The sequence below is a fragment of the Anser cygnoides genome, chromosome 8, assembly GCF_040182565.1.
Source record: "Anser cygnoides isolate HZ-2024a breed goose chromosome 8, Taihu_goose_T2T_genome, whole genome shotgun sequence".
Classification (NCBI taxonomy): Eukaryota; Metazoa; Chordata; class Aves; order Anseriformes; family Anatidae; genus Anser; species Anser cygnoides.
In genome coordinates this window covers 16250178-16538535 of record NC_089880.1, presented here as the reverse complement: position 1 = coordinate 16538535, position 288358 = coordinate 16250178, and the positions used below count along the sequence as shown (strand labels likewise).

At 40.5% G+C, this 288358-nt stretch overlaps 1 protein-coding gene and 2 long non-coding RNA genes across 3 annotated transcripts; 1 reads left to right on the top strand and 2 right to left on the bottom strand.

Annotated features, from left to right (window-relative positions):
- Positions 1 to 61363: 61363 nt before the first annotated feature.
- Positions 61364 to 66917, bottom strand: LOC106034079 (uncharacterized). The gene is made up of 3 exons (XR_007161450.2): positions 66788 to 66917; positions 65409 to 65526; positions 61364 to 64292 (listed from the first exon to the last, which is right to left on the bottom strand). It is a non-coding gene; the product is annotated as an uncharacterized lncRNA (long non-coding RNA).
- On the top strand, positions 66530 to 266011 carry HMCN1 (hemicentin 1). Its single transcript, XM_048058996.2, is given in 108 exon segments — positions 66530 to 66721; positions 66723 to 66927; positions 98300 to 98370; positions 102525 to 102683; positions 103245 to 103367; positions 115582 to 115753; positions 117495 to 117601; positions 121407 to 121527; positions 122116 to 122379; positions 122648 to 122792; positions 126759 to 126880; positions 132478 to 132753; positions 140367 to 140508; positions 141580 to 141707; positions 142400 to 142513; positions 143244 to 143402; positions 144106 to 144300; positions 145260 to 145358; positions 146871 to 146998; positions 149231 to 149375; positions 150889 to 151001; positions 152023 to 152182; positions 154128 to 154302; positions 156725 to 156852; positions 158661 to 158933; positions 160022 to 160117; positions 160531 to 160725; positions 161813 to 161943; positions 162626 to 162773; positions 163258 to 163384; positions 164279 to 164433; positions 166722 to 167000; positions 167619 to 167900; positions 168998 to 169106; positions 169727 to 169896; positions 170150 to 170304; positions 171613 to 171736; positions 173078 to 173179; positions 174566 to 174742; positions 177521 to 177672; positions 178421 to 178544; positions 182525 to 182700; positions 184285 to 184381; positions 186441 to 186563; positions 188358 to 188519; positions 189231 to 189512; positions 190972 to 191139; positions 194381 to 194494; positions 198031 to 198117; positions 198530 to 198721; positions 199446 to 199619; positions 200857 to 200970; positions 202321 to 202466; positions 204441 to 204591; positions 205340 to 205543; positions 208209 to 208322; positions 209135 to 209322; positions 210229 to 210325; positions 213306 to 213467; positions 214540 to 214653; positions 214780 to 214982; positions 215235 to 215316; positions 215447 to 215578; positions 215802 to 215951; positions 217374 to 217533; positions 218141 to 218265; positions 219802 to 219985; positions 220144 to 220241; positions 220664 to 220942; positions 221503 to 221693; positions 223299 to 223380; positions 224172 to 224308; positions 228559 to 228700; positions 229761 to 229905; positions 230839 to 230966; positions 231378 to 231534; positions 231707 to 231828; positions 232026 to 232190; positions 232424 to 232531; positions 232795 to 232932; positions 233075 to 233209; positions 233481 to 233750; positions 234096 to 234286; positions 234661 to 234874; positions 235413 to 235547; positions 235756 to 235946; positions 236671 to 236752; positions 237801 to 238070; positions 238569 to 238739; positions 238940 to 239110; positions 240224 to 240394; positions 241633 to 241803; positions 242478 to 242648; positions 245818 to 245988; positions 246418 to 246567; positions 246895 to 247032; positions 247343 to 247464; positions 248944 to 249181; positions 250987 to 251049; positions 252421 to 252540; positions 252760 to 252894; positions 253273 to 253386; positions 253716 to 253841; positions 254655 to 254783; positions 258834 to 259184; positions 262604 to 262723; positions 263339 to 263465; positions 264580 to 266011. Coding segments are annotated over 108 exon segments (16926 nt in total). The 5' UTR covers positions 66530 to 66652; the 3' UTR covers positions 264947 to 266011.
- Positions 266012 to 266979: 968 nt separating this feature from the next.
- Positions 266980 to 270113, bottom strand: LOC136791395 (uncharacterized). Its single transcript, XR_010833337.1, has 3 exons — positions 269989 to 270113; positions 268524 to 268586; positions 266980 to 267387 (listed from the first exon to the last, which is right to left on the bottom strand). It is a non-coding gene; the product is annotated as an uncharacterized lncRNA (long non-coding RNA).
- Positions 270114 to 288358: the final 18245 nt, after the last annotated feature.

Sequence of the window (288358 nt, the reverse complement as noted above, 5' to 3'; positions counted from 1 at the left end):
GGTGTTAAGGCTGGCCCAGTGCTGTGCAGCTCATGTACCTAGGACGTGATATTCTTGGCACCTCTGCTCCCTGTGAAATTTTGGAAAACAGACAAAGAAAAAATGCAGCTAGCACCTCACTGTGATGTTGCTACCTGGTCAGTTTAAGCAACATGGTCAATAAAAGCTAATTAAGATAGGCTTTTTGTTGCCCTGCTTTTCTTATTTTTTTCCATGTATCCCTTATCAGATGTAGGTCATGTTCATCTCTACTTGTCAATGCTGGTTTGCCACTGCTGTCTCTAAATCAATGAAAATGCACTGGTATTTTCTGTGTCTGTATCTCCTGGGGCATTGTTGGGCTTGGTGATACCATCATGTCAGTAATTGTACTGGGAGATGGTATGAAGAGTGTGGCATGTTCAGTGTATGAATATCATCCTGTGTTTCACAAAGTGCCTCACTGCATTCATAGAAAACCTGTTTGTACTATTAAAGTCCTGTTTGCCTGAAATGCTCCACGTCTGCCTTGTGTGCCATTACAGTTAAACATTAGTTACAATTAAACAGATGTTACACAGTGCTTTTTTTTTTTTAATCACATAGGTTAAAATTGGGTTGCATTTAATGACCTCACATTATTTTCTTTCTTTTTTTTTTTTTTTCCAAATTTTGCGTGCATTATTTCCTAGTGACAGGTTAATCAACTTTCCAGTCACCTTGGTTCACTGAGAGTCTCTGCTTAAATGTTCCTAAGGTATGACTGAAGAGCAAGAAGCAAACACAAATATCTACATCACTAACATTTCCCACTGAATTATCATTTGTTGCATTAGAAATGGTCAACACTGATAAACCTTTACTTGGAATAACATCTCTTACTGTTTTATGCTGAGCAGTTAAAAATAGGTGAGTGGCTTTGGACTTCTTGAGTGCTGCTCCTGTGCTTACAGCTGGCATTTTACAGGACTATAGAGATGGATTTGCAGTGGTGGCTCTATTTCTGTGTGCTCTGCTTCTCCTAGTGCTTCCAGGTGTCCCTTGTCAGATGTAAGGTACACACACTTGATGCAATACTCTCCCAGAATCAATAGCAAAGAGTCTGTATTTTGTTTCTGTGTTCCCCGTGCATACTGTGGTCCTATATAGCTGAATCTCAGTGATTCTCCTAGTGCCTTTTTTTTTTCCTTTTTAGTCCTTAGTTTTTAATATGGACATATAATACATGGAATTCTTGATTCATCATTGCAAGTCCTAATACTAGCCATGAAACTAAAGATGTCATCTTTGGGACAAATTCAGCTTCAGTGCAAATTTTTGGTTAACTCCGTCGACTTAAATGGCATTGGTCATTCTAGGGCTGGTGAGGTACAGGTTCTGATCTTGCTTGTACTGTTTTATGGAGACCTGATGCAGAGGCTCGTCTTACTCCTGTTTTATGTCTGTAACCTTCTACATTGAACAGACAACTTGCAAATCCATTTTAGGCAAATTGACAGAAGATAGACAGTAGAGATCATGGTTTCTGAAACAAAGCATTTTGGAATGAGTCTTAGGCTGTTCCTCAGTCATGCTTACTAAAAACAGAGAATATGCTCTTGTTTGGAACCACTTAAGAAACTAAAGATGTTGACATTTTTTCAGGGTTTTCGTTCTTTCTGCTCCAAGTAGAAATACAATCAGCATCATCCACAAATTGCTCTCATGTGCTGGGTCAGATTCAGCATTCCAATTCAGTCAAACCAGTGTGAAAATCTGTGAAGCTGCTGTACACCAAAATTAAAAGTGTGATTTTTCTGATTATCAATGTTCATAAGGTTATAAACAGGGAGGAAGGGACAGCACAAAAGGCAAGTAAAATATGAAACAGCAAAAAGCACTTGCTGGATCAAGCAGTTGAAAATTGCCAACTTTCTTCTTTCCCAAAACTGATCTCTGAAGATTTGGATGTGCATATTTGTCATATTTTCTGTGTTAGATTTCAAGCGTGGATGAAATATAGGAATGAAAGAATCGTATCAGTTGCACCTCCTGATACCAACAGTTCTGACAACAGGAAAGCAAGCTTGTGGTTTCATTGGAGCAAAACTCTTGCAGCTGTGCTTATAATATATTGTGAGTATATAAGGAAGAGGGAATCAATGGCCTGGTTAAGAAAATTAATCTTTGCCTGTGTTTCCAAGGCAACACAGACAGGGGAAGTGGTAGCTTCCATGCTTAGAAAGCAAGTTCATCATATTCAAGGGGAAATTTGCTCTAGCAAAATCAAGAGATACCTGTTGTCTTTTTTAAACCCTGGTGAAATTACCCATATAAAGAAAAGTAAACACAGTGAAACTCAACACTTACCCAAGTGGGAAAATTATTCTGGAGTTAAATTATTTACCATGGGGATACTCTTAATCACGTGTGAGTTAGTTTACTTTTAGTACAGAGGATAAATACGGTGTCTTGTATTTACCGTGGTCAAAGACTATGTCCTCATGGAAATTTAGGTGAATTCACCAGCATATAAGTTTTGTTGTTTGAGTATAATCTTAAAAATTAAAACATCTACAAAAATATTTGCTCATCTTTTTACAGGTTCACAGTATTTTAGGATCTAACTGAAATAGGCAATATCAAAAGGGAAGGGAAGATCTTTCTGTTGTAGCTCAATAATAAGGGTCAGTAATAAGGGTCCTTCCTGCTAAGATGATTTGTTTAGTGTACATAGATACTTACAAATCTTGGTCAGCAGGTTGGCTTTCATATGCAAAAGAGAGTATTTGGGAAAAGCTGCACTGTTGCTAACATCAGCACATCTGCTTGGTTAGTGGGAAATTAGTGGAAATACCACGAGCTAATATAGTAATTGTTACCACTGATGCAGTGCTGCTGCTAGCAGCAGTTCACCACTCAAAGTCCCACTGGTAAACTCTTGCTGATCTAGTTTTTAAGGTAAGCTCATTGTTTCATTCTGTTTTCATTGTGTTTTTGTTTGTTTGTTTGTTTTTAACCTTCCTGTGCTTATTTTATTTTTGTTGGTGTATATTTCTAGACCAGGATAAGCTTCTGATCTTAATTTTTTTTAAAAGGTCTGTTCCAAAGCAGTACCATAAAATCGGTGACAGCAGGATCCAATGCCTAAAGTTTTAAGTATGAGTGAAAGGTTTTAAGGGGAAACGAAGTTGTTATAAATTTAGTTGATTTGTGCTTATAGACTACTCACCTTGTTCTTCAGTAGTTTCTTCAACAGATACTATCTGAGCCAATGTCCCTTGCTTTTTCAGATTTTTTGAATTGAACCACTCTACTGTATCAATTTCTCTAGGTTATACTTTTGCATGGTTTCCTACAACAGAAAGATAAAGAAAGCTAATAGCGATTCTGCTTGTTACCTGTTGATTTAAGATTGTGCAATGGAACACTAGCAATAGCAGTGATGAGTGATTTTGAAGCTTAAAAATAAAAAATAAATGATTTTTTCTTGTGTCTGATGGAGTAAGTTGGGTGAATATAACAGGTTCTGTTATATGTACTCTTTTCTTGGGCATTGCAGTTTGTGGCTATTAGTCCCTGAAAATTTATTTTTCTTCTGCTGAGGTAAGAATGAAGGATTCTTGGTGGAAACTTCTACTCTCCCATGTGAATTTTTATGATAAAACAACGGTCTGAAAGTGAATCGGATGTGTTTATGTTTGTAAAATCAAATTATTATCTTTTTTATTAACAAGATGATATTTAGGACCCTTACATGTTTTCCTTTTGACATTATTACTTTTCCAGATTTCAAAAGGCAATTGGAAAAGTTTTTGGGAAAAGAGTGGTGGGTGAAGAAGTGAGGAACCGACACTTTCATTATACTTTAGGGCAAAAAAGATTTAAATGGAAATCTGAATATCTTTCAGGTTTTGCTTGATGCAAAGCTTAGTGTATTTTGAAATGTCTGGACGTGTTAGTATGATGATGTTAGTCCAGTGGAGGTCAACAGTGGATTCCTAGAAAGCTGTCATTCCAGCCTTCCATCTCCTGCACTATTAGCACTCCATTTTGTGCTCTCACTGACAAATTGTCAGCCTCCTGGAGCTGACAGCAGCTGAATTGCTCTTTTACCTGTAAAAGGCTGGACCATAACAACAGAGCGATGTGGAAATGCTTATGTTCGTATACAACACCCTTCTGTAGATAAATATAAGATCAGGGTCGTGTGTGGTCTCATTCTGAAAGCACCTTTAATAGCAAAAATCGATTTTAAGCAGGAAGGGTGAGAAATGAAAGCCTGACTTGGGATGTGGAGGTGTTGGGCTATTTTGCGTGCTTGTTTATTTTTAATTGAAATCCCATCTGTAATGGGATTATAGTATTTCCCAAGATTTCCTGTGGGCTTTTAAAACGTTGACTTTTTGACGTCACTGAAAATGGGATGCTAGCTTTCTGTGGTTTGTGGAACCTAAGGCTGAATAATTGAGTCTTTAATGAGGCTTATTATTATCTGTCGCTAGTAAGATACATGGTGGAGATGGAAGGGAGAAGGAAGAGACAGAGAAAGAGGAGGAGAGTGCAAGAGAGAAATAGAGAAAAGAAAGAATGAAAGTTAAGAAAGGAAGGAGGTGAGGGGAAAAAAAAAAAAAAAAGTAATTTTGTGCATTTTCTTGCATGTTTAAGACCAGGCAAGGGGAGGAAATCTCTTGGCCAATGCAGTTTAATGCCTTGTAAGGGACTCCAAACAATACTCTTTGAAACAACAGCAAGGTAATAGATCTAAAGATTCAGATTACCTTACTTGACCCGGATGACATAGCTGTTTTGCCAAGAGCTTAGGGATCAAAGGAGAAGCCAGCTGTACAAAGGTCTTCCTGAAAGACCGGAGGGGAGAGGTTGTTGGCTCCAGTGAGATGACACGTACTGATTGAATAAAGTTCCTTGGTAAGCAGGGTGTCACTTTGATTCAAAAAAGATCAGGATTAGTCAGGTTTATGCAGGTGCTTGAAGGAAATGTCACTCACACGGAAGATGCTGTGAGTATGCCTCTTGGTGTTGCATTAATCTTTCTGAGCACTATCTTCATTTTGGTAGGCTAACTCCGTGTTGCAATGATGAAACCCCTGGCTAAATCTGCAAACTCCTTCTGCCTACAACAGTATTTAAATTCCGGCAAACTGTCACAACTATACCACTGACTAAAGCTTATAACCACCTGTGTCATTTGGCCTTCCCCCGGAAAAGTGGAGGTGTGGGCTTCTGACTTCAGAGCCCTCAATGTCTAGTTTGATTTCAAGAGGTCATTTTGTGTGCATGGAGGAAGCTGTTGCACCGAGGAAGCTGCAGCAAAGAAATGGAGGCCAGCAGAAGGAATCACAGATCAAATGCTAAGCAGCAATGGTCTGCTGCTATGGAGAAGGTAATATTGTAACAGAGTGTGAAATGAGGAGCGTTATTTGAAGAAGAGTAGTAATGTGTCTACTCTGCTCAGCATTAGTAAGACCTTGACGGGAGAGCTGGGTCCGGCTTTGGATGCTGCTTTTCAGGAGAGGCATGGGCTGATCAGAGAGCATCAGGAGGAAAGCAGAGAGTGTGATCAAAGATCTAATATAATGTAAATATAATTTTTAGGGAAAAAGTAAAACAACCCCAGTTCTTCCAATTTAAAGACAGCCAAAGGAAGGACTGTGGGACATAAATCTGTAAACCCTTAAAAAAACCCTCAGATTGTAGTAAGGGAGATTTTGTTTATTTTTTTGGAAAGCTCTTCTAGCAGTAAGCGTAGTAAAGCCCTGGGGGAAAAATAAATACAGAATACATGGAAATTTGACCACTAGAGGATTTTAAGAATTAGTGTGACAGAAAAATTGAAGTAGTTGTGTTGGTAGAACCGATCCTGTGGGTCAGACAGGGTAGATAAGCTCTTTGGGGTCCTGTTTCTTTTCTTTTTGACCTCCTTTTCAATTTGTTGTGCCAACTTTCAGTTCTTATCCTGTCCTCCAAAGCATCTGCAATTGCGTCGCAAATTTTATAAGCACACTTCCTCTATTCTCACCCAAGTTATTGCATTAAGATATGAGTTCTAGACTCGCCCTAAACGTGATATGGTCCCACTTGCAATACCCTCCAGGTCTGATATTAATCTTTCATTGATGGCTGCATTTGGAGAGGAATTTGTTTCAGCGTGTTGCACATCCATGATTTGGTAGCTATACTCTGGTGGCAGTTCCTTGTGAGAATGTCCTGTGGCAATGTCCCTTTCTACCTCGAGGAAAGAAACCTTTAGCCACTAGAGCACTTGCCCCATCCAGGCAGGAAGGTATACTGCTTTGACAACTTGTTGCCTTATTTTAATTAGCCTGTATTCTTGGTTCACATTTGTTTAAGCATGACTTTTCAAAGGGTTAAAGGTTGGCTGGCTGACACACTACTCAGATTCTCTTTTCACCTTTAAGACAGTGGTATATTTGCTCAACATACTGCAGATCAAATCCTGTTTTAGCAAGCTTAGGTAAACAGCCCATACCTCTGCAAGGACACAGCACATATTGTGTTTTATTGGAGAGGTCCAATCTAGTGATCTGTGTAAAATAAGGGAACAGTTTAGCCCAGCTCTTTGTAGAAAGCACTGCATAAAGCAATTTCCTGGGTGGATGTGAGGCAAGTGTAAGACTGCACTAGTGTTGTAACTACACAGTAGTCATACATACTCCTGCGGCAAAGTGACCAAAACTTGTCCTGTTTTCTTTCTGCTGTAAATATTTAAAAGAGAATATGATTGTTTACAGGTTTGTGGAGTGGATCTGACGCTTTAGAGAGTGCAATCTTGATTCAAACTGAAAACAACATACGAGGAGGAAGGGCAGTTCTAGCTGTCCTCCCGACTGTGGGAAAAATAACCTTTCCAGATGACGGGTCTCTGCCTCCTTGCCCATTTCCCAGGCAGGTAGCCCACTTTGACAGCAGGCTTTCAAGTACTCCTGGCAGGAAGGGGTTGTCTGCTCGGCCTTGTGTAAACAAGATGCAACCATTGTTCCCTGGAAGCTGGCCAGCACGACCCTAAACCAGGCAAAACAGAAATGCCTGCCTTTGAACTTGTACCTTCTATTTCCCAGTACTTTTATGAACTTATTTTTGTGGCCAGGTTGACATCAGGATATGGGTCATTAAAACAAATATATTTCAGGTGGTTAAAAACATCAACACAATGTTAGCACAAGGAGTAGGTTAAGTGTGAACCTGAGGGAACACTCTGTGCAGCTTTGAGAAGGGAAACAGAAATAAACTATTCCCAGAGTAACTCCACAAAACTACTTGTACTATTTACCTATTGTATACAAAACAAGGGGTGGCAGGTAGCACAGTTCAATTAGTGCTAAAGTAAATCCAATTTTATTTAATACTACAGATTATTGCTGTGTTTGGGACACTTTGAAAGTAGCTAAAGTAAATTAAAGTAGCTGGCTAAAAACATGGAATTCAAGATTTCCATCCATCTTGCTGGTTAGCTGTATAAAGGCGCCTTGTATAAACTCCTAGAGAACAAAACAAACCTGCTAGTGGGTTTGAGAAATTTTTCCAATAGACAGGATAAAACATATTTCTGCTCAGTTTTCATTCGAGACAGAAATATTACAGCAGTGTCCAGGAATAGGATGATCTATGATAGCTGCACAAAGAGCAAACTTCTGATTTACTCTGAGGAGTCTGTGTTCATATTTTCCCTTGCCTGTTGTAGATCCTTTTATGCTTGTGTAACTCATTTTAATAACACTTCTTGCTGTAATATGTAGGTGTTTTGATGGTACGGTTTTGGTATGCCCAGATCCTTCTCCCTTTCTGCTCAGAGCTCAATCACGTAAGGACAAACCAGACAAGCTGTATCCCCACAAGGTGCATAGAGTGTCCTTAGGGCCACTCTGTTTTAGCTCCAAGGTTGCTGAAGGAAGCACACTGCAAGTGTTGTGGAAACTTCCTGATGCTCCTGGCCTGGGAGATGGTGCTGCGTATCCCTGCTGCCTGGCATACCCTCTGCCCTGCTTACCGTCCTCCAGTGCTGCACCCTCACTGCATTTCCTCAATGTTCCCTACATCTCAGGATGGTGGGGAGTGAGGATGACTCTCTGCTGAGAGTTTTACGTGTATTGGGTACATCAGTTGATTGCCTGCTTTGACGCTCACAGTAGTTCCCACTGGTATTGAGGATACCATCTGCTGCCAGATGCCTGAAGAGCTAAGCAGCATTTTGGGGGAGTGTGTGGAACTGTACAACTGGGTCCCTGTTTTTTGGAAAGTGAAACCAACTACAGATATGCATCTCTACAGAAAGCACTGGGACAAGAGGTGAGTGCAGGCATGCCTGAAAGACCTCTTAGGAGAAACAGGGACTGAATTCAGCCTGGATCCAGAGGAAATCATGCGAGACACAGCTAGATATACCTGCAACAGAGTGATGACTGTCTGGAGGGAGACTGGACCAGGCTCAGCTAGAAAAGGTAGTTACCATGCATGCCCAGGATGGCTTTCAGTACGGTCAGCTGTTGGCGGAGTATGCTGTTGGCTGAATTTCATATGAAATGCTTCCATGGATCACTGATCTTGTTCTGGAGTGACCTATCAATATGTAAACCAAACCTGGACTGTACTTTGAATGCTCCAGAGGAGGTCACTAAGACTGCAGTTGATTAAAAATTGACTTTTAGAAAACACATAATACGTTATAAGGCCATGTGTATTGGCCAGATAAGGCAGAAAACCAAAACACACGGGGCTTTCAGACTTAGGAAATATATCAATATTTGGGTTTGTTGTTGTTGCTGTTGATTTCATGAACTGAATTGTTGCAAAACATATGAATGTAATCAGGTATATATAGGTTTTTTTTTTTTTTTTACTACATCAGTACAAATCTAAAGCAAACTGAGGATTATAGAGCAAGCCTTAATTTGCAAATGGAACCTTTGGCATGCTGCTTCATTTAGATGTTATACAAATATATTGGTCAGTAGATGAATGTTAACACCACCTTTTGAATTTTTTTCTTCCCTGCTTGCCCTTCTTTGACAGAGTTTGATATAAGAGTTTGAAAACATGCCAGTAGGTACTTCCTGATAGACAGTGGCTTGACAAAAGAAAAAGCCTGGGTGTCAATTTCTTCCGTGTTTGTAAATCGGATGCCTTAAAAGGCTTGTGTCCTGTTGTCTAAATTCCAGTTCATCCTCTCCACCTGCTATTTCCTATTTGCTGGCTCTGAGCCTATTAGGTGCTGATAATGAACAGTAGATTGGTGACTGGAGTGGCAAGCAGGCACAGACAGCTCACAGCTTGATTTCTATCAAGTCACTGATAATCCCAAACTGGTTTCTCTGCAAACTGACTTCTCGGGGTGGAAGTGGCCCCACTGGAACTGTATTTTTTGTAAAAACAGGAGTGAAGTGTTATGGAGCTCACGCTGACTTGGATTCCTTGAGACTGAAAATCGCGCCTGAGGCTGGCAGTAGCTCCCGAAATGGTACTGCTTGGTGGTATTTGTGCATCTACTTTCTGCAGAGACAGATGATAATCTCATTAAAAACCCTGCATTTGCTGTGAAAGGGACAAAGAGATGTGGATGTAGATCTGAATTCAATATCAAAACTACCACTGACTTGAATCATGTTAGGAGCTTTACCTTAACTTCTTAAGATTTGTCTGTCACTAAAGAGCCTGATAATGGGAGGAAGGCCCATACCAAAAGCCCTGCACTGGGCACTCCTGATATTAGGGTCAGTTCAAATCTCACTCTTCAGTTGGTAACTCAGGCCCCTTTTCTGTTTACAGTGGGTAAATAGAAAGAGGTATGTGTGGCAGTTTTTGGTCTTAATGCATTAATGTCCTCAGAGGAAGAACAAATCATTAGAGTTCAGACAAATTAAATGTTTGTGGATTTATTTTAGTGGCCTAAATGAGGCTAGAATTCCAAAGGGCCAGTTTTAATTTATTATGTTCATAATACAGTGAAGGCTTTTTCTCACAGCAAATGCTTTCTTTGTTATATTGATATAAACGAGTGCATTGAAACCAGAAGGAAAATATCTTTGAAGTTTGATGCTTTCTTTTAGAATACTGCATTGAAATCTCTCATGGGATTACTCTGCTGATAAGCCATGCTGTGTTTGGGAAGGAATTATTAGTTCAGGTGAAGCACGAGTCCAGAAAGACAGTCTATGAACAGTTTCTTTGAACCAATTTTAGCTGAATTTAAATATTATTGACAGAGGAAGGGAAAGAACATGGTGGTCAGATTTCCACCAACTATTTTGAGCTGAAATGATACAGGCATCACAGATTTCGGGAGATCTGTTGTCTTGCTCTTGTCCCGCTTCCTACAGTGAAGATGTTTGCAATTTTCAGAGAAATTTAGGCTTGGAAAGATGATCTTTTTCAGGGAAACCTTTTCATTCTGGATCACATTTTCCTAACTGGAAATACAAACGACTTGATTTAGAAAGAATTTAATGTGCAAAGCTTGTGGTTTTTACAAAATGTTTGGTTTTTGTCCTGTTAAGATCTCTCTGTTTAGCTGTTGATGATTAATTTTATTATGGATGGATGACAGTGTTAATACGTTGCAAGATTACCTGATGACTGGAATAGATATTTCAGCTTAACATATTGAAAAGAAAACAACACAAATCAACATTAGAGACTTTGATATATAGGGTCATTGATTCATTTGTCAATAAACAAGTGACTCATGCAAAAATGCAATAGCTCGCTTCAAACATTTGGCCAGTTTGGCCAACTGCTCAAGCAGTGGTGGTCTGCATGCAAGTGTCCCTAGATGGATGGTGGACCTGCTGCGCTGCTTCTTGAGTCCCAAATACATCACCAAAGGTATTGTTTTAAGCCATGATCCTTCAAAAGAGGGTACTTTCCCATTTGTGCTATGAAATATTTTTCCACATTTACTTTGTTTTATTTTTTTCTCTCATTTACATGTAAAATATTGCCATTAGGGGCTGAGTTACAGCTTTTAAATCTTTAAAAAAATCACAAAAATAAAATCAAATGCTGAGTAGTTGAGAAAAGAAACTCCTGAGTACTTGTTCTTGACCCTTTTGCAGGCGCATTCTGTGGCACTGATCAGTTGCCTAAATGACTGTGTTCATTTAGGGGCTCACAGTGGTTTGTGCAAACATAAACCATGGCTTATCACTAAAATGGTCCTTGGAGAACACGGGAGAAATAGGAATTGTTCATTCTCCTACTTTCCCCCTTTAAGAAGCTGGACAATGAGCAAAATCCAAGAGCAAAGTGCATTTCCTAGCAAGGCTCAGCTGGGGTGATTTGTTAGAAGGCCTCCAGCTCTTACTATCAACCTGTTTCTGGAATGAAAAGCTTCAGGGGAAGATGATGGTGGTAGCGCTTTGAACTTCTCAGGAGAAGGGTGTTGTGAAGCACACCGTGAATCTGAGCCTCAGCACAGATGCTTATTTTGCAGGAGTCTGCATCTTCTGTCTGTCATCTGTCTTTGACGTGTCTCATGATACTGGATGATGCATTCTGTGAAAGATGAGACTTTTCCCCCTTCTAAACCCATTAAAAATCTTGGCATTTTTAGTTATGCTTTCATCATTCTCACACACGTATACCTTCATTTTAGCTTTAATACTGTGGCTCACTGTTCAACAGTCTTAAATAAGTAGGGTGTAAGTACATGCAACTTTGACCTAAAGTCTAATCTCAATTTAGCAATGACTTTTTAATGAAAATCAGGGCCTGAGCATGAGGACATCTAGCTTGCATCTAGCTTTGGATTCCAATTTCAGTCAGGTTCCGTTTGTGTTTTCTTGAGCTGTTAGAAAGTAAAACCCTTGTATCTGGTTAGGGTTAGCTCTAAGTAGCCCTGTTATCACATGAAATGTGTTAAGTATTATCTGGAACAGCAGACTGTGTGCTGAATGCTCCTTTCTGCACATGCACATTTTTAACAGAGAAGTCGATGTGTTTGGTTGCAGGTGCAAGGATGAAGCCTTGCTACATTTTACTCCCACCGAATTAGCCAACATTTACATTGTTTGCTATTATATACCAATGCTACACCAGAAGTCACTCCTCCTGCAGGTCAAAAAAATGGCCCTATGTACTTCTGGTTTAAGAACAACAAGTAAACCTGAAGCAGCACAGGGAACCCAGCTGATGTGGAAAAGGGCCCCTAAATGAGAATGGTTTTCCTCCTGCTTGTACTGAAACTAGGATCCAGTGTTGCAGTGGTGGAGACTTTTATAACAGAAGCTCATGTTAGGAGGGATAAGGATTTGTGCCAGCTGAGTTCCTTCTAGATAGGAACTGGGAAAAAAAAAAAAAGAAAGAAACAAACAAGATGCTAAATACCTTGTTGTTGCTCTTCTGTCTTGCTCTTAGCTTGGATTGTGTATGTCTCTTCACTTAGCAAAGGAGTTACCACATTTGACACAAAACTAAAAAGAATATTAACTCAAGCAGAAAACTTAAATTGTTGTGCGGTTCATTCTTTTTGTAAAAACAACATTGTGATTGAAGTTTCCTTTATATTTATTCCGGACTTGTAAATATGGAAGGGAATGCCAAGTTCCATGGGGCATTGCAGAGGGACAGGACCAAGGAAGGGTGAAGGGGATGGGAGAAGTACAGCACTGTGCTGCAGGCTGCTTCACTTCCAAGGGGTGGTTTGCTTTCAGCTCCATCCCCCATGAGCTGCCATCCTCAAATCTGTTTGCAATTCAGGTTCCAAAATCTTTGGTTATTGGAAGAAAAGGCTCTTTCACCTTCATTCTGCACCTCATTTCCCCATCTCTTCCCCAGGAGGAAGACAACCCAAACCCTAATAACGCAGAAGCAATGTAACTATAATCTCTGTAGTGTTGGTTTTTGATAATGCATGGTTTATTGATACACGTGAAAGATTGCCCTGCTGACAGTGCTTGGTGTGCTTGGTGCTCTGGCTACTGTGTTCACCTATTCTTGCAGGAAACTTTGGCAAATTAACATTGAAAAATGTCACAGCTAAATTCAAAGATCAAGTAAACTAGTAATAGTACAGCAGCTGTCTGGAGCAGGACCACAATCCTAGGAAAGTAACTGTTTTTCAGAAATAATGTTTCTCAGATGGTAGATATAATGTTTTTTGTTTGTTTTTTCTCTGTCTTGATACGAGGCAAAAATAAGTTTATTTTTTAAAAGTGTGGCGTTGGATTTCTTGATTTCACTTATAATGGGAGAACGAAAGAAGTTGTCTTTTTTTTTTTTTTTGTCTTGTTAGCTTCCTGTCTGGATATTTTTTCTCAGCATCATTTCCTTCCACCAAGTAAGATTGAAATAAAGGAAGGAGTGAGGAAAAGGATACTACTAGGAAGATGTTCAGGTAAACATCCACAGAAATTACTTCCGTGCACCACCAAGGAAAGATCTGATTTTTTTCAACAGACATCTTTGAAGTTTTCATATCCACTGAAAAAAGGAATTTTCACCAGAGAATTGTTCTGATGGACTGACACCCTGCCTTGGTGTTGTAAACCTTAGTATTGTTGTTTCTGTTTAGGTATAAAAGCTGTATTTGAAGCATCTACTGCCTTTTTTTTTTTTTGGTCATTGTGGAAATGGTTGATTACTTAAACCCACAGAACAAATTCTGTACCTTCAAAATAAAAAATCTGGAGTCTGAATCCTCTTCAGCTTAATACTTCCAAAACAGTAGAATTTTCCTGCAGCTCAGTGTCTGCTTATACGTTAGGTCTGGAAACAGCGTTAGGTATGGTATAACTGAGAGTATTTCTAACTGCAAGTCTGGGGTACAGATCTCTGTTTGTCACTTTGATCAGAGTTTCTCTGTTGTAGGCCTAAATTGTATCAATCCTGTAGTCAGTGCTAATCTGGAAAGCTGAGTTGTGTCTGTCTTGAACTTGATCAACAATTTTTTGTGTGTGGCCATGGGGAATAATGGAGTTCAGATGATGACCTAACTGGTAAGAGATGCTTTTATCTTTGTATGCTTTTTTCTTTGCATCTAGATTAAAACAAAACAGCCCTCAAGAGGCCATTTTCCCCTGCCCCATGTACAGCGTATTGTGGAAGATCCACCAGAGCAGATGTTTTCTTCTGCATGCTTTAAAATTGGCTCTGGCAACACTTCTTCTCTTTCTTACTAGTGTGAGGTCTGGGTTTCTCTCTAGTGTCTTAAACTTGGCAGTGGGAAATTAAGTGCTGGGATTACAGCAAGAGACAAAACAGTGAAACTAAAAACTGCCCCATTTCTGGGTAAACTGGTGCATTTGAGGGCACAGCACAGAGGCACATAAACTTGTGCATATCCTCATGTGCTTTTATTGCTTAAGATAAAGCAATAAAGGTTCAAGGTTTGAATAACCTTAAATAAGGTTTGAATAAGGTTCAAGGTGCCATAGTGTAAACACTTTAATATTGCTCACTCTGTTATAGTATTCTGGTAGATGAATAATTTAATACACTCAATTTTAAGGGCCAACACTATTTCAACAATTGTCCAAGAAGGTAGTTTCTAAATTAAAAACCCTACTTTCTCTTTTCCATTGTGCATAATGTGAATCATTTATACTTGAGCTGATACTGTGGTAATGATCTTCTAAATATACTGCTTTATAATTCATAATAAAATAGTGTAAGGTTGGACAAGGTTAAAAATTCAGTAGAAACAAGTGTTGATATGATACGTGACTTTATTATGATAATACATTACTGAAATATGTTAAATGCTGTTACAATACAGCCTCTTTGTACTATAGAGGCATAATATAATCGAAATTATATGGGAAAGGGAGACTTTCTTTTTTGTCATTTATATATTAAAAGCTTTAAAGCCTTCTGCAAGTTGGATTTCTCGATTTCTAATGTAATAATTTGACACAAATCTTGTATCAAATAATTCTAATGGAAATAGAGATACTGGCATTTTCTGAAATCAGTGAGTGGCAGTATATAAACTCTGATCCTAGGTAATGCTGAACTAAAGCCAGACTTGCATTGTTTTACTGTAAACTAATCTTGCAATGAGTTTACCTTTTGCTGCCAAATTAAACCTCAGGTTCAAATCATTATGTCTGCAAGAAAGTAACCAAAACCCAATAGAAAGGTAATAGGAAACACAGAGGATAAATTGAATTTATCAGAGGGAATTTCAGATGAATGACTGCTTTACAAAGGGTAAAATAATTAAAATAATCTTGAAGACATAATCTTTCTGAAAAAATGTTTGGATGTAATCCTGCAAGCCCTCAGTCACATAAGTAATCCTGCCTCACAGAAGGAGCACATCTTGATGTCAGTAAAACTGTTTACAGGGGAAAGGTTTACTCACATGACTAAGGGTTTATATGTTTGTACCGTAATTAGTCTCCCTCACTCCCTCTCTCTCTCTCTCTCTCTTTTTTTTTTTTTTAATGTCAGGAGTAACTTCCACAGTATTTATCTTCCCACACCCCTTTTCTTTGAAATAGCAGATGAGATATATACAGTCACAAACACAATTATAGTGCATTTTCATTCTGTGTAATTATAACAGCTATTAAAATTGTTTACACACAGTCACAGGGAAGACTATAAAAGGACCCAGGTGCTCTCAACATCCTGGATGTAGCCACACAGCTCTTCTGTTGAACAAGTTCATACTTCTCCCATAACAGATTGCAGTTCATACACTTAAAATCAAGAAAACTCAAGTATAACTCGGCAGCATAGATGAGCATGTTTTCATATTGATATCTAGCATCTTCCAATAGGGAAGAGAAAAATATAAATTGACCTGTCTTCATGGATCAAGCCTATTATGAATTTTAAATTGGGCAACAGAGAAAGACTTGATTAAGTGTCATTGAACTCTGTTGTCCTAGATTCTGACTTAGAAAGCAAGCCTACGTCATCTTGGGTCCATATCTAACTACTCAAATGTTTGCAGTATAGCTACTGAATGGACTTGTTTCCACCTCTTTCTTATCCGTGTGAGCATATGTCTAATTCTGTGCAACAGTCATGCAGATGAATACTTTCACCCAGCAACAGTAAGAGTTAACTTTGAATGTTCTTCCTGGATGATTACAGCAATCAGGGCTGGAACAAAGTGCAAAAGGAGAATTGGTGCTTTGTTATAACTTGTGGGGATCAGACTCCAATCAGAGTGAATTAAATATGAAATATATTGGTTAAGTGCGTGTAATTATCCTACACATAATGTGAAGGGGGGCAGCCACCACAGAGGAGAGGTATGCAAGAGCCGTGTGATCACAAGGACCTAGGGGCCTTACACCGAGTTAATCAGACTTCGGTTTCTCTGGAAGATCTTAGTCCTGAAATCAAATCTTTAGTGTCTCTCCAACCAATCATATTTATCTAAGTATTCACTAACTGTATCTTTTACAGCAGATGAAATTTGCCTAATTTAGATACCAGGTTTCCTGGTCTGTAGTTTTCCAGACTTCTCTTAATACTTGTATTAAAAGTTGGTTAAGTTACTTGCCACTTCCCAAACTTCCAGTTTCAAGACAGCCTTTCCATGGCGTAGGTAGTAACCCATCGGTCACGTCACTGAAGTCCTGCAGAATCCATCACCAGTCTTTTAGAAACTCTTGGATCTGATCCCAATGTTCACTTCTGCCTTTGCGCAGTAACCTTTCTACTGACAATTTAGTTGAAGCGGGTCCTCATAAGAGTTCCTCAAAAAGGAGGATCCCAGCACCAGAACCTCATCAATCTCTTTTGGAATGAATACATTAACATTTCAGTTGTTCTCCCATATAAATTTGATCTTAGAGAGTACGTTTTATAGACACTCATCTTAACAGACACCCTGTTCTTGATGTTTGCAAAAGTATTAGTATTATTCTTGTCTTTTATGGATTGCTCCTCAAAAATTTTGTTTTGGCCTGCCTTACTATTTTCTCTGCTTGTGTTTTTTTTTTTTTTTTTAATTACCTTTTTTTTAGGTTTAACCTGTTTTGCAGTCTTTCCTGTCTTCATTTGTACTTCAGCTTTTTGAAGGGTGTCTGCTTAATAACTTCTGTCATTCTGTTTGGCCATGCCTCTCTCTTTTTGCTTTTTCTCAAATCTTTTTGATGAACATTTGCTTTCTGCTTCCAGTGTGGGGCTCTTAAGAAGTCAGAAAACTTGCAAGGATTTCTCTTAGCTGCTGTCTCTTACTATTTTTACCAAGTTTACACATTTATGTAGCTTTCTTACTTCAAGTTGCAGTGATTACTTTGGCATTTGCTCCTGGCAGGATGCTGGCTGTGCGTATGCTGCTGCTGCAGAGCAGCTCTCAGGTGAAACACGCTTAATGGGGCTTACTCATTACAGGGGAAAAAAAATCCCAACACCTTCCCATGGGCCCCCTATGCTGCTGCTCCACAGATACGTTAATATTTGGCAGTGTCAGGTTGATCATTGGACTTGATGATCTTAAGGGTCTTCTCCAACATAAATGATTCTGTGATTCTGTGAGTCTATTGCTGAACTGGTAGTTTGAGGAGATTTGCAATGAGAGAAGATTTTCTCTAAAATCTAAGACTGAAATCAAAGACCTACTGCAGAACTGGAATAACAAAATTGCTTGGAGAACTGAATTGCTAGTTGGTCTGTTTCATTACACTGGTGCCTAAGCTTTGCGGGTAAGGCACAGATCTTTTGTTGAATGTCTTGTGTCATTCTGGAAATGGCAAATTAGCAAATGAACTGTTTAAAATGAATTTAAAAAAAAGGTTTCCCCAAAACCAGACAAATACAAATTTTTGTGTGTGGAGTCCCTGCTGTGAGCTTGTAAAGCTGTGGCCTCCTTAAAACAAACAAAAAAAAAAAAAGGGGAAAAAAAACAAAAGCAAAAAACAAAAACCACCCAAACCCTCTCCAGAAACAATAGCACATCTGATGTTTGTGATCTTTCCAAGCATGTGAGATGGGGATGTGCATCAACCAAACACCAGGAATTTCTGTTGATTTTCTTTCTTATCTTTTAATGGAATAACCTTTCTGTGTGCTGTTTATTTGGAGACTATGAAGGAAAAGGGACATTGAAGTCCGATAGTTATTTCTTCAAACATACACCTGGGACCTCAAATATGCTACGAATCTCTATAGAAGCATTACGTTTACTTGACAACTTCTTAAAAAGAAAGCTGAAATACAGACTGTCAGTGTTAGTATCTTCTTGGCTTTAAGTCAGGGGCCCAGGGCTTACGAACATTTCATTATCTTTGGCTACTTTGCTGGCATCATGAATTTCTATTTAAAAATAAAAATCCTACTATGACAGGAAATTAATTTTCTTATCAGACCAGACAGGTAAATAGATTGCCCTGCTTTTAATATGTGTATGCAAATCCCTGCAAAAACTTAAGGAATAAAGAAACTGAAGGAGGTCAAACTGAAAGGTATTCCAAAAAACTACTTTATGTGGAAGGCATTGCTGTAACCTACGAACCAAGATACCCTTTCTCAGTGGAAGGAGAGAGGTCTTTAAGATGTTTTGAGAAGCTCTGGAGACTGCAATGGTTATACAGAGACCTTCAGCTCCTAAGTTAATCTTAATGAATGCCTGGTTTGTGTAACAAGGAGATATTTATTCTGTAGCCTTTTGTTCTTTCTGTAATTTAGTCCAGAATTTTGGTCAGCAAGAAAGGACTTATTTTCTCCTCATGGGAAACTGCTATAGAAAAGCTTGCCCTGGATTCTACCACGGAGTAGATTTTATTTTATTTTTTTTTTCCCCAGCTGTACTCTAGCTCAACCATTAAGTAGAATAACAACTGGTTCTTTTTAGAAACAGATGCAGCTTCTAGCAGATTAGCAAACCACTCCTTGGGGCAGGTGGTAAAAGAAACAACATACCCTTGTCTTTTGATGAAATGAAAGTTAGGTGAGGGTAATTCGTTGCTCTACACCAGGCTCTCAGCTGTGTGCCACACAGTTCTAGTTCTGTCGTCATTTTCCACTTTCCATGACTGTTCTTATTGACACTAGTAATTCAACAGGTGTCGCCTACTGCCATTACCTTCTTTTGTTTGAATAAGGAATATGTATTAGCAAAGGAGGGGCTGTTTTGTTTTTTTTTTTAGCCTTTGTTAGCAGCAAGCCTTTGAAGTTCCATCCCATTCACAGCTACTGTAGCAGAGGGTTGATTCAGTTGACAAAACTGATAAGCTGAATGTAGGTAGGTAATTTTACTATAGGTTTGAATGCAGACTATTATGTGGTTTATTAGTCCTTAGGACGCCATTTAACAAAAGCTACTCTCTTTGCCAAGCATTGTGGTGTAAGTAGCCACGTGTGCCCAGTCCTTCTTGTGCTGGGGCTTCATGGAAACAGTTCAGAATGACTTTGTCTGCAAAGGAAAATGAAATCTGTTGCTTGCTGTCTCCTGAAAAGCTCTTTGGAAGATCTCTTCTTTCAATGCTAGTGCCTTAGTAGCATTAGGCAGTAGCTACTGCTTTAGGCCTATAAAAAGGGAAAATGCATAGATTGGGATTTATATGTACTCTCCAGATGTCCGTAGTTATTCTGCCAGTTCTTGCCTGGGACAGCAGCTGTTAAATCACTGTTGAATGATGCCTTTTCCCTTATTGCTTAGGGCTCACTCATGTCCTCGGCACCGGCATGCTCTGGATGTGATTATTGCCCTGAACAGCCTCTGGGAGTCGGAAGACCTTCAAGTTCCCAGTTGGCAGGCACGACCTTGCTGTCAGACACTCGGCCGGGAATTGCAACGCGGGCCAGTCTACATGCACAGCGAGAAAACTACCCACTGCACTGGGGGCAGGTGAAAGGAGAAGACATGGAGCCTCTTCTCTCAGTCTTCTAAGGAAGTAATTTGCTCAATGAGAGCAATTGTGAGGGATATCCCTACTTTGCAGCTGCCCTACAGATACACCTGTGCTGTCCTCAGGCTTCCACTGCTCTGCTGTGTAATCGCAGATCAGGTGAAACTGGTCAGGACCTGGGCCTTCAACTTTCAGGGCTTGATAACAGAGCTGAAACAATGCTCATATGTTGCAAGTTACTGCTGGTGACATCCTCAGTTTTTTAACTTGCTGAAGATAGCAGGAGTTGTTACCTGAACCTGCTATTTTGGTTTTTGCTTTTGTAGAAAAAGAGTGCCTGTTGAGCAAGATAAAGCAGTATATTATACTGATAACTTAAATTACAGTGCTGACTTTGTTTTTAACCCACTTAGATAGAATTGTTCAATTCCAGCACTGTCAGGAGCTCCGTTTCATTTTTTTTCCTCTTCAAAATTTGATTCACTGAACTACATAAGAAGTTACTTATTTTCAAAACCATAATAACAAAATATGTTGTAAAAGCTGCAATGACCTTGAAGTTCATTTTTTAACGAGTAACAAAAGTCAACAAAATACTAGCTCTTAATAATCTGAAGAAGTCATCAAAAAAAAAAGTGTATGGTAATGGAGGCACATAAAAATGGGTAATAATCACTTAAAGACTCCTGTTACTAATTATACTATTACTAGAAGCTAAACAAAATTAATGTAGCCATTCAGTCCTTTCAAAATGAAGGTATGCGTTCTTTTTTTGTTGTTGTTTTTTTTTCTTCTTAGCTACAGAGAAGGACAAAGATAAGCAAAATGAAGAAAGTCAAATCAAGGTCAGAGATTTAATCCAATATAAAGAGAACATCACTGCGCAGGATATTGAATAGCATGTGCTAAGAAGGGAGAGGATATGTGTCCATGTAGATATTAAGAAAAACATGAAAACGTAAGCAGAATTGTTTTCTTTATAAACTTGCTTTAATATGCATGCCCATTTCTTGCTTCCTTTTCATACTCTGGGTTTAACTGGTTAAGTACTGTACACGCTGGTTGCCTGTGGCTTTGCTCTTGTGGTCGACTGCATTTCTAATTGTCAAGGGCACCTACAACACTGTCCAGGTACAGTTTTGCTCTGGTTTTTGTTGTTGTTTTAAATAAATAACCTAAGTGGATGTTGTACTTGAGAAAACTGCTGTTTACAGAAAATGAATTTACAAACTTTATTCTTGAATAAGTCTGAGAAATTAAGTCTGAATTTGCATTCTGCAACATTTCTTGTGAATTACTTCTATCAGGAAACAAGAGTGATCGTAAAAGACTTGTAACCAAACTTACTTAAATTGTTGCTTGAGAATAGCTTGATTAGCAAGACATTATATAAGGCAAGCTTATCAGAAAGCAAAAAAATGATATATATATATATTTTAAAACGTCCAAGAAAATCTCCGACTGCAAGCACCCAGCAGAGAGGAGTGATGTTGTTGGATGAGCTGTGCAGTAGGTATTTTGCTGAGCTGTGTGTAGCGCTGGGCATGTGGCTGAGTCTGATATCAGGCTGGACGTTTGCTGAGCCCCCATGATCTGCACTGAGTTTGAGGACAGTGTAGCAACATACCGATTTACATGTACATATGCTATGCACTCCCTCTTCTGGATAATTTTGTAGTGGCTGTGCTGGTGGAATTTTCTCCCTACAGGGCTGAGCCTTAAAAACTAATCGGGGCTGAAATTACTGCTGCATGTGGGCTATTACTGCACTGTGCCTGTTCAAAATAGGTCTGGGATGTCTCACGACCAGCTCCCAGACATATGGGTTGTTACCCCTTGTTTGGAATGATTGAAGGCAATGGTGGCACAAAGGGGACCTCACTGCCTCTGGGCAGGCGCTGTCAGAGCCAGAGGTTCAGTACTGACCACTTCAAAAATTAAGAATTTATATTTGAGTGAGGTGGCCTCATCCTTTGTAATGAATCACACTGAAGGAATGGTTTGAATGCCTTAGATACCAGACATCCACAGCTTTGGTTACAATTTGGACACTGCAGCTCAGACTCATCAGTATGAAAATATGATTTTCATTTTTAGGAAAGGAACTGTGGTATTGCAGTTACAGCATCTAAAAGAGAGAGACGTCTGGCTCATTCCCACCTGCACCAGAGACATGCTGGCTGATCTGGGGCACATCATCCGGTCTCTCTCTTTTTTGCTGTTGTTTTTCCCAATAATTCCCTTTCTGTAAAACAAGGATTATATTTCTGCTTGTCTTGTGAAGAAAACAAGCCACGTTGAGGTGATTTGATCTATGACGTTACTGTGAGACATAAACACTCTTGAATAGACTAAATTAGGCAAAATTATTGCCTAATTAATTCCTTAGTGCTGGACAATATGCAAACCAGATTCTTCTGCATCCAGATGTTTTTTACTTCCTGTCTCAGCACCTTTAGCTTCTTCCACTCTGAGACCTCTGGAAAAGTTAGTCTTAACATTAATTACTTAATTAGTTAGTCTTAATATTAAGTTAATATTAGTCTTAATATTAGTTAGTTATACCTGAAAAAGAACAGAATTTGGTGGTCATCTGGTGTCTTATTTGGTGTCTTGCTTTCCGCACCCCTTACGTGATGTGGAGGTATTAAGGCTCTTGTATCTCATATACCTCTCCCCCCCAATAACAAAAATTATTAATAACAATCTATTTTTAAACTATGATTGAGGTCTCAAAATCCTGTTTGGGCCATGGAATTTCATTGCTAAGCAATGTGCTGCTGGCAGAAAAGAATGCATCAATTTGAAGCCAGTGAGATTTACAGGAATAAAGTAAAGCTTTGCTTTAGGTTTTCAAAAGCTCAAACTGTGCCTGTGCATCCATTATACATGACAGAATGATTATACTACAAAAAAAAAAAATACATATCCAATCTTTTGTATTTTGGCTGCAGGCAGTTCGGCTCTGTCTGGTTGAGTGCACATTGTGTGTTCTTCCTTTTGATGCACAAACATCTCTAGGTTAGCGACGAAAGGGGCAGGGGTCCGAAATCACATTAGATTGTTCTCTCATTGTATTTAGACCAAACAAGACCACGCACTGCATAAAGGGGAATCTCTGTGGATCACCAGTTCCTGTAGGCAAACTCAGCCTCCTATTGTTCTGATGCGAAATTAAAAATATTGGTCCATAATATGTTGGAAAGGTTCCATACATCCTGAAAAGAATGAGTGATACATCCGATATGCCTCGGTTAAAAGCGAATCCACATATATCCATCCCCTGCAGTTGTGTATCAGCCCCAGCTAAACCCATCCAATCTCCAGCATAAAGTGCTCATAGTTTGGTGAGGGTTATGCTGATGAAATCGAACTGTTATTACCTGCCTGCTGTGTGTTTTTACCTGGGACAAGTCTTTATATTTGAGTAAGTGAATTGCTCGATACTTTTAGCACAATGGGACTAGCAATTAAAACACAAGCCTTGGAAGAACCAGCCACCTCTTTCTATCCATTTCAATGGAGATGTTCTGGTGTTTGAAAAGTTATAGCTGGTACAGCTGAGGACGTATCCCAGACAGACACTCTGGGATCTTACAGGTCGGCAGATTTGAAAGAAGTTTGTGATCAAGTCAGTGACATCCTTGTGAAGTAGCAAGGTGGCACTCAGCTATGCAGGTCCATTTTCCAGAGTGCAGGAAGATCACTTCCTTTTTTATTCTTTCAGCTGGTCCTACTGATCCATAACACACTGCTGAGCCATTCCAAGGTCTTCCCAAAGTTCTTCTTCACTCTCAGCCCTCACACATACCAGCCTTGCACACAAATGTGCATAGGTGACGTGTTTATTTACTGTATCTTCTACCTGTGTCCCCAGCAATGCTGCTCATCTGCAAGATTTAAAGTCCCGAATGGGACATGTAGGGTTTTCTGCTATTTATTTCAACCAGCTGCTTCTGTAAAAGTATTTAATAGTGTCTTGCACCTATGGTAAATGAAGGGCAAGGGTAACACTTGGTAGCCTTGATAGGGCTTGAAATGTTTTACGAGGGAAAGCTGGTTTTATTCCACATTTACTGTTATCTCTTGCTTATGTTGTAGCACATCTTTAAAGTGTTTCAAAATACACTAACAAAAGTAAAGAAGAATAACTGCAGTTACTGTTAGTTGAATCACAGAATGTAGCATGTATGCTACAAATCACACCGCTGTAGTCGCAGCTGCACAGGTAATACAGTGAACTGCTTTCTCCTTGTCTACTTTGTTACCTGGAATACAATTTTTTCCCCTTCTTCCTTTTTCCACCCTTCCACACACCCCTGCCCCAAAGCATTTTGACTTACTTAGCTCTGCTCTGTCTCTGGGGGTCTACCCCATTTTCTGTTGAGGAACAGGATACCTTGGCTACAGGATACCAAACCATTCCTCACTCAAGGAAATGCTGGAAAACACAAAACCTTTCTGAATACGGTCTTTGCCCTCTGAAGTCAATTGGAGGTTAGCTACTGACACCCATAAGACCAAGTCTCGAACTCTTCAGGCCCTCAGCATCTTCTCAGGAGTTACTCCTTCAGCTGCTTGAGAGCTCAGGGCATGGATAGCTGCCTTTCTGACCTCCCAGAACATAACAGTGGTGGAGGGAAAAACAAAGCCCTGTGCTAAGGAAGGGGGAGGAAGTTCAGGCTGTTTATGTGTGGTTACGGTTTCCTTTGTTTTTTCCTATTTTGCATTAGTGTGATTTTTTTTTTTTTCAAGTTGCAGAAAGCAGACTTCACAGTGCTGGCAATAATATTCACCAAATATGCCAGGAAATATTTGTATCTTATTTTCTAGGGGTGCAGAACTGTACTCACCTGTTTTTGAAATCTGGGCTTCTCTAATATGTACTAAGGCCTATTATAGCATAGAAATAGAAGAGAAGAGAATTTTATACAATACAAAATATGTTTTGGTGGCTTAAGTGGCTAATTTCAGTGCTCAACAGGTAAAGACCCATTTCAAACTGAATTAGGTGTTCTCAAGCAGTGAATAAATCAACTGGTGGCTGTGTGGGAAGGGTGAGGTGCACCCTTACATGGACACTGCTTTTCTGTCCAGCTTGCTCTTTCTTTGCTGGGTCCAATTTCAGATGTTTTTCTCTCCTGGCACGCTCTCTTTATAGCTCTTTCATGCCTGTGGTCAAAGGCCTCTTCTCCCACTTTGCTGTCAAGTCCATGACGTGTTTAGTCTAATTTCCAGATACTTCCTGGATCTGCATCTCCAAAAGAGACGTACAATACTGCAAACAATATGCTGGTCTTCAGTAATGTCTTTTTTTTTTTTTTTTCTGGGTTCCTCTTTAGGGGAGGGAGACCAAGGGTTTCTTTTTGGACTCTTCAAGCAAAGCTCAAGCAAAGTAAGTCACTGTTATCTTCTGAGACACAATTAGGTACATTTTTATCATTGTCTTTAGATCTGGAATTTGCTTTCTCTAAAAATGCTAGTCATGCCTCTCCTTGTGTCAGCAGCAGTAATGATTATATGAGTTCATTGCCAGCCAGATGAGTGACTGGAAAGCAATTTATATACATTTTTTTCCTCTGTTAATTACCAGATGGATCTACTGACTTGCCCTACTCGGAGGGCAGGAATTGGGAAAAGTGGGTGCATGCGTTTTTGCAGCACAGAATTTGAATTGGCTTAAGCCATTTTTAAAAACTTACCTTTCTCATTCATAAATTTCCCCTTTTTAAAGAAAAGGATGGAAAATTGGTTGCAGGTGCAATCACAGTGCCTTACCCAGAAATCAGCTCATGTTTTTTCCCTTCATGGAGGAGAGGGATTTCTGCATTCCATTGCTGAAGGTTAAGAGGTTATGACTGTCAAGTCAACGATTAAGTGAGTCCTTTATCTTTTCATGTTCTCTTTTCAATCTCATATTTTTAGAAGTGAGGCTACAGTATACATTTTTCAATGTAAATGGAGATTCTGTGTTGTTCCAAAAGTTGGGAGCAGGTGAAAAGCAGGGTAGACTGCAGTAGCTAGAACATGTAGTAACACTGAGGTATTGTGATGCTATTTGTAGTCTATGAGGAGGATGGTGATGTGACACCCAAGCAGAAGAGACAGACTTGATTTGTCTGAAACCAAGAGAGATAGGCCAGGTAGATAGTATAGCCAGCACTTCTGAGCAGCCTTGTCAGGGTGGCACAAGGCTGCATCTTTCAATCTCTTGTAATTACACATGTGCATCATATTTTGCTGCAGCCTGGTTTTTAGAAGGAGGGTTAAAGAAGAGCTTGGCACCTATGTGAGCAAGCTGATCACTTTTAAAAAATAATATAATTTCAAAATTTGCCATATGTGTTAAATACATGAAACCTGGGGAGATACACTTGGGTCTTTTTGCCTCTCACAATACTTGTCTTGAGAAATTCACTCTGTTTTGCTACTGTTTTCTGATGTTTTGCACACCGAAAGCTGGGTAGAGATGGCTTAAGGCATGGCTTGGAGCCCTTGCACGCTGGCATGACATCAGTGGGGAGGAGTGTGGGACGCAGGTTTGCAAAGGTCTCAAAAGAGCTCTTGCTTCTTGCAATGCGTTTGGCTTTCTGATGACCTAAAGCCATTCTCCACCCATCTATGAAGTAATCTGTCTCTGAGTTATTTGCTTGGATGCCAGTTAAAGTCAGTAATACCCTGGTGGTCTAATTGTTTAGGAGATTTGTTGAGATAACTCAGAAAGATTTTATTAGCATGGTGCTCGTAATAAAGCATTTTAACAGAAGTGGAAGGAACTAAGTTAAGTCAGAGCTGTACCGGGATCACCTAACTCATTTTCTCTTGAGGTTACAATGTGCAGTGTGTGTTTTCTGCCTAAGGATATTAGACCCATTTTTCATGTTTTAGGGTATTGTTTTCTTAAGGTGAAATAGGGATGTGCCTGGATAAGTATTTCCAGTGGGTCTAGGCATCTTCTAGGCATCTGGGCATATTTAGAGCATCTTCTAATAATAATGCCTGTCCCTTTGGTTTGGGAGTGAGCTTAACACACACTTCATCCCTTTTGTCTGTATGTTTGCAGTGTCTTCCTAGGCAGTGCTGGTTAGATGTCTGCCACCAACTGTGCAATTAAAACATACTATGTGTTTGTATAAAAAGTCAATGACCTAGAGCATTACAGAGCATTATTGTGCTCTTTAAAATTAATCTGTATGCTCTGAAGACTACTTCTATAGCACAAATTGTTGTCCTTGTATTATCTGTGCATGCTCTGAAGCAGTGCCAGTCTTCAGTGTTGGAGCTACAAAGCAATCTCTCATTATTTTGAGGCGTTCTGTAATTGTACCGTTGTTAGTGTAAGTCATGAATGAAAATCCCAGCAAAAGTAAAGCTGTAACTCTTAAAATTGTGCAATGGCCAAACTGTTATTTTTCCCTGGGGATAATCTGAAAGAAAAGAAATGTTTATATTGGCTTTGAAATGTTTCAGTCTGGTCCCAAACCACTGACCTCCTAAAAACAAAATGGAAATATGCCAACACCACCTTGAAAAAAGGCCGTTCCCCAAGCATGTGCTATCACCAGCCAGTTTGCCTGAATATTCACAAATAATAAATAAAAAGAGCCACACGTCTAGCTGAACCAGAGAGCAATTAGGAACCTTGAATGAAAGTTTGCAGTTGCTGGCTTTGCATCTTACGGCTTGTACGTTCCTGTCCCAACATTTCTAAAATACTAAACAAGAGTGCTAGATCAATGAGGGCTGTCAGCATAACCTAGTTGTCCTAACATCCCTACTTTTAGCTGTTAATGTTATTCTCCATGAGTTTTATGTTAAGTATGTTTAAACACTGAAGAAGAAAAATTTCATGCCTTCTTGCTGAATCAGCAAACCTTGAAATCTGTTACTTCTCTTTCCCAGTTATTTGTGGGTAGAGTTGTCTCCTCCCCAACACTTCACTCATGGATCCTGTAAATCCAGCAAAGAATCATGCAAGACAAAATGAGTCTTGATTACTTACAAAAGTCCCTGATGGAGGCAGAAACTTCTGGTTTTAGACTTCTATTGTCTATATTACTTTGTTACCTTTTCCCTTTTCCTCTTGCTCCAGTTGCCTTAGTTCTCCTCTGCCTGACCTAACCTAATATCTTTCCTCTTTCCCTCTGTTCTGAAGGCTGCCAGACAGCAGATATGCTCTTGTATAGTAGAAGTGTCCCGCATTCAAGTGTTGCAGCCCATGGCTGCTTTTCCTGTAAGTTTACATGTTTTAAGTAACAATCAGCCATGAATCTTTGTTCTGCCCTAACAGACTGGGGTAAATAGTGGCCTAATAAAATGTTAATTGGAATAGTGACAGCTTATTGAACAGAGTTAAAATGCAAACGGAGGAGTGTTCTCTAAAATTTGCGTTCTCTTAGTATGTGTGTAAGGGATTTGAGGATGTCTGGTGTCTACAGCATGTAATGGTTACTGGTGTGTTGAGGAAGGCAGGGAGGACTTTGAATTGGGCTTTCAATTGGATGCCTTCCTTCTGTAGGCTGAAGGAGATGTCAAACCAAGGAGCAAGAAAAATAACACAATCCTGAGAAGTATGTGGCTTTTGTCCAGCCACAGAATTCTGTATCACTTCTATTGTATCAAAATGGCACAAAATAAAAATGCAAAGATGCAATACGTGTGAAAATGGACCCTGATGTTTAACAACTAAATAAATATCTGCATGTACAAAGTTATATTTTTCCCTCAGATATTAATAATAGAAATATTTTAATTCAGCTTAGTATCATGAGCCTCAGTAGCTTTACTGTGATAGAAAGAATTCCATCCAGGTTTCTTTCCACATGAAAACACAGGCAGCTTTAGGCATGGGCAAAGTATTTCAGCATTTAGGGCAGCAGCTAACTAAATAGCATGTTTGCTGTGCTCTTGCTTGTAACTTGCTTGTAACAGGATTGTTGCTGTGCTGCTAAGGGAGGGAGTGGAGTGGGTAGGGCAGGATCTGGCCGTCAGTGGGAATCAAACTGGCCCATGCAGGATGAGCAATATAAAAAGAATAAGCAAAAGGAAATAACTGTGAGTGTGAAGTAGAAAGCATTAGCACTGCCCAAGAAGCCCAATTTAATGCTACAGGAGAAAAATTTCCACCCTTAAAGAAATGTTCATTGTATTGCTTTAGCAGATCTCCTGCCTCCTGACACTGTAAGAATACATTGTGTTTTTATTTTTTAATATTGCACTGACCTGCACTAAATCATAAAACCTCTCTCTTTTTATTTTTATTTTTTTTTTATTTTTTATTTTTATTTTTTTTTTATTTTTATTTTTATTTTTATTTTTATTTTTATTTTTATTTTTATTTTTATTTTTATTTTTATTTTTATTTTTATTTTTATTTTTATTTTTATTTTTTTCTTACCCTGAGTAATTAAATCCCTGTCTATGATTTACACTTGATGAATGTGGGCAGGAGGTGGAAAGAAAGCTTCCAGCAAAGGCTGGGAAAAAGGGCCTCAAGCACAAGGAACTCCCAGCAGGAATGGAGGCAAATCTGCTAAGTGTGGCCCCAAGTCCTGGAGTGATCCAGCGTGTGTATTGCACAAGAGCCCTGCTGCTGGAAATTAAGTCAGCTCTTCAGCTGGTGTGGATTTGCATGTGTGAATTGTTCAGGTGTACTCTTCTTGCATACTCTCACAGGTGCTTCTAAAAGAAGAGAGAAAAGTTCACTTGTGGGTGTAGGAGTTTTCTTTAAGTCCCTGATCTTTTTCTACCTGCAAATCGAGGTATAGTTTCAGATTTTGTTTTCTTATCTACTCACAGGGTTGTTCCCTAACACAATGTTTAACATACTTTCAGGGTGATCCAGCAATACGCAAATATTTTACTTTAATCCACTAAACTACTAATTTAAAGGTAGAAAGGCACCAGCTTCTGGCGTTTTGTTGCTGCAATTTTCCACCTATTGTCAGCTGTAATTGCAAGCCACCTAGGATTTAGTTGGCAAGGGCAAGATATTGCTTGCACATTCTGTTTCTTATGTAACAGAAATTAGGTCAGCTTGCATTTGTGTATCAAATTTGTGATCACCCAACTATGGCGTAGTGTCAACCTCTTGAGCTTTCCTGGCTGGTGTAGAACACTTTTAAGAAGTGCTAGATAATGTGGTTGTCTCTGCACTACGTGAAATCAGGCTTCGCCTTGCAATAGTGCTGCATGTAACCTGTGGTGCCCACTAGCTATACAGGAGGCTACTAAGACACTCTAGTAGATCTGTCTTCTCTTGTCAGTGAGAGTGCATTTGTAACCATTCCTGTCAGTAATATGCTGCATACATATCCTGTTAAAAATATAATTTGAAACCAGGTAGGTGAATTGGGAAATGCTTACCAAATATGGGCAAGCTGTTTGGGTTTCAAAACTCATCTTCCATTGAAATTAAACTCATCTGCCATTGAAAATCCCTTCAAAACAGATGTCAGCACATAAAATTATTTTTGGATTTGTCTGGTGTATTTGCAATTGCAGCAAAATGAGATAAGATTTAATGAGTTGTTTTGAAATGGAAATACATTTATGTTTAAACAAAACAACCAAAATACTACTCTAGCAAAGTCTGAGTAGCCTCATTTACTCATTAAGAATACTTTGGTTCTAAGGATGAGATGACTTGTACCTGACTTTAAACATCTAAAACTTGTTTGCTTAAGGAAGGTAAGTACCTTTTCGAAGAGTATACCATAAACTTGCACAACATCATTCTGCTTGTTTGGAAGCAAGGTGGTTCTGTGCAGTAAGCTACATATATTTGTTACAGTGTTATATCACATGTATTTGAATAACTCCTGTTGTGTTCACCTAATCAAATGCATTAGGAAACAAGGGAGATGAGGTTTTCCCTTCCCACAGTGCATCACCAGTCTGCTACCTGACAGGGTGGGCCAAAGAATCTGGTTTTTCTAGTCTGATATTGTGATGAAAATAAACAGGCCTTGGGGTAAGTGACTGCTGAAACATTTTCTACCCTTTTTTTCACAACTCAGCAAATCTGAAAAAAGTTTATAAACCAGATTATGTGGGTATAGGCAGTCCTGACGCAGACTTTTCCTCAAACTTTTCCTTTAGTTAAAACCACCAATTGTGCAGGCAGTGATTACTCTATTAATGGCTGATGTTAAAATTAGTTGCGAGTTATTTTCTCAGGCAAATAATTTTTCATCATAATTTCTTGATCTCTTCTGTATCACTATAGTGATAAAATCAGCTGCGTACATTGTACTAAATATTCTCTAGAAACCAGTACTGAGATTTTTGACTTCACTGAATGTGCACGTTGAGGACATTTTCACATCTGAGTGATTCCAACATCCTTTGGCTGGCATCTTCCAGAACATATTGCAAAAGGAAATGAAAACCTTTTTTATGTTACATTGAAAAATAAATTGCTCATTGGAACACAGAATAGGAGTCACAGTCTATGCATCTGGCTGTCCATCCATTTAAAGAAACTAGTTAGATGGTCAGGCTCAGAGGAATTCTGTTAAGTGTTGGTTCTCTACCAGGGGGCTGATCAACGGTGGAGTACTGCAGGTGTCTGTAGCTGGACCTGTCCTGCTTAACAACTTTGTCAATGTCCTGCAGGAAGCTATGGAGAGCAGTCTCATCGAGTTTTCAGTGACATAAAACTGGCAGAAGCAGGTGACAGCCTGAGAGTGGAGCTGCTGCTCAGAGTGTCCTAGACAGGCTGGAGGGGTGGGCTGAGGTGAGTGAACCTTATGAAATTCAATTCAGTGCAAAGCCCTGCCCCTGGGAAGGCAGAGTCTCTGGCAGTGATCCAGCCTGGGTCTGCCTGGCTGGGGGGCAGCTCTACAGGAAAGTTCCTGGGGTCTGTTGGCAGCGAGTGGAGAGGAGCCCACAACGCCCTGGCAGCAGCAACCTGGGCAGCACAGACCGGGGAAGGGCCAGGAGATCAAAATGTGGATTATCCCCTTCTGCTCAGCACTTGTTAGGTCACATCCAGATACTGTATCCTGTTTTGGGGTCCCAGTACAGGAAAGATTGTAAACTGAGGTGAATTCAGTGGAGGACCACCAGGATGCTTGCTCCTGGAGCACTTGCCAAGGGAGAAGAAGCTGAGGAGTTGGAAGTTGTTCGGCCTTGAGAAGAGACAGCTTTGAGGGGATATCCCAGCAGCCTCACAGTACCTACAAGGAGATTATTGAGAAGATGGAGCTCTTCACTGTAGTGCAGGGTAGGAGGGATGTAAGTTTAAACATAAGTTCAACTGGATATGAGAAGTCATTTTTCCGCTGTGAGGACAATGAAACCTGGGAGACTGTGCAGTCTTCATCCTTTCATATCTTCAAGACCCTATGGGATGAAGCCCTGAGCAGTCTGGTCTGATCTCAGAGTAACCCAGCACAGAACAGAAGCTTGGAACCAGAGACATCCTGAAGTCCTTTCCAACCTGAATGGTCTTATGAAAATTAGATTGGAAGCAGTCTCTGGAGGTCATCTGGTCAAAGCAAGGCCAGCTTAGATAAAGCTCAGTCGAGTTCTGAATATCTCCATGCATGGAGACTCCAAAATCTTTTCAGGCAACTTGTGCCATTGTTTGATTACTCTCAAGCGTGACAAGACTGCAGGTAATTGGGATTTGACAAGTTTCATGTCTCTAAACAAAAGTTTTGGTAAAGTAGGTCAAGATGGAGTCAATTTAGATAGAGTAGGTAGAATCAGTATAGATGATGTGGCATGAAACTTCAAGGTACTCTTAAGAACTCAAATAAGATAAATTTGCATGTTGTTGATGTTATTGCTGACCTGACAAATTAAATTGTCTTTCTTTCATGTGTTTAGATGTATTATCATTGTACACTCATTTTGTTTTCTCTCTGTTTTCTACCATCTCCATGGTTATATAAAACTGTTGACACAATGGATTCATGGTAGATCTTCAGCTCAAGAGAGGCTGGAAGTGAGTAAAGTCTGTGCAAACGTTTTCCTCAAGCAGTGCCAATTAAGTGCCAGTAGTTGCACCTCATGTTAGAGTTGATTTATATTTATTGGGTATGGGGAAACACCAGGGGGGGGTTTAATACCTCAGTGTCCAGGACAGTAGGTCCAAGTGCCAGGGGTGTTGGACTGGCACTTCAAAAAAGTTTTCACAGTGGAAGCAGTATGTACATCTGGAAGATTGTATTGACTGAGCTGCATTGCACTAAAAATGTCTTTTCTGCAGTAAAACTAACACGTAGTTTAACAAGTCATTATGTGGTGTCTGGGAGAAAAACAGTGGAAATGCAGAGATTGAGAATCATTTCCATAATATTCATTAATCCTTTCCTTTGAAGTAAAAATATTCCAAATGGTAGTAAATGTCCTTAAATTGTTTTGGCACTAGCAGCCAGCCTGTGGTGTCTTGAAAGTCATTGCTGCATATGAATAGATATGAGCTGATAATTTAAAGCAGGGGTTTATAGCTCCATAGGGATAACAAATAAGAAAGCAAAACAATGGCTTTGCGTAAGAGCCTGTTAAAATCCTGTAAGAGTTTTTCTATAAATAGTGTGTTGTTTCTCTCAGTCATCTTTGAGGAAAATATTAAATCCAGAAGGGCTGGCATAAAAAATCCCGATTTATGAGAACTATATATAGGTTTTTTTTTTTTTTTTTTTTTCCCTAAAGTGATGCTGGGCATGATCAGCAATTAGGTTTGTTTAAGGGTGGTCATTGATCTGGGAGATAGGAAAGGTAATGCTTTGTGATGGATAATTTGCATATTTTGAGTGACCCTATGAGAGTCCAGCATGGGAGAGAAAGCACAGCAGAAGGAAAGGGAGTATCAGCCTTTTTGCAGCAGCTGGCTGTGTTCACGATTTAATGGTAATGCTGTCACGCCTGCAAGGGCAAGCAAGCAAGGTGCGAAGGTAGATTCAGTATCCCCTAGGAGACCAATTACTGTAACTGGGGAAAAATTGACAAAGGTTTGGTGAGATACGCTGTTCTTGAGGTTTTAATGAGGCAGAGCTGCTGATTGCTTTTAGCTCATTAAAAGGATTAGCTGGCAATAGGTGCTCCAGGGTTGAACTATTTTGTTTCAGGTTTGACAATCTGGGCTTCTACAAAGTATCTGGAAAGTGCCAAAGGCCTTATTTGAAGTACATGAAAAAAGTGGGAATAAATAGATATGTTGGTATATCTATGGTTTTGTGGGTAGAATGTGAGGTTTATGAGTGCTGGTAAGCTGGAAGAGACAAGAAGGTTCTTGGAGACAAGGTTGGGATCCCTTGCTAATAGAGTTAACCCAAGAAGACTTGAGTTTGTATGAGTACCTAGACGTCTGCCCTCTAAAGACAAAAAATAAAAATAATTACATAGATCAGTTGCTGAGACTGGAAATCAGTTTGTTTTGTTTTCTTTGTTTTTGTTTTTCAGTAAGAAGCTGTAGAAGGGGCAGAAGATATTAAATTTTCCTTCACTCTCTCATTACAGATCAGAATTGGTCCATTTGTATGTACCCTCAACTCTGCACAGATCCTTCAATGAGATGTGTGTACCAACAGCATCTGAAAATACTTTCTCTTTATATTGTTTTGAGCAACTTTACCAAAAACAACAACATTTTTTTTTGCCCATTGCAACCTAAAATCTTTCTTTGCTGCTTTAATGCACTAAGTTGAACAGACTCCAAGGTTAAGGTGTTATAAAAAAAATGGAGAAAGACAGCTGTAATGAAAGGACTCCCTTCCTTTGGCCAATTAACATTGCTGAGATTTAGGACTTGCCTTTGCAGGAACTCTCAAGCAATAATCTGAATTAACTAAAGATGTGAATTTAAAGTGGATTAGTCAAACTGCAGTAAGTCTTCGGATGGTTAGTCACAGTCAGAATTAAAGTGGCCTTAATTTGATATAGCTAGCTTCATTCCCAAAGTCAAATTAACATTACCTGACTTCTGAGTAGAGATTTTATTTACTCTGATTTAAAAGTTAGTTTCTTGAATGTCCTTGTTTACAGAAGCTCTTGATAAATACAGCAGCTTTAATAAGTTATTTCTGTCCTAAGCTGATTGAATCACCAGCAGTGGTTATTCCCAGCTTCTGAGGTGTGCTGCCTGGTTTTCAAGATGTACAGCCATCAACCATCTCCTTTGAGGGGGAAGGAGAGAGGATTTCCATAGGCAAATTTTCCCCATTTGCTAGAAATTTCTTTCACAGGCAGGTGCTCAAAGCATTTTCTTTCTTGTCATAGAGATCCTACATTTTCTGGGACTGCGAATAATTACTGGTATTTGTACTCTGAAGATATTTATAAACTCTGATTTATTTCTCCTGAGTCACTTGGCAATCTCTACAGCATCACTTGTTTCCTAACTTCCTACCAACATGATTTAGTTAATGCTTTTGTATTTGCCTTTGGAAAAGCGTAGCGTTATCGCTGCTCTCTTCAAGGTGCAGGCTGCTTCCAGGATGTATTCAAGGCAGTGTTAATGAGTGAACCTCAAAACTTGCAGATTGTCAAAGAATTTTGGATAATCATCAGAAAGTCTGGATGTTTATCTGAACCTTATTTAAACCATTCGAGCCTCTCGGGGCTGCAAATTTAGGTTAGAAACATTTTAAGTAAGGCTCCTGGTATTTCCTGTTTCTGACAAGGCCAGATATGCTCAAGTGTCTCTTTGAGGTGATATTTGTCTCCTGTTTTTACTACTGTTATGGGGTTATCAGGTCACCAGTTCTTGGATTCTGGTTCAGGAAAGGATTTAAACATGTTCTTGGTCTCAAGTATAAAGCAAAACAACAAAGACTAGAGAATGTGCTTTTAAGGAATGAGATAGACAATAGGAAAAAAAATTCAGAGACAGAAAAGTTATGACAGCTGGTGTTCATGTGACTGATCTGAGGCAGCAAACATCTGTAGATCATGAGCCCTTGATTAGTTTGTGGGGGAAGAGGAAAGTTGCTTATAAAAGACAAGTTAAATGAGAAGATAAATTAAGAGTGCAAATGAAAATGAGAAAGTGCCTTTATGTTCAACTAATGGTTTACATTAAGATTTACCAAGAAAGGGGGAATGCAAATGTTGTATACAAAAGTATGGAGACTGATTAAAAAAATGCGTTCACCCATGTCAAAGATCAGAATGTAGTAAATCTAACCTTAAAATACAAAAATGTGCAAACTATAAGGGCTACATATCACTTTTTTTTTTTTTTTTCTCTGAAATGAGTTTGTCTTCTTAATCAGGCCTCAGAATTCAGGACAAGTTATTCAGATTTTAGGAAGTGCCTTGAGCAAGGACACTGGTATCTCCTGAGCTCCTAATGCAACCATCCTGGCTGAGGCTTTGTGGAAGAAATATGCAGGTGTAGGGCAAGATATTCATCTCAGCCAAACAGAGAGCAAAACCTTTGGTAAAGAAAGAAGTTTTCTTTGTAAATCTAATCAAATCTGAAAAGCAAGTTAACCATTGAAGTATCTGAAAGTTGCCTTTGAACTAGAATAGCTTTCATGTAAACTCAACTTGTCTTCTATGTGATAAAGTAAATAACTTTTTACTGAATGCATATTATTTTAATCTTTGTCCTTGAAGTTAACAAATTAACTTTCTCTGTGATTTCCCCATTTGTGACAGCCTCTGGCTGTGTTTTTACTGTCGTAATAGCTTCTGGCAGACTGCGTGTCTCTCACATTCACTACAAAGTAAACAGGAATTCTTTCCAAGGGTAACTGGCCAGGCTCCAGTGGAAGAATGCAAGTTATTCATAAGTTCTGGTAGGCTCATTTCTGCTTAATATGGTCTGTTTTTATTGTGGATTTTATGAAGGAAAAAAAAAGTTGTGAAATTTTTTAAATCCCCATAGATTATTTTCTTCAAATGTGTGGGAAATTACACCCTCCCCAGCACATAGCTACATTGCCATTTGTCCTGCCTGTGTTAATCTTTTTTCCACCTTCAGTCACAAGAGGCTGAGCAGGCAGAAGGTTACGAAGATGTGGCTAAGACATGTCATACTATTTTGAGAACATAATTGATGTTGCAGACATGCACAGCAATCCATAGTGGTTCTGCTGAAGGTCTGCTGGAGTGTCAACGCCATTGTCTGCCCTGCAGATTCCCCTTCTCAAGCACAGGCAGCAGCAGTAGGAATTTCTTTATGCCTAGCATAACCCTGGTAGAAAGGGAAGAACAGTACTTCAGGGGTTCACGCAGATTCAATATTATCAAGACAGACCATGGTCAGGGGAATCATGCTCAGTGCCTGTGTCTCTCATGGCATGTGGCACCAACAGGCCTCGTGTACCCGTGCAGCAAATCTCGGTTATTGTGCTTTTCCTGCTTTTGTCTGTTTTGGTCTCTTGGGCTTCTGGGTTTACTTTGTGGTTCTTTCTGTTCAAATGAGCTGAGCAGCCCTTCAGTGTTTTCCCAGGGACTTGTGGGAGTATGTGGGATCATTCCTGTCTACAAATGGAGCTGGGGGGTATGTATCAGCAGGGGAAGAGCTGTAAAGCTGAAGGCAGATGTTGACATAAGAACAAAAGGATATGCGTTGTCCAAACATAAGCTGGAAATTGGATGGAGGCTTCTAAACAGAGTAATGAGGTTCTTAGAAGAATTAGGAGGAGAAGCAAGGTTTTTAAGAGGGACTGAATGCATTATGAAAGGGATTATATAATAATTATACAAAAAAACTGTTTGTGGCAAAAAGAGACTGGATTTGATGGCTCTGAAGCAATGAAATAACATTCAGAGCCTAATTTCCTCATCTTTCCTGGGTAAACAGGAACAACTATAGAACTAGGCTATAGCTGAGGACTATCAGCACTTCACTTTGCAGAATGAGTGGATTGTTAAGCCAAGTAAAAGTGTTTTCATGCCTGTAGCCAACATATGGGATAAATCAGCTGGTTGTAATTGGAAACAGTGCTACACTCAAGTCAATAGATTTGCGTGGGTATGGGTGTAGAATTTAGGACAACATTTCATCAAAACCATTAGTAATTTGTGTATTTTGTTTTAATATTGCTATTCTTAAATTCGCTATTGAATATTCATTTTTAAGTGCTCTTCACTTACAAGTGAACAATCCTGGCTGAAGTAAATAATGTTTTATAATAACTTTTAGTATGAAATTCTAAGCTTCTTTGCCATCAAAACTGACTTAAATATAGCAAAATTCATTATATAAGTTGTATCTTTCTGTTTTTCTGTATAGGCAATACAGAAAACGTGGATTTCTCCAAGGTCACACCAGCAGACCTATGTTAAGGTGAGCAAGCAGAACCCTTTTAACATTGGATTTTTAAGTGGAAGACACTCTGTAGCAATGAACGATGGGTATCAAAATTAGTGTGCTATTAGTCAGGACCTGTTGGTAAGCCTCATGGGATATTTTATGACTAACACGGATAGCAGCTGAGCAGATTTTTTTTTCCTTTTTTTTTTTTTTCCAGCTGCCCTTTGGTTAGGGTTGAATAGACAGGTTAACTCAGTTCAATTTGTTCCAATCACATCTTTTCCCATTTTCTGTTTTTCCTTTGACTGTTCAAGTGCCCATCTTTTGTTTCCACTAATGCTTGAAGAGGAGGTTTTAATTTCACATGAAAGAGCATATTGATGTGTGATGCCAGGGATTTACACCAGAATTGCTGGCATACTCAACTCTGTTTTGGCTGCCTGTATGTATTTGGAAATAAGGGTATTAAAAAGGAAGGGGAGGCTATTCATCCTAATGCTTAGCTTTATGTGGCTCTTTTAAAAGTTCAAAGCACTGTCCAGACATCATCTAAATAATCTCATGATCTTTTCAGGAATGTAAACAGAGTTTATCTCTGACACCGAAGCAAATTGCTCAAGGGCAGGAGTGGGAAGCTCCACTTCTCTTAGCGCTGCTTACTTTCTAAAGTTACTGGTAGAAATCCATCTCTTCAGCTATGATATGGACAGCAGAATGAATGAGGAAGGGATGCTAAGTGAGAAGGCAAGGTGAAAGCAACTCGGAGATTATTAGATAACAAAAGCATTCCCTGTGGGTAAACATTAATACATATAAAACACTGTTAATTCATGCTAAGCAAGCCTCCTTTTTGACACATTTGTTTATCAGGAGGTGAGTTTAAAGAAAACAGTGTAGACTGATATTTCCATTTCACTGAATGACAAGAGTGTAACCAAGTATGTAAAATGCTTATGATATACAGCTGGAGAAAAGAAGAGGTAGCCAAGAGACAGGAGGAGTACTCCTCCCGTTCTACTAAAGGAAGGGCAATATTTCATTGCTTTTCAAGGAGAAAACCAGAGAAGCCAATGTTGTGGCACCAATGCATTATTTTTAAATATCATTGCAAATGCAGTATCCCACAAAGCTGACAGGATTCATTATACCAGGACATTTTGAGAAGCCTGCATTATTTATTTATTTATTTTTAATTCAAGAACATATATGGAACTCAAAATGTATCAATAGTGTCCTCAGTCCACCCTGGAAGCAATTCTGCATCATTTCCGCTCCTAGAGCACTAACTCAGCAGTGCCTGTGCCAGAGAGCAGTGGAGATCATGTCTTTAGACATAAGATTTTTGTGTCAGAAAGTTTTATCCAAAAGTGGTCACAGGTCAAGCAATGTTTTTATTCTTCTCCCCCACCTCCCTCATTTTGCAAAGAACAGCAGATAGGGGTAACTTTATACATGGAGGATATTCTCTTTCTAAAGTTTTGGGAATCAAAAATATTTCTGAGTCATCAAGCTGCACCAAAGATGTGCTTAATTAAGGATTGGAACTAAACTTTTTTTGTTAAACTGAATGAAATACATTTCTAATAATTTCAGTAAAAAATGGAGGTAGCAGTGTGTACCATCTGACAAGACTCTGACTCAAAGGGGCTTGATGAGTAGAAATGTAATGCTTTTTCAACCTACACGTTTGAGACAGAATCAGTGGTTAAATTTTGAAGTTCAGTTTGGCTTAAATTTTCAGGTGAGTTTGGACTGAGAGTCTTGAAGCAGTTGGCTGGGAAAATTGTCAAGCCATCAAGATCGACTCTTCCATCAGTCTGTTTTTGACCTGTCTCACTTCTGCATGTCCCCAGACAGTACTGTTTGCTGATCCTGACGGATGTGTAAGCCCGAGGAGATGTTAGTGTCGATTCAGTGCTGCCACTACTCTGTGATGTTCTCTGAAGGGTTTTTTTTCCCCCTTTTCTCTTGACTTATTTATCTTTTCGTTCCACAGATCGTCACTCTTTTGCTCTCCTACTAGAGATGAACTAATAGTCAAATACGTGACAGGCCGTCCTGTTGCTTGGATAGGTCCTATCTCATTTTTCTTTAAAAAAAAATGAAAAAATTAATTTCCACAGAACTAACGCAAAAGGTCACTGGATTGCTCCTTTATAAGTGCTTTGCTCTCCCTCTCTCTGCTTCTGTTTCTCCCCCCATGACTTTCTTTTCAAAGGATAATCAATTCCTTTCCTTGTTCTGGGTGTTTTCATCCACTTATAAAATTGACTAATGAATCCTTTGTATAAGTATTAACCTGATCTTTCAAGCAATAAATGGGAATAGAAAAAGTGACAAAGCCTTAGTCCAGGTTCCTGTATTTCATACAAAACAGTTAATAGCATAATATTTAAAGCACGGGATTTTCCTGTCTCAGCTGTGTTGTTACTTTAGGTGTTGCCTATCAGCTCTTTGAAACCAGAGCTTTGAATTAAACTGTTGGCAGACATGGGTCTCCCTGGCAAGAGGTTCCGAAAGGAGGGAGGTGTAATCTAATAAATGTAATGGCTCATTTTTAACCATTTAACCATCTCAAAACCTTGGTGTTATTTTGATGGTCTGTCCAATTCTGTGAGAAAGGAGTCAGCTCTTCTGCTGTCTTGTGTTCTTCCATTCAAATCATGCAGCATAAACACATTTCCAACTTGCATGGATTTTTAAATGTAAGATTTGATGAAGTAATCCTTTTCTTACCGGATGGATACTGTAACAGGATCCTGTTATATAGATGGTAAAGTGTTGTCATAGTTACAAAATTTTCAGTCACAGCAGATTTAAAGAAAGATTTTTAAAAAGTGGCTTCTTCCAGATACCTTTAAAAGGTATCTGGAAGGTATCCCATTCTGCAAGTGGCCATTCTCTCAAAATCAGAACCTTGGAACTTAATCATTTTGATAAACACTTTAGAAATAAAACAAACAGAACAAAAAACATTTCCCCTTCAGGAAGCTTTTCTGATAAATGACTTTCAATCCCTAGAAAGCACATATTTTTCCTGTTTGAGGTATGGGAAATGAATTCCTTTCTAAATAATCTTTGTGTTTTCATACAGCTGTTGCCTTTGCAGCATAATATGTTTGAGAGAAGACCTAGTGCCCAAGACAGACCTGGACACCAAAGGCAAGTATATGTGCTCCTGTGTTTTCTTAGCTGTTAGTACCAGAGAGTGCCTAAGAACAGATCAGTTATGTTTATGCATGCAACAGTTGTACCACTGTTTCTAGGACAGATATAGGCTGAAGATAGGAAATGGGTGTAAATGATATACCAGCACAAAGTGGAGGAGTTTGGCACAGCTGTCATCAGAGTGGTAAAAATCCTGTCATTTTGGAGCTCCAAGAACTGTTTAAAACAAATTACAAATGATAATAAATAAAAATTAACGTAGTCTTAAAGTGGTATTTTGATCTGTCTTATTATACAGCAGAACAAATAGTTTTCCCCTGTAAATACTGTCTGTTGATATGTGTTGTTTCTCCTTAAGAAAGTCATTAGAAGACTAGGTTTCTTCTGCAGTACAAAAAGCTTATATGGTTGCTTTATATATTTCCCAAATACTTTCTAAAAAGCGTAAATTGTACTAGAGAATTTGCTCGGCATTGATACGCAATTTTCCTTTGTAAGTTTCTCAGTAAGAATAATTTTTGGACTGTTCCTGTTATTTAAATCAAATTAGTTTAAAACAAAACAAAAACAACAAGAAACCTCACTCGAGAGGAACATAAACATGCTTGTTTAGTTTCTCAGAGTTATTTTTATGCCGAAGGTAGCCACAATAGAAGATAGCGGTGTTTGTTTTTCGGCAGTTTTTGCACAGTTGCTGAACGTTTCATTCCCTGCTTCCCTGGGTATGCCACGAAGGAGCAGTTCCCAGAGAGAGTTCAGTTCCTGTTTGGCCTTTATTTCATTAATATTTATGTACACAAACATACTGACATGCCAAACAATGGATCTTCATACAGTGCACCAACACACACAGGCATACATGCTGCCAACATATTGTTTTCTTCGTGGCAGGAAACGATTTCTGAGCTTACTTTGCAGTTAGCTGGGAAGGAACGAAAAGCTGTATATTCTTCTGCTTCAAATCTCATTCCTAGGTGGAGTCAGGAAGATATTTCTAACTTGTTTAATTGGATAAGTTCATCACTGAATATGGGGATTGTAGGAGGAGTGGTAGGACTTGCCTGGTTTTAATATTGGCTCCTAAAAGAAACAGGTTTTCTAATAGGATTGAAGACAGACCTATTTCCCTGTTTTGACAGGAACGCTTCCTCCTGTTAAAACCTTCTCACTTGAGGAAGAAAGGGAGTGACAGCAGCCAGGTTTCCCTCTTGTTTCCTCCCAGTGGTGTAAGTGCAGCTTTTCATAAGCAAGTATTCTCATTTTTAATGCAAAAGTTAAATTCAGAGTTGTGATGACTAACTGTCATTTTGTCTTCGAGCTATTAAAGTTTGAAGTTTCTCAGATGAAACAGTGTGGCCAACTTCTGTTAGGACTGATGTGGTTGCCCTGCCTCTGCTTCCTGCACCTTTCCAAAAATGTTTATTCAGAAACTTTGTTCCAGGTGTCTTCCTGCAAGTGGAAAAGCTCTTGTAGCCCCACACCACATTGCTCTTCCTGAGCGCTGGGCCCTGGGTTCTGCTCAGTGTTGGTGTTACTTCCCAAAGAGCAAGAGAAAGGCTTTGTCTCTGTCCTTCATAGCAGATATGAGTTTAACCCTCAATTCCTTATATCTTGATTTGTTCATTGTTCAAGAAAATTTAAAAAGACCATAGAGTTTTTCTAGAAGTGTGATTAGGGGAGATGTGATTAGGGGAGGAAAGAAAGCAGTATGTTTGACTGCCAGGGTCTCTGCTAACATGACAGTGATCAGTTCAGCTTGCAAGCAAGCTGGTGCTTCGTGTACAGGAGCTTTAAACTGAGAGATGCAATAGAAAATGAAATTTTGAGGGCTTTGAAAGAACAACAAGGTTAGTTAAATCTGTGAGGGCAGTGAGAGGAGGCCCCGCTTGAGAGGTAGGTAGGAGGTTTTTAGAAAGAGACCTTCCATCATTGTTAGACTTGTTGAAGTCAGCAGTGCATAAGGATCGGCAAACTCTATGAAGATGTTTCTCGTGCTGAGAAACTCGCCCATCAGTTGACCAGTTTTTGGCACTCTTGTTAGTATTCATGGCACATTGTGTACGTGAGGCATCACAACACTAATCGTTCCACCTTGGTGAAAGGGGGAGTGTGGCTCTGGAGGTGGATACAGACCCACTCTAAATGGGGAGAGCTATGGGCTGTCTCATGTGATTGGAAGTTCACTCTGTGCTGTGGTGTGACTCAAGTTCTCTAGAAGGGTGGGTGCTTCCTGCATCCACTAGAGATACTCCATTTTCTCAAGACAAGTGCTGTGGGTGTGCACCATAACCATTCTTCTGGGACTTCTGGAAAAGATGGCCAGATAGAGAAAGATGGTTGAAAACTTAGTGCTGAGGCGGCCAGTTTTATTCGAAGACCCCTTTTTTTCTCTCCTCTCCCTCCATTCCTCATTCTGCTTCATTAAAGCCATGCCTGGTTCATTCATCTCAGGGCGGATGTACTGTAGCACCAGTGTGGAGAAAGTCTTTGTTTAAGCTTGCCCTGCTGCATCAATTGACAGCTTTATCATCTGGAGCCATCAAGCTAGTACCTTTTAAATGAAGCTCTGATGTAATTAAAAGCTAAAAAAAAAAAAAAGTAGTAAAACTGCGTCACCGTGTTGTGAGACCATCTTTCTATAAAACTAATTAAGTTATTCAAATATCCTCCAACCTCAGGCAAAGTAGCTCTAACTGCAGAATGAGCTTGCAAGGACAGAGAAGCACAGAAATCGAAGAGAGATCTCTCTATTAAGTCCCCCAGTCTTTGTCGTCAACGTTTTTTGTCTTGTTTCAGTGACCTGGCACAAATGGAAAGAAAAAAAATATAGTAGGCACGTTGATGATCATGGAAAGCAGAGCTGTGTCCTTTCTGTATACAGAGTTCATGATGGAGATATGCATGAGAAACGTATCTTGTTTTGGAATGAAAAGGATTTAGTGAACTGTTGGGAATAGTCCCAGTTCTATCTCTTCCCTGATACTCATAATGCTGCTGTGAATACAGAAGTGCAGATAATCTAACTGTCTTTACTAGCTGCTGGTGATGGGCTCTTTATTTTCACAGTCATTTGAATTTCACTGAGTTTCTCTTGTTTAAGCAAGAACTATCTACTACTTTACAATATTTCTCTCTATATAGTATTTTTCAGTGTACAGTACACTTTACTGTTGTAAAAGAGAAATTTTGACCTTAGCAGCTGGAGTGGCATAGGCAGGCTGTGAAAGGATGCCTGCCTGGGGACAGTTTGTGGAAATGTTCTACCTGCACACAAGAAGAGATGGCAAGAACACTTCTGGAGGAGCACGTGCAGGAGCAAAGTTGCTCTGCTGTTGGAATAATACTAACATTTTCTGAGATTGCAGTCTGGAAAGCTGCATGACGCCTTGCAAATTGAGCAAATTTGCTCATATTCCATTCCCCTTCCACATCTGGTTAACAACAGCCATCCAAAAGTTTTCCCTGACTGTTGAGGTGGGTACTTGTATAAGATGAGTGGGCTGAGTAGCAGGGAATTGGATGTATGAAGCTCTGTTTTAACAATGAACTGCAGATTGTGACTTTGGCAAGTTCTTTGACTGCTTTTTTGTTCAATATCTTCATGAATAAAATGTGCTTTGAGATCTCTAAATGAAGTAGGTTATGTAATAGATAAAACTTCTAGAAAGGGGGAGACAATAGAGGTTATTTTAATGTAAATGCCTCATTGGAAAGCAGTGAAACTGTTAGAAAATTAAATGAACAGTATGCTTTGATCCAAGCTAATGAACAAGTCTGTCTTCTCTTATGTTTAATGAACTGAGTCTTGATTATTTTTGTTGTTGTTTAACCAGGTTCAAAAGGTAATTAAAACATCTCTACTGGAAAATAACGCCCACAATGCATACAGTAATAGTGGGTGAGTTGGGACTTACCAGAAATTAGCATAAATCCAATGTAAGGACACAGAATAGCCCAGCTATGAAATATTTGTACTACATTTGGTTATCACCAGAGTATGAACACCTTTGAGCCTATGGTTTTCATTTGGGCTCATTGGGGAAAAAAAAAAAAAAAAAAGGTCTGGGTTTCCTCTAAACTTTATATTTGGAGTGCCACCTGATGAGATGAAATGGGAAAATAAAATTATGCTATTCCAAAGTTAAGAATTAATCACAGAGTAAAATAGTTGAAGTTACCTTGGGGGTGTTTCTGGAGAAGGTTAAGAGTTTGGAATTTGGCAAAAATACAGGAAAAAGGCTTGGGGAAAGGGGAGAGATTTTCTGTTGGCAGAAGATACCTTTTCCTTCTCTTTTGGTTCCTGGAATATTAGTCTAAGAATAAAGAAATAATTGTCATCACAGAATAATTGTATCACAGAACAGTTTAGACTGGAAGGGACCTCTGGAAGCCATCTAGATCCAACCTTCTGCTTGAAGCAGATCCAATTAGATCTGGGTCAAATTAGATCTGCTTACTTGAGGCCTCATCCAGCCCAGGTGTGATTGTCTCCAGTAAAGGGGCTTTCACACACTCTGGGCCTGTGCCATTTTGTGAAAAAGTGACTTCATTGTGAAAAAGATTTTGTTTGCATGTGACTGGGATTTCCCACATTCCAACTTGTGTCTGTTGCCTCTTGCAGTTTCACAGTGCACTTCCAAGGCTGGCTCTGTCTCCTCCACACTTTTTCGTAAGGTGGTTGTAGGCATCTGCCCTTAGACTTCTCCTCCTGGAGCTGAACAAACCCAGTAGTTTCGACCTCTCATATGCCATGGGTTCTGTTCAAGGGAATATGACAACTGGAAACTCATTGTTGAATTGCTTCATTGCCATTTACTCAGAGATGTAGACTTGGTTTTTGAGATACCTTGAAAATACTAATTAAAATTTTAAGTTTCTTTTGTTATCCTCAGCAAAGCAATAAAGAACCTGGGACATGAAGGGGCTAAATATCTTGCTCAAGGTCTGGGGCTGAGAACAGTATGCAGAAATCTGGAATTGCAGCCATTGTCCTGTAGCCTGTCCTGGGAACTGCTTTGCAAAATAAATTTTTATTTTAACAGAAAAGGCCACTTGTTTTTACAGCGCTGGATCAGTTTTTAGGCCTGTCCCCACCAAAAAAATGTCTATGTCGATTGAGAACGTTAACATTAAATCATATGCTTTGCTTTGCAGAGAAAGGCAAAGCAACCAAAATTACAGAAGTACATGATATGCAGAGGCTGACTACAGCGAAACATGCGAGTAGCAGCGGGGCTGGTGACCACGTACCTTGTTACCTTAAACACATCCTTTGGCTAGAGCAGTGTGGTGCTCCTGCTTTGACAGAGCAGCAGTGTATCCACTCTTAATCAGTGTGCACCATGAAAAGAACTGCTACGTTGTGTAATAAGCTTTTGTAACAAGATGAGCCCTGCAAAAATTCAGAAGCTTTATAGATTTAACAGCCTCTATGGGTATTAAAGTGGGTTGACTGACAAAGCAGAGGAACAAAAGGTAGCTCTGAATGGAATTATTAAAGTCTGAACAATGGGGTTACATACCATCAGGTTTAGTGCACAGTAGATGGGTATGAGTCACTGTTTTCAGATTTATTTAGATTTGTGTTGCATAAGGGAGATAAAGAGGAAAGTTGTATGGTTGCAATTATTCATACTTAATATCTAATCCCAGTGATGCTTAAGTCATATGGCAGGGCATTGCTCTTGCCAGGATATTTAATTTTTTCAGGTAATCCCTGGCATAATTTTTTTTTCTACTGAAATCTCTTGAGAATAAAAAGATATCCTTTCTTTCAAACCAGGGGATGCTGTTTTACTCTGTGCCCTTTGTGTTTAAGCTGATAAACTCATAGTGAGAAGAGTTCATGCTTCTTGCTTTAAAGTTGAAAATGCCTTAAATGTTGTAACTGGCAGAACCTAGCAAAGGAGAATGAAGGGGGAAAAATCAACTCTTTTTTTTTTTTTTTAATGTCACAGTGTCTATGCAAGGAAAGCTTTCTCATCTGAATGTGGTCTCCTAATACTGATTCTGAGTGAGTGGGAGGATTCCTCCTTCTGGTCTCTCAGGTACATTGGCATGCTATTTACAACTATGCTGTAAAAATTCTTCTTTTGCTGAAATGGTTGGAGTCTACAGTTTTCAGTTGTTTGCATGCCTTTCCTTCCAGTCCATGTTTCCATGATGTGAGACCTGACACATCTCTTGTTCAAGGTATATAGGTCCCTTTTGAAAGGAACTTCACAAGGGATGATTCTGAAGCATGGATATTTTGGTAGCCGTAACTGCTGATTCACAAAGAAATCAAATGTCCATTGCAGTTTTAGGCAGAAACATACCATGGCCTTGCCAAGACTCTGTTTAGATGGATCTTTTTTTAACACCCTTCAGTACCTGTTGGTACTCTTATTGTTCTGTATGCTAAAGAAATTTTTTTATCCTTCAGTCCAGTATTTCTGCATCTGGCAATATGCTAGAGCAAGCTGTGGACTTTTCAGATCAATTATGTCTTACAAGTTGGAACATAAGCTTTTAAAACATTATGCCACAGATTATCTGCAGAGCTAAGAAGTCCATTGAATGACCATCTTAGAGTCACGTTTAGTACCCCCTCATATTAAACTGGGACCAGCTGGTTGGCTCCCTACTAATTTTTCCAATGTAAATAAGCTGACTCCTTTTGTGATCTTTCTTGAAGTCGCCTTCTGCACTTGCTTTCATGTTTTGTGAGTTTAGATGATAAAATTATACACAAATGAAGTCTCACAGTGTCAGTACAACGGTACTAGTGCTTGCATGGTTTTAACGGGAAGCTTTTGATGTGCCAAAGGTTGGGTTTGCTTTTTTATTTGTTCATTGCATCACATTATCAGTTCATAGACATCTTGTTTCAGATTAATACATTCAATATCTTTATTGCTAACTGAGGCAAAATATTCATTTATGTTTGGGGGCTATATCTCTATAACATAACCTCAATTCCATTCTTGTTACACAGTAGAAAGAAACTCTCACAATTTTAAAATGAACTGCTTAGCCTTTTGGGGGAAACAGGCAACAAAAAACAAACATGAATGCAGTTCATGCAGGTTTTTTGCATTTACGGTCAGCTAACAATTAACATCAGTGGTTCCATTTGTTCCCCTCTTTACCTCCCTCTTACTTGTTTGTTTGCTTACAATGTAGGAATGTGCTTGATAGGTTGTTTTCCTGTGTAGTTGCTTTGAGACTAATTGCTGATATCCTGGGGATCACTGGACCACTGGTTAAGAAGCAGTGATAGAACAGGTTTGTATTTCCTCTAACAAATATTATAATGTGTTTATTTTTATGGATTTTTATTTTAAAACTTTTAACTTTCCATTTTTGTTTTATTTTGCAAGATCTAACTCAACCTCAGCTAAGCAACTTGTAGTTTACCATACATCTGGCCTGCAAGACATGTTTGTCATCCGTGTTCCTTCTCCTTTATGCTTCCATCTAGTATTAAGCAGTCTTTTGCTCCTTTGATTAAAAGAAACCCTAAGCTTTGTATGTACTAAAGCTCCTGGCTTTATCAGTTTCTGATTTCAATATGTGGAGTGTGTATGAAAGCAGAAATTGAGAAAGCTGTGTTTAGAACACAAGAGTATGTCATAGATAAAACTACTTGTAAAGAAAAGTGAATTAGATGTGTGGAAACACGTGCCTTGCTGCTGCTATATAGCAGGCTCTTGCACAGTAAGGTTTGCCTTTGGATTATTAAGTGTATACACTCAGCATTCAAGAAAATAATACTCTACCCAGTGCAGCAGACCACCAGCCTACTGGTACAAGCAGCTTTGTCTATGGCCATCCATCATTTCCTTATTAACAATTTCCCTGCTCTTTTTTTTAATAGTATTTATGTAAGAAAAGAAGACATTGTACATGGGAGCAGATGTACAAAACCCACAAGTGAGCTCATGAATCCAAAAACTATACAGCATCAACACATCTTATTTTGTAAAATGTCAAAAGGCAGCACTAGAAACTGAAGTCCTTTCTCAGCGGGGTATATTCAGCCTAGGCAACATGCATAAGCAGATTGCTCGTTGGCTTGCTCTGTTTCAGACAGCTTTAGTGTCTTTCAAGCTGTTTCTGTAGAGGCATCCACAAAACTGAGATATTCCAGATCAGCCAGTCATTGAGTACTTTATGAAGGCTATGCCTCAACTTTAGCCATATACAGTGTTTGGTTTTTGATGCAAAACATGTCCATCTGGAGCTAAGCTGAATTTATGCATTCCTTTTCTGCTTGCTAGGGAAACAGTCATGAGATAATCCCTGCTTTCTAGAGCAAGTAGCACAGGTAAGCCTTGTGCATTCATGAACATAGATCTAATGCAACCTCTGTTAAGAGTCTGATCCTTTGCAATTGTTACAATAATGCTGTAGTGAAGTAGAAAAGATAATTAGAGAAGTTAATGTAAAAAAAAAAAAGTTGGCAATGCCTTGCTTTTCCTATGGATATCTTGTTTTCAAGTCATTCTTAAAGTGAAAATACCATTTTCATATCCCTCTCAAGGTCTGCGGATGCACTTATTTGGAGGTCAGTGAAAGCTAAGCTGATTTATAAAAATGAATACTCTGTGCTGAAAAATATATAAGCTAAGTTAACACAAGACATAAATCCAAAATTGCTTCTGTAAGGAGCTGAGTAACTGTTTCTTGCAGTTATTTTTATCACAATACCCAGCATTATGGAAGTGTTTGTGTGTTTTAATAATACAAGAGATTTTCTGTCAATTAAGTGTGTATTATTATAGTTCTAGTGCAAGATTTTATATGTGAAACTTTAGAATCTTGTGACTACTGTTTATGAGCATGTTTGGCCTGATTTAAAAAAATAGAAATTTCAGCCTTTGATTCATCTGCTAGGGGAAAAAAAAAAAAAGAACAGAAATGAGCATACTCTCTGCTGCAGGTGATTTCGAGATGACTGGGAAGGACTGTGTCTCAGAGGGGGAGCAGTTGCATTTATGTCCATGATTTATCATTTTTAAGTATTCAAGAAACTCGTGAAAGATGCAAATGTTAAAATTGTTTTAAAAGTGATTAGCTGGGTTGGGGGGGATGCTTATGTAGACTGGCCTTTTTTGGAGCCACACGGATATTCTTGGGCTGGGTGGTCTTCACAATTTTGACTTTTTTATTTATGAAAGTTCTGACTCTTATACGATCAGCTAAATCTGGAATCTTGGACTGGTTATAAAATATAGTGAGATTTGGTAACTATGTGAGTGCTTGCTCAGCATGGCCAGGAATGTTAAATAGCACCAGGTCATGTGGGGTATACTCATGAAGAACAGTGGGTTGTTCTCGAAAGAATGGGTCATGGACAGGAGATTGCCTTTTTGGATAAGGTGACTGAAATGCCATGATGGCAATGAAGAATCCGCAGCATTTAGAGTTTATAGCATAATAATGCCTCCTGTGTTTTACACACAATGTATATTTCATAGATATTTACATTCAGCTTGTAGTAGTTGCATATTTTGAAAGCCTATTTGTAGACCACTGCATAGTAAACATTATTTTTACTAATTTCATGTATTTAATCAGACTGCCACAAAGATCTTCAGCCCTGTATTTTTTCAAAACTCTGGGAAAAAATATTAATTCCCACTGCATGAATATACTTAATACTAGAGCTTGCAGTTCAACCCATGGCCTGCTACTTCCTGTGTACAGATTATTTATAATCCCAGTTAGTGACATTACAGTTGCTTCACTGTCAAAGCAAAAAATTAAACACAATGTATCAAGTGCAATTTTTTGCATTTCATGTAGAGCTCTTTACTAATATCAAAATACAATGTAACTGGGAATATAGGCAAAAACACAGAGCAAATCCAAACAATTCAGAGTCTAGCTCTGCTGCTTTTAATTTCACCAACTGCCTTTTTAAAATTCTCAGAGCCATTGGTGTTAGTGTTTAACAAAACCCAAAGAAAATGGGAAGGTTATTAACGGTTTGGAGGTTTGCCAATATACTTTCAATATTTAAAAAGGGTAAAAAGGTGACCCAGAAAGTTACTGGACTGTTTGCTTGGTGTCAGTTCTGGTAAAAGTCATAGGACAGCTACTTAAGACTCTCTCAACAAAGAATTAGAGGCTAAAAATATATTCAGTGCCCATCAGTAGGTTTTCACGGAAGATAGGTTTTGTTGAACAAGCAATGCGTCTGTTTTTGGTTGAATGATGGAACTGGCAGAGGTAATGTCACGTGGCATTGTGATTGAGAAAACCTGCACTTGGTGGAATGAAGAGGTGGAATATTAGATGAACGAACAGGTCGGCTTACTGACAGCGTTTGATGATTGTTGAGGCAGTGACCAAGGCAGTTTCTGGTAGAGTTCCTTGGGGTCTCATTTCTTTCCTACGTTCTGCAATCGTGTGCAAACCTGGTCAAAATTCAAATGCATCTCTACAGCTTCTACCCCAAGCAAAGACTTGGGTAGAGTTTCCTCAGATTCTTTCTTGACCTGTGAGGATAACAACTCAGAACCCAAACACCAGGCATCTAGCTGCTTGCTTAGCCCTTCCACCCGTCCCAAGGAGTCAGAAATCACCAATATGAGCCGCTGGTGGGGCCTGGAGGGGCTGTGCTAATCTCTGCTGTCGGATCAAGAGGGGCATGCGTGCCAGTCTAGTGTCTTCCATAAGTGTTAAATTTATATTTTTCTATACAATGTTGCTAATATTGCTTCCATATTTTGTAATGCTGGTCTTCCTGTTAGGTTTCTGTAAACAGGCATGGTCAAATTCATAACTGTCTGGTAGTTATACTGAATATTTTTGCCAGTTTTTGATTACGAACAGTAAAATCATAATACCTTCCACAAAACTTGTTCCGCTCGTAGGCAGGTGATACTCCCTAGAGACTTCAAGGGGAGCAGAAGAAAGGAAGTTTGGACAGAGAGAGGGGACATCTTGCTGTATGTCCTATTGTTTCTATTTAAGAGTGGGCAAAGGAAATAGCAATATTAATAATTGTTAATCCGTGAAAGAGAAATTTAAACTCCTTCAAAATAATCTGTAAAGCAGCAAAGTAAAAGTGTCATCTCTGTTTTACTGCTGGAAAAACATATGTTTATACATATTTTTTTTCAAAGTCACAAGAAGTATCTGTTTTGGAAACAGGCGTTTCTGGCTAACAGTTCTGTTTCATGTTAATTTACACCCTTCCCTGTTCCTATTTTAATTAAGGGAAAAGAATAGGTATAAGAACCTACAAAATAGTATATAAATGCATATTTTCAAAAGCAAGTCTTTCAGCCCCAAGACACCAATCGTAGGTTAAGGAACTTTATCAAAAAGAATAAGTGGATTTCAGCTACACAGGTATGTTTCTGAACACAAAAGAAACGTTTCTCCTCCACGGTTATGATCACTCTTAGTAACAGTGGATGTCCTTTTTAATGTGACACTTGGCAGGAAAGTGCCGTTCTCGCATGCTTTGCGTACTGCAAGTGGTTCTTAAATGCAGAAAGCAGCGCCAGATGCAGCATTTCCCTATGCTAACCTCTGACGGCGGCGATGCAGCAGAAATAGCTTGCACATACAGGTGCTAACAACCCGACCTTGGATAAGCAGGTGTGCGTATTCCCAGCAGCCCTTACTTTTTGGGTTAATCTGTTGTAAAGGCCTCCACCTTGTGGCTAGCAGTGTAAAACGTGCAGCTTTCTCGAGTTACAAGCATCATCAATTTCCTGTAATTTCAGCACTTCAGAAGTCAAGCTGCACATTTTACGGTTGCCTCCTGACTTTGCTAGATAGCCTTTGTGAATCCTTAAAGACGTGCATACATGTGAAAGATGGTCGTCTGCCAGGCTCTTCTGAGACTCAGTCCCAGGATTCGTCTGAGTGACAAAAATGTGGTGTCCAGTGTAAGTGAGAAGAGATGTGCTAAAGCTCTACACCACTCTGTGCAGCAAAGCCAAATTTTCAGGCTATGCTGCAGTGCAGGGCCAATTAGTTTCACATCTGCTGATTACCCTAAAACAGCAGAGTGTAACTGAGATGCTGTGAGACTTGTGAGCCCTTATCTCTAGGATGACATGCACAAAGAAAAGATCCTGTGTTTAAGTTTGAGCTGGTAATTAGAAAAGCTGTTTGTAAGCATATTGGATCCAGTAAAAGACAATACACAAGCTGTTTATAAAGTATATCAATGAATTCACTTTTCACAGTGGGTCCTGAGTGAAAAACTTTGCACAAAATGAGAACTCATCTATACAGAAATTGTCACCAACATAGCTAACGCTGTTTCACATTAATTCTCTTAGGGTGTCTATGTGGCTGCAGCAGGTGGGCACAGATGCATGCATTCGCACTGAGAGGATGCTGAAGCAGAGGTTATTTCCAGGTTGGTGTGTGTGAAGCTGTGCGTAGAGAACTCTGTCTTCAAGGAACCTGGTGTTAGGGACAAAATCTGCCATCACGTGCCTGCTCTGCAGGGATCAGGATAGGAAAGAGTTCAGGTAGGGCAATACCACTTTGCTTAATGGCAAGCCATGTCACTGTACAAGAGTGTACAGAGTTGGCAGGTCATTCACCCTTGTAAGAAAATAAAAATACCCACCATATCACATGAAGCAACCTCCTTTTGACTTTCTGTTTGGTGGCACAGGTCACTTACAACTAGTAGGATTTAGAAGCCATTATTGTGACACTTGGATTTTTATTTTGTCACTCAATGCCCATGGAGGATGCCATAAAAGACAATATTTTCAGATAGACATAGGCTTTTATCTCTGTCTATGTCATATGGAATACCTTATTTGTGCTGATAGGCTTTTGTTCAAGATCGCCTTGTACTGATCTTTGCTAGTCTTTAAAGGGTGCCTTTTAGGGGCTAAGAAATCAGTGGCCGTAAGAGAGAGGCTCTGTCTTCAAAGGCAGAATATCATTTCACATCAGCCTTTGCTGTGGTCATTTCTACTGAGCACCAAAAGATGCACTGCAGTGTTGGTGCCTGTTGCACACCTGCGAACAGGAAGAAATTCTTGTGTTTAATGGACAAGGCAGTGCTGTTCATAAGCACTGGATTGCCATAGCACTCAGTGTGCAATGAAATGGCACTGCCTGGAAGCTCAGCTGAACTTTTTGCTGAAAAATGTCACTGATATTTCTAGAGCTTGACATTTGGAGTCTCCAGACACAATGTGCACATCTAGCAGGGATTCAGTTCTCTGTCTTGTTTCTAAATGAGACTAAAATGAATAGGAGGATGCTGTTTGCATTCCTGTGCATTGTTGTGTGAGCATTTCTTCTTCTTTGGCAGAACTTTCTCTCTGGGGCCAGCAACAGGACCCGAGGGAATGGCATGGAGCTGTGACGGGAGTGTCAGGCTGGGTGTTAGGGAAAGGTTCTGCACAGAGAGGTGGTCAGTCAATGGATTCAGAAAATCTCGTGATGGAAATTCAGTACATGGTTAGGAGACATGAAGAAGTTTAGCTGGCTACATCTAATCTGCCAGGTAGACTCATGCACTCCCTCACACTGAGTCGCAGCTTATTCTGATTATGATCACACTGGCTGTATAAAAGGCAACGGTCTGATCCGAAGATGGCTGAAAAGCAAATAGAAGAAGCCCATTCATCTCAGTGAGCATCAGTCCAGGCCAGTGATGAGCTACGATTTCTATTTAGCTGTGGGATTCAGGATTATTTCTGAACCCTTTCTGCATAGCAAACAATCTTTGGTTTTCAGATGCTTAGTCCTAGGAACTTGAAGCCAGTAGGTAAATCTTACCTGAGAGACACGTGGCAAGAAAGGAGCATTTAAATATGAATTTGTCTTTCTAAGTGTAGCCATGGTAATTTGCTTACAAGCACTCAGAAAAATTTCTTGGGTATAGGCCAGCAGCTGTCGTTGCAGGAACAATTAGTTCTCCAGCTCAGCCAATGTTAGTTATTCATGATGTAAACTTATAAAGATCTGCTGGGGTTCTTTAGAAAGGGCTTGTCATCAAGTTATACAAAATAAGGAGAAAACACAGCTAACTCTTTTGGACCAGAGACAAACCACAGGCAATGACCAAATGACTTGATGCTCTGCTGAGCTAGAGTAGAACGGGCTTGCTTCTCTCACATGCCGCTGTGTTTTGGCTTCAAACCAAATTTCTCTCTCACAAGTTAGTCTTCATAAGAGAAGTTGAGCCTGTGACATGGCACCTTCAAATCTTATCTTAAACCATGGTCTTGAAGCAGTGACAGCAACCACTGCCATGCTATGATAGCAGCTGAGGGATCCAGCAACTGTATTAAAAGTGTTGCTGCTGCTTTCTGTGCTGCTGTCTTGTGGTTTCATTTGCCATGCTGCTCCAGAGGCATCCCAGTACCCATGTAGGACCTCATTTTATGCCCGCTGTGGTTGCAGACAAGCCACTTGGCTGTGGTACACTTTTTGTAAGGTAAAGCCAAAGAGCCTGCAATGGCTGTGTAGAAGTCCAGCTGTGTTTGTGGGTATTTGTGCATACAATTAGATTTTATTGAGTCTCAGTATATGAGCCTGAAATCTTGCCATCAAAAATCAGTTTATAACTCCTCAGATAACTTCTGCTTTTAGTTAGCATGGAAGCGCTGTATGGACAGAGCTTTTTAGGGGCACCAGGTCGGAGTTCAGTCCTGTCAGACGCAGGAACTGGCAAAGCATGTGGAGAGTGGAAGAAATGGAGGGAAGAGCTGACCCATGACAGCTCTTGGCTGCTCTGAGAAATTTGGCTCCTCGCTCCCACACGTAGCATCCTTGCGAGTGGCTATGGCTGGAACCCAAAGGCAGGGTGTGGCAGCTAAGCAACCCTCATTCTGAGGGAGCTTTACGTGAGGCCCACTCTTTCAGTTCTTACCAAGGCAATACCACCTCCCCTCTCTCCAAATCCTTCCCATAGTCTCTCTGAAGGACTACCAGTCCCACAGTGGGACAGACTTTTGCGTCCTTATCTCTGGAGTGGCAAAAAGAGGAAAAACAAAACACCACCAGCAAAACGCTTTCTCATACTGACAGGTTTTATGGATTTACATAGAATCATAGAGTCATAGAATATCCCAAATTGGAAGGGACCCACAAGGATCATCAAGTCCAACTCCTGGCACCACACAGGTCTACCTAAAAGTTCAGACCTTCAGTTATGACTGAGAGCACAGTCCAAACTCTTCTTAAACTCCAACAGGCTTGGTGCCATGACTCTGTCCCTGGGGAGCCTGTTCCAGTGTACGACCACCCTCTTGGTGAAGAACCTTTTTCTGATATCCAGCCTGAACCCCCACCCCCCAGACCCCGCTGCAGCTTGACACAATTCCCTCGGGTCCTATCACTGGTCACTGAAAAGAAAAGATCGGCGCTTGCCCCTCCACTCCCCCTTGTGAGGAAGCTGTAGGCCACGATGAGGTCTCCCCTCAGCCTCCTCTTTTCCAGGCTGAACAGGCCTAGTGACCTCAGCCACTCCTCATACGTCTTCCCCCCTAGGCCCTTCACCATCTTTGTAGCCCTTCTCTGGACACTCTCCAGTAGTTTCACATCTTTTTTGTGCTGTGGTGCCCAGAACTGCACACAGTACTCGAGGTGAGGCCGCACCAGAGCAGACCAGGACAATCACTTCCCTCGACCGACTATTGATGCCGTGCTTGATTGCTTTTTACATGTTTAGTTACTAAACACAGTATGTGATACCCTGCTTTCTTTTCTGTCCTTGCTTGTTCAAAGAATTGTGTTGTGAAAAAACACTAGATTCTTCTACAGTTGCGTATAGGTGAAAACTATATTTTTAAATCAGAGTAGGAGACTGTTAAGTTGCTACTAAATAGTGTAGTCTGATCTTCAATATGTCATTGATTATTCATATTAAATTAGATGCCCAATTTTTTTTTGTTTGAATCTGTTGCCCATAATGAATACGTATTTCAACTAATTGAATCAGATTTGATAAACTAGCCAGGAGAAATAGGATGGTTTTTAGTTTAAGTGTAGTTAGTTCAACTTTTGCTGGGACACTTGTTTAAATGGCTCTTGAAAACTGAAATAGCATGGATCTAACAAGGACAGTTGTGTATATATGTTGTAGCACCCCAGTAAAGATATTGTACCTGTACTGTACTGTACCTGTAGTGCATGAACAATCAAGAACATGAAATGATACCTGAAAATATGTCAGAAAATGGGTTGTATATAGGGAAACCTGTGGCTTGTGGTCTCCAGCTTTTGTAGCTGGAGGGCTGTACATGGCTTTTTTGCTCAGCCAGACATTTCTCCTGCTTCTTGTAGTGCCTGAAGAAGTGAAACTCTGAGTGGTAGGACATATTTGTGGTTGGAGACACCAGAGTACCTGGCCAGTGGCATATACAGAGACTTGTAGGAAATATTAAAATTGAAGTTTTTTATCTGACAGTGGAAAATAAATAATAATCCTAATAACAGGGACCCAACTGCTCAGCTTGCTCAGTGGATTCAAGGAGGTGAGTTGAAGGGCTGTGTGCTCAGATGTCCCACCACGCTCTGGATGGTGCTGTCAGCGCTGGGCCAAGTGCCTCACTCCATGTTTACCTCAGCATCCCTGGGTGTGGGCCAGGCTCGTCTGGTGTCCGCTCCTCAGTGACCAAACAGCAGCTGCGAGCAGAGCGGAATCTGTCCCTGTGCTGGTGCGGGACGTTACGCTCTTCCCGCCTGGTGCCAGCAGCTCCTTGTGCTGTGGCTGCTACGTGGCCCACTGTGCCCTGCTCTGCCCGGGTCTGCTTCTTGAATCTCCTCAGGAAAGAATGGAGATGGTCTTTTCTAGAGCAGTGAGTGCTCTCGGAAATGCCCAAGCTGTTTTGGTTGAGCAGCGACAAAATTAAGCTCAAAGTGGACGTTTTATATGAAAAGTTTTGGACCAGGCCATTCGTTGAACAAAAATGTGGAGGCCCGGAAACAGGGTTGTAATGGGAACTGCCAAGTAACTTGATGATAAACGATGAATTATCTCTGCCACTTTTGTGTAACAACTCTATTTTATAAGGGGAAGCCTTTTTATCCCCTTTTCTATGAAAGGCTTTTTATTCTTATTGTGGATAAAATTCTTATATGTCATCTCCGAAATGATCTGCCTGACAGAAGTCTCCCATTTCTCAGTAGAAGGAGCACCAGACTATAAGGAGAGAAGTGCTGTGAAAAACACTCCAAATGTTAAGAATATCTCCGTTACGCCAATAAAGTGTGACTGTGGAGAACATAGTCCATCTTGGTAGTAAAACTAGCTCTCCGGCTATTTAGAGGTTTTGGAAAGTTATACTTGGTAACTATTGGTGAGGTGCTAACTTATAGTCTGGCAGGATTTTAAAGGGCACATTGGTCTTTATGGGCTTAAATGTAAAGACTGAAACTACAGACTAAAAAAAACACTAAAAAATGATGAACTTATAAACTGGGTGAACTTGGTTTCTTCAAATGCCAGGAAAACACACTTCACATGCCTGATGTTAGTTAGTGCTGTCTTGGTGGAGAAATTTAAAGCAGGATATTTAATAATGTGAGAAATACTTAAATCAGCCAAGTCTATACAAAAATAAAATAAATTGAGATCGGAACTGTGAGCTAATTCTTGTAACACTTTCATGGGGATGAGGATAGGTGGTGGGAGAAATGCCACACAGCTTTCATCATAGGCTTATCCTGCATAGACAGATGCAGGAAATTTGGACTTTTTTTCTAAGCAAAATACATTCTTTATAAGCTTAAGTGGAGCAAAGTATATACTTCGCAGTCAGGTAAAGTCCTTGGTGACTGGAAAAAAGGAAACATCACTTCCATTTTAAAAAATTGTAGAAAGGAAGACCTGGGGAGCTACAGACCAGCGAGCCTTAGCTCTGCGCCTGGAAAGATCATGGAACAGGTCCTCCTGGAAGCAGTGTCAAAGCTCATGCAGAATGAGGAGGTGATCTTAGATAGCCAGCATGGAGCAGCCCTCCTAGGAAGAAAGGCTGAGAGAGCTGGGGATGTTCACTCAGGAGAAGAGGAGGCTTTGTGGTGACCTAGTTGCAGCTTTTCAGTACTTAAAGGGGGCTTATAAAAAAGATGGAGAGCGACTTTCAGCTTGGGCGGATGATGATAGGACAAGGGGGATTGGCTTTAAACTAAAAGAAGTGAGATTTAAATTAGAGGTTAGGAGGAAATTCTTCACTGTAAGGGTGGTGAGGCGCTGGCACAGGCTGCCCAGAGAGGCTGTGGATGCCCCATCCCTGGAGGTGTTCAAGGTCACATTGGATGAGGCCTTGGGAAGCCTGATCCAGTGTGTGGCATCCCTGCCTATGGCAGAGGGATTGGAACAAGATTATCTTTAACGTCTCTTCCAACCCAAACTGTTCTGTGATATGATAATGATTCTATAAACTCTGGAGAACTAAACATTTATTTTCTTGTTGTCTTTGTTAAGCAAATGACATGAATTCCCAAACTCATTTTTTGATTAAGGGAGTAGTTTTATTTCATAATTTATGCTCGAGGAACACTGTCTCTCTTTCAGTACAGCTTTGTTAGAATACACCTACAGGGCAGCTCTGTGAACTGGGAGGTCTTTCTGCCAGCAAGTGTTAATATGACGCTGTATGCTAATTAGCTCCTCTGAGAAATTAAGAATAGAAGACCATTTAGAGGCATGAGGTGCAGTAATTAAGCTCGTGGGCTGCAAGACTGCAAACTGCATTCCATAGTATAGCTCCTGGTATGAGAGGAATGGGATGTTTTTTGATGTTATCCATTATTTAAGTATCTATCAGTGACTCCAAAATGAGCTTGAGTCCATAGACCAAAGTGGCCATGCAGCCGCCCTTTGTAACACGGGATGATGGTACCTGAAATAATTTCCTCTTCTTTCAGGAGCTTATTTTAGTTGTCAACCAGAACGTATCACTGCTTGTCTGACAGATAAGAGATTGCAAAGCTATATTGCCACATTGCATAAAGTATTAGAACTGCATAAAATACCTCATCTAAGATATTTTTCTTCAGTGTGTATGAATTGCTTGTAATATTAAGATAATCAAGAATAGTTCTTCATACTGATAGTTGCTGTTTGCACACTATAGACTATAGTGTAATGGAAGTTTTGTATTTGTTCAGAATTTCAAAAGTCCACTGTAATTAACCCAAAAGTATTAATAAGACAACATAAAACTACTCATAACTGCTAGGTTTGCTCTGGTCAAATTAATTAAATGTATCATTTCTGGTCCAGTTTTGAAAAAGTATGCTCTAAAAATTTTTTTTCTAAAATGTAAAAAGTACACATTTTGAATTCTCTTATCATTAGAATCAGTCTGTCCAACTAATTCTCCAGAAAACTCTTCCTGTGGAAGAGACCAGCGTAACTGCTATGTACAAAACATTTGTTCCTGTGTGTTTGTGGGAAATTCTGCTTATAATTTAAGGTTGATTTCAACCTTAACTATGAAAAAAATCATACATTATTCTCTATCTTTATTAAAAATAAGAATAAAAATGTATACTTTTCTGTAATCCAGGTTTGAAACATTTCATTCTGATTTACCAGTAGAGGGAGATGGTGTTCTTGAAGCTCAATCTAAACTTGCTACTGTTATTTTCATAATACAATGTGGTTGCCTAATTGTTTGTAAACTCTTTTGAAAATCCTGACTTGAAATTCTTGAGGATAAACTAACTTTCAATGATTTAAAAAAAGAAAACAAAACAAAAAAAAAACAACCTTTATAATAGTGCTGTAGGAGCTCTGTGAAAATTCCTGCATCTAGCAGGCAATTACTCGAGTGGTGAAAGCAGTCAAAGTGTTGTAACATGATCACCTCTAGCCGGTTCCATCGCGTCAGCTCTCTACGCATGTGAGCTAATGGAAGGTTTGTGAGTGTGATTTAATGTACACATGGGCATTTCCTGGGGGAATGAAATGAGTGACTTGGAAGGTGATTCTTCTCATTGACACAGGCATCTGTACAGAATTATATTGCATACCTCTCATGTGGTGGTCTCTGCTTTCTCTTACAGCTGCAGAGCAACAACCCCGTAGTTCTGTACAGAAACCTAGCGCCTATATTGCCGGAAAGGTTGTTTCAAATAGGACCTTCAGGCAGCAGTTTTGAAATCCTTTCTGAAATCCCAACTCGGAAGCTTAGAAGGGAAGAGATGCGCATATGAAGCAGTGGTCATGCACGCAGTTGCGCAGGACTCGCCGTACGGGCAGCAGTCACCAGGCTTAGTGCCAGTACTTGTTGTCTCTGAACCCGTCACCTCCAGCTCCTTTCCTTAGCAGTCAGCCGAGGCCCAGCCGCCACTCACGATACTGATCTGATCTCGAATATAGGTTAGAAGGAAGTATATTCCCTAGTAGCTCTTCAGATGCAGTGTATGTGACTCTATACCTGACAACATTTAGCCTGCAATTATAAAACAGAAGTGGTTGTGAGAATGGGTTCTTTTTAGTCAAGGGAATGCCAACAACATGTCTTGTAAATGACAAGAAAAAGTTTATTATTTGGTGGTAGAAACTAAGCTATAATACCTTTTAAAAGATACTAGCAAAACTGATGCAACTTTGCAATAGGAAAAAAATTACTGAAATACAGAGTATTTGCACTTTCAAGGCTCTCTCTACAGCAAATAATGTGTGTTTTGTATTTCCTGGCGTTTCCCTTCCTGCAAATATTCAGGAGAGAAAGAGATGCATAATCCTCTTTTAGTGCCAAGGAATCTTGAGGAACGGAGGAAGGAGAAAAATGCTCTTATGTGAAATTTAAAGCTCTTTGCTCACTATTTCTGCTACAGATCTCCTGCATGGCCTTCAGCAAGCCAATTAGTCCTTCTCTGCTTTCGCTCCTCATTTGTAAGATGGGGACTTAACAGTTCAAAGTTACAGATTTTATAAGGACATGTTGATTAGTTATGCATTTGTACTTTGTGCTCATAAGTGCTTAGGCTGTAGTGCAGGAAGTAAAGATCGATAAGTAGATCAAGACTGCCTTGCCCACTAGGTACAGGCCCCATATTTGATTAATCTGTTTCTCCATCCTTCATTTCATTTACTCTTTTTTTCTTTTCCAAGGAAGTAGCACAGCAGGTCCTAGCTTGGTCCTACTCTTGATACGTTTTCATATTAATAAAAGCAGCAAGCCAGAGACAAAACTTTTGGCCCCCTCACTTCTATGTCTTTATCACAGGATGACCTGTTTTATAGAACAAATGTTTTATAACCAAAAGGAAAGTGATTTCATCTTGCAGATGAGAGATAATTCAGTGCTCTAGAAGTGTGAAACGACCCTTTGGCTGAAGCACACGGTTTATTAAACAAACTACTCCGGTTGCTACAGCTACTTACTGCTTGTGTGTAGCTCTTTTTCACTACTATGTGATATTTTGAAATGTGTTGAGTTGTGAATCAAACTGACATTTGAGCAAACTTCTGTGGAGCAGAGAAAGGAGATTGAAAATGGCAAAAGATTATCTCTATGTAGCCTCTAGTTTCTTTACAATATAAAACAGCATCTTAAAAATCTGATTTTTGCTACTGTCTAGAAATGTTTGCAGAATGCATAGGATTGCTAGCATTCACCTGTCTGCTCTGATGTTGCTTAAAGTGTTAATTGTCCAAGCCATGAAAAATTCCAACGTTGCTGAATGCAGGTTCAGTTTTAAAAGGCAGCAGTAACCGTAAGATACCGAATGTAGCCAGATGTATGTGTGAACAGTTCAAAATACAGTTCTGGATCAAATTTCTCTTTTTCTGCTGATACCTGCAGGGTAGGAGTAGGGAATACAGCCTATAGCTTGATTTCACATTCAGACAAACCTTTTGGAAAAGTGGAGGTTAGAAACTTGCAGTTCTTCAAACTCTGGAATTATCTAATAGTCCATTCAAAGGCATCAATTCCTACAGACAGGTGATCCTTCGAGAATCCCAGGGTTTGTTTTCTTGACAAAAGCAGGTGGTTTCTAGTCACTTCTTTTTCTTTTCTTTTTTTTTTTTTTTTGAGAAAACCTACAATATATGATCCCTCTGAATATTCAGAAGCCAGAAGTCAAACAAAATTACACAAGTGCCATTTTTATATTGTGGCAGGCTTTGTATTGCTGGCGAATGTAACGCATCTTACAGGAAGATGTGAATCTACTGTGACTAAAACAATAAAGCATCATGGTTGTTGGGTATAAATGCTATCTTGTTCAGTCTGGAGAAGAGCCTTTAACTGTCGGACAAAATGCCTTGGTCACCCAGAGGAAAGAGAAGATGAGTGCTTAAAGTGTACTGTCTTCATATGAGGCCAGCCGTGTGGCTTACAAAATAGAAGTCACTAGCTGGAAGGGGTCAGTGTTTATTTAATCACTTCTGAGTTTGAACCTGATCCTGTAATGGCATTCACACAACAAAATCTCCCCCCAAAAGCAGTGCTAGGTTCTTTGTACGTAAATGTGAAGATGTCGCCACATATAACCACAGGTTCATCTGTCTGTCCTTCCTCTTTTCTGCTCCTTGTTTATCTTTTGTTGCAGAGCTGTTAGCAGCAGCCTTACCTGGTTTCAGGCTCCTTGGCATACCTGCTAACTCCTTTTCCTCTTCTAGGATAGCATCTTAACCTTGTCCCTCCCAAATGAAGCATAAGTTCTGCCTGCATGCTACTTCAAAGCTCAGAATTTGAGACCTAAAACATTGTTTTCAGTTTTGGAGTAGTGAATGTGTTTGACAAGTATGAAGTTACACTTCTCATGTGCATGACTGGAGCGTGAATATACATAAAATAGAAAGACAGGACTAAAGACTGGCTGAGAAAACACTGTCTATGAACTGGAGAGCTCTCGCTATACAATACGTATACTTCTCACAGAGATAGCCAAAGCGAGATATACCCAAAACAAACAGCAAAGATTCCCTCCTTTTCCACAACAATTAGTGAAGTCCAAACAAAGCAAAAATAAAATAAAAAACCGGGGTGGGGGAGGGGGACGACTTGAAGGAGGAGTGGGAGTAAAACTTTTTAATGTGCGTGGAGATGCAGAGGAACTTTTGTCAAATGTCTGTGACAAAACAGCTCAGAGTATCTGGTATACGTGCAGAGTCTGCTGACCAGCAAAGAGGTGTCGTGAGAAAGAGCTCCGTAGGCGCAGCCTGCTGAGAGTGGTCCATGGGATCCAAGGAGGAGAATCTGTTTTGGTATCAGCAGTTTGCTCTGTAATTAGAGAGTAGCACCAGCTTTAAAAACAATCATTCTGATATTCTCCTTCAGATGGAAACTTCAGTTTTTGCAGTGGACGGTTGTTTACTGTGGACTGGACTGAAACCAGCAACTCCGTCTTTGTTAGCAGCCGTTAGACAGTAACATATTTTAGCTGCATATTACAAAATGGGGCAGATTAAGACAAAGGCCCAAAGGGTGAAATGTACTTTATTTCCTTCCCAGTCTTCTGAACTAGTATATTTTCCCCACAGTGTACAAATTTTATACTTTTTATATTTGAGACAAGCTAGGAAGAAAGGAGTTAAATTGCTTAACTCTTTATTCCACTTCTCGTAACAATTTACAGCCATTCATGGCAATTATGTAGCCACCTATCAGTCCAGGTGGGTAACGCTTTGCTCACACTCAGAGTGATGTAAGTGCAGGGGGGAGGAACGGGGCAGTCATGCTCAGCAGAGCCAGGCTGCAGCAGGGTCTCGCTGCGCCAGGGGCACGGGCCTGGGCCCCGCTCAGCCGTGGCTCTGCCACACCGTCACAGCTTTACAGAGGAGCATGGAGATTTTTTTCAATAGATGATTCTTTGGCAAACTATGAAAATAATTTTGTTGGAGAAGGAAAAAAAAAATCATTTCTCTTGCTACAGGGCTTTCTTCCTGCAAATTTCAAAGGTCTTCTGTGAATAATAGTGTTAGAGCTTCCAAGCTACAAGAATATTTTATAGTGGAAAGTGTTAGGCAACCAAAATAAATATCAGTTCCCACTGTTACAAAGTAAGATTTATTATTCTTTATGTTGTACCTTAAAACCTGCATTAAATGACATTTTTTTGAGAAGCGGCACAATGTATCAAAGAGTTGCGTTTTTCATAGGGACGCTGCCTTGGTTTGTTCTAGCTTGTTTACATTTAAATGAGAAATAATTTAAGACAGAAAGAACATGAGAGCTTTCTTTGTCAGGAAAAATGTAACAGGAATTCATCTTCACAAAGGACTAAACAAAATCCTTAAATCCAAGTGCTTCCAGTCTCCAGGGTGTTCAAAATACATATTCCTACTTTATGGCTTGAATGTGTCTCTACTTACAAGATTTGTGAATATTTTGACAAACCTGGTCCGAGTTTTCTGGTAGGAAAGTTACAGATGAGGCAAGTTTTCCATGGTTTGGGGTTTTATGGCGAATGCGTTGCACGGCTCTGGTTATGTGCTTCCTTCTCATGACATCAGTGCTGAAGGGGAGAAAGAATGTAAACATCTGTTTTTTATAATTCAATTCCAGACTTATAACTTGATTAGGATAAGCAATGTTTCAACGTGATTAATTTTCCAGTCACAATATGATGGTTTGAGCGTGCAGTTTTAGCACCAATGTCAAGATGCGTAGAGGCAGATTCTGCTGCATCGCCCAACCTTCCCAGCCGCATCAAACGCAGCTGACAAGAACCCGCTTGCCTCATGCCACCAAAAACCAAGGATGCGATTTTCCTCCCTCTTGGCAACTACAACCAGGTGATGCCGCTCACCTGGGAGCGCGATGGCCTCCACCGCTGGGTGGTGAGGCCGGGACCCCAGCACTGAGCGGGGCTGTGGCCACCTTGCCCCAGCCCCGCTCCACTTTCAGGCGGCACTGGGTTGGATCAGATTTTCAAGAGGTATTCAAGGCACTTAGGATCAGATTTTCAATAGGTATTTATGTGTCTGCTGGGACGCAGCTAAATATCTCTCAAAAACCTGGCCTTAAATCGAGCGTGCTGCCTGTGGGCTGCAGAGCAGGCGGGAAGCACCGCGCCGCCCGTTTGCTTTCCCTTGCTGCCTGCTCTCCGGGCTGCAGGCAAACAGTGCCTGCAGCTTCTCCGTCCCCTTCAGCAGGGACCTCAGCACCGCTTCACAGGAGCAGGGGAAGATTCGGTCTGGGAGGGACCGGGGCTCCGGCCCGCACCTTTCAGGTAGCGCTTGTGGAGGCGAGAGGCGGCGGCGCAGGAGGAGCGGCCCCAGGTGCCCAGCGCCCCGGGGCTCCCCTCCCCTCCCCGGCAGGTGCCGGAGCGGCCCCGGCCCCTCAGCCTCTGCCGCCGGCGGTCGCCCCACGCGGGGGCCCTGGGCTGAGGGAGGCGGGGCCGGGCGGCGCCGCAGCCGGGGCTCCCTGCGGCGCGGCAGCTCCCGCAGCCCGCGGCATGGCCGGGGCTCTGCCTTCTCCCTCGGGGCGGCGCTGCCCCAGTCCCAGCCCCAGCCCCAGCCCCAGCCCCGGCCCCGGCCCTGCCCGATAAGAAAGGCGGAGCGGGGCCGCGGCGGCGCGCAGACAAAAGCCGCGGCGTTTCCTGCGCTCCGCGCTGAGGGGAGCCGGGCGGGCGGCGGAACATGGCTCTCGGCGGGGCGCGGGCGGCGGGGCCGGGCTCCCTCCTGCTGCTGCCGCTGCTGCTGCTCGCCCCTCTGCCCCCGCGCTAAGCCCGAGCCCGGCGCCGAGGCGGTTCCCGAGGGAGCCTCCACCCTGACCTTCGTGTTCGATGTCACCGGCTCCATGTACGACGACTTGGTGCAAGTCATCGAAGGGGCGTCGAAGATCCTGGAGACGTCGCTGAAGCGACCCAAGAGGCCGCTGTACAACTTCGCCCTGGTGCCCTTCCACGACCCAGGTGAGGGCTCGTCCCGGGCCCCGCTGAGGGAGGGACGCGGCGCCCCGGAGCGGGGAGCCGGGAGCGGGGCGGCCGCCGGGGGGCTCCTCTCGGCCGCCCCCGGGACGCGGCCGGGCGCCTCCTGCGGGCCCCCTGCCCCTCGTCCCTCGCACGGCGCCCGCGGGCCCACCTTTGTCTCCCCGCCGCAGCTGTTTCCCGTTGCTCTCCTTCTCCCCGGCCGGCTGCCTCCCTCCTTGTCACAGCCCTGGTGGCGACTGTAAGGGGAAACCAGAACGGGATGCCCCAGCCCGGTGATGCCTGCGCTACCCGGCGCCGCAAACGCCTGCTTTTTCTTACGAAAAGAGATCAGAGGAGGATGGGGGCGTAAAGGCCCCTGAAAGTAGCCTTTCTGGTGCTAGTTTCTATGGGATTCTGCAGGGTGTTCTCGAGGTCGGTGCTTAAGAGTTTGTTTTTTTGCAGGAATGTCATCGAACAAAACTAGGCACCCCTCCTGTTTCTCCCCAGCCATGGACACTTCTGCCCGCAAAGCATTTGCTTGCCATTGTTACCAATATCTTAATCGAATTGCTTGGAAAACTAGGGAAAAACTTTCCGTTTTTTCTGTTTTGTTATCCATAAGCTTGCATAGGTTCTCTCTCTTTTAATGAAGAGCCTGTCTTTGTTGTATCAGAAAAACATCCATTTACGTATCTTACTATGTTCGCCTTTGATATCACATCTTTTTCTTCTACTTCTGTGTTTTTGTTATGAGACAAACCTGTGTGGAACGTAAAGCATGCCATACCACAGATGCGAGCAAGAGGGGAGAGGATTTGCGGCAGTCGCACGCAGAACTCTTTTCTGCCCCGCTGGAAAGCCAAGCTAGCAGTTCTCTCTGGAGCTCTTTCTCCTTGGGATGGGGCAGAAGACCACCATGGTGGTTGGGGTGGTTTTGTTTTTTCTCTCCATGATTTTACATCTTTACATTTACATTTTATCACTTTACATTTACTCTTTACATCTTCCCTTTGTGCTCACTGAAGTGGTTCTTTATGAGGGTTGCCAACCCACTTTTTCAGAGGGCTTGGATATCTGCACCAACCCTGAGAGCCAGAAGATGGCCTTGTGTGATGTGATTTTAGTTTGTGAGCCTATTTGCGTGGTTCTTTCTTCTCAACTCTTGTGTGTTTGTGTAGAAAAAAACTTGCAGCCTTGGTGTCACTGATACTTCAGTACTTAGCTGTCATCACAGGTCAGCTTCAAATCCCTTGTTTCAGTCACTGCTTTTTTTTTTTTTCTTTTTTTTTTTTTTCTCCTCATCCCACACGTGTTTGTTTCCTCATTTGGTCCTCCCTTTGGCCGGTTTCTCCATTTTATTCCATTCTTCCCTGACCCCCTTGCTTCCACTGGCTCTCTGGGTCTTGGTGTCTGTTACAGCCAGAGCCCTGTAACCACGCTTTGCTGTGCCACCAAGACCTTGCTCCCTGCATCCCTTGCTGCCACTTCCTCTCCTTGCTTCACGTCTCTTCCCCTTGCAGGCTCCTTGTTCTCCTGCCCCGTTTGCTCTCTTTCCCCAGGAGATCCCTTTCCTTGGCAGATTGCATCCAGCAGAGTAGCTGAGACTTCGGTCCGCGGGGAGCTGAGTGAAGAGAAAGACCGTTCTTGTCAGCGATCTGCGTTGGTGTCTCCTGTTAGGGAAGTCCAGCTTCCTCACGCAGCTGGGCGGGCCATGCTTCTCACTGTCACGGGTGGCTTGTTAGGTCTTAATGTGGTTTGAGAGGTGCTTAAGTTTAAACATTACTTTGTCTTGACTTCTGAAAATTATTTCTGTGTGTCTTTCTTAGAGTTACTAGGACACAGCACAGGCTGGTGTCTTGAACTTTATGGACGTAGCTGCTGATAATCTGTTATCTTACATCTACTGATGACCAAATCTAGATTCTTCAAAAGAAAATGAAGGAAATAGTGTTGTGACCAGCTCCCTAACACCTTCTGTGAACCTAGAGGAAGTAAATTTTCAGAAAAATCTTTTTAAAAAATATAAAATAAAAATTTAAAACTGAAGTTGCTTGGCTTGCATTTCAGTATCCAATTCACTTACCTAGTGTGGTTCTGTCTGATGGCAGCTCAACTAAACTGATGAGCATGAGATTTCTTTTTTTTTTTCCTCCAAGTTTTCTGCTTATTTGCACAACTGGATGATTTCTTTTTGCTTCTTCAGAAAAAAGCTTTGTACACAGCTGTCCCGCAGACAAGCTTTGTTGATCTTTCTGTGAGGTAGCGTGGCCCAGAGGCGAATGGGACGCTAGGAGGAGCACAACATGCAGCCGAACCTCAGCTCCATGGAGCTTCTGGTTTGTACAAGGCTATCCTGATCCAGACACGCTGTTTGTTGATGGGTAATTACAAATGTAACTCCATTAGTCTCGTCATTGGTGTTGCACCCCGTGCCCTGTTCAGGGCCAGGGGCAGTAGCTCTGCAGCACTGCTTGGTTGCTGCTGGCTGGTGGCACAGCTCAAGTGCTTTCAGACCAGCCTCAGGACAGACAGATTTCTGGTGAAAAGAGAAGAGTATTCATCAAAACCTGCATTAATCTGTCCTGAAAGAGTATTTGACATTGCACAAGGTACATCCGGATTACAAATAATTTGAGTTATGCAGTAGGATATGGCAGGATTTTCAAATGTGTTTTTACTAAAATGCTGCGTATTGATGCTGCATAGTGATGTGCCAATGCACTGTGGTGGCCTTTGATGGTAAATTTAAATGTAGTGTCATGACCACTGCTGTGGTACTTTGCTAGCACTGTGGTGTTTTGGTAAAGCAGTAATAACTGACAAGTTTATTTTGTTGAACTGAACCTGAGGTTTTTGGCACAGTGCAGAATTACAGTCTACAGAAAAGACTTGTAATGGGTTTCACGTGCTGATGCCACTGAGCCATCTGGTGGTATGCTGAGATCTCCATTTTGGAAAAGCCTTTTGGTTTTGGTTTTGTCTTGAGTATGTCAGAGTGCACAATGCCAGCAGATCACAGGAATTCTTCTGTTGTGGTTTTTCAATGCCTAAACACTATCACAGAAGTTTTGTAGGTAGTGAAAATGGTTCTTGACAAAGAAATCTCTTGCCAGACTTGTATTCAATGGGAAAAAATGAAAAAATATCTCCCAAATCAAGGAGAGTTGGCAAAGGAAAATACTGTATTGGAGCTAAGGCTTAAGATCACTGAATGCTTTTGTAGTTGCGTGTTGTGGGTGCTGATCTCCTACTAACTAACTCCCATTGTATCCTGTGGAAACAGAACTGGGCTTGGAACATCTCTATTTAACATCTGTGGCCAGCTTTTCTGTTTTTTCTTTATGCCATTAAGGAATTTTGGAATGGAAAACAAGCCCAAGAGGACACATTCATCCCTAGCATTTTTCTGTAAAGCTAATGGAATTATCCCAGTAATAACTTTGACTCTGCATGATTCAATCAAGCATTCTTCTAGTGTGAATGACTATCTTAAAGACCAAACTCCAGCAGTTTGTTTTAATTACAAGTATAATGAAGAGAATAGGGTTGCTTTACACATTTTTTATGTATGTAACGTTATGTGATATCATTTAAGTTTTGAGGAAACCCACTCCTATAAATGTTGTTTTAATGGGTTAGCCAGAATTTAAATACCTTTTTTTTTTTTCCCGTGGAACAGAAATATACAGGAAAACTCTGACTCTTCACTTGTCCCCTTCATCTTGAAGAAAGGTCTTGTTTGAGTTGTTGTATTCTGAATATAAGGTTTTTGGAGACCTGGACTAAGCTGCCAGAGTTTGTTGTGCCACGCACACAGCAATATTTAATAGAATCACAGAACCATTAAGGTTGGAAAAGACCTTCAAGATCATCTGGTCTAACCATTACCCTACTACCAATGTCACCCGCTAAACCATGTCCCTAAGCACCACATCCAACCTTTCCTTGAACACCCCCAGGGACGGTGACTCCAACAGCTCCCTGGGCAACCCGTTCCAATGCCTGACTATTTTTTCTGAGAAGAAATTTCTCTTGATTTCCAACCTAAACCTCCCCTAGCACAACTTGAGGTCATTCCCTCTTGTTCTATAGCTATCTGTGAGAAGAGGCTGACCCCCAGCTCCCCACAACTCCCTTTCAGGGAATTTAACCGTTCTCGCAGTAGTGTAGCTATGTGGTTATGTAGGCTCTGGGCTTCTAAGTGCACAGGATGATGTTAATGCCATTTAATACTCTTAATGTCTATAGATGTCTGACAGGAGCATCTCTTAGCCCTTCTTACAAATCAGACAGGCAATGTATTGCCTATGTGGCAAGCAGGAAAACCTTCATGCTGCTTTGTTCAGATCAGAACAGAGTATTGAACTTAAGTTATCCGCTTAGGGCCACACAATAAATGTACAGGAGAGCTAGAAATAAAACTTTTTTTTTTTTCTCCTTGGTCTCACTTTGCTTTTCTGAGAGCAAAGCTCTGACTAAAATGGAGTAAGGGCTCATAATTGTGTTTAACTTCATAACCTGTAGTCTCCTTTATTTAGCAGACTTGCAGTGCCATAGCTGTAAAAAAGGTTAGGTTGCTGGACCATGTCCTAACTTGGGAGAAGTTCAGAAGACCATAGGAAGGTCCCGAGAGCTTTGGTTTTTGTACATTTGATGGTTTTTTAGAAGTTATGAAGAAGAAGAAATATATTTTTTTTCCCCCAGAGGAGAAAAAGAAGACATTAAAACCAGGCCATTAGAGGTATTAAGATATTCCATACTTTCTGATACAAAAAGTAAGGCTGTTAGATCAGATGGGCAACAGAGGGAGATGAGAGGCTGTGGTTGAAAACAGAGGAGGACAGGCTTTCCTTCACGGCTTCCCTTCTGCCCTGAGGAAGATGCATGTGAGTGATGGAGAGCAAATTACTCTGGCTGTAGCCTCTGCCCCTGCCCAGCTGGAGCTGCTCCTGTGCCTTCCCTGCGACCTGTCTGGCCTCAGCCAGCACGGCGCAGCTCCATGTCTTGGGGCGAGCAGCATCCTCCAGCCCCATGGGCCTCCTGCAGCAAGCTTCTGAGAGTCTCGCCAGCCGCCCAGCCCTCGCCCGTGGCTGCTCTCCTGCCCCTTGTGTCAGCCTTGGGGTTGATGGGTGGCCGTTAACATTTTCAAGCAAAGCCCGAATGTATAGAAATCCGTTGTAGAAAACCTCCTCCCGTTCAGGAAGAGTTGATTTGTCAATCTGGAACAGCCTGAAGAAGGAAGAGGTCATCTGTGGGGTTCCCTCTGTTTGTGGTGAGTGGAGTACCTGGCAAAACCCCGTAGGTTATATAGGACACGAAGACATTGCCTCAGCTGTGTTTGGTAAGAAGAAGGTCAGAGACAAAGAAGAGGATTCTTTCCACTCAGTTCCGGTCCTCTTTTTCTTTTGAGAGCTGGGTGGGTTTCATCGTGTTCCTGGAATCCCCGAAGTGGGCCAGTTGGCAGGTCTGGCCTCCCCCTTTGGGCAGGGCAGCTGTCGGCGCTTTGTAGTGCAGCAGGTTGGAGGTGCCAGACTGATCTTTCAGAGCAGTGCTCTTCACTCAAACTTCTGGAAATCCTACCTGAAAAAAATTCAAGGTTGTGTAAATTTTTTGGGAATTTGGTTTATTTTGGACCTGCTTAAATATATAATGACAGAAATAATGCTTGTGCTTCCAAGGTTTGAATATTTTCTCCTTCGTGTTTTAGGAGATGCAGTGTAAATGTCCAGCTGTTCTGGGCTGTCTTGGCATGTCCAAAAACGAACAACAACCAGAACAGGGCATAATAATTGTTAACCTGTCCTTCTGTGCTGGAACTGCTCTTACTATTGCCTCTCATTTCACCATTGGCAATTCCAGCAGGAAATACTCTGTTTCCTGAAGGCTCTAATGCTGTCTCTTTATTGTTGTTACCGCTCCTGAGTGTTTTGTTGTTGCTGTCATCCCAGGAATGACAGCGGCAGCGCCACGTGGCAGCGACCCCCTCCCAGCTGGGAGGGAAGAAGCCAGAGGCACCTCCTGATCGATATTTTTATCTGAGCCTTCTGTGGTAACCGTCCTGAGCATGTGTGAAATGGCTGTTTTGAAACCTGATTGTTGTCCTTGATGGAGTTGCTGTGGTATCTATAAAATCGTTTGTATGTAACTGTATGGATGTTTTCTTCATCTTCTGGAGGGACTTATCGGGGTCCCTCTAGAAGTAGCTAGTTATGTAGATTGCCAGTGCCAGAAGCTCCCGAATCTGAGACAGCTGAAATACGGTGCCATCATCCAAAGACTGATGAGAACATCACTTTAAATTCTGTTTTTCTACCACCTTAAGTCTGTGTATGCACTTCAGCAAGTTTTACCCTCAGTTCTTGAATCTTTTTTTTGAAGGGAAGGGATTTTTATCTCTATTTTTGCTGAAAGATATAAAGGATTTCATTCTCTTCTGCTTTGCATTATGAATTATTTTTCATGTTGCATCTGAAATTGTTGCATACTGAATTGCACGGAAGTTACTTGTTCTGTTTTGCTTTCCTATCCCCAGCTCCAAGTGGTGGCAATAAGTGAAAAGCTCTGTAGCTCATTAGTAACGCATCCCAGTGTTATTCTGTCCCAATAATTATGACTGATGTAGTTGTGCAAATGAGCCTTGCTGTTTAGTAGTGCGTGCCTGTTCTCTGTAGCTTCCTGAATTTATGTAGAGTATGACGCTTACTCCAGACAAATACCTCACATGTTCCTGTTTCTCACGCAGACATCACTGTAAGTGCCATTACAGCTCAACCATTCCGTGTGCAACCAGGTAATTGTGTGGGCTTTAAAATTCACTCCTGAATACCGTGATTTTTGTTGCGAAAGCTTTTTATTGTTTGTCTTAAAATCTTTACCCTCACTACTATCCCCGCATGCGCTTGAAGACTCATTCACTTCCAGCTCTAGTGGGCTTTTCTTTGTGTCACTTACAACTCTGACACTTGCCAAAGAGCAGCCAATGGCAAAAGAAAGGCTCTTTGCAGGGTCCTGCATGTTGGGCAGAGCAGGAGGGTGACGCGTGGCTGCCGACAAGAGTGTCTCGGTCACTCGCAGCAGGCAGAGCCTGTTCAGAAGCCACTTGTTGCTGTTCTCACTAACATCAATGTAGGCGTGTAGGCATGCATCGCAAAACACAAACATAGGGAGCAGCATGTGTCTGTTGAGTGACCCTGTGAAGCTGTGGTCAACGTTTAGGCTGCTGCTGTTTGCACAGAAAGTCTTACCCCTGCCTTCCTGCTTGAGGCGGCTGCCCTGTGATTCCTCACCCTTTCCTGGTTGATCTTGAGGTAGGCATTACGCAGTACTGACCCAGGCCAGAGGGCAGTTGAGATGGTGTGGGTAAAGAACAGCAAACCCTTGCCCCAGGTAACAAGTGGCTGGCACAGCATTTCACCTTGTCCTGAGCTGTAGCGATAGGACAAGGGGGAATGGCTTTAAACTAAAAGAGGGGAGATTTAGGTGAGATGTTAGGAGGACATTCTTCACTCAGCGCGGTGAGGCACTGTCACAGGCTGCCCACAGAGGCCCCATCCCTGGAGGTGTTTGAGGCCAGGCTGGATGGGGCCCTGGGCAGCCTGATGTAGTGGGCAGCCCCCATGGCGGGGGGTTGGAACCAGGTGATCCTTAAGGTCCCTTCCAACCCAAACTGTTTTGTGATTCTGTGAATGACCCAGGCAGCAACTATGGTACAATTCCTTTAAAAGGCAGGGTGGAAGGAGCGTCTGCTGAAGCAGTCTTCTCTGCCTGCCTGAGGCAGCTGAGGAAGGCACTTGTAAAACAGGGAACGACAGTCCCTGCTGTACAAGAGCTGATTTCATAGACGTCCAGCTTACCGGTCTGTTCTCCTGCTCCTTCTTCCTCCACTTTGACTTCAGTTCTCCAGAGTTGCAGCACTGTGTGTTTCCACGTGAAGTCTCACATGGAAGCCAAGCCAATCCTGTTCGTGGCAGTGGCTGTCTAGGAGGAGAACGAAGAAGAAAACACCTGAGAGGCCGCTCAGGCACTCCATGCTCTGTGTGCTTCTTTACCATCCAGCAATACAAACTGGATTTGGATCACGTCCCCGTGCCCCCCTGAATGCCCTGCCTGGTGACACAGAGCTGGGCTAGCTGCAGGAGGAGAAGCACGAGGTGATGGGGCTGGATCCAGCCGGCTGGGACAGGCTGTGCCTGAACGTCTCTGAACCAGCTGTGAGCAGAGCAAATTTTTGTTGGGTCGGAGCCGCGTGCTGTGGCTGTGGCTGTCTTTGTCCTGCCCTGCCCGCTCCTTAGCAGCCTCGGAGCTGCTTGTAGGGTGCTGTGTCGGCTTGAGGTGTGAGCTTCTGCAGTGTCCTGGCTCATGCTTGACGCTGTGTGCGTGTGTGTTGGAGGCTGCTTGGAATTCTTGCTAGAGTGGATTCAGCTTGGTCTGTGGGGATCTGGACAAGCTGGATTCCTGGAGAAGGAGCAGGTTCTTTATTTAGTTAATGGATTTTGAATGTGGCCTAAGGAATGCCAGGAGGAACCCTTCAGATGGTGAAAGCCCTCAGATGCCAGTTAGCGTATATTTTCTAATCAGTGCTTTGATTTCTGGCATATTCTGTGGGCTTTGGTTTCAAGGAGATGCATACTGTGGAGAAAAAATAGGGAACATATGTTTTTGAGTTTGCAAATGGCAAAACAATTTCTGTGTTGAAAGAGACTGATGGTGTTACTTGATTGCCTTGCCGTGCCTTGATAATCAACAGTTTTGTCAGAAGAAATAGGATGGCTTTAACAAAATGTGCTCTGGGCTGGCTGCTTCATACGCTTTCTTTACTACTGGCAGGGTGGATGGGTTTTACCCCTCAATTACATTGTAGAACATAATTCAGTTTGTGCAATACAACCAGTGGTTAGGTTTTCCTGTGTCAGGTGCGTTGCTTTTGAATCTGATTTGCGAGCTCCTTCAGCTCTGCCTACTGTGAATCCACGTTAGGCCGTTGCTGTGGGTCAGACTCGAGGCCCAAGGTTTGCGTGTTGTATAGGGTCAGTTTGCCTCGTTGTATTTTGAAGTGGGGTCAGAGGGGTTTAGATCACACGTATCCCCTTGTGGTCTATTTTTGAACTTCTCTTGTTGCCTCTCAAAGAACACGTGCAACCTGTTCTTTGGTGACTGCAGATTTGTGCCAAGCTTCTCCGTGTTTTTCCAAAGGAGAGGTGCAGTGACTCCATGCTCCTGAAGCACTCGAACGGGATCGCATTATGTCAGGGTGCAGGAAGCCACCCAGTGCACAGGTCTCATTTGCTTTCACTGACTGCAGAAAATTTGACTGTAGAGGATTTAAAGCCATTGTAGATGTAGATGTAGAGAATCTGACTGCAGAGGATTTAAAGCCATTCCTTTCACTGGTGCAAAAGTTAGTTCAGCTGAAGCCCTGAATTGAGGAGCAATGAAGTCAAGTGAGAGGCTTTCTGCTTGCTGCCTTCCTCCTGCTCTGGGGCTGCCTGTCCAGCTCATTGTCCTTTGGGCTTGTTCTGTCCTGGCATTGCCCTGCCATAGCATGTGGAATACCCAGGTGAGCCCAGCTCCCATGGGGAATGGGTTACACCCCTCTGTGCCGTCCTCCCTGGTGCTGCTCTGGGGCACCCTCGTGCCCCTCGGAGCGGGGTATGGCTGTGGGGAGGTGCTGAAGGACTGCCAGTATCTCAGTGACTATTAGTCATTTTTTAAATTATTTTTTTTGCTACTGATGGGGTGCTACCACCACCCCATCCCCGTGAAGATCCTCTTCTGGCTGGGCGTTTCGAGCTAAAGCCAAGTGACACTCAGCTCTGGTGAGGGGCCTCCAGCTCCTGCGAGTCTACTCTGCCAAGGGTGGTGGGGACGACTGTCGCCGGAGGATGTGGCTCATCAGTGCGCCTTGTTTGCCCTTCACACGGGTTGTCAGCACAGTCTGAACCCTGGGTGTTGACCAGAGCCCCTCTCTGTGCAAGCTGACGGGGTAACTGGCAGCTCTGAGACTGATGGGGATCGGCCACAGGTGGGGGCTACGATGCACTTTGGTAATGTGTATTACAAATGTCACCAGGCTGTGTGTGTGGTTCTGAGGAGATGTTAACTTATTGTTCTGTGTCCCATGTACTCTTCCATGTTGGTTTTCTTTGGCATCCTCAGCTCTCCTCTTTGCAGAGACATTGTGTGCAGTTTTCCAGCTCTATGTGAGTTGTAGCCATCTTCCTAAAATATACTGAACCGCAGAGTTCAGTCTGCAACACATTACTGGTAAAATATTTGCATATTTGAATATGACATGTTCCCAGACACCAAGCCAATAAGCTGCATACATCGCACACAATGAAAGAGAATTGAAAGTGCTGAAGTTACTGTCAGTAATGCATTCCCATTAAGCTCTCTTAGCAGCCTGCTGTGAAGTGGAGGCTTCTTGTGGCACCATATGCTCCAGTAGTACTGAAGTTCGTGCATGATACCAGGTATGATGGATCAAGCACAAATGTGTTCAGGGTGTGGGTGCAATACGGTGGGACTCCCAAAGTAATCATGGGTGTGCCAGCACTGTGCGGAGAGGATTTAAAGCCATTCCTTAGAGCGTGTGATGGCTCTTGGGGCAGACAGCTGCCCCCTTACAATGCCAGGCCTGCTGCAGGGTTGAAATGGAGAGGGACTGAGCTTTCACTCTGTACTTCTGCACTTCAGTGTTTTCACGGGAGCTGTAATGCTTCCTGTCTCTGCTCTTGCTCCAGCCACAGGAGTGCAAAGTACGAAGCCAGCTTTGAAAGACTTCATGCAGCCTGATGCACAGTGGAGCCAAATCCTCAGCATCAGCTTTATAATTAGAGGAGAAATTGCAGTCAGTAGAGCTCTCCCACAACCTCACTGGTATGCAATTAGGTGTAGCTGAGAGCAGAATGGGACCCCACGTTTTCAGCCTGGAAAATCCCTGCTGAAGTGCCGGGAGTGGGGGCGGGTTTGCGTAATTAAGTGAAAATGAAGGAATGTCTTGGGTAGCTGCAGTCTTAGCCAAATGCCTCCTGTGTTTGCTTGGGATAGCAGCTCTAATCTGCAACCACAGGTTACTGCTGGATTCCTGCCATCTTGTTTAAATTACGTTCATGGCCTAGGGGGGTATAAGCAGGAAGCCATTGTAATTTTCATGCTGTGGACACCAGTGTATTTTCATGAGCTGAAGTTAAGTGTCTCTAGGGATGCTGAATATCACTGAAACATTTCCTGAGTTCTCTTAAGCTGCACAATGGTATGTCCGAATCTGTTTTCCAAAGGACAGAGCCTTTTGTTTAGTTAGTGAGGTCTCGGTGTAGTTCACTGAACTAGTAAGCTTTTCCACTTATAATTTATTGAGGAACAGAAAAAGAGGAGAAAGTTGTGCAAGAAAAATAAGGAGCCTTAGAACAGCTTGGAATACTCTGAGTTCTCTCATGTCCCCATACTAACTTACATTGTAACTAAACCCTCAAGGAGGCTGTGACTTTTTAACTCGCGTCCCAGCTAGCTCTTTAGGCTGTAAGTAGGTGAGCGGGTTGGGTGTGCACGTGGCTTCAGGCAAGCATGCGAGGGCTGGTTGGGCAAATGGCTCTGCGTTTGGTTTCATTCTGTGTGTTACTTGGCCTGTATGGCACCAAGACAGTGGCAGCGTGGTTTACATCGGAGATCTCCAGCATCGCTGTGCTGACGCTTGCCGGAGTTGGAGCCCCAGGAGCGCTGCTCAGCCCCGGGAGGCAGCGGCAGAGGCCGAGGCAGGCGGCTGGGGGAGGTCGCATGGGGCGAGGTGCCGGCAGCGCTGCTGCGGGCTGCGAGAGCGCGGTGCTTGTGCGGGAGCGCTGCCTCCCGGCGTGCTGCCTGAGGGCCTGCATCGGGGTGTGGAAAGGGAAGGCGGCCTTGCTGCTGTAACACTTGAGTATTGTTCTGCTACCACAGCGTACGAAGGTGACAACAGCGCATGCTGACTGTTGCATTTTAAAGCACTAAGCAATTTTATCGTGGAAGGAGCGACTCCCTGGGAAGAGTGTGGTAGCTGCATGTGGAGTAAAGCAGCTGCAGGAAGCTGCATGTCCCAGGGAAGGGGGCCGGCAGTAGGGCTGCTCCTCTTTGGCCTCCAGCTCTGCCCTTGTCTTGCGGTGGCGCTTTGAAGTGGGTCGCTCCAGCCCCTTGGGCTTCAGCATAGCCACTGATGTGGGTGCGTGCGTGCCCCGGTTTTAACTGGGAGCACAGAAATTCTCGCAGGGTAGATGTGGGAAGGGCACGAGGGAGGCGTCTTAGGAGACCCTGTTGCACGCTTACTTTGTGGGGATGGGTCTTGTTTTGTGATGGGTATGATTTGAGATGAAACAAAATATGAAGCCCTAAGTAAGTGAAGTGCATTTTGAGTTAACTCTCTTATCTGTATAAAACTTGTTCAGAGATTGAAAGGTTTTATGCACTTGAAGTCTAACATCACAAATGTCCACAGCCAAAATTTGTGGTCTCTCAAGTGCATCTCACCTTTTGTGCTGTGGCTGCACAGCCTTAAAACAGGCCCTTAATTACTGGCAATGAAATGTCCCATTGTCTAGATATAAAAGCCAGTTTTTCCACTTTGATCCTCTGTCTCATTGAGCAGGTTTTGATCTCAGTTACCGTGGAGTAAATGCAGAGTAATTCCCTTACAGGAAATGATATTAGTCTGGATTTACACCAGTATAACTGAGGTCAGAGTCTGGCTTGGGTTGTCCACTTTCCTATCTTCCTAAATACTGCATATTTCCCAAATAGCCTTTCTAACCTCCTCTTCAGCCCTTGCGGTCTCCTCCTGCTTTCCCAAATTCCAAGAGTAACAATGTAGGTAAAATGTACTTGCTGAAAGATTATTTACCCAGGGTCTGCTTTTTATTAGCTCAGCTGTTTCTTATTTTTTCAGCCCTGTTTGAAGTTTCATTGTACTTGAGATAGGATCTGCATTCATCCTGCTTTTCCTACTTGATTCAATTTTGTCAATTAGAAGTGCGGTGTTTTAAATTATAGGCTGCCCTTCGATGTTATCATTGAGAAAGAACCGTATGCCTCAGTGACATTTCAAAGGCATCGTTAACTCTGAAGTTCCGCAAAAGGTTGTGCCTGAAGGCATTCCTCTTAATCAGCACCATAATGCCTCTGGAAGAGCTTAGCAAATGCTAGATGTGACTTTGGAGAACAGGATGAATTAAATTGTTCCTGTTTTTATTTCCTGACATTACATTAGCTCTGTACAAGTGTACTCTGAGCTCTGTGACAGAGTGTTTTAACTTGGGATGTGTGAGAGACATCTGAGCTTTATCAGGGTTGTTCTGTTGGTTAAGTTGGGTTTGCTATTAAGATTGGATGCTTGGGTGGTTTTTATCAGTGTGTATGTAGCTTGTCTGGTCCACTGGGGTCTTGGTCCATGTGATCATAGCACTGGTACGAATGGCTTTACAGTTGGGCTTCTACTGGAACTAAACTGCTCTACGTTTTAGATGTAGAGCTTAGTGGTATGGTTTAGTGGAGGACTTGTTTGTGTTAGGTCAGAGGTTGGACTAGGTGATCTTGGAGGTCTCTTCCAACCTAGATGATTCTGTGGTACTGTTGCAGTGTCTTGACCTTCATTTGATCATGTATAGTCCTGTCCAGAGTATCCTGCTCTTACTATGTTGGTAAAGCAAGGACAGGAGAAGAGCAGCACCCCTTCTTTCATGGCTTGGAGACTGTGGGCAGAAAGGAGCTAAGTCTGTGTCAAAACACATACAAATGGTTTTGGATGTATTCTGTTGATTTTAATGCACTTTTTTCATATGCTTAAGTGTTTTCCTGAATGGGGCCCTAAGGATTTGCCTCAGGATACAGAGAGAATCTTTGGCAGAGCTAGCGATTGAACTTGAATGGTGCGATCTTAATCGTTTGCATGGCATTTTACACTGCAAAAACCTGAACCTGAGCTTCATGCAAAGCCTGAATCAATATTCATGCCTGTACCTGAATCTCTCCTGCATTCCAGGTAGCTGCAGTCTGCGCCATCAGCATACAGGTGGGCAGTTCGTAGAAACAGACAGCTCCTCGATTCTGTACGTAGACAGTAACTTAAAGAGAGTTCGTCAGGCACTTTAGCCTGACTGTTAATGTGCGTGGGACCTCTGGGTTGCTTTGGGAGTGCCATTCATAGCTGTGTTTTTTTCTTGTGATTTTGAATTTTCACCTGATTTCAAACCTTCTTTTGGAGGCAAGAGATAAGGTGTAAGGGAGAAGCCCAGAGCAGCGGTAGCGCAGCCATCAGCTCGGATAGCTGTGCTTTCTCCCTAGAAAGGTCAGCGGTGTGGGCCAGATGTTGACTCCCATTTCTCAGGCCCTTGGTGGTGGAAGCCTCGTGGCTGGAATGAGAAAATTCCAGAGGGTGACAGAAATCTTAGGCTGCACTGAGAGCACTCTGCTACTTGCCAGTGGCACCGCCAGTCCTGGTACTTGGCAGCTGTGGTTTGGAAGCCAGCACCCGCCTTTCCCTTGGGCTGACTCGAGCATTGGAGTGGATTCTACTTAAAGTATCCCGGCCTGAATTGTCAGAGGGTATATTAGAGCACCCTCCCACTCACAGAGTGAGGCTTTCTCAGCGTTGTGTTGTGTCTGGAAGAGGATCAGCTTTTGTTGCCCTACGCAGGGTGCTTGATGGCATCCCCAAATCTAAATTCTCGCAAAGGAAGAACGCTTTGTGCTCTGTGTCATTTAAACAGTCCAAACAATTTATTGTAAACAATATAAGTGGTAAATGCTTCCAGTTTTAAAATTCAGTAACTCTCTAAGAGTAACTGTTACTTACTGGTGATTTATCATTTTGCTTCCACGCGCAAGTTCTGTGTTTCTCCAGCAGTGTGCTGAATACTTCCCGGTCTTGTTGGGCTGCGTCAGACAGGAGATGGAACTGGAAAATACCAGGATTGAGGCAATTGAGAAGTCTGAGCTGATTTCTGTGTTTTAGCTGATGCCAGCAGCCTGAGCATAAATAGTGGAATTATTTAGAACAAATTATAAAAGATGAGAAAACAGAAAACAATGTTTTTGCATGAAGTATTCCTGTTTAGCTCGTTGAAGTAATCCTTATGTGTAGTGGAAAAAGAGTATTTTGTTTGGGGTAAAAAAGTTAATGTTCCCATATCCTCCTCCTCCCTCCTTCACCACATCTGCTTTTTGAATTAGTTTGGAGTGCGCTTGCATTTTTAACGTGGTAAAACTCAGTGGAATTTTATAATCCACAGATAACATTTAATTGAATAAAAATGTTTCCCTCTCGTCCCCAGCTTCCTAAAAACTGATGAGCACTCAAACCTGCATTGAGAGCAAATGTATTCTCACTATCTTCCTCTTTCTTCTCCCAAAGCCGGGCAACAGCTCCCCTACAGGCATCAACCCCCTGCTCTGCTGGGGCATCCCACCCCTGGATGTGCCGCGTCCCGTTCTTGTGGTCAGGGCACTGAGCCACTGTGAAGGGGCGACAGAAATCTGTGCAGAACGCGAGTGGGATCCTGCCGGCGTGGTGAGCCGCGCTGCGTGGATAAGCATGGTAAATGTGGATGGATTCGTAGCCAACCAGTTAACTGCTCATGAATCTTTCTGTAATGAGCTGCCCAGAGTTACTGTGTGTGTAGGAGAGCCAGCAGAAAAGGAAGCGCGCTTGCGAGCGAGCCACCAGTGCGAATGAAACAAATGCTGCTTCGGGGACTCGTAGGTGGCACCTGGGTGGAACTGCTGGCCAGGTGGCAGTGCCAGGCCCCGCCATCTGGTTGGTATTTTTGTGACCTTAAAACAAGTTTCTTGTGAAACACTTGGGTGGCTTAGTTCTGAGTTAACGCTGAGCCAGGCCTGTGGGTTTGGCTGCCTTCTCGAGGTGGGAGCTGCACACAGGGAGCGAGGATGCTGCACTGTGGCACTGAGAGTACTTAGCAAGGGCTCTCGCTTTGCCTGCTGAGAAGTAACTAACTGGTAGTGCTGCGTGTTTGGCAGTGGAGTCCCAGACCTGATTCAGCTTTAACCCATACAACGTACAGAATCGTTGTGCTCGTGTCTTCTCCACGGAGATGCCAGTGGTGTCCTTTGGCTTCGTAGGGCAGCACCATCTGCTTCAAAAGCTGCTCAAGCCCGAAAGATTTTAGGTAGAGCCTGGAGGATGGAAAAGAAAGTGACAAATCAAGTTTTAGGACAGGGACTGCTGAGTGGGGCTTTCTCACCCTGAGGTGGCTTGCAAGTGCAGTTTGCACTGCACACATGCCCGAGCAGTTGGTGATGAAACTGCTGTGTTCCACAGCTGGCGAAGCAAGCTGAAACAGCTTTCTGACAAATGCACGAGACTCTTCCGGGTTTGGTTCTTTTCTAACCTTATTAGGTTTTTAAAATTATGTTGTTACACGATAGTGTTTTACTGTCTGAGGTCTCAATTCAATAGCCCAAACAACTGTCAGCAGAGAATTGGATTTGAAGTGGAAGACTGTTTACGTGCCATGGCACATACGTAAGGTCAGGGAATTTACAGGTTTTCTTTCCCAAATAATCAGTAAACATGAATGACCTGAAAGAGGACTGTAGGGATAGACCACTGAGAGGTGGTGGGGCACTGGGACAGGCTTCTCAGGGCAGTGGTCATGGCACCAAGCTGCTGGAGTTGAGGAGCATTTGGGCAGCGCATTCAGGCACAGGGTCTGGTTTTTGGGTGGTCCTTTGGGGACCCGTGAGTTGGACTTGACGATCCTTGTGGGTTTCTTCTAACTCAGACATTCTATGATTCTGTGGTCAGGATGAGAGACCTCTGCACAACAGGATATATTTAACAAATACTCTCAGACACTAATTGCATGACTACTCGGGGGACAAGCTCTGCTTTTTTGATTCCTCCCCCAGATTAAAAGGATTACGTAAATGCTCTTCCATGGAGGTGCCAGAAGTTTCACTACTTTCTGCGCAGCTGTGAAATGGCTCCCAGCAGCTAAAGCGAGGAGGATTGCGGGTGCCAGGATGTGGCTGGTCAGCCGCTCTGAGTGTGAGCGGTGGAAGGAAGCAGAAGCCGCACCACGAGGCACCTTTGGCAGTTTGTACCCAGAAAGGAAGGAGCTGCGTAAGGCTGTTGTCACCACCCAGCTGTTCTGGCAGCCCTGGAGGAACTCCACAGCCTGGCTGGGCAAATCCTTCCCTGGGTTTGTGGTGGCTGTTAAGGTTTCTCAGGCTTCCTTCTGTGTAATTCTGCAATAAGTTTATTCCTTCCTGAATGATTTCTGCTGCTTAAAATGGTTTTTGTTGGTGCTTTTTAGAAAGTTACACAACTGCAAATGATACGGGCAAAAGCGAAGGGATGAGAGAACTGCTTCCATCTGACTTGTCAGCTACCAAAATAAACAGTGCTCTAGTAAGGGTTTTGAGAGGTTTAGCTGGCCTTCAAAAACTCGCTATATCTTTCTTTTCAAATCACCACTTCAATCCAAACCTCATCTTTTCAAAAATAGAGCTAAAATGTTTCAGAACCCTTTTTTTGCACAGATTGGCTCTGTCAGATGAGCAATTTTGCAGGTGTTTTCTGCAGCTTTTTCCCGTCACTTTCTTGTGCAATAGAGCCTTGCCAGGGATAATGAGTGTCTGTAAAGTAGGAATAGAAATAAAATATCTACAACGTCCTCCATCTTAATAGTAGATTTTAAAAAGGACAAAAAAGTTGCTTTTAATGGGATACACCAGTTACTGGCCCTTATCAAACATCTTTAAATAGATGCTTTAACTTAAGCAAATTGTCGCTTCTTTGTTGCTTCTTTGTTCGCAGCTGTTTTTGAGGCAGAACTGAACCATCCTTAGAGCCCTGGGGTAACGCTAACAATTGGGTGTTGTCAGAGGGAACGAGCAGTGTATACAGACAACATTATTTGCCATAAAATTCCATGTTCTGCCAGCTGCAGCTGGATTAGTTTTGTGAAGAGGACATTTACTTAGAATGAGGTATGAGGATTTGAGTTTACAGTTATAATGGCTGAAAGGAAACAGTTTGGGTTTCTAATGGTTTTACGTTGGTAATCCTTTAGCAATTAATTATCTGGTGTAAGACTTATTGGGAGCTTGGGTCAGTTCTAACTGAAATCAAGAAAAACTTTGTCATTGACTTGAATACAGATGCTTTTTGATAGTATATTAAAAAAAAAAAAAAGAAGACTTTTGGTACAGAGTAAATCCATATGCAGAATACAAGGAGCCGTGTACTGAGTGTAGCAACTTTTTTCCTAGCAGCTGGTCTCAGAGTACTTTATTTTTGTTATGCTTGGAAATATCCATTCTCAAAAGATGGCAATTGGATACACCATAAAACATTTTATAGCACAGAAATGCACATATACGCATGTGCACGGCCTCACGGCATGGAACCTTGTTTTCATTCTCCTAGAATTTTCTGTCAGAAATCTTCCGTGTGTTCTTTTGAGAAACCGGTGGCTTGGTATGAAAACTGAGGAAAACTTATTTAGTTCTGTTTTAATTATGCAAGTATAATTAGGTCTGTGGTTATAGTCTCATTATCTTTTCTCTTTAGGGCTGATTGGCTAATTGTGTGGCTTGCTGATAATTGCCAAGAGTGCAAGAAAACAAAATTATTTAAATAACTTTTCAAGGACTGTGTCTGGCATCTGAATGTATTTTAGGTCAGTCGTATGCTGTTCTGCCTTGTCCCACATCACTTAACCTTCTGTGGGCAAAGAAACCCCAATGGAGCCATTTAAATATGGCACTGTGTTACATCTGTGGTATCTTTTTAATCTATAGTTTTTTAACCATATAGAATCATTAAGGTTGTTAGTTATCTCGTATCCTTCATGAAAGCCATGTGACTGCAGTTCCAGCGTGAGCCAGTTGTTTGGTTCTGGTTGTGTGTCTGATCAAAAAGCTGACCTGGCCTTGAGTAAGGTAGCGCTCTCCAAGGATCTTCCACGTCTCTTTGAGCAAACTAATTGGTGAATATAATACTTCAAGCAGCACAGGCTCTTAATTAAGACCTTGTAATTGAATTAATTGACTTGGAAAAATAAGCCATGGCTTTCTTTTTTGCCAGTCAGCCTACGGACTCCTACTGTCCTGGGATGTGTTCAGGAGATGTGGTGGGAAGCAGAGGTGAGTGCAGACAGAGCCATTGGGGAAGCCCACGGAGCCTGCCGGCCTGGAGCTCGGTGGGTCCCAGCCAGCAGCTGCGTGGGCAGCAGCTCGACACAGAGCTTTGTGGGATGCTGCAGCAAATAAGCGAGCCCCGTAACCTAGCGCCAAGTGTAAAATGAGATTTAAAAGTTGAGTTTTAAAGACCGTTTGATTTGACTTCAACACATTAAGATTGTTAATCACAAAATAGGACTGTAAAATTTGTAGTTACATTCATTCCTGCCTTATCCTTCAGTGTAAGCTCTTTATCCAGCACTGTTACAAGTGCTGAAGGAGTATTGCCAAAATACACAGACTCAGAGATGAGACAGAAATAGACCTGGACTGAACTGGAGTTCAGTCTGGAGAAAGAATTTAAAGAGCGTTATGAACTGAATTTTACTTGGTTCAGATTGTTGTTAACAAGGGGAAATAAACAAAAGCAGAAAGTAATCTGATGACCTTCTCAGATGTTCCCTGGGAGCTACAAGCGTGGGCCAGCTTCAGTAAATGCTTGCTGCTCCCCTGCCGCACAATAAGGAAGCGGCGGTTGCGGCTCTTATCAGCTGTTTATCCCTTACTGTAGGGCTGAAGGAAGCAAAGCAGCCGGGCAATGCTTGCGTGCTGTATAGAGTCAACAAATGCATTTTCTTCTTGTCTGCTGGCGATTTGTTATTAGACAAGAAAAGAAGCGTCACAAACTTGTGTACTCTTGGCAGCAGTAGGCTAAGAAGCCTCAAACCAAGACTTCCTGCACGGAGGAGATGCGTATGAGCACGGGCAGCAGTTGTGTACGGGCTTGGGTCCCTAGGGTGGCCACAGGCCTGCACGCGGAGGACCACCTGGCTAAGGCTCTGTAATCCCCGTGGCTCTTCCTGTCCCTCGGCTTCTCCTAGGGGCTGCCAGCTGGGTTGCCAGCTGTGGCTGTGTGTTCTGTAGCGTGGGCAATTGTCCACTGAGAGCTGGCTGGAGATGGCCAGAGTCGCTTCAGAAATGCTGGCTGACGGCCCTGGTGAGGAGGGACCTGGGGGGCCGTTGGAGCCGCCAGGGGATGGGGGAGGAAGGTGAGTCCCCTGCAGGTGCCAGCACTCAGAAGGGTCTGTTGTCCCCAGAATGAAAAAACTTGCCTTGTTTCAGTCTCCTCACGTTTGGGAGGGGTAACGGCCTCTGGCATTGCTTTGAATTTTAACCACACAGCGCCAAGGTTTCTGGTCTCCTCGCATGGTATTTGTGCGCCAGCAGTAGACAAAATCTTCTCCCCTAACAGTGGAACCAGAGGGGATGTTCAAGTGAATTATTTTCTCGGAACAAAAATCATCCTGGAGACCTACTTAATTCAGGCGTTCTTTTTCTTATTTCCAGCCTGAGGAAATAGGTCTTCTGTGGGTGGTTCCATAATGAGTGTGATGTGGTGCCACCCGTGCTAGGGGCTGGAGAAGCTGTAAGGCTGTTTTGTGCATCAGCCAATTAACAGGGAATTTGTAGCAAACATTTATTTTAACTGTCTCTGTAGACAATGAGGCTATTCTGCATATCCTATTTTATTACTGTAGTTCTTAGAGAAGTTAACAATGGGCTTGTTATTGTGCTAGGCAAACTAGCACCTAATTTTTATTATTGGTTATTGCATTTAGTAAATAACTTGTAGAAAATGACACTCAAGACCCGTAGGCTGAATTTAATGCTGGTTGTAGTAGATGAAAGATATTAGATTTTCTTCACTGGAAATCCCCAAGCTGGCTTTCCTTTTCCAAGAAATATAAGCGTGTATAGTGTCATTTTTTACCATTGTTATTTTTCTTTATCAAAGAAAAACCAACATAAGGCTCTTAGGTGTTATAAGAATGAGAAATAATAATAGATATATAGATAATAATAATAGATAATAATTAACTTGTTAAGGCAGATTTTTAGCAAAATCTCTCCTATATCTTTGCTCTCTAGGATTCATACATGCTTTGGCCACTTGCACCTGAGGTAGCTGCTGGAGAATTAGATGGATGAGGGTGGTGACTGTGTCCAGCAGTGAGCTGAGGATGGACCTTTGGCAATCCTTCATGCTAGGCTGCTTGGCAGTGATTCACTCTTTGCCTCGATGGTCTGCATGGGTTTTGTCTGGATGGCCAGCGACAGGAGGAAAGGCTGTATGTGCAGACTGACCCCTTCCAGTCTTCTGAAGTTGAAGTTGCATGTTAAAGTCAATAGTCATAAGTCATGAGGCTGAAAGCTATTAAAAAAAAAAAAAGTGTATTAAAGGAACATGAGGTTGCTGGGTTGGTTTGGCTTCTTTTCTCTTTGGTTAAGAATCTGGCAGAAGTTGCTCACTGCAGTTCTCGGTCTTTCTAAACATTAATATAATTATACCCAGGTTAGAGTCTGAAAGCTAAAAGCGACGGAGTCATGAGGGAATATTATTAGGAAGAAACTAAATAGCCAATAGCACATACTAGGGCTGAGCGTCTTGGCTGACTCCAGCACCTCTCAAGTTCCCTGGGAGGATGCTGCCAGTGGGGCTTGCTTTGGCCTGGGGGAGTGGGTGGTGGTGGTGGTGGAGGTGGGCAGCACCCCCGGAGTTGTTGCTTGTGCTGCAGTAAGGCTTCAGCAAGGTGTCCGTCTGCACAGCTCCCAGCTTTACTGTGAGTTGAGGGGTCCTTCACTACAGAGGATGAAGCACAGGGCTGTAAGGCTTTTGTTTTTTTATTATTTTTTCCTCTAGGTGGTAGTTAGCAATGCTTAGCCTAGCTTAGGTTTTCACTCAGATACTTGCATTGAGTGGTCTACTACGGAAATTTGGAATTGGTTAAAACTGGAGCAGTGTTTTAATTGCAGTAATGTTGAAAACAATAATTCATCTGGTTCTGTGTCATAACGCAGCTCTTTGAGAAATAAAAAGGTTCACTGTAATTTGAAAGATTGCAATGAGAAGTATTTTATCTGTAGTTGCAGCTGTGACATCTTGCTCCAGTGTTGGAAAAGAGAAGAAACTTGCTGTGAAAGATTTCTGAAGACATCTCACGAGTGGTCAGTAGCTGGGCGAAGCCCTGACACGTAGCACCCAACTTGCTGTTAGGAAATTAAGGGTTTCTGCTTGCGAGCCCCTAGGACAGGCAGCTGGCTGGAGGCTTGCTAAGAGTAACTCTACCATTACTATTCTTTTCTTAATCGCCTTTCGGAAGAATTGTAGGCAGAGCTTTAAATCCACTGGATACAGAAAAGTAAGCTTGAAGGAGAGAGTTATTTTCTTTCATCAAATAAAGCCTGATGTTCAGCACTGCTGGAGAACAGCTCTTAAGGAATAATTGCACACCAGTTTCTTCCAGCAACTGTCCTGACTTAGGCATCTTAGCTGTCCCAAATGGCTGTTCCCAGTCCTATGTCACCTCATCACTTGCGGTGGCACAAGTGCTTGAGGGTCTGTACAGGAAGACAAGACTGGGAGATGGAGCTGAGGCAACACTTGCACCCATTCCCCCCAAATATATATCTATACGGGTATGTGTTTGTATATATATGTATGTAGTTTGTATGTGTATATTTGAAACCTGTATTAGTCTTCTGATCTCAAAAACTGTCAACATTGCCATAACTGAGAAGCAGCGCTCAGATGGAAAGGCAGGATGGAAAGTGCTTAAATTGTCAATACCCATGAGATGGGTGTATGGTAACTGTGCCCCCGCATGATTTCCTCCCTCCCCTAATTTTTTCCCCTTTTCTGTTCATGGATACTCTGCATGCTTATTTGTGATCCAGCCTCACCCCAGAGCTTTTGAAGGAGAATTGGCAAGAATGAGCCAGAAGAATACATAGACCTGGCATGAATTCAGCAGTGCTGGGTGTCCGAGTGGTGTGACAGGTATCTTTCAGGAGCCCAGTACTTCAGACTCTCCTGCTTTTTTTTTTTTTTTTTTAATAGGATATTTAGGTGACAATCTGAAGATACTAATAACTCACTGGCATAGTTTGACCCTTAAGTTCTTACTCATACTATTTTGTTTGAATCGTCATACTTAATGTACAGTGAATGGTGAAACCAGTGGTTGCTTTGTGAATGCAACTTTCTGATGAAGATGCAGTGATTTTGTGTACAGCAGTTCTGAAAATATTTTTCATGGGGATATCAAAGTTTTTTAAATGCATACCTTAAGCAATGAAACTTATAACTTGAAAAAAATGTGTGTTTTATTGAGTACAGGTGTCTACTTTGCAGTTGCCTGGTGCTAAACTTGTCAGTTCACCGTATAAATACAAAAGAATGTGGGAGATAATTGCTGCTCATGTTATTTTTAAAGGACCATCTAATCTTCAGGTATTCTTTGTGCTCGAAGGTGGAGAAAGCTATATATTTCTTTAGCTACATAGTACATAATGAAGAAATAGACAAATGTACTTTGATCTGGCAGAATCACAGAATCATCTAGGTTGGAAGAGACCTCCAAGATCACCTAGTCCAACCTTTGACCTAACACTAACAAGTCCTCCACTAAACCATATCACTAAGTGCTATGTTTAAATGTCTTTTAAGACCTCCAGGGATGGTGACTCAACCGCCTCCCTGGGCAGCCCATTCCAATGCCTAACAACCCTTTTGGTAAAGAAGCTCTTCCTAATATCCAACCTAAACCTCCCCTGGTGCAACTTTAGCCCATTCCCCCTCGTCCTGTCACCAGGCACATAGGGGAGAACAGACCAACCCCCACCTCGCTACAGCCTCCTTTAAGGTACCTGTAGAGTGCGATAAGGTCGCCCCTGAGCCTCCTCTTCTCCAGACTGAACAATCCCAGCTCCCTCAGTTGCTCCTCGTAAGACTTGTTCTCCAGACCCCTCACCAGCACTTGCCCTTCTCTGGACTCTCTCGAGCACCTCGATGTACTGCTTGTAGCGAGGGGCCTAAAACTGAACACAGTACTTGAGGTGCGGCCTCACCAAAGCCCAGTACAAGGGGACAATCACTTCCCTAGCCCTGCTGGCCACACTGTTTCTTGTGCAAGCCAGGATGCTGTTGGCCTTCTTGGCCACCTGAGCACACTGCTGGCTCATATTCAGCCGACTATCAACCAATACTCCCAGGTCCTTCTCTGCCAGGCAGCTTTCCAACCACTCATCTCCCAGCCTGTAGCGCTGCTTTGGGGTTGTTGTGCCCCAGGTGCAGGACCCGGCACTTGGCCTTGTTGAACTTCATACAGTTGACCTCAGCCCATGGGTCCGGCCTATCCAGATCCTCCTGCAGAGCCTTCCTACCCTCGAGCAGATCGACACACGCACCTAACTTGGTGTCATCTGCAAACTTACTGAGGGTGCACTTGATTCCCTCATCCAGATCATTGATAAAGATATTGAAGAGAACTGGCCCTAGTACTGAGCACTGGGGGACTCCACTAGTGATCGGCCTCCAACTGGATTTCACTCCATTCACCACGACTCTTTGGGCCCGGCTACCCAGCCAGTCTCTAACCCAACAAGGCGTACACCAGTCCAAGCCATGAGCAGCCAGTTTCCTGAGGAGAATGCTGTGGGAAACGGTGTCAAAAGCCTTACTGAAGTCAAGGTAGACCACATCCACAGCCTTTCCCTCATCCACTAAACATGTCACTTTGTCATAGAAGGAGATCAGGTTTGTCAAGCAGGACCTGCCTTTCATAAACCCATGCTGACTGGACCTGATCACCTGGTTGCCCTGCAAGTGCCGTGTGATGACACTCAAGATAATCTGCTCCATGAGCTTCCCTGGCACTGAGGTCAAGCTAACAGGCCTATAGCTTCCCGGGTCTACCCTCCGACCCTTCTTGTAGATGGGCGTCACATTTGCTGGCCGCCAGTCGACTGGGACCTCCCCTGATAGCCAGGACTGTCGATAAATGATGGAAAGCGGCTCGGCCAGCTCCTCCGCCAGTTCTCTCAGTACCCTCGGGTGCATCCCATCCAGCCCCATCGACTTGCGTACATCCAAGTGCTGTAGCAGGTCGCCAGCCATTTCCTCGTGGATAGTGAGGGCCACATCCTGCTCCCCATCCCCTTCCACCAGCTCAGGGTACTGGGTATCCAGAGAACAACTCATCTTGCCGCTAAAGACTGAGGCAAAGAAGGCATTAAGCACCTCAGCCTTTTCCTCATCTCTCGTCACTAAGTTTCCCCCTGCATCCACTAAAGGATGGAGATTCTCCTTAGTCCTCCTTTTCGTGTTAATGTATTTATGAGAACTTTTTCTGTTGTCTTTAACAGCAGTAGCCAGATTGAGCTCCAGATGAGCTTTGGCCTTTCTAATTTTGTCCCTGCACATCCTTACAACATCCTTATAGTCCTCCTGAGCGGCCAGCCCTCTTTTCCAAAAATCATAAACCCTCTTTTTTTTTCCTAAGCTCTAGCCACAACTCTCTGTTCAGCCAGGCTGATCTTCTTCCGCGCCGGCTCGTCTTTGCGCACGTGGGGACAGATCGCTCCTGAGCCATTACGATTTCCTTCTTGAAGAGTGCCCAGCCTTCCTGTACAATTCTAGGCCATGGAGGGCTACTCTTTGACTCCATTGCAAAGATACAGCTAAACAGGAATGATGTAGCCAAACATGTAGTAAAAGGCTGTCTTAATTATATTGGTTGTTAAAAATATCAGGTTGTTGTTGCTTGTGTGTGTGCTTGGTCCTCCTCCATGGGGTACTAGTTCTGAAGTTTATTTCCTTTTTGGAAGGTATCCACAGGTTTGGGGTTGTGTTTGCTTGTTTTGGGTGCTTATTTACTTGTTTTTAACCCTGGATATATAAGAACAATGTCCTTGCTCTGAATTAGAAGAAGGAATTCTGTGGGTGAAGGAGCTCTGCAGGATTTGGCTTCTCTGCCAAAGTCCTTTTGGCTGCTAAGCACCAATTACAGGTGGTGGTTGTGTTTTTTTCCTTCTAGAACCAACAAATTCAGTATTCTGAATGGATTAGAGGTAGGCAAATGGCTCCAGTTTTTCTCTGCTAGATTCTAATACATCCAGCTCTCCAAAACAGCTATTTAGGGCAGATGTCTTGCATGGTCAGGATTAAGGGAGAGCCAAATTTGCAAACACCCTCAGCAATAATTATGAGCGACTGTGTGTCTGTGGGTAGTTTGTGGCTTTCCAAACATGCTTGCTGTTTGGCATGTATATAAACAAGCAGTCATTTGAGGTGTTGCAGAAAGTCATGGAAGAGCATCAGAGCCTTTCAGAATGGCCAGTTCCTTGGCGTTACTGGGGACCTCTCTGCTTATTTCTAAAGGAGAGGACTTTTATCAATTTTGGCACAAAAACCCAGCATTGAGATTTGTAATGTCTATCCAATGGACAGGTACTCAGTTTTACGCTGTTGTATTTTTTTGGTTGCTTAGGTACAAGCTCCAACACTGTATTGGTTGCGTAGAGTTTGGTGATGTTGATTTAAAGTCCAGTCTTTGTTTAATAACATGCAGCCGTTCCTTTAAAATGTTTTCTTTCCTACATTATCAGTTCTCTGTGCGATGTTAAGCCTCGGATCACCATGTCGATTTGAAAGAACTGTCATTTATGTTGTACTTTCAAGACAAGAGAACTTAGTTAATATCTAATGAAGGTAAGCTGTTTTGCTCTATCTGTATTGGGTTTTCACCTTTCCCATAATCACTGCTGAAAGACCAGGGAGAGCTTTGTGGTAATAAGCAGTGTCGAAAACCTCCGTAACAAACTAGTCCTAAATGTTCCAATGTCAGCACCTAAACATGGACTTGCATCGCAACACCGGTCTGTATGTATTATTCTGTTGGAGTATTTCAGGTATCAATCTAGTGAAGAACTAGTGAAGTAACTATAAATACATGTACGTGTGTGCGTGTTGTTTTTTCTTGGCGTGTTTGCAGGACCTAGTGTAAGTGTAAATGTTCTGTATTTAGAGTTTCATGTTTGTATGTATGCTTGATTTGAGGAATGCGTGACTTGTGTGCTTGATTTCTGCATGTAGCTGTTGAGACTTCAGGCAGTTTTGGATGTGGGTGAATGTGCAGTTAGATCTCTGAGTTGGCTAGATGTGTGCTATTACTGATGCGCAAAGGAACAGCATTGTGCTTTCGCTGCTGTTCTCAGGGCACTAAAAATTGTTCTGAATGCAGATATGTTCCTCTTTTTCTATAATATTGACTATTTTCTGTAACTCGACTATATGTTTTTTCATGTCTTATCTTAGTTTAATTCTACAAAGTGTTTCCATGTTGTTTGGGTGGAAGTCCTTATACAAGGTGAACCTGTACAGTGTGGGACGGTAGCTGCTAAACCCTCTAAATTCCTTCAGGAGCTCTGCCCGCCCACTCGTGCTTCACAGGCAGCATCTTTTGAAGTGCCAGGAACAATTCCCCACTGTGGCCTGTCATTCTTTTACATCACCGTACTTTAGCAGTAGTGTCTTGATTGCATTGCCTCTCTGACCTGCCCCTGCTCATTTGTTCCACGGAGCCATGTCCGGCCTGACAGCCGTAACTTGATTTGGACTTCAGGTTCCAGAGACCTTACTGTCTTGCTCCTTTGACAGTCTGTAAGAGTTTTATGGCACTATGTGAGAGGAGTTACCGTTCTTTCTTCAAGTCCTTTTTGGAAGTCGTTCCTCTTTGGAGTGTGTTGAAGGCCTATCTTCATCTGCACTGGGGAAACGGTCCTGTTGGGTTGCAGCTGGGGAGTAGCAGAACAAGGGTAAGGAAAGCTCGGTGGAGGCTGTTTCAGCCCTTAGGGCAGGCATGTCCCACACACTCGATGGAGGCATGGTAGTGTTTGGAAAACAGTTGGTGCTGTGTTTTTGGTACAGGTCAGTGGGCATTCAGGTGGTGAGAGCCAGTCACAGCACCTGTTATACCTAGAGCAGTGGTCCCGTAAGTTACATGTGAGCGGCACTGAATAACCTCCACGTAACTGTGCCATCAGATTGTGAGGACAGTGAGGTGACACCGGGCCGGAGATGAGTGGTGTTGCCTTTCCAAATGCCTTCTGGGCCTGTGACCGCTTGGTCTTGTATTGGCCTGTGGCTGCCTGCCTGCCTGGAGTACCTGCCTGCAGACGGAGGTATTGTGACGTCCCTCGTAATGGCTGGTGCTGGGAGGCTCGGTTGCTGTCTTGCTCTGGGGCTCTGTCACTTGTGTTGCTGCCGTTCCTCCCTCAGAGGAGCCCAGCATCTCTCCAGGCATGAAGGAGCCCATTCACTTGCTCCTGGGGTCTTGTCTGCCCCCGCTGCGGAGCTGCTCGGAGAGATCTGTGCTCTGTCCAGCTCTCAAGAGCGTCTTGGGTCTTTCCTGACAAAGCTCCCTGCTCGATGCTGCCTAGCCTGGGTTCCCTTCCTGACCTCCTATCCCGAGGTCCCGTTCTGAGCTCGGAGCTAGGTGCCATCCCAAAGATCTGCTCTTTGCTGAGAGCAGACCAGAGGGCAGCCAGCGCCTTGCCGTGATCCTGCGGCATGCTGACTAGGGCCCCGCTTGGCACCCGCACGCTGCTGGAGCGAGCCCTGGCTGCCTGCGGAGCAAGAGGCAATGTTCTCCTCCCATCTAAGCTGGATGGGCTGTTTTAACTTAGCTGAAATAACGTTACTTTTCAGATCTTTATTTTATAGGGAAAGAAAGCCTTTCCAAAGGATTTACTGCTCTAGAATTGAAAAATGTAATCCCTAGACTGCTGGGGCATAATGGAGCTTGTGGTTTTACTACATGTATAAAACCCACTCTACTCTGTGCTTTAGAACAATGGCTGGCAGGGGACAGATGCTAAGCAAAACACTTCGGAGATAGCTTTAGTACAGGCGTATGCCTATAATGCGGTACCAGGCTGAGCAGCAGAAGGACGAGGATGGCAGGAGGAGCTTGTCGTGTTAAGGGGTGTAGCTGTTATGGGTCCGGTCAAATTCGGGGTACTGAACTATCACAGTCATGGATTCACCAGCAATGTAGCACACCCTCACTCTAGTCGCGTTCAAGGAGAACTGTCATGGCTAGGAACAATGCAGTGAAGTGCACTTTATTACAGCTACAAGTACACAGGTTCTTTGGATTGCCAGCAATAAATCCACTGTCTGCAAAAGCAAGCTAGCATGCATGAAATACACAGGTACACAGCCTGGCTATTAACACGTTAAAAGGCACAAAGACTAGAAATTTCTAAGTTTCTGTGGAAACACCTGATATAACCAAGTGCTCAAACCTTACCCCATGGTGTCCCAATGTGGGGGAAGAGAGGCTCAGCCCATCGACTGATCCCAGAAGTCACGACGGTGTCTTCCCCAACATCCCCTCTCTCTTAAGCCCGCTTATATTGTTTTCTATCTTTTAGGTGGAGCTTGAGTGACTCTAGTCGCGCATATCTTGCTTATGATTGGTAAAAAGTTTTCTTGCTTTCATTTAAAGGTGCAGGCTCCGAGAAATTCAGAGCGCGTGCGCAATGAGGGGTGGTCACACCTTGGAGGCGGGTAGCTTTTGGGATGGAGGTGTGTTTTGGTATTGTAATGATATTATAATGAGCAAAGTTCACTAGAGCACAGCATTTTGTCAAAAACATGACAGGCCGTTGTCTCAGGGTAGCAAATGTGCAGCCTACCAATCCCAGTGAGCACAAGAAAAATTGATTCCCCCTCTTGTCACAGAGCCTAGCCATGGTGTCTCCACTCTGCTCTACACTCCATGCTGTTCCTTAGAGTCAGCACCCAGGTGCCCCCAGTTGCGGTAACATCTAAGGTTGGAGGCCTAGGGAACGCTTAAGTAGTGCAGCTACACTCCATCTTGTAAGCTTCTTCAGTGCTATACATTTTCTTTAATATGTGAATATTAGTTTAATTTTCCTAGTCACTTTAGGCAATTACTTCACAGAGCTCAGTGCATGAGTCCTTGGAACGGCTCTTCTGGTGGTAGCGTAGCATTTTGACTTGGGTAATAAGTAACACTCACAGAGAAATGGCTCAAATCAGAGCCATACAAGAAACCCTCAAGACACTTTAATATTCTAGGAGAGCTTTTCTGTGATCTCGTGAGTGACTTTTAACCAAATTAAAAGCCTGCACTCAGCTAAGGCATGCATAGATACAGCCCCTCAAGCAAACTCAAGTGTGATTGTAGTCGACTTTAGGGACGGCTGTTGTTGAAACTCCAGTGAAATAAAACTTTGGACTGTTCAAAAAAAGGCAAATGTCTCGATTACATGGATGATAAGTACATGTTAACGTTTATAGAGCTTGGAAAGCGCTGCATGGTCTGCTGAGGCAGCACTTCCATGCAAGCTGCAGCTGAATTAAATTGGCACCATGGCAGTCTCATGCTTTTCTTTCATCCTGACTGTGTAATCGTATCCCGCTTTGTGTGCTGGTACTCAGCTGATCTCTTTATGAGGTGGCTTGGGGCACTAAGCTAGTGGAAATCAATTTTTGTCTCTTGCCGATGTGCATACTTATTTGTGCTTGGCTCAGTGCCGTGAACCAGCTTGCCGAGCTAGATGAGTGCCCTGTCTCTGTGCTGGGAGCAGCAGGAATGCGGGCCTGGGGCAGGCAGCGCACGGAGCGCGGGGATGCCAAGTTAGATTGAGGTAAACTGTCCGGAAATAGCAGCCTCAGGAAAACAGCTGCCTAGAATCACATTTGATACCAATTAGGAAGGCAATTGTTGAGCAGCAGAGGGAGGCTCGTGGTGCAGCTAGTGTGCTCGTGGAGCTCTCGGACACATTATGTGCCGACACGGCTGGCTTCATTTGGATGGTGCCGTGCCATTGCTCAGCATACAATGACATGGCAAACACCATGGATAAAGCTGATGCTTCCACAGTTCTTTCTGGCAACTGCTGCTGGGTAGTTTTTTCAAGTAGCCTCTCCTTCGTGTTTTTCAGAAAGAGTTGTATAGGTAAAGTACACGATTTTCTGGTGCAGCCAATTTTGTTTTGTGGGGTTTTGTTCCCTTGTGTTTCCTGAGAGCAGTGAAATGATGGGTCAAAAATAAATGTATGTGAGAGAAACAACACAGTACATCTTATGTGCCTATAAATCCTTAAGACACTTACAAGTAGTAATGCTGGAATGATGGTAACATGACTAGGTTTGGATTTACAGATTGCAGCACGGGATATATCTTTCTAAAGTCCTCCTTTCTGCTGTTAAATACTCTTTCTTTTCTTATCAAATTTTATCAATTTGAAAAACCATTAACTCTTCAGCTGAAATTCTTTTGATAGCTTTCTGTCTTCTTCATATTATGTTTTCCTTTTTTTATTTTTTATATCCCAGAAATTGGTCCGGTGACGATAACCACAGATCCCAAGAAATTTCAGTTTGAACTCAGGGAGCTTTACGTTCAGGTGAGTAACGTGTTTGTTCTCTGTGTGGTTCTAGCACCAGGCCCAGTTCCCTCCCACTAATCCTTCCTCTCTTGTTAGTGTTCCTGCTGTAGTGCTTCATCTGGAGGTAGGCTGTCTATCTCGGTCATTTTACCTGCACAAGCTGTCATCTGCCTGTTCTCTGGTCATCTTAATTTATGATTACAATTTACTTTGTGATTACAATTCACTTTGTCTTAGTTTTCATCGTTATACAGAGACTTGGTTAATTGATCAGTAATACAAGAAAGACTAGTTACTTAATGCAGTATTTATTTTACATTTTATTAGTCCTGCCACTTGTTCACAGACACTTTTATGAACTGTTTTACTGTTTTCTGGAAGTTATTTCCTTAGTTCCAATTAGCGAACTAATTCATGTACAGGACTCTAAGACCCATCAAATGTGACATATGCACTTCCTCCGCTGCCCTGTGTTAACCAGCACCTCCTGATTCAAAAGCAACAGGTTTGTTTAGGTTCTCTGGTCTTATCCAAGCTCTGTGAATTGCTTCCCCAGCCATGCTTTGGAGATGAGCAGTTTTTTTTTTTGTTTGTTTTGTTTTTTTGAGCCAGTATACCAGTATGTTTCCCTTGGTAGAGTTTCTTTGATGTGAGAATGAACTGCAAGTAAGACCTGGATCAGGTGCTGGAAGGAAAGAGAGGTATGGGAGTGGAGTTACCTTTACTGAAAGATCCTACTGTCTTACCTTCTTCAATCAAGCAAAATGCATCTGTTTTGGGAAGAGCCTTGCCTGAGTCAGTAGTGCTGGACAGACTTCTGACTTAAAGAACCATGTTTTAGAAATGGGCATATGGTTTAATCCCTGTAATAAAAGATTGTTTGGAAGTTGATGGTGCTAGTTGGGGTAGAATGAGTAGATTAAAATTTGGCAGAAAGATTGAAATTCTGAGAAAACCGTAGTAAATTTATAAGGAGAGAGAAAATGCCAGTCATTGTTGTGCTTTTCCCTTTTGTAGGGAAATTAAAAATCCTTCTAGTGTTTATTTTTTGTTTTCATAATAGCTATTCTGGAAAATAACTGTAACTGTTTCGAAAAAGGGTATGGATCAGATGAAGCTTTTGGGAATTTAAGACTCTTAATTTGCTAGCAAGTTGTTTAAAAGTCACTGTCTAATGAATTTAAGATTTGTCTTTAATCCTGGTTGATTGCATATTTCATAATTACTTTGAAGATGTGCTCATTCCACTGAATTAAGACATTAACTGATTTACTATTATTCTTTATATTGATGAAGGACCAAAGTAAAAATTAAAAAAGTGTTTAGGTCAGGACTGATAGGATATCTTGCAGTAGTTCTCCCAGAAAATGTGAGCATTTCCATAAAGTCCATTATGGGTATTTTTCCTAGAGAGGTGGTGAAAAGATGCAAGAATGAACAACGTGCAGGAAGGGGAAATTCTGAGATAGATGCATTTTGAAAAAGATTGTAAAACAAATCTTAGTGAACAAGGCTAAAATTAAGGTGAAGTTAAATTATTTTAGTTGTATGTATATGTAAAACAAGCTAGTCTTCCTAGCACATTTCTATCTGTGAAACTTGCCCTCCCGAGATATCAGGACAAACCCAGCTCTTACTTTCCAACAAAATCCATCTGGGTGCAGAACAATTTGAGTGTTTGGATATGACTTTGGAAATAGGCTTGGAAATTGTGTTGGCACTTGACAACAGTAAAGATTAGTCTGTGTGCATCTCACTGAGGAAAGTACGTCCTGTTCTTTTTATGTTTAAATTGATGAAGAAAGTACCCCGTTGACACCGGGTAAGGTGTTAGTATTTTGCACGTTTTATCTGTAATTAACAGATGAACAGATGTGTGAATCATTCTTATGGGCAGCATGACAATAACTTGTACTTGCATTCTTAGTGTCACTTCTTTTTTAAGAGGGAACCAGATTTTTTTGTGTATCCTTATACTAAATGCAGTTTTTACAATGGTTTTTACAGTTTTTTACAGTTTTTATTGCTTATTTGCATAAGCAGTATAATGAAATCTTGTCTATATAAAGTCTTTTAAAGCATAGGGAGTGCTGCATGATCCCACGGTACAGATGCCTATAAAGTTGTATGAGTAGTTATGAAAAGGTCTTATTTGGGTGTTCCTGAAAATAAAAATGACAAATTACTTAGCAAAATCAGTCTTCTTTAAGAGTTTTTGATAACACCTTTCAAATTAGATACTAAAGTTATTTTTTTGTAAGTGGACACAATGCCATTTAAATAAATAGTTATATCAATATTAAATTCAGACCCAAGAAAGGGAATAACACAGTTGAGCTGAGCTAACAACCCAAATATCTGTGTGCATGTCCAAACTGAGAGGAAAATAAAACTTTCTGAGCTGTAGTTGTCACCCCTGTTCTTTTTCAGAAAACTTCACAAGGCAATTGTAATCATATTTAATTGGAATTTGGAAAGAAAGGCAGGAAATGTTGAAAGGAAAACTGTTGGTAATAAAGCTGATATATTTTTGTTTACTAGTTCTGCCTAGCTGCCTTTTGAGTAAACTTCTCTTCCACATTATAAAAATAACATGTTCATGCTTATTGTCAGAACAACCATTTAGCCTGATGGTGTTTCTCCTCTCAGCAGATGCTGCCGCATAAAACACTTAAAATATTATGTGAAACAGTAACCTAGCAGACCAAAAGTGGGATAGTTTACAGCCACCTTCTCAGTACCTGAGAAATTAGATATCTTGATTTTGCCTACAAATTCAAGCTTTACGTAGGAGAGTCTTTTGCTGAAGATGACATTTGCTTTGCAAGAGGAGGAAAAAAAATCATTTGGGTGTATTGCTTTGTCCCATAGGATTGTATAAGCATTGCCTAAATGAAGGTCTCCAAAAATGTTTTTAGCACATCGGAATTATCTCTTGACTTTCAGGCACTCTGGAGTTTGCCACTTGCTTCTCCCATTAAAGTAGGGCTACATTTAGAAAGGGCCGACATACAAAAAAGAAAAATGACCAAGTACCTATTCTTTAACATAAATGAGAGGTTTGGAGATATTTTTGTTTTTAAATTAGGTCAGAGACACTGACAGATTAAAAATTGTTACTGATGTGAACGTTGTTGGGGTCAGCTGAAAATCTTAAAGTCTGGGGGACTGTGGGAGGCAGATTTTTCTTTTTATCCCCCTCTCCCCCCCCATGTGAGTGTTTAATCTCAAAGCATAATTTCTGATTGCATCTGAAGAACTAAAAACTGATGCAACAATTGTGTTATCTTTTTTCTTCTTCCTTCCCAGCCTATGAAGTTTTGTGTGTAAAATGTATGAAGTCATGATGATTATAGAAACACAAGAAATGACTTCTGTATTTAATCTTGAAAGCGCAGAGATCTTTTGCTGTGTGCAGGGCTGGGTTTTATAGTTTGTGTTCAGCTGTTTGGAAAATTCTGTCTTCCATCAGTCAAGTTAACTTTTACGTAAGTGAAAGTGAACTTTTATTTAAACAGTATTTTTCTCTAACTCTTGATTTCTGAAAGGGTCAACTTCTCTTCCCATAAAGTTAAATACAGTCATACTTGGAAGCATTTTGTTTAAATCCATAGTCTGAAAAATCTCCAGCTGTGCAGCTGTCTACGCAGCAGTGCGGGTCACTGGGAACATCACCTGCTGAGCACTGGCACTGCCCGCCCCAGGGTGTCTAGGTCGAGTTCCTGCTGTCCTGGAATTGGAGTGTCCTCCCGGAGAGCAGCGCTGCTGGGCTGAGGTCACTTCCCATCTGCACCTCTGACTGTGACCTCCCGGGGCTGCTGCGCACTACTGGAGCCATTAACTTGCCAGTCAGTAAGGGAGCGTGTGAGTATAGGAAATGGAGCTGTCGCAGGAGCTGGATGCTCCCAGAAGAGATAAGAGACACCAGCCATTTTCAGTGCTAACCACAATTTCCTCCTTTGACTTTATTTTCCCTAAGGAATTATTGTAGTTGCTGCTTGTCTGTGAGTTTGTGACTGCACTTTGCAGAAACCGTACAGTGCTTTGGAAAAAAAAAAGTGAATAAATTATTAGAAGCTGAGAAAGTATCTGCCTTGAATGTTCAAAAAGAAGAATAATTTTGTTAGTATGTTCTTTTTCTTAGAATTTGTTTTTCTTCTAATTGTGAACAGGGTGGTGGAGACTGTCCAGAGATGAGCATTGGGGCAATTAAAATCGCTCTAGAAATTTCTCTTCCCGGTTCTTTCATCTATGTATTTACTGATGCACGATCCAAAGATTATAGACTTGCACATGAAGTACTTCAGCTCATTCAACAGAAACAATCACAGGTACAGAGGGGATTTACATTCTGAGCTGGTTTATGTCTTTAGTGCCCTGTTTTTGCCTTACTGAAGGGCAAAATTCCACTATGCGAGACTTAATGAGATCTCTGTTTATGGAAGGGATCATAATACTGCTGTTTTTTTTTTTTTTTTTTTTTTAAATAAAGAGATATCTGATCTGATTAATAAGAACTTAATTGACAACATTAAAAAGAAGAGTTCCTTTTATTAATTTAAATAGTGCAAGTGAAACTTCTGCCAGTATATGGTCAGCATTCCAGTTATGTGGATGTCCTTATATTCTGAAATGAGTGTTCTGTGAAGTCTGAGTGCTGATAGATGAGTGTGACTTATAAAGTTATTCTTGTTTGTTTCTTTCTGCATTGTTCTTTTCACCAGCAATGAATACAGTATGTCTGTCCTTGTATGTAAAGTAATATGAACCCTTGCTGACTGATACAGTTCTTTTCTTGTCAGGCCTACATACTAGCTGTAAAATGTTTTCCTACAAAAGCTTTCACCATGTACTATGTGACTTGGATTTGATTTCTTTATTTTTTAATACAGGTAGTATTTGTGCTAACTGGAGACTGTGATGACAGGGATCATATTGGTTACAAAGTGTACGAAGAAATTGCCTCGACGAGCTCTGGTCAAGTTTTTCACTTGGACAAAAAGCAAGTTAATGAGGTAAATTTGCCCAAATTCTGCTATATAGAACAAGGCAGGGGTTTATTCTCTAAATCTTTAAAGGACCTGATTGTGGGCTAGTGTGATTAAGGAGAAATTCTAAATGTTCTCGAATTCATATATGGACTTGTTCCATCTTTCCATCTACTATATCAGGATTCAATTCTATGAATTTTATTTATGTTAGGGAAGTCTGAACTGCCATATCTAACCAGAGCTTCTCCAAGTTCCCTCTGCCTGTGTTGGAAAGCTTCCAGGAGGAGAGCCTTTAATATAAGGGACAATTCTGTGCTGTGTGAGTGTCAAACCAGTGGCTTTACTCTTCTGAATGCAAGTGTAATATCAGCTTTAAATGAACACTTTGTTAGCAAGCAAAGGATGACTAATAAGCCAGGATATAAGGTTATGAACAGGTAAGCTAGCAGGCTTCCATTGTTCACAAAGCAACTGTGATACGTTTTAATTGAGGTTGTTTTTTCAACACTTTTGACACTTTTGCTGTCAAATGGTAATTTTGAGTCATGGTGAAATGCTTTGTTGTACTTGTTGACTCACAGCCTTGAATGAATATTTTCTTTGAAAATTCCAGTGATTCTTAGACAGAAATGAAATTTCAATAGTGCATGAGAAAATAATTTGGAGAGAGATGAAATCACACATTAGTTATTTGGGGAGCTGCAGTTGTTTATACATGTTGTAAATGTTTCCTTTTGACTTCTTGGTATAGGCCATAACTGGATGAGGTTTTTAAATAAAACTTTAGTTTCGGTTTGTTCCTTTTCTTTTTATTTCTAAAACTTTGACAGTGACAAACAATGGACATGTATTGCAGTTTTCTTCTGCTGTTGGTTAGTGAGATTGAAATTCTTACTGGGGATGTAATAAGGTACTGGCAATGATGTGAAAGTGATCAAAAGGAAGAATTTCCCTGAAGGGTTTATCCACCCAGAATTAGATAGGTTAAAAGTTAGAGGAAAAGAAATCGGCAGTTGGGACTGTGCAGTTTCTGATCTGCATTTTGCAATTTTTTGTTTAAGAAGGGTAAAACTTCTGTCTGTGAGACTCCATAAAATCCCTTTATACTGAAAGAGTCACGATACTGCCAATGGGAAATGCTCTTTGTCAGGTCTGCAGACTGAGGATAAAGTATTTTTTTTTGTTTTGCTTCTGGTTTTGGGAGGTAAGTGAGCAAAAGCGGCTTGTATGTAATAGGCAGTACAATATTGTTAAGAAGAGCTGACATGCACTGTACTGTTGGCTGTCTGCTTCTGCTTTTTGAACTTAGCACTTTCCCATTTCTAAGAATACCAGCTTCTGTTTGAACTGTTGGTCTGTCTGTGAATTTTGAGTAAGGTTTCAAGCGGGGAGTTTCAGTAGCCACTTCTACCTCTTTCCTGCTTCATCTCAGCATTTTCTTTGAAAAAAGAATGGGGCTTCTCATCTCTGGGGTAGACAACCCACAGCCTGTACAAGAGCCAGAGGGTGATACTGACAAGTGATGATATCATTAGGTGCTATTCTTGCAGGTTGTGGTTGTGTTTTTTTTTGGGTGGGAGTGTGGGGGTGGTGGTGGAAAAATGCATTGCATTATATAATTACACCTCCTTTCAGTGATCATAGGCTGCAAATGGTCCCCTTGGTAAAACTCTACAACACTTTTGGAAGTCCTACACCGTAACTGCTGAACAAATTGCATTTAAAAAGAAAATACAAACAAACAAACAAAAAAAAAAAACACAACACCTTAGTGAGCTTACATACAGCTACTTCTGGGATAGGGGACTGTGAAAATGAGCTTACCAAAAGTCTACAGTCTCAAATAAAACCTTTGCTGCAGATTTCGGTTCTGGATCAGAAATACTACTTTTCGAGGAACATATGCCCTACTGTGCAGATGCAAATGAACAGGAGTTGTAGTAGTAATCAGCATTAGCTGTTAATGGTATATATTTCAGATTCATCAGACACAGAACTCTCTCTTCTTTTTATCTGAATAGTCAATGATGTGTGAAGAATGAAGTTTATAAATGTTAAAGTACAGTCACTGTATCGGGCCTAGAGACGACTAATGCTGAATTGTAGATTAGGAAAGAACCAAGACTGCGAATACCCTGCCAAACCAATGTCTTGTTTTCTTCAACATTTTTGATTATTCTACCCCCCCCCACACACCCCCCCAAATAAACAAAGCTATTTTTAGTGCATAAAGTTTCAAACCATTGCTCTCATCCTTGCCCTTTGTGCTTTAAGTTCAGAATGAACAGAATTAAGCAATATTATAACTAGCTACAAGGAAACACAACAAAACAGTACTTGATACTTTTCCAATGCTTGTGTTGTCAAGAAGACTAAGAAAGCTTTTTGCCTTTTTTCCACCTCTGCAAAAAGATTTTTATGATAATACTACAGTTAAGTTGGTCACAATTATTGTCAATTGGCCAAGCTGTGTTGGCTTCAGGCCAGAAAAGTGTGAAATAAGAGAGCTAAGTGGAGCTACTCATGTATTTGCTGAATGAAGCTCTTCAAAACATGACCTTCTTCTCTTACTGTTAGAAGAAATTGGAAAAGTTTCTGTGCATGGATAAATAAGAATATTATCAATGTCCAAAATACAAGTTGTGGTTTTATTACCTAAACCTTCTTCTAGATTTCTTGTAGGTTTGGGTTATAATATCTACCATCATCTGCAGAGGTAACTCTGTCCAAGAAAGAAAACATTGCAGGTTTCAAATAGTATGAGTCCAAATAAGTTTTTATCATATTTGGTAAAATCTGATGGGTTATATGGTTCCAGGTCTGTCAGAGAGGAAAAGTATTTCATAATTCTTAAAAGCGAAAGATTTACTATTCAAATTTTGGTTTTGAAGCTCTACTTTTATTAATGATTTGTGAATGTGATTGTACTTACGTACAGATTCATTAAGTAGTCTTCAGTTTGAAGTTTTCCAGCTGGTCCCTAGTCTTCAGAGGTTTATCTCAGTGAGTCAGTTTGAAAGTGAAGTTTCTTCTAGATGAAAGAACAGTAGCTTTCTTGTTTTTGCCTCTGTCTTAGGAAGATGGTTATGCTTGTCGTATCAAAACATTGAAGTCCTGATCTTGAAAGGTGTTTCAGTAATCTGAGGTTTCCTTGGCTGCAGTAAAGTTCCATGGCTGCAAATTAAGGTCGGAGCCTACAAAATCAGTAATTGCTCCAAATTAAAATGCATTGAGTATCCTCATTAAACATGGGTTAGACTCTCCCTTGCTTAGAGTTAGACTCTCCTGCTTAAAAATATAGCTTTCCTAATGATTTTTAAAATAAGTAGAAGTGGATGTTTCATATACAGGCCTCAGAACATTGATGGGAGGAGAACTGAAAGTGACTGTGAAGGTGGCTGGAGACATTGTATTGACTTTGGTGTAAAAGAGGATGTTACTGAGTGACTGGAGAGGGAAATGGGACTAGATTTAAAAATCAAAATAAAAAGGTTGGAATTCGAGTGAGTGAATATAAGCGATGATGTGAGTGAGAGGAGGTAAGAAGGGAGCTGAGGACAGAGGTTGGACGAGCAGTAACAGAACATGTTAAAAGAAGTGGTACAAAAGGAGTCATGTTTGTGGGCAGGGCACAGAAGGCGAATGCCTGTAGGTTCACACGGATCTGGCATGGAGCCCAGCGTTCTTCACAGCGATGAATTCTTTGCTCTGAACAGAAGTCTCAAACCTGCTGGAAAGCATCCTACTTCTCTTGGCTGCTAGTCCTGACTGAGGACAGCTACTCTGAGTTACACCTACATGGCCCGGGTCGGCGTTAAAGGTCTGCAGTGGGGATGAACACCAGGTGTATGTTTAGATGTCGCTGCACGAGGAAATCATTTTAAGTTTTGTCTCACTTTGCTAAAAATGTAAAAGGCCCCTCCAGTGTTTTACAAGAATAACACAAAGGCAATGAAGTCAAAGCACAAAACTGCAGCATATCGTTAAGGTCGCTTGCTTAGCCCTGTTTCTTGTTGCCTTCGTGCTCCCTCCCTCCTTCCCTCCCTAGCAGTCAGCGTGCATTATCACAGAAAAAGTGAATGGTTTCATGGCTGAGGCAGCTGAATGCTGCCTGGGAGAGTATGCTTCTACCCTGGAGATACGGATTGTACAGTAAATGCCAAGCAAGAGAAGAAGTAGTTACAGCTGTTCTTTCTTTGGTTTATGTGGAACTTGGATTCTCTGGAAGAAATAGACTGTGATCATGTACAAAAAGGCTGTCACAAAGCAACTGCAAAGAGGATGTTTTAAGGATAGTTGAAAGCAGGCAGACTTAATTCCTGTGTTTCCTAATTTTGAAGTGCTCGAGGTTCAGTACTAATACATTTCTTTCAGTAATGTTTTTTGATCTATATAACATATAGTTTTATGTACAACCTAGGACATATTTTCATAGTATAATTTTCACATGCAGTGTCTTGGTCGTATTTTTCTACATCCATTACTAAAATATTTTCTCTTTGGATGGAAGTAAGAGCCTACATATAGTTAAGCAATGAAACAGTTAACTTCAAATCCTGTTGCTTTGACTGTTTGAGAAATATTCTTGAGACTAAGAATAAACAAATGGGAATAGAGACCATTCTCCGTATATTTTCCAGGTTTCAGTATGCATTCCAAGAAATGACCTGATAGCAGGGCAGGTTGCAAGAGCAAATTCTCTGGAGAAGTGTTATAAATTTCTGCATTTGCCCTTCCCCCCCTAATAATATTCATCGAGTCAGATTTTGGCAGAACAACAAAAGTTGCAGTTGTTTTGGGGGCTTTCTGTAAGCGTCCCAAAGGAAAAAAAGCTACTTCAAAACCAGTGTTACAGCAGTATTGCAAACCTTATTGGAATGACAGGGTTGGGAAATGCGTCTCCCAGAATTGCCTGTTGAACTTCAGGGGGAAAAAAGTTAACTTCACAAGCAAGTTATTGCCAGACTAACGACAGCTGGGTAATTCTCTTGGCTTCCATTTTCACTTTTGAACTTGAAAAATTCTCAGAAACATTTGCTTAAAAACTGAGATTAGGTTCTGCTCTGAATTTAAGCTACTCACAGTAGCTTCCAGTTCTGATGTATATTTGTGTTAAAAACAAAGGTGGTTTTGCTCTCTTTTTTTTCTGTAATGTCAGTTGCATAACACAAAATGCATCATCCCAGGGAAAAGTTACTTTAAGGGCAAATTCTGCTATAAGAGAATTGAAATAGGTTCATGGTCATCAGCCAGCCTGCATACAATTCATAAACTGGAATTTTAGCTAAGGTTTACTGTAGTATCAGAGTACTTCCTAAGCATTGCTCTATCTTTTCCCATAACAATTCTGAGAGATACAAAGGTATTGCTCTTCTTCTTCTGGTAAAAGAGTACCAAAGGGATTAAGGTGGTGTGGCTAATGTGATAGCTTGGCAGTTACACAAGGTGACTGCACAAACTAAAATTAAAGGAATGAAGACAGAACCCTTGTCAATTTAGTGAATATAAAATATAGAGAAGGAACTAGAGGGTCTAAAGATTATACTTTATATATATTTATATAAGGTAATACACTTCCATGTGCCTAACGTCAGACTACATTAGCATAATATGTGCTTGAGAGCCTATGCCTGATGTTTACTGTTTGTTGGATTTTCCTGAAACTCTCAAGCCAGCACTACTTTACTGTGTATTCACAATAGGTCAAAATAGGTCAAAGAATAATCCTCAGGGTATCTGGAAAACTCTTACATAGTGGAGGACGGTTTTCGTTTAAAACAGAAAGCAAATAGGTAAAGATTTACAGTTTGAGCTAAATCTCTGTTCTGGACTTGGACTGGACCTTGGTAAATGTTGAAGTATTTTTACCTCCTCAGAATTTATTTTTATGCCTGAAACTATCTAGTTATAGTAGAGACTCCAAAATTTAGTATGTACTCATCCATCCAGTTGAAGATTCCCTTAATTTTAACTCAGCTGGCTTAAATTGATCTAAAAATACAAGACTTTTTTTTCTTTTTTTTTTTTTCTCTCTGAAGCTGTCATTTTGAATCTTTCTGAAAGCAAAGAGATATTAAAAATGTATTTCTGGGGGCCTCTCAGTGTGTTTTACTGTTTTAAAAAAATAAGCTTAAGTGCTTTATGATCACGTTTATGTGCTAACTTAAACCTTGCAACGGATTAGTGGGCATGAATAGTTTTTGAATGAACATTCTTAATTGTAAAGTGAGAGTTGAAGAGGGGAGAAGGGTAGAGATGGAGAAAAAGTCACCTTCCATTCTCATGGAAAGAGAACATAACTAATTCTCTGTGTTGAGATTTCCTGCAGGATCTAGTCATATCAATTTTGGTCATCTGCTGTTAGATCAATGCTATTTTTATTGTGTGCTGGTGGCGGTATGTTCAAAATGTTCTGTGTCAGACATGTCATCTCTCTCTCACTTCGTTAGGTTAAGTTTATTACCAAACTTTTCCAGATGTACTGAGAAATGCCATAACCAATCACATTCAGCATACAACTTTGGAAATCAATCAAATCATTGTGATTTACAACTTCTGAAATGTGTTGTCTTGCAAATATGTATAAACTTATTTCTGTTTTTATGCAGACATCTGGGATCATATAGTAGTAGTTCAATCATATGAAATTTGACAAAGCAATGCAGAAACTAACCTGTGGACCTGTATTTTTGCATCACTAATAGACTCATAGATAATTATATGCCCTTCAGATTAGACTTCTGATCTAGTTTGATTATGTATTAATGAACTATTTACTGGATTTTATCAAGGATGCTCAGCTCCCATTTCTGGTAAGATGCGTCATTCCCTTTCCAAAATCAGCATGGCTTAATGCAGTGAGTACTATGCTGGATTGTCTTAACAGGAAAGCCAAAAGCTAAAGAGTTGGTTCCCTTCCACAGACAGAAATAGTTGATAGCTGGTCTTTGCAGAACATGCTCAAGAGGTGCTGTCTGACTGTTGTTTGAAGAAGGATGGCTCAGAAGAAGCTGAAACAGAACCATTTTAATGCTAGATATGTTTATTTTATCCAAAGACCAGCAGCTTTCCTTAGAATAACCAGAGTAGCATCACAGTTACAAGTATACTAGCTTTTTCAGCAATGGACATGCATTGAGCTGAGCTGATGGGTAGGTTCTTTTCTGTGTTGTTTGAATCGGTGTTGGTATTTTGTGGCAGAATGTTGTCTGAATTGACTTGATGGTTAACTGAAATTGCTTTTTTGTCAGATAGCAGGGGAGTAGAAGAGGATTGGATTCACTTAACTGCGTTTACTGAAAACACCTTTTCTAATTTAAGTGTTCTTTGTTCTTCTAATACTTTTATAGGCTACAAGGCCTCATATAATTTACCTTTGGAAAAAAAAGTGAGCTTTTGGAATGATTTCCATGGCTCAGCACTCCTCTCTGCCAAAAAGGATATCTGGGGCTCATAAAAGTATTTGTTTTGATTAGATTTTTGTTTTGAAATAAACGGTTGCATGCTGCTGATAAATTTCCCACTGGAGAGCCTTCCCACTTGCCCCCCATAATTTTACAAGCTGTAACATAGTACTGTAGTGGCTTGAAGCAAGCTGTGCTGTATAAAAGTGAGATCTTTTCTAAAGGGAATTAATATGATGTAGTAGTCTAAGAGAAATAATGGGAGGGGAAAAAACCCACAGGCTCTTTGTTTTAAATCTGGATGGATATGGCTTTCCTTAAACTCTTTTGTTGAAGCTATTTGCTATGGAGTTTTGGTGACTGCAGCTTAAGACGTCCCCCTCTTTGGGTTGTTTTAAATCCAGATCCTTCAACTATCTGTGTTGCAGCATGACCGCAGCAATAGCTAAGTCAAAGATCAGCAAAGTGCTTTGGGATCACTGGAATCATGTATGTTCTCCATTAGTAATTTTATCATTGTAATCCCAACAAACTTAAATCACTTATTCGGTGCAGAAGTGGTTTAGAGCAATCCTGGCCAGGTATCTTGTGTTGGTTTATAATGCAGAGATATGGTTTGTCAAGCTTTAGTAGTGTTTCCAGAATGATCTAGGTAGAATTGCGTTCTTTCCATTTGCTTTCTAATACAGGTGGCTATGTCTGTAAAAGGAAAAAAAAAAACACAGTTTCAATTAATACAACCAAAAATTAATTATGATTAATTAGTAATACAAAAAAGTTGGTTGTTTGTGTTTTTTGGGAGATGTGGGGTGTGGGGCAAGGGGAGGAAGGGAAGGGAGAATTGCTGACTGAAGGCAATTCAGGGTTCATCCCAGCAAGTAAAATTGTCACAAAGCAGCCTGTTGGGAAAGCCTGATAGTTATTGCTATGCTGCACTGGGGAGAAATCAAATTCTAGTTTATTTTTATTGTGAAATAATGATTTTATTAGAAAACTGAACAAGTTGCAGAGAATCATCTCTCACAAGGCTAGTGAATGGGAGTGAGCTAAGCTGCTGACGGCTTGGACCTTCTGATTCTTTACAAATGTGAGAACTAAGCGCAGGACCTGGTCCAGGAGCACTCAATGGGTGGGTTGCCATTTTGGCATTGTGGGTTGAGTTTTGAAAGAATTTTGTGTATAAATAACAGTGTGACTTACCTATTGGTAAAACTTCTACAAGGATGCAGAAGTTTACCTTGTGACCTGATTTATTTTGCTTAATATGAAACACATTTAAGCTAGACTTGAAAATTCCTTTCTTCTGAAAATTCATGTAGGATAATTAAATTTTACAATTTGTTTAAAAACTTTCCTGCAAAGGTAAGATCCTTGAATTAACTAGAAACCTTTCCATATACCTACCACAATTGAAATCACTTTGGGAAGCATTTTTGGAGCCAAACGTATAATTTTAAAAAGTAAAATGTAAAATTAGCTGGATCTTTTTGAAGCCTTGTTGTTTCTGTTTCAGCATTCAACAGCTCATCTAAAGTAAACAGTTGCTGAATAGCTGGTATCACTAGCTGTTACAGAAATGGTCTTTCTCTCTTGGGTACTATTACTTCAGAGGCCTTGAGTAGCATAGTTGATTTTACTCTGATTTTTGCATGTTCTTTTTAAAGTACACTTAAGTTCCTTGCTAACACAGACCCTTGTGTGGCGTATACACAGCGCTTTTGTTACATGGCCAATGCTGTTTTGCTTCACGTTGCACTGGGAGCATTCAGCATGTCTTAGGTGAGGCATCCCTGGTAGTACAGGGATAATAATTTATGAAAACACGCCTCCACCACTTCACATGTTTTTTGGATGATGACCTTTATTTAAAATTCTTTTACATATGTGCAAAGATGCAAAGGTTCCTGGGCATTTGTAGTATAAAATGTATGAGCAAATACACTGCTGAGAGCCCTCCATTGCTGGTAGATGACACATCCAGGTTAGCTTATTGTTCAGTTCAAAATCTTGTGCAGTCACCGTGGTGCTGCAGGGCTGCTTCTCACTTTCTTTTCCTCACCACCATGCAGCATTCTCCCTTCCAAAGCAGGCCTTCACAGAGGCGCCGCCGTCTTGGCTGGCGGGCCTGCTGTGGAACCAGCTTTCCTCACAGAGGGGTTAGGTGATGATGTACATCTGTTTTGAATTTTTATTTGATAATTGTTGATTAAAAACAGTACAGTTAAGGATTAAAATTCTGTAAAGCACAAATTCAATGTTAGTCACAGAACTTTATTTTCCACAGCATTGTTCTCCATTCTGTCCTGCATTCTGTGTCTAACAGTACTCTGTATTAGGTGCTTTAGATTTAAAAACAAACAAAAAACCAAAAAACAACAAAGTCCATAGTTGGCGATTAGTCAACACACCTGAATAAGGGAACTTTCATTCTTGCTTCAGGTATTTAGTAGTGTATGACCAGAAATACGCATGCATTTGTATTCCTAATTTCTATTTGAAAGTATAATGCTACAGTGTAAGTGTGGATGCTCTATAGAGATCTTCCTTTACTCCTTTCAACACCATGCTGATCTTGGCTGTAGTAATATCTTCTGTGAAGATTGTGTGGTATTTGGGGATTGAGTGCACCCTCAGTAAGTTTGCAGACGACACCAAGTTAGGTGCGTGTGTCGATCTGCTCGAGGGCAGGAAGGCTCTGCAGGAGGATCTGGATAGGCCGGACCCATGGGCTGAGGTCAACTGTATGAAGTCCAACAAGGCCAAGTGCCGGGTCCTGCACCTGGGGCACAACAACCCCAAGCAGCGCTACAGGCTGGGAGATGAGTGGTCGGAAAGCTGCCTGGCGGAGAAGGACCTGGGAGTATTGGTTGGTAGTCGGCTGAATATGAGCCAGCAGTGTGCTCAGGTGGCCAAGAAGGCCAACGGCATCCTGGCTTGCACAAGGAACAGTGTGGCCAGCAGGGCTAGGGAAGTGATTGTCCCCCTGTACTCAGCTCTGGTGAGGCCACACCTTGAGTACTGTGTTTGGTTTTGGGCCCCTCGCTACAAGCAGGACATCGAGGTGCTAGAGCAAGTCCAGAGAAGTGCAACGAAGCTGGTGAGGGGTCTGGAGAACAAGTCTTACAAGGAGCTGCTGAGGGAGCTGGGATTGTTCAGCCTGGAGAAGAGGAGGCTCAGGGGCGACCTTATCACTCTCTATAGGTACCTTAAAGGAGGCTGTAGCGAGGTGGGGGTTGGTCTGTTCTCCCACGTGCCTGGTGACAGGATGAGGGGGAATGGGCTAAAGTTGCGCCAGGGGAGGTTTAGGTTGGATATTAGGAAGAACTTCTTTACCAAAAGGGTTGTTAGGCATTGGAATGGGCTGCCCAGGGAAGCGGTTGAGTCACCATCCCTGGAGGTCTTTAAAAGACGTTTAGATGTAGAACTTAGTGATGTGGTTTAGTGGTTTAGTGGAGGACTTGTTCGTGTTAGGTCAGAGGTTGGACTAGGTGATCTTGGAGGTCTCTTCCAACCTAGATGATTCTGTGATTCTATTAATATTTTTGAAAATATATTTTCCTTAATGTGTCAAATAAGCCTGTTCACTTCAGAATGGATAATGCCACAGATAAGACAATATAGTTTTGGTCCTTGTTATTTTTCCAGGTGATCTGTTTTGTCATGTTGTGTGTGTGTATTCTTGATGTGAACAGTTGAAGTAGAAACAGAAGCGTGCCTTCACTTGGTGTTGGTGCTTTTTCCTATGTATTCGAAGTGCAGAGGTGATATAATGTCAGTTCTTTTTGTATTCCTGTGCTATAGCGTCCTGCTGATATGAGTGCAAATTCTGTTTACACTGTCTGTAGAATATCTTCATTGAAATTAATGTATTGTCACTGTATTAGGCAAGTCCTTTACCAGCCTGTTTGCTCAGTGTGATGTGGTAGCTGTGTGATGTATAATGATTTAAAAAACAAAACAACAAACAACCTAGGTGAAAGTTGGGGTCTTGTATTACAACAAATTAACATGGAATCTCTACAAGACAGTAGGAACAGTACTTCAACAGAAAACAATAACAAATATTATTGACAGTACAAATATTATTAATTATATTGACAAATTAATTGTTAATAATAATATTAACAAATATTATTGACAGTACTGGACGAGAAGCTAGACATGAGCCGGCAGTGCACTCTTGCAGCACGGAAGGCCAACTATGTCCTGGGCTGCATTAAAAAAGGGGTGGCCAGCAGGGAGAGGGAGGTGATTGTCCCCCCTACTCTGCTCTTGTGAGACCCCACCTGGAATACTGTGTGCAGGCCTGGGACCCCCAGCACAAGAAGGATGTGGAGCTCTTGGAACAGGTCCAGAGGAGGGCCACCAAGATGATCAAAGGCTGGAGCACCTCTCCTATGAAGAAAGGTTGAGGGAACTGGGCTTGTTTAGCTTGGAGAAGAGAAGGCTCTGGGGAGACCTAATTGCAGCCTTCCAGTACTTGAAGGGAGCGTATGAACAGGAGGGTGAATGCCTGTTTACATGTGTTGGTAGTGATAGGATAAGGGGGATTGGTTTTAAACTAAGACAAGGGAGATTTAGGTTAGATATTAGGAGAAAGTTTTTCACTCAGAGGGTGGTGAGGCACTAGAACAGGTTGCCCAGAGAGGTTGTGGATGCCCCATCCCTGGAAGCATTCAAGGCCAGGCTGGATGCAGCTCTGGGCAGCCTGCTCTATTGGTTGGCAACCCTGCCCAGAGCAGGGGGTTTGAAGCTAGATGATCTTTAAGGTCCTTTTCAACCCAGGCCATTCTATGATACTTCAACAGAATAATGACGGTTACTTTCTTTCGTAGGTGTTGAAATGGGTCGAAGAAGCGGTTCAAGCCTCCAAAGTGCATCTCTTGTCTACAGACCATTTGACCATGGCTGTAAATACTTGGCAGATCCCTTTTGATCCAAGTCTAAAAGAGGTTACTGTGTCCCTGAGTGGTCCTTCACCAGCAATTGAGATTCGTGATCCATTAGGTGAAGTAGTTTGTGATTTTTTTTATGATACCATTAAAGTGAATGAAAAAGACAAATAATCTCTACTGTCTTCAAACAGGGAAGACCATACTTATGTGATCCATGAATGTGTTTCCAATTTTGAAAAGCAGTACCAAGATTTCAGGATTTTTTTTATTTTTTATTTTTTGTTTCAAATACAGGATCTCTGGATATATGCACTTGGAACCTGGAAATCCTCCCTATTCTGACCAATTCTCACCTCCTTCTGCTTTCTTGGTATTTGTCCTTCCATTCCAAATTTCTGGATACTTTTCTTTTGCTTTTCATATCCTATATTTGTGTACTCATTGAACCATTGTTAATGGATTGCACATGATGGTTGTTTTTATGTGGTGAGTGCTAAACCAAGCTCCACATTCATTGAACTGAGAGAGCATTCAGAATCAAATCCTCTCTCATGCACCCATCTGTAGCTGAACAGTGTGTGGTGGGGAAGGAGAATCACATATTTGGATGCTAATTTGTAGTTGAAAGTATTTTCAACAAATCTACTGTTTATTGTTATTGTTTGTTTTTATGTTGATGCCTTAGGAACCTGGAGCCAGCCCTCCAGAAATAAATGCAAATCATACTTTGTATTCCTTGAATGATTTTTGGCTGAGGATATAGCATAAGTTATAGTATCTTGAAAATATTCTATGCACATGATTATTTCCCAGCAATACAATCTGGGTGTCCTCCACTGAGGCATTCTTCTTTCTTTACAGGAAAGAGATTTTCTCAGTGTCCCTTCAAACCACAATAACACACAATCCTGGGTGCAACTCTCAGGCTCAGCTGAAGCTTTGACCCCATCTGTCTGCTTTTCTTTCTTGTAGGTTAGCTCCATGCATCTAAATCTATGTAGTTTAACTGAAGTTAGTGGAGGCTTGTCTGGTAAGCTCTTAAAAATTGACACTGGAACATCCCATCTGTAACTTAAGCTTTCCATTCAGTGCTCTGAAACATCCAGACCTGTTTTGATTGATGATAGTACTCCTCAGTCAGCCTTGGGGGAGAAAAATTCCTCTACAGGGAACCTGTTCCTACATAGAACCATCCATATATTTGTATGGAAAGGTGTACACATGAAGTGTGGTATGGTCCGTTATGAAAACTTAACTTCTGTCAAGGTCTATGATGTCTAACAGGCTAAATCTTCTGTGAGGATCTTGTAAGCGTTCCTGCTGTTGTTAGTCACAGGCTAATTCTTGTCTGCCAAGAGAACCTTGCTTATCAATATTTTTACTTGTGGATTTTATCCATTGTGGGGTTTATCCAGCTTGGAACAGGTCTGCAGGATGGAACAGTGGGAGGGCTGGCAGCTGCCATGTGGGTTAGGCTAAGTGTCTTCTAGGATCCCCTTTGAGGGAGTTTGCTTCTGTGCTGCCTTCTTTCACTGAGAGCTGTGTATTGTCTGTGAAGAGAACTTGCTTTACTTACAGCTGTAAGGAAACCCAACAACTGTAATGCTGAAGGCTATATTAAAGCTCCCACATGAATGAAAAGAGTGAAAATTAAGGAGCATTTTTAGTGTTCTATTCCCTGCAAGAACTTACAGGGGATTTTGAGTGTTGCAAATGTCATTGACTCAACTGAGTAGTGAGTAAGTCAAATATCAACTGTACCTCAGACACGAAGAAAAATATTACATTTACTATTTTTTAGATAGTACTGTATTTACTCTCTGTTTGTTTCTTTTTGTTTGTTTGTTTTTTAGGTAAGCAGATCAGTAAAGGATCAGGACTGAATGAACTGCTAAATATCCACAACTCTGCAAAGGTAGTAAATGTCAAAGACCCAGAGCCTGGAACATGGACAATTAAGGTATAGTTATTGTAGAAATTGTGTATGAATTTCCCCAGAGTTTACAAGAGGGTTGTGTAATGATTTACTGTATTTTCTTATCATAGATACCCACAGATGAGTTTGTGTTATACTAAATGTCCTTTTTGAACTATATGTGATATATTTTGAAGGCAGTATCATAAAATTCTTAATGAGATGTTAACATATTAAAAGTTACTGGTTTAGGTCAAATTCTTTGGATGGACAAAAGATGAAGTGAACACTGAATTTTTTGATGTCTAGTGAGCAGAGACTGTAGAGATCAGGGGCATTGAGAGGCTTTGCTGTGCACAGAAAGTCTGGAGGGCTGGAAGGGGGAGATGATATGTACTTTGTAGGCCAAAGATTTTTGCTAGTGGGTTCAAAAAGTCAGCAAATCTACATTTAATTCAAACTCATTCTCAGTAAATTATTTGAGTCCTACATTATTGTAAATCAGTTTGTTCATGTGAGTGGTATCCTGGCACATTCAGTTACAGAATGAATCCAAAAAGATGTGGAAACATTAAGAAGGTAAGATCAACATGACTAGCAGTAATACTCAAATGTTGAGTTATATAGAGAACTCATTGAATGTTTGTATGCTGCCAGGACTGGAAATGCTGAAAAAAATGGTATGGAGACACCCTGGTGATCTGCAAAAAAAATGGTTTGGGTCCTGCTGGACTTTGTAACATCAGGCATACTGAGTACTGAGCAAACTTCAGCAGTCGGAGCCTTAGGTCTCACAGCTCAGCTCTATAGCTTGTTGTAGTCTTTTGGGAGAAACGTGCAATTTAATAAACATTCCATGCCCTGCAGAGAAGCAGAGTGCAGAGAGCTCTGTGGTCTCTCCCTGGCCGTGGCTGGCCATTGCGGCTCTGAGGCCTCTTTGGGAGCTGAGCCAAGTCACAGAATCACAGAATCATCTAGGTTGGAAGAGACCTCCAACTTGTGTGTGTCTGCACAGTGCTGCCCAAATTTCTGGGTTCTAGAAGCTGCTGAGAGAAGAGCATGCCACATTTAAAGGCTCACTGTGTAACATTGAGACAAGCTGGTCATACTGCTGAATTACCTACCATCAGATGGCCCTGAATAGAACAGTCTGACTCATTTAATACAAGAGGGAGCATCAGTTTATTTTTGCTAAATCCCTCCCACAAAGGCCTGTCTGCTGACTCAAAAGATTCTTTGAAGTAGGTTGGGAAGGTGTTTCCAGTTGAAAAGGCAAGGGGATGATGCAGGTGAGTCTGGGGAGGAGAGGCAGAAGTGAGAAGTCACCAGCTGCTGTTGGAGTCTGTTGTTAAGCAGTAGGACGCGACTCTTCCAGATGAGCCATGCCACAAAATCTTCCCTCCTGGTTATGGTTAAATGATCATCTGTGTGATTGAGAAAGGAAGAGAAAAAGCAATGAGAAATCAACAGAAAAAACTTGTGATCAAGTCAGCCTTGCAGCCAAATGCAACTGGTTCAAAGGAGTGTAATGACAAATGAGTCCAGAAAATTTCTGCTTAATGAGTGCATTCCTTAAAGCCTAATTCAGCTGCATATCTCCATCATTGTAAAGATAAATACATAAATATAACTATGCAATTAAAAATTATTTAGCCATTGTAGCTTGATTTTTTCAGTTGTGTGAAACAAATTGTATAAAAATTAGTACTTTTTTGTTAGTTTTTTTTTTTTTTTTTTTAACCAAAACCTCTGCACTTTTCAAACATGTTTATAGATGCATTTTGGGCAATTTTTATTTTCTGTTGTTTGCCAGACAAGAAAGCATTTTTTTCTGACTCATTTGACAAATATGTGTTTGCTTTTTGTATTGTGCTGGAACTGTTCTTATATCTGTTTATTCTTATTTCAGTCATCCAGACTGGGAGGAGAAACACTAATGTACAATTCCAGCGATCCTTGATAAACTACATATACTGAAAATAGAAAATTACTAATTGGAAAGCAGTCCTCTGGGATGAAGTTTATTCTTAGGTGTTTGCATAGCACTGCATAGCTTTTAGTTACGACTGTGCTAGATGCATTTATTGTTAATAAATGGTAATATTTTATAAGGTTATTGCCTTAAAACTTCACAAGTATCCAAAAGTCTGAATAATTCCTAAAGAGAAATAATTTCCCAATGGATTATTTTTCCTTGGGTTGTTTACATTGGCTTTTTTTCATTTGCCCTAAGATTTTAAGGGTGCAAGGAAAAGCCTTATGAAAAGTTTAATCGTACTGTAAACTCCTCATACAGATGCATAAGGCTATAAAAAAGAATTTTGTCACCATATCTAACAAAATTTTAACTGCTAATTAATGCTTGCTAACATGAGTTTGACACACTTCACTTAAATATTTCTTTGTATTGTTAACAGCTGGTTTGTATAGAAGAAGGCCTTAATGGTAGTTTTTTCTGAGGTGAAAGGCCGAGCAAATAGAAGCAAATAGGTTGTTTTAATCACATAGACAGCAATTTGTCATAGTGTCTGACAGTTAGTTATAAGAAACAACTGCTTAATTTAATAGTCACCTGTGGCTGTGTTGGAGATGCTTACTAACTGATGGAATTATGTATTTTTAGATTGGATCAGATAATGCTCTAGATAGATAAATCTAAATGGAAGGATGTCACTTCGATACTGATTTTCTTTACATTGTGTGTCGCACAGGTTGCATTGTCTCAGAAGAAAAAATCAGAGTAGGTTCTACTAAATTCGGATGAGATCTTGGCATCGTAGATATCACTCTTCACAGCCTTTCAAGTCTTTTATTTTTTCCTACTGTTCTGGTTGAAATTATCCATGGGTTTGTCAGTGTTAGGTGTCTGTAGAGTCTAACAGTGTGCTCAGTGCAGTACAGCGGTTTTTCCCTAACACCCAAATGACGTGGAAGTAGCGGAGGACAAATGCCCCCGGGCTTCTGGGCACTCTGGGCAGGCAGCAGGCAGCCTTTTCCTTCTCAGCATGCAGTGACAGAAGGTAGCTCAAAGAAGGCGAATCAAAAGAATTGCAGGATTGAGGACTTGCGTGGAAGTTGCTGTACCTCCAAACAACATCAAACAAAGGCTTTTCACAAAGTGGTCGGCACTGTGCAAGAGTGGCTGGCTGGGGCTGCTTTGCGCTCTGGGGTTTTGCTGATACGAGTGGAATGAGCTTAAGGCAGGGTGGGGACAAGCAGGATGAGGAGCATCCTTTGCTTTCCAATGGAGACCTTGACCAGGAAGGAGAAGAACTTTAATGTGCAGTATTGAATGAGGCTGGTCTGTACATGCAGCTTATCTCAGGATATGCAATGCCTGCAATGTTTGCATATGCCTCACAGATAAGATTGATTATGTGTATGTTTTTAAAAAAATGATCTTTTTATTAAATAGAAAAGGTGGTATAAATTATTGTAGCACTGGACATAAATTGTTATTTCTGTACATCAGCGAAAAATTTACACTGACTTTTCCTGTTGACTTCTGTTTCATTTCCTATTTTGTAATATACTTTTAAAGTAGCCAAAATGTTAACTTCCAGACATGTTCTCCAATTACCATCACTGACATGTTACAAGTAATTGTTGGACTTGTGTACCTCGGAGACAAATCAATTGGCTCTTTTTGCAGACACTACAGCTGTCGGGTGCAGTATCTAAAAGTAAAGCACTATTAAGGCCTTCTTATGTGTAACTTTTGATGTAGGCCTCCTTTCTGTCTTGTTTTTAATGAAAGCTGAATTCTGTCTACTGAACTTGGTGGATGGTTCAGAAACTTGGAAATCCTGAAATGCTCATGGTGCCCGTGATCTTCAACTTGCTTTTTCAGACATCGAGCAGTGGAAGGCACTCTGTTCGGATCACAGGTCTCAGCACTATTGATTTTCGAGCTGGGTTTTCTAAGAAGCCGACATTAGACTTTAAGAAAACATCCAGCAGGCCAGTGCAAGGTTTGTTTCCATTTTATTCCATGCTAAGCAGTAACCTCTTTTGAGAGTATGTTGGGGTCCCCAGGATCAAGTAGAACTCTAGGATGATCTCTGTGGCGAACTTTGTGATAACTTTGGGGCCACTGTCTTCTTGTTCTTAGGGCTTTGAATGTGTGACAGCAGCCAATGTTCTTCTCTCATCATATTGCCATGTATTTTTGTGTTAGCTCTGTGGCTTTTATTTTTAATGTCCCATAAATTCTGACATTTTTTGCTATGAAATGCCTCAAAATTGCAACTCTGTTTCTGTTACTTTTGGAGACTAAGAAAAAACTTTTCTCTTTGGGGCTTGGCGGGGAGTTAATAAAGCGGCTGCTATTTCAGAAACACCTGTTGGAAGTCAGTAATTTCAGCCCTAATCAGTGCTGTGTCTCCTGACAGCTAATATGCAGAGCACAATTTAGAACAGTTTAGTTTCCTAGTACTTGGTAAGTAAAGGTTGAAACTGAATGGTGCATTCATGGGATGGTGGGCCAAAGATATGGAATTTAATCTTTTTTTTTTTTTAAACAACACACACTTGAAATAGCATGTTTCTGTTTTTTCTAGGGATTCCTACCTTCGTGCTACTAAATACCACAGGGATCCTTCTTCCAGCTAGAGTAGATCGACTGGAACTTCTGAGTATTACAGGAGAACTTCTTAAGACCTTGCCTGTGAAATACTATCCTGACAGAAAGCCCTATGGATTATGGAATATTTCTGACTTTATTCCACCAGATGAAGCTTTTTTTGTTAAAATAATGGGCTATGACAAGGATGATTATCTTTTTCAGAGAGTTTCAAGCGTTTCATTTTCTAGTATTACTCCTGGTAAGAGATGTTAATTTCAATGTAATGTAAATTTGTCATATCTGATTTAGTTAAAATTGATATCTCTTCATTTTTTTCTGTTTTATACAAGTACTTTCTGTGTGTTCCATTTTCTTCCAAAGTTATTTTTCAGAGTTTTGAAGAACAAGTTAATTGTTATACTTAACAGATAATAAAAACAGAAATTGATTTTCCTTTTAATAAAAGGAAAAGACGAAGTATGTTAGTAGCTGTTAATAATCTGTTGGGAAATGTTTCCTTTCTTCAGATGCTCCAAAAGTTACAATGCCCAGTAAGACTCCAGGGTATTACTTACAGCCAGGATCTGTTCCTTGCCATGTAGAAAGTCTTATACCTTTCACTCAGCGTTTTACTAAAAATGGAGTAAAACTAGGAGAGGATCAGTTCTTCAAGTAAGTAGAGACTTTTTTTTTTTTTCCAATCCCATTTATATCCTATGATTTCTATTTACTGTTATACTTTATATCCTATTACTTATGTTCTTTTGTTTTTGGTGATAATTGTTAGGGAATCTATATTCTATGGAGAGATTTATAACAAATATGCATGTTTCACAAGGGAGCACACCATCTGTATAAATGGTGAGATCATATGGTTTTGGTCAAAAATCCCTTCAAATGTGTGCTCTTAAATTACCATAAGCTGTATTTAGAACTCTAGAAGGCAAATGCTTTTTAATTTATATATTTACAAGTTCTGTAAAATAGATCAGTAACTACCTTGCTCCCAATACACCTCTGCAATTATATATAGATGACTATGTAGCATAAAGGAATTTGCTTTTCATTTCAATTTGTCTTTCATGGATCCCTTAGACATGTGATCTATGACCTATCCTAGGAAATTATCCTCTTTAGAAAATCCCCCAAAAGAGGAAAACTTACACTGAATCTATCACAAATCTCTTCAGATTACTGTATGGAAAATGGACTACTCTTTCTCTGTAGAATGCAGTAGAAATAAAAAATAAATAAAATCAAGTGAATAGACTCAAAGTCTTCTTTATGATTCTGCTAGTTGAAAACAAAGGGAAATATATACTAGAAAAAAACATCAGCAGCCTACATTAGCCTCTTGTGAAGCCTGAAGCATTTCAGGAGAAAACTGAAGCTGAAGTTCTAACATTCAATAACAAGCACATGATGACTAAATAGATAAATTCTGAAACTTCCTTGTATACCGTTGGCAGTGTAAAATGCTGCAGCTCTCTGCTTTTGTTTTGTTTAATGATGTACCATTTACGTTTACTCAACTCTGGCACATACTTTGGTAGCTCTGTAAATTTTTCCATTCTTTAGTTATCAAACCACCCACATCTGCTCCCTGCTTTTCACATATCCAGCACCTTCATGATCAGGACTCATTTTTCTTTCTCTTATTACAGAACAGACGAATGAATAGATTACTTGAGTTAATTTAACAAAATATATCTCAAGCCAAATGTTATTGATTGCAGGCAAACAGGATATAATTTGAGTTGTCTTGTCTGCATTTTATTAGTAGTGAGGTTCTGTATGGGATTTGTCCAGTTTACTAGTTGGACTCAGAACTGAGTTGTATTATTGCTCTGCACTGGATGAATTTGAGTTTTCTGTTTTGGTGACAAGGTGTCATTTTTGCTCATTTTTTTTTCTACTTATTTCAAAAAGACAATTGTTTCTAAGTTGGATATTGTAGTTCTAGCATGACAGTTGTCCCTGTGAAAGTGCTGTTAGAATGAGTTTATGTTAAGGGTTTTTGAAACGAGCAGACTTTTTGCATTTTGATTCCAGACGTGCTGTCAACTCTCATTACAATTCCTAATTTTAAATGAGTAATAATATCTGTAGGAAAATAAATTTCCTTAAAATTGAAAAAGCTTTGTTTTCCTACATTTCCGCATCCTGTGGTGATCTGGTAAGGAAATTGGGATTTTGATTAATGTTCTTGTAGGCTTCTGACCAGTCTGATTTAGGAGACCAAAAACAATAATTGAGCACCTTATTCCAGTGGTAAATGAGCATTAATTTCTTAAAAACCCATCCTGTATTACAAATGGCAACACCAACCCTGCAAAGGACACAAACAGCAAAACTAGTATGTGTAACACTGACATGAAAGGCAACACATGTATTTTTAAAAAAGAAATAAAAATAACCCTGGTGGTATTTGTGGTTGTTAGTCAAGTTTGGTATTTGATTTGCTTAAGCCATGCAGAATATATTCTGCCTAGCTACGTGGTAAGTAGCACAGTATGAGCAGAGAAAGCTTGTTTGGTTTTGGTTCAGTCATGCAAGCCATAGCCTGCTGCTGACCACACTCTGAGTGAAAAAGGTGATACAGCGTGCGGAGGTTTGGGGTGACCAAGAGCTGAAGTTCTCAATATGATGTGAATTATCACTGTGCTCCCTGCCAATGGTTTTTACAGTAACCAAAAACCAGGATGTGATTTGGTCTTCAGACTCTGCAGCTTGGCTAGGTTGTGTTTTCTGAAAGATAAGCAGCTTGATCAGCTAATTGTATATACTGTGTATGTGGAGAAAATAAAACGGTTTGGGTATATAAATGACTTGATGCTGTGAAAGGTGCTGACTTATCGCCGTAAGACATACGGCAAGGAGTTGTGCATAGTATCCGCTGAACTGTGCAGCAGAAACGTTGAGGTGTACGTTACTCGTCGCTGCTGTTGTATTTCTGTATGTATTTATTAACAGACCCCCTGGCCTGTGTTCACCAAGCTTCTCCACTCTGGACTCCTTGTATGCTTCCATTCTCAGGGTTTCCATGTTCTACGTCTGGTATATAGCAAAAGTTGGGAATAAAGAAGGATAGGATCGCATAACTTCACTTTTAATATACTTTCCTTGAAGAAGTTTCTCACTTTTCACTTGGAAGAAATACTATTTTAATCCTTAGTGTTGGCAGTTGCTGCCATTTCCATTTGCCAGCATAGCACTGTTAAATGTCATAGATTTGACATATGATATATTAGGTTATCTAGAATCAATATAAAGGAAGTAGAATAACCAGGAAGCCATTTAAGGTCACCACTGTTTTCCTTAGGTTTTCCAAGTCGCTTTCTCTTTCTTTCTGTATCTACTAAGGGATGATAAATCACCATATTCTGACAAGCAAAATGGAGACCAAGGGGTCACTAATTTAGTGTTTTCCCATAACATGGAAATTACTTGCCAAGCCGTGGTGGATATATTTGTTTTCCTTGGTTTTGTTTGTAAACCATAGCAACTGGCCCCAGGGAGTGCTGGGGCACCACGCAAACCCCCGCTTTTCTCCGTTATGTCATTGTCCATGTGCTTGTTGCACCATTTCTTATAAAACAAAACAATGTGGTTTTCAATCTTAAGAATCTGTAAAAGTGTTTGCTTTTAAGCACGTGACCCTACCAGTCAATGCAGTCATGTTTTTATTTTCTTCTCCACTTTAACGTTACATGTGACAGATGCATGATATTATTACCTCTCAGCTTTACCTTGCACAACTTGTAGGAAAAAACTGCAGGTATTTCTCTGAATTCATGTTCTGTTATTTTGCTCATCTCTCTTCTGTATTTCACTCTCCGTTTTTAGTCCTGGATCTGTCAATTCAGTCTTTATAGTTGTTGCACTGTTTATTTTTGTGTGGGTAGGCAATCAATGTGCAGATTATTGAGTTAATGTAGTTAGTGCTTGTCATAACTTCTGCTCTCCTGGCTGTACCTCTGTTGTTGTCATCTTCATATGGATACTTCTTTGTTGGATTTTAAATATTTAGGGTGGAGGTAGTCCCTGCAGTTTGAAAAGCAGGAAGAGCTGCCTGGATGTAGTCCCCTTGAAACAGGTAGTAGGGTAGGTGCTACCCTCCCCACCCCATGAGCCTAAGAGTGGGTTTACAAATAGATTTGATGAGAAGCTCTTCACTGGGAAGATGAACCCTCATTAGCCTTTCTAGTAAGAGCCGTGGGTTCAGTACTGTGACTGGCGCTGTGTAGAAACTGGTGGGTGTTAAGGAGAGAGAAGAACTACTGCTTCTCGAGTAGTAAATGCAACAATGAGGTATGATCAGCTGAGTGAATGACTGCAAATGCTGTGGTGTTAGTTACTGTATGGCACATATTCACGTATTTTAGTCACCATTGTAGAAGTTTAACTGAAACATTCTGCAAAAGCTTGCATTTCTTAATACTTAGAAGAAGACCGACAATGTATTTATCTGTTCTTTAACTAAAGTTCATAGATAAATCCAGTTTGATTCAGCAGAGAATCTGTTTTTCCTCTAACCTAACCTATTGTGAAAATCTTTGCCTGCAGTCAGGAAACCAAGTCCTTTTACCTCTTTATTCCTTCAGAAATTTAGTGAAATCTGCCTTTTCCTTTCTTCAGAGAATCGTCTAGCATGAGCTGGGAAATAGACCAAGTCTCCTTGTCTGATGAAGGCTTCTATGAATGTATTGCAACTAGCAGTGCAGGGACTGGACGTGCGCAGACATTTCTGGATGTATCAGGTGGGTACTAATTCATCCTTCCATGCTGAAATATGGTAACATGTTGTACTGGGATGTTTAACAAAAAGAAATGACACTTGGTACCAATAAAAGGTATTTCCAGTTCTAAGTATATGTTTAATTAATATGTTTTTTCTTGCTGATGTACACAAATGTGTTGATGTATACTCAGGAAACCTGTTTTGAATATTAGCATGGGATTTGTTTTAGTTAGTTCCTGCAAGCAGTTGGACTTACAGAATAGATGTGGCCCACAGAAGCAGAAATTGAAATCTGAGATGTCAGTTGTTCTCATTTTTATTTCAAGCTGTAGAAATTATGTTTGCTTCCTTAATTGTAGGTATTATCCTGTAGAGGAGGAATTAGAAAAGTTGTGTTCAAAATTGTTCTGATTCAGTAAATTGTTGGAAGTCTTTTTTCTTATCTATTATTTTGAATTTTTAAAAATGTGAATAACTTGGATGAAGGAAGTGAAAATAAGTGAATAAATCAGGCTAATCACAAAGATACTTTTGAATAACTGTTATTAGTTGATTGCTGGCCCAAAAATGTGACTGTAGACAATTGACTTGTACAATGTTAAGGGCAATCAGTGTGTCTTGATGGGTGGATTAACTGGATTATCCAATTGATTATTCTAATTACTGTTTCTCTTCATTTTCTATTTAATTTAAAATGATCCTGACTTCACCAGGAAGATAAGGTGTAAACCTGGTCATTCTTTCAGTAATAGTTGGTGTGCCTATGTGTTAAAGCGGTTCCAAAGCATAAAGCACAGAGTGTCACACTTCCTGAGGGTGTTTTCCTCGTGTTAGTTTAGACTCAGTGCACTTAAATGATTATGCCCAAGAAACATTATTAGTATTATTAGTAAAAGTTAGTTGTGATGAGAGAGAATCCTTCCTGTGAAGTGAATACTGGCATCCTGGTCAAGTATAGGGTGTAGGCATCTGGGGTGGAAGAAGAGGAGAGAATAAAGTTGGTCTTCTGTGAAGGCAAATGTAAAGCTATACTGCTTGTGTCCCGTCAGGCTGGCATCTGGGATGTGTGGGTACTGGTTACTGCCTGCAGAATATGATTTTAAGAGTTTCAGCTTCATATCAGCTAGAAATGTTTCTCAAAGGAAAACAGCAGGCTTTACTTCCCTGAGAATCCTTTGCTGTATCTGAAAAATTCTGCTTCAGTTACTTTAAGCCTAGGGACACCCCAAGCACAGATGGAGAAGACATAAAACCAGGTGTGGTACTTCAGCAGACACTGAGAGGGCTTCTGGGCGAAGTCACTGAGTTCAGTAGGTGAAGAGAATGGACAGAACAACTCCAGTGATTGCACTGAATGATCATGTCCCTCCCTGACTATTTAGTTAGAGCAGAACTGTGTGTATTCAGTAATTACCTTCCAGTTAAACACTGATCTGCTAGTGTTCATGAGGTTCATGAAACCTTTGCAAAACATCTTATGTTGGAAAAATTAAAGAAGAAAAGCTTGCTTATATACATGGGTAGGTGAGTGAAAACCCTATCCATACTGTAGCAAACTTTGTCGCTTACTTTTCAAAACTGTGGTGCAGTCTGAAGGAAAGGAAAAATCATTTCTGTTTTGAAATAAAAATCTGTTGCAGATGTCTGATACACCCAAACAGAAGGCCAGATGGCATGTAGAAGTGTAAATCAGTGCCCTTGAATAAGGAAGACACTGGAGCTGAGTCAAAGTGGCAGTGATGATAGCAGAGCTTGGCACAGCAGTTTGAATTCAGCCTCAGGTTTTCATATAACTGCTTGAAATAAAGGTTGTCCTTTATCTCTCACATTAGCTAATTCAGAATGGTTAACCTGAATCATGATTTGCAGAATCACAAAACTGTTTGGGTTGGAGAGACCTCTGGAAGTTACCTAGTTCAGCTTTCAGCTCATAGCAGAGCTAACTTCCAAGCTCGATCACGTTTCCCAGGGACTTGTCCAATCAAACACTGAATGGCTCCAAGGACAGAGATTTCACAAGCTCCATGGGCAGCCTGTTCAGTGGTTAATTGCCCTCACTAGGAAAATATTTTGCGTAATGATCTAGTTGGAATTTCCCATGCTGGATATTACAACCACGGATTCTCATCCTTTGTGCTCAGAGATCGTATTCTCTAAAACGTCCCTCTCAGTAGTTGAAGACTGTGCCTATATACCCCTCCATCTTCTTTTTTACAGACGTGCACATTCCTCTCACTGCAGGATAAGCATGTTAAAAACAAACAAAAAAACCAACAGCCTGACATCACTGATTCTGTGCAAGGCAAAGTTTGCAGAGAAACAGCCTTCTTATAGTGAGTGGTAAATTTGAGATGAGGAACATCCTTTTAGTCACACAATGTACTCAAGTAACATCAATACTTATTCAAGTCCTAGCTGAGCACTGTTTCATATTTTATCTACCAAAATGCTTCTGGTGAATAAGATATCTCATTTGCTTCGTTCAGTCTGTGCTTTGGAGTACGAGTACCAGCAGCTGTTATATTCCACCCCCAGAAACTGTGTGCACAAGGATTCTTGGTTAGGATGTTGCAACCATCCTCTTCCTTACAGAGAGAACTGAAAGAGATTCCTAACCTTTTTCCTGTGATACTGGTGGTAGCACTTGAGAGTAAAGGGGGAGTGTGTGGGGGAAATTGCAGTATTGTCTCATTTACAAAGCGCTGTAAGATCCACCAAGACTTGACACACTGTGTCAACATGAGCAGCTAGTTCTGTTTTGAGCCATACAGAGGAGTAATGTGAGGGAGATGCTTTGAAAGCCTTGTATGCAAACATTTGTAAGAAAAGTATCTGAAATTTCTTCTTTAAGCAAAGTAAACAATCTTTTCAAGTATTCTTAGTTTGACTAGCTGACAGACAGTATATCACAGATTATCCCTTTTGTCAGCTGCTGTGTGAAAGGTATTGGAACTGTGTCAACATTTTCCAGTTTCAAGAAAAGCAAACACTTGAGTTTGACTTCGTCTCACTAGTATTAAATCTTTAAAATGTCAACTGGCTTGTTAGCTTGTACAGGCACATTAACTGAAGTGCTCTGAATACCAGAAATTCAGTTTAGAGTTTGACCAGGGGATTGCTGTGTGCTCACTGTTGTTCTAAGAGTCTAGAGGTGTGCCCCAAGGACTGACAGTCAAATAACGGTGGGGTTTTAGTCCTGTACTGGCCTTCATCTCTTTCTATTCTTAGCTTTCCAAGTTTAAGTATCGTGCTCTTAGGGATAGTCCCATGGAAAACATGAGAAGATTCATCTTTTCTTCCAAAATAACCCCCCCAGCCTGAAGTGCAAAACTGGAACTCCAGTCTCAGTAAGCAAGTCCGGCTTTTCTTGATACTGCTCTGTGTTGAAATGCACTGCTTTGGTAGTGAGAGCGAGAGGTGTTAGGGGCTGTGCTCCGTGGGAAGCAGAGCTGCACGCCCAGCGTGCGGCATGTATGAGGGAGTCACTGGTATGCAGAGAGCTGGCCTAAAGCTGGCCTAAAGCCTAAAGTGCACCTCATCTGAGACCCCACAGGAGACTTAAATGAGGAAGAGTTACGGCTGGCTCTGAGTTTAGGAGCAACATTCACCCTTAATAAATACAGATAGGTTTTTTTTTTTTTTTCTCTTAGGCTTGCTTTGCTTAGGATAATTGATTTTTGGTGTGTGCTGATAAAGATTTGGTCTTGCTCTTACAGCTGTCTTACTTCTGCTAAAGCGTCCTGGTCAGAATATTATTCACTGCAGATTTTTCGTAGCAAGAAACAGTCGGGGTAGTGGTGGGGAAACCAGCAAATGGAATATATAAATATATCATTTATGTAACATCTTATGCATACCATGTACGTGGAATGCATACGGAATGCACAGCGTTACATAATTTATGTTCTCCAGCATTTAAACGTTTTCTCCTTTGTCAGTGATATCTTAAGAAGTATCGAGACAACTGCTCCTATTTTTAGCATTTGTGGCTTCAAAGCTAAATTCCAGTGCTCAATTGTTGCAGCTGCATCCTTCTAGGAATGCAATTAAAAACGTACAGATGAGTAGAGCAGAAAGCAAACAATAACAACTAGCGGAAGCTGAAACATAAAATATGTACAGATAGGAAGAAGGAGCTTGAAATTATCTGAAACGTTGTGAGCGGCTGCTGCCCCCAGCAGCTCCATGCCCACAGCTCCTGCCCAGTGCTCTGCCTGGGGCCTGGGGCTCTGTTGCAGCCCCACAGCACTGCTGCTGCCTTCCCCTTCGCATCGACCGCAGGTGCACTCGGGGGACGCCGACATGGGCCCTGACCCTCGGTCTTGCTGCAGCCCCTTGCGCTGAGCCCTGCGTTCGCTCCGCTGGTGCCAGCCCCTTCCAGGGGCAGGTTCTAGGGACGCACACCATTCCCGTTCCAGTGCCTGGTGGCTCAGACCATCGCCCCCTCCAGCAGCTGGTGCTGGAGCCCAGGCTCCCCAGCAGGTGATGCCCAGGCAGCGGGCGCCCCTGCCCCTGCTGTGACTCCAGTGGCTGGCACCCAGCCCTCTCACGCTGGTTTCAGCAGCAGCTGGCAGCTGGCGCTTGCAGCGTGTGTGCATCAGGGTGAGGGAGAGCATGGAGCTGAGAAGAGATCTAGCAGGAGGATAGGACAGGCTGCAGTGAGCAGGCACAGGGCTCTGTCCAGCAAGTGCGCTGACTGGTAATACTTTGTGTGGCAGGACCCTTTTGTACCCCTTTCTGTCTACTCCCACCTTTCTTCTTCCCCTGAATCCTTTTCTGTAGTTCTGCTGCCGGGGTAAGAGCTCCAGGTATATCCAAGACCCCAGGTTTGCACCCCTATCAGTTTCCAAAGCCAGATTGGTCCCTCTTTGAAGTGATGGCAGAAGATACTTGATTGCCCATCAGTTAGCATGACTGAGTTTTCTCGTCACTGTTTCTGATACTGTTTGTCTATCAAGTGTGTGCCTCTGCATACTGTTTACTGCCTTGCCTTTCCTTCACTGTGCTCAGTAACACCCTTGACCAGGGAGACTTAAAGGAGCAGACAGTGTCTTCTTCCACATATCCTTAGAAATAAACCAATCAAGTAAAGAACATAATGATGATGCTTGCAGCAGCTGGTGACTTGGTTTCATCGTCTCTGTTAGAAGAGCTTTGTAGTAGCATTTTTTCCCTTTTTTTTCTTCATGTACAAGCCTGCAAAACTCTAGAGTGGAACTCAGATTGTACCATGCGTGGTCATACCTCAGAGCACTCACAGACCTGGTTGTGGGGCTGTGATTTTGTGTTGGCCTTTCCTGTGCAAGATTAGCTCAAAGAACAGCACAACATCTCATACAAGATGTGGTATTTCATCCTGTGTGATGCAGTATTTGTTTCACGTAAATCAGGTGTATTCTCGTCAGGTAGCTTTGTGTCAGGGAGCGAGGATGCTGGCCTGGGATCTCTGTTCCATGGGTTGAGCAATGTGAAATGAAACTAAAATATTAACCAATATTACAATTGTTTTGCACTGTAGCATGCTTCAAGTTATTTACCAAGAATCCACCAGTGAAGCAAAGGTCCCCAAATCTTTTTTCTCCTCATTTTTTTTTTTATTCTGTTCTTTCTACGCAGAGCCTCCACCCATGATTCAGGTTCCTAACAATGTCACGGCTGTCCCTGGTGAAGCAGCCATCTTGACCTGCCTAACATTAAGCACCGTGCGTTACAATCTCACCTGGCAGAGGAATGGCAGAGATGTGAGGCTGAAGGAGCCCCTGCGGATAACGGTGCTGAGCAACCTGTCTTTAGAAGTGAAGTCTGTAAAGTTCACAGATGCTGGCAAGTACAACTGCATCGCCTCTAACGAGGGTGGATCTACCACAGCATCTGTCTTCCTTACTGTACAAGGTAACAAGAAAACTGCTTGTTAAGCTTCCTCTGACATGGTTTTAACTTGCTTCATCTTTTTTGTGAACTGTCTCTCATAGGAACTTTTGCCGTTTATGCCTGTTGATGAAACAACTTAGAGACTGGTAGAAAGTAATGTAGTTTTCCCTTGTTTTAAAATATCGGTGCAAGTCACCAGACAGCACTTGTGCTCAGTTTGTGACACTGCCTCATGCTGTGGGCCTCTACAAACCATGGTTTGATACTGATACTTCTGAAACTGCCAGCTTAATTCTGCTGTATGTCTGTATAGAGCCTCAGGTATCTTTGTTTTTAGTGTCTCCTAAAATGTAGAGCACAAAGAGGTAGCTGCAGACAGACTTTGTTCTTGTTGTGTATGTGCACGCACATGTTCTTAGCAGCATCAGTCCCCAATATTTGTAGCCGAGCCTGACTTTGAGAAAAGTTAAGGACTGCATGTGTGATTTTTTTTTCCCTTTCAGTGAAACTACAGTTACACAAGTGCACTTAAATTGGTAAGAGTTTCTGTGTTCTTCTGGATTATTTTATATCTCATTAGAATAATACTTCTAAGTGTTCCTGTGTATTATTGTATCCGTCATCGTGTGTCATTTAATCCAAGCTAAGAACTAATCAAGGTTTTATGAAGGGCTAGATAAAATAAGGACTTTCAGACTATGTCAGGACTGAAGAAGAGGCCATGGGTTGAGACCAAGCAAGCTCTAGGTCCATGTTGTTGCTTCAAATCAAGAACAAACTTGAGAAAAGAAAAAAAAAAAAAGTAAAAATGCAGTAATTTGAATTGGGGCTAATTCAGTTGAAATCTGAAAGTACTTCAGATTTGGTTTTGACTGCCTTGGTCATGTGGAGGTTTGAACCTTGGTTTCCCAGCATGCAGTCTGTGGCTAAGAGGAGTCAGAACTGCAAAATGTTACAGAAAACTATTCTGTCTTTTATTTTTAGGTTTTGGCTGTCTTGATAAGCTACTTGTTGGTGACTCTGACAGGATTTCTGCTTGCTAATGATATTCTGAGCAGAGAGGGTACCTTACTAACTTTGTTGCTGTAATCCTACTTTATTAGCTAATGGAAAATGTAAAATTATGGGGCGGGGGGGGGGGGGGGGGGGGGGGGGAGAATTGCCTGCATCAAGGTGCTCTGAAAGAAAGAGGTCAAAAATGGAATTGTAACTCTTACTGACGGGATGCAGCTCTTCGTGATCTGCCAAGGCAGAATAAATAGGTGTGTAATCAATTATGTAGGACCTGTTACAAAATGTAGTGGTGAGGTGTTTCTTCACTGCTCTGTCTGAATTACCATTTGGATATCTATGTTTGAGTTATAACTGTTAAATTTATAGTAAGTTAAAGGGGGAGAGGGGGAAAGCCATGAAAAAAACTCAGCCCATACACGTTTGGAAAACTGTTTTGAATTCCACAGGATTTTTCCATCAAGACAATCATTCAAGCATGTCAAAGGCAAGAAAAGTGCCCCCTCCCTCATTCCTCTCTTCCTGGGATTTAGATTCTGTCCCTAAGGTCTGTAGACCAGCTGGGAGATTTAACACGATGAGCAAATTACATCTGGCAGGTTTTTACAGTAGAGATAGAGAAGTTTAGTGCTGCCACAGCAGAATATTTAGTTTCAAATCATTTATATGTGTAGAATGATTATATCAAATAGTTGAGAATTACGTTTTGGCTGGTACTGGTATTGCTAACAGGTTTAAAACGTGCCTGAGATAACCTTCTTGGACAGTTTATACAGGGTTAGTTGGCAGTCTGAGAAGCATTTTCTTCTATTTCTGATGAAAGATGCTTGGAATAGAATAAAGGTAGTAGCAAATGTAGCAAACACTGAGCTGCAGCTGAACTCAGATTCCTGCAGCAGTGTCTGTCTTGTGGTGTTTGGAAAATGTAATCTCCAGCCAACCTTTTGAATGGCTGTATGCAGGAACTGAGTGGTGTCAGGATGGTTGTATGTGTATTGTTTTACTTTGCTTGAACCAAATGATTTTAACCAAATTTCTGGAGGTACACTGATGTATGATTAACTGTGTTGTGCACAGCCCATACTGTTTGTTAGGGTTCAGAAGAATATTGAAAAGAATGGTTTATATTTGACAGCAAGAGAGTCAAGGATGGCTTATTGTAAGAAGAAAAAGCTTAAAGGGGTTGTAATGTTTTCCTTCTGAAAGAAGGCAATTTGTGGTCTTATTAATAGATAGAGATGGGTTCATGCTTTATGTAGCTGCACGTAATTCCGAATGTCATATTAAATTCATATCAGATCCCTTTATTATTGTTGGGACAGATCCAATACAGACCTCTGAATTTTGGGTCATGAAAGAACAAACAATGCTTTCATCCCCATTTTCTTTCTGCAGTAGGAGTTAAGGCAGAGAACAAATGTTTGTAGCTCTAAAAATAATCCAGCGTCTGCTTTACAAGTGGGTTGTAGTAAACCCTTGTTTTGAATAGAATTGTTTTGAAATTTTTTTGGTTTGATAGCTCTTCTGAAAGGGAATGTTCATCTGATTTTTAATTTTTTATGTTCTTTTTAGACCAGCAGCTGTACAAATACAGCCTGATACTTGAATGGGAGTTGACTTTTTTCCCCGGTTGCATGTTCTGTGTTAGCTGCTATACTGAGCCATGACTTGTTCGTCACCAGCACCGAGCCCAGCTGGCCGAACGTCCCGTTTAAAAACTGTGCCTGCCTGTGGCATGGCGCTGTGCTGCTCGCAGCAGGCTGAAAGGTCTCGGAACTTGTGGCCTTTGGGATACTGAGGAGTACAGTCTCCTGGGCCTCCTAGGGTTGTGTTGGTGTTGAGTCAGTGCTCTGACTTCTAAAGTGCACCCTCAGTTTTGGATGTTATTACAAGGTGGATCCATAGTGTGAATGGCTCAACTCCTCTCAACAGGTTGGACTTGTAACCTGTTCCCACCGTAGCACTTCCTGCTCTAAAAGGAAAGGAAGTAAAATGCAGTTAAACTTTCAGCACTTCTTTGATGCAAAAGACAATGTTGTCTGAAAGAAAAAGAGCTGAATCAGTAGGTGTCCCTCTGCTAGGTGCTGATTGCCACTCACAGCAGGCTCAGAGGTGGTCAGTGAGCTGCCCTTCAGAAGCGAGCTTCCTGTGCAGGAGAAGCAAGTTAGCGGCAGGGTCAGGAACTGCCCGAGCAGCCCCTCTCGAGTTCTCTGTAGCTCAGGAAAATCAGTGAGAGTCCCAAAGTTTGCTCATCTGCTCCCCATACTGTGGTTCCTAAGAGGTTCTTGTCTGCATTCAGAGAAAGGGAGCTGATGGGGCAAAAAGGTTTGCGTTATAAGACCAGTCGGTGACAGCTTGTTTTTATGACTTGGCCTGACTTTATTATTCTAGGTGTTTCTTTTGTTAAAATTCCTTTGTGATATCCTCTACAGATTAGTGCAGAAGTGGGACAAACAAAGCTTTCTCATCCAGCTGAAAATATCTTTTGGTTTTCCAAGTCTCTTCTGTATCATTTATCACAAATTCAGCTAAATAAGTGATGATTAATCTCTTGTAATTTTTGTAATATTCAGATTATGCATAGTAGGGAGAGTACTTACTGCAATGAATTTGAGTTCAGACTTGATGAAGGATGAAAAATTAGGGCATTAAGTAAAACAGGATGTGTTAAGTGTCATGCATCTTAATGAGCAAGCGCATGACATCAAATGAAAGACATTATTTTCTAGTTGCTTTCTCATGGAAAGTCTAGCTCTTTAGAAGAATTTTTAAGAGGAGATTTGAAGGAGCAGAACCAAATTTAGAAGTCAGCTTTTCTAGATGTATGCTGACCCACCCAAACCTGTGGCTCATTGCATTCCCTCCAAATCCCATGGGAACTAGCTTCTTGCAGGGTATTTGGCCTCTGTTACTGCCGTAGTTGTAAAAAGCACAAGCAAATGATTAGTTTAGCTGTTAAGTATTGTACCCGCAGCTGTAAGAAAAGTGTTGGATTGGCACCCCTTCCAGGAGGGCTGCGTGCAGTCCTTGGTACAGATTGCTCACAGGAGCATGAACAAATTCAGTCCGTCATTTGATGGAAATCAAACCCATGTATAAATAAATAAATAAATAAAAATTCTGCAGCAAGTGTATGCAAACTTCTGAAGTGATTGCGTTATTACATGGTTGGTTTTGATCAAAATATATTTAAATAGTTAATCAGCCTTGTTAGGACATTACTTGTCAGGTTAACAGTTGGAATCCTTCAGCTTTTCAAAGATGCTCTTAGCAAAAATGGCAAGAAATAAGCTTGAGGGTGCTGCACAAAAAATATTGATACAAGTAATGGTTCAGTCAAATATCCTCTACAGCATGGCTTGGGGAAAAAGCTTCTGTTGGAAAAAAGATGCAGAAAGTAATGACAAATATTGTCAGTGAGACTGTTTGTTTTTTGCTAATAAATGGTGATAAATATTTTTTTAATGTTGAATAAAAGAAAAATTTGGCATTTACTGTCCTCTTATTCATGTTAAGTTAAATTTCTTCTAGTGATTTAAATGGACCAAGGAAAGGTGCAAGTGTGAGTGTTTCAGAGCCTGGAGTCTCCACACCAATCTTCACTATCTTCAGAAGAATCACATGTGATCTTTGTTTAAAAGGCTATATGTATATATATTATTTTTTTTTTCCTACAGACTTGAATGGGATGAGTATGGTAAGGAGCTTGTGCTTCTCCTGCCCATGCACAAATCTCACCCCTTCTGGTACAAACAACAAAGCAAAAGAAATCAAGTTGTCCTGCCATACAAGAAAGCCAATTCTGTGCCCCCGGCTGGCTTTTGAGCAAGAAAACGAGATGGTTAATTAGTGCTGACTGTGGCCTTGGGGGGCCTAGGTGGTAACTTGAGTATTACAGCTGTGTCTGTTGACTTCTTTTAATTAATTTAATAGCTTGCGTGTTAAATATTACTTGCGCCTTCTTTTGCTCACCTGGTGCTATTGCAGTGTGACAATAACTGTGTGGGTGACAGTGTCACAGCACAGTGTGTAACTGCTATCTGAAACAAAGAGCTTCCTAATATCAACAGGAGCGCAGGCCTTCCCTAAGACCAAAGCATGCAGAATATCTCCCAGTGTTTCTTGGCAGGATTTAAAACAAAACAAAAATAGCTGAGAAAGCTGTGCACGTCCTCAATCACTTGAGGACAGTCCTGTAGCCTGCATCCATTTCTTGCCTCTCCCTACCCCCTCGTGTCTGGATTTGATCCCGGTATTACTGACGCTGCGGCTTTGCCTTCCTCTGGTGCCTTTCATTCAGGGTTCTGGAGGATTCAGACCCTCACGAGATGCTAGAGGGGCTTTTCAGGACCCTGCAGAATCCCCTCTAGAAGTGAAAATGAAACTGGGGGGAGGTTAACACCATGAATTTAAGAAAGAAAAGGATGAGGCAGTATGTAGATGCATCTGTGTTTAGTTTTGCAAATCTGTGTGCAAATTAGATGCTGTTTATTACTTATTTTTTTCCTTGCCTTTGGCAGTGTGGCCGTGTGGTTTTGCATGCATTCTTACAAGGATCGCAGGATCCTTGACACGCTGACACGTTCCCTCAGTGACTGAAAGCGGAGGCCACGGATCCTGGCACTGGCTTTGCTCCCCCACGGCACCCGCTGCCAGACCGCGGCCACGAGCCTTCCTCAGCACAGCTCCTGCCTTCTCTCGACAGAGGGGCTTTATGTGTGGGACGAGGGCCTGCAGATAGGTTTTCATGAAATACTAACAGACGTGAATTTATCATGAATTCCAAAGCACAAAGCGTGTTGCAATTGTTTTAAATGAAAGTATACTACAGAGGTTAAATAACAGCATGTTCGGGGCTTGTATGCTGATGCTACCACTAATATATTTTAAAACTATAGATGTATGTTTGATAAATCTTAAAACTATTTTTGTGTTCCTTGGCAAACTTGCTTTCAGACACAGTGACATGCCCTGTGGGGACAAATCAGCCTATAGCAACTGGGATCGAGGTCTTCTGCTGTTCTTGTCTGTGCCCTGAATTTGATGTTTAATTTCTCATTGTCTCCATTGCTCCATCAGCACCGGAGGCACTAATCCCCTCTCCCTTAGTGTGCTGAGGCTGCTGGGGGCTCCAAGTTCTGCGTGGCGATGCGCAGACCTCGCAGAAGCAGCACGGGTGGGCAGCAGCAAGGCAGGCTGCGCCATGGGGCGGGAGCCCTGTGGTTGTGTCAGCAGCTTTTTAAGCACCTGCCATTGCACCACAGAGCTTAGACAACAGTCTTCCCCCTGCAGTGATTGTCCGAAGGGCATGCTGTTAATTGTTTCAGGGAAAGGAGCTGCTTTGTTTCTGTTTGCATGGTGACAGACTGAACAAGGAAAGATCATGCTATTAACCTGGAAGTTGCCTAGCATGACACCTTTATGTTGTCCTTGATGGATTATGCCACACATAAACACATTGTGGGTGTCCTGGCTGTTGCACGTGTTTTTCTTAGCAGCAACAAAAACGTCAGATGTGTCATCTGAGTCTGTAGGAGGCTGTAATTCCCACAGACACTAACGAAAAAGAGCTATGGAGAGCAGCCCTAGATTCAAGGTACCTCTGTGTACGTGTATTCAGTGTCTTTTACTCTCCAAAAAGAGTTAAGCTTAGGATTTTCTGTCTAAACTTGCTAGTAAGAATCATCTGCAGAGGAACACACAGTAAAACTCCAGCAGTGCCTGATGAAGGAACAGGAAAGCTCCCCAAAGGTCTAGCAGCCAGTGTCATGCCTGAGTAAGGTGAAGGAGCAGCAGTTCCTACTACAGGGTGCTACTTTTTCTTACACTGAGTGGTGTAGATCTTTTCCTTGCTGCTAGCAGGCAAAATCCACAGAAGAAAATGTCAGTTATCACAGTGAATTGTTTTGGTGGTCTTTATTGAGACAATCTGTCTAAGGATATAAGTGGATGAATTTGATGAAGCTCACCAGTCTCTCTTCTTGAGAAAATACAGCTGAAATCCATTCTTATTTGAGCCTGGCTTCATGATCTTGGTGGGTTGTGTTGGTGAACTTTGCTCATTTCTGGTGGGTTTTTGACAGAATTCATGCCCACATATAAGAGCTCCAGATTCTGTATCTCAGAATGAAGCAAAGTGTGTAGACATGTGAACCCATGTAGCTTGAATCCTGAATTAGTAACTTCTTTGTAAAAGCATGTGTGTTTTATGTGGAGGAAGTGGTACACTGTGGTACAGAAAAAGAAGAAGGGAGTGGTCTGAAAAAGGATTGCTAATTCAAGAAGAAACTCTTTGAATAATGTTATAGGTAGAAGAGACTTTAACCAGTCTGGTGATAACATGTTTTTTATATTTTAGTACAGTAATTGACCTTATGAGTCAGTTCATGTGTGCCTGATGGTCATTATTTGTGCTAAGTGGAGGCAGTTGTAGGGAAACAATCAAGTGACCTTTATCAGGACTCATTCAGGACTCATTTTCTCACTATAGAACTGTTTGGAAACAGAAATAAAATGATTGTCATAATGTGTAAGCGCTATATTATATATATTCATAATGTATACATGTATATATAATTATAATGTGTAATCAATCTTCTTAATTGCTGCTTTTCTTCTAATAGAACCACCTAGGGTTGTCATTTCGCCTAAGAATCAGACTTTTACAGAAGGCTCTGAAGTGTCCATCAGATGTTCTGCAACAGGTTATCCAAAGCCAACAGTAGTATGGACACACAATGAAATGTTTATTATTGGTTCATACAGGTAGGAATTAAATTCTCTCTCTCTCTCTCCCCCCCTCTCCCCCTTTTTTATGTATGAGAAAGAAGTTGTGAAGATTGCTGAAATACTCTGACTTTCTTCCACAGGATCCTGCAAGTTTAGGAAATAGTACCTCAACTTTCATCTTTATAACTCTTTAATTTCAATTACCTCATCTCTAAACTAGAAATACTGTGATTAGCACCTCCATGTTCTTCTCGTAGTGAGGGGCCCAAAACTGAACGCACAATTCAAGGTACGGCCTCACCAGAGCCGAGTACAGAGGGACAATCACTTTCCTGGTCCTGCTGGCTGCACTATTCCTGATCCAAGCCAGGATGCCATTGGCCTTCTTGGCCACCTGAGCACACCACCCGCTCATATTCAGCCAGCTATCAACCAGTATTCCCAGGTCCCTTTCTGACGGGCAGCTTTCCAGCCACTCCTCCCCCAGCCTGTAGCGCTGCTTGGGGTTGTTGTGCCCCAGGTGCAGGACCTGGCACTTGGCCTTGTTGAACCTCATAGAGTTGGCCTCGGCCCATGGGTCCAGCCTGTCCAGACCCCTCTGCAGAGCCCTCCTGCCCTCGAGCAGATCAACACTCACTCCTAACTTGGTGTTGTCTGCAAACTTACTGAGGGTGCACTCGATCCCGTCATCCAGATCATCGATAAAGATATTAAAGAGAACTGGCCCCAGTACTCAGCCCTGGGGGATTCCACTAGTGACCGGCCTCCAGCTGGACTCAACTCCATTAACCATGACTCTTTGGGCCCGGACACACAGCCAGATTTTAGCCCAATCAAGCGTATACCCGTCCAAGCCATGAGCAGCCAGTTTCTCCAGGAGAATGCTGTGGGAATGTTTTTTACAAGATTTAACTCAATTGTCTTCATAACATGCATTGATTTCCTCTAATAGAAATAATAATACCAAGTTGTTTATGTTGTTTATCATGAGAAAAAGCAATACCTGTTTGTTAACCATCTGGTCATGCTGCTGTTCTTGCTTGGAGTGTAGATGTAACACTTTTTTCTTTAACTAGCCATTTTGGTTGGTCCCCTATGTATTTCCAGGTACAGGCTGACCCCAGAAGGCACCTTGATCATAAGAAAGGCAATTCCAAAAGATGAGGGAGTTTATGGTTGCTTGGCAAGTAACTCAGCTGGGACAGCGAAACAGATATCCACCCTTACATACATTGGTAAGTAAAAGAAGTGATGTAGTGAAACTAAAAAAGCAAACTAATACAACATCAGGGTGGTGCAGTTAAAATTTGTGGTACTATGCAGCTCATATTTGTAGAAATTTACCAAAGCTCTGGAGAGATTCGTCCCTTTTGTTTTCTGTTAAAATCTAAACAGTATTGTTAGTATGCATTAGTAGCTTTCTGTTTCTTATGCTGTTTAAAAAAAAAAAAAAAGATTGAATACTAATGTAGGGTAGGCATGCAAAACTCAGTAGGTTTTTGGAGAAGGAATCATGTTTCTATAAATTCCTGTAGTGTGCTTAGCCATGTGGAGTCCTAGTCCAAATCATATCCTCTAAATACTATCCTATATTTTAATAGAGTACTAAAATTCTTAGTGACCAAACTTTGGCTGAAGAGGGGGAGAGAAAGGCTTTGAAGCTTTTTACTTTCTAAATGGTCAAACTCTTCCAATTCTTTCGTTCTATTCCTGCATATTCTATATAAGGTCCAGGTGTTCTGACATTCCAAACTCTACTTTTTTTTCTGTTACCTAGTATTTATCTGTCAACTCACATGATTTTAAAGCCTGTTTGAATTTTAGTGCAAATATTTTTTGTATACCAAGAGAAAGTTAAGTCTTTCATCTTAAAAATGGTGAATGCTTTAGATGAGGAACTCATTTTCTCTCTGTTGTTTCTTTATAGAGGGCCCAACATTGACTGTAGTTCAGAGTGAAATTCTGGTTGCTCTTGGAGACACAACTATTATGGAATGTAAAACAACTGGAATCCCACATCCCCAAGTTAAATGGTTTAAAGGTGCACTTCTTTGATTTATTTACTTTAACAGCAATATTTAGAACAATGATCTTGAAGGGACTTCATTTTTCTCAAAAGCTTATGTAGTATTCAACCAGTGACTGACCTGTGAAATTCTCTAAATCTAGAAGATATGACACAACCTCTCGCTCCTGTTTAAATACAGTGAATGAACTTACCCTAGAATAATTAAAAAGAAAAAGCTGTGCCTCTTTTGTGCTTAACTAAGCATCATGCCTTATGCTTCATGCTTAGCTATATGCTACAAAAGTCATAAAACGTCTTTCAATGCGTGGGCCAATTCTTAATGTTACGCAGCAGTATTATGGCTCCTGCTGAGCTTGAGATGTAGCAGAGCTGTTCTCTAGGTTTTACAGAGTTCCCAACTTGGCATGGAGCTGGCAGACAAGTGGCTGCCATAAATAGTCTCTAATTAAGTGGCTGCCACAAATAGTCTCTAATACAGCCTGGCATACTGTCCTAATGCTGATCTCTGTCCAAAGCTACTTCAGTTTATATTTCCCTTGTAAAGTAAATATAAATAAAATGGGATTGTGTCTAATGCAGGAATAAATTTTCCCACTGAGTTGAATGAAAATCAGAGTATTTATCTACTGAATGAATACAGTCAAGTTGTGAACTAATCTCAAACTTGGACACAGTTCTGTAGGAGTAATTATGGTAAATACCCTGTTATATTTCATTTTATTTTTTTTCTGTCTGAACTTAGGTGACTTAGAGTTGAGGCCATCAGCATTTCTCATTATTGATTCTCATCGGGGTCTTTTGAAGATCCAGGAAACACAAGATCTGGATGCAGGTGATTATACCTGTGTGGCTACCAATGATGCAGGGACAGCTTCTGGAAAGATAACTCTGGATGTTGGCTGTAAGTAGCTTGCTATAGTGCCTTATTTACGTGAGCTTTTCTCACAAATACGTGTGTACAAGTCTTTGAATAATTGTGTGTACTGGGAACTCCTATTTGGTGGTGTTCACTGAGCTAAGTTGCCCTGTCCTATTTGGATTCCCAACTTCCCCTCACTCATCTTTTGCAAAGAATAAAAGTTTTGAGGAGGAAGACAGAGCCAGAGAAGGAGGAAACTGTTCAAACCTCAACCTAACATAGTTCTCGTGTAGAGAATACATTATACTAACTTGAGTTACTATGTAAGTTTATTGTAACTTAGTTCTTTCTGTCCTCTTTTCCAAAATCTTTCTAACTGCCTGGGGCCTGACATGTCATGCCCCATTAAATGGATGTTTCTGTCAGTCATGTATACTTTCTGAACCAAGGGGCAAAGCTGTTTGAAGGAGAGGAGGAACTTGGTGTTAACTCTTGAGCATTCACATTCATATGAAAGGGGTGGCTGTATTTTCATTATTTTGAGATGTTTAGCCTGTTTCTGACCTCCTCAATATTGCTAAGCAGCATGCAAGGCTGCTTTTGTGTGCTGTTGCTAAAGTTGGGAATCTGTTCCTAGGATCTGATGTACATAAATGGTAGATAAATGTGGGTCTGCACAAGCAGAACTTTACTGTCATGTTACAACCTTGATTCACTTTCCGTACTCCTCTTTCTTCTTTCCCAGCTCCCCCAGTTTTTACGCAAGAACCCAGTGATGAATCTGCTAATATCGGCTCAAATATCACACTGCCATGCTATGTTCAGGGTTACCCAGAGCCAAAGGTTAAATGGAGGCGGCTGAATGGTGCTTCCCTTTTCTCAAGACCATTTGCTGTTAGTTCCATCAGTCAATTAAGAACAGGAGCTCTATCAATTAATAGTAAGTAGACTAAACCTTATGAAGAAAAGGTGCCAAAAGGAAATACGATGTATACAATGCATTTAAGTTGTTATGCTACTATATAAATGTGTTATCCCTGTAAAAATACTGTATATTGTCAGAGATTGTGTTTCTGATACTGATTCCATTGCTGTTGAGATGTATCATTTTCCCATGAGTCTGTGAATTCTGTTGTGAGTGGTCATTGGCTTCACTCTTCTTCACAGAAACAATTGCACTTTTATTTAAATAAATGTGGGTCATTGTCTGTGTTGATACTGAGGAGCCACAGATGATGATGATGATATTATTATTATTATTATTATTATTATTAGTTTGTTTTAAGAATTGTTTTTAAACTTACTGTTTTAGACAAGTCCTAATTTGTGTAATAATTAAGTATTCTGCAAGTGTCTTTGCAATTTCAGTCATCTGGAGCATTTCAGTCAGCCATAGACTAAATGATGTTATTCTGTTTTCTTAATCATCTCTTTTATTCCTCTCTAGACATAATCAGGATGGGTGAACTAATTCCTGTATTCTATCTGTACAGTATAGTAATTCATGTGTTATGTGGGTATCTAGTCAAATACAGACACACAATGCTGTATGTAGTAAGCAGTATACCACAGAAAATGCACTGTGCGATAGTGTATGTATGTGTGGATATGTAAATCACTACTATATATTATTTATACGCAGTAGTGTATACTGTATTAAAGTATATGCAATATATAAGTGATAAAAAGTATCTTATTTGTGCCATGCTTTTTCACTGAAGCACTCATATAGTCATTGTTTCCCTACTTGGTGACAGAAGGAAAGGAATGATCTAGCAAAAAGAATATTTAAAAGTGAAAGGTAAAAGGATAAGGTATTCATGTATTGCAAACTTCTCAGTATCATTTCAACTGCTGGAATCTCATCTTTCGTTTTTGTTTGTTTGTTTTCCCCTCTAGATTTGTGGGTCAGTGATGAAGGGACTTATATCTGTGAGGCTGAAAACCAGTTCGGAAGGATTCAGTCACAGCCAGCCACGATCACAGTAACTGGACTGGGTAAGACAGCTTGGTGTCAGTGACATCCGTGAAAGGAAAGAGTGGCAGCATTTCCGTACTGTGAATATACTGGAGTAGGTGGCAGTCAGTGGTGTTTTTACGATACGTAGGATGTCTATGGGTTATGTACATACACAGGCATATATCTATATATTTGCATCTGTAGCTGCATTTACATGTGTAGTCGGCCACACCAACTGAATCAGAAAACATTTGCGTGGAAGATTGTAATTAAATTCAGTGAATTTTGCACATTAGAACATTGTCTTTTTACTGGCTACAATAATTTGAATGAATTCCAACTACGTATTATAGCATAGACCTTAACAATTATTTATCTTGTGTCCTGTTTCTTACTGCTAAGTAAATAGATTAAGGAATGAAAAATCACCATAATGCTGAATGCTAATGATTGTTTTTCTGACATTTAATTCGTATTAAAAAAAAAAAAAAAAGGAAAAAAAAAAAGGCAGCAATGAACTTTCTTAGGGCAATGCATTGATATAACTGGAAAGGAATCTTAGTGATCCAAGAAGACAATAAATGTCCAACTTTGACAAGAGTTGCGCTATTAAGGAGTTGTTTATTATCTCTGTTGGGCAATTGGCAATAAAAGCAAAAATAATGCAATGGAATGTACACATTTGTGGGTGGGTTAGAATGGATCTGTCTGCCATCAAAGAAAACATTCGTTAACTTAAAACATGTGGTAGAAATCTGTGATGCTAATAATCTTTGATAGACGAGATGTTTTTACCTATTTAAAATTGTTAATTAATTCCCATTATTTAAAAGTAATTTATGAAGCACATGCACAGGATTTTGTTCTGTTGCATCACACAGAATTTTCTGCTGTGCTATTGACCTCAATTCTAAGCCTTTAAAATTTTACGCCCAGTGGAAATTACTGCGTATTTATTGTGCTCACCAAAACTGCTACTTTTGTTCTTCAGTGTTTTGCCCAGGTAAGGAAAAATGGTATATCAACTTGGTATCCACAGGAACATGATTTTCCAGGAAAATGCTGGACTGGATCCAATTTCAACTGGACAATGTCTTCTCTTTGCTGCCATTCCTTAATCTTAGGATCACTGTATGTGTATTCCTTCAGCTTCCTTTTCTCTCCTATGCTATTCCATCCCTTCCTTTGCGTGTTTTTTTTTTTTTCCCTGCCTTCATCATTGACATTTCAGATACCAGAACCTTATCTGGTATGTTTTGTCCTAAGATTAAGTATGTCGGTACTTACCATGCTGTTTGTTGACTGCTACATTTTTTTTCTTTCTAACTTTTTTTCCCCTCTCTGTGTAAATCATATGGTTTTCATTGCAGAAAACTTTCCTGCTCTGTATTTGCATAGTGTCTTGCACAAGGAGACCTTTTTCTGATGCTGCTGCATCACTAGTGCATCACTAGGAGCATTACTGACAGGACATGAATATATATTTAAAAAATAAAATAATCCTATTATTTCTTCTAATTCTTCTTTTTTTTTTTTTTTTTTTTCCCAAGTTACACCTCTGATTGGAATAAGTCCAGACACAGCCAATGTAATCGAGGGGCAGCAGCTCACTTTGCCATGTGTACTGCTTGCTGGAAACCCCATTCCAGACCGGAGGTGGATTAGGAACAGTATGGTGGTAAGACTGTTTTGTTTCTTGTAAGATTTGTTGGCATAGAAAATCAACAATTAATGTTTTAAGCCATGGTGACAACTGGGTTTAATTTCCAAAAATTGATGTTCAAATATAGTGACAGGTGTTATGCTTACAATAAAGATGCTTCGTGAGATTTGTCTGGCTCACTGGAAACAAGGACGTGGTGTCAATGAGGTGAGTTACAGCTGACCACCACCATGCAGCAGAAGCTGCTCCTTCCCCAGGAGACGCCAGGTGGCCGTATCTGTAAGGCAGTAGCTGCTTCTGAGTTTCCGCAGGTGCTGTCATTTGGGGTGCAGCCATTCCCCTTGAGAAATGACAGTTTATTAGTGTTTGAAATACAAAAGTGGAAGTGTGGCACGCTGACCATTATGCCTCACTGTGATCTCTGCCTACTGTAGGAAATTTATAACTCTGAAGCATGGATAAGGGAATGGAAGATGGTCGTGGGGGATAGGAGTGTCTATACGTGAACTTGGAACCAAAGTATTTGTGAATTGTCCTTTTATCTTCTATTTTACGTACTGTTAAAGCTGTTTCATGCATTCTTGTTAGCTCCTGCCTGGTAGCCTTTGACTCTAAAGATAGGAATGCTAGTGGAAAATACCCACCAGAATAACAAAAGCGTTGGAATTTAAACCCTGCTGACTGAAAAGTATTTCTTTTTCCCTGATTTCTTAAAATAAAGATACTAGAAAATCTCTGTAGATTTAGTTTTTTGACATGAGGTAAACATCCCTGTACCGTGCACTCCTTTCTTAGTGATGCAGTGCTCAGAGCACGAAACCTTGTATATTTTCTCTCTCCTTTGAGAGCACACCGTTGCCAGTTTATAACTTCTGCAGACAGAAAGGTTACACAGACTCTGCGCCTGGGCTGGTTGTCTGAGTGAAGTTTTGTTTCTTTAGTAGCAGCTGAATTGCTGAATTTGAGATCCCCAATTTTTAATCTTGCTTGCTAATTGCTCCCTAACGCCCTTTCTTCATGGCTGTAATTAAAAAATTGGTAGCAAAAATGTCTGTATGTGGGTTTTCGTATTTTCCATTAGATATGCTTTCTGTGATTTTTTTTTTTCCTCAAACAGCCTGCTGTGCAATCCTGCCTTCATAATTGTGGCTGCAGGGAGACCTTGCTCAATTTTTTTTTATTGCCACCAAGCAGAACCCTGGCACTACTTGACCCTCTACTTGCTAGAGTTTTCTGCTGAATTTTTGTATCATTGTGAATCACCAGCCTTTTCTTTAGACTGTGAAGGTGCAAATAACACAGGCTGTAACTTCTGTGAGAAATACTGGCAGGATCCTCCTTGTTGAGTTGCTAATTCTTCTGTACAGTAGTACTAGTTTCCTGTAATTGTAAGCACGCGACAAAAGCTCCACTACAAGGAAAGTGTTGGAGCAAGTTGCATTCAGAAAAGAATGTCGTTTTCTCTGACCAGAGCAGGACTGGAACAATTTCTCATTCTGACAGCCTCTGTGTAAGGCAAGTCTGTGTTGCTGAGCTTATTCTAGGCAGAGCTCTTCCAGTTGATTGGTAAAGATCTCTGTGAATTTTTAATGTTGCTAGAGGGCAGGTAGTTTTTAATAATTGCTGTCTTTTGGTGAAAGGTACAAGTTTTCATTATCTTTTGCAATAGATACTTTTTAAATGTTGCTGCTGCCAATTAAATTCTATACAACATGCTCAGAGTGTGAAGGTATGCTTAGAGATGATCCCTTTTACATGATGGTTATGCCAAGAGTTTTTAGAAGGTTCTGATAACTGTAGAAAAAACAAAAACGAACAAGTCATCTATTTGTAGAAGAAGAAGAAGATGTGAAGAAGTCATTGCACTCATCAGAGGTGATCTATAATGACACTGGGTTACTGGTATAACTACAAAGTGCAGTAAAATAGTTCAACTAAGTTTGTTCTTGCTTTAATGCATGACTATAAGCACCAGTGGCAGTTGCATATGTGCTGTGACAGAGCAGAGTTGCTGCTCTATATGTTAATCTCACTCCAGCATTATATACAAGGTGCTACTAAAATTCTAATTTAAAATTAACTTTTTATGAAAGATGGAAAGTAGGAAAAGCTCTAGTAAAATTCTCCAAGATCACATAATTTTTTTAAAAATGTGAAAGAGTAAAAGTACAGCTGCGCTGCATCCCAAGGTAAATATTATCAAGCAAGTATTTTCTTTAGTAAAACGTTACATCATTATTTTGGCAGCTGGTTCCCAATCCCTACATTAATGTTCGCAGTGATGGAAGCCTGCACCTTGAAAGAGTTCGGCTGCAGGATGGAGGCGATTATACCTGCATGGCCAGTAATGTTGCTGGGACAAACAACAAAACTACTACTGTTAATGTGTATGGTAAGGAACACTGTCTTGTTTTGTGCTGGCTGGAAGATAAAAGTGTGTATCTTACTAACAGGAGCTCTCACTAGCGCTTTCTCATTATAGCTATACTAATTCCTCAATTTTCCTCTTTATAGTAATGTTGCTTTGTAAAGTAGCATGGTCCACTGCACAGGAGAGAATGGAGCAACTGAGACTTGTTTTAAAATTAAACAAAAATAACACCATTTTATGATTGTAAAAAATCTTCATTTTGAAACAACTAGAAAGGTCAAGCTGTGCAAACTCGATCTTTAGCTTTATTAACAAAACAGATGCGAGTTTATTGAAAACCATGAAAAGCAATGTCTGAGGGGTTTCATAACTGATAAAAGGATGCACAACTCATGGGAGAATTGCAATTAAAATAAATTAGAACTTTTGCAAAACATTTTTTTTTTTTTTTCTTTTCCTGGCCCTATCAGAAATTACATTGCCAGCAAGACAAGTGTTAGGATCGTGGTAACCCATCTGTATTTCTGCTATAAATTCTTGCATTAACTCTGTGTGGGATCCCATCTACTTCATGGATTACAGCCTGAAAGTTTCTCATGTGTTAAATTAATCATGGAAGATTTATTCTAAGCTTCACTGAAGATGCTGGAACACTGTTCTGTGTTAACAATAGCTGTTGCTTGTTAATTCAGACAAGTATGCAGTCTGATAAGGTCTTCTGTGTGCACAGTAGGTTTTGGAATTTTTCAGAATCTGAGGACAGAAGGGAATATATTTGTATGGTTTTTGAAAGATCTAGTTGTTGGTATTACAACCTTAAGTCTGACCATATCTTAAATCTGTTCTTCTTTCTGTTGTTAATTGAGCACCAGCTCAGTTAGGGAGGGGTACTGAGGTTCTTGTTACCTCTTATTAGTGATTTAATAAAGTAATCTGGTGGTTTTATTCAAGTTCCTCTCTCAGTCTGTCCAGTCCTTGCAGAAACCATCAGTGCAGTTATTACAACTTTGTAGCATTTATAACAAAGATTAAATGAACTTGTAAAGGGATTGTTTCTTCACTTTCAAATCTGCTCTTCTCAAAGTGTTGTCCAGCAATAGAAAGTGATTCAGCACCAGAAATGCTGAGCCCATTCTCATGAAAGGTGCTATATAGGATAGATCCTGTATAGTACTGTTTCAGGCATCTAGCCTAAAATGTCATCAGTGAATGGTGTGATAAAGACTGCCTAAAATGACTGCAATCAGCTGAAATACCTACATTTAGTTTAAAGCTGCATGTACCTGATCTACCAGTCAACCTGTGACTGACATGCTTTGATATGAACAGGTACATGTTCTGTCATAAACGACTGGCGAGCGGAGGAGGAGAAGGTGGCAGGTCAATATCAATTAGAGGGTTCGGAGAACAGGCTGAAAATTCCCAACCCTTGCTGTCTGTAGGAATTAGTAGTTGAGTATAGAGACTGTATTGCAAGAGTTGTGCTGTGGTTTGAAATATTTTGCACGTGTTTAATACTTGCATTTATTTTTAGTTCTGCCTGTTATTCAGCATGGACAGCAGATATTCAGCACCATTGAAGGAATCCCAGTAACATTGCCATGCAAAGCAAGTGGAGTTCCTAAGCCGTCTATTGTCTGGTCCAAGGTACCGTCTCATCTTTGAGCTGTTCGTGGTGGAAAATGAATTGAAGACATCTTTTACTTGTCATAAAACTCTAGGCAAGAGATGCAGCCAAAAAACTGCATTGTGAGGGATCTGGAAATCTCTATTTGTAACTGCTTTTGTTTCTTAGAGTAGTACTTCCTGGCCATGGTCCAGACATAGATCAAGGTTCTGTTCTTTGGAAAGATTTTTTTGGGTTTATCCCTGTATCTTTATACTTTCTAATACTTCAGAAATTGTTGATATTCCTGTTATGAGTTGATAATTTCAGATTAGGCAACCTGCCACAGATCGAAAGTTCATTTTTGTTTAAGAGGCTTGCTCTAAGATGATTTTTAGTCATGGAAGTTCAATATGGAAAACGAACGGTCTGCTGGGAAATTTTTTATGCTATGTGTACAAGATCTGTTCTGACATTGGAAACCAATATCAAAATTAATTAAGTTGAAATGTTGACCTTTTTTTTTTAAGAACTAGGTCCTGCATTTTTTTTATATATATTTTTGAATATATAGCAAAATAACAGGTTTTCTAGATATGAATCCTTGTGTTTCTGCTGTTCTAACTGCTCAGACAGTGACCCTGAAACAGTGCAAAAAGTTAGTTAATTTCAATGGATAGAACTAAACTTCTTAGTTAATTCAAAATATTTTGTCCATCTCAGCCATAAACAATAGGAGCCATAAACAAAAGAAGTGGTACTGTAGTGTATATTACATATTGCTTAGTTTAGTCAGACTGCCTGCAAGTTGTTTTGTCTACAGAACTGTGAAAAATTGGACCCAGCATTATATTGAAAATACAGCAGTCTTCATACAAATGGGTTGCAACAATGAATTAAGCTGCTACAGGCACTAACAAATTTTATATTCCTGTAATAGTTTTTATGTTTTCATTAGATTTTCTTTCTGTAAGGCTTAGCTTTTATTGAATTAAATATTTGTAACTTGCTATATTTTTAAACATCCAGGCACTATGGACTTTTTTTTTTTTCTTTCTACAGAAAGGAGAAGTAATTCTTCCCAGCAATGGGAAGTTTTCTGCAGGGTCTGATGGAAGTCTGTATGTAGTTTCACCAGGGGGTGAAGAGACTGGGGAATATGTGTGCACTGCAACAAATGCTGCAGGTTATGCTACGCGGAAAGTCCAGCTGACTGTCTATGGTATATACGAGCTAAAATCTAATGTCATTTTTCAATCCACTCATTGAGTTCTAGTTTAGACTGCAATCCCCCTCCAGGTAGATAGTGAAGTAAGATACCCACAGTGCAAATAGGATTTAAACTGATCTCTAATTAGTGCTTTTGGCTCTGTCCTAGATTACTGGATCCACATACTAGGCAATTTTACAAATGGCAGATATTGAAAAGCCAATTCTTCGGCCTCTGTGATTCCCTTAACACCTCCCGATGCCTGTTACCTTGTGCTCATGGACCTAGGAACTTGGGCTGATTTAATTTCATCCTTTATAGAAGTGGGTAGGAAGTACCTCTATAGAAATATAATTTCTTGCTGATAAGAGAATGAAGATCCATTAATCTCATTGTTCCTAAGGCTTCATACCATCTCCCAGTATAGTAAAAAAATTTGATTTATTAGATTTGTGTTGCAAGATGTTTATGGCTTGTAGTTATTGATGCTGCAGTATAAGTTTGTTCAGGTATTGGTTGCAAACTACTTATGCAATACAGAGCTCAGCATGTACATGAACAGCATATGTTGTTCGCTGTCCAGCTTTTTAGGCAGACAGTGCAGTCTTGCTGATATTTGTGGTGTTGCAGGTAGGCATCAGCCAGTGTCTGAGCTAACCAGGCACTGTACATCAGCATTACAGTGATTTACAGCAGCGAGTCCAACGCAGACACATCTTTAAAAAAAAATAGGATTGCAATGTTATATACCCGATACAAGAAATAAACGTTTAATTTCATAGACAAGCTCAGGAAGTGCGGCCTAGATGAGTGGACAGTGAGGTGGATTGATAGTTTGCTGGATGGCAGAGCTCAGAGGGTTGTGCTTATTGGTGCAGTCTAGTTGGAGGCCTGTAGCTAGTGGTATCCCCCAGGGGATCAGTACTGGGTCCAGTGTTGTTCAACTTATTCATCAACGACCTGGACGATGGACCGGAGTGCACCCTCAGCAGGTTTGCTGACGACACCAAGCTGGGAGGAGTGGCTGATACCCCAGGGGGCTGTGCTGCCATTCAGAGGGGCCTCGACAGGCTGGAGGGGTGGGCTGTGAGGAACCTCATGAAGTTCAACAACAGCAAGTGCAGGGTCCTGCACCTAGGGAGGAATAACCCCAAGCACCAGTACAGGCTGGGCACTGACCTGCTGGAGAGCAGCTCTGCAGAGAGGGACCTGGGAGTCTTGGTGGACAGCAGGCTGACCATGAGTCAGCAATGTGCCCTCATGGCCAAGAAGGCCAACGGTATCCTGGGCTGCATTTGGAAGAGTGTTGCCAGCAGGTCAAGGGAGGTGATCCTCCCCCTCTACTCAGCCCTGGTGAGGCCACACCTGGAGTATTGTGTCCAGTTCTGGGCTCCCCAGTACCAGAGGGACATAGAACTACTGGAGCTAGTTCAGAGGAGGGCTACTGAGATGATTAGAGAACTGGGGCACCTGTCATATGAGGGCAGGCTGAGAGAACTGGGCCTGTTTAGCCTGGACAAAAGAAGACTGGGGGGAGACCTCATTAATATATATAAATATCTGAAGGGAGGGTGTTGAGAGGATGGAACCAATCTCTTTTCAGTTGTGCCCAGTGACAGGATGAGAGGCAATGGGTTCAAACTGAAGTGCAGGAGGTTCCAGCTGAATATGAGGGGGCATTCCTTTTCTGTGAGGGTGACAGAGCACTGGAACAGGTTGCCCAGAGAGGTTATGGAGTCTCCTTCTCTGGAGATATTCAAAACCTGCCTGGGTGCCATCCTGTGTAATGTGCTCTAGGTGATCCTGCCCAGCAGGGGGGTTGGACTAGATGATCTTCAGAGGTCTCTTCCAACCTTGGCCGTTCTGTGATTCTGTAATCTGAAGTAAAATGGTATAGCGTTACATTTGTACAAATATGTATATTCATTTCATCTACTTAACATGTTCCATATTATAGTGAAACCTAGAGTATCCAGGCCTGGAGACCAGCAAGGAAATGCATATGACAAACCCATAGATATCACAGTAACTGCAGGGGAAGATGTCACCCTTCCATGTGAAGTAAAGAGCTTGCCACCTCCCATAATTACCTGGGCCAAAGAGATGCAGCTCATATCTCCGTTCTCTCCAAGGTAACAATGTTTGATGAAAACAAAAAAAAAAGGAAGTTGAGTCTAAGATACCAAGATTTTGGAAGGGTATATAATTTCCAATTGCTTAACAATCAATTGGAAAGTATTAAGTTATTTTCCAAGAGGACCCCGCTTTAGTAAGTTTAAGAAAACTCTTTCCCAAACTGAGTGTATGTCTTTCTGAAAGATGCTAAGACTGTACGTGATTGTATGGCTTCCATTCCAGTATGTGTTTGTATACAGAACTTCAGCATTTGCTCTGAAGTTTGCAATTTCAGGAGGCCAGGACAAACGAGGATCCTGTAGTATGTGTGCTGTGGTGGTGTCCAGGGACCCACATAATCTATGCCTGATCTTATGTCTTTAAAAATCTGTTTTTCTTTTCTTAAAAACTTCAAATCTATGCTCAGGACAACAGTGTCTCTTATTAATTTTAAGTCTGGTCTCTTACTAATGTAAAGTCTGGGCCCCCAGCAGAGTAGAGATGATAAATGTTTGGGAGTACTTACAAGGTCTTATTGTTCTCTGTGCTTTGAATCCCGAACCCTTCATGTATTCTTGAAAATGTGAAAGCTTAGTCAAATGCTTGTAAAAACATTGAGTTTTTACACACAGCCTTAGAAACTGTGGCTTTGGGGATTGTCTAGTATATGTTGTGGGCTACGATGTTGGAGTTCTACCATACTATTTTATTACGGTAAAAAAAAGGAGAGGGAAAAGGGGAATTATCAGCTGTACGCACTCATTTGCAGTGCCAGGCGCTCTCACAGGGTGTGCTAGTGCTTGCTAGTTTCCAAGATACCTCAGAAGGTGTAAAGGCTACATCTGTGTTCGGAAACGAGGATATGGTAATGTTGCCAGGTGCACACTATAGCAATTGCAGTGCCTATTTCCCAGTGTCTCTCAGTGATCCGAATGAAATGTTAAGGAATTGTACAGACCTGAAAGTGAGCCAGACCTTGGCTTCGGATCCACCCATTCCAGTGAGTCTGTAACAGCCTTAGCAACTGATAACTGCTGGGCAAGCAATTTATGTGGAAGAGGCTTGTGCACAGGGAGTTAATTTGGTGTTAATACTCCGTGTGGAATTTTCTGCTTAGTCCTATGAGCAAATTGCTTGAATTAATGAATCTGCATTCTTGGTCCATTACTTGTCCTCATTTTACCTCAGGAGACATAGATAAATTAGGCTACTTGCTCACTGTGGAGAGATCCAAGTTGTCCAGAGTAGCAGCAGTCCAGCTCAGCCCATTCCATAAAATTGTTTACAGATGTCAGCAAAAGTTAAAGAATTAGTACAAACAAAATTGTTTGAGACCACCCAAAGTTGATGTTAGAAATGTGACCAGTAAACAAAAGAAGAATGAAAGCAGAAATAAAGGAACTTCTATCAGAAAGCAAATATAACAAATGGGCAAAGTGATGGGAGCAAAGTTACCCCCGTAATGGTATCTTTTGGGGTTATTAAAAAAAAGTATTGGAAAAATAGGGACAATAGAGGAGGAATCATAATATCAGACAGATACGGGTGGCCTGAATGAAGTGCATTTCACTTTCCATTCATCTCTACAGCTTGCTACAATCTCCAAATTCACCATGTATACCCATATAATAACATTGTCCTGATTAGAGAGTTGCCAGAGAAGGGAAGATGGGTGATACCACGTATTCCCACCAACTTTGCCTACATTCTGCATATAACTTTGAGTGCTAATTACTTCCTGTTAATTCTTAGCTGTCATTTTTTCTTCCCTCCTTATTTTTTTTCCTCTATTGCTTTTAACTTCTGCAGAAGACGACTTTGGCTTAGCTGGCCAAGACTGTATTTTGTAATGTTGCAAGCCTGTGACCACAGCTGTAGTAAAAATCACTGCTATGTGGTTAATTATTTAGTCAAGAATAGTGACAAATTCTATGAACACCAGAACTGGCAGTTTTGAGTCAGAATACTCTCTCCAGAACACACACACACACGTTCTCACCCCCCACCCCCTGTCTTTAACACCATAACATCTTTTAGACCTTGATGAAGTAGAATCAAGCTGTTTAACCCAAACATTCTGACCCTGCTAACATGGGATGAGCATAAATTTGTGATGGGGGGCTGAAGAGCTCCAATTCTCTACCTGATTTTTTTTTTCTATTTCTAGAAATAAGGCAGGTTTGAATATCTCCTCTAAGTAGCTAGAACCAAATTTTGTAATTTGGATCTTATATTTTAGATATTTGCTGTGTATTCTAAATGTAATGGCTCAGTAAAGAGTTAGAATAAATGAATAAGTCACAGTTAGTAATATGGCACAGCTCAGTGTGCTCTGTAGAATGGTGTTATTATAGCTCATAGCAATCAGTTATGTGTAAGTAGAGGTCATTCATCTTTCAGTACATGTTTATACAGCGTATCTGCTTCTTATTTTTCCAGACACACTTTCCTTCCCTCAGGGTCAATGAAGATCAGTGAGACACAAATTTCAGACGGTGGAATGTATTTCTGTGTAGCCACAAATATTGCTGGGAATGTGACTCAGTCAGTGAAGTTAAGTGTACATGGTAAGTTTTAAGTTAAAGGATGATCATCTGCAATTTTCCACATGGAATTTAGCATCATGTGGAGATTTTGAAACATTTTCCCCTTATGTACATTAAATGCTATCGACCTGTATATTTTCTGGTCATATTATCTTCATATGCAAATTGTTGGTATTGATTATATGAAACGGAATTATTGTATACACACTACCTAAAAAAATGTATATATATACATATATGTACACCTTCCTTTAATGTTACTTAGACTCAAGGAAGAATTATAGCTATACAGGACATTTGACTCTTCTTACGTCAGCCAGAGGAGCTTTAAGAACTGAAAACTTTTGTTCTAATGAACTTGCATGTTCTCTGTGCAAGAAGTTTCTCAGAAGTAAGTCTGCAAACAATGGCTGAGAATAGCAAAGCTGCCTGTGGCTTGCAGATGCCAAGTTCCCACCAACTTGATAGGAATTACATATCCAAACTCTGTTGGCAGTGCATGTCTAAGTTTGCTTGCACGCTGGCTTTAGTGGTAGATAAACCAGTGTGCAGCTGTATCTCCTATGGGTAGGCAGTTGCTGCTGTCTCCTGCTGTGTGCATATGCATTCTGTACCCGCCTTTGCAGACTAATACCTTAGCCCATCTTACCATCCTTTCTCTGTTCAAACAAGACCTTGTGCTCACCTTCCTGCCCCTCAGTGAAGGTTTCTAGTGTCTCTTACTCAAGCCAGGACCTGTGTCCTCTTCACTCCCCTTCTTACCATAAATCATCAAATTCTCACACCCTTGTCTCCTGCTCTCACTGTGCTGGGGCTCCAGCCACAGTCTCTTAACCACCTACATAGTCACATATTGTTAGCTCTATGCTCTCCTATTTATTCCTCCTCACCTGCATCCGACAGAAGTACAGGTTGTGCATGTATACCTGCTGCAAATGCTAACATACAGAGGAGAGTGGGTGCCAGAACCGTGGCCTGGCACAGCCCAGACGAAGCTGATCTATCATTGTGCTTCATGTAGAGTTTGGAAGTGTTGTTGCCAGTGCCTGCTGCCAGCACACATCTTTGAAGTGGATCACATACCACAAATGTACCAGCTTGGAACTCATGCCCTCAGCAGTTCTGAAAACATCAACTACACTAATTCAGTTACAATGACTGTAACAGACTACTGTCTGGTTTCCTGTAGAGAGAGGTCTCATATCAGTGCACATCTTGGTTTATCTGTAACTGTACATTAACAGACAGTCTGAAAAAATGGTACTTGTTATTGTTTCAGACATTCTTTATAAGTCTTTTTATTGTCAGTGATCCTTAGAAAGAAAAACATTGCAGCAAAAGAGTTAAGTCAGACTTGTATTATTCTTTGGGACCAAAAAAATCATCTCCAGTCATACTTTATCTCCTTGTCTGAACTTGTGTTTGGAAGCATACAGAGATTAGGGATTAGGGGAAGGAAATTAGAATGTCAGAGGGGAACTGTAATTAACTTTATCATAAAAGCTTTTGATTTTTGTTGTTGTTGTTGTGAAGAGTCAGTACCCATAGCTTTTCAAATGTGCTCAATATAATGAGCTTAAACTACTCATGCAAGTAACGCAGTAGAATTTGAAATGTAGCTTCTCCAGATAAGTTTAGCAATAGGTGATTGTACATCCTATCTGTAGAGGACATGCAGTTCTGTTTTTTTTAGTCACTTGAGGGAATTGTGTTTCATTGAATAAGAACGGATGTTGTCTAAAATGACAAAGAGAATAATTTCCTTCAAGAATGATCTCATACATCATTTTCTTCACGTTACTGTGGACTTAACTTGTCTTCTTGCATAGTTCCTCCAAAGATACAGCGTGGGCCCCGGGTTATGAAAGTCCAAGCTGGCCACAGAGTTGACATACCCTGCAGTGCCCAGGGGATCCCTCCGCCAACAGTCACCTGGTTCAGAGGCAGAAGTGCTGTGCTGATAGATGGCAGGCAGTTCATCCGCGGCCTGGATGGATCTCTGAGCATCAGCAACGTCCAGCTTCCTGATGCTGGAATCTACAAGTGTGTTGCTAGTAATGCAGTGAGCAGCGACGCATCAGAGATAACAATACAAGTTCAAGGTATTTCTGCTAGGGTCATGACCTTGCCTCCTGCCCTGGCTAAGTATAATTTCATGCCAGTACATGTATAATTCAATGCCAGTGCTGTCTGGTTTATGTTTTGGAGGACAGTACCCTTTGCTGTTGACAGTTAAATAATGTAAAATCCAGACCTGTTTTAGATGTTGTTATGTTCTGATATTAATTAAGGAAAATTAGAGTTGACACACAATCTTTGCAGAGTTAGCAGAAATAAGAAACTCAAAATATATTGCTTTTTTTAAAAAAAAACTTGAAGGTACTTACAATTTGTTTGTTTGTTTTGTACTAGATAATTAAAACCAGATTCCAGTATGGGAAACCTCCTTTTAAAATATTCTCTGTGTGTTCACATCTCACATTTTCACAGACTGTTTCTGAATATCAGAGCCTGATGGCATAGCTTTAAATGGAATTAGAATTTTGCTGAAATAATCTGAAAGAAGAGCTCTGTCAGTCAGTATGCTATTAAAATGGTGATGGGGCAACAATGGTTATGCGCCAATTTAAATATATAGTATAACTCCTCACTTGATCGGCTGACATACAGCAGTGTAGCATGACTGACTGAAGCAGGCAGTATTTCTTCTTTGTAATAGTTTAAAGGCAACATTCTGGTTCATTGGATTAGAGCTGCTGAGAACTGCTCATTACGAACAACAAAGAACTGCCAGTAATTTTATTTAATTGTAAACAATATTCTTTGTGTAGTCTTAGTCCACACACAAGTTTAAAATGAGATGCCAGAACAAAGGATGAAAGGAATACTAAGAAGTGGTATGGGAAAGAATTTATCTAATATTTTTCAGAATTTGTAGAAATGCTGTCTCTGCCTTTGAAACAAATATAGTGGATTTTAGAACCAATTTCAGTCAAACTGGAAAGTTTCTTTGTACTGCTTGCTTCCTAAATATTCCTCTTGAAGTCAAAACTGCTTGTAGTATTTGTCACTGCAGGTTATTGGAATCTGACCTTGTGTGACTGAGACTTAAAAGTTAGGAATTGCCAGACTGTATTTTCACACCTGGAAGCAGAGTTCAAAAAATTTTAAGCATCTAATTTTCTTTCAGAGTCACCTACTATAGATGATCTTGACCCTCCATACAATAGTCCTTTTCAAGAAAGAGTGGCAAATCAACGCATTGCATTCCCGTGTCCAGCAAGAGGTGTGTATCATTATTACCTCTTCCAGTGACAAAAGTATACTTTTCTGCTGACCACTGATAATTGCTAAGTTTCTCTGTATTCCCTGTCATGGTAAAAATGTACAATATACACAGTGTTTTGCATAGGTACTTTATGTGGAAAATTCAAACTAACAGTGATTAAAACAACCACTGCATATAGAAACTCTGTAAAAAGTCCTTACTAGCTAACATGGATGTTAGAATATTTAGCACTAAGATTTTTTATGTTACCATCATACTGTAACAGTAGCTGCTTCCTGTAAATCAGAAGGCTCATGGCCTTCCTCTGGATTGTGCTTGCCAGCAAGACTTCCAGCAAGCAATAGTAATTATTTGAATCCCTCTTATTCTGAGCTAAGTGAACTGTTGAAGTTTCTCGTATTTCTCATTAGGTATTCCAAAGCCTGTCATCAAATGGCTACGTAACGGAAGAGAGCTGACAGGCAGCGAACCAGGAATTTCAATTCTGGAGGATGGCACACTGCTGGTCATAGCTTCTGTTACACCTTCTGATAATGGAGAGTATATCTGTGTGGCAACCAATGAAGCTGGAAACACAGAAAGAAAATATAACCTGAAAGTTCATGGTAAATAATAAGTACAGCTAGTGGGGAACTGTTTTGGAAGAGCATCTTCTGTTTCATTGTTGGGAATTGTGTGTCCCAAACCTGCCCATGTGTAGTTAATTCATAAAAAAAAAAGATTCTAAGTACTTGTATTTCTACAATTCTGTTACAATTCATGTATTTTCTATTATTTCTCTTTACTGTAACATTGTATCCAAACATGTTTGTTTTGCTCAAAGAGTTAGGTGAGTCTCATTTGTAAAGAGCTCTGGTTATAGTTGATAACTTTAATGCAAGTAAAAAGTGAAGACTTTTTGCACTGTAAAAATTAAAGTTTGGGTGATAGATAGGTCTGCATTTTCAAGCATAAATACAAGAGAAGTTATTTGTCAGAATGAGTGTAGAATAGGAGAAGACTTGTTCCTGACATTCTTCTTTCCTAATCGTAATTGCAAAATAGAAAATCTATAGATGGCTGCGAGGTATGTTTTGATATGGTACACTTTGCTTCTTACAGAGTATTTTTTTTTCCAGCCCTGTCACTTCCCCTGTGAGCTCTGATGCCCAAGCAGGATTATATCTTTTTCTGAGAAATGTAGGAATTCCATCACGTGCCAGCAGGGCCTTGTCAGTGGGGTTTGAATTTTCTAATCTACCACATGGGACCATTCTCTTTGTACTCATAGTGAGATAAGTGATATGCAAATACTGTTGGAGATGACTGGAGCAATGAAGAGGAAGGACGACTCTAGAGAGTCCAACTTCCTTTATATGTTGAGCAAATAACTAGAGAGTCCAACTTCCTTTATATGTTGAGCAAATAACGTGACATCTTACAGATTATTATCTTAAAATGCTGCTGATGATTGTGTTTCAGTGGATTTCGCTGGGAGTCTGTTATAGGACAAGAGAAGAGTCTGTTCTTTGAGAAAGAGAAGAAAGAACATAGGGAGCTATGTCCAGAGCCAAAAGGGAAACAGAAACATCAGGGAGGGAGTGAAAAGTGTATGAGAAATGTAGAAGATAGAAGTCCATGACTTGGGGAAGGGATGAAGTGGGAAATCACTGGATTAAAAGACTTAATGCATGATTTTGAACTTCCTTGTAGTTCCTCCTGAAATTAGAGATCAAGAAAAGGTGACAAATACATCTGTAGTTGTTAATCATCCTGTAAGTCTCTTTTGTGAAGTGTCTGGTAACCCCTTCCCAATCATCTCCTGGTATAAAGAAGACACCCAGGTAGGTACTGTTAAGCTAATTGAAGTAACCATAGCCATTAGCAGTTCCAGAATATTTTGTGTTGATTTTGATTTTGAGTGCTTGGTATTAGATCTCATTTAAAGTAAATACATGTACATACCTGTATGTATATTTAAACTGCACTAAGAACACCCACACAAAGACAGATGAATATGACTAATCCATTAATTCATCTATTCAACAAGTCAAAAGTAAACTCTTTTTCATGATTTCACTAAGAATTAACTTTAGCAATTTCCCAGTACTATAGGTGACAGAAGACTTGCAGGGGGGACCAGTAATAGTATTTTCTTCATTCTGTAGCTGGAGAAATGAGAATTCTTGGAGGTGATTTGAATTCTTCAGGATTATCCTAGGGTCCTATGCTTCTACTCATAGCTGATAAGTGAGTTTAAATGAAGAGAGACGTCTTTATGCAACTTTATAACTAAACATTACTGATAAACAAAGAATTTCTTTGGTTTTCTCACCCTCTATTCTATGTTGAGCTACAAGTCATATTGGTTAGATTGCATAACCTGAGGAGATTAGTGCTGTAACTGAAAAGGGAAATAGGCTATCCTTAGACTGAAACTACCATTTTCTTGTAAAAAAAAAAAAATCCATCTGTGATATTTGGCCGATGTAACTTGGATCACATAATATCTTGGGTTCTTTTAAGGTTGTGGAAAGCAGTGCTCTCCAGATTTTGCACAACGGGAAGATACTGAAGCTCCTTAAAGCTGCTACTGATGATGCTGGACAATATTCATGCAAAGCCATAAATGTAGCAGGAAGTTCTGAGAAACTCTTCAACCTAGATATACTCGGTTAGTTTTTTTGTTTGTTTGTTTGTTTTTAAGATGGTGATCTGAAAAACAGTTGATATTTAAGAAGCCAGTAAATTTCAACTTACTATAAAAAGGTTCTCCCTCTCACTGTCCATTAAGTATTGGCTGCTGAAGCACTCTTCATGATGGCTTATGAATACTTAAAATTTGCCATTTTCATAGTAGCAGAGACAAAATGCTGTTTTTCATTTCTGGATTTTGGTATTTGATACTTTGTTTTGTATTTTGGGGGTACTGTGCTCTATGATACAAAGGAGTTTTCTTCTGTGCAGTTCAGCAGCACAAGTGTGGAAATGCTTGTGGTGGTAGAATTGATGTTGTGAACTAGCAGGAGTAGTTTTGCAGTGAAAACTAAAGTTGTTTCAAGGGACTAATATGACTCACTACTACTCCATTTCTTCCAGTTTCATAGCTTACCTTCCCTGTTTAAATGTTCTTACTGTAACATTTTGTCTTTTTAAAGTTCCACCAAGTATAATAGGTGCTGACACCCCCAGTGAAATTGCAGTCATCCTCAACCAGGAAATCAGCCTGGAATGTAGAGCCAAAGGCTTTCCTTTTCCTGACATTCACTGGTTCAAAGATGGCAAGTAAGTATATCATTGCTTTTGTGGTCTATGTCTAAGTTACTCCTTCCTTAGAACACAGAGGAAAAAGGTGCACAGTATCAGCAAGCCCTGCTTTTAACTACATAATGTTGAGTTGTTATGACTGGATACAATTTTTGGTAGTGACATGGCAAGTCTTTTAATCAAAAGTTAGCATCCTGCTTTTCTTTGTGAACTGTCCCATTACGCAGGCACTTGCAGAGCATATTTGCAGTATAGGAAACTGGACAATGCATGAACCAAGATAGGTGTAACCATTACTTTGAGTTTATGCTATCTGGATTATTTGAAATGTAGTATTAGTTAAAATATGTTTGCTTTGCTGGCATGATTTTTTTAATTGGTAGACAGTAACAATGTCAAACAATTTTCTAGCTGGTGCCTTGTGCCACTAAAGGTTTTAGAACAGTTTTTGCCTGCATGTTTCAATTCTTCATCTCATCTTCCAGGATGAATTTAAAACAATATAGTTCAGTATAGACATTGGCTAATACTCATTCTGATATGAGATTAATATGTTGATACTTTGATCTAGTAAACATGGACATTTTGTTATCAGCAAAGGACCGTCATGACCTAGTAATTAGAAAAGGAAACTGAGATCAGGAGTAGGACTCTGGCTCTGATGCTAGTATTCTGGATGACCTGCATAAAGTGCCTTTGTGTTTTGGTTTATTCTGAAAACTAGGCATCAAAATAATTATAATAGTTTGTCTCTTTACAGTGGTTCTTCAGATTTATGCTGTTGCTAGTGCTAAATGATACTCTTTAATAGAATTACTGCCATTAAAGGACCGCTTGTTATTATTGTCAGTTTAAATTGATGTTGAAAGGATGGGGTCAGAGTTCTGTGAAGTGAAATAATCTCTATTCCAGGCCCTTGTTCTTGGGCGATCCGAATGTTGAGCTTCTGGACAAAGATCAAGTTCTACACATACGGAGTGCTCGAAGAATTGACAAAGGTCGTTACCAGTGTAGTGCCACTAATACTGCTGGCAAACAAGTGAAGGAGATAAAGCTGATCATCCATGGTAAGTTTACAGAATCCATGATCCTAGAAGATATTTCAATTTTGCACATAAGATTTCTATTTTGAATGGAGATGCTGAAACAAATATAAATTAATTATCCAGGAATAAACTAAACTCAGTGCAAAAATACATGGCAAAGTGTAAAACCAGTAAGAATCAGACCCAATAGTCTTTGAAATAGAATGGTCCAGAAGATCTTCAGGTAGTGTGGTATGTCATCTCTCTCTAGCTGGTGTAAACTGAATAATAAAGGAAGAATAAGGGAAGAAGCATTAGCAGTGGATAACTATGTTAACATTATTTTAAGAACTTTAAAGCGCACTGAGGGTGCTTTTTTATTCTTACTAGTAGTCGAGTCTTTGCAAATTGCATGGGGAACAGGCTTGTGATTAATTCCTGTGATCAATATACAAAAGTTTTAGGTAAATGCGGAAATAAAAAGTTGGGAGAAAAGGAAGGGAAAAATTCATGAAAGCAGAAAGGAACTTTTGAAAGAAGACTTGAAGGAGAAGTGAAAGGAGGCAAGAAGAGTTTTTCCACTTGGAAGACAAAGAGCATTTGAAAGCCCCGTCATACCTGAAAACTGCAAGCATACAGTGCTTGCAGAAATGATGGGGGAAACAAATGCAGGAATCCATAGGTAGGATAAGACTATTAAGTCCAGAGTGTAAATGGTGGGAATCTGCATGAGCCCTCAAGCTGATGGATGATTCCTTGTTAGCTATGGATTTGCTTCTGAAGCTGTTGCCTCTTTTGTGCTGATAACTGAAATTGTTACATTATTTCCCTCATTTGGACATTTTTGAAGCATGGGGTAAACACATGCATGGAAGTATGCCTGTACATCAATCACAGTGAAGTCTGTTTCTGTTGGGAGCAAAGGAAATGCTGTGAGGACTCTCTGGTGATCGGGGTTGTGGCAGTCATGAGATTAGAGGCATAAAAACCACTCAGATCTCCCCTAGATGAGTAGACCTTACTTTAGGCTCTTCAGCAAGGAGAGATGATTTTGTGGTAGTAGAATGGAATCTGTCTTTACTTTCCAATTTCTTAAGCCCGGCCAGACAAACGGAAGCCCACAGAGTAAGTGAGGAACCTAGATGCTAATTCCCACAAGTTCTTACTTTGTTTTGTATCTTTAACCCTACTTTTGGCTTTTATATTTTCCCACAACACTGTGTTAAAACCATTCCCCATCTCTGTGAATGAAAGCATTCATTGATAGAGAAATGTATTCACCTTTGAACTGGGTATATTTTAGCATATTTTATAGGTTTTAATATTTTTGCACACATAATATTAAGAAAATATTTCATCATGGTTTGATAACTGGCAAGATCCATCTCATAGGTGTAGGTCCCTTCACTGACACTTTACATTTCTATAGTGGCATTTTAAATGAGCCCTATGAAAGTCAGTGGAAGTCAAGGATATACTGAGCATGTTTGGCAGCAGAGGAGTTAATGTGTTTGCCAGATGTGTCTGGTACTTTCAGCAGTCATAAATTTAGTTGTTGCCAATTGCACTGTGTTTTTATTACTTCTACGGAGATTTACGAACTCTTTATATTGGCTGATTTACACGAGAGCTTGTTTGCTAGAAAAAATGTGAGTACTGCTGCCTAGTAAGCAAGTGAAATGACTATGGGCCAAAAGCTTCGAAAATAGGAGCATAAAGCTAGACTGCTAAGCTCATATTTAGTCTCAAAGTAAGTGATTTCATCTTCAGAAGTTCTGAGTACCGAGCAGTTCCCATTCCAGTCACAGAGGTTCTTGGACGTATTTGGTATTTTAAATAGCAGGTTTCTGTTCCTGGGAGGGTGCAGCTCCCAAGACATATAGGCATTGCTATTTATTTACCCCTCAGAGACTGGGAAGGGACAAAGCCCTGCTCAAATGGTTTGCAGGTGTCACAGAGGCCCAGATGACCTCACTTGGCACATGTTGGAGCCTAGAAGGTAGAAATGGTCCCAAGTACCTACAGTGGGGCAGCAATGCTTTCCAGTGCCCCATGCTGTGGCACTTGTTTCTTAAATCTAGGGTGGCCTTTTGACATTAGATTCCATTTGTGTTGTGCTGTCTTCATGGTTCCAAATTTGTGTGCTGTAGAGAGTTGTACAGACAAGGTGTAACTGTGTGGGGAGAAAGACAGATAACACCAGCAAGGGTTGGAAGTCTGATTAAGCTAAAAATCTTCAATTCTTACAACATTCTAATGTTTATTTGATTTAAAGTTGCACAGACGTGTATACTAAGGCTTTAATGCTGTTGTTTTGTTTTCTGAAATAGTCCCTCCTAGTATTAAAGGAGGAAATATTACCACAGAGGTATCAGCACTTCTTAACAATCTTATAAATTTGGAATGTGAAACCAAGGGAATCCCAGTTCCTACCATTACATGGTACAAAGAAGGTCGTCCGATGATTTCCAGCCCCCAAGCTCTATATGTGGATAGAGGGCAGTTCCTGCAAATACCTCGGGCCCAAGTGTCAGATTCTGCAAAGTACACTTGCCATGTGACTAATGCTGCTGGAGTTGCTGAAAAAATATATGAGGTGGATGTATATGGTAAGTGAGAGTTTATTGAATTTGGTTGTTTGCCATGTTACAGGAAGTGTGTACTGAAAGCTATTCTGCCTTCATACTGTAAGCAGCCTTTGCAGGCCTGTCAAGGGTTGAACAGCAGTCAGTGGTTGCATTTAAACACTGACCTGTTTAGCAAGTCTTTGTAGAGGGAGCTTTACACCATGTGCTTTAAATGACTCCTAAAAAGCTCTTGACTTCAAGGACCATGATACTTTGCTTTAGTGATGTATCAGTACAATTTATTTTCCGTGCATCCTTTCTCCTTCCACATGTGTATGCTGAACGATGTTTACCTGAAATAGACACTGTGGGCAGGATCTCTGGTGTACTGTTTTAAGACCTTCAAATTCAGTTCTTCCATCTCAAAGCCTCAAATATCCTCTCTCTTTTATACAACTGGTCAATATTAAACTACATCATTTGACTTCTCTGTTTCCTTTTTGTCTTGGCTTGCCACAGCAGCAAATTCTCACATGAAATTGTGCGTGACATAATGGCATGTAGAGCCAAAGTGGGTGGGGAGGAACTAACCCATTTGCTCTTAATACATTTCCTGGCTACAGAATTAATCACTTGCAATATATTTTTTCCTTTCTACAGTTCCTCCAGTAATTGAGGGCGATGCTGAAACAGCCCAGAGCAGGCAGGTGGTTGCTGGCAATTCTCTGACGTTAGAGTGTAAAGCTGCTGGCAACCCTCCGCCTCTCCTTACCTGGTTAAAGGATGGTGTGCCTGTGAAAGCAAGCAGCAACCTCCGCATCGTATCTGGTGGGAAGAAACTGGAGATTCTCAATGCTATTGAGGCTGACCGGGGCCAGTATTTGTGTGTGGCCACAAGCATAGCTGGAGAAAAAGAAATCAAATATGAAGTTGAAATCTTAGGTATGTGAGCAACAGAAATAGTGATTTATCATATTGATATAAACCTGATTAAGCAGGTTTTTATTTCTGTTGATATCATTATATAATCTGCTGCTTATTTAGTTAAAGCTGGGCACTGCACAGTTTTTCTGCACAGGGTTGCAGGACAGTTCTAAGACACTTAGTTTCGGGTTAGTTCTTAGAGAATTTTCATGCATGTGGTTAGGTAAATATTATTCTCAGGAACGTTTAAAATTCTTCTAGCTTCTCTTCCTAGAGAAAGATTGTAAATGTGAAAGGAATCAGATACAAAAGATCACTGAGTAGTTGCCTTTGGGAGGGGAGAACATCTTTCTCTAGAGTTTGAATTGTGTTTTGCAAATTTTGAACATTTTCCTGAGAAGGATTTTCTCCACTTCATTCTATTGAATATTTTACCATGGTCTGAATCTCAGCAGTCCCTTCTGTCTGTCTCTAGGTAAATGAATTGTACAGATTTTAATTGTTGAAGAGACCTTCTTGACATGGAAGGATTTATTTCAGGCCTTCAAAAAGACTTGATTATTTCCTGTCTTAGACACTTTTAGGCTTTGAAGTATCCTCTTGAAGAGTGCTGCCACTGTACTGCATGCACATGTAGAGCATCCATTCCCAGGTTTATCTTGCTGATCTTGGTAGACAGTGAAGGAGCTGGGAGAAGCCATATCGCAGTGCTTCCTTCCCAGCCCACCCACCCCTGCAGGAGGATGAGACAGAGCAAAGAGGACCTGGAGGAGTGGCACAGGTTCTCTATGCCTTTCCTTTCTCCGTTTACTGACAGAGGGTGCTAAAAGACTCTCCCCACTAGCTTGCACACACTTTCACAAGAGAGCTCAGACAAATCTGGAAAAAAATAAAGAAACTTGAAAAATGGAGAATAGTGAGTTGAATTCAGAAAATATCATTGTCTACGTGTTTTGCTTCAAAAAGGAACAGTGATTCCTAATGAACTCCAAATCTGTCCATGTCCCAAAGTGAGATGGATGTCACTATTTTTTTTAACATTACTACTTCTGATAAGCTTTTATGACATTTCTGATACTTAAACATTTCTGCTGATGGATGTTTCTCTCCTACAGTCCCGCCATTCGTGGAAGGTGGGGATGAGCTCTTGGACTACTTTGTGATTCTCCATAGCCCTTTGGAGTTGGATTGTTCAGCAACAGGGACACCCTCACCAACTATCTTGTAAGGGGATTGGTATGACAGTAAAATAAAAAAAAATCTGCTATTTGATGAAGTGAGCTTAGAGGCAGTGTTTCTAAACTGCCTATATTATGTAGTGATAGTTAATATATGGAGGATGAACTCTTATCTCCACTGAAGACAGTGGCAGGCACGTACATTGCCGGATTTCAGTCCCATTTTGTTTTGAAGTAGTTGGGTAGGTTGTGCCAAAATATATCTCCTAGGAGTTAGGGTAGATAACAAGAGTTGACCAAATTCTTCTTCCATGGCTAATGCAAGCATGTATTTATCATCTACCGGCAACAATTGACTTTGCTTTGGAGGTTTGTATCTGCCTCCTTTGGTGGTATCTGCTCTCTGTACTACTTCCCAGCTGTCACCTTTCTGATGACTTCTTTAGTGCCTGTTCCCCTATATTCCCTTCTCATGATAACCACTTCAGACCATGACACTTGGAAAAGCAAAATATAACCTGAGATCTCCAAACCTTCCTAGAAATGCAAATAAGAGTTATTGACATGTTCTGTTTAATAGAAATGTATGCACATTTCTAGCATACTTTAGGACTGTTGTCACTCTTACTGTAATAGAGGTCTGAGTTTATACTTTCTTTTTGGTAGGTGGTTGAAAGATGGTCAGCCAGTTGAAGAGGGAGCTGGACATAAGATCTTATTAAATGGACAAAAACTTCTCATCTCTCGAGCTCAAGTGTCAGACACTGGCCGCTATAAATGTGTGGCTGCAAATACGGCAGGAGAACATGAAAAGGAATTTGATGTTACTGTGCATGGTAGGTTACTCAAGGGGCAAAAAGGCAGCAGATTGCCACTACTGTACAAGGCTGGCAAGAAGATACTCAAATTTTCTGGTTTTTTTGGTTTTTTTTTTTGTTTGTTTGTTTTTGTATTAGTGGGTTGAAAAGTAGGATATGAGAGTAGATGAAGTCAAAATAGAGCTACTCTTATTGGAAGGTTATTGCCACTGTGTATGTAAAGGTATATGTTCAAATGATATTTTATTTTTGTTTCTGGTGCTTCTTGCAGTTCCTCCAACCATCAAATCAGCTGGCACTTCCGAGAGAGCTGTTGTGATACACAAACCTGTAACGCTGCAGTGTGTAGCCAATGGCATTCCCAGCCCTTCCATAACTTGGTTAAAAGATGGCCAACCAGTAAACACAGCCAGAGGAAATACTAGAGTAAGCACTACTTTTACGGAATTCAAACCATGAAAAATAGTTACAATAAGTTAAATGTGTTAGTGCTTCTTTCCTTTTGCTTTCCTCATGCTGCGATATAAAGATGCTAAAAGATCCATCCCAGAGAATGATGGGCTTTTTACCTGAATAGGATGGTATATCAGATTGAGTAGCACTGTTAAGTAGACTGAATCCCATTAGATACCTCTGTACCAGAAGAGTTTGTGACTTTAAATTCAGTATCTGGCTCCTTTCAGTTATACTTTAGCCTTCAAGGTATGGTCATCTGTCAGTCAGAAGGTACCTCTCCCCGCCTGCCACCATGATGTGGGATTAGATGAGTTTTTCTATAAGCATTGCCCTTGCAGCACCTACTTGTACATTCCCTTCTCATTGTAAGATTCTGACTTTCAGTGAATAGCCCTTCCTAGTGCTTTCATGCTCCAGGGGATGAAGTGCTTGTAATGGCTTTGATTTACTTCAGGCTGCAGCAGTTTCTGACATCATGCCAGAGGCAGCTCTCTTCTTGCAGCCCCATCTTCACCTTGCTTGCCTGCCCCGCTGCCATCTAGGTCTTCTCACAGCTGTACAGATAATAAATAATCCCATTGTCCCAGGAACACTGAGGTCTCTGAATTAGCAAGGACACCTCTTGCATGAATATCTGCGCCAGGTTAGGACAAAGATGAGACTGGCTGTATTCAGCACACGTCTACTGTGCTATTACACAGAATCACAGAATCATCTAGGTTGGAAGAGACCTCCAAGATCATCTAGTCCAACCTCTGACCTAACACTAACAAGTCCTCCACTAAACCATATCACTAAGTTCTACATCTAAACGTCTTTTAAAGACCTCCAGGGATGGTGACTCAACCACTTCCCTGGGCAGCCCATTCCAATGCCTAACAACCCTTTCGGTAAAGAAGTTCTTCCTAATATCCAACCTAAACCTCCCCTGGTGCAACTTTAGCCCATTCCCCCTCGTCCTGTCACCAGGCACGGGGGAGAGCAGACCAACCCCCACCTCGCTACAGCCTCCTTTAAGGCACCTGTAGAGTGTGATAAGATCAACCCATGGGCCTCCTCTTCTCCAGGCTGAACAAGCCCAGCTCCCTCAACCGCTCTTCATGAGACTTGTTCTCCAGACCCCTCACCAGCTTCGTTGCACTTCTCTGGACTCGCTCAAGCATCTCGATGTCCTTCTTGTAGCGAGGGGCCTAAAACTGAACACAGTACTCGAGGTGCTTAGTGACTCTGCCTGGGATCATTGTGTAAAGTGGTTCCCTGCTCTCTGTTTTGGTACAGCTGGAGTCTTCAGGCCGTATTCTACAAGTTGTCAAGGCCCTGCTCGAGGATGCTGGCCGATACACTTGTGTGGCAACAAATGCTGCAGGAGAAGCCCAACAGCACATTCGGCTTCATGTGCATGGTAATGATGTTTCTGCCTCTAGTTAGAAGCTAAATATGGTGGTTTTAAGGCAGCTTTTTTACATCTGTATTCCTTTCTCTTTTAAACTTTCTGGCATTTTTGTTACCTGTGCACATCCATCTTTCAGTTTTCATTCTTTGTCTCACTCCGTTAGTAAGAAGCTAGGGCAAAAGCTGACTTTCTTGGGATTTGGCCTTCCTTGTGTGGTACTGAGGGCCACCGAAAGAGAAACCTTCCAGTTAACTTTTCTATTATCCCAAGAACCTTTCTGACCAAGACAGTCAGAAGTGTACTCGGTGTTTCTGAATCAAGACCTGATGTACCACTGTTGGCATTATTAATTTAATCAAAATCTCCTGGAGAAAATGGCGTTGCCCGTGAACTTGCAATGGGGAAATTCTACATAAATTTCTCTGAGAAAGAGATATTCTCTCACGTGACGACTCTTTAGACTGTCTAAAAACAATTTTATTTTTCAGCTAAAAACAAGTCAAAAGAAATCAGGGAAACTTTGGAAGCTGTTGTTTGCACATGAATTTGGTAAATGCTCTCACCATGATTTACCTCAGAAAAGGTCATGAAGTCATATTTACCTCAGAAGTGGTCATGAAGTATTGTGCATTCTTGATGTGACCCAGTCCTCAAAGGATACGGGAGGTGTGATGATGGACTGTGACAAAGTGTTCATGAGTGTGATTATGTGGACTTTAAGTGTCGAACAGAGTCAGTAACTGGGAAATGTTAAATTGAAACAGAAATAAGATTTCCCTGAATGAGACTTGGAAAGAGAAGCTGCACTCATCTTATACTGTGGTAATTGCACCGTAGTTGATTTTGGTGTCAGTCCCATGCTCACAAATTTTGCTTGTGATCTTCATGTTCAGAGTGTCATTATCTGGTGTTTATGGCACATTCCAAATTTATAGATACCAGTAATACAGTCTTGCCTTGTTAAAGCACTGTACAACATTCAGTTTAATATTACCAGTTCAAGTGACCTTGCCACCTTAGAAGAACTGCTGTTCTGTGTTGTGCACCCATTTCTTACAAGTCCATTTTTAAGAATCACTTTCCCTGCCCTCCCTCCCTGCCCCCCCCCTGAAAAAAACACCCACATTTTACACATTTTATTCCTCTTAACACTAATGAGGCTATATAATGAAAGTAGTCCAGTTCCAAAGGTGCAGTTTCTTGAGAAATTTCTTAGTCACCCAGTAGTTAGTTAAAGCTTGGGCAATTCATTGCCTAGAGTTTCTCAGAAGGCAGATTACTTTGCGATTGGAAGTTTTGCCAACTGGGTGGCTGAACTAATGAAAACCTAATGCTTTTGTTTTTTCCCAGAACCACCCAGTCTGGAGGATGCAGGGAAAATGTTAAATGAAACAGTGGTTGTGAATAATCCAATCCATCTTGAATGCAGAGCATCTGGGAACCCTCTGCCAGGTATGCACATGTACATTTGAGAACATGAAGAAAGTCTGATAGCATGTATTCGCTTTTATATGTCTTTTGAAAATAATGGGTATTCTGAATATGAAGTTAATTTTGTGGTATTGAAGCTAACTATGAAGTATTAAACGCTGTTTGATGGGAAATGCCAATATATTGAGTGATGTGAAATAAATATTGGGGAATTCACTATTTTTAGTAAAATAAATCAAAACCAGAAGGATAAACTACACCCTTACGCATACATCAGTGCCTGGTCCATAGGCAATAATATGGTTAGTCTTCTACAAAATCCGCTTTAAACAGCTACTCATCAGGTCAATATTTTATAGTGTAGAGCAAACTTAAAACAATAACTTTAGTATTGAGTGTGCCTGTCAAGTGGGGCCATATCTAGAACCTTATCTAAAGTCTGTTGAAATCTACAGGAATCTCTGTTTGGTTTGGGCCCCTGGCATACGTAAATGCAAATGTTTTGTGTGTGCGTACCATGCTTTCTGTGGCTTACCCAGATGATAAGATTATACTTATGATTTTCAGGGTTCTCCTTATACTCTCAGTTTTGAAAACCAGCCCCTATATATGTGTTCATGGTTTATTTTATTCATGCTTTGTGTAGTTATAACCTTGCACACAGCCTTGTTCATCAGTCAGGCCAGACTACTTCTTGAATGAGAGTCTTTCACAGAAAACTTGTGTTACAAAAAATGATTCAGTAAGCAGCAGTTTCATGTAACTGCAGAGTGAAGCGATGCCAGTAAAGCATTGGTTAGCACCAGCACTGTGCTGATAGAGGGTGCCATCTTTTGGCTGAGATGCAAAAAATCCTCATTTTTTTGTTAGGTTCCTATAATATATTGCTTTGAAATAATACTGGTTTTCCAGTTTTTGTTTTCATTTTTTTAGCCTCCAAGATGACCTTTGTTTTGACTGTTCATGTTTTGACTCCATAAAATTTTCCAGGTGGTTTGGTTTAGTGTAGCAGTACTTTAGGGTAAAAGGTTAAAATGATATTATTGTGTATTTTTAAACAGCTTCTGTTGACCTTAGTATGAGATGAGTAGATCCCTTTAAGTATGCTTTGTGTTATATTTTTTTTAACTTCAGAATATTTTTTCGTAAGTATGTGGTGTGCATGTATGATAGTTTCAAGTTTGCTATTGAGACCTGTAGGCATACTTAGTATTTTGCACAGATGTTTTGTGCTGATTTTCTCATTTCCTAGCTACTTTTTACTTTTGTTAATTATAATAAGTATATATTGATTTGTAAATGTTGGTTTTATGTATCTGAAAATTCAGATGGAAAATTTGAAGAATCTTTGGTCCTGTTGTTTGTAATGGGGAATACTTGTGACAACTTTCCCATTTCATTTTGCAGCTATCACATGGTACAAAGACAATCGTCCACTTACCAGTGCTGCAAGTGCCACTTTCCGGAACAGAGGGCAGGTTCTGCAGATTGAGGGTGCTCAGATCTCTGACACCGGCATTTATAAGTGTGTGACTGTCAATGCTGCAGGCTCAGCTGAGTTGTTTTACAATCTTCAGGTTCATGGTAAGTACTGCAAAACTTGTGAAAAATACCTACGTGCACCACTTTTACTCTTTTCAAGTTTCAAGTCTGCTTAGGAGTCTTACCATCATTCAGCACACCATTGTACTGGAAGAGATATGGCAGGGGTCAATGTGAGAAAATTTGCTCTTCTTTTGTTTGTTTGTTTGTTTTACCAATACTAAGAATGCGTGCTTTTAATATTAAGAAGATATGGTAAGGGAATTCAATTTTAGGAAGAAAGAGCAGAGGCACCGTATTGGTGGAAAAGGTATTTATATTACCACTTGAGATAATGTAAATAAAATATTTATAAAATACAAACATAAATATGATATATTTATATGTAAATATAAATCCAATATAAGTATATATATATAAAGGTATTTATATTCCACTTAATTTGGAAGGACTTGCAATTGCTGCGTTTTGCTGGGGATGACTTCAAAGCCTACAGTAGATAAAGACAGGACACAAATCAAGTGTTCTTTCATAATCCAACAGTCTTAAAGAAAAATATACTGTGTCTAGTAAGATGAAGTGAAAGTGTGGGTGTTTATAGACGTGAGACACCTGGTCAAAAGCCAAATTGGAGCTTTTCCACTGATTTCAGTGGATTTAGGATCAGGCCCCGATCCAAATTCTTATCTTTGATACGTGCATATGCATGTAACTGGTTTTCAGTGGGAGTCTTCCATGCAAAACTGCGGCCCAAATTTGGCCCAGTTTCCCCAACTCATATGCATACCCAGTATGTAGTTCCTATTAAAGTTAATTAACAAATAAGGAGTTGGGCAGTACATTTCCATGGGATTAATGACCATCATGGGAAAAACTGATGGCTCAAGACATGGTCAAAGGCAATTAACTCCACCCAGTGATTAATTCCCAGGAAATACTTAGAGCCAAGGTCATTATTCTGGTTAGACCAAGAAATGAAAAATAACCCCAAGTATATGCGTGTCTTCTTATGGGTGGTGGAATTTCAGCAGATATGTACAGAGTTTTCTGGGGAACTCATACTCTCTGACTTAGTTGTATAGACAGGACAAATAAAATTGTATCCCCTTCCACAATAGGATATATGCAGTTGCAGCCAGTGCTAATTGCATCAAAGGAAGCTGAAAGTTATCCATGAACCTACTTTATTCAGCTTGTGTGGTACAGGGCTTAAAATGGAGTGCTTCTTGGATTTCACAGAAACAAGGTTCTCATCCAGTTTATTTAGAGTTTGATTTTGATAAGAGAAAGCTTTCTTTTCTGTTAATAGTAGAAGCAAGAATGACTTTCAGAGAACAAACTCTGAAGTGTCAGCCACAGAAAGTCGCACTGCGTTTACTGAAAGCCTGCTCTAGATTTTTGTGTGGCAGCTGGCATTGTGAGTAAGCAACTATCTTGGTCGATTGTTGGTTGCATTCAACAGCTTCTCTTATTAATGGACTGTTGTGGGTGCAGTAGCTATGGTAGAAATTATCAACTGATTTTTGCATTAAAACAAAGCCTGATACTGCAGGCTTAACACTGAATGAAACTAGGCAGGCCTGTTTAAAGGAAGCAGGTTGAATTCCAGCTTAGTTTATTCTTATAAAGCCATTGTATTAAGATTTTCGCACTCCTTTCTCACCACTAGAAATTTTTCAGGCATTAGAGAACAATGAATGCTATTGAAATGAAATGGGGAAACTGTGCGTATATATGGAAAAAAGATTGTAAAATCACACTTGTGTTTTTCCTACCTTTTCTGCTATTACTGGAATTTATCTAAGGATAGGTAGTCTGAGTTACAGGCTGTCACAGATTGCTGAACTTATTAACACATCTTATTTTCATTAAAGAATTTCTGAACTTTTTTTTTTTCTTGCATAGGATATGTATGAGTAGAACACACCACTCTAATGTTTTTTCTCAGAGTTCAAGTATTATGTTTTTTGACTGACAGTGAAAGTAAAGTTAGATCACTAAGTTTTAAGTGGTAGGAGCAAATAATAGCTTTAATTCTCATGATAAATGAAACATCTTCCTTTACCAACACTTACACATTAAAATGAAAATGTTGATCGCATGTTGAAAACAGCTTTTTGATTTTAAAGTTGTTTTCCTTCCATAACCATGCATCAGTGCTACACCCACACTTGCTTACTGATGAACAGCCTGAATGAAAGAAGCATAGAAATAACAAAAGAAGTATACTGGAAATCTTAGATATGTTCCTGTCTCCTGTTTCAACATAGTGCTGCAAAATGTGCTAGACCTTATACCTAAAGTAATTGTTTTGAGATGTTCCATTAAGATGATTTTTATCATCAGGCAGATGTTATACAGGTTGATCTGGTAAATGTTCACATAAGTTCTGCAAGGCTGATTTATTACTCTGTGCATGTATTTGCTTTATTCAGTTTATCTTATATACTTCCCTCTTTAATCTCCAGCACTGTTAATGCCTTTCACGAGGTCTAAATGGAATGTTATAAAAGTCTGAAGGAATATTTTCAGGTTTTATGTTCTGGTTCCTGGGTTTCACAGCTGTCCTCTGGGCTGTGGGCCCAGTCATGCTTACCGTTGCTCACAGTAGTTTCATTGAAATTATCTGACTTTTTAGGTCAATAAAGAGCAGGATTTGGCAAAGAGCAAACAAATGACAGTAGTGGTAACATTAGAAATCTTTCCAACAATAGAGTGCCTTGCAGGAAGAGAAACAATGTCCAAAAGTAAGCATCCCATTTAATTTCATTGTGATTTATGCTCCTACATAGCAGCTCCAGATTTATTTTCTTTTTCCAGTCCCACCATCAATCTCTGGCAGCAATGACATGGTGGCAGTGGTGGTTAATAATGTAGTGCGACTGGAGTGTGAAGCAAGAGGCATCCCCGCGCCTATTCTGACGTGGCTGAAAGATGGTAGCCCTGTTTCCAGTTTTAGCGATGGACTCCAGGTACTGGGTTCAAACCCTGCCATCTGTGTTGTTTCCTGTTTTGGTATGAGACTTTAAAACTTGTGCAGTTTAATGAAACAGAAAAACTTGGAGGTTTCGGAATGAGAGTATAAGGCTTTTTGCTCTGGGATATTGTTGCATGTTTACAGTAATTATTGTGTGAAGTGTGCTCATTATGGATATATCGAAATATGGTGGTTCTTTCAGCTGATGTCATACTGAGTAAAGGTATGGATAAGCAAGTTTTTCACTTTTACAAGAGAAAATTGGACCTCATTTCTATCCTGAAGAGATCCATAGAGTCCAAGATTGGGTAATATCTCATTACAAAAAATAATAATTTGGGAGGAAAAAGAAGACTATGATGCAAGGAGATGCTTCTGAGTTAAAAGGAGGAAGCATGGCTGCTCTTTGAAAGCCAGTTTTATGATCTGAAAGGAGAGAGGGGAAATTTCTGTAAGTCTGTGGGTCATTTGGAGCACAAACAGAAGATGTGACAAAGTTTGAAACTAATGAGAGGGAGGAATGTCCAGATCCTACAAAGACTTGCGTAAAGTTAGACTTTTGCTTTTGCATGTCTTGATGAAAAAAAGAACAATGGAGTGCAGGGAAGAGTGTAGGTAAAAATACAGATTGTGGGAAGCAGTGGCAAAACAAGTATTTTCTTTTGAAATGAAACCCAATGGTTCTCTCTGCTTCTGTTTTACTTTGAGGCATGTATACTGAATGTGTTGTGCTTCTATTGCAGGTTCTGTCTGGGGGCCGAGTCCTGGCACTGACCAGTGCTCAGATCAGTGACACAGGAAAATACACTTGTGTTGCAGTGAATGCTGCAGGCGAGAGTCAAAGAGATATTGATCTCAGAGTTTATGGTGAGATTTTCTGACAATCTTTTTTGAATAATGAAAGCCGCTAATGGAGCTTTAGTTAAACACAATGTGGCCCAGATGGTTAACAACGTTAAAGAAAAATGGTTCCAACTCATAATGAAAGACAAAGGGATCAGGAGGTGTTTGTATGTGCATGTATGTAAGTTTATATATGCATACAGACATGTATTAAAGTATGGGTATCTGTTCTTTTTTGTATCCTTGAAGAAACATAGTTGCAGTGCATTTATATGTTTCATACACACAGGCTCATTTATAAATGTTAGGAGAAAATATGTTTGTGTGAATAACATGTAAATCACATGGACAAAAGATGTTATTGTGGCCAGAGCTCAGTTGTCTTTACCAGAATGAGTTGGTGTGAATTTGCCGTATGCATCTCAAGCTTCCATTCTGTTTTCAGGCCCTTACTACACCTGCCAAAAGGGTGGTGACTTTTTTAGTGCTAACAATGGTGCTGTATTGAGCTATACTGAGCCCGACCAGTCAACTTTGTCTCTTTCAAGAAGCAGGACACGTATCTCTTTAGCCATTGCGCTTTGCTAATTTTCCAGATTGTGTCAAGCAGTTAATTCTGAATTCTTTTTGACTGAACTCATGTAAATTAATCCTTCCTCCTCATTTTGTGTAACATTTACAGCTTCCTCCTTATTCTTGAGACTGGTTTTAAATGCCTTTTCATATTTTGTTCTTAGAGATCACTGGTGATGTACACACATGAAAGAGCGTAAAGTACTGCCAGGAGGGAAGCCAGGGAGCTTGATGGTAGCAAGTCTTAAGTTTCCCTGGACAGCTGAGTGAGGATGAACAATGATCTGCCACTTATTTTAGAAATCTTACGGTACCAGATATGGAGAGAAGGTTTTGGAACAAAAGAATCTTTGTGGGTTCTCTTTTACTTTTTATAGATCAGCTGGGAGAAAACTGTTCTTGGTCTGCCAGTCTCTAGCTTAATTGCAACTGTAAGCAGACTCTCTGGAAAATCTTGCAAGAGTAGTTAGAAGTTTGGATGTTTCCTTAGGCAAATAGGAACAGTTTGTCTGGTTGTTTGTTTTCAAGTTTGGCTTTCAGAATAGACTTGTAAAGGCATTGTGGTTAGGATACTCACTCGTGACTTGAGTCATGGCTACTTTTTTCATCTGCAAGAGGCAGTTCAGAAAGTCAGGATTCTGGCACAGCAAGTTCAAGTTTAAAGTGGGCTAGAACATTTTAATCTAGAACAAGGAATATTAAAGTACATTTTGGAGTTTGAGGACAGGTGTGTATGTATACATAACTGCAGAAATGGCATGGATCTTCTTATTGTTCCTCCTTTATTTTTGGAACCTCTGTCCCTTTTAGCTAGATGAAATGAAAAGAGTTAGTTAGAAGTTGTGTATGTTTGCAATTACTGTTGTAACAGAAGCTGGCCAGGCTTGAGCTCAGCTGCAGGGCTGTCTTGAGTGAGGCTGTCACCAAAAAGTAATATCACTCTTGGGATTTAACCTCATATGGGTAGTCTAATTAAGAAGTCACAGGAGGAAAATAATTTGGAATGCTTTTGGTGCTGAGGTAGTTAGAAATGAGTGGTGCACTAAGCCAGTCTAGGAGTTGGAACAACCTGGATAATGTATAGTTGCCATGAGCATAATTAGATTGATTTTAAACCTTATTTCTTCAGAAACAAATGATATAGTATCTGTCTTTCTATGTTTCATAAACTCAGTTTCCTTTTGAACACATTTCAATTCATTTAGCTGAGAGGAAAAGTAATTGGTGGAAAAATATTTGGAAATAAATTTGCCTTCTGCAGTAATGGATCAGCTTCCAATTTTCAGCTCCACAACACTCATAAAGAATCTAGGCCTTTGTGAATTCTACAAAGAAAGTAAGATAAACAGATTTTTTTTTTCAATTACTCTATTTCTTATCCACAGAGACCAGACTTTTCCCTAAATTATTTCCAAACTGTGAAATCAGCTGCTCTGCTGAGTACTTCCTGCGCAAGAAAAACAAAGCTTTATTGTTAGTGTTATTTTTCAGGACATCTTGAGAACTGTATTGCTGGTTTACTGAGTACCGCTTTGGGACATTTTATAATCTCATGCATGCTAATTAATTCAGTATCTTTTTTGTTCAAATTGAAGCCCAGAGTATTTCTCATGGACAGTCCCACTGCTTCCCTCCTTCATACCCATATATTTTGGGCAATCAGACATGCAATTTTTGGACTAACGGATTGCAAAGATAAAAAGTAAAGGAAATGTGACTATAAGGGCTCTTATATTTGGCCCTGGTCAACATTTTATTGGGTGAACTGAACAGTCTTAGTACACTGCAAGTATAAAAATCTCACCAGATATATGTAACTAGATGAATTAATTCTTGCTAGAAGTTTTGATTTTGTAAATCTTAAATTACAAACCTAATGTTGCCTTAATGTCAGGAGTCTGTAATGAGCGTGCCTTAGATTTTTAAATTGCAAGAAATGAAAGGTGATCCCTATTGGTTGCTGTAAGGATTTAAGAACATACATGCCATTAAGAGCACAAATAGGAGTTCTCTTCTGGATCATGTTTGAGCAGCCCAGTTAAAGCACTTCTGCTCTTAGTTTGCTGTTAGTGATGTACTGAATTTATTATGAGCACTACCAGATATTGTCCCACTGGCTCTGATCTGGGAAAGGGAACTTCCAGTGGAGAGCTGCTAGTAAGCAGCAACAACGCAGAGCATGATGGCCTACTGCACTCTCACCGTTTTCTAAGTGTGTGTGTGTATCTCAGGCTGAAATACTTTAAAACTCTTGCTGTGGCAATGTTTTGTCAATGACTCAAAGCTGCCTGGGAGTCTGAAAATCTGTGATCAGTGATGCAGGGTGCTGTTACCAAAGAACATTTGGTTGAGCTGTGAATACTGATACAAAGCCATGGACGGTGAAGAGTTTTCAGTCATTAATCTTTTAATTTAACCTCATCTTGTCAGTGTAATATTTCCTCCTTGATTTAGGGAGTTCTTTTCAACTCCAGCCATGAATACTTTCTCAATGGAAAATTGCTCACATGCTGTGTTCCAAGGTTTAGTTCTCAATTGCTTCTCAGTTGCTTTGTTTTTTGGAAAAAACAGCTAATTTTTAAAATGAGGGAAAAGTATTCACTTTCTTGAATCTTTATACCACTTGAGAACAGCTAATGGGCTGCAATTTCAGTGTCCACAAGCGTTTTTGCCTTCTACATGGACAACTTTTGTTCCAAAAGCTGATATTCCTACCCTGTAATTTGGAAACGTGTGATAATTTTTTGCTGTCACTGCAACTGTTGCACAAATTTAAATATAGTGCTCAGTGCCAACAATCACAATAATTAGCTAGCAGACACCACAGAAAACAAATAGACAATAATGTAATAATGAATTATGACTCACTGATGATTAATTTCTTAACCCATTCACTTGGCTGGAAACGTGTAAATTCTCATTCTGTCTTCTGTATTTGGCCATCTCTGGACAAAATTCTTCTTAGAGTTCTCCTTAGAGCCAACTATGCATGCTGGCATCGTCTGGAACAGTTTAAGACATTTTAACCTTCTTGGTTTGAGTATTATCTTGTAAACCTCTATGCTCATTAACTCTATATTTTTTTGTGTGTGTGTGTGTGTGTGTGTGATTTTAGCAGGGGTGTATTTCTCCAATATTTATATAATGGCAATTTTCCCTTCTAAATATATTTTTCTGCAAGTCTTGGCTTACCTACACAATTTCTCTATCGTTTATATTTTACTAGCATGTATCTTGCGTAGAGGATATTCTGTCAGTAACAAAATTATTTTAGTGCTTGTTGAGATCTAAAGGAAACTTAAGTTCTATGTCAAAAAGGTAGTAACTGCCATTTTGTTTTCATTAAATGAAGACTTGTTAGCTCTACAGTATGTCTTACTCTGGGAAGTCTGCAATGCTCAAAGGTCCTTTGTTTTGATTTATTGCTATAGTTCCACCAAACATCATGGGAGAGGAACAAAACGTCTCTGTGCTCATCAGCGAAGCAGTGGAGCTGCTCTGCCAGAGCAATGCTGTTCCCCCACCTGTGCTGACATGGCTCAAAGATGGACGACCCTTGCTGAAGAAACCAGGTCTTAGCATCTCTGAAGATGGAAGTGTACTGAAGGTAAATTGGGTGGTCAGGCTCCAGCAGCGAGTGCTTCCTGGGGAGTATCCCCATCGTGAGGATGCTAGATATGTGTTAGAGGCTGGGTAACATCAGGCCCTCTGGTGCAACAGAGAGCTGTAGATAAGGACTGAGAGATCACAGACAACTAGATGTTTGTATAGAGATTTTGCAGGAGTGCTCCTCTGTTACTAATATTTAGGGAGATAGATGTAAACATAAAAATTGAAACTTAGAATCATAGAATATCCCGAGTTGGACCCACAAGAATCATCGAGTCCAACTCCTGGCATCACACAGGTCTACCCAAAAATTCAGACCATATGACTAAGTACACAGTCCAAACCCTTCTTAAACTTCGACAGGCTTGGTGCTGTGACTGCGTCCTTGGGGAGCCTGTTCCAGTGCGTGACCACTCTTTTGGTGAAGAACCTTTTCCTGATATCCAGCCTGAACCTCCCCTGTCACAGCTTGACTCCATTCCCTCGGGTCCTGTCACTGGTCACTAAAGAGAAGATATTGGTGCCTGCCCCTCGATTCCCCCTCGCGAGGAAGCTGTAGGCCGCGATGAGGTCTCCCCTTGGCGTCCTCTTTTCCAGGCTGAACAGGCCAAGTGACCTCAGCCACTCCTCATACGTCTTCCCCCCTAGGCCCTTCACCATCTTTGTAGGCCTTCTCTGGACACTCTCCAACAGTTTAACATCCTTTTTGTACTGTGGTGCCCAGAACTGCATACAGTACTCAAGGTGAGGCCGCACCAGCGCAGAGTAGAGTGGGACAATCACCTCCCTTGACCGACTAGCGATGCCGTGCTTGGTGCACCCCAGGATACGGTTGGCCCTCCTGGCTGCCAGGGCACACTGCTGGCTCATATTCAGCTTGTTATCAACCACAGCCCCCAGATCCCTCTCTGTGGGGCTGCTCTCCAGCGTCTCATTGCCCAGCCTTTATGTATAGCCAGGGTTGCCCCGTCCCAGGTGCAGGACCCGGCTCTTGCTCTTGTTAAACTTCGTGTGGTTGGTGATCGCCCAGCTCTCCAATCTGTCCAGATCTCTCTGCAAGGCCTTTCCACCCTCAACAGAGTCAACAACTCCTCCCAGTTTAGTATCATAAGCAAATTTGCTCAAAACACCTTCTAGTCCTACATCCAAATCGTTTATGAAAACATTGAAAAGAACTGGCTCTAAAATGGAGTCCTGGAGGACCCCACTGGTGACTGGCCGCCAACCTGTAACCCCATTTACTATAACTCTTTGAGCCCTACCCATCAGCCAATTGTTCACCCATTGTATGATGTTTTTATCTAGCTGTATGCTGGACATTTTGTCCAGTAGGATCCTATGGGAAACCATATCGAAAGCTTTACTGAAACCCAAAAAGATTACATCAGCTGGCTTCACTTGATCGACCAGATGGGTGATCTTATCATAAAAGGAAATTAAATTTGTTAAACAGGACCTACCCCCTGTGAACCCGTGTTGGCTGTGACCTATAGCAACACAAAAAAACTGAGCAACCTCTCCCTGTAACTTCCCTGTACAACAATGTAAGAAGAAAAAACCCAGATTTTTATTTTCTTCCTAGATTGAAGGAGCTCAAGTACAGGACACTGGCCGTTACACTTGTGAAGCGACAAATGTTGCTGGAAAAACTGAAAAGAACTATAATGTTAATATTTGGGGTAAGATTTAAGCTTATTCCAGGAATGGGAATGGAGCTCAGAGTGGAGTTATGATGTGAGACACTGAAATTTTCTGTAGTTCATAAATACATAAATGCTGAGGTTCGTGCAGGGTGACATTATTATATTTGCTGTAGTTAACAGTCTAAAGAAAGTGCACGCATTTTCCAAATTGCTTTGGTTAGATTCTAAATTAATACCAGCTACTTTGTAGGCCTTTGTCAGATTGGGTTTGCATGCATGATGATACTTTAGAGCAGAAACTAACTGGCTTTGTATCCAGCTCCTATTTGTGCACTCATATAGAGTAACTTAACAACCTCCAACTTTTCTAAATGCTGAAGCATGGAGATTCAGATCTAAAAAGAAAACCAAACTATTTTACCTAGCTTTGTTTGCTTGGCAAAATTAATAGGACTAAATCATAGTAATAGCATTAGTACAATGTTTCTATGACTAGATGATCAATGTAGCATATGATGTTTATTTAAACCCTTGATTTTGGTTAGCTTTTCCTGCACCATTACTTTCTCCCTGTATACCAGTTGAAATACACCTTATTTGCTATTGCAAATTAATTTCTTGCTTTTAAGTCACAAAACTAGAATTAGCTAACAGGGTTTGTAATGATGAAACTATAATTCTTAGTACTGAACAATGTCATTATTTATTTGGTGTTTAAATTAGGGGGTCAATATTGTAGTATCATACAAGGCCATGTGATATTTCCATGCTAAAGCATATGTCCATATACTGAGCTTGTCATCATCATCTCAGATCTCTTCCTTCCTCAGATTTGTAAGATTTGTACTGTTGCAAAGGACCTTTAGTGCAGGAGGGAAAAGGGTTTATTCTTTTGTGCAGTGAGACCATTTCTGTAGGGTTTTGAGAGGGAGGATAATTCTTTGCTAGTTAGCAGCTTTGATGGACTAAACTTAATAGAAACCAAAAGTTGCCTGTGAAAGTCATCTGTGGGTAACTGTTTAGAATTATAGTCTTTGTTTACACCCGGGGACCAAAAGTCCTGCCTGCCATATTTCCAAGTTTTAAATCCAGGAAATGTATCCTACTTGAGGACTGATGAGATCCTGAGGGCTAACTCTGGTTCCAGAACTAGAAGAAACAGCTCATGTGTTAACTGTAAGATGTACCTCCTCAGAGAATGGCACAAACTTTGTGACTTGAAGCAGGACAAAATAAAAGGTTGAAGCCAGTCCAGTACAATAAAGTTCTTTGCTTGCAGTCAGTCATTCTGAAACCCATACATCTGGTTGCTGCTGAAAAAAAGAGTTAGTCTGAAGTATCAGAAGGAGAAGCTGTCTACTGTCATGTGCATTTTAAATGCACTGGATAAGTTGCTCACTAGCGAGCTTTTACTCTATTTTCAGCCTACGTTCTCTTCTGTTTTTTTTGGTCTCTTTTCAAGTATTACCTACACTATTTTCATCTAAAGAGAATGGTTCCTCCATTTCAAGAAGGCAGTTATCCCTTCCCTAGTGATTGAACCAAAGTCCTTGAGAATGACACTGAAAACAGTGGTCCCTTTCGTCTGCAACTGGCTTACAATCACAGAGCTGTTGAACAAAACTGGCAGTCTGCAATAGTAGGACAGTTGAAGGGTTGGGGCCCTTTGTGTTGCATGTGGCAGCCAGTGTATTGCCACATAAATTCAAGGGAGAAACTGTGGCTGAATTTTAAAAGTTACTTTCTGACATATGATTTAGGTTTATGAGCTAAGGCTATGAGCTAGGCAGCCTCTTAAAGTCAGTCTACATAATTCACAAAAATGGCTCTGTACTGGGAAGTCCATTCAAAAGCCAGTGAGAAATAGAGCCTATGCGTACACCAGACCTCAGAGGCTGGAAAGATAGATGCAGTTGTTCATAAGTATATTCCCTACGCAGGCAGGGTCTGGTTTGCATGGCGAGGAAGAGAATGCAATCATTGTAATTTCTTCAGAACACAATGGGACACTTTTGTGGTAAGGTCAGTTTGGTTATATTGTTGGCCGATACCATTTTATTTAAAAACGATGAACTGATTTGGTATTTCTTTTCAGTGTCACCAAGTATTTTTGGCTCAGATGACATCTCTCAGCTGACAGCGATTGAAGGGAGCCTGGTAAGCCTGATATGTGAGTCCAGTGGCATCCCACCACCTAGTCTTACCTGGAAAAAGAGTGGTGAGTAACCATCCATTACCCTTTTTGTAAAGCAAATGTGATAGTTCTGACTTGGCATTTTTTTTCTTTTTTTTCCTGTGGATGTTTTAGGTGGTGTGTTCTGAGGAGTACAAACATGTAGCCAGCTAAACAATCCCGATATTGAGTAAAATAAACTACAGAAGTAGATTGTGCCATTCTCTAACTCACATGTGCTTAGCCTAGATGCCATTATTCCTAAAGGTGTTCAGGGAGGGTGAGGGGGAGGGAACACACAGTGCAGTGCAGAGATTCCTGAGCTGACTTAAAACTGGACAGTTTATATATGTTAGTGGAGCACTTAACCCCTCTTAATACACTTACTTGTTACACAGTGCAGTGGGACAGCTTCAAGAGTTATTCATGTATCCCAGCTGGCGTGGCTGTGAGTCACAGTGCTGTACTGTGGGGCTGAGCTGGGGGTCTCTACTTGTGATCCACTTGCATAGCATAGATGTCTACTCAAAATTTACTTTGAATTTTGCAGCTGTAGCACACAGCCAAGTGATGAAAATGCATCTAGCATAGCAGTTGCTTTGGGGGCTTACTGAACCTTTCTCTCATCCCATCTTAATATTTAAGAGTAGTCTGCACACCTTTTTGCTTTAGGGTTTGAAGTAATCATCGACAAATGTGTTCTTATAAAAGTAGGTATTTTTAGCACCTTCTTTTAAACATGGGCACTGTTGAAGACAGAATAATAGACAAAGTAAAATGATGAATTCTTCCAGTATGGTAATTTTTGTGTTATTAATCAATCTTATCTTAATTATCTGTGTTTTTTTTTTTTTCCAGAAGGTACATTTCAGTGTTGTCTGTGCCTACTTTAATTAATTATGACTTGTAGAAAGAGCAGTTTTTAATTACAAAACACTTTTTTTACTGCTTAAAATTTTCAGAGAAAATTAAGTTTATCAAGCTCTTTCTAAACCCTCTCTACTGGAAGCCAAAATGGGACACTATGAGATGTTATAATAATGTATTTCAGTGCTGAAATATGTACGCTTAAATTGCAGAAAGTAAACTTGGAACTTTTTGAAAGTCTTGAAGGGCAGTGAGAAAGTAGTGCAATTTTGGATGTTATGCAGGAGCCAGATTTATCATCACCTTTGAAACGTAATACACATTTTCAGAGGGAGGATTTAAAATGCGTGACTGAGAAATGGAAATTCAGCTTGTAAGAATAATCAGTGGGAGGAGTATTCTTTCTGTCACAAAATCTCCCTGCATTTTATAAAGCTGACGATAGTTGCCCAATCTTAGGTCTCCAAGAGTGAAAATTCTGCTCAGAAAATGTCATATCATTTTGCTGAGCTGTGACTGTACCATTTCTGCTGAGCAGAATTGTATTCACATGTGCCACGTGACACAATACGTAGATGGTCCACGAGTGCAGACTACATCACATAGGTGTAAGATGTGCTGTTCTGGTTGGGCTGGCTGAGACGGTCATACACTGTATGTCCAACAAGTCAGGTTTTACTGAAAATACTGAATTTGTGGAAGTGTCCAAGACACTTTGGATGTATGTGAGCATGGCGAGAGTTATTGTGCTTTAGCTCAGGTTGCTCTGTGTCATAAAGTCAGGAATTAATATGGGAAGTCCTCAGAATCTGCTTACACAGTTTCTGATGTCCAGGGAAACTCTGATACTGCAGTTCTAAAATGGACAATTGTGCAGCTCTGTAATTTTTAAATGAGCCAGTGGACTTTACACCACCTGAGCAAGCTCATTACTATTCTCTGTGTTTTTATCTGAAAGAATGTCTCTTGCAGGCTCTCCAATTGTGGCTGACCTTTCAGGAAGAGTACGGATATTATCTGGAGGCAGGCAGTTGCAGATTTCAATTGCTGAAAAGTCTGATGCTGCATCTTACACTTGTATTGCTTCAAACATAGCTGGAAGTGCAAAGAAAGAATACAGCTTGCAAGTATACAGTAAGTTACCGTGAAATACTCTGTTCTGAAAAAGGTACATTATGAAAGCGTCATCTGTGTAGTGATGTTAAACTGCAAAATGTCTAGTCTGGAACAACTGCAAGATACTCAGAGGAGATAAGTAAATATAATTTTTATGATTTGGACTTGGAGTTTGAACAAGAAATTATATATATCTGTTTAAAACGCATTTGACCAGAGATGATTACAGGGATATAGACCCCTTTACGTAGTGCACTGTTTCTTGTCACTGAACTGTAGTAGTGATGACAACTAGTTGAGCTTAGATCTTACAGTTTTACTGCTAATTCTGTATTTCAGTCAGAAATAAAGTGAGGTATTTTTAAACAAACCCATGAAGAAGAAAATCTCCAAAAATATGGAGGGATTGACAGAATTTTGAGCAGTCTTTTTTAAAATTTCAAGTTATTTTCCTCTTTTTATTTTTATAATCGCCTGTAAGTTACTTTAACAACATTTTTATTTTGTGGGCTGGAGGAAAGAGAGGTTATTTGTCGTTTCTCAGCCCTGTGGAAAATGTTATGAATTGCAGAGTGCCCCTAACTGGGTTGGCAGCAGTGGCCTGCAATAACTGTCTTCATTAAAATGCTCATCCGGCAAGCTTGATTGCTGTTCTTTTCAGAAGCAGGTGAATATTCTGAAATGTAGCTTCTAGTTGACTTGTAAATTGTGTTTCTTTTTCTTTTACAGCTCGCCCAACTGTATTCAACAGTGGTAGCCACCCATCAGAGGTGGTTGTCACCCAGGGAAATGAAATTTCCTTGGAGTGCAAGGTTCAGGGTATTCCAGAACCAGCAGTAACATGGATGAAGGATGGCCATCCGCTGGTCAGTGGAAGGGACATAAGAATACTTCATGATGGTCGCTTTCTTCAACTGAGAAATGCCCAGGTGTCAGACACAGGCCGCTATGTCTGTGTCGCTGTCAATGTGGCAGGGCTGTCTGACAGAAAATATGATCTAAATGTTCATGGTGAGTATGCAAAAAGTTGGGCATACATAACAAACAAAGTAGGCCTTTAAGTTCACCCAAGGATATCCAAGAAATAGTTGTGTAGCTAAATTTGCCACCTATGTTTATTGCAGGCATTATACATAATGCAGTTTCAATTGCAGATGTATTACAAAAATCCAAATCCAATTAAAATCTTACCTCTGTCCCTGTTAATATCAGTCCACCCCCCAGCTACTGTATCTCCCAAGAGGAGAAAACCAAGATACAGTACAATTTCATATGATATTAGGGTGAGTTTCATGGTAGGAAATATTCTGTTGGATTCTGTTTTGGGAGATAGAAGTTAAGGTTTAACCAAGAACACCTTATGTGTGGCCCCTGCCAGAAGACAGTCATGAATATAGACAGTATTCCAAGTATCTAATAGACAAGTTCTCTTGTTTTTTACTCTCAGAAGAATTTAAGATGGTACCTCCAACTATGATTCATTGCCATAATTTTACTTGAAAATTACTTAAAATTACTTGATGGCATGGATTATAGCATCATGCTATGGTACAGCCACTATAACTTGAATGGGACATTTTTTGCATGTGTTTTTTTTATGCCTCATATAACTGAATATTTATGTTTTGAAAGGATAAAGCCAAGAAAGAAAGGGAGTTCTATTGCTAAGAAAGGGAGATACTCCTTTCAGGCGTTACTATGCCGCTGAATCAGGACATCAGATTACAGGGGTTTAGCTGCAATATTCCTCTGCAAATCCCACTGTATCACAGAGGCTTTCAAGTGTCTACAGTGGGGGCTGCAGGTTGTGTCTTGCACTGAGGTGGGAAAGGCTTTTACAACAACCAGGGGTAGTGGGAGAGAGAAAAACAAAAGGTAGGGTGAAAGTGAACGCAGGAATTCTCATTATTGAAAATGAGAGGCCAGAATTATTTACCCAGATGCATTTATTGTTTTCTTACTTGGAGTATTTGCTGTACTGTATTATCAAGGTTCTGGGTAGTAAAAAGAAACTTTAAACCTCCTCAGGCTACTCAGAGGCTGGAAGATATTGTTCAATTCTTGAACCCCTTTTTTTTTTTTTGTCTTATAATATGAACTGTAGAACTGCTTCCAAAGTGGAATTATTCTTACTGATGTAATTTTGACAGTGTTAGAATTTTCCATATTGTTTTGTTAGATACTGGAAATTATAATTAATGTAGAATGGACAGAACTACTGTTACTTGTTAGGTGTCTTAAGTCATTAGATAAAGGTAATAGTACTGGTAGAATTAAATTTTAATTTTTCCATGCAGATGCACCGTTTAAAAAAAAAGTCATTATTGTAATAAATCTCAGTTTTGTGCTGCTCCTCACTTGCCAAGCTTATCTTAGCTTCAGTGAATTATTATTTGGTTGACAGAATGTTTTGAGAGCAAAAATGTTTTTATTTGTTTTGAAGTAACTTTTCTTTTCTCTTATTCTGTAGTTCCCCCAAGTATTGCTGGTGACCTGCAGGTGCCTGAGAACATCAGCACTGTGGAGAAGAATCCCCTCTCTCTGGTTTGTGAAGCTTCAGGAATTCCCCTGCCATCGATAACATGGCTCAAGAATGGCTGGCCTGTCACTTTGAACAGCACGGTGCGCATCCTCTCAGGTATGGCACATATTTAAAGCTTTAGTTATTTTTGAAAAAGGGAATGGAGTGAAGGGCCTTGTGAATCTATAGTGCATGTATTTCACATGGAAGAAAGTTTCATTTAATAATCTGTAAAGACGTGGAGAGAAAAGAAACTGTTATTCAAGCTATTCAGTAAATGGTATCAGATCAGGCTGGAGTGCTTATCAAATAGCTAAAGTAAACTGTGTAAATTGTTACCAGACTTTACATGTGTGGGTCAAAGGTGTGGTAACTGTTCAGTCTTTGACAGGGAATAAGCCATAGTTCTAGCTGTATGTCAGTCCAGTATCTGTGTTTCCAGAAATACGTCAGATAGAGATGTCTTTGTCAGTGCTGATACATAGAAAGCTATAATACGACGTTTCCTCTCCCCTCAGATGAATACAGATGACCATAAACAAAATACATCTTTCATTTCTCTGTGTCTGTATATAAAAACAAATGGAAATCTATTCATGAGCCTCATCAATTAATGCATGTAAATACTTACTGGCCCTGCAGCAAATTGAATCTGACCTTCAGAATGTCATTTTGTAAAAGCTGGAATTGCGTGATCAGTCAAGGACAGCACAGAACGTTTCATTAGCAAGTCTAGTATGAAACCCAAGGGATTGGGAGAAATGTATGACAGGTGGTCAGAATGACACACCCAATTCACTGGGGTCTCGTTTTTCAAGCTGGCATAACCTACAAAGAACTAGTTCAAGCATCTTTTTATGACAGTAGCAATTGGCAGAGGCATCTGAAATAAGAGGGCTCGGCACCTGTTTCTGTAAACCATCTTGCAATACTGTAGGGAAGTGAGAGTATTTGACTAGCAGCTGCAGTTGTGTTTTTTTGTTTACAATAGGAAATTGAGTTAGCAACCCTTGATATTAAAATGGAAGTTGTGTACCAAGCAGGCAACATGTTTTGCTTTGGCTTCTTGTGTCTGGAAATCAGCTTTGTGGACTGTGTAGAAGTAATAAAGTCTTTGACTAAGAACTGATACATACAGACAACAACAGAGATGTTTCTTTGATCTTGGGTTTGCCACCAGAAATCTCATGAAAGTAAGTTTTCACAAAGTTTCTAATACTCTAATGTAGCCGCCATGCAAAGACAAGCCATCCTACAGCATGAACATCAGAAAACTATCAGAAAGGTAACGAAACTAGAAGTTCAGCTAAGACTGCATTTCAAGCTGGAATTTGTCAGGAATTTTTTCCATCAGTGTAGCTTTTGACATTGCATGTAGCCCTGTTTTCTTCTTTCCTATTTTTAATTATGGCACATGGAAAAAGGGGTGGTGGTATCTGATTATTATGCAGTATCTGAGTTGGTGTGCATTCCTTTTGGTGCGTAGTTGCCATCAACAAAAACAATGTCTTCTGGGCTTGATTGTTCCTGTTCTGTCTGTTGATTTCTACACCCACACTAATATCACCACCCGGATTGCAGTGTCAGGAAGGGTGAGACACAAGAAGATGTTTATTGTCTCTGAATGTTAGCCGCAGTGGGAGGGGGGAAGCAAGCCAGAACTCAGTGCTTTTTTTTCCAGCAAACTTTGTGCTTTTATATAGTTCTTCAGAAAACTACATATTGTGGTAGTGAACTGTGAACAACATGGCATTTGAGACTCCCTTAGTGCTTGTATAGCTGTAAGAAAAAGAACAACAAAAAAACCTCTTTGACTAATATTTAAGAGGTAAAATACTCTGCCAAAGCAATATTTCAGTTCTGTTGATTGAAAACATACTTGGCATTGCAAATGATTGAAATGTGTGGACGCACTGCTGGCAACTGTCTGTTAATTCAGATACTATGCTGCTGCTTCCTTTTGAAGATACTTGATATAGTTCCTTTAGGGAAAAAAAAAAGTTTTCACTATGCCACCACATCCTCCATTTTTGCAGACCATGCATTAAGCTGCATACTAGCTTTAGAAAGGAGAGACGGTTTTATTAAATTGTAGCTGAATGTGGAGAATCGTACCGCAGCACTGGAGCTCTGGGTATGCAAGTGTGTGAAATCATGGAAAGTTAGTCTCCTACAGGCAGGTGTCTGCTTCATTTTGAGTCTTACATAGCTTTGTTCAGGGTATGGGTGGGAGAAGGGATCAGGGTGACATGAGACTGCAAGAACAGAGCCTTCCTCAGTCTAGCAGGTGTGATTTCTTTGGTGAAAGAAATCTATCCATCAGGCGGGTTAAGTTTTTTCCTTCAAAGCACATGACTAGGAACATAAATTTGTGGGATACATCCTGGTAATGAGACCCAGTAGAGATCCAGAGACAAACAGTTTATATGTAGTGTCCTGTGTGGTAATGATTGTTAATGTGAGAGCAGCTGATGAGAAACTGGAAGAGGTTAAGGGATGGCCACCACATTTGTTTTTACACTTAAATGCTCACTGATGCTTGTTTTGCTGTTCCTCTGCCAGAAGGATGCAATGAGAAGTTTTGCTGCTAGGCCTAAGTGGGAATATTCTTGGTCCTCTGGTCAACCATACAAGTGTATGCATGTGTTTATAAAAAAGAGACTTATTTTTCTGTGTACATCACTCTCTCTTTCTCGCTCTGCTTTATTATTTTTCCTGTACAGTCATGTAGATTCCAGTACAGCACTTATGTAAGCAAAAGTCCTGCTGTCTTAGACACTCTATCCTGTCACAATTTCCTGCATAGAAGGACTGTGCACAAATCCTGCATATTGCAGACACAGTGTGCCTGCTACATCCAGTGTCCGCACTGATCCAGTGAATTTCGTGTCGGCTGTACCTCTGATGTGTTTGTATGCAGCTTGTGACCTGTCTAGAACAGGTTGCATTTTCTCTCCACGCTCTTTTTCTGCAAGTTTTCAGTGATTTCAATTTGATCTGTTGATTTCTTCCAGAAAACAATTGATGGAAAAAAAAAATAAAGGTGTGGGAGTGGAGGGAGAAGGGATGTGTCAGGGTAATTCGGCAATTACTGGATAGGAAGAGTAGCATAATCAATGGAAAACACAGGTCTAAAAATACTGGGAAGCTGAGGAGCTGCACAGACACACAACAATTATGGGAGTAGGAGTAAGGTCAGTTTACGTTATTCCTTGTTCAACAAAACTAAGCACATTAAAAAGAGGAAAATACTCCTGTAAATTTAAGTAAAACGTAAGAAATCGGAGCTAACGATTTGGGAGCATGTTGGTTGGAGCAGAAATTTAATAATTCTACATTTTCTTCACTCTCTTCTCAGGGGGTAGAACGCTCCGTTTGACACACACAACTGTATCAGATGAAGGGCAGTATACTTGTGTAGTGACCAATGCTGCAGGAGAAGCGAGGAAGGATTTCGACCTTTCTGTTCTAGGTAGGTACATGATAATTTCTGTTACAATAGAAGAAGAAAAGATACGGGGCTATAGTGTATACTTTGCTGGTATTTAAAAAATCATTATGCCAAAATAAACGTCCTTAGGGGAAAGAAAGAAGCATCTGATAACATGGTCGGAAAATCAGGTTTTAAAGAGAAGTTGCTTCTACATGTGAATTTGCTGTACTCTTCGTTTTTAAAAACTAAGATTCTTCAGGCATAATTTAGAATAACTGCCAGTTACTTACATTTTGCGGTTTGTTGGTCTTTTTCTGAAAAGGATCTGTGTCAATGTACCTCTGGCTTCAGTTACGTTGTTATTTCAGTCTCATGGAAGTTGGGGGGATGCTGACAGCCAGATTCCCACCCTCCCTTCAGTTGCTTGTTGCTCATAGCTTCTCTATGCCTTAGATATGATGAACAATGTGAATCAGATTATAAGTGATCTGGAAAAGTGGGGAGGTTGTTTTTTCCTGGTCTGGTTAGTTTTCAGCCAGGTCAGTTCCCTGCTTGTTCACCACATTGCCTGTGAATGCCAGTGTTGGTGAAAGGAAGATGACAAGAGTGAGTGGTCAGGGAAGTAGCACTGTTTCCTTTGGCACCAGCCTGAATTTAAGGTGTTTTAAAGTTGAAAGAAAACTACAGCCTCAGAAAACCATGTGTAACTTGTTCTGTGTGTCTGTTGCACCTAATGCTTGAAGGCAGAAGGGTGCAACCCTGTATGATGATGCTCATGAATTAAAATCAGCACTGGGTGTAATGTGTATAGCTGACTTGCATGATGATAATTTGTTGCAACAAGGATGTGAATGCAAAGCCAGGACCTACAGGGAGATTAAACAGGGGATGGAATCAATTTTGAAAAACAGATCTCTGATCCAGCAGAAATTTTCAATTCTTGGAGCTTTTGGTATTGTAAAGCAAATAGCTAAGTGTGGTAGTAGTGGGAGACCCTGCTAGCGTATTATACAAGCACAGCAGGCTTATTAATGGCTGTTTGGAACTCTTAATGTGTATTTGTGTCACATTACTTACTTAATTTCCCTCCCACTTCCTGCTTTTTGGTTTAGTAGCTATTTATTATTTCTATCAATGATTAGCAGGCCTGATGGAAGTTGTCTTGCAGCATTACTGTATATAAATTGCCTTAAGTTTCCAAGTGCCTTAAGCTGCTGAGTGCTATCAGTTTCCCTTGCCTTCAGCTGACTTATGCATATTCAGTCTGTAAATGATAACTTATGTTCATGTCAGTTCATGTTTATTTGATGAGCTCATGGAAGTGTAAGTCTGGTAGAATGGAAGAGATGTATAAACACTGAAAAGCATTCATTGTTTTACTGTTTTCTTTGGAGGGTGTTAGTAGCAGGGTGTTCATGAGGCTTCTGGGAATCTCTCTTGCATAGGCTTTGTTTGCCTTGAAGACAAATGCTCAGTGAAGCTGATTTCAAGTGGGCTAAGTGGAAAATTCCTTTGTTCAGTCTCTTCTTCCCTCCCCCCAGTAATTTCTTTGTCCTTCTAGAGGAAAGTTACAGGAATGTGGCCTGATGGTGACACAGACTATATTCACCAGCTCATTGTAAATAGGAACCATACAGAGACATCCTGGTGTTTCTCTAAATTGGAGTAGGAGGTGCAACAGGAGAGCCAGTTTGCATGGAGAGCTTGGTGTAACAAGCCTAGTACTTACATATTTGCAAAACATTTGGTGTGGCTTTGTCTTAGTTCTGAAATGTGTTGACATCTTACTGTGTTATTTTGGGGCCAAAGTGGTGAGTTGCTCTGTTTATTTATGCGTACTAACTTCTGGCCAGACTTATGTCCTGACCTTTATGATCATAGGTTATATTTTATCCCATCTAATTCCTCCAGTTGATGCATCTTTGTCTTGTCATATTTGAACACTAGAACACGTATCAAAGTCTGTTTTGCATTGCTTGTACAGTCACACTAGGGAATGTGATCATAACTGCACCACAAGGGGGTAAAAGTGCCAGTGCTGGCCACATCTTTCTGCATACTAAATTCTGCTAACCCTCATCTTGCCATGTGTCTTGTTCAGAAACCAACTTCTCGATGTGCTGAAGCAGCATCTTTGCCATTCCAGTCATCAAGTGAAATTTGAATCTCTTTTAACTTTTTATTTTCCCTTACTCTAGTTTGCACTCTTCATTAGTATGGAAGATCACATGTATCATATTATTTTTCTCTGTTAACAATGAATTCTGCATATTATCGTGGTTGTTATTTTAATAAAACTTTCGATTCCAACTTACTGGTAGGTCACAAGTAAGCTGTTGAATATATTTTACTTCCTCTTTTTTTAGACCTTCCATATAGGCTGAAAGTTTGCATTTTATAGGATTATTAAAGAGAAGTATCTGGCCCCTTAGTCCAGCTTTTTTGTTATAAAATTTCCCCAAATCTCTTGGAGATTGAGCTGCTTTCTTATAATTGCAGGCCTCCTTTTATATATGTAATACTCCATGCCTACTTTGATTTTCTTTTTTCCTGAATCTACAACTGCCTCTACTTTGCAAGAAACAGTCCATCAGTGCTCTGGAAGTTTGTGGGCCTGAGAGGCTCCTCACCAACACATTGACAGCTTGGCCTCCCTCATCCAGTAACGTGTTAGTCTCTGTGGTCCTGTTGACCAGGATTAGTTGGAAACATGTCATCAAGTAGTCAGTTATACAGTACGAGTTTTCTTGTACAGAGTTAGCTATTCAGGGTGTGGATAGGTATTTTAATGGTATGGTTTTATCTTTTCTTTCCCCAGAGAAACATGATTTGTACCACAGCAAGATGTGTAATTTGTTCAGCTGCCTCTCTGGCAGCTGTAATTGCATAAAACACATTTATGTCTTTACACAGAACCTACTTGTTGGTAATCTATTGTATTGCTTTGAGTGTGCTTGTAAGAAAACAAACCACACATAGTATGTGAACAAGCGAGCTTTTTCTGTCCAACTGCTTTTGTTGTTTTTTTGTTTTAAATCTGTTCTTTCCCTAGACTTCTAGATGGATGCTTTCAATTAATGCTGGAAAATAACTCTTAAACTTAAGCACGTTGTTTGAGCAAATGAATCACTTGCCGCTTAATGTGAGTGAAGGAATTTGTTTGCAAACTTATAAAACTTAGTGGTGCATACAATCAAACCTGGCCTTACTAGTAACTCAAGTGTTCATCCATGTTGCCCTGATAACCATATTCAGAAATGTGGGGAATATGCCTCAGCACTCTGAATCTCTAGCTGTGAAAACAGTGAGGTGATACACTCAGTCTGTGGCCCTCTCTTGTCCTTGTCATGGACCAGCATGTTTAAGGGGTGCAGAACAGAGGTATAGCTGTTGTCCAGGCAGGGTAGCTCTACACTGACTCTCATCTGGAGCTGTTTCTGTCAGAGCGGAGCCATTTATTGATTTCTGTGACTAAGGGAAGTACACCCCGACACACATGGCCTCAATAAGTCTTTGCTGTATTTAAATTGTTTGTAAGTAATAGTTGCTGGTATTGTCTCCTTGTCTGATTGCAGTGCCTCCAGGGATTGTGGGTGAAAATAAGCTGGAAGATATGAAAGTGAAAGAGAAGCACAGAGTTACCCTGACATGTGAAGTGATAGGTAAAAGTATACAGTATTTATACCTTTACTGATCTGATTTCATAGTGTTGATCTTCACTTGTTCTGAACAGGGTGTTTTAAATGGAATTTTCACTTCAGTGGAATTTTTAAATTTCAGATTTAACCTTAGTGCATGTGGCAGGACTAGCACCCCTTGTTTAAAGGTAGTATAAAATGTAACCAAGAGGTTAGGTGCTGTGGTATTTCTTCGCTAAAGTCCTGTAGAATTTAAGAGGAGGTATATATTACTTCAGGATGTTCAAAGACTATAGAATATGTATTCCAAAGCATCTTCCTAACGAATATATTGTAAGGTGGCATCAAAATTGAATTTTTCTATTATTCAGAAATCTTGCAATATCCTGGAGGCTATACAACAGCTAATATTTGCAATTCTCTTAACTCCATTAAGGGAATCCTGTACCACAGATCACCTGGGTAAAGGATGGGCGACCTCTAACTGAGGATGAAGATCACAAGTTTTTGTCCAGTGGGCGTTTCCTGCAAATTACCAATGCTCAAGTCACTGACACGGGGAGATACACATGTATTGCATCCAATACAGCTGGAGATAAGAGCAAAAGTTACAGTCTTAATGTACTTGGTAAGACAGCTGGGCTGGCTCTTAGAGAAAAAATATTAATCTCAGGAAAAAAACAGATAATCACATTGGAATTTTGTAGTCTTTTAATTATAGCAAGGTTTAAGTTGCCTGGCTATGATTAAAGTTTAATGGCTATGTAACTGATAAATGACAGTAGTTCAACAGAAACAGCAGTTCCGTGCTTTAAACAATATAGACGTAGAAAATGCAGAACTATAAGAGGATCTTATCTGTGGGGAATAAACAAGTCAGTATGTTGGCTTACTGTGATTCAAGGAAGGAGTATCAGATTGTAATCTTTTTGTAAAAGCTGAAACCATCTGCAGTTTGCTTTTTCCATAATAGTTATTGCATAACCAAATACAAACAATGGCGAGTTTGTTTTCCACATCCTCATTTCCTAGGCTCATACCTCCTACCAGTTTGCTGTGCACAGGATCATCAGGCAGCGGGTCTGCCAGCTGCTGTGCAAGAAGTGGCTGGCTTCCTGCTGACCTGTGTTTGACAAGGGCTAAGGGCGGATGGATTCCACCAACAGGGGCTGACCTTTGCAGTACAAAACATAAAACCAAATGAATGTTGTCCGGTTCTGGGTTTCAGTATGCCTACTAGGAATGCCTCCCAGCTATTTGAGGCTGGAACCAGATTCTGAGGCTGAACACTGAACACAAAAATGGCTTTTCAGAGCGGTCTTTTCTCTGTTTGATGATTTTCTTGCTCCTAGTGTCTCCAGTCATTGTGGGTGCAGACAGCTATGGCAATGCAGAAGAGATCACTGTTATCCTCAACAGCCCGACGTCACTGGTTTGTGAGGCTTATTCCTATCCTCCAGCTACAATCACCTGGCTGAAAGATGGTAATCCTTTAGAATCAAACAGAAATATCCGCATTTTGCCAGGTAAATTTTTTTGTTCTGGTTGAGAACTAATATAATGCTTTGTTCTTCTATTGTTTGGTTACTGCTATATTTTTTTTAATAAATCAAAGAATGTATTTCTGTGAAGTGCAATATTTGTACCATTTTAGCACTGGCAATTCCATTATTTTTAAGTGCTTCACAACTAACTGACTAATTACATGTATTTTATTTGTATTCAAGTATTTATCCTTTTGTTCCATAGAGCTAAATGATGGCAAACAAGTTCATTGGAGTTACTAATGAATGGAAGTATCTTGAAATTAAGTGTGGGAATGAACTTGATGGAGAGAGAAAAACCACAAAGCTAGTGATGAAGAATGAGGTGTCATTTTTCTATGCATTTAGTAGTTTGCAATTTCTAATTTGTGGAGTAACTGTTACCTAAAACATCTATGGAGGTGGAAAACAGGAAAAAGCTTTACTTGTAACACTGAAGTAATGTACGTGAACCAGTACTTCAGCATTATTAACTGCAGCTGTTCAGAGAAGGAATGAGTCTTGATATTGACAGCGAGGAAGTGAATTATTACATGGGGGGACAATTCTTAGGAATAGAGTCTGAAAAGAGCTGCAGCCAAATTAGACAGTGACTCATCTCTGAGAATGCAGACAATATAAATCATAAACAAGATAGTATGGGAAGGAAATTGATGGATATCAAAGTTGTAGAGGCCACCTGAAGTCTTAAATCCGACTGATTCATTCATATTTAAATTTCATTTCACATTGTAGCTGTTGCTGCTATCCATTCTCTGGAGAGGGATTTGGGGGCCTATTTCATATGAAATACTGCACTGAAAATGAAATGCAGTTCAGAGGCTCCCATCCACCAATTTATGTTGGATATTCTGGTTTTGCTTAGTTTCAGTGGTAATACCTAATTTTCCATTTTCTGTGAATGAAGTGCAGAAACCTAAGTCACTTCTTTCTAACTATCTTCAAGAAATTTCTAATAAAAGCTATGTTAACAGATTTTCCAAGAATCCAAGATTTTCCAAGATTTTTCCAAGCAACAGGTGTTGTGATCCAAAGCACTGCTGCAAATTATGCACTCATTTATTGCAGGGTATACATGGTGGTAAGCATTCAGTTTCTTAAGCTCATCTAAGGGCAGAATTGAGACCAAAGGATTGAAAATATGCTGCAGAAATCGTTTAAATAATCAGAAAGAAAGATTGTAACTTAGACACTATTAAGGAATGATCTTTTTTGGCAGGTGGTCGGACCCTGCAGATCCTAAGTGCACAGGAGGACAATGCTGGGAGATACACCTGCATAGCCACAAATGAGGCTGGAGAAACTTTGAAACACTATGAAGTGAAAGTATACAGTAAGGAGACACTTCCAATATAATTTTTTTTGTTTGCATTCTTCCATTTTTTTCAGTGTGTTACCTATCCTGGTGCACAAAGGGATTTCTGTTAGTGGTTTTGTTTACCAAACATCTGCATTAGCTCATGACATTGCTTGAAGAAAGGTACTGGAAAAGTTTGCTGTTGCATCCTTTACAAGTGCTGGTGTAGGGCCAAGAATCTTTGTACCACACAGGGGAAGACATTTAAGAAATGATGAACTTCAGTTTCTTTTGAAATGTTTTTGGTCATGATTTTCAAATCAGGCAAATGCAGCACAGTAGATGTGAGCAGAGAATCTCGTGAGTACTGAAACTCTTTTAGAAGAAAAGGAGGGGAGGGGAGCCCTAACATCTAATGGAAAACTTTCTTGAGTAAGGTAAAACAGGAGGATACTATTTTTATATCTTCCCGTAAAAGACCATATGCACAAAAGCTTTCCCATTCAAGCTTTCCTGTCAGCACATTGTCCTTTGGGCATCTGTGCCTAATATTCTATTTTAATGCTCAAACTCTTCATTATGGGCTCAGTCAAGCATAGTTTCTCATCTCTCTCTCTTTTTTAATTTGCTAACCTTTCAGTCTGAATTGGAGTTTGGTTTGCTCCTTCACAGTAACCATACTGTTATTTTAATTACACAAAGTTCTTAATAAGGCCCCATTGGACTAGGAATAACGAGAAGAGAGTTCGTAATTGAAGTATGACTATATAGCACCCCCCTGACCCAGCCCCCTGTCACTGCCATTGCAACTGTCAGCTATTACGGTACTGTAAGCATTAGGGAGAATTTAAGATATCACATTAAAAAATAAAATAGAAAAATTTTGAAAGCATTTAAAATAATTTCAGAGGTATTATGAGACCAGGCTGGGGGGTTGTTTAAGAATTTTGAAATGTTCTGTTTTCATTCTGATTCAGAAGGAAACAAGATTTTGCAACGTTGGGGTTTCAATGGAATGGAAATTTTGAGTTTTAACCAGCTACTCTGAGAGTGGACTTTGGTTCAGACATATGGTTCTGAGAATATTGGTTTCCATTAAAATGCTTTTTAATGACTGCAGTACACTGAACTTTGTAGAATTTAAGCCAAATGCATAATAAAGTGCTATAGCTAGGTAAGGCTATAGTAGGTTTGCATGTCTACAAATGTTGAACACGGCTGAACTATATTAGCTGAGCTGTGGGAAAGAGCCAGATTATATGGGGAATGCACTTGGTGTTCCCAGGGTTATTGTCTGGGTTTTCCCTTTGTCCAGCTAGTTTTGAAATTCTGCATAAGACAGTATCTCAGGAAGGTCTCTCTCACTCCCTTTGTTTTTGTGTGCAGTTCCGCCCACCATTAACAAGGGGGATAGCTCAGGGATGGGTCTCTCCCCTAAAGAAGTGAAGATCAAAGTAAACCACAGCCTTACCCTGGAGTGTGAAGCGCATGCCATTCCTGCTGCTGCAATCAGCTGGTACAAGGATGGACAGGCCAGTGACTACTTTAATTCCTTCTAATGGGTGGATTTCCTACAGAAACAACTGCATATTCATTACCGCTACTAATGAACATTCATGTAGTGCAGCAGGCTCGCTTGCACTGCTAAAGTCAGTAGGAAGTCATCTTCCCCTGTCTCCTGCTGGCAGAATCACCCCTTGAATCTCTTAGGATGCTTGCTGCAGGTCAGATCTCTGCAAATTGACCCTCGTTTCTTTGTGGGTGCCCGGCAGTACAACTGAGACATCAGCCATGGGGTTTCCAGGGCCTACTGCTGGCCTGTGCTTTAAAGAGGGAGGGCTCTACCTAGAAGTAGCGTCCCGTGGTATTACCACATCGCTTTGCCATCATTTGCATTCCCCAAAGGCCTTTGTGCAGAATGGCCCCATGCTTGGTTCCTCTAACTGCTGCCCTTGCAGAAGTTGCAGAGAGCCTCCCACTTGGTTCTGGCAGAGTGTGCAAAGCCACAAAAGCATCTGGATCCTCTGCGAGGGGGAATGAGGCGTGGTTCCTGCCACACGCAGCCTTTGCAGCAGCATCGGTCTGGAGGAGAAGCAGTTTTGAAGGGCGATGCCACAGAATCGTACTGATGTGTAACCTACTGGGAGTTGCTATAAATAACAAAGAAACAGTGCAACTCTTGTGTAAGGAAGGAGAACATAACAGCTCTCGCTTTAACTGTTGTTGGCAGGGCACATATGTGGCAGACTTCTGCATCTCTGCAGCTGGACAAGCTCTTGCTGGATTTATGGAGCATGCAGAAACAACCTGGAGTCACAAGAGAGACTGTGTATACACTCTCTGCTTGCTTTGAGCATATGCTGTAATTCTAGGCCCTCCTGGGCATACTGATTATATTGCCAATGAGAATTGAAAGGGCCTCAAAGAAGGACAGTGGCTATAAGCAGCTTACTGCCATTGTCAGAGCACTGACATCCAGCAGCTTTTTCTTGCTGTGCCCCTGGGAAAATGGCTTTCATTCACATCCGTGGACTGAACTGTCCCTTGAAGGCCATGAATTAGGTCACTCCCTAATGTGTTCCATTTTTGTTATTGAGAGATGTAGGTTATATTGCTGTAGTCTGTGTTGTCATGTGTGATGTAACTTGTAGGTACAGTAACATCTAATCCTGTGCATGTCTACTACATCAGTTTTATGTTCACACCATGTCCTTGCTGGGCAGCAGATCGTAGTGGTTGTGTGACTGTAGGATGAGTTAGATCAGGTTGTAAAACTCACAGAGAACTGTTCTCCAAGTGTAGGTTTTCGATCAGCTCATCAGCTTGGCCAGTGACTTCATGGGTTGAGTCAGCCTGCTTTAATCAGATGCCGTAAGAGCACTTGCCAGACAAGGGTGGCATTGCTCCTTTCAGCAGCAGCTAGCAGACAGGGTTAGGTGTGGTGTAAAACAACATCCCCTTGGGAGACCAGCTACCAATATCAGAAAGGTGGAAATACACAGTGTCTGACAAAGATGAAAAGCAAAACTGTCTTCAGTGTTACGGGCTTGGGGCTTGAGTAGAGTTACTCCGGGAGGAAGAGCTTTTGGGCTGAGGGAATGAAGGAGGAGAGCTGGGCTTGCCGCTGTCACGCAAAGCATTCCTTCCCCTGCACCACCTGTGGCCAGGGATGCCAGCCCAGGAGCACCTGGCTCAGGACTGCACCCCAAGCGATGTCCTAAGCTACTGCTTCCCTTGCAAGAATTGAAAGTGGGCCTTGCTGGCAGCATGACCAAAAATTGAAGGATGTTCGGTTGTCAGTGCTATCAAAACAGAGGAAATATTTAAAAAAAAAAAAAAAAAAAAAGAAAAAAAAAGTTCTTATTCCCAGTATACTGCCTTAGGAAGGATTTTGAAACAATCAGAATTTGACCAAGAGAGATGATGTCATACTGCTACCACAAGTATGGCTATTCCTAATTTATGATTTCCATATTATTAATTTATGTGTTAAAAATACATTACAGCCTCTTAAACCAGATGATCATGTCATTATCCAAGCCAGTGGCCATTTTCTGCAGATTAAAGAGGCTCAAGTATCAGACACTGGTCGTTACACTTGTTTGGCATCCAACATTGCTGGAGAGGATGAAGTGGAATTTGATGTAAATATACAAGGTAAACAGAATTCAAATAATAAAATTCCTATTTTTTGGTAGTCTAAGCCTCCTTATTTATGTTCTGGAATGTTGGAATTCTTTATAATTTTTGTATCATTTAGCCCTTCTTGGTCTATTCTAATACTCTTGTGTTCTGTGTGATTTCTATTGCATATATATTTAGTTCATCTTTAAGAAATACAGTATTTGATTCTTCTTTCTTTCACATGTTGTGACATGGAGTGTGTCTAAAATCAGTGGAATGCTGTCATAGATCTACTCTTCCTCTACCTTACATGAAAAAGTTTTAATTTAGCTTAAACTAAGAGGTCGTATTTTATTAACTGTATCAGGTAGTACTTGGAGGCTCCAGGCATAAGCACCCAGTTGGCCTACACGTTGTGTAAATACAAGAAGACATTCATTAGTCATTTCTGAAATTTTAAACAAAATTAGAATTTGATTGAAAGCAGATAGTTTGCTATTTAAATAATTATTGTTAATCAATACCCTCTGTGTCTTGTTATCAGGTCCTCTTACATTGTTATTTATTAGCCTCCAGAAAACATTCAGTAGATTGGTCAATTTTTTGTTCTGTTGAAAAGTACTAGAATTATCCTGGCTAATCTAAATGGGGGGAGGTTAATTTAATAAACTTAATTTTACTTACTGCTATTTAACAATTACAGTATGTTTTGTATCTCTTGACTTCATAACTAGTTGTTTCCACTGTAAAATTATCTTTTTTTTTTCCTTCTCAATCATAGTTCCTCCTAGTTTCCAAAAGCCTTATAAAGGATGGGAAACTGGTAACATGGTGGATACAGGAAGAGGTGGAGAAAATAAAGATGTGATTGTCAACAATCCCCTGTCACTGTACTGTGAGACTAATGCTGTTCCTCCTCCAGTTCTTACATGGTATAAAGATGGCTATCCTCTGAGCTCTAGTGATAAAGTACTAATACTACCTGGTGAGTATTAAAATATGTCATACTAGGACCTTAAGAAATGGTGTTTGGTACTACCATACAAATGCTACTACTAACTTTTCTCCTTGAAAACATTGCATTAATTTTCTTTTCAGGCTTTCTCGACTGGAGAAATTTCTTTCCAGTGATCAGATTTAAGCAAACTGTTACCTTTTTTGATTTAAAATGCAGAAATGGTGAGGATGTGAGCACTGTTGAAAAATGAAATACAACAATATCTACTTTCTGATGTATTTCTGATTTATTTCCTTAATATGTTTTGCTTTGACAAAATTACAATTAAAGTAGAAAAGCCTCTCAACCAGGGATAGAGACATGGAAATATTACAGTAGCAAAATCACCATGAGCTTCTACTTAGGCAAAAGAGAGAGAGGAGCTAATAATTGGAAGCAGGGACATGTGGCCTGGGAAGAGTACAGGGATGCTGTCTGGATGTGCAGGGATGGGATCAGGAAAGCCAAGGCACAGATGGACCTGAACTTGGCAAGGGATGTGAAGAACAAGAAGGGATTCTATAGGTACATCGTCCAGAAATGAAAGGACAAGGAGAGTGTACCCCCTCTGATAAAAGAGAAGGGAGAACTGGTAACAAAAGACATGGAGAAGGCTGAAGTACTCAACACCTTCTTTGCCTCAGTCTTCCCTGCCAGTCAGGCTTCCCATGTCTCTTGTTTCCCTGAACCTCTATGCACGGGCTAGGGGAGCACAGTCCCTCCCACTGTAAGCAAAGAGCAGGTTTGAGACCACCTGATGAAAATGAACAGCTACAAGTCCATGGAGCCCAGTGCCATGCACCCCAGGGTCCTAAGGGAATTGGCTGATGGAGTTGCCAAGCCTCTCTCCATCCTATTTGAAAAGTCCTGGCAGTCAGGGGAAGTCCCTGCTGACTGGAGAAATCACTCCTGTTTTTAAAAAGAGTAGAAAGGAAGACCACTGAGCTTCACCTCTGTGCCTGGGAAGATCGTGGAACAGATCCTCCTGGAAGCAGTGTCAAGGCACGTGGAGGGCAAGGAGGTGATCCGGAACAGCCAGCATGGCTTCACCAAGGGTAAATCGTGCCTGACCAGTCTGGTGGCCTTCTCTGATGGAGTGACTGCATCAGTTGACAAGGGAAGATCGACCGATGTCATCTACCTGGACATCTGCAAGGCTTTTGACATGGCCCAACATGACATCCTGGTCTCCAAATTGGATAGAGATGGACTTGATGGGTGGGCCATTCAGTGGGCAAGAAATTGGCTTGAAGGTCACACCCAGAGAGTGGTGGCCAATGGCTCCATGTCCAGGTAGAGGCCAGTGGTGAATGGTGTCCCTCAGGGGTCTGTCTTGAGACCAGTACTGTTTAATATCTTTATCAATGACATAGACAGTGGGATCGAGTGCACCCTCAGCAAGTTTGCAGACGACACTAAGCTGAGTGGTACGGTTGATACAACAGAAGAAAGAAATGCCATCCAGAGGAACCTGAACAAGCTTGAGAAGTGGGCCCACATGAACCTGATGAGGTTCTAAATTCCAAGTGCAAGGTACTGCACCTGGGTCAGGGCAATCCTGAACATGAACATTGGCTGTGAGAAGAACTCACTGAGAGCAGCCCTGCAGAGAAGGACTTGGGGGTTCTGGTGGATGAAAAGCTCGACATGAGCCAGCAGTGCATGCCTGCAGCCCAGAAGGGCAACTGCATCCTGGGCTGCACCAACAGAGGTGTGACCAGCAGGTCGAGGGAGGTGACTGTCCCCCTCTGCTCTGCCCTTGTGAGGCCCCACCTGGAGTCCTGCATCCAGGTCTGGGACCCCCAGCACAAGAAGGATGTGGGGCTGTTAAAGCGTGTCCAAAGGAGGCCACAAGGATGCTCAGAGGACGGAACAGCTCTCCTACAAAGAAAGGCTGAGAGAGCTGGGGATGTTCGGCCTGGAGAAGAGAAGACTCTGGGGTGACCTCATTGCAGCTTTTCAGTACTTGAAGTGGGCTTATAAAAAAGATGGAGAGTAACTCTTTGCTCAGGCAGATAATGACAGGACAAGGGGGAATGATTTTAAAGTGGAAGAGGAGAGATTTAGGTGAAGTGTTAGGAGGAAATTCTTTACTCAGAGGGTGGTGAGGCACTGGAACAGGTTGACCAGAGAGGCTGTGGATGCCCCATCCCTGGAGGTGTTCAAGGCCAGGCTGGATGGGGCTTTGAGCAACCTGATCTAGTGGGTGGTATCCCTGCCCATGGCAGGGGGGTTAAAATGAGATGATCTTTAAGGTCCCTTCCAACCTGAGCCATTCTGTGATATAATTCCATGATATGATAATGCTGAGTACAAAAAGGAAGGTCTTTCTGTGCAGAGGATGATTTTGGGTAGTGTCTGTGAAGAAGCGCAGTGCTAGAGATAACGTCTGGCTGTGAGTTACGGAAGAACATTATTCTTTCCTGTGGAATCAATTACTCTTTTCTAACATATCAGTATGAACATTCCTGAATTTAAAGTATCTGCCAGTACAGAAAGTAGCTCGGAAATAAAAGTCTTTAGTTACTTATAATCCAGAACAAATGCTGACCATTCATAATTTTGCCTGCTCAGGTCTCTAGTGAAATGTGGTGTGGAAATGATGGAAATGGCATGATTTTACATTTAAATCTTAAGTGTATTTATCTTCCAGGAGGCCGAGTGTTACAGATTCCACGGGTACAGGCTGAAGATGCAGGAAGATACATGTGTGTGGCAGTAAATGAAGCTGGGGAGGATTCCATTCATTACGATGTCCGCGTGCTCTGTGAGCTTTCCTGCTTTTCTTTTTTTAAAATGTTTACATAAGTTTCTAGAGTTTTGTAGAAATATACAGAATTAGATGAAAACAGTGGTCATATTGTTAGTTCTGGATGTTTTTCAATTATTGTTACAGGAACTCAATTGCATTAGGCCAAGCATGCTTCACTTCACTGTAAAGAAAAGTGTATGTAGAAGTCCTGGTTTTATCTTGGTATCTCTTATTTTCTATCCAGTTTCCAGTTCAAAAATCTGACTTGTTCTAGACTTTTCTCTCCCCTGATTTTCATCATGATTTTCTAAAATATCTGCAAAACTCCCAAAGTCAGAAGGGAATTGATGATTCAGATCCACCATTGCATGCCTGTAGAGTCCATTTGTATGACTGATTTACAAATATTACACAAAAATCTTGTGTAATATTTATATGTTGCTTGTATTGCCTCTTGATGTAATCAAGGTTTTTGTCTTTATTTCTATTTCTATATCTATCACTGAAAGCACTGAGTTATTGTTAGGAAGAGGGGCCTGCCTTGGGAATCCTGCTTTGTTCTGGCAGCAAAGAACTTAACAGATTGGCTGGAAAATGAGTTTCCCCTCCTCTTTATGGTTGCTGTGAATAAGTGTAGCTCTCCTGCAGTCCCTTGAGTTATACTGATTCTTTCGAGCTGAACTACTCTTGGGATTTTATTATCTTTCACTGTAGTCACTGAAGATTTACCTGTTTCCTTCTGCAAACCAATTCTCTGACATCTTAAGAAAAATACCTGTGGGACATGCTAAATCACAGTATTCTTACAATGTTTTGCTCTTTTCCAGTACCACCATCCATCAGTGGAGCTGATGGTGATCTGCCTGAAGAAGTGACGGTACTTGTGAACAAGGTTGCAGTGATGGACTGTGTCGCAAGTGGCAGCCCTTCTCCAAGTATTACCTGGGAGAAGGATGGCCACCTTCTGGCAGAAGATGACAAACCCACATTTTTATCCAATGGAAGAAGATTGCAGGTAGCTCTAAGTGAAGAACGTGGAGAACTTTTTTAGCATCACAAACAAAAATCACCTGTAAAGACAAATCTGTTCAGATTTGTTGAATATGTGATTATGGATTATTTTTTTTTTAATGAGGTGCTGAAAACCTAAGGAGTTTCTTTCCCTTGTCCCTGTCCCTGAGCTGCTTATTCCCATTCCTCTGTAGCTCCCTCAGTTGTACTGACCCAACTGTTTGTGGTGTCATGCTGTGAACCACATCAATGAAATCACTTGGTTTAAAATAACATTGATTTTTGTGGAGAACAACATAGTGTTGTCATCTTTATCCAAGTGTTTAATTGTGTTAAACAATTAACACGTGTTAAACTAATTAATAATTGTGTTAAATTAATGGTGTTTAATTATTGTGAAATTTACTGTTTTTTTAAAGTGTATTCTGAAGAACCGCTCCCTTCCTATCAGTAGATGAAATTGAATCAAACTATTAAAACAGTTAGAAAGCTGAGCTTAATTCTCTCTATTTTCATAGCATGATCTAGGAATGTAATATAAAATGTAAAAGCCATATGGAATATTAAGATTTTTACTTAAATTATTTTGTCAGTATTAGTTTTGTTATTAATTTTGAACAAACTTAATGGGAAAGGTACTACAGTGACCTTTCTGGAAGTTTGAGATGCACAGTTTTGCAGAAGAGATTCTGAAAGGAGTAGCATCAGTGAAGTATCATCAGTTTTCAGACAGACTTCTTCATAACACTACAAAGGCATTAGCCAAAAAATACAAATCAAACAAACAAACCTGTAGACTTGTAAGCCCCAAAGACCCTTGGGGTCTCTGGGGAGACCCCAAAACTTGATGTTCTGACAATAAGTTGTCTTATATATATTATTTCAACAACAGTCTTCTTCTTTCTCTTAGATTTTGAATTCCCAAATAACAGATACTGGCAGGTATGTCTGTGTTGTGGAAAACATAGCTGGAAGTGCCAAGAAGTATTTTAACCTAAATGTTCATGGTAAGTATAATAATCCATAATTTGATTATTATTTTTTTTTTCCAAATGTTAGTTCAATCTGAATGTTTTAGCAGAGCATTTAGGTACATTCTTAGCTTTGTGTGTGTAAGTCACCATATTGGGTGTAATGGAAATTCTCATGTACTAGAAATTAAATACAAGTTTGTAGTACCTTGGCAGTGCATGGCTTTTGCTACCCCATCTTTATAGGTGGAAATTGTTATTGTGTGTGTATATTATGTAGGTGTTGCTAAGCCCTATGATCATGAATTACAAACAGGTTGAATAACAGCCTGTTTTCATTTGTTTAAGAAGAGCATTTTTCAAGAAAGTTATGATTAGAAACATTAACCAAAGAGATAAAGCATTGTAAAACCTTACGTATTCTTCTGTTTCCTCTTTTAAGATTCCTTTATATTCTTTTTTATTGCTGTTGAGTTAGAGCAAGGTTAAAATAAATTTATGCCTTTGGTGTCACTGGTCTAAAACAAATATAATCAAGAAATTAAAACATTTTCCATTATTTTAAAAATGTTTCTCTACCACCTTCCCTAACCTTTTCTGATAAGTCCAGAAAATCATGTTAGTTCTAATTAACATTTCAGAGTTAACCGTAACTTCCCCTTTTATTTCTGCTCACTCTTCATCCCACCACTTTAACGTCTCCATTCCAAACTGAAGATCAAATAACCATTACTCCCACAAAGTCAGCAGCACAATTGCATTTTGAAACCTACCAAGGAATACTGGCAACTAAATTTTTTATCTGCTTTCACAGTACACTTTAGAGACATAGAATCATAGGATGTTCTGAGTTGGAATGGACTTTTAAAGATCATCTATTCTAGCCTCTGGAGTCTTCTACATATGATAAGGATCATTTCTTGTATCTTTGTTAGCTAGCTAATCTTACAGTTACATACTAGATAGAAGACAAGTGCAGTCTTCTCTGTCTTATTTGAGTGTAGTCCCATAATCCAAGACATCTGATGATTTAGGTTATAACGTACAGAAGATAAAAATCTTGCAGCAAATTTACATACTAAATGAAACAAATTATAGCGCTTTTTTCAATTCAGTGATTCAATTAGCCAAAAAATAGTGTTATCATGGAAAGAATTTGCCCCTATTCTCTGAGAGGTTCTTTTCTTTCAGTGGAGTATACCCAGATTTCCTGATGCTTGAGCTTTGTTTTTAAATTAAAAAAATTTGCTTTTCTTGACATTTGTGTTCTAACTTAAACTTCTTGTTTTTAAAATATTTGTTTATAATGACCATAGTCTAATAGTGTAGTTTTAAAATAAATATTTGTATGAAGCTTCTTTGCATTCTAGCTCAGCAATATTACTAATTTGGGGCTATTAATCTTGAATGCAATTTCATTTGAAAAATTAGACTAATGCTGTTAAGAAAGGACCACCCAAGGTGAAGCACTGATGAAAGTGTATTATCGTTAAGCAGCATGATCTTTGTTTTGCCAGCATCAGAAAAAAAGTGATTTTTCCAGCATTTTTATGTTTTTAATATAACTGCTTTTATAAAATTAAATAAAGTGTTAAAAATCATCTTTAATAAGTTGAAAAATTCTTTTCTTACCTCCAAGATGAGTAATAAAACCTTAAAAATAAAATTAAACCTTAACAACCCTGAAAATAAGCATCTGCTTTTAAAAATCTCTATCTCTAACAAATGATAAACAGGTCATTTTTTACGCTGAATGCTACAATTGAGCCCATTACTGCATCTTTATACACACAAAAATACTTCTGCATATGTGCATTACCTACGGTGCATTTATGGGTGCTTTGCTCACACAGTAGAAGCCTGCAGAATTTGAAGTGCAGTTTAAGCAAAATTCATTAAAAGATAACTTAGATTTGGCCCTTTTTATTTAGTTGTCCACTGTCTTGCACTGCCAATAATCACATCTGTGGGAAAGTAACTGTAAAAGGAAATAAATGTAAATATCTATAAAATGTCATCAGATCAGAATTCTCCACTAATTTTAGTGAACTGTTTTATACTCATTATCAGGGAAATAACCCTCAGATATTCCATGCTGAAAAATATGGAATGAACTCTCCCATTTCCATCGACTCCTCTTGTTTCTGTTGTGCCACAGAGGAGCAATAAACTTGGCTTAATGACTGCTTTGTGTCATTCAAATGACAGAAAGCAGCTGGAGTATTTCTGGTGGGTATGGTCCAAAATACTTTAACATTTCTGTCTTTGAAGAAGAGGATTCCATGTGTACTTTGGAATGATTTTTCCACCCAATTGAGCCAAGAACATGCTTTTGCTTTCCTCTTAAGTGTTTTATATATCCACACTGCAAAAACGTGGAAACTAAAACTTGGGGTTTATTAAAAGGAAAAGATTTACAGTTATTTCTTTTTAAATAGTTATTGTAGAAAGGTCAAATGTCTAAATAGTCTTCTCTTTAAAAGCACTGGGACTTGGAAGCTTAAAAATGCACCCCTATGAGCAATGCATGTGTGTCAGAATTTTAAACTGCTTAGCTCACTATTACACAACAGGTTTGTCTGGTTAAAAAAAGTGCTCTGGTTCTCTAGAATGGGAAAATAGTCTATTTCGGAAAGAACAGGAAAAATACAATATCAGCAAGAAATGATGCTTAACCCTCTTAGATATCCTGACAAAGTAAAATTTGTCCTGCCTTACGTAACAAACGTTCTGTGAGTACAGTCTTTTAAAAATTCAGAATACTTTGATCAGGAATTGTAGGATCTTTTAGAGGTCACTGAACTTTACCAAATTCCACGCAGAGAAGAATTGTAGATGAAATTGTTTCCAGATACATCCAAAAAGCAGAGGATCCATTCACAAAGTGTGAAAGATTTTTGCTACTTTGCCCTTTGGCAAAGCTCAGCAATTCAGCTTTATTTTAGTAGATCAGGATCTTGCAGAATATTGTTTGCTGATGCTGTGAAAGACACTATTAATGTATTTCTCTCTGCAGTTCCTCCAAATGTTGTTGGTACTAATCCTGAGAATTTGACCGTGGTCGTGAATAATTTCATCTCTCTGACTTGTGAGGTCACTGGCTTTCCACCTCCTGATCTCAGCTGGCTCAAGAATGGAAAACCTATCAATTTGAATGCTAACACTTTTATTGTGCCTGGTGAGGAATCTCAGCTATTTCTACAGCCTTTGTACTGGACTTCTGTCTGTTTTGTGTTGATAAGGGTGACAGCCACTTATGGAGCTAGTATATTCTTAGTATTGCTCCAGTGAGTAGAGAAGACACTTGGCCTATTGTGTTTTTAAAGTATTTAATAATGTCTTGGCTGTTGGATGGGTTCACTTCTAAGGAGAACTAGCTCTGACTGAAAGCACTGAAATAAGCTGTGTGAAAAAGACTGTTGGGCAAGTCACGTAAAACAGAGGTCCTCTGATAGAGGTATTGATTAAAATTGAGTCACTTTGATTCACCTTGCAAAGAAATGATCAGAAATAGTGATGGAGGCTGGGATTAGTTCTGCTGGCTTAGATGACAAAAATTAGCAACCCTCCCATTACTTCCATGGGAAACAGGGTGAACCCTTAGTGATTGCTGAATCAAGGAAGAAATCCTTGTATCTGCTATCTCCTTACCCATTCAAAGTTCCTCACTCAATGAGATGAGTGAGTGTCTGTGTCGTTTCTGCTCCTGCTGCTTATCTTCAGTCCAGAATATCTAGTGCAGATCACTTGCTGTGGTGCTCAGTCCTGTCCTGCAGCTATTACTTGGCTGGGGGCTGTGTTAACAGCATAGACTAAAGTGCAGACTTGGAACTTGCTTAATGGCAGCAGAGGCATATATGCAGTTTAGTAATCCAGGTGCAGGCAGTAGCTTCACAAATGGAGACGATATATAGGGGATAAAGGGTAGGATAGTGACAGAGCTTGGGGAAAAGAGTATAGTCAAGTTAGCAGAGAGGGTTTAGCAACCATGAAATAAAGAGGCCTTAAAGGTGTGTTAGTGGTCCAAACTTACAGTTAACAGCACCAGTGAAAGACCCTAAAATTTTCTTTGATTTTTTTATGGATTAATGAACCACAAAAAACAGTGGCAATTGCGTACATTTTTGAATCTGAGGTTAATTTGGTGCCTGTGCTCAGTCTGTCGGACACAGTCTGTTGTCAATTCTGTTGTATTTGAAATTGATACCATAACCGCAGAATAAATATCAACACTTCTCTTTTTACTTCAGGTGCTCGGACTCTGCAGATCCCTCGAGCCAAACTATCAGATGATGGTGAATATACTTGTGTTGCCAGAAACCAAGCTGGGGAAAGTCAGAAGAGGAGCTTCCTAACTGTCCTTGGTTTGTTTTCAGTTTTACTATTTTCCTAAGATAATATCTATTGCTTAGAAAATGCAGGTTTTTCTTAGGTTGTTTTTTGCCCTCTCACAAAACAAAGACAGAAATAACTCTGAGCTTCTTCTACAGTCCCCCCAAGCATCAAAGACCATAGTGGAACCTCACTGACAGTGCTCAACGTGAGAGTGGGCACCCCGGTGATGTTAGAGTGTGAATCCAATGCTATCCCACCACCAGTCATCACCTGGTACAAGAACAGGCGTATAATTTCAGAGTCTGCAAATGTGGAGATCTTAGCAGATGGGCAAACATTACGAATCAAGGGTGCGGAGGTAGGTCAGGCTTGTGGGATGCTGCATCTGCCACTACTCCACTACTGTTAAGCAATTATTTTGTTCTTTATGGGTGTGTTTTACTAGATGAATGTAGGAGATACATTTGCTGGAGGCCTTTAATTCTGTGAAAAAGATTTTGAGTTGGCAAAAGCTGTTAATATCTCTATACTGTAGCATTAATATAAGATCTACATAATAAGCTGTTTTTGTTTTAAATTATTTTTAAATTTGTTTAAATCTTTATTCTAGGTTTCTGACACTGGCCAGTATGTGTGCAAAGCCATAAATATTGCAGGACAAGATGATAAAAATTTCCATCTTAATGTTTATGGTGAGCATACTCCACACTATCTGCAGTAGTCATTATTATAACGTCATAGATATTGTAGAGCAGATAATTCAAAATCAATTTACAAAAATATTTGGTAAGCAAACTATTCAGACTTCCATTCGATTTGTAGTGCCACCACATATAGAAGGCCCCGAACAAGAGTGGATGAATGAAACAATCGGTAATCCCGTTACCTTTGTGTGTGATGCTACTGGAATTCCTCCACCGAAACTAGCCTGGTTTAAGAATGGAAAACCACTAGGTAACATTCCTTCATGCTCTTTTCTGCTCTTTTTCTCCCTTTGGAGTACTGTTGTGCAATTTGTAGTCTTTTTTGTTTTTGTTCATCTGTCTCTAGGCTGCCTCTTACGTTAAGCGATTGGAATCTTTTTATTTTTTTCTGAAATTTTGATGAAAAATTTTCTCAGGATGTGTTTACTCTTTGTGGCCTGCTTTGGAATGACTACCTGTTTACTTATTTTCAGAAAATTCTGATTCTCTTGAAGTTCATATTTTGTCTGGTGGAAGCAAGCTTCAGATTGCTCGCTCTCAGCTTCTGGACAGTGGGACCTACACATGTATTGCCTCAAATATAGAGGGAAAAGCTCAGAAAATTTATATTCTTTCCATTCAAGGTAAGTCATATGAGTGCAGTGGGCAGAATTGGTTAGTAATTTTTGATTATGACGCTGTATCTGTACTAGAGACACTGAGGTAACATATACGGAGAAGTAGAGAATTTGGACCAGTATTTTTATCATTTGCAACCAGTGGGAAAAAATGGTTAGAAGATTATATAGTTAGTGAGAAATCTGCATGAAAAAGAATATTCTTTACCTCTCATAGTAGGAGAACTTGAAAACTGTCAGGAACTGACACACTCTGTGTTTGCAGCTGATCACATCCTTCCTTCTGCTGAACATTGAAGCTTCACTGGTTAAGTGTGGAACAACACACATACATGGTGTTCCAGAAGCAATAATACCTGTTGCCTTTTTTCCTCATAGCAAACAGAAGGAGATAGAAGAGAAGTACTGGAAGAATTTTCTTATTAAAAAAAAAAAAAATTATTTCCTCAGTCAAAGAAGAAACCCTTACTTGTTAGGGAATTGTATATTTCTTGCCTCCCTATACATCACTCTTATGCTGCAAGCACCTCTGCTTTCCTCTGTTCTTAATGACTCATCCCCATTAATTTCACTAGCCTCCCATGTTCAGTAACACACTGCTTGTACAGCATCTGCAGCTTTCTGCTGTGGTCCCTTTGCAGGCCAGCAGTTGCTGGTTGGGGAAGAGGCACAGGAGCTGTGAGCTGGGTGTGCCAGCAGGTACAGATGTGACAGCTAGCCATTAGCAGGCTACACAGATCCAGTGACTGTTCAAAAGAGCAGTTGTTCTGTGGGGGTGCTAGTTCTTGTGTATCCCTGCCTACATGCCAGTTTACCTCAAGTTTAGGAACTGAATATCAAGCTACTTGGTTGATCTAATTTGACTTAAATTTATTGAAATGCTCAGAACTGACAAGTGGGACTAGACGAGATGGATAGCATGATTGTCATTCGTGTTCTTTAGGAGAACAGACTGAAAATGGCTTGCTGGTTAGGGCGGAGCAAGTGTGTGTCTGTTGATGGGAGTATGATTGTCTTGATGCAGTAGGGCATTTGACTGTGTACTAAGCATATGCTCAAGAGTTAAGCTGGCATTTTGTTGTTACAGTGTATTGTGATGTTGTGTGAACTGGGATTGTCATAACGTTGTTGTTCATGTTAGCCAGAGTTGTTTGAGCAGGTAGCTAGATGTTAAATAAATGGCAAGTATTACATGATTTCTGTAATATTGTAAATGAGTGGGTTTCAGAAATGATTAAAAGGGCTTTGAATTTATCTTCACAGAACTCCCTCTGGAAACAAAGTAATCATATACTTTCTAAACTAATTTTGTGTTGGAGGTACTACAATAATTAGTAATACTACTAAGCTACTGTAGCATTACTTTTTATAGCTTAGATTATGTCTCTTGCTGATGAATGTTCTCTTCCTACCATCCTACATTCCTAGTTCCTCCTAATATTGTTGGCTCTGAAATGCCTAGTGAGGTCGGTGTCCTCCTGGGAGAAAGAATCCAGCTTGTCTGCGATGCTAATGGTGTGCCCATGCCCGTTATGCAATGGCTTAAAGATGGAAAAACAGTTGCCAGTGACGATTTACAAAGAATAAGGCAAGTAAAAATTAGCAGGCACTGAATTATCTTCTTGTATAATTTAAAATATGAAGAGTGTAAAGAGGACCGGAAAGAGGAACCATTCTTTAATTCTAGGTTCCTAAAGTGTGCCTAAAGAGGGTCTGAGTCTTGGTTAGCCAGGTTAAGAACATCATCTCCCTCTTCATCTTTTATCATTCTAGTATACTTTGTTACTACTTTGATTTTTAAAAAATAAAATATGATTATACTGAGATAGATATATCTGTTTTTTTTTTTTCTCCATTAATAAGTTCCCTGAAAGTTCATCAGATTAATTCAGTTTTGTAAAGCTCTGTAAGTTCCATTAAGTTCTTTTGGAGGGGAAAGATCTTGATGCTTTTCATTATGGATTCTTGAAAAACAAATTGGAATTAAATCTTACTGCAAGGTTAAATAGGACATCTCTAAAAAAAGCTTCCTAGCCTATCTCTAATAAATAATAATTTACAGAAAACAGTGGTTCTCTAGTGAAATTCCCAAGAGGATAGAGGGAATTGATTTAAATGTACAAAACTGAATGTTTATTTGCCAGGTCATAGTAATATATAAACAAATTCACCGTGTTTTATGACCTTCCTTGTAGAGTAACTCCAGATGGCAGCACATTAACCATTTTCAGAGCTCTCACTTCTGATACAGGAAAATACACTTGTGTGGCTACTAATCCTGCAGGAGAAGAAGACCAAATTTTCAACTTGAATGTATATGGTGAGTTTTCACAGATGTGAAACTAAAATCTGGTCCATAATCCTATCTTTGTAAGTGCGCTCAAGAGAGGGCCAAGAAATGAATGCCTGTCTTCAGGGTAATACTACATGCACATGTTTCCAATTTCATGTACTGTAGATATCACAGTATGTTACACAGGATGTTCTGTCAATGACAAGATTATTTAACTTGCTGTTAAATGTGTTTTGGGATAAACAGAAATTAGTTCCTTTGGTGTATTTTATAATAGAGGAATTCTGCTTTTGGTGATTTTTTTCTTAAGATTCACTGGGGCCTTATTTACCATGGTGTTTTTTTTTTCTCTTAATCGATCTGCATTAATTCTTGTCAAAGTACATCAGTAAAACCAAAGTAATATGGTAGAACACTAGTTGTTAAAGGTTCCCTCTTCCCTGAGAAATAGATTATTTAGAGTTTAAAAGAAATATGATATAGTTTGGGATGAAATTATTGTTTTCTTACACAAAATGATATAAAGAAGACAGCATGATTCTTCTTTACCATTGTAGTATGTGGATGTTTTATTTTTTGAAAAATAAGATCCTGATGTGCTGTGAGTAGTGTGAAAAAGTTCTGCATAGGAAGCATTTCACAGAGGTGTAAGCATCTGTCCCAGTTATACACTGAGACTCAAAATTAGTTGGAATATGAGTGTGAGAAGAGTAACAAGATGACCTTTAATATAATAAAAAATAATACTGAAAAAAGCACCACATCACATCACTATACAACAGTGGAGACTGTTTTGGTCAATTTGTATTGCCTGAGGCTTGAGCAATAACCAACTTAAGTCATCTTACCATGCAACTGTAATGGTGTGCAATGGGATCCTAAGTCAGCCAGAGCTTGGAGCTGCATGTGCCTGGACCTTCTTTATAAAGTGAGTCCCTTTTTGCCCCCAAGACTTAAAAGGCTTTCAAACTATAAAACCAAACAAAAAGACAGCTAAAAACAATGTTCTGTTAGAATCATGATCCAGAATACTTAACCAGTCATTTTGAAGTTTTCTGTATGTTTTAAAATTGTCAGCCTATACATCTAAAAGTTAATAAGCTAACTTTCCTCCTTCGTGATTCTAGCTTTCATGTTATTTAAGGTTCATTGAAGTAGATACCTTTGGCACTAAACTGCAAAGTCCCATTTGGCCCTGAAGAGGTTCAACCCATTCCCTCTAATGCTTGACCACTTGCTCCCCCCTGCAATGCCATTTTTTCCCCATGAGCTTCAGGCTCTGAGCCCAAAGATCTTGTTTGCCACAGCCAGCACAAATAAGAGGGAGTGTTATAATCATTCTACTGTGCATCTGGTTTTAAATATGCAAGTGAATATTTATTAATGCTCAATATTATTGTTAGAGGTTTTACTGTTAAAAAAATGGGGCCTCTTCTTTCTTAAATGCCTGTGGGACATTAGGTGCAAGATTTCATAGGCTTCCAAGTATGGCAAGATTACATATATGGAATGATTTTAAGAACCAGTCTTAACATCTTCCTTTTCAACATTCACAAAATGTAGTTCCTCCAACAATAACCAATAATAAAGATGAACCAGAGGACCTCACTGCTCTTTTGGACACCTCCATAAATATTGAATGTACTGCTACTGGAACTCCATCTCCACAGATAAACTGGTTAAAGAATGGCCTTCCTCTGTCTGTCTCCTCCCAGATCAGGTTGCTGTCAGCTGGGCAAATTCTAAGGTTGGTTTTCTTTTATTTTAACTTAGCTAGCTGGGTTTTCTGTCTTTTGCTAGCTAGCATTGTTGGAAGCAAGAGTAAAATTTGATCCAAACCACGCCATAATAAAAGTGTGATACTGTATTCCATTTACAGCTCAACTAAAATGATTTTCTCCTTAGGCTTGCCCGAGTGCAGATATCTGATGCTGGTGTGTACACTTGTGTAGCATCTAGCAGAGCTGGAGTGGACAACAAGCATTACAGCCTTCAAATTTTTGGTAAACTTCTCTCAAAAGCTATATGTAAAAAATCTATTGCTCAGTTAATTTCTTAAACCTAATCTTCATTTTTCCTTCTAATCAACACAAAGTTGCAGACATCCACAAGTGTTTCATACTTAGATAATCATTCGAAATACATTCACTTTTTTTTTCTTGTTTGTTTGTTTGTTTTGTTTTAATTTAGAGCGTTTTAACCCTAGAAGAGTCCTTACTTGAATTGGCACCCATGATGTGTCACAGGTGTTTTTTAGAATGAGTAATAATGTATAATTTTCAAGTGAATTTTAACTCAGTTACTTAACATAAAATAAGGAGTGCAGGTGAGGAGATGCAAAAGGGTAGCTGCATTGCAATTATTTTATATTCAGAATTAACTATTGTGTGTACTCTGTGTGAATCAGCTCTTTGTTTCTCTGCAGTACCACCAAGCTTGGATAACGCCGGAGGAACAGAGGACGTGACTGTAGTAAAAGGCAGTTCAACTTCAATGAAGTGTTTTACTGATGGCACTCCTGCCCCTACTATGTCCTGGTTTAAAAATGGACATCCTTTAAGCCTTGGAGCGCACCTAATTTCAAGTGACCAAGGAATGGTCCTTCATTTTGTAAAAGCAGAAATTGGTGACACAGGCAAATACACTTGTGTAGCGTCCAATGAAGCTGGAGATATCAGCAAGCACTTTTCCCTGAAAGTGCTGGGTAAGGTTAACCTGTCAGCTGAACAAAATGCAAGCAGTAAATGAGTGTCTACTCAGGGCAACAATTCAAAAATTGTCTAATGATAAGGGAGTATTTTCAAGAAACATCTTCTGTATTTAATAAGACAAACAGAATATGGAACATACCTAAAGATGTTTGTGTAATATATGTATTTTTACTCAAGATTTCAGGAGTACTGAAATATGCCAACTAGCAGTAAAGTGATTTGCAAAGTAATTTCGTATAAACAAACAAATTGGGTTAGTGGAAATTCAGCTTGACGGGTTGATAGCACAGCTGAAGGTACAACAGCTAAAGAGATAATAAAAATCTTCACTGATACTATGTAATATTTTTTTTTCCTGGGATTATGAAAATTTTGACTACTAAATTAATTTCACAAAATGTGCAAATTTCTAGACAGAGGCAGATGGAAATCATGATATAGCCAGTTGTACAGCCAGGCGTAATACTGATGCAGACTAATTCTACGAAGTCTGAACACAAGTTGGTGAATTAGGCTGAGTCAGTAAACAACGTGAATGTTTCTCCTTCCATAGAGCCTCCTCACATCAATGGTTCTGATCAACCAGAGGAGCTCTCTGTGATTGTCGACAACCCCCTTGAACTTCTTTGCACGTCTACTGGCATTCCAGTCCCCAAAATCTCATGGATGAAGGATGGGCGTCCACTTCTGCAGAATGACAATGTTCATGTCCTAAGAGAAGTGCTTCGAATAACCAGTGCTCAGGTAAAGCATTTGTTTCAAAACAGTCTCAAATGTTTTGAAAACGCTTTGTTTCAAAACAGCCAACCCTAGAGGAGTGTACAGAATTGTCTGTTCTTAGGGCCATCCTGAGAGAGGTCCTCAAAAACCTCTATAAAATCATCCGCTTGCATGTGCAGTTGGAGAATATATTTTTCCAGCCTTGCCTTGGAATTTTCCATACAGAACAAGCAGTAATATTATGGGTTAAGAGTAACCAAGTACTTCTGCCTCTTCTGAGCATTATTCAAGTTCATTTTTTATTTATTGCTGCTTTTTCACACGAAGCAGAACAATCAAGTCTAGGGACTTGTGCCTTTTTCTGGGTTTATTTCTCTTTTTAGTCTGTATCTGTAATCTTATATTGTTGATTTCCTGCCTATTTGACGCTTGTTACTGTCACTTGTTTTTCTTCTTCCGTATTTTATAGTTCCTCCTCAGCCTTTCTTCTTTTTCAGAGAACTGAGATTTTCCTAATATTTATTTGCTTCTCACATGTATAGGCCATAGACTGCAGGGAAAAAATGCCTTTGCAGTCACCTGTGTGAAAGTTAAATAAAAATAAATAAAGACAATACAAAGGCTTTCAGATTAATTCAGACAATAAAAGAGTCCATGGAAAAGTAACTTGTACAGAACTAGACCACTAAACTAAAGCTGTATTCAGCTACACTCAGCTAGGCTGAAGGTCCCCAAACACAAGTGGGACGGGGCTCAGGAAGAGGGACAAGCAGTTTGATTCATTTGAGCTGGTTTTGTTTCTAAAGCAAACACTTTTCATCTTTACAATGAGGAGTTTACAGGACAGAGAAAGTATAAAGATATTTGAGGATTAGTGCATAAAAAACCCTTCCTTAGTACCCAGAACTGACCTTTGCTTAGATGGATACTTATAGCCGCTTCCTTCTTCATTGATCACCTATTGCAGAAAGCATCACAAAGAGAAGAGGTTCTTCCTGGAAGCAAATTACCCAGAGAGATTATTTAGAACCCTGCAGCTCCTAAGCAATCCCTGTACAATCCTACTATGGTAAAAGAAGCAAGTTTCCAAGAACTAGAGAAGACGAGTTTCCAGGGAGACCTTATAGCAACCTTTCCAGTGTTTAAAGGGTGCCTATAGGAAAAATGGGTAACCTACAGGATAGACTCTTTATCAAGAAATTTAGTGAAAGAACAAGGAATAATGGTTTTAAACTAAGCAAGGGTAGGTTTAGATGAGATATAAGGAAGAAATTCTTCACTCAGAGGGTGATGAGGCACTGGTACAGGCTGCCCAGAGAAGCTGTGGATGCCCCATCCCTGGAGGTGTTCAAGACCAGTTTGGGTGGGGCTTTGAGCAACCTGATGTAGTGGGAGGTGTCCCTGTCTACAGAAGGGAGGTTGGAACTAGATGATCTTTAAGGTCCTTTCCAACCCAAACCATTCTATGATTCTAAGAACTCTTTCATTTCTTTTCAGACAGTTCTTATCTGTTGTCTTTACTTTTAAGTGCTGCCCTTTAAATTTTGCTGTCAATGTTTATATTTCACTGTTTTTCTGAATTGTTCCCAGATACTGCAATTCTTGCTGAAGTTGTCCATGTGTTTCTAGGTGGAGGACACAGGAAGATACACATGTTTGGCATCTAGCCCAGCAGGAGATGATGATAAGGAATATTTAGTAAGAGTGCATGGTAAGTTTAATTTAGGCAAAAAATGCTCCTCAAACTGTAAACTCCTAAGGTATGTAACAGTATCTCAATTTAACAGCTTATGTATTACTAAAGAAGAAATATGTGTTTTGAGAAAGTGATGTTACATCATATGATAACTAACATTTCTGTATAAGATTAACTATTCTAAACCTTACAAGCAATTAAAAGGGAAAGTTCTACCTGATGCAATCCAAGTCTTGTATTTTGAATAAATAGGAAGGTTACAGATATCAGTAATCAACATCAGTGTTCATTTGAACTGAGTTTATTGTGCATATTAAAAAGAGTATAAAGTGTAAGGACGTCTATGATCTTAGTTTTTTAGTAGAAAAACTTAAGAAATCTATTTACAAATGAATACATAAAATGTAATGTCAGTTAAGGTAGTATAAACACCAGGACTTACGCAGTTCTACAATATGCCTAAGGTTTCTTCTTGAAGGTTATAGCTCCCCTGTTTCTTGATGGAGAATTTATGGAAATTCTGTGATTCCCCACTCTGTCTGGCTTAAATGCTGGTGACTTCACTGAGAATGGACTTTTAAATTAATTTGTCACAGTAGTTTCCAGTGTGTGACTTAAGAAACAGGTTCACCAGTTATACGAACGTGGTGTATTTAACACAAGTATTGAAAAGCAGAACTAATCAGTGGCACTGTAGCTTTGTCTTTATCTTAAATATTGAGAAATAAAATGGAATTTTTCAATTAATAGTTTTAATGGTGGCTCATATCTGTGGTGTTTATTTTTCTTCTTAATTTTTGTAACAGTTCCTCCTAATATTGCTGGTACCAGTGGTCCACAGGACCTCACTGTGTTGCAGAACAGACAAGTTATACTGGAATGCAAGTCAGATGCTGTACCACCTCCGACAATCTCATGGCTTAAAAATGGAGAACTTTTAGAGGTACAGCAGTTACATTATTTGTATTAGTTTGTTGCTCCCTTTAGTTTTTACACGCAATGCTTGAGGTTTCTTACTCTATTCACTTGCTCCTTCAGTGCAGTCAAGTTACAGTGCCTTGAATTCAAGCTGAGTTGCCCCAGCACAAATGCAGTTAGTCCTAAATGAGTACCTGAAGCTAGCAAGCATGTGAAGTGGCCATCCCGCTGTTACTTGTTCTCTTTTCCTTTAGGGGGATCCCTTGCTCCTCCTGGATCCTCTGAACAATCCTAGAAGCCTTCGGTATACTCCTGAATGGCTTCCCAGGAAAGGTAGCTGAGAGAAGACTACACTATATGTTTCCTTTGGGTATATTATGCATCCTCATATTCTAGTAGCATTTAGGAAGGAATTAAAATTCTTTACATTGGGAAAAAACAAACCACGGGTTGCTAACCACCACGGTTTTGTATCAAATGCATCTTTTTCACTCATGGTTCCGTGTAGTGTCATATAAGGCATTGAGTCCCTGGTGGTTGAGAGACAGTTAGCAAGATGAGGATAGTTTAAACAGAATGGTGTGGTGTTGTTTTTTTTTTTTAATTTCTCATCATTTTATGATGACTCAGAAGCCAGATGATTTACAACCGAACAATTTAAATTATTAACTAAACTTAATAATTTTCCCTATATTGATCCTTATTTGTGAATAAAGAGGAAACATTTATCTTATGAATTTTGTCTCCCTTAGTTGTAGCCCATCAGTAGTCTTCATACAAAGTTATGCTTCTTTGTTTTACTTGTGTCAGCCTGTTCTTCAGGCTCTTTTTCTATTGTAAGTTTAGAAGAATGAAATATCTGTGGTAGAAGTAAGAATATGGGGAGTGATTGTGTCTTACTAAGTGCAGGTACGGAACGTTACCTTGAATATTGCATAAGAACTAGCTAGAAATGAGTGTAAGAGAAACAATTCTTCCTCTGAATACTCAGTTCTTTAATTGGGTAGCTATTTATGAAACAAGTTGGAACAAGGCTTGGAGGTTAAAAATGAATACTTTTTACATGAGTCTACCTTGGAAAGCTAGTGTTTTAAGCAGTACTTGAGATTTTTCCTTTTTCTACATCTTAACTTAAAAAAAAAAAAAAAAAAAGAAAGAAGACTCTATTACAAATATTTACCAGAAATCAGAACAATATAGAAGAATGCTATGATTGACATAGATACTCAGCTGAACACCTAGGAATTAACTGTAATATTAGCTCTTTTTGCTTTTAGGAATTCATGTCTGTATGTGAGGATTGATGCATCTTGATTGTGCAATATGGTCAATCTTCTGCCTTCTGATTTATAGCAGAGTAAGGAAGTTCAGTCTCTAGAGTTGGTTCTCCTCTAACATGAATTTATAAATTAACACTGTTATAAATTTAGTCCAGATGTGGGCCTCTTAATTCATCAGGTGTACTTTAAGTAGCAGATTTAGGTTTATTATGTTCTATAGCATCCTTTTCATTCTTCATCTTAGCTTAGATAAATATGTACTCCAGGTATCAGGACAACATCAGTGTCCCCCTGAATTGTTTCCCCTCCCAAGTTTCTTTCTCAACCTGGAAAAAGTATAATAGTCTATTAATAGTAAGCAGCTGGGAAGGAGCTTTCTCTTCATGTGGAAAGAGAGGTGCCCTATGGCTCAGAGGGTGGTGATCAGTGGCACAGAGTCTGGTTGGAGACCTGTGACTAGCGGTGTTCCACAGGGGTCAGTGCTGGGTCTGGTCTTGTTCAACATCTTCATCGACGACCTTGATAAGGGAATAGTGTCCACCCTCAGCAATACACCAATGATACAAAGCTGGGAGGAGTGGCTGACACACCAGAAGTCTGTGCTGCCATTCAGCGAGCCCTGGAGAGGCTGGAGAGCTGGGCAGGAAGAAACCAAATGAGGTTTAACAAGAGCAAGTGTAGAGTCCTGCACCTGGGAAGGAACAACCACATGTATCAGTACAGGCTGGGGATGACCTGCTGGAGAGGAGCTCTGTGGAGAAGGACCTGGGGGTCCTGGTGGACGACAGCCTGGCCATGAGCCAGCAGTGTGCCCTGGTGGCCAAGAGGGCCAACGGGATCCTGGCGTGCATTAAAAGGAGCGTGGCCAGCAGGTCAAGGGAGGTGATCCTCCCCCTCTACTCTGCCCTGGTCAGGCCTCACCTGGAGTACTGTGTGCAGTTCTGGGCTCCCCAGTACAAGAAAGACAGGGATCTCCTGGAAAGAGGCCAGTGGAGGGCAACAAAAATGATACGGGGCCTGGAGCATCTTCCGTGTGAGGAAAGACTGAGAGACCTGGGTCTGTTCAGCCTGGAGAAAAGAAGACTGAGAGGGGATCTTACCAATGTTTACAAATATCTTAAGCATGGGAGACAGAGGGATTTGGCCAACCTCTTTTCACTGGTTCGTGGGGATAGGACAAGGGGCAATGGCCACAAAATGGATCACAGGAAGTTCTGCACCAACATGCAAAAGAGCTTCTTCACGGTGAGGGTGACAGAGCACTGGAACAGGCTGCCCAGGGAGGTTGTGGAGTCTCCTTCTCTGGAGGTATTCAAGGCCTGTCTGGAGGCCATCCTGTTCAACCTGCTCTAGGGAACCTGCTTTGGCAGGGGGTGTGGACCCGATGATTTCCTGAGGTCCCTTTCAACCCTTACAATTCTGTGGTTCTGTGATATGGATCTCCTTGTCTTGGGAACATTGAGGTTTCACGATGACAGGAGATGACTGGAGAAGTCAGATTTTCAGATTGCAGTGCTACTTTGGTTTAAGTCATCGCTGCTTTTTGAAATGGCCTTGTAATGGAGGGTGTCATTCCTCCTCATTTTGTTGTCTTCCACTGTGCAGATTTTGAACTCACTAGACTTCTCTGTGTTTAGCGATGTAATTGTGCAACACCACCACTTTCCGTAGCAGAACTATAGGAAGACCTAGCCTGGAACGGCTTTGGCAGTCATAGTCTTGGCACTCTTCGTTTGCTTTTGGGAGATACACATCGAGTGTTACCAAAATAAGTAGATATGAGTGTCTGGACCTAGTCCATCTTTATTTAGACACTAAAAGAATTGCTGAATTTGTATTTTTTAAAAGTTTTTGTTTCTGACATGCCTTGAGTATAGTGAAAGATTTAAACAATAGCTTCATTGCCTGTGTTTTGTCTTCTATATGCTATTTTGTTTAGAAGCACAGGCTATGTACTCAACAGGAAATATCAGTTTTGACCCAAAATCTGTGTCTGTAATCCATCCTGGTGGTGAATCATTTCACCCGTGAGGCTCCGTCACTGTTGTCTGTTTTGCGTCCTTAGACTTGCTCTGTTGGTGCCTAGTGTTAGACCAGAGTACTTGAGTGGTAGTGCGGAGGGGTGAGGAACCAGAAGTGTTTCACATACCTGTTGTAGTTGCTATCCACAGACCTTCTAACCAAAAGAGCAAATGGGAATGTCAGCTTCGAATGTTATCCAAAGTGTGCATAGCGCATACTGTAAAGGTTTGTGGTTGTTTTTTTTTGTTTTTTTTTTTGGGGGGGGGGGGGGGGGGGGGGGGGGGGGGTGTTACTGTTTTTTTATCCAGTCAGCTTTTTGAACACCTGTAGTTGGCATTACTGTCATTCAGTTGTTCCGTTCCGATCCAGACTATCCAGACTAGCTGTGGTAAAAAAAAAAAAAAAAAAAAAAAAAAAAAAAAAAGCCTTGACTTAAAATGGCTGCTGAGCAGGTGCTGTACAATCACAGAGCTGAAAAGAGTGGTTTCCTCATATCCAGAAATGCTGGCTAGCAAACTTAATAGGCTAAGTTTGTTGGATCCTGTCTGGTCAAGACTTGTAATGTTTGAAGAACAGTCTAGAGAAACTAGTATTTCTTCTGCCGGTGGTGTGCATGGATTTTTGGGGAAAAAATAATATCGTGTGCTAATGGCTGCCCCTTTTCTGTAAAAACTCAAAAGCCCTTTGGCTATACATTGTGGATTAGTTAACCCAAAAAGTCACCTTATTCAGGCACAAGCTCCAGAAGGAGTTTCAAGGTGGAATCACTACTCAATGATAACTTATTAAAACCTTGTTTATCCTATTATCTTCATGGCTATAAATAAAGTTAAGCTAGCAGTTAATTCAGTCCTTTGTTTATCTTTGTCTCTCTTTCATGGCTGTTCATACTCTGCAACAAAAGAATGCTCTATCTGTAGAAAGAGAACAATCATAAAATTAAATCCATCAAACTCTCTCTCTTTCCCCTTAGGGAACTCCTCGAGTTCGAATCCTATCCAGTGGGCGATACCTGCAAATCAATAATGCTGACCTCAGTGATACAGCAAGCTATACATGTGTGGCAAGTAATATTGCAGGAAAAATGACCAGGGAGTTCGTGCTGACAGTGCATGGTAAAATAATGAAACTGTTCTTGTTGGTTTTGATCTTTGCATGGTATTTCTGCTGGATTTCAAATGGCAAGAAAGAAGCATTAATAGTCCCTTTGTAGCCAGATGCAGGCCACTTAGGCTGCATCTGAACTGTGAAACCAGGTGTATTACCTCATGTGTGTCACCATCACAGTTCACAGTTGTCCCCCATGCTAGAAGACCTGCTGGGGACTCACCATGGCTCCCTCTCTGTCTCTCTGTGCTTCCTGCTGACAGAGGGTGCTGTGCATCCCGCCTTCATCCTGATACAGAGTCAAGATACATCCAGACTGAACACACAGATCCAAGACAGAGAAATGCTCTTGGGCAAATTTATGCCAGTTGTTAAAGCAATTCACTGGTATCTTGGGGGACTTGGTTTGCATTGCTGTTTTGGCCACTGGTTTTGCAAGTTACTTGAAAACTGGGGCTTCTCTGCAGCTAGAAGCAGGAGATGGTAGGAACATGTTTGGAGGGCCCTGTACATCCTGATACCTGCCCTCTAATACCATCGGCCCACTGGTACTTTCTGAATTTCATTTTAAACCCCCCCTTTTTTTTTTTTCCTCAACTGTAAGCTGATTAGAAACTATTCTATTCTCACACTCTTATGACGCTGAAAAACTTTCCTTTTTCTGTTCTTTTAACAACTCACTCATAAGTACCTGCATTATGCTGTGCCCCCCACAGTGGCTGTCCTTAGCTGTCCATTTAAAATTCTTGTTCCTCCTTAATTATAGCAAGGATATCATTTCACAGCCTTATTTTGCTGAGTTAAATATGCTAAACTCTTCTGCTGATTTAGCTATGTGGTAGTTTTTACAGTAACTAACAAAGGTGATCTTCACAGTGCATTTAAGACAGACTTTGTTTTTCATTCCTTACTGCATCGTGGCAATTATGTACTGCTCAAAGTGGTAAGAAACTTAGTTCCGCCATTGTAATCATCCCTGTACCTGTATGTGTTTTCATGTGTAGAGTTTCAGTCAGAGCAGAATTCTTTTTTTTTTTTCTGATACCTCTTGTAATTTTTCCTTTACAGTGGCTCCGACAATCCGAAGTAGCCCTCAGACTACTGTTGTCCATATAAATGCGTCTGCTGTTCTGGAGTGTATTGCAGAAGGAGTACCAACCCCCAGAATTACATGGAGGAAAGATGGGGTTGTTTTTACTGGAAACAATACGAGGTATTGTGCAATAGTCAGAATAAATATTCTCCATAGTATTTTTTTTTGTTTTGTTTGTTTGTTTTTGTTTTTAGCAATGTATTAGTTACAGAAAGCTTGATTTGACTTCTAGGACTCATAAATGAGTTTTTTTTCACAGATCAGATCTGCTATTAGTACTATCATCTCAAATAGACCCAAATGTAGAAAATACTGTGACAAAAATAGATATCTAAAGAAGTTGTTCTTCAGAAAAGTAGCAGTAGCAAAAATTTCACCCTTTTATTGCTAAGAAAGACAAAAAACAAAACAACAACAACAAAAAAGCCTCCTTTGACAACCTCAGAGTAATGATTTTTTTTTGATATTGAAGATTTTGAACAATAAATCTGGGAGATATTTACAATTTTTGATAGGTTTGAAGATTTAGGATGAAGCCAAGCGATTTCATGCAGACCAAAAGCTCCTTGAGTGTACTCTGTAGCTTCAAATATATTATACTTTATATACATGTTCTAGTATTAACTTTTATTATAATGAATGTTTTCTGTCTTCTGATTGCTTTAGGGGAAATTAGCTAGGCATTTTCTAGAACTGGGCAAACGCTTAAGAATTCAGTTATGTTTCAAAGAAAAATATACAAGCATTAACTTTTTTTTTGAGGTTAAGTAGGAATTCATAAAAATGAGTTTTGGATATCTGCAAATCTGTCACCATTTATGTAGAAGTGCTACGTCAGTTAGATTTCATAATTTCTTAAGAAAATGGATGTGCTGGGAAAAAATGAAGTCATAATAATTGCAATAAATGAGAAAACTGTATGTACCCAAATTAAGACACCAAGTGTTGAAGGTTATTTGTTGTGCAGTAAGTCATCTCTTTCATCCGTACTATCAGAATGGCCTATCGTTCTGTTGATTGGACAGTAGGAAAAATTGTGTGGCTTTGTTTCAGATATTCCATATTAGAGGATGGATCTCTACACATCCATTCAGCACATGTTACTGACACAGGAAGATACATGTGTATGGCGACTAATACAGCTGGCACTGAGCGCAAACGAATCGATCTGCAGGTCCTTGGTAAAAGTTTTGGTTTTAGATAAATATACTTATTTTTACAAGTCTAAAGTCCAGATATATCATTTTTCTTGTTCAGCCTGATCCAATATTAAGTTTAGCCCCTTTTCAGTTTCTCTGTTTAAAAAATAAAATTTAAAAAAATGAATTGACAGCTTTAGGAATACAACCAAATATAAGTGAAAAGAAAATATTTATTCTTTGTTATCTGTTGTGTGCACACCGACTGGAAATAGAAAGACCTGACACATCCAATACTACACATTTAGTAGGTTCATTACTGCCAAGTCACTCTTTATAATAATCAAGTGAATGTGCTCAGGCAGTGCAGCTCTGTGTATATGGGGGGGGGGGGTGGGTTGGGGAGGACATGTGTATAATGATTCTGAATAATTAGGCTTTGTTTGTCCTTAGTTCCTCCGACTATTGCTCCTGGACATACTAATATTACAGTTACTGTAAATGTGCAGACCACTTTGCCCTGTGAAACCGCTGGAATTCCCAGGCCAGCAATTAGCTGGAAAAAGAATGGCCATCTACTTAGTGTTGACCAGAACCAGAATACTTACAGGTGAGGGATGTTTTCACTTCTTTGTGGGTTTAAAATGTTCAGGGATGAATTTGGCACTTTAAAAACCAGCCATACATAAATGTAATCTTGTATAGCCTGTAAAATCAGTCGTCTGATTACCTGAGAAGAAAAGAAGTATTTCAATGTCTTTTACTTTCTTCTCTTTTTTCAGACTTCTGTCTTCTGGTTCCTTAGTTATCATTTCTCCTACTGTGGATGACACAGCTGTCTATGAGTGCTCTGTGTCAAACGATGCAGGAGAAGATCAAAGAGCAGTTGAACTCACTGTTCAAGGTAGAGGGGATATTGCTATTACATGTGTATGTGTAGCATTTCACTGGATTATTCCAATCTTAAGATGAGATTTGTATATGGTTCTTTTATGATACTGATATCCTTAAGTCTCTGGTATTCCCAAGAAAGACAATAAGTTAATTCCAAGAATTAACAGCAAATAAAAATGAGCAAGTAACACTGATCTTTGTTTTTAGTGCCCCCATCCATAGCAGATGAAGCCACAGATGTGTTGGTAACAAAGCTGTCTCCAGTAGTAATTTCCTGCACCGCATCAGGGGTTCCTATTCCTTCAGTTCATTGGACCAAAAATGGCATAAAGTTGCTTCCCAGAGGAGATGGCTACAGAATACTCTCTTCAGGTACTGTGCATGGATGGGGTTCAGATGCAGAAAATTAGTGAAGGGTTTGGGGGGGATGATTGTGCATATCTGGAAGTAATAAATTAAATACAGTCTGTCAAAAAAAAAAAAGCACAACTGTCTAATTTTTTTTAGAATAAGAGTATAGACCTCGTAAGAGGAATGCTTTAAGAGAGTTCACCACGAATATAGGGTATTGCTGTATGTCATAATGCTCTCTATCTCTGCTGTAGGCGCTGTTGAAATACCTGCCGCTCAGTTAGTGCACGCAGGTCGGTATACCTGTGTGGCCCGCAATGCAGCTGGCTCTGCTCATAGACACGCCACTCTTCACGTTCAGGGTAAGATGGGAAGCCGAGGAGAAAATGCATTCTGTCAGAAAGCATTGCCTGTATAAGTACAAGTGCTGTAGAGTAATGGTAAGCACAGATTGGACTGTCGGTAGAAGAGCACTTCCACTGAGCTCTTCAAAAGGATGGCAGAATCAAGCTGTTGCTAATTCAGCCTTCTCAGACTCCTCATGTTACATGATTTCTAATATCCTCTGTATTTTCTAGCCTTGAAAATTTACCAGTTGCATTTTGCCTTGCATTTTGTTGCACAGAACCACCAGTTATCCAAACTCAACCAGGGATGCTGGATGTCATTGTGAACAATCCCATCCTATTACCGTGCGAAGCCATGGGTACACCTCAACCCATAATAATGTGGCAAAAGGAGGGCATCAATATAATCACAGCAGGTATCCTCTTGAAGCCTGTAATTCCAGCCTATTTACTGGAACTCAGAAACTTTCTCTCTCTCCTATGAATGTTCAAATTTATGTCTAAGAAAGCCATTCATTTAAATAAAAGAAAGTCATACTTTGCTTATATTTGTTTTAGGCAACGGTTATATGGTTCTTCCCAGTGGCAGTTTACAGATTGCAAAATCAACTGTTGAAGATGCTGGCACTTACACGTGTGTTGCTCAAAATCCAGCTGGCACTGCTCTGGGGAAGATCAAACTGAAAGTTCAAGGTAGATTTTCTTCTAAACTATTGTGATTTACGGACAGGAAATTCGTGCACATTTTCTGTTAGTCAAAACCTAAATATGAGCAACACAAAAAGACCTAATGCTTCCCTATTTGATGTGACACTGAGCAGAGCCTAGGAGGTTTATTCCCTTTATTTGTCTGTCTACTTTAGGATCAAAGGTTGCTTTTAGGGTTGTTTTCACTAAGAATTGAAGTGTTTCCTGCTTCTTACATCATCTGATTATTTTCTAAATATTTTTAACTCTTTTGCAGTTCCTCCTGTCATCAAGTCGCACCTGAAGGAGCATGTTGTTCCTATAGATCAATCTGTCAATCTGCAGTGTGAAGCTGAAGGCTACCCTGGGCCAGAGATCAGTTGGCATAAAGATGGACAGCAGATAACTGAGTCAATGAGAAGAAGAGTTCTTAGCACTGGCACTCTGCAGATTGTGTTTGTGCAGCCTGCTGACACGGGTCGATACACATGCATAGCAGCAAACCTGGCAGGGTCCAGCAGTTCCAGCATGGAGCTCATTGTGCACAGTAAGTGGGACTGTGTGGAAACTGTAGAGTATGACAGCATGAACCCATGGAGGGTGAGGAGCTAGGATGTAAGGGAGAAGTCATGCTCCTTAATGTGTGAATTTTATTGGTTTGTAGCATCAACCAGATGCTTGAATTAAGGAAGAGTATTACATTCCCTGAGCTCAATTTCTACTTTGCTGCATGTATTTCACACATTTGGCTGGCATGTTTAATGGGAGGTCACTGGTTGAGACAAGAAACAATACAGAAGATCCAAGTTTCTTCAATCCAGTATTGTATGTTTTCACAGTAAAGCTTGGATAACACATAGAGGTAACTTTATTTAAATAAACCTTTTCACAGTTCCCCCCAAGATTCGCAGTACGGAGGTGGAGTACACTGTCATGGAGGACTCCAGGGCTGTTCTGGCTTGTGTGGCTGATGGGATTCCAACACCAACAATAAACTGGAAGAAGGACAATACACTGTTAACAGAGATAGTGGGAAAATACAGGGCCATGCCAGATGGAGACCTCATTTTGGACAATGTTGTTGTAAGTTCACTGAATTTAAGATCTGACTTGACTAGTTTGCACATAATACAACCCTACTTCTCTTCATTTTCACTCATTTCTGGATTAGTTTTTTTGTTGTTTGTTTGTTTGCTTCTTTTCTCATTGTTAATATTCCAAAGTCCTCATAAACATTTCATTTTCAACTGAGGAGTAAAATGTCTGTGAAAAACTTGTAGTGATAAATTCTCAGAAAGGGCAAAAGCAAGTGTAGGTCATCTTTCAAATTTAGAGGAAGGAAGAGTACAGATGAGCAATTCTACTGAATGCTGTTTTGAGCTTCTCTTGTCATTACATGTGATAATGTTGTTTAGGATATATCACAACTGAGATTTCCCTAATATGCTTTCTTTCAGCCTGAAGATTCTGGCAATTACACCTGTATTGCTAACAATGCTGCTGGAGAAGACACACATACTGTCATTCTCATTGTCCACGTACTCCCAGCGTTTACTGAACTGCCTGGAGATGTAGCTTTGACTAAAGGAGAACAACTCAGATTAACTTGCAAAGCAACTGGGATACCTATACCCAAAATAACATGGACCTTTAACAATAACATCATTCCAGGTGGGAAACACTGGATCTTACTGGTCATTCTGCTCTAGATTTTTTCCCCACACAGCATTGCAATTAGTTTGGCATAAGGAAGAAAAAGAATCCAGAGAGAAACTTGTTAGGCAGCAGTTGTGTGAGAAATATCTTCAGTATTCTGCAGTCATGTGATTAAATTGCCTGAGACACAGCTGTAAGAAAGACAATGAAGAAATTGTCCCTGTTCTGTAGCCAATAATGTAACACATTAAAAACTTTTAGTAACTGATGACATTTATCCAACAGCTAAAGCTATTTCTCTCAAATATGAAGAAAACCTCAGCAGTTTATAGAATACAGATGCACAAAGCGTGAAATTAAGGGACAACTTAAGCGAATACATGCATGTGGGCAAATGTTGTAGCTGTGACTTTTCTGTGTGTTTCTGAGGTATCTCAGAAATGAAATGGCACGATGCCATTGTGCTGCTTAATAGCACTGTAATTCAAACAATCATAAGAAATGTATGTTTAAAATCATTGAAGTAATCTTGTGCTGTGTGTTCTCCTTTCAGCACAGTATGATGATGTAAATGGACACAGTGAACTTGTTATTGATAGAGTATCTAAAGATGACTCTGGTACATATGTTTGCACAGCAGAAAACACAGTTGGCTCAGTCAAAGCTATTGGTTTTGTGTATGTCAAAGGTATGTATAAATAACAGCAGTTGTGATCACTGTCACAGTTTTATGCAGATGTCTTCATATTATTTGGTACCTTGTCTATGGTTAAGTGGAAAAAAATAGAAACAGGTTGAAATTCACATTTCAGAATGTCTTAGCCATGGAAGAATGATTCCACTCAGGGCATTTTATTTTGATTCTGCTGCTTGTTTGCTATCACTTGGAATTTCAGAGCCTCCAGTCTTCAAAGGGGATTACCATCCTAGCCGAATTGAGCCCTTGGGTGGCAATGCTATGTTGAATTGTGAAGTCAGAGGAGATCCACCTCCAACCATACAGTGGAGCAAAAAAGGAGTGGATGTTCAGATCAGCAACAGGATCCAACAGCTTAACAATGGTTCTCTTGCTATTTATGGCACTGTGGTGAGTAACTGGACTGTTACAATGTGTTTGTGCATTGCAGTTAATTAATAAAGGCATTCTAGATCATATCATTTTGAAAGACTGAGGCTACACATTTAATCCAGTTTTGCTTTTACCTTTCACAAATGTTGGTTTAATTCAGGCTAGAATACAGTTGAGTTATTGTGACAAAAAATCCAGAGAGCCATCATTCTCTTTAATTGTAAGAAGGACTGCATCTACATACTAATCTTGGGTGTGTGAAATGCTGGTGATGCACAATTACATGGGAATTTTTCTTTGGACCTTAAAAGAGCCCAAGTTCTACCCAGTCAGGTCAGCTGAAAAGCAATTGTGTTCTCCAAGTGCAAACCTCGTAGCACCCAAATTCCTAATATGAATGACAAGATCCTCCCCACCCACCCCTCGCCATAACCTCATGCCTGTATTTTGAAGTAAGGTTAAAAATAGCTCCCTGGAGTTGATTTAGGAGAAAAAAATATATACCTCAAAGTTTAAAAATTCAAGGAAATAAGAAATAGAACAATCACAGTAAAAATAATTCACAGTATTGCTGTTAATAAAGGCAAAATGTTTGAATACTGTCAAATGTGACAGTGTGCCTCTTAGGATCCAGTGCATGCCATGTTGCAGAAAATTCACTTACATGAGGTGCACTATAAACTGAAACCCTCATTACAAACATGTTGACGAGTTATATGATTGCTTGCTATTTTCTCTTTAGAATGAAGATGCTGGTGACTACAAGTGTGTTGCTACCAATGACGCTGGTGTGGTGGAACGCAGTCTGACACTAACACTTCAGAGTAAGACTCAAAATGAAAAGTCCAATACCTCTAGATTGGAGCAGTAATCTACCTTTGGATAGGTATATGCAGCTCCTGTTGAAGTTTTGGAGGTTGGGCACCTCACTGCACTTAAGGTTAAGATTCACCTCATCTTTCATCATTAGTAGTTAAGCTAGTGACTGAGGTCAATGAAGGAAAGAATGCAGAGAGTGATTTAGCCCATTTGTCTTAGAAACCAGCTTAGACAAGGAAGAATCACCCTCTGAAAGGGTCCATTTCTCTTAGCTGACTTAGAGTCTGTACAACTGGATTAAAGTAGAACTAACTTTTACATTGAGAAAGTTACATGAGGTGAATTCCAGCCTTCACTGACAATATTTTATGCTTTGTGGAAATAATATTTTAGAATTATTTTTTCACTGGTGGTAGTTTCTAAACATCCCTTTTCTATTATAGCCTTAACCCATATGGATGTATTACTTATGTCTCAGTTGTCTTGGGGTATCACAGAATCACAGAATGGCTGAGGTTGGAAGGGACCTCTGAAGATCATCATGATTAATAGCGTCTGATTAATACAATAATAGTGTGTGATTTAATATATAATTTAATGTATAGTAGGTTTAATATATATATAGTAGGTTTAATATATATATAGTAGGTTTAATGTGTATATAATAGGTATAATGCATAATTTAATGATTTATAATTTATATAATAGCTATTTTAATTTTAATATACTATGCATAATTTAATATATAATAGGTATGATTAATAGCGTCTTCCTGCAGGTTTTATAAAAAGCAACAGATTTTTAGCAATATAGGAAGACTGTATGCTCATACAGTTAGGCCTCAGTCCCAACCTCGGCCCTCAGGTTGCTACACATTAAAAGCAGCCTATCAGTGTTGTTTTAACTTGCGTGTAGCCTACCATTTGACAGTGGAAGACCGAAATAATAATTGTAGTCAAAATAAACAGACTAGGTTGTTGTGTCCTCTTTCTGACCAGACCTTTAATATTTAACACAATGAAAAAATGTACCCGTGTGCTGTTTCTCTTCAAGGTCCTCCAGTCATCACCATTGAACCTGCAGAGACTGTTATTGAAGCTGGTGCCACAGCAATGCTGAACTGCCAGGCAAATGGAGAACCTCCTCCAACCATCAAATGGTCCCGCCAAGGTCATCCAGTTGTGAGTGAGGATAGAGTGACTGTCCTGTCTAATGGCTCCTTGCGTATTGTTGCAGCACGGAAGGAAGATACGTCTGAATATGAGTGTGTAGCAAGGAATCTAATGGGATCTGTTCTTGTCAGAGTACCACTGATCGTCCAGGGTAGGTGCACAAAATATAGGACTGTGATTGTCAAACTGGTAGATTCCAGAATTAATTCAGTATAAGAGCAAGATTTTATTTTATCCCTTCCATATATGCATTAGGTGCATGTTAAACCTAGTCTGAGATGTCAGTGGGTTTGTGCTTCATGTAGTTTTGCTCCTTGTGTTATACTCACACAGCTTTGTGAGACAGATGAATGTGAAGGACTGGGAGATATAAATAATAATGAAAGGATCTTGATCCCATTCTCAGAACATAAGCCATTACTTCATCATATCTCTAAAGAAAAGCATTTAGAAACAAACCGTAACTATTTCAGAGCAGCTGAGGTGTTCTCTGAACCTGTAGAAAGATATTTCTGCAGTAATGAAGATATGAAGTGAGTTGGGTTTCCAAGTATGTCTTCACAAATGTATTTTTCTCTCTGCTCTGTCAATCTAAGAGTTATTACCACGAGCACATGTTCCAAACAGAGCATCATTTTTCCTACTGCAGTGCATGGTGGATTTTCTGAATGGCTTGAATGGCAACCTTGCAGTGTAACATGTGGTCAAGGTGTTCAGGAGCGGATTCGTCAGTGCAACAACCCTCTTCCAGCAAATGGTGGGAAGATGTGCGAGGGGCCTGATACAGAAGTACGCAGCTGCCACAATAAGCTGTGTCCAGGTATTTCTTTAATGAATTGATGCATATGCCTTATGTTGAGTGCCCTAGTAATAAACGATTATCACTATGGATCTTCATGACAGCTGGATTTTTCTAACAAGGTGGAATTCATCTTGACTTTTGTGGAAAGGAAATTTCAGCATATACTGTTTAAAAAAAAAATGAAAAAAAAATTAAAGCTGCGGTTTTCTCTTTCGTAGTGGATGGCAACTGGTCAGAGTGGGGGCTTTGGGAAGAGTGTTCAAAGAGCTGTGGACAAGGTAACAGGACCAGAACCAGAATCTGCAGTAATCCACCAGCTCAGCACGGTGGGAAGCCATGTGATGGTAGCGCTGTGGATTCAATCATGTGTAATATTAGGCCTTGCCCAGGTAAGGGAAAATTGGTTTAGAATTAGCTGTTTAAGGCACTTTCTCTGTAGATTTCTTGTTTTTCTGCAAACCTAAATTCTTCCCATTTGTTTCAAGTGATTAGCTTATAAAAGAATTAAATGCCCATTTTTTATTTTTTTTTTTTAACATTATTTGTAATGTATTGAATGGGAGCACTTTTTGGAAATAGAAATCATAAAACTAAATGCAAGGAGAAATTTCAGCACTTTCTCTTTTTTTTTCACATACCCAATTAAAATGCTGATTTTGTATTTTTATGTTTTTCAGTGTTTATTACACATGTGATCACAGAGTAAAACTTGCTACTCTAAACCTATTCTGCAAAGCCTATTAAAATTGAAAAAAATGATAAAAAGGCCATGTAACGCACGCTAATTAATACTTTAAGACATTATCAGTTTTTTTCTCTATTTTTTAAATTTTCAGCCATGTCTTTCTCCTCATTAACTGAATGTTAAGGTTTCCTTTCTGCCTTGGTACTACCTACTCCGTTTTACAGGATGTAGTTTATTCATAGCCTGTAACCACTGGCATGTTTCCTTCTGTACATTTTTTATTATATTGATTTTTCCCTTTTCCCTGATGTTCGTCCCACCACAAAGCCAAATGTTCATCCGCAGCCTGAGATTCATTTCTCTGGATCCTGGCAACAAAGTCAGTTCTGGCTCCTGCTTACTGGTAGCCCCTGAAGCTAGTGTGCCAGCTTTTAGCTGGCATGCCCCTTCTTCTGCTGAGACCTTCAGCCTAGCTAGCACATAACATTCAGATCCAGGTAATTTATGAAAACACCAGACTTGATCAAGCATTCAGCTCTGTTGTTTAAAGATTGTAATCAGGTGAAGTGATTCAGGAAACAAAAAGGAAAAAATCTCTCCTTTGGAAACTTCTGATCTGTTTCAGCTGTTGCTCGAGGTGAATTTTTTTTTTAATAAGGGGCTTATTCAGAGTATTTCATTTATTGATATTAAAGAAGGTAGTGTGGTTTTTTTATTTTTATTTTTATTTTCTTTTTGCCTTAGGCTGTGGAACTATAATTTCAAGTTAAAGTAGCTGTATGGTTTAAACAGTTTTATGGCTGTGCTGTCTTTGCAGTTGATGGTGAGTGGAGTTCTTGGCTGCCATGGGGTCCTTGCAGTGAGACTTGTGGGAAAGGTACTCAGACACGATTGAGGCTCTGCAATAACCCTCCTCCTTCACATGACGGATCATACTGCGAGGGATCTGATGCACAGATGCAGGTTTGCAACAAGAAACGCTGCCCAGGTAAGATACATCAGATACGAAGAGAAACATGACAAACTTCTTGTTTCCATACTCTACTTAATTTGTACTTAATTTAATGCTTTTCAGTTCTAAAAATGAAATCCCTGAAAAAATTCCATTGAAGCCTTTTGTTTTCAGTGGCCCCCTCTCACCATCTTCAACATCCCTCTAGAGACCTAACATGGGATTTCTTCTCCAGTCCTTATGTCCCTTCCTTTACCCTTCCACTGTGCAAAAGCAGCATTTTGAATCCTTGGCAATTAAATTACAGGTTTCCTAAACTTGTTTTTTAATTTAAATTTTCCGAGGTTCTGTTACTCATTTATCCTTTTCTTCCACATTTCAATGACTGGACAGGAAAGCTCATTTTTGAAATATGACCTTTGTATTTGGCTGAGTGCAGGGATAATGAAGGGAAATTTAATGAAGTGGAATATGCAGCAGTTCAGATTAGATTCCTCTGGCTTCACACTCTATTTTGCTCATGCCAGATTCTAAGCTGTGTCCCCTGTAACTATTAAGTGGTAGAAGAGAGAACTGTCTGTGTAATAGTTGAGCAACTGAGGGCTTGATGTTGCACATTTATCTGGCTAGAGGTACCTCTGCAGAGGATGCTATTGCTCACAGCTGATTTGTGATGAACCTGCCTCTTCTCAGCTACTAGCTCAAGTGTTCATATGGATGTATGCATAACAGTTTGTGCCACCGTATGGTGTGAGAGCAAAGACCCTACTATTCAAATGCTTAGACCTCCTCATGTGAGATAATTTAGCAATAACTCATATAAACAGCTGAGCCTGTAAGTCAAAGGAAGCAGTAAGCGTGGCTAAGAAGGAGCAGGAAGATGGTGGTAATGGTCACATCTTCAGACAGTGCAGCTGCAACCAGGGAGGACACACAACTAAAAACTGGGTTTTTAGGATGGCACGAGTACCATGAGTGCAGTAATTTTGGGCATTACTTTATATGTGGATACCTAAAAATAGGAGAGTGACTGAGCACAAGGACTCAGCGATCCCTCACTGTGGATCTAGTCAGGCTCACAGCTTATCTAAAAGACGTGCTTTTCTCCAGCTTTCACTCCTGGAAATCCCTTTGTAGAAATCCCTACATAGCTGAGATACTCTATAGAGACCGTCAATAACATCCTACAGTAAGCTTTACCCTGGTGTAGCCCTGACTTTGTTGTTTCTAACATCAGTGACTATAACTGTACCCTGCTTTGCCTTTCTAACCAGTGGACGGGAAGTGGGCCACGTGGAGCAGCTGGAGTGCCTGCACTGTATCTTGTGGAGGAGGCAGCAGGCAGAGAACACGCCACTGCTCAGACCCAGCCCCACAGTTTGGGGGTCACAAATGTGAAGGATCCGACATACAGATTGATTTTTGCAACAGTGATCCTTGTCCCAGTAAGTGCTTCAGGTTAAGCTGCTTATCCACGTACTGGGTTTGTAGGGATGGATAAGAGGACAGAAGCCCTCTACAAATCACACACTCGTTTGTACTCCCTTTCCGTGTGCACAGAAAAATTAGAGGATCTGAACAGAGGTAAGTGGTACTAGATCTCTTCATCAGCAAAACTGTGGCATTTTAAACACCAGCTGGTAGGAACACAAACCGGTGGCAGCTGGTGGATAAGCTCCTGCCAGACTGTCAGAAGTCACAGAACATCTAGAGGGAGAAAGACCTTCAAGATCATCAAGTCCAACCATCAAGATGACCTGGTTGTGCACTTCTGTAAAGTTACACTGTCCAGTCACAAAATACTGCAAATCAAATCTCTCAGTATCTCACACCATAATCTAGTGATTCCCTTTGTTAACAATATGTGCTTCATGCTTTCCTATATTAGTCAGTTAATGAGCTACAGTGTTCCAAAGCTGGTTAATGCACACTGAGAAATCACTGAATGCTGGACAAGATAACTTTCATAGATCTTTCAGTTGATTATTTTGCTTTTTATTTTAGGAGAAAAGTATTTTAAAATTACTGTCCAATAGGAATATTTTCCTAGCTTGAGTGTCTGTTTTTAGTATCTGTTAATAAGGAGAAGATAGATAAAATCTAACATTTATTTTCACAGTTCATGGCAACTGGGGCCCATGGAGTAGTTGGGGAACTTGTAGTCGCACGTGCAACGGAGGGCAGATGAGGCGATACCGGACCTGTGACAATCCTCGCCCTGTCAGTGGTGGAAGGGCATGTGCAGGGGCTGATATGCAAATACAGAGATGCAGCACCGAACTGTGCCCTGGTGAGTCCTCAACCTAACAGAGAAATTAAATGCAGCTTTCTCTGGAATACTGCAGGTCACATAATGTATGCAATATTTTCATGTTATGAGAGGAATGTAGAACATTCTTGTAATTTACATTTTCATACAGCCTAATAATCTACTCTCACCTTTTTTTTTTTTTCTTTACATGACCGTCACCTTACCATGCTTTCCCCTTTCACATGTTAGGTTTTACCAAAATGAGGTAGAATAATCCTAAACAGGAAATAGCATATGAAAATCTCTCCTACACCTAGTAATTCTACTTTTGTTTTACGGTAAATATAGTTTATGAGGCTCCCAGCAAAATGTCATAATGTATTCCAGGAGCAAGGAAGAATGCTAAGCTCATGTGGTTTAAATCAAGCCATGATCAAAGCAGTAAACTGATTTATTAACAACACAAAATCAAAGGGCAGTCAATGAACTTACGCATTCAAAATCAATATCAGCAATATTTGAGATAAACCATGATGCTAGAGACTTACTAAACACCTACAAAGTTCTAAACTTCCTTCCATAATTCATCCCAGAAAAGCATTGTTATTAAATTACTAGTATTCCTGATATAATAAGAAATTATGAAACCCCTGCTCTGTGCACACTCCTTTACATACCTTTCTTTTGTGGGAGTTGCAGCAGCTTTTTGTGTACCCTTGCCACTTTTGACACCATGCTGACCCACACATTGGTGACAAAGCCCCTACCAAGGACACATCTACACTCATGGGCTGTGGGCCTCTGCTTCTTGCACCCCATACAGTCAGCCCTTCTATCTTGGATCCCAGCTGCTCATGGTGTGCGAGGGGGACAGTGCTCCATCAGGTCTTGATGGAGGTTGCAGTGTTGGTGGGACAACTTCTGGCAAGGCAGTGCCAAGCACAGTTTGACTTGATTGTTTACCCTCCTCGTATTCGGGTTTCTCCCCCCAGTCACAGATTTGCATGCTGCTTCTATACTTGTGTGGTGGTTTAACACCAGTAGGTAGCTAACTATCACCACACTGCTATCTCAGTCTCCCACCTCAGAAGGACAGAGCGAGAAAATATGATGTAAAAAAAAACAAAAACCCTCATGAGATAAGGACAGGGAGATCACTCATCAATACTGTCATGGGCAAAACAGACTTAGTGTAGGGAAGATTAATGTAATTTATTGCCAATTAATATCAAAGTAGAGCAGTGAGAACTAAAAGCAAACTAAACCCACCTTCTCCCATCCTCCCTCTTTTACTTTCTCCCCCTGAGCAGCGCAGTGGAACAGGGGCTGCGTCAGTCCACGTTGCTTTCTTATCTGCCTCTCATTCATGGTCACTCCCTTCCCCTGCTCCAGTGTGGAGCCCCTCCCACGGGATGCCATCCTTCCTGATCTGATCCTGTGTGGGCTTCTCACAGAGTGCAGTTTGAGAACTGCTCCCATATTGTTTTGTACCAAGTGGTCTGTCCTTCAGCAGCAAATGGCTCCATCACAGGCCTCCCCCAGGGCAGCAGTTCTCCACAGACTCCCTGCTCCTGCGTGGGCTCCTCTCCACGGGCTGCAGCTCCAACATGGGGCCTGCTCCTGTGGGGGCTCTCCATGGGCCGCAGGCCAGATCCACCTGCTCCTCCACAGGCTGCAGCATGGAGATGTGGTCTGACATGGTACACCATGGGCGGCAGGAAGACAGCCTGCTTTACCATGGGACTCCATGGGCTGCGGGGGAACTTCTGTTCTGGTGCTTGGAGCACCTCCTGCCCTCCTTCTGCACTGACCTCGGTGTCTGTGGGATTCATTCTCTCTCATTTTGTCACTCTTCTCTGCCAGCTGCTGTTAATTCCCTTTCTTAACTCTGCTCTCCCAGAGGCCCTCCTGGCTCAGCTCTGGCCAGCAGCGGGTCCCTTTGGAGCTGGCTGAAGCTGGCTCTGATCTGCCATGGGGCAGCTGCTGGGCTCTGCTCACAGAGGACATCCCTGCAGCTCCCCTGCTACCAACCCCTTGCCATGTAAACCTAATATTACTTTTCAAACCGTTTCCCCCTTTACTAGAAAGTCTCCTGGTATTTCCCCAGTTATTGTTTAATTTGGCTGATGGTTGTGTTAAGCAAACTTTTCATTGTTACCTTCTCCTTACCATTGTCAGTTTTGGGCAACTATCAGCTCTGATAAGGCATTTCCAGATACTCTGTTCACGTTGTATACAGCCACATTCTTATAGTTACATCTGTTGTTATTGAGGCCATGCTACCAAGAGGAGGCAATGTAGACTCCCCCTCCATGTAATTTGAGCCAAATCTAATTGAGCTCTTACATGTGTTCTTTATTTGCAAAATGTATGGTTTGTTTGGTTTCTTGTAGTCTTCCATCAATTTTATCCTCATGCAATTTCAGATAACTTCTTTTTAGGAGGAAAAGCACTCAGAGCTCTGAACAGATAAGTTGCTTCTCTAGTGAGAGACTACCAAAAAGGATGATAGGAGATTGTGAATATTGACAGCTGTTCTTTACAAACTGGTTTCTGATGGATCTGTGTATATTCAACACTGCTTCTTAGTTTTGAAATCAGTTTCTGTGTAGCTTGATATTCTCAGGACAGATGCAGAGAGACTGGCGAAAGGAATCTCGACAGAAGCTCTTGGAGAGGGCAGCTCGCAGAAGTTAGGCAGCAGCTGATTACGTGGTTATGATTATCTTCACCCCACAGAGCATGATGCATAGGCACACCCAGAGGCAGCCTGAGATAATTCTGTGCACAGTGGGCCTCTCAACGCGCCGCCCTTGATGCGGTCGTACAGGGCTGTGCAGAGGGACTTGCATAGTTCACACTGTTCAAAACTCTCCTGGCCAGCCATGAAGAAGTAGCTATTCGATGTGACACAGGGAAGAATTTCGCCCAGTTCTTGCCAAATCCCCAACCATTACACAGGAAACATTTCCTGGAGGAGCCTCCTCATTTCCCGTATAGCCAATATACAAACAAAATTTTGAAGGTGGTGTGTTTCTTGAAGGAAGAAGTGTTCACCCCTACCCATTAAGGTCTTTTTGTCATCCTTTTAGCTATCTTTTCTTTATCACATTGTTTCCATCAAGAAGGAATGACACAACAGCATGACTGATGCAGTCTAAAGTATTTTAACTGAGATGTTGTTTTCCTCATTCTTTCTTTCTTCAAGTGGATGGAAACTGGGGGCAGTGGCAAACATGGAGCCAATGCTCTGCCTCATGTGGAGGAGGAGAGCAGACCCGAATACGGCTGTGCAGCAATCCAGCCCCGTTAAATCGTGGACGTCCTTGTCCTGGAGACTCCTCCCAGATCTCCAGGTGCAATATCCAACCATGTCCTGGTGAGTTAATTTACAGCACTACGCAGTGAGAATGTCATGAAAGCCTGTGGTTCTCCTCATCTAACTGGTATGTTTTTTTGGCTCACATCTCCCCTGCAACTGCAGGTGCATATATCTGTTGTTGTAACTTGTTATGTAGCACTACAGTATGCTCCTAAAGAATAGCTGCTTTTCAGACAGAGGTGGGTGTATAAGGTGATTACTGTGTTATTGTGCATATATCTTAGATCATATATAAACAGCATCCTCTTATTTGCAGGTTGTAAGCTTTACTGTTGCAATTATTGTAGTAATAATATATGCAGAAATACCTTTATTTCTTAATATGACAGGCAATATTTCTGGATTTTCTCTCCCCCCAAAATATCAGATGACTGAGTTTTCATATGGCACTTTTTTTTTCCTCCCTCCCTTCCCTCCCCTGCACAGGTGGGCCTTCTCGTGCCAAAGGCAGTATCATTGGAAACATTAACAATATTGAATTTGGAATTGCTTTCCTGAATGCCACAGTAATAGACAGCCTTGACTCTGAAAACAGAGTAATACAAGCGAAGATTACCAACATCCCTCAGAGCCTTGGTAGGCTTTTTGCTACTTTTTATATTTTTTTTTTCTTGAACTAGATTGAATTCTGTGCAATGTTAGTTTTCACTACTTCATTTCCTTAATGTCACTGGAGAAACTGACCTAAACTTTTCATAGACAGAGGGGGGAAAAGGGAATCTTCACTATTTATTTCCAGTATATGAATATTTGTAAAATGTTTCCTCTGAATATATATATATTTTGTGGTTTAAATCTTAAGGCTATATACTAGTTTCAGGCACTTGTCTTTTTTCAGCACCTACTGATGTGGGACATACAGTTAGGAAAAAACCCTCAAAGGTTATATTGGATTTCTTTCAGGTCCAGCCCTTAGAAAGCTTGTTTCTATTCTGAGCCCAGTTTATTGGACAACTGCAAAAGAAATTGGAGAAGCAATGAATGGGTTTACACTCACTGATGCGGTCTTCAAGAGAGAAACTCAAGTGGAGTTTGCAACTGGTTAGCTACCTGTGATATACCATCTCTTTCCAATAAGCTTAATAGATACCACATTCCTTTAAAAACACCACCTCACCATTGCTGAATTTTGTCTTGTGCTCATGACACTGTTTTCTGAGTATCTATGGCTTAAATATTGCCCTTAGGGCTTTAATTTGGAACATGTAATGTTTATATTATAGGTATGGTATGCCTTATAAAAATACTAGTGTAAAATAAGCGGTCAAGGGATCTGGTTCAGATATTGTGTGGCTTATAGGAATCCCTAGTTAGGATGTTTTATAAATCAGCATGCTCTTAAAATTCATAGGAGAGATTCTGCGAATGACTCATATTGCCCGAGGCTTAGATTCAGATGGAGCCTTAATGCTGGATGTCGTTGTGAGTGGCCATGTTCTGCAGCTCCAGTCATTAGCCGATGTTAATGTGAAGGTAAAGCTGCCCTCAGATGCCGCCCTCTCCTCTCTAACTGATACATATTTCCTCACCTGTTTATATTAAAGCGGTAGACATTAAATCCTGAAAAATGTTTTACTGTATGTAACTTATTTCATGCCTGGTTTAACTGACAGATGTTAACACTGCCTTTGAAAACTAGAAGATGTTGTCAGAAAGGTAGTAATGGTCACTCAAAATTCTGAGATGTTAGAAGGGAGCATTGAAGTGTCTGGGGCTAGGTACTGCAGAGAGGCATGTGTGGCTTTTAATAGAGCTATGAAGTGTGTCTTAAGGCTCTCTGATTTTACAGTTTTTCATCAGTTTTTCTATGCCATGGCACCCTGCAAAAACTTTGGAATGTTATTGATGATTTGTTTGCAGCTACAATTATACATAGTCTGGCAGAGAAACATTTCTTTGGCTGAGAAAATTGCAATGACAGCATTAACAGATTCCAAATCAGATTACATCACAGGCCGTTTTATGCATTCGTGTCATGCATGCTGTCATGATGCAGTTAATGATACGCTTCTTTCTCTGCCATAACATCAAAATTTGGTCTTGTGCAGGTATCTAATATGGCAAACAGTCCTGTTACACAATGCCTCTGAAACATTTTCCAGAGTTTTCCTTTCCAAAGAATGAAATCTCTCAAACTTTTTCAAGAATGATTAGAGAGGGTGGTTTGCATGACAGCATGGTAAGAAGTTATAATCTCTGTCTGTTTTTTCCAGGATATGCTAGTAGAAAGAAAGCAAGCTTCTGTCACTGGCCCTGTACACTTAATAGAATGATGAAGTTCAAAGGAATTGTTTTTCTACCTTTTGGGTTTAGTGTAAGCCATGAAAAACATTTTACTTAATATAATTCATGGTATTAAAATTTTGGGTTAGAATCAGGTGCTTGATAACTGATTTTACTCTGCAAGAAAGAGCATTCTTTAAAGTTGTTTTTACATAGGTGATACTTAGTTGGTGGTAGGTAACCTGTACAAACATATATTAATCCCACAATACAATACATATTTATGAAGTTCTCAGTATTTTGATACATTTCCATAAGTAGCATCCCCGATATTTATACCCTTTTTCAGTAGCATAATTCTTCTCTACTGACTGTTTATTTAGTGCATGTTGTCAGAATATGACTTAGAAGACTAAAAATATTTAGGCCTCAAAATATTGTTATAGAACAATATGGCCAGGTTTGTTTTTTGTAGGATATTCTCTGCTGTAGTCCCAATCATCAGGATCAACATCCTCTTTCTTATTAAAAGAAACATACAGAGGCTGTTAAGATTCAACAGACAAATTAAGAGTAAAGAAGACATATTATGTGAAATACAATTTGTTCATCTATTATATTCTGAAAAAGCGTTGTGGTTTTTTGTTTTGTTTTGGTTTTTGTTTATCTTTTAACATGAAGACCCCAGTGGTGTTAACTGTACTCAGTGGCTGATGTTTGCTGTTTCAGGATTACACAGAGGACTATATTCAAACTGGCCCTGGGCAGCTGTATGCCCATTCTACTCGTCTTTTCACTATAGATGGAGTTAGTGTTCCCTATACATGGAACCACACTATTACCTATGATTACACTAAAGGAAAAATGCCTTTCTTGGTGGAAACACTCCATGCTTCCTCTATCACAACAGAATACAACCCCCTGGAAGAAACTGTGGCTTTTAAAATTCATGCTTCCATTGCAAAAGGTATTGTTCAATTCTTTAACAAAAATAAAGCAATGGAAAAATAATATCCTATTTTACTAGGATTCATTACCTATATTCTGAAAGCTGTTTATGGTCTTGAAAGAGAAATTGCTGTTAAACTCGAGTAACTTCATTGTAGATCCTGGAACCTGTATGCCTTGTTAATACATCAACAGAATAATATGTAAAAGCTGCTGCAGTTTACACTTCCTGTTACCCTGCAGTTCCCCTCAATGATCTCAGTCTGCATTTGCTGGCACTACTAATAGTGTGACCAGTAGCTTCAGATAGGCAACCTCAAATATTTCTCCATTTCCTTGCATGTACCATTCGCTCTCCAAAGTGTTCCTCTACTGTCCCTTTTGGGTGGGGTAAGGTGTTTGGTAGGGTTTTATTTTGCATAGCTATTAAGAAAACAGAGGATTTTCTTCTTAAACCAAAATTCACATTGACATAACTTGGTAATGAGGCTGTAGAGACAGAAGAATATGCAAAATTCAGCACTTAAATGGCTAAAACATCCCAAGTCATTCTTCAGACTGTTTTTCTCCAGAATTATTTAAGGTATACAGAAAATATAACGACCGGTGTGCAGTTATGCAGCACGGGTGGACAAATGCTTGTAAATCTGCCAAGTCCTAACTAAGAGGTAGCGAACTGGTAGATCCTAGACCTGGTGCACTGTGTCTTGTTGCTCTGCTCCATTACTAACATTATATATAATGTTAGTAATATTATAACTTATAATATAACTTATAGTATATTATAACTTTTATTATTCTTTTACTTACATGAATTGAGGGAACAGAGCGTATATTCATGCAGGTGAGTTTCCTTAGTGAGGAAGTCATAATTAGTCAGTGGAATGATCCATTTTCTTCCTGTATACTATTTGGGCTTCTTTTTTCCCCTGTCCCATCCCGTCCCACCCCTTTCTACACACAATGAGGCTTGACATCATTGCTCTCACAGGAAGCAGTATTTTTCAAATGAAATAACTCAGGTTTGAAAGCAAATGAAGCAGTGGGACTACCTATCTGAGTCTTTCAACAACAGCATTCTAACTGAAGTAAAATAATGTTTTTTCCCCACTTGTCAGACTATGGACTCCCCGAGCAATTTGAAAGCCAAATGAGATTTTTTTTCCATTTAAAAACCAGGTCTGATTAAAGGAGATCTCCAAAGCAAATTATGCCTATGCATAAACCCCTCCATGCTTTTAAAAACTGAACTTGCATTTATTTCCTCCAACAATAATTATACTACTTTTTACAGTTGTCATCTTTATTGAATCATTTTTCAGAGTACAAGTGTACAGCAAAATATATGTGGATTTTCATTAGGGTCTACCAGAATTTTCCAGTGTAGATGATGAGTACGAAGTGGTGTTCTACACTGAATTCCTACAAACTGTGACATGATGATAGTTTTGGTTTGTTTTTATTTCCTTCCTCTGACATGGAGTGGAACTGGCCTTCCTTCTTTTAACAATGAAATAATGGAAGCTTTAAGGAGGACCTTTGCAGGATGTATTAGGCTGGGATGTAACTTACAGTCACCACACCTGTGTAATGCTTTTTCGAAACAGCAAGAAATGCATGCCGACTTGTAGTGCCCAAGCAGAAAAAGCACTAAAATCTGGATTTTAAAAGTTTCTATTTTAATGTCCAAGTAGAACAAGTCTTTATAAAAGATTTGATAATCTTTTATTTGTAATAGCTGGGCTGCTGTTAAATGTTAAAGGCTTTTCTTAATAATATAGCAATATTTTCATCCACAAGTAACGTGATTCCTTTACCATGTAGGAGATCGTAGCAATCAGTGTCCTGCTGGGTTTGGTTTGGACTCAATCGGGCCTTACTGTACAGGTAATGATGTAACAAATGTAATATGTAATCAACCAGCAGCAGCTTCATCACCTTTATTTACAGTTTCAAAGCACGCAGTACATACTTCAAAAAGTGAAAATTACTGTTGATTACGGGGTGTGGATCCAGAGGTGGCTGAGGACTTCACTTCTGTATTCATCTAGAACAGAAGTAGTGCCCAGGCAGCCTTTCTTCAGATGTGAGCTGGGGATGCTGAACTATGCTATCTGCTGGGCCTGCAAAGCAGTGAAGCACTTACATGATCTGTGGGGAGGAAGGATGAGGGTTGCCAACCTAGACAACAGCCCACTAAAAAAAACAACTGTTGCCTGGGGAGTGAGTGTGAAAAGAAACTCACAAGCATTTTAGCTGTCTCCTCTAGATGACTGAGTCATGTTTGTTTTAGGAAACAATCATTTGATATACTTTTGTGGACTTAGCTCATTGCCCCTGGTAAGTTTAAAAATTAAGGAAATTAAAAACAAAATGCTATGCCATCAGAAAAATTTAAAACCAGGAAAGCCGAAAATAATAAAGCTGCTTAAAAGTTTTCCACTTGCAGATTTTCTGTAAATGAGTTCTAAAATTTTAATACATAAAATGTAATAATCTTTGCAAGTCTACGTGGGGATGCTAAGAATAACACTGAACTCTATCTTTTCTGTTGTAAAGAGATTATCTGTAATAGATTGTATCAAACATTCATTACTGCAGTAGTGGCCCAGGCCTGCAGATCTAACACAGGTGAGATTTCTGGGAGCCTTAGTGTAGGTCTGGTAGCAGTAAAGAGTAGGATCTTAAATTAGACATAGAGAATGTACTATGTGCAAATTCTAGTCTTCTCAATGTATAGCAGTGGACATTTCACACCAGTAACGTGAAAAGGAGGCTTCAGGGGGGTTTGTTACTAAGATTTTAACTAGAACTTCAGTCACAGCATTTTTATGCTCCGGTTTGTGCCTTGCTAATTGCCTCTGCTCACTTTCCTAAAGCACCCCAAGGATGACTGCACGTGGTTACCTGGTGTAGTTCTGCTGACCACAGCGGCCTTTTGCTTTAGCTGAGCAGGGCCAAACAAGCAGAGACTGGAGTTTGTGAGATTTGTTGATGTGATTTGGGAGCTCCGTGAAGGGGTGTTCTGTGTGACGCAGAGAGCAAGGCAGGTGCTCTTTACCATGGGAACACAATGGAGATGGGAAGGAAGGAGCATGCATTGCTGAACTGTTTCTGTGAAGCTGCTCAATTGCTAGATTAGTCTTGACCTGGGATCTGTACCAGACACATACCTCCTATGAAGGTTATTTTGGTGTAGTTTCTTTTGAAGTCCTGTAAAGTCTGACTGTTTTTTTTTCTAATATTTCCATCTTCCAGATGAAGATGAATGTGTTGTGCGAAATCCTTGTTCCCATACCTGTCATAACGCCATAGGAACTTACCACTGCTCCTGTCCAAAAGGCCTCACCATCTCTGCAGATGGTAGAACATGCCAAGGTAAGATGAGTGTTGTTATTGACAGAAAAAGCCCCATGGCAAATAAATTGCTTGGTAAACGCTTTGTTCAGGCTGGGCAGTTTTGTCATTGTACAAAATGTGTTCTAGTTATTTTGAGTATGTTTGCAATAAAGTATTTCCTAATTCATCATGTTCAAGGTGCTACTTAATCTGTGTCATTTTGCCATGGTGAGGTTTACAGCTTCTTTTTAATTACAGATATTGATGAGTGTGCATTAGGTGGACATACCTGCCACGCTGGCCAAGACTGCGAAAACATCATTGGTTCATACCGTTGCGTAGTTAGATGTGGGAATGGTTTTAGAAGGACAGCTGATGGATTTAGCTGCCAAGGTTTGGAGTTACCTTTTGGTCGTTGGTGTTAGTTTTCATGAACTGAAAATGTCTTTCACACAATAAAAAGTAACTTTTAAAGAGATACATCTCCAACTAAGGTGTCTATAAATCTTCAATATTATCCTAGCAAGATTTTTTTTAAACCTTTTGCTTTTTCCATCTTTAGAAATGAATTAAAATCTTGCGTTTGTGTCCCATGTGCATTTTCTTCTATGAAGAACTGATAAAAGTAAACACTTCCGAACGTATGTCAGTAGTGTAATGAATAGAGCTCAAAGCAGAGCCCAAAATGTTGTCTAAACCAAAACACTGTTCATCTAAATGATGACAAGGTGATTCACAGCTGTGATATTGACAGTCTGTTTTGTCCAACAGATATTAATGAGTGTCAAGAGCCCAACTCCTGTCACCACCGTTGCTTCAATACTATAGGAAGTTTCCAGTGTGGTTGTGATCCAGGATTCCAGCTAAAGGGCAGAAAATGCATGGGTATGAATCATTTTTGAATTTTCATTCTCTCTTTACAAAGAAAATAGTTCAATATGTATTTGTTACTATATGCAATCTTAGCTGAAACCTTATGAATGAAACTCCTACTACGAATGATACCAGGATGTATTTTTGAATTTGTTTGTGAAGCAGTACTAAAATCTAGAGTGGAAACTGGGCTGACCAGTAAGTGTACATGAAATGCATTCAAATGTATGCACACAGCGTAATTACAGATGGATTATTCTGCTCTTTAGGAATTGAACATAAGGAAGTATATTCATTTCCATTCTTGCTTTCTTTGTGTTTTTTTTTTCTTTTTTAATAAGATGTAAATGAATGCAGGCAGAATGTATGCAGGCCTGATCAACTTTGCAAAAACACCCGTGGTGGCTATAAGTGCATTGATCTGTGCCCAAATGGAATGACCAAAGCAGAAAATGGAACTTGCATTGGTGAGTAGAAACATTAGTGTACTGTATGGTGATGGTAAACACAGGGACAATGATTAATATATTTTGAAAGAAAGGTCTTTGAGGCGGTCCACTTTCAGTTATTAAGATTCACACATATCAAGGCACTGACTTGTTTAATTTATGGGAACATATATATTTAACTTCTTTTAATACCAATTAATTACACCCCCCCCCCCCCCCCCAACAAAAACCACGATAGATATATCCTTACCACTTCCAGTTTTCCTCTTCTCTTCAGTAAGAACAGGGAAGTTCTCATCGGCATCTCTTCTGCATTGTCACCTTCAATTCTAGAAATCGTTCATTGACTGAAATGTTTTGCCCCATGCGTGAGTTCTTTCTAACGAGTTTGTCTCAGGAGCTCTAAATCAAGACTGCCGGTCCTTTCTGCTACTCAGGGCTGTTTCTAACACCAACATCACATAGGTTACCAAATATAATGGGATATGAGAGAAGGATGGATTATGTCTATTTGGACAGCATAACTGTTAGAACTGGAATCCTCAATTCAAAGTTTTGAAAGTTAATGGAAAGAGTAAATGCAATGCAGTTGAAAAATCTGTGTATCTGTTCAAAATCTACTTTCAGATTGTGAAACAAAGATTGTTTCACAGATTTGTAACAAACTGTTAAAGATTAACTCTTGATCATGGTGAGAAAAGTGTATTCAGAAGCCAAATCTCTCTAAAGAGCCAAATTTGCTTGTGGTTTAGCTGCATTCATTACATGTAAAAAATTTAAAGCTGTAAGAACTTTCAAGAAAAAATCTGGCTCTTGCCCTATTGCTTGCAGACATTGATGAATGCCGGGATGGAACCCATCAGTGCCGCTATAACCAGATTTGTGAGAACACACGAGGAAGTTACCGCTGTGTTTGTCCAAGAGGATATCGGTCCCAGGGAATTGGAAGACCTTGTGTGGGTAAGCTGTCCAATCATGCTAGTATTGCATATTTTCTGCTACTGGTTTTGTCTGTGCTTTCCACAGTTACATCCAGCAATTCTATTCTATTTGAAGACTGTTTTATGTAGATAAATCTGCTTCGAATTTGAAGTTACCCACATAAAACAAAGTGTCCCAGTCAAAACAAGTAGTCAAAACTCAGTGATTCCAAGCTGAGATTGCTACAGACCTGTACCTTGAAAACAAAGTGTACAAGGGCTGAGGACCTCAAAGGTACTGATGGATGGATGCAACAACCTACCACTCAACAACAGGCTTAATTTATAAAATTCAGATCAGATTTGTGAGTTGATTGGACAGTGACACATGTTTGGCTCTACACTGCACTGCATCCATTCGCATCTGAAGCCAGTCAAGCAGGGAGCGATGTGGACTCTACTAAAGGAGAACACCCAAAGGAAGTGTGTTGCAAGCGGCGCGGTACACCCAGAACCTGCATCTGCAAGCAAATGTCACAAACACCCTTATCTACCCTCTGGAATTGCAGAGGGTTTTCCCCATACGGGAGGAAGCTGCACTTATCAGTTAACACTCCTTTTTCTGATTTGGTTGGATCACACCAGGGAAGGAGGAATCCCCACAGACACAGGAATGCTGACCATGTAGTTACTCCCCTATGCTATCTATGTAGAACCCTTTGGCAAAAATGTGCAGACCTTCTGCCCATGCAAACACACATAGCGTTTCACAGATACTCTTGTAATTCTAATGTGGATAGCAAGAGAGTTTATTTAATGTATGATGTCAGTGCAAGTGTGTAAAAAAAAATTCCCTTGCCATTTCACAGACCTCAGCATGGCACTAGGATTATTTATATTCACAACTTATATATGTGGAATATTTAAAATTCAATAGCTGATCCACCCTGATTATAATCAGAGAGTTATAGAATCATAGAATGGCTTGGGTTGGAAGGGCCATTAAAGATCATCTTGTTTTAACCCCCCTGCCATAGGCAGGGATGCCACCCACTAGATCAGGTTGCCCAAAGCCCCATCCGACCTGACCTTGAACACCTCCAGGGATGGGGCATCCACAACTTTTCTTGGCAACCTGTTCCAGTGCCTCACTACCCTTACAGTGAAGAATTTCCTCCTAAAATATAATCATTTATAACTGTTGGTATGTGACACTAAGTGAAGTCAGTTTCCATTGCTCTGACATATCATATCAGAGAAGCTTTCCTCCATGATGACTTCTTCAATATTAGGCTTCATAAGTGATAAATAACTGCTTTGGAGGATAGGATTTTTTGTTTGTTTTTAAAGTGCCTAAGTTTTTGGACTGCCAAAAGCCAGGCTGAAATGCTTTTTTAAAGATTAAATTGCAGTAAGAAACTGTTTGGCTGCAGACCAAGAAATTTCTTCCACCAGCTTCCTCTCTACTAAAATAAAATCAGTCCCAGACTCCTTAACATATCTTAAAAACATTTAAATTTCTTACAGTAATAAGAGGGATGAAGTTTAGGACTACAGATTTTCAGAAAACACCAGCAGCTGCCCTAAAACTGTTTTTGGGGCAATGACCACTGAAAGTTCCCTCTTTAAATTAAATGAAGTATGACTTTTATGCTCCTTTGATTTTTTTTTATCTGTTTAAAATATGTTTGAAACATATATGCAAAAATATTAGTTCACCTGTTAATAAAAATAGGTTTTAGTGTTAATGTTTCCAGTGAGCACATGGGAGAGTTGAAAAGTAAGTAGGAACCCTGACTGAAACAGAAGAGTCGAACTTTGTTCCTACCTGTGCCACTGCTGCCCTGTGTAAAATGATTTGTGCCACAGTTCACTGACTGTTAGATTTAGATGGGGTAAGGTATTTGTCATCAAAACATGCATAGATATGTTGTGTGTGCCCATTCAACTAAACTATAACATTTCTGTGAACTATGTCCCATCTCAACATGCCATGCTGTAGATGGAAGGGCATTGTCAAAAGCTGTTGTAAAGCATTTTTGCATCCAACACATGTAAGGTTATCTAGAATTTAAAATCAAATAATATTCTTAAAGTACAAGAAAGCCCGAGAATTTAACTATTTTAGTTTCAAAGTCATTTCACTTTATTCTTGTAAATATTTAGTATTTATGGTGCATGATCAAAGGGATACTGTCCAGGGAAACTTTGGCTTACCAGTCTGTAAGTGATCAAATTTCACAAGGATGGCAATGGTGTAAATGCAGTGGCTTGTTGTATTCAGTTTTGTTGATACTGCATAGGTTGCTCCTTGCAAAAGAAATTGCTCTGATTTTCTTAAAAATCATACTAGTTGTTACTTTATTAAAAATAAAGTTCATTTGTTTACAACACCTGACAATATTACACCAATGATAACTGACATATATCTGTTAAATTATGTGTTTGTGAAGTAACAATTGGATAATACTGCAATACTCTACAATAAATTACCCCTGGATTTCTGATTCTCAAAGCATTAAATTGCTAATACCAAAAAAATCTTTAAAAGTTTCTAAACAGTATTACTCTCAAAATACCATTAGTATGCATGCATACTATACATTAGTATGCATAGGTTTACACACTATGCTCAAAATACGTTCAAATGAAACCGTAATGCTAGTTTAATGGCATTTTTACAGTAATAATTTAGAAATACACACTTTCCACTAATACGAAATAAACCCTTAGTGAGTCACCATTAAAATAACCTTTAAATTGTAGTTTAAAAAGTTGCGGGATATATGTCAATTAATAGACATGTCATGTATCTTAATAATATCTTAGTAATATCACCTTATTTCTGGTCATTCCAGAATTGCACATTCCTGGTTGGAATTGGCCGTCTTTTGCCTTTTTCTAGTACTGGATGTATGCAAGTTTGGAATTGAATACTGTGTATGTCAAATTTTCAGTTGGGCCAGAGAAACTCAGTGAAAACTTTGGTAAACTTTTTTCTGCTAGTGCCAGAGAGACTGGGGGTCCTACAATATCCAGCACTCATCCTGAATTTATTTTCAGTGAAGGACACTCATTGTGTTACATCCTTAAACCTGCTGCCATACTCTGTATGCTCACTTCTGTGTTTTGGTTTTAAGGATGACAGTTTACTGCTAGGGTTGGTCTAGTTATTTGGGATTACAGTTTAAAGGGAAACTGAAGTGTACTGAGAAAAGGATTCCCTAAGCAAACAGAAATAACTCCGTTTTTAAATTGTATGAAAGAGAATTAATATGTACTGATAAGTGTTAAAACGTTCATAACTGGAATGACCAATAACAATGTCAAAGGTTAGAACATACCCAGCCTCCTTCCCTTGCAGCCCTGCAACATGTCCTCGAGACGGGATTTTTCCCCTGACAGAGTGCATCAACCGTGTCAGTGCATTTCGAGCTTACCTCAGTACCAGCTTGAAGGACCTGGAAGACTAATTGTACTTCTCGAGAGTGCTTTGTGCTGTGTCCTCCTTTAAGAAGGAGCCCCACAGCTTCTCCCGATCATCTGCAGAGCACTAAAGAAAGTAAAAAACTAAAAAATTCTGTAGTAGCAGTGAACAGCTTACAGGGAAACAATGAATGGCGTGGGTACTAGGGGTCGCTTATTTCTTTTTGGGTAAGCAACAGGAATTGCTCACTACAGTCAGCAGTAGTCAGGCTATCACACAGCTCTGCTGCTGCAAAAGCAGGGGAAGAGATTTGGTTCCCTGTTTTTTAGTCACATCTTACCTTCAGTAGCGCTCAAGGCAAGACCTTCAACAGATTTTTTGTCCTATATGAGAAGTTTTATGTCACAGGTAGCCTTACAAGAAGAATAAAGGTATATTACTGTACAGGATAGAAGAAAGACTGCCTGCTTGGCATTTGTGTTCTTTGTATTTTACTGCCTTCAAGATCTCACTTTTGTCTTCAGTTTGTTACACGGACTGAGTTAAGTATATATGTATATATATATATATATATACACATATAGTTATGCATTGTTTTTTTGTTTTTGTTTTTTTTTTTCCTTTCCACATGGTTTGTTGCTCTGGATCATGTCACATGAGCAGACATTAATGAATGTGAACAAGTGCCTAAACCCTGTGCATTTCAATGCACCAACACCCCCGGCAGCTTCAAGTGTATCTGTCCACCTGGACAACATTTATTAGGTGATGGGAAATCTTGCGCTGGATTGGAGAGATTGCCAAATAACGGTGCCTATTACAATAGCTATAACTATGCTCAATTCTCCCCTGTGAGAGACAACTATCAACCTCAACAATATTACAGGCACTCCTCAAATCTCTACAGCTCCTTCTCAGAGTATAGGAACAGCAGAATACCTTTCTCCAGGACTAGAAGGAACATTAGAGAAACTTGTCCTGAAGGCTATGAGGCAAGAAATGACAGATGTGTAGGTAAATGTCAGTCATATCTATGCAATTCTTTTGTTTTAGACCTTATTTTTAAGTTACTGTTACATATATGTTAGGGGCCTATGGTTTGTGGTGCTGTATTTTTTTCATATTACCATGATGAATATTCAGCGAGTTATGCATGTTTTTATTTCCCAAGCAAGCATAGCAAAAATATTTTCAAACCTCCTTAGGTTTTAATTATGCTGCTTACTGTGTTTTAGTAAAATATTTCCCTCCATTGATCACTTTCCTCTGATTATGGTAGCTCACCTTTGCAAATTTTCTCACACCAAAAAAACAGAAGACCACCATTCCAGTCCTGGCAATGTTGCTTATGTCAGACTTTGATGGTAGTAATAACCTGGTAGTAACCTGGTTCAGAAGGGTTTTAAATAAAGATTTTAGAATGGAACACGCTGGGGCAGTGACAGCACAGAGACAAGAGCCAAGTCACTGCCATATGAGCAGTATAAACAGAGGCTTTGAAGTTCTCTGTAGTTATGGTATACAGCTAGCTGTAATGTAATTCACTGAGCAGTGGAGATGGATTACATGGAAACAAATTGGTGTTTGTTGCAAGTTGTGACAACGATAGCATTCCATTTCCTCTTCCATGATGAGGAGAGCAGGGTAGTTACGCTAACTGGCAAGCTCTGTCCCAGGTTTTATTTTTGTTTTTCAAGAGGTGCGAAGGCTCAGAGCCCACTCTTTTGACCAACAGGAAACAAAGGTGTCTGGCACGTCTATCAAGCATTTAGCTCACTTGTTCCTTACTGTGTGAGCTTTTCTGAGGTTTTTCAACAAAATTCTGTTCTTTTCACAAATACTGAAAAGGTAATTCAGCTCTTCATGAAAAACAAAAGGAGCAGTCGCCTGCACAGCTCATTAACTGATTTGCGCTAAATGTTAAGAAATGAAGTTCAAGCCAAAACAAAAAAACATGTTTCTCAAAAGTTAGAAATCTCAGGTCTTTCCCATGAGGCAGCCGCTCGTGGCAGCGGGCCCAGACCCTCTGGAACTGCAGGTCTGGAGCCAGGAGCGTGCAGCTTACCTTCAGCTCCCTGCCTGCCCACGAAAATGACGGCCACACACCCAGCCTGCACTCGCTTCATGCTTCACGAGGGTGCACCAGCGGTGCTGTTTTACCAAAGGAAACATGGAATATCAAAGCATGAGTTAATTGTTCTGAAATAAGCTTCTCTTAGGCCAGGTTTTTGCCACCTTAACTCATGTTTTGAGTATCGTAAAATTATATATATATATACAGTCAATTATTTTTTGATAATACTGCTGAGTTTAAGACCAAGGGTACTGCAGTAGCTAGTATGAGCTACTAGCTCTTGAGCTACTAGTACTAGCTTCTAGCTCTTTTGAGAACTTTTCCCAGCATGTTTAACATAGCAGTTTGTAATGTTTTAGGTACGTGCCTCAACCTAATATATATACCAATGACACATCATAGGAGGAGCAATATACCTCTAGGATAAATAGTGATCTACAGCTAGATTCTAGCCACCAGAGTTATTGCTACAATTATATAGCAATATATATTGAAAAATATGAATGTTTTTTAATCAGTGATAAGTTATAGATAAGTAGACATCACATTAACCTTGTATTTACATTATAATGACATTTCAGTAGTCTCATAGATACAGTTTGTTATGGGTGTAGCTATTTTAATTGAAAGAACTAGAACTGTATGATCCATACCCCAGCTTCCAGTTCCAGGTAGTTAATATTCCTGTACTTCTGTTTCAAAGGAATAAATATGTAGATTTAAAATTTACTGTTTAATATGAAAAACACATCCCAATAATGTTCCTTTTTTTTTTTTAAGAGGGTCCTTTGAGTAGACAACCATCAGGATTTGATAACAACACATATTAAATATTTAGTGTCACATTTGTTTCTCTTTTGTGTTTGCATTTTTATCTAATGCAAGACCTGTAAATCAGACAAAGAGAGGGGAAGCAAAGACCTTCCTTCCACTGCTTTAATCAAGTCTTAATTCCTGCACATGAGAGTAACGAGTAGGAGCTCTGTTACCCTCCTGAAGCAGGCAGAAATTTCAAAAGAAGTAATAATTATATATGATCTAAATTACATTAGTCTGCTTTGAAAATTTTAAATGAAGTGGTCTGCTATTTCTGTATTTGAGAGGGAGATTTAGAAAAAATAATAAAATAGTTTGAGAACATTTATTGGTAGTCTTTCCAGATACTGAGATTCGTTCCCATGGCATGAGAGAGATTGGTTTGGAGAGGAAACAGCTTTGCCAGAGGAGGGATTAACTGTAAGAACAACTCCCTGGAGTGAAGGCTTTCTCTGAAAAGAAAACTGTTATATGCATATGCTAAGCATACTGCCTAAAACCTTATCGTCAGGCAGCTTGGCTTGCTTTCTGGGACAAGACTATATCTGTAACCTTTGTGGATTTATGTAGCTTGTGTATCCCCTTTTCTTCCCGGAACTCTGTATCAGACTGGTCTCTCCAGCTAGTAGAGACCTGTTATAGCTGCTGTCAAAGGAAGTGAGAGTCTCTTCAAAGGTGGTGGTGTGGTTTAACCCAGCTGGCAGCTCAGCACCACACAGCTGTTTGCTCACCCTTCCCCTTCCCTCCCTGGGACAAGGGAGAGAATGAGAAAAAATGAAGCCTGTGGGTTGAGATAAAGACAGTTTATTAGGACAGAAAAGAAGGGAACATAATAATAATAATGATAATATTACTACTAATAATAATGTGTACAAACAAGTGATGCACAGTGCAATTGCTCACCATCCACAGACCGATGCCCAGCCTAACCCCGAGCAGCCAGTCCCCCCACCTGGCTGGCCCCCCCATATTAATTGCTCAGCATGACTTCAGATGGTATGGAATATCCCTTTGGCCAGTTTGGGTCAGCTGTCCTGGGTCTGTCCCCTCCCAGCTCCTGCTGCACCCCCAGCCTGCTCACTGGCAGGACAGAGCGAGAAGCTGAAAAGTCCTTGGCTTAGTGTAAGCACTGCTCTGCAACAATTAAAACATCAGGGTGTTATCAACATTCTTCTCATCCCAAATCCCAAACACAGCACCATAACAGCTACTAGGAGGAAAATCAACTCTATCCTAGCCGAAACCAGGACAGGTGGCTTTAAAAGCCATAAAAGCTATAAGGCTTTAAAAGCTATAGGGAAAAAAAGCATAAGGCTTTAAAAGCTAGCTATAGGGAAAAAAAGCATAAGGCTTTAAAAGCTATAGGTAAGCAGGTAAGTTGGGAAGGAATTTGCTATGCTTAGTCTTTCAACCCCCTTAGAAAACAAGATCCCCGTAACTTCCAACTCTGCCTATATGTTTGTACATAAATAGAACAAGAAATATCTATGTTCTGGCAAGCCTGACTTTTATCTTTCCATCTTTCTACGTTTCTTTTCCACAGACATTGATGAATGTGAAACCAGAGATACCTGTCAGCATGAATGCAGAAATACCCTAGGAAGTTACCAGTGTACTTGTCCACCTGGTTATCGTCTTACACCCAATGGCAAAACCTGCCAAGGTACAGAAGTCTCTTTAAGTGTTCAGAAACGTGTTCGTAAATCATAAGATACAGATCATATTCAGAGCATGTATAAGCACTTGTTGAACTTGCTTTGAGATACAGCATTCAAAATGGCAAGTATTTCACATTATAACACTTTCTATAATACTGGCAAATTAGACAACCACAACTTCTTATTCTCTGAAGTTACCTCTTGTACATTACACGTTTACACATTACACGTTTAACTCATGCAAGTACACAGCAACTCTAGGGTCAAAGCCAATAAAATCCTTAACCTGCCTCTGTCAAAAAAAAAAAAAGAGAGAAAATGAGAAGGACAGAAAAAAATAAAAGGTGGCCAGATTTTCTGTTCCACAAAAAAAAAAAAAAAAAAACTAATTAGCCTCCATTGACAAGACAACTATGGTTTATGAAATATAATAAATGCATATTATTGGAACCAGTAATTCCTGTGCCTCAGATAGCAAGACAGGGTTCTGAAAGATCTCACTTGTGGGTACAGGTGCCCTCTGTCTTCTGTTCAGCCTTTACTGATCCAACTAGTTTCTAATTCTGTTAAATTCGTCACGGTACCAGCAACTAATTTGCCTATTTTTTTGTAACCTTCAGATATTGATGAGTGTCTCGAACAGAACATTGATTGTGGATCAAATCAAATGTGTTTCAACATGAGAGGCAGCTACCAGTGCATAGACACACCTTGTCCACCGAACTATCAGCGAGAGCCTCTTTCTGGGTATGTTTTATTTGCAGCACCTTTTAGGTCTTGTTTTCCTGCCCACTCCAAGCTCAAATACTTAACCTTTAATCATCAGAATAAACTTTATCTAAGTTTAACTGACATAAATAAAGCTTATTCTAGCAAAAGGTGAAGCATTAAAACTCAAGATTATCAGTAGTAGCAGTATCAGTAAAGAGCAGCAGAACAAGAAAGTTTGAGGTCCGGGCAGCTGGCTGGCTCTCAGTATCCAAGCAGAATGTTACTATTAATTCACATGGAAATAGCATCAGAATGTCTTTTTCTTAAATGAACCCTGGCAGGCAGTGTGCTTTAATCCTTTCTCCTGATTCAGCATCATTCATTTGTCATTTACAGGGCTACCTTTGCATCTAAGTTTTCTGACTTACTTCTGTGAAGTCCTAATTTGCCATCATTTTCAAAGTTTTAAAAGTATTATTTTCATTGTGAAAATAACACTACAGTTCATAGGCAGTTTTTCTTTAAGTTACTCTGTGTTTTTCCTCTTCTGGAAAATAAACAACACGTTAACTATTTTTAATCTTAAAATGTAAGCAGGGAAATAGCTTGGTTCAGCCTGATCACAAAAGATGGTTTCTGAGTACGAACTAGAATGACATTTAAGTTGAAATGGATAAATGTTCACTGATGAACAGAATTAAGGGACCAGGGACCTTCTATTTTGACTACAGATTAGTAGAAGTAAAATTAATTCTGCCCTTCTTTATTCCAAATTCTTTATTTTATGATTTAACACACAGACGCATCGCATGGAGCTGCCAGTATGCTTTACACAAATATTCTCTATTTTTTTTAAGAGCAGGGCCACTAAAACATGCACCATTCACTTCAATGGCAAATACTGCCTTCATTGTTGTTTCTTTTATATATCCTCTTGGTGTTTTCTGAGATGATCCTGTTGAGGAAAATGCGATGTTAAACTGGGATGCAACTTTAAGGAAGAATGGATAAAGAGCGCATGAGTTTAGCTCTCTCGGGAAGTTTGAATCTGTGTATCACAACAGGATCAATGAGAAGATCTTTAGCCAAGGGATTAGGCGCTACATGGCAGGTACTGGAGTAGGACTTACAGTGCTCTGTTTATTCCCAGGTTCTGTCTCAAAAACTGCCCAGCCAATGATCTGGAATGTGCCCTGAGTACCTACGCCTTGGAATACAAACTCCTTTCCCTCCCCTTTGGCATAGCTGCTGGTCAGGATCTAATCCGGCTGGTTGCCTATACACAAGATCAAGTCATGCATCCAAGGACAACATTTTTAATGGCAGATGAGGACCCCACAATCCCATTTGCCCTGAGAGATGAGAATTTGAAAGGAGTCGTGTTCACCATCAGACCACTGCGAGAGCCAAAGACATACCGCATGAGAGTCAGAGCCTTATCCTACAGCATTGATGGAAACATTGAGTATCAGACAACTTTCATTGTTTATATAGCCGTGTCAGCCTATCCCTATTAAACACCCAAACTACTTGACAGTAATCACAGTATTTTAACCACATTCATAAATGCCAGTGGGTATTACCACTTCCAGACTGATTCTACTGCCTGCCAAACAGTTGTGAACCATGTAACTTGAAAACGGTGCTATGCTCTTTTCTTTTTCCTACCCCAAGGCTGCCTATACAGTCCCATTATTCCAAGTCAGGAGGAAAATCCATGGCTTTGAGGACCCGTTACCGCTTCCTGTATTTATTACACAACTGACTACATTAGTAGTCATCTGCCACAGTTTGTTCTGAAAACTCGGAGAACAAATCCAAGTATGAGCTGAAGTATGTGGTCAAAAGCAGTAAGCAAGGAGCAGCCTCTGTTAAAAGCAACTAAAGAAATGCCTAACCAGAAGAAGAAATGGCAATTTCAAATGGTCTGCATATGTTAAAGGTTGCTAAGTGTGTTAAATTTTAGATCTGTTAGATTTTTTTTTCTTATCAAATACCTGATAGAACTAGGCCTGTACATATACTATGTCATGTGCTCAAAAAAATAAAACAAATACCACTGTACTTAGTGATTGCAAGTGCTGAAACATGACATAGTAAAGTTTGTTTTCAGCTAAAGAATCTACCGTAGAATTTGGAATTGGTACATTTGTTTTCTGTGCAAGTTTAGGAACATCACTATTGTTTGGAAGAAAAAAACAACATGGCTACTTCTACTTTATACAGCAAGTATTTTATAATTTTTTTTAGATGACATTTGACATTCTGGTATAGCCATTTATTTAGCTCAAAACCATATCCATTTCAGTACTCCCACCTCAGTTTAAATGTTTTGTTTTTTGTTTTCTTTCAAATAGAACATTTTTCTCCAAAGATGTAGTAAGTTTGGTTCAATAATGTCAATACACTGTACACAAGTAATTTTGCCAAGATGTATTCTATTTTTATGAAAGTGTATATATGTTTTTTCCTATTTGTATTTTCTATGCAGTATCTCAAGAGTGTTCTACAGTTAAGTTTTCATAAGAGGACAATGTCAGTACATTGGAAATAATCAAAATAAAAGTCCCCATTGCCTTTGAGATTGCTGCAAATTTTATCATTGTAAAAAAAAATAATAAAATCTTTCCCATGTGTAAGGCACTTGCCTTTAGTACCAGTGAAGAATGCGAAAGGTACTGCGCCCAGCAAACCAGGGAGCTGCTTACACAAATGCAGCCACATCTGTTGCTTAGTGATCTGCTGGCTTCCCGCATCCTCCAGTTTTTCAGAAAAAGTCACAGAGGCTGTTGCACTTACTATAAGCCCTCTTACTTACACCAAGTCCTCTTAGTTTAGCCAGCATCTACTGTCTAGGAGACATGTTATTTCCTCTGAGAAAATGGATTTTGCTAAAAGTTAAATTTTTGTTGCATGTATAGGAAGTGTCTATTTGTAAAGATTCTTGCCAAACATTAAATACATTGCTCTAATTCCAATGCACATAAAAAAAGAAAACGGGAAAAAAATCCACAGAGGGCATTGAGATTAAAACCTACTGGCAACTATCAGTTTTCCCTGTGAAAGTTCTGCAGTTTTTCAATGTGAGAACAAGATGTCAACAGAACCCCTGCTGCTGAGACAGCCTCAGATTCTTGCAGCATGATTGGGCTACAAGGAATAGCCCAAGAATAATTCCTGCTACTGATAACCCACCTGACTTCTGCCGTCTTCCCTCCACCTGACACTAAGGCAAAGTGAGTGATTATCACTAGCATTCAAGAGCATTTTTTCACAACAGGGCCAAAAGGCTCCTTAATGGAACTTCGAATCTATGCTTCCCTTAATAATCATCCCTAGTGAAAGCCCTACCAGTTTTCCTCAACTGCTTTTTGTTCAGTATCCATTGCAAGAAGTGAGACAGTCCTGAAAAATAAGGATGATTTAACATCATTTTGCTCTTTGTACAAATTATTTATACAAGTGACAGATTTCAAACGAAACAGGTTGGTTTCTTGTAAGCCTGACTTGAAAAGTAAAAGCAATTTAAGAAGGAGATAACTTTCATGGTAACGCTGAGAAGGAACAACAAATGAGAGTAAGTGCTAAGAAGTACAGCCATTCAATTTCTTTTAAGGCTGATAAGCACACTGAAAACTATTCCCTTGAAGGAATTTATTTCCACTGTGAGGCATGAAGGAAAAGAACCAGGCTCTATTATACGCTGCTTGGGAGGGGAAATAAAGAAATAATGGGATTCAAATGCTTTATGGCAACCTTATTACTTAGTTTAGGGTTAGGAACTTACTTACCAGACAGAAATCAATGACATTCCCAGACAGATCCACGTAATTGTCTCTACTGGTTGGTTTCCTGTGCTGTGTTTTTCAGGTGTCCAGCTGCAGCTCGAACAGGAGGAGCCGCTTGCCCATCTGGGCATGAGATGCTTATGCTGAGGTGGTGCCACAGGACCGCAGGCCTGAGGAAAGAGCAAAATTAGGTTTATTGTATGGGGTAAGCTGTATGGTTTTCAGTCATTTACTGGCTGAAGGGAACTTTTGAATTAGAAAGGAGGATATGGGCCATGCCCTTGTCTTCCTTGGACATCTCATTCTATGTTACAAAACGCCAATCCCGTGTGCTTTAAGACTCACAAATGTTGGATTAACTGGCAGATCAAATAGATCTGCTCAGTTCTACCTCCAAAAACTATTTGACCCTAGTCATAACAGGCCAGAATGTCAGCTGTGTCATTAGTTAGTTTGTAAACTAACTTGAATGGTAAGAGGCAGGTTGGTTTGTGTGCATGTGCACATGCCCACATCAAATCGTGCAGTTGTTAATTGTTAGCGTTTAAAAACAAAATCTTTATAAATCCTAATGAACAATAAATATTCTACTGTATTTATATTTACTTTAGGTAAGGTTAGCAAAATCCTGTGTGTGGAGTTTTATCTTTTGCATTAAAATAAAGTAACTGCATGGGGTTTTCAGTGTCTAAGGACTGCAGCTGTAGGCTCGAGCCTGCAGCCCTGTTGGCCAGTGCCCCTCTACAGAACTGGGGCTGGTCCAGCGAATAATATGGGATCTCCTAGGGAGCCTCACTTACATTGGCATCAGTGCTGAAAACAAACTGCTGGCTCCCCATTGGCCTTACCCAGTCATCACCCTATATTTTAATTAAATAATGCATCAAGGAATGGTAGAAATTAATTACTTTCTCTGTCCATCATGTGGCTTAAAGATTAGAAGCAGCCCAGTGACTGACTTTCTCTTTGCAGCCAGCAGGACACAGCCACAGGTGCACAGCAGGGCCAAAGCCCTGGTGCTGAAGCCACTGTGCTTGGTGGGAGGCGCCATGCAAAGAGTCGGGAACACTGTTAGAGTTCAGCTAGAGACATGGCCTCTTTCTCAGAAAGAAATACCTTTCATTACTTTCTGGCTACCTAATTGCAGAGCAAACACCCTTCCTAGCATGTTAGTGTGGTGTGTAGGACAACCTAAAGCTTTGTTAAAAACAAAGAACAGCCACCCCACCGCCAGGACAACAAGGGAAGTACGTAGCCATTAAAAGATGCAAAGAGAAGTATGTAAAGGAAACGTTCTGATCTTTACTGCATGTAACTGACTGGTTCCTGCTGTTTGTCCCAGTGCACTATCACCATTCCTGCTCGCATCCTGGAATTGTTAGGGGACACGGTCAGTATATGCTGGTGGCTGTTTCACGCTGTACAATAGCTGTATGAAGAGCACTGAATGACCTTAGAACAACAACAAATAAGCAGGTGGTCCCAGTGAGAGCAACTGCTCTCGAATCTTTCAGACAGGCCAAAAAAACAAGCCGGTAACACTTCATGCTACCTAGAGGCTGTGTGATCACCATTTTGTACGAGCCTACTCCCACTGCCATTTGGTTCTCAGGGAAGGGACACGGCTTTTCCTCCTGACCCTCGTCCTGACCCACACCCATGACACCTGCTGCATCCCTGGGCCTCCCCTAGGCACTAACAGGGCAGCATCTAACTGTGCTACAGAGATGAAGCAGACCCTACAAAAGATGGCAAAGGTGTTTTATACGTTGAAGAGATGAATTTATATATGCTGGTGGTTTAAGTGTGACATCTTGTGGCTTTCCAGTGGCACACAGCTGGTCACACAAGTCTCCCTGCATGCACACGTTGGGTACTGGCCCTGTGTGCCACGTGGCCCTGTGTTACACCGCCCAGGACACCATGCTGCTAGGGCACAGCCGGTCCCACTTTTCCTCCCACAAATGAGTTGCTTAGACAACCCATGCAGAGATGCAGCACTTTGCGCAATTCTTCCGGATCTAAGTCCTCCAGAGGAGTACAGCACAAAAAGGAGGGCAGGGAGGATCCCTGGGCCAGGAGCCAGAGGCAGGCCGGGAAGCTACAATGATCCCACTGACTACGTAGGACGTGTTCGGGAACCGGAGATGGGTAAGGGGTCCCCCCACACCTTCTGTACAAGGCTGGCTTGCCAAGGCTTTGAGCCAGGAATTCACCACTGTTTGTTTTCCTGCACTGCCTGAATATAAAAGCTATTAAATGTTTACAGCAATGGATCGGTGCAGGGCACACACCACTATGGACCAAAGGGAAAACAGTTACCAGAGGAGAACGATGCTCGGAAAATGCGGGAGTAACAGTGCCTGACAGGTTATGTCCCCCTGCCAAGTACAGGGCAGACAGTTAATGCTAAACGAAGCAGAAGGATAATGAGTAAAGCGAGCGTCATCACTCCCACGGCAGCATGGCGATTCCAGCAGGACTATGTTCTCAGGGTACAAGTGGGAGCTCTGGCACCCTTTGACTTCAGAGGCATTTCTACTTCTGGCAGCTCCACTCTAAGACCACTGCCAGCACGTTATGACCTTTGAAATACACGGATTAGTTTATGAGGCTGGAATCCAACCATCCGCCCCCAAGCTGCACGCAGGCCGTAGCCAGGATGGGTGGGACGGTGCAGGGAGGGACGTGTCGCCACCGCCACGCTGCCCATGGCCGCTCACCGAGGCACGGCGCTGCAGCAGTCTGGCACGTTTCCGTTCCGTGCTCACCTGCCAAGGTGTGTTGACGTACGGAGGTGTGGGGCTGAGCGCTGCCGGGCAGGGCTGCTTCATCCCTGGGGAAAACCTGTGGGCAGATGGAGGCTCCTCCAGGCTTCTGGGCTTGAACCTGTTCTTCACACATGGTTTGGTCACCGTCCGGAGAATCAGCACAAACCCAGACAGACTAGCGCCTGTAGTTATTCAACAACGAACTGAGAAATCAAGTGAAGTCCAGAAAGCTAAAACACGTTCTTACACCAACGGTCATAAATGGTAAAAAGCCTGAGCAGCCACTGCCTTGCTCAAGCCCAGCCAGATTTCTTGCTGGGAAGCCTGAGGGGGGTTCCAGCTCCTGCACTTGTGGCAGTGCTCTGGGAGCTCAGCTTGTCGGGCCCTGCTGCTCCACATGGGATGTGAGACACCCTTAGCAGATGACCTTATCTGTTTAGATGTAGAGCTTAGTGATATGGTTTAGTGGAGGACTTGTTAGTGTTAGGTCAGAGGTTGGACTAGGTGATCTTGGAGGTCTCTTCCAACCTAGATGATTCTGTGATTCTGTCTTTTCTGTCCCTGCACGGACTTTCTGAAACAGAAAGGGGAAAGCCAGGCCCAGGGTAGCTCTGGGTGTGAGTTGGGAAAGACAAGAAACACTAGAGAGCGTCAGCAGATTAACAGAACTAAAAGGGGCTGTTGTACATACAACAGCCAGCAGCGCTGCACCAATAAACTTAACAACCAAGCACAATTTATCCAGTTGTTGCCTCTTAAACAACGTTAGATGTAATTCCTACTGTGCAAGCAGATGTTTTTATAAGCACATTTGCATGCACGGATGCAATGAACACAACTCCAATTACTTTTTTAGGTCATTGAGTTCAGCTCTCCAGTACCTTCAGCACGCAACTGGTGCCAGACAGCATGCACTGCTGCTTTGTCACCTGCTTTGATGAATTTTATACGAGGAATAAAAATGAAGAATACCTGCTTACAGACGAAGGCACAGAGATACAAAAAAAAAAAAGCTTTAATCTTTTACACAAGTAGAGGTTCACCTGATAATTTATGAATTGCCAGATGACAAAGGTATCAGGAGAACAATCATGCCAGGACCCAATCATGCTCAGCACCCAGAGCAGCGGTTTGGGCGTGCTCTGAAGCAGCACTGTGCCATGACCATGTGTCCGGGGGAATCCCTTCCCTACCCTCCGTCAACAGCAAGGCCAGGGAATGCTGCAAAGCTTAGTGGCAGCGATCGCCCCGGGGAGCACTCCCAGGGCACCCTCTGGGAGAGCAGGAGGCTGCCAGCACAGACAGTGTACACACATGGGTACAGAACGAAGGAAATCCAACAGCCACAGAAAAACCTTTGTATTTCACACCAGGTTACTCCTCTGCCCTTAGTCTCAGTGACAGCCGCAGCAATGCAGCTCCGTGTTTCCAGTGAAAATACCGACATCACATAAAGCACAGAAAGGGACGGCGTGCAAAAAGAAGAGACAACGCCACTCACATTGCCTCAGTGAGAGCACGGCGCATCCACAGTGCTGCAGCCCGCCTTGTTCTCACAGCCGAATGATGAGTCCGAGTGATGAGCTTAGGGTCCCAGACACCAAGGAGGAAGTTTCCATACACATCTTCTTTGTCATCATGTCACAGATAACAAGAACAGAGAAGTGAAAAAGATGCGTACAATTTTTGGCATGCAGTAGCTATCTACTGTAACAGTGAACACTACTGATCTCACCCACCGCTGCTTTTTGTCTCATACTTCTCCATACCAAGCGCTGACCATTACAACATCGAGGACAACACTTACACAATCTGGTATCAGGTGAACGAGCAGGCTGAAGGTGGCACCCCCGCAGCCTACAGCACATGCGAAGCGCTGCACTCAGTCGTGCCCTGCCCTAAGTCAAGGACATCACTGGGCAGAGCGGCTTGGCTGGACAAGTGGGCAGAGGGGAAACGTGAGGTTCGACATGGGGAAAGACCAGGTCCTGGGGAGGAACAACCCCAGCTGCTGGAAAGCAGTCTGGCAGAAGGGACCTGGGGGTCCTGGTGGGCACCACGCTGAGCATGAGCCAGCCGTGTGCCCTGCTGGCAAAGGCCACCACTGGGAGGAGAGCTGCCAGCTGGCCGAGGGGGTTCCCCACTGCTCAGCACTGGTGAGACATCAACAGTGCTGTGGCCAGTGCTGGGCTCCCAGTACGAGACCAACACGGACATACTGGAGGAAGCCCAGCCATGGTTAAGGGACTGGAGCATCTGACGTATGAGGAGAGCCCGAGAGAGCTGGGACAGTTCAGCCTGGAGGGAGAACTCAGGGGAGCCTTACCCACATGTCTAGTCACCTGGCGGAGGAAAGACGTTAAAAAACACGTGCTGATGGAGCCTTAGTGATAAATGGCAGAGGCAAGGCATTCTTGTACCGGAGTAGTATGGTTTCTGCATAAATGGGCTGGCATGTCACCACCCGATGAAAACTCTTAAATGGCAGAGAGCATATGAGTAGGAGATGGGCTGAAAAGACACATGAATCTGCAACTGAACTGTCACATCTTTGATTCCTCTTCCACTGAAAGGAACTGGACTTTGAATACGAACCTCATAAATAACGCAGATTACATCAAATTTATTCATCCCTCCTCATCACTGTCTGCTAACGGAATTAGCTCACAAATCTTCAAATATTTACTAACCATACCGGTCAGACTGTGTTCTGTGTTTTCTGCGGTCTGGCCTTTTTTGAAAGAATATTTGTCGTTTGCCTACTGGTTCATTTGCGATGCTCTCAGCTATGTGGAGGCTGATAGGGAACCTCAAATTGGGTGTAACCCTGTAAAGCCTTTGCCAAAGTATTACTGCTAACATTTTGCAGCTCATGTTTTGAAAAGTTTTGGGATGCAAAAACGATGTCCTTTAGTAGATGAGGCTGTATCACAAAAGTGATTTGTGTTCACCAGCTGAACTGCACAGGAAGGGAATGCCAAGGTACCTTTACCATCTATAAGCTTTACTCTGGACAAACAAAAAAAGACACCAGTGATTTCCAGAGTGGCATCAAGTGAAAGCCAGGTACAACCTTTCTAGACAACCCCAAGGCTCCTTGAATTGGAAATCTTGCCTAATCCAATCTCTCTTAATCATAAAACCAGCTTTCAGCAGAAAATAACAACAGCAAAACATTGCCTTAAGATACTTAGAACAGAGCAGTGAGTCAAAATCCTCTGTATGTTGCTGGGAACTAGCTTTTTGGAGCAGTAAGATTGTTATTTGAGTAGTGAAGTTCAGCCTTTGCCAAATTAGTCACCATTTATAAAGCCCTGTTGATTACCTAAATAAATCACATAGCACTGGTTTTGCTTCTACTTTGTGTGCTACAAATGAATTAACAGAGAATAATCACCTTTAATCTAAACCAGTTGTGATACGATCTGAGATATTTTCAGGATCTAAAGAAATTTGAAGAAATTAACTATTGGTAGATGTTTACGTGTATTTGTATGAGGGAAAACATCAGTGGCTAGCATATAATTTGTATAACACTTTGCAATACGCACTTGTCTTTGACAAGTTTACCTTGGGGCTACCTGCCCTGTTACACAGCTTATCACCATCTGTCTCTAAACTGATTTATTTCATGATCTCTCGGTGCCATGATTTGATACTTAGCTAATTTTCCAGTCATAAAAGTTGAAGGAGGACTGGTTCAGGTGGAAACATTGATAGCACTTTGCCAAAGATCCCTAAGCACTTAAAGATGAGCTGAGAAATTCCCATCCCTTTTTCTTCTGGCTAAAATAAATCTCAGCTTCTATGACATCCCCAAATGGGTAGATGCATGTCTTTTCAACCTGGCAAAACCAAAATTGTTTCCTCAGTGGCATTTCTCCCAGCTTTTGCCTTTTTCAAGAAATATTTCTGATATTCTGCACAACCTGGACATCATCTTCAAATGAGATACTTAGTTTGAATTACTATGAAGTCAAAATGTTTTGTTTTGTTTTTTATTGACCATAACAACATGGCTATCTACGAAAAGCCATAATGACCACTGCAGCATGACAATAAGCGTTAAGTGTCTGAGCACCCAGACTTCCCAGCTGTCTCTCATTAGTAGCAATAACCTTTTCTCTGACCACAGCAAATCCTTTTCTTGCTATTCACCATAACATGGATCGCTGCTACCAAGACTTTTACCTTAGCCACATAACACGAGCTGCTGCTTCTTTGCTTTCATGCTCTCTGCAGTCTTTCCTTACTGTCAAGAAACAGACTCACTAGACAAGAAGTTTGCTCTTCCCCTCAAATTGCTCTTTGTATGTAGCAGAAGTGCCCCTCATGCACACAAAAGCACATCATTTCGCTCCTCCAAAGCTTCTTCCAGAGTGCTCCTCTGTTAGGATGCCATTAGAGACAGTGGAAAGCAAAGGTACAGGGAAACACATACCTACGAGAAAGAAAAGTAATGATAAGGAGGAAATAATCTTTTTTCCAATAAAAATTATTGCAGCTTTGGAAGACATACATTTTCCAGTGTAATGTCATGTTTGTAAACAGTACTTTTTAGCCAGTTTATCCAACACGCTGGTCTCAAGTGATCGTTACTGGGGAAAAAAAAAAAAAAAAAGCATGGATCAGTGAGCATCAATGAACATGAGTGTCTCTTACCAACACCAAAAAAAAGCCCAAACCAAAGACCATCTCTACATTTAAATCAGAAAAGGTATAAGCGAGCACTGGATCCCATTGTATATTACACGGTGGATTTACAGAACGATGCCTGTCCTAGTGAGAGCCATCACCAATTCCCCACAGCATCTGGAGCAACTACTGACGGAGTATTTGAGTGCTTATAAATGCAACCGTATTTCTATGCAAGTTGCAATACAACCATACAACCACTGGAACAATTTCAATTCAAAAAAGAGAATTTCAGTCCATATTTTCTGAAACAATGGATGGGATTATTTTTTGTATGCTTGGGAATGCTTTTGATGACAACAGAATAAACACAGTATTAAAAAGCTTTGTTAAGTGGCAGGCATGTCTGTAGTGATAGGGCTTGACCTTGGTTCTGAACTTCAAAGATGAAATACTGGGTTTTGAAACGTTGTGCTATGTGTGGAAGGAACATCAATTTCCAAATTTGTAAGATTGTCAACAGAAATAAGCACTTGGCATTTCTTGTGTTCAGGCTTCTAAGGGTAGAGAAAAATATGGAATTACAATACAGTGCAAGGAAAGCAACCATGGACTGCACACGTTGTACTCTACGCAACCAGACTTCCTTCAACTGCTTATTTGTTTACTGTCCAGTCTGAAGGAGACATTCAGTGGGATTTTGCAAGGGCTGGTTTTGGTACCCGCATTATATGTTTCTATGAATGACTGGGGCAGGGTGAATATTAGCGGACGACCCAAGAGGAAGAGAGTAGAATTAGGATTTGAATTACAAAGCTGATCAGTTGAAGATGTCTCTTGTAAAAACAGTGTGCTGGTTGAAGATCAAAAACGATGTGTTGCGCATTAGACGAGAAAAGGCAATTGCACAAAAATAACGTACAGTGCCTGGTGACGGCTGCGTTTCAAGGTATTACTCAGGATCACAAGCTAAACGGGATTTAAAGTTCATACACTGAGGTGGAAAAGGCTTCCTACTGATATTTGAACAAAGCACAGCATACAAGATATGCAATGTATTCTTGCTTCATTTTCTATTATTTATTATACAATTTAATCTGGAGTATCATATCCAGTTTTGGGCCCCATGTTCCAAGAGAGCAGCAGATCGTTTCTGAGACTCTGATGAGAAGATGAATTAACAGAAGCTTGAAAAATGAGATGTAGGAATTAAAACCAAAAGGATAGCTGAAAGGTGGTAAATTAAGGCTAGACATGGGAACAGCCTGCAGGTAACCATAAAGTTGTTGCAAAACAGAGGGAATGATCTACTTTTCACATCTTCAGTGGCTAGGACAGGAGCGGGTAACACAGGCTCCTCCCACGGATCCAGATGGAAAAAGTAGAAAGCTGACTGTGCCCCATCCCTGATTTCGGAGTGCTCTTGAAGCACTGAAATAAACTGATTTGGGTGCAAGGAATGTAGCTTCAGTTTGGCAAAATAATCATTGTTATTACCTGAATTATCCACGGCAAAGGAAAAGGATCTCTCCTCTTGCTGGATGTTCTCAGAAGACATTAATTAACATTTTTTACATTAAATCTGGACAGCAGAACAACACAAGGAACACAAAACTCAAACATCATAAAAAATGTCAGCTCTGCTGGCAGCAGCAACATTAATATGACAGTTATTCAGTGAATTTTCTTCAGGAGGTTTCAACAGATTTTGTAGGTAAATAAAATATTAGTTTGCATCCACATATTATGCAATGGAGTTTTTGGTCCTATTTAAAATAATTTTGCTTTGAAAGACAAGCAACAGTATTTGTAGATCAGAACATCTGGTAAAAAATCTGTAATCTGCCAGACAGTCTTGTGAAAGAGCAATTTCTCCAAATAAATGTTATTTGCAATTTTACTCCAGACACAGCAATTGCAATAAATGTAAAAACCTTAAAAGGACAGAAGTAACATCACATCCCCCAAATCATCAGTAAGTGCTCATATTTTCTGAGGATCACATATGAATCACAAATGAACTACCATCCTGGCACAAGTCTGAGATCCCAGAGAGTGAACATACACGATGATCACAAAGAAGGACAAAAACAGGAGAGAAAACAACAGCTTTTTATCATGCTCTGTGGATGTCCTCATTCTCCAGAGGACTGCTGTTTATAAATGAAGTGAGACAGCTAAGTTTGAGACTCATGAATTAAACTAATTTCCCCAAAAAGTAATGTTGGAATGGACTTCAAAAGCCATAACCTTATTTTACAGCTGGGCTAATACAACTATTTCCTTTTGTTTGACAGTAACACAGAGGGAATAATGCCTAACACACACTTTCTCTCCGCTATTTACTGATGTGATTTTGTTATAAAATACATGAACAGGGAAAGCTGCATTTAAATGCTTTTGTAGTATCCTAACCTGGTATTTCAGAGAAATACTAGTGCATAACATTGGAGGTTATCATCTTCGTCACTAAGAAGATATGTTTAAATTTAGCTTTAGATCCAAAATTGGATTAAAAACTGGCCTTATACTGTGCTCAGGAAGCTCTAACAACATCATCTTCAACAATAACACAATCAACTTCAACATTCCTTCTAACATAAAAAAAAAAAAAAACTGGATAGGAACTGGTGTTGAACAGCAAGAATTAATATTCTATAAAATTTTATATGACACACAAAGCTGCAGACGTTACATGCCTGATCTTTTAGGACTACTGTGGTACACATGGTTTTTGTGACTCTTGCTCTCATAAAAATTTATACTGCTTGAATTTCATGGTTAGCAAGAGAAAGGCAGTAAGAGAAGCAGGGAGTGCACAGAAGTAGAACCAAGTTCAGAGGAACGATGGAGTTCTTGCTCCCTCTCCCCAGACGCCCAAATCTCAGAAGGAAACTGCCCTCAGCAGAAAAGGGATACAAGCAAAATATTAGTGCCACCGGAGTTTGAGTTCCAGAACCAGGGAACTGGAGACAATGAGGTTGTTGCCTCTCCATGTAGCTACGTAATGGCAAAGCTTTCCTGGCTGCCCAAACAGGTCTTTGCTGCAGATGGTCACGATAAACGACTTAGTAAGTGGAAACGAGTCACATCCACTTACAGTGAAGTAATGTCTCTAAAGTAACCGTCACCACTCCGCCGTCTGACAGCAGCAGCCTCGCAGAGTGGCAGCAGGTGACCGGCACGGCCCCGGCTCCACGGCCACCCTCGGGTGATGCTGCCCAAGGGGAGCGTGGGCAGGAGCAGCATCGCGCGCGCCCTTCCCCACGCAGCTGCATTCCAAAAATACCCCGCTCGAAAATGCATCGGGCTCCATCTTGAAACTTATTTGATGGGAAGGCTGTTTCAAACCCTCAGTGATACAATGCTTAAGAACCTTATTTTAATTTTCTGCCTCATTTACTTGCACACTGCATAGAACTACTTGACTTTTCAGCTCTTAGTTCCCTTTAGCTTAAAAAAAAACCTCTTCCACTCAGTCCCTCCAATCCTTATTGCCTGAAGGTACTAAGGCATAAAACTCAAAGCCCTTCTTTGCTAGAATTAAACCAAACCCTCCTAGAGTTTTCTCTTGCATCTTTCCATTACCTAATTTATTGCTTTAGCCCCTTTTTTCACCTGTCTCGGTCTCGGTAACTTGTGCATAAGTAGCCCAACCTGCTCACAGTACCCCGTATGGTGTTGGGTTAATATTTCTAAGTAACCCATGGTGTTGGGTTAATATTTTTAAGTTATGTTCTCCACTTTCACTGAACCTAGGACACCGGACCTCTACGATGTTCTGGTTTAAATGTCATCAGAAAATCTCAACAACATGTCACAATAACCGCAAAGTTTTATCTGGCCAAATAATGAACTTCGCTGAGTAATCCGAGCCCTCAGGAGCAGGACGTTAGGGCGTTACCATGAAGTAAGGCAGAGTCATCAGCCCAAGCCGGAGCCTTGGAACAGGACGTAACATCAGCCCTGAAACTCTGCCAGGCTCCTGCAACCTCTGCACATTCCGCAGCCTTCTCATACAGCCCCCATAGGATTGCCAAGGACAAAAACATAAACCTATCTGCTGGCAGAGGGCATGTTCCTGCTTCCTTCATGACTGTATATTCCAGCCAGTCTCTGCTGCTTACAGCGTGGTGGCCGATTCCTGACACTGAGTTCTTCTTCTTCTCACACGTCCTGTGTCTGCGACCCAGCCCTTTAACATCAACGCCACGCTGGCCAAACAAACCAATACCTCATCTCCACCAGTACTGAAGTATTCATTTATGCTTTCAGTGCCATTCAGTCTTTACTTATGTCCTCTAAGGTCTCCTTACACTTTCCTGCCCGGAATTCAAGCTTGCCTGTAATGCTGCTGCTAAACTTCACATTAGGATTTGAAATTTTACATCTTAATTGTTTAAATTTTTAAAGTTTACCTTAATTGGCCCAATTTGTCACTGGATCACTGGATCTAATAATGCAGCTAGTCAAAACAGAAGGCAACTACCAACACTGAATACCATCTATTTCACCACCTGTTTCAGTAATTTTGAAGTGAAACAAAAGGGCTTATCACAAACCCACACCACCTAGAAAAGGAACAACCAGACAGTAGTGCCAGTCTGTCCTTCAGGTTTTCCTCACCAAAAACAATAATTTCAAAACATCAGTAATCTCAATAAAGCGTCAAAACAATATTCAGGTTTCATACGTACTGCAAAACTGTTTTAGAATGGAAGATGACTTACCTTTTACATAACTCCTGGGAATTTAAAAGCATTCTAATGCTTAAAATCTATTCCATGTAGGGAAAAAAGAAAAAAAAAAGGCTCGGATTCTTTGTAGTATTTTTATTAGGAGGTAAAAGACAGGAACGCATTACCATACCATCTATTATTTTATGTGCATGTTTAGATATTAGATATTTCTTTTTTAAACATGTCTCATAAGCTCACATTAGAACAGATTTTTTTAAAATAAATACAGTACTTTCAGAGGAGCTCTTTCTTTACCTGTAAACACAAGCCATGCACTGTTGTTAAGTTCTAAGGTGAATTTCAGAATGCCCAGACTGTCTGTAGTCCACCTGCTTTAGCTTCTCCATCCTTACACCTTTCCTAATAATTTATCCTAGTAATTGAGGTCAAACTTTAGGATTCAAAAGGCCATTTTGAAAAGTGTGGAGCTCACCTTACACTTTCCTAAAAATACTTTAATCTAAAAATTAAGCAAAATATTTTGAAGGAACTGCTCTTCAGAAAAAGATGGTAGATTTGGGGCATATCCTTAACTGAAACACTTGTTATATTCTTACACACTTGATATGTCTATTCCTTGCATACTCAAAGAATCAAGGAAAAAAAAAAGAGGAATCAAAACATCAAGAGATCTGAATTTCTGTTGAGCTTGGTATGAAAGGCTAAGGAAGCTGTCTGAATGAAGTCCCATCTTCCAGATACATCTCCCATGATGTACTAAAATCAGGTTGTTAGATCTACACAGTGAGGACTTTTTCTTGTTCTGAAAAGCACTTAATAGATTCTGAATTTTGTGAAAATATTACTGTGAAACAGTGTTAATAAAAAAGCAAACTGCCATGACTCAGGATCACTCACCGACATACAGCTGAAGACCAGAAGATATTGGCTGCCAAATTAGAGAGCCCAGCAGAGGGAATTCCTGCAAGGGAATATGCCCACCGTGGTTTAAGTGCTAAGGACAAGATTTTCTTTGAAGAGCAGAAGCTTATAAAGATGGCCTGCTACTTACCTGAAATACCTTCTCAGGGCATCCCAATTCAAAGGGCACCTCCTTCCTCACTGCAGAACCTCACATCCAAAACTTGTTCCAACTTTGAGGGGAAAAAAATGGAGATGAATTCCTACAGTCTACACTAAAAAAGGGAATTGTCACGGTCCAGCCAAGGAAAGATGCCATATTCATACCTAACTTCTATTGCAGGTTTTTTTTTTCAATGACAGGTTTTATCCATAAAACTTCTGTCCCACTCAGAATGATGCAAACTCCAGAATTCTCTACCAACTACAGACCAGTACTGACTCTTGTGACCCTTTTCAACTCATCAACAAATAAGGCTCCTGGAGTGCTGTTTTCTCAGTCTCTAGTGTAACCCTATGGCTAAATTAACTTAATAAAAATCTAAAGTATTATTTGCATCCCAAGCCAGCATATAAGGCACTAGACCTTCTGACGAAAAAATCTCTTCTTTATGTCTCTGGTTAACATGAGGTTTACAGACTTCTGGCCTTTGGGTTTTGAACTCTCTACCATAAGTATGGGATTCATATATGCAAAAACACCCCCTAACATGAAACATTATCTCCTACTAACATCAAACCAATGCTTAGATGTCCAGTCCCTGTGAAATACAGCAAGCAGATGAAATCACTCTAAAATTAAATGGTTACTAATCTAAGCATAATTTTACACCCCTTTCCCCTGCCCCTTGTTTTTCAGAGATAAAACAGGCATTTCAAAATTCTCATACTCCAGCCCTAAGCCACTGTAACTTAGTTACAGGACTCGTTCTTATGGGCTTCACCCAAACACTGAAAGAAAACCTAAGTCACTAGCAATTGCTGGTAGCAGACTACCTCTGGAGAGCCCTTAACAGTGGAAGCTCTTGAACATTTACAATCACAAACCTTTACTACGCTCCAACACGAATCCAGTGTATAACTCTAACCTTATCTCTGTAGGTCCTTGATAATGTATATATTGGTGTATTGAATTTTTGGATCTTTGCAACCTAAATTTAATCTTTTTTAATATTCAGAGATCATTCCCTTTAGAAAAGTAAAATACATGTCTGTGGTGCATGTCTGCCCATGCTTCTTGGTTCTTAAAGCTGAAAAAGCCTAAATATTAGCTGCAGCCCACATCCTTACACTAGCCTCAGTTATAAGAATGTGGCCAATGTTTACAGTAAGCAACATGGCAAGTAATCTGAAAATGTATACTGAAGCTGAACCATAAATCAAACATTACTGTAACACTATTGCTGAGCTTATACTGAGCAATGTAGCCACATACTAGGGTCTTAACAGTGCAAACTACAAAAACTGTATTTTACTTTGAAGATCAGTTCCTACAGTGAAACAGATCTTCATCAATCCCCAGCCCTCCTTTTAACCTTTTAGTTAAGCTTTAGTACCTGAGTACTAAACTGGGTGTTCTGAGCCAATATACATACTTAATAACATCAACATATTGATCAATCTCTGTGGTAAATGGGAGTAAACAGGGTCTGCCTGACACACTCCTAAAATCAAAAGCCATGAAGCTGAATCACTAGATTCCTATAATCTAACTTTAATACAAATCATAACCTTAATTTGAAGTCTAGAAGGGGAATGAATCATTAAGACACATGCATACAAAACCCCACATGCCTCATCTGTGCTGCTGCCAGCTGTCTTTAACTCGTGGGGCTTTTAAAATCTGCCGACAGTTCCCTTCAAGTTTTCATCTTTCCAAAGCTTGACCAAGCCCCAGCCTCAAGCACAGGTACACCTGTGGAGAGATTTGAGGACTAACTCAGACTCCCCCCCAACCCTAAGGCTGGCTTCTCATTACGGTCGTCCACACAGTGAAAGAGGGCTGCGTAGGGGAGGTAAAGAGCTGAGCTCTGTCAGGACCATTCATGCTCCACCTGCCCCTGTCCTTGACAATCAGGTATTAAGTGGACCTTATGTTTTAGATTTCTAACACCTAATACTTATTTCAGTTCTAACCCCAGACTTAATCATAGGCAAATAGAGACCAATGACTAGAAATTTTCCTGATACAGCAGAAAGATATATGAGTTACAAACAACTAAATCCAGTTATTTTCCTCATTTTGCCCTGCTATTTCCTCTGTAGGCAAACTATGAATCCTGCCTGTGCTGCAGATAATTCCTTTTTCAAGTCAGACTTGGATCAGCATTGCACCAGCTGTGCTGTGCTATAGCCTCGCTGGATAATTTACATTTTTGCAATAATTGTATTTGTTACAAAAAATCTTGCTGTTATATGTAAACTGCAAATGGGCTGTTGTGTTCTGCGTGCCCTGGTTTGAGTTGCTGCAATCGTGGTGAGTGCACAGCTCCTGTGAGTTTGATTTCTCAGAGGCAGAGTTCACTTTGAAGGCACTTAAAAGAGAACACAACTTGTTCAAAGATCTTTGAAACAGAAGGGAAAACAATTATTTATTTATTTTTTTAAATCTTTACCTTTGACAAAGGAAAAGGGATTTGTCATACTGAGACAATCTTCTCTGCCAAATACCCAGCTGGCTCTTGTTCATGGTGGGTGTCTTTTACATAACAGCAAAGAGAAAAACCACAGTGCAGCAGAAGTGCATGAAATAACTTTATCTTGAAAGAAATTTCAGTGTCAGAAAGAAATCAGTGGACTGACATCCCTTTTGAAATACAGATTTTGGATATCTATATAAAAAAAGTATCTCGTGTGTACTGTTTTCAACTTTACTGAAGATAATCTCCATTAAATTAACTCTTCTTTGTCCACAAGTATCGATAGTGTATTTTGACTTACAATGCCTTATATTTTCTCTTCAGCTGAAAGAATGGCCTCTTTTCCTCTCTACCTTTCCCTACCCAAAACCACATCTGGAGCCCTGAAAAATAATATTGCCAGAATTTAAATTGTCTTCTATCAGCTACTGCTTTCCAAACTGCAGTGGGTTTATGTGGCAAGGTTTTGGTAGCAGGGGGCCATAGGGGTGGCTTCTGTGAGAAGAATCTAGAAGCTGCCCCATGTTAGTTAAGGGCCCCACTGTTGACCAGGGCCAAGCCAATAAGTAATGTTGTTTGCGCCTCTGTGAGAGCACATTTAAGAAAGGAATAGCTCCCAGCTGTGGGGCAGCTGGGAGAGTGAGAGGAGTGAGGAACAGCCTTGCAGGTGCCAAGGTCAGTGAAGAAGGAGGGGGAGAGGTGCTCCAGGTGCTGGAACAGAAGTCCCCTGCGGCCTGTGGTGAGGACCATGGTGAAGCAGGCAGACCCCCTGCAGCCCATGGAGTACCACGGTGGAGCAGGGTTCCACGCTGCATCCTGTGGAAGAGACCACGGTGGAGCAGGTGGATCTGCACTGACAGAGGCTGCAGCCTGTGGAGGACCCCCGCAGGAGCAGGCCCCAGGCCGGAGCTGCAGCCTGTGGAGAGGAGCCCACGCAGGAGCAGGTGACCTGGCAGGAGCTGCTGCCCATGGGGGACCCAGGTTGGAGCAGTTTGCTCCTGAGGGATGGACCCTGGGGTACAGAGCCATATCTAGAGCAGTTCTTGAAGAGCTGCTGCCTGTGGGAAGCCCACGCAGGATCAGTTTGGCAAGGACTGCATCCTGTGGGAGGGACCCCATGGCACAGGGGACAAGAGTGACCGAGAAGGAGTGGTGGAGACAAAGTGCTAGAGACTGACTGCAACCCCCATTCCCCCATTGCCCTGTGCCGCCTGGGGGGAGGAGGTGGAAGAGGGTGGATGGGGGGGAAGGCATTTTTGGTTTCTTTCCTTTGTTTCTCACTTCTCTAGCTTGTTTGTAATAGGCAATAAATCTTACTATCTCCCTATGCTGAGTCTGTTTTGCCCATCACGATAATTGTTGAGTGATCTCCCCATCCTTATCTCAGCCCTTGAGCTCTTTGTGTCTTGAGCTCTTTGTGTCTTTCTCTCCTCCTTCCTCTTTGAGGAGGGGGAGTGAGAGAGTGGCCGTGGTGGAACTCGGCCACCCACCCGAGTAAAACCACCACACAAGCACGTCCTCAAGTCCTGCCCGGAAAAGTGGGTTTCTGTGCGTTAGTTAGTGTGTCATCGTTCAGTACCCAAGTGTTGTTCCCCTCCAAAAACATTAAGCTTTCCTCCAGCTTGTGTTACACTTTGAGCAGGTTTCTGTGATGCTCACACCATCAAATTGTTAGATCTTCCTTAAGCTAGTTACTCTTGTTGATAAATCATGTTGTATTATAATTTACAGAAATCTGACTTGATCGTGAGGTTATAAGCCACCTATACGAAGTCTGTCTCAGAAGCCTTCTTTATTGAGCCTATGCTGTTTCTTGTACTCTGTGCTATATTTTTCTGCTTGGCAAAATCCCAGTCCATTAAATTTGTTCACAAATGTAATGAAGAACTCTGCCTCATTCTGCAAAATCTTTTCAAGTGCTGTACTTTGCATCAGTTTTCAACGACCATACAGAACTACAAGGGTGATTGAAAGTGAAGAGACTAGACATGACAAGATTGCCCCTATCCTCTAAGAACTCCATTAAGCAGAAGCTAAGTGCTGATCATTTCAGTTGAAGATCTCAGACTGTTGTAAAACTATGAATGATCAAAATCAGGTGTTTACTCTAGAGAAAAGACAAAGGCAACTTCCTCAAGCCTTTGGCAGCTTCAGTGATAGCTCTCTCCACTAGTATTAATACATAGTATTCAGTATTGCCAAGGGAGGTTTTTTTGTACATGAACTTATTTGTCCTACAAGACCTTCCTGTTGAATACACCTCAAAAGTTCCAAACAAGAAAAAAAATAAACCCTCTCCAAGAAGTATAAATTAACTACTTGTTCTTGTATAGTTATGCTGATCCAGCTAGTCTTTCCACTTGAATACAGACATTTGAACAGACCGTTTTTGCTTGAATGCATGAGACGTGAAAGCTTGAGCATGAGTAAAGAGGATTATTTATAGTAGCCTAAGCGCAATGTTTAAGAAAGATGATTCTTCATGTTACAAGAAAATTACTTCATACTAAGTCTGAAAATAAAATAAAGACTTGCAATGATGTCTCACACTTTTTCACTGGTATTTTGCCAAAGCAGGGGTTTTATTTGTCAGTCACTTAAAGAGTGGTGGCTGTTTCTGGGAATCTTTATTAACAGTCCTGTAGGTGGTAATGAAATAACTATGTTCTGAAAGAGTTTGCTGCATCTTTCATTCACAAGTTAACCAGGAGCCACTGCTAATTCCACTCCTACTGCTTAATTGGGAATTCCCTGTTTAACTCTTCTAGATTTACCTCTTTTTCTACCCCAGGTACCTTTCTTGTGTTCATTTTCCCTATTCTTCTTATCATTTGATATCCTTCATATGAACCAAAGCTTCCGTTATTTTTTCTTCCTATAATTGAACATCTTGCTTTTTCCTGCTATTATTCACTAGAAGAATTAGTCCATATACTATATTGATTAAAAAAAGAACAATGTGAAATACAATTCATTTTGAGAGACATTTTTTATGAGACAATAGTCACTTTTTAGCCTGTATGGATTGAAATCAATAAATGGAACCAAATTAAGGGGGAGGAAAAATTAGTGTACTTGGAAAGAAAGACAAATATTTCTGATTTAGTAACATCCCGCTCTGTCAGACCTTTTGATGGAAGATTTCTCCCTGTAACTTTCTGCTTCTAAAAGCCTGCTCTGTTTTATGACTCAGTGTGCGTATTCCACACAGCGTGAGATTCTAGCCTAGTTTAAGTAAACACTTGTTCTAGCTTTGAGGCTTTCTTCTTTTAGAAGAAATTGATAGGACCCACAGAGAAGGATTGTAATAGCCATTGAATGATGATCTTAGGGTCAAGGCTCCAGAGGAATTGTAGCTATGCATATCTATAGGTGTAAATGGCCAGCAGACCTGCTCCTCCTCTTCCTGCTCTTCAAGGTGTTCAGTAATGTCTGCAGTTGTGCCGAGTATAGAGAGGCTTCTGGAATAAAAAGCTTTCTCCTACTGATCTCGATAATACTACAAAAATAACACAAACACCATGCAGATTTTATCCTTCATCTTCCACCTGTCATTATTGCCTCATCTGTTATCTCTATGTGGACATATACAATTTTTAAGTCATATTCTTCTCTCTACTTCTTAGTTTTAAACCATTCTGTCAACTTTTTAGGTATTGGAACTGTAGTAAGTCTATATTGACATCAAATGGATGATGTACGTGTCCATCTGACCCTTATTACAGCAGCATGCTAGAGCAGAATTCATTGCAATATTACTGCTACTCAAAATACTCAAAGATCACAGAAAAGCCGTAGTACTAATACTACTTTGTCTTAAAAGTCAGCATATTTAAATTCTCTTCAAAAATATTATTATTTTTTTTCCCCCTAGAATCTAGTTAAATATGGAAATAAAATGTAGCCAGTTCTGGTATGGAAGGTGCATGATCATTGAAGGAAATGCAGGGAAGTGTCCTTTGGTCAGTTATCAGATGCCCCAGAAGAATTAATTGTAACTCTGTGCCCTCCCACATTAGGGCTTCTGCCTCCCCTGCATCATTCTCCTTCCTTGTCCCTGCAAGACAGAAAGCCTGGAAGATCATTAGCAAGAGTGTTTCCACTACATGGATTTAAAGGTGCTTAAAGTATGTTTTACATTCTGTTAATCCACTTACTGAATTATCCCATACAACACACAGGGAAGATAAACCTGCCTGCAAAAGCAGCTTAGTGATGAATTTGTTATGAAAAAAGAGAAAAAAAGTTTTATTTTATTCTGAATATACGATTTTGTAGAGGCTAGACCACTTCACATTGTGTATCTTCACATTCTTCACATGAACGTATGTTTCTTCACAGAAAGCTTCACATTCTTTTTTCTCTAAAAAAGAATTTATGATATTTAAAGGTGCAACCCCACAGTTTTGGAAATCCTAATTTAACTTTCAGGATAAGTGACTTGACCAAGCTTGCCTCAGAACTGCAAACCAACCTGAACTGATCCTCATTGACTTCCTTAATCTGCAAAGGAAAAAAAAAAAAAAAAACACACACAAAAAAAACATTTAACCTTCAACCAGTCTTTCAGAAAGTATGCTCTTCTAAATTAGTTTTTAATGCTGTAGAGAAAAGTACTACAAAGAAGATTCATTGGAGATTTTCAAATATGATTTTTTTTCAGCACAGGTAACAGAGCAAATGTGTAACAGCCTCAGTTTCCATGCATCACAAAAGTAAATGGAACCCACACAGGTTGGTAAAAATCCAACATACTGTCAGATGCTGCTAGCTAAAATTGCATTGACCAGAAAGAAAGGAAAAACTACATTATCAGTTTCTATTTGAAGTTCATATAACTAATGATAAGGAATTAGTAGTCATCAATGATCACCTAGCAGTCATTCAACTATAGCAAATACAAATGCTCTAGATGAGGATAACTGCAATTGAAATCACGTCACAGCAGGTTAGGAAATCATCTCCCCATTCATACTTTGCAACCCCACATACATCTTGCCAATCCAATTACTTAATTCATAAGAGAGGTGAAACAATACAGCCCTACCAAAACGAACGTATCTGTAAAACAAAATACTTGTAACAGCCAGTCATGACTATCCATATTTTCAAGCTGTGTATGTACCTAATTGACTTTTGATTTATTCATACTGCCATGTTAGCAGATCACGATTAAACATTTAGAGCTTATTTTTGTTTACTTTTTTACATATATTTTTTCACCTCATGTAGCTGGCCACTATTAACTGGCACTCAGAGCTGTACTGACTGAAATGATAGAAGTCATCAAATCTCCTTTAAAACAAGGATATCAAAATATACTTTACAATGTAGTCTTAAATGTTTAGCTTGATCTAACTATAAATTATTTAAGTTACGAGTATTTTAGTATTTTTCTAGAGAATCTAGAAAATGAAGTTGATTATTTTTAACTACCCTAACTTCTTTCCTGGGTTCTAAGTATCTACAGGGTTGTACCTTTCATCTCAATCCACA